We start from the raw sequence: 252,826 nt of genomic DNA, 5'->3' as shown, positions 1-252,826 counted from the left end.
TAAAAGTCATGTAACATTTCTTACCAAATCAGATGTAGTAAGCATCATGTCACACAAATCAAAGTGTATCAACTCCAGCTTTCTGCATGCTATCGAAGTGGAATCACAAAAAAGCTAGTTGGTATGTTTATGTTATGTTTACTAAGGATACATGCATCACCATACTCAAGTTCTACCCACATATTCTTGTGATCCACGAATAGCACTCAAATATCATGCAGAGGTAGCAACTTCTTCTTGGGGATTCTTTAATGACTCCATTGATCACAAGGAGCATCATATATATGGGTGAATTTCTAGTGGTGATTGGAATTCTCCAGATGGCAAAAGCTTCACAAGGTGAGACACTCAGCGTACATATTGATTCAATGTTGCAAGAACAACCCCCCCCCCCCCAAGATCAGAAACCGAAATTGCATCCTGTGTGGAATTGTGGGCGAACCATGGTTCCACCGAAAAACCACGATTCCTGGACTTTCAAAACCATGACAGTTCCGTTCATGGTTCTGCAGGCCTAAACCACAATTTTGTTGCGGTTATGGAACCCGCTCGCACGATTCTATAGGTGACCTATTTTTTTTGGAATTTTGGAACCACTATGTGAGAAACCATGCTTCCCAGACATCCCTAAGGTGCTCCCTTGATGCTCCCTAGACGCTTCCTAGATGCTCCCTAATAGTAATGTTAAATTCTTAAAGTAAAAGTGACATTTTTTTAACATTACCATGAAATGACTCAGGATGTTTGAGAGTATTTCTAACCTCATCGAACTTCATATGGAGAAAATAGAATTTCATATCCCATTCAAAATTCAAAAGACTTAACATCTTTCAAGGTTTCAAGATCAATGGAATTGTGGCATTTCATTAGATTAAATCAAGTATGAGCATATGTCATTAGCAATTAATCAATGACTACCAAGCCCTATATGTACCCCATTGCTAGTGATGTTGATTGTTGAACTCCTTTGTCATGGCCTTAGAAAAAAATGTACCCTTCACTCAAGTCAAAATCATTGATCAGGAATGTTAAGCTTTCTTACCATATTTTAAGGCTTGGATTAGGCAGTTTGATCAAAATTGGGCAATGTTGATTAATATACCTAGAGAATCGAGGAAGAGGCAAAGGTTAGACAATAGGAGAAGAATCTAGATTCTAGATGGTTGATGCTCGAATAATTAATCATTAATGTACTATGGATGCCATTTCTATCTTGATTTGTGTACAAGATGCATGCTTTGATATATTCAGCATTCAAGATGATTTTTTGAATATAAATGCAATGATAAGATTATATATATATATATATAGAGAGAGAGAGAGAGACGCTTCGCTTCTGAAGATTTTTGGAAAATGGCGCTTCGTTTCCAAAAAACGCCCCTGCTTCATCCCCAACTCATGCAACAATGTGTTGATGGGTAAAGCAACAGCCTTGAGAGAGGAATAAGAGCCTAGCTGGAAAGGGAAACTAAGGTAACAGTCCTACTACACCAACCATCAATCTATCGATCATATTAGATGGATCGTTTACAATTCTTAACTATTGGGTTTACGATAGATATCCACCGTCAAAGAATGTTATGAAGAGCGATGGCACCAAGATCACATTTTCTAGCATCCACAGTAAGAAGAATATACACATCCACCTATTGGACACCAAGTAGGGAAATCGAATTGGTGCAATGGATTAGTGTCACCCTTCCACCAAGTTTACTGTGCTCTATTCACACAAGAATGTTATGGATTTGGAATAAATGTATGGCATTTGTTTAGCTCAAGAAACATCTACGCATCAACTTAATGGCTTATGTTTACTCTAGATATGGAGCTTCTACTGGCAAAGCAGCGGAATACAACACATATCAAACAATGATAGGAAGGTTGTGAGAGGAAGAAGGGAAGCAACTCTAGAAAGCATGCGACAAACAAACTATTAAAAAAGGAAGCAACTAGCAAACAAGATCTTGGAGTTATCTAAAAAACCAAGGCTCTGATACCACTAATAGGCCTCATATAACTCTAGATGTTAATTATTTTATCAATGTGAATCATATAGAAACACATTGAGATATGACCTTTGGTTTCATCTTCCAAGAGGTCTAATTATTATTTGTATTTACCTATGATTCTTCATATTTCTCTTACACCATAATTTTTATCAATGTTGAAAATATCGGTATCGGCAAAATATCGGTGAGGGTCCTGAAAACATCTTTTTGGCAATATGAGCGAAAATATCGGCAAACATAAAACAAATGCATAATATATTCATTTTTTTCAAATTTTTTAACATATAAAGCAATAACAACATGAAATAAACACATTGGCACATAAATATGAAGAAAACATTGATATATATGATGTAGTGGATGTAAAATAAAAATGATATATCAAAGGCAATACCAAATCTTGTTGATCCCTGATAATTGTCCAATCAAGGACTCAAATGTGGAGAACCAATACAAAATAACATCACATATATAAAAGTATCTCATCATCATGAGTTATATGAAGCAAACCAAATAAAACTAACAGCTAGTTATCTGAGATAAGTGCCCTCCCCTCTTTTACGGGAAAACATGATGGGTTGTTTGCCAAATCTGCCCCTAGCAGTAGAAGGCCCTGACCCTACACCTAATGTCAAATAATGATTGTTGGGTATGGAGTTGTGCTCTCCTATATCTATAGCAAGATGGTGTTGACGCTGATGCTCCCACAGTCTCCTCCTCCTCCTCCTCGTGTTGCTCCTCCCTTGAGTCCTCCTCCTCTTGTTGCCCCTGTACTAATGGTTCCTCTAACCATGTAGGTGACTCCTCCAAGATGGAAACCTCAGACTCCACCCTCCACTAAGACAATACATCAATATTGTCTAAGGAAATGGCATCTGGATCCATTAGTTTTTCTATTTGCTTCACTCGAAGTCAGAGATTGTAATGCACATACACTAAATCATTGAGGCGTGAGAACTCCAACCTATAAGAGTATCAAAAAAACTAATGAGTCTTGACTCTTGACACTTGAGGGTCATAAATTAAAATTACAATAAATGTAATTGCTCAACTGAAGGTTGAAGCTCAAAGTTATACTTGTTGCGCTTTTTTGAGTGTATTTTCTCAAATACACTCCAATTGCGCTCACACCCTAAAGAGCTACAGGTTTGACTCAGGATTCTTATGGCCAATTTCTGCAAATTTGGTGCCCTTGCACCATAGCTTCGCCACCAAATATCTACAACAAAATAAAGAAATAAAAAGGTTAAAACCTTAAAACATAATTAAACTTTCAAATAAAACATAACTGAATTTAAAAAATCTAGAATTATAAATAAGTAAATTCTAATGAGTCATGTCACTTACATGGCATGAAGAGGGTCATTTCCCTAATAGCATCATCAAATCCAAATAGGCCAACACAATACCAATAAAACTATATCTCGTGATTGATTTTGCTACGAAGCTCAGGATCAGGTACCATCCTATGAATACAGGAATGGAGCCCTTACATCACCTCGCCATCAAAATCAAAGCCGCATTTTTATGAAAATGCAGGGTCGAGGAAGAGTGTTGTTGCATGAATGGGTCAATGAAGCATCCCTGTCCACCAACTATCAATCACATCCCACAACATCATTTGTCTATTAAGACCAGCAAAACCTTTGTCTTCATAATAAGCAAGAATGGCCTCCTTGGCCCTATCCATGGCCTCATACAAATAAGCCATTGCAGGTTTTTCCCCATCTACCAATCTCAGAACCTTTACTATAGGTCCACTAACTAGGAACAAATGTGGGGTTGAGGAAGAGTGTTGTTGCATGAATGGGTCGATGAAGCATCCTTTTCCACCGACTATCAATCACATCCCACAACATCATCTGTCTATTAAGCCCAGCAGAACCCTTGTCTTCATAATAAGCATGAATGACCTCCTTGGCCCTATCCATGGCCTCATACAAATAAGCCATTGCAGGTTTTTCCCCATCTACCAATCTCAGAACCTTTATTATAGGTTCACTAACTAGGAACACTTATTCTACTCCCTACCAAAATGTGTCAGTGTACACCATTTTTGCAATGGCTCTCCAATGTTGTCTCTTGTTGTATCTACAATCATGCCACTCATCAAAAACAAACATTTGTTTCAACTTAGACTGGCATCAAAGCAAAGGCTAAAGAGTAATAAAGTTGGTGTCAAAATGTGTGATTGTAGGACGTCGCAACTCCTTGTTTCTAGTGTATCTCCTCATGAGGCTAAGAACAAAAGCATGGTTATATATAAACATGGGGACGCTCCTAGCCATATCAATCACCTCCTTGATGAAGGACAGTTTCCCCATATCCTCAAGCAACAAATTGATACAATGTGTTGCACATGGAGTTCAAAACAATGTGTGGTGCCTCTCCATAAGCATCTTGCCGACAGACACATAATTAGTTGCATTATCTGTAATAACTTGCACCACATTCTACACACCAATCTCTCAGATGAACCCATCTAACAACTCACATATCAATATTGCATCTTTTATATGTATTGATGCATCCACTGATTTAATAAACATGGTACCTTTAAGACAATGTACCAAGAAATTTAGAAGGGTCCTACCCTTCTTATCCGTCCAACCATCATATATCACTGTGCATCCAAATACCTCCCATGTTTGTTTCAACTCCACCAATCTAAAGTTGATGTCCTACTTTTCTGCTTGAAGGATTGGCCCCCGCAACTCATATGTAGCACTTTTGTACCCTGGGCCTGTTACCACTCAAACCAGCAGGGGACCTAAAGGGGTTCCTAAGAGGGTTACTGCTAGGTTAAGGGCAACAGTGGAGGCTTAGCCCACTATCACCATAACTAAGTCTCCTTGCTCTTTATGGACTTTCACCGATGGGAGGAGCCCCGGTAGTGTAGGGATCACTTGTAAAGTATATGTCAATGGATAGGTGAGAAGTGACCCTGAAAACCCTTTCCCAGAATGGAGTGAAGAATGGAACTTGCTTGCTCTTTAAGTAAGGGACTTGGTCCACCAAGGGTAAGGGGTGAGGATTGGAGGGTTGAGGGAGAAAGGATACGCTTATAAATAAGATTCTCAATCCCTATAATCCTTGGGAAACTGGATTCCCAAATGGTCCTTGACAAATAATCTTTATTGAGAAGTGGGACCACACGGGGCCAAGTGGACCCAGCCCAGGTTCGGGGATGGAATGTAGCAACCAATGATGTTCCTATCCTGGACAAGGTGAGGGGAAAGGACCAAACAAGAATATTTACTTCAAAAGGTTGAATTGATCCTATTGAGGTCTAGCCTTGGGGATGCCTAGGCAAAATTCGATCCTAGAGCTAGGGCTTGGGATTCCCGGAGATTCCACCGTTAGAATTGCCTCAAATTTGGAGGAGAGGGAGGGGACCCACCAGCGCAGTAGCCTATAGGAGATCGAAGTTTTTCCTTGGGTCAATTCCCAGGAAATTGATGCCCTAGGTGACCTAATGGGGCTAGACTTGGGGAAAAAGGGGAAAATGGTAAAAAGAGGGTTAAAATGATCACCCCTTTAAGGGACCAGTGCCTAATTCACTTGGGGATATGGAGTCAAGGATGGTGATGAGTAAGAACTTGGTTTCTTGATCAAGGAGGCCCAAAAAGTCAACTTCATCCAATGTTGAGAGAAAGAAAAGAAAAGTGACCTTCAAGCATTTATACTTCAAAGCAAACAATGCAAGCTTATCGAGACAAATAATCTCTAGGACATTTCATTCATATAACATTGGCCCATACATTAAATTAGCTAAAACATGCTCAATTCCACATTTTGATTATGCAGCAACTAGCCCTAATTTTAGCAGTATGCAGCAACAAGAATAATAACATCAAAATTCACTTACAATGTTATAGAGTATATCCAACCAGCATTTCATTCACAAGACAAAGCTCTAAGACAAGATAAATAGCCCAAATCCATACGTCAAAATTCATCCAAAATTCATCCATCTCCAAAAAATATCCTCCAAGGAAAAAATGTGAAGTTCTCTATGATTAGAGAGATCCCAAATCAAGTGATGATCCAAATGAATGTATCTAACATCAATATATAGCCTCCTAAGGAATTCGAATTAGCTTATGGGCCTATATTAGCCCCTAAGGATAAAATAATGTCCAAATAAGACCCCTATTGGTGACAAGCCCACCAAACTAGCTCACAAGTGTAAAAATAAGCCTCACAAGGGGCCAAATAATAATATGTACATGTCGTAAGGCCCTCCAAAGGCTCAATAATATCTTGAAGTGCCATATTGAGGAATAAATTCCTCAGAATATGATGGACAAGGGGGTGGCCCCTTCTTCTCCAAGTAGTAGATCTGTGGTGCTCCCAATGGGTCTGAGGGCATATAAATGACCCCATGGGTCTCCATATGAATCGAGGATGCCTATAGATCCTTTGCAAGGGTCCAAGTGGTGGAATGAATGCTGCCATGACATCGTACAAGTCCTGGGACACCTATCAAGAGTGTGGGGCTCCTGTGGGGGCATGCTGGGCATAATGTACCAAGCATATCACCATCATCCCAAAAGTAGATCACTAGTAGTCTCTGAGCATCCATGAAAATCTGTGGAGTGTTTTCTGTTGCTGTGGAGGCCCATGGCTCTCTATGCATACCCTACATCTGCTAATGTAGACCTCTGGTGGTTAGGATCCCATATAGGGAAACCAAACCCAAATGGAAACCACTTGTAATCCTGCATAAGATCCAATGTGTCCCGTAGATTTCCAGCACAACCAGTGATTAAAATAATTGGGTAAAAGAGCTTACAAAACATGGTTAACAACGTGGGCACTTCATACTGGCATGCTCTTCTGTAGTGGAATTTGGCATGTGCTAGTGTCTCCAAGCTCCAAAGGGGGTTAGCCAAGTACCTTATTAGGTGGTTTCAGCCCTTAAAGGGGATAGTATGTCCAAGGTACATCTCTCTAATGGGGGTGGCAAGTGATAAATAAGTGGAATGGAATAGGGAATGAGAGGGGCAATCCTGGGCCACATAGTGGGGCATACGGGTAGCTAGATAAGGGGAAGCCCACACCTAGGTATGTAATGTATAGGAGGGAGGAATCATGGTACATGAGGTGCCCCGCTTTGATTTTTCCACCCTTCTTCATACACCTTTTGCCTTTTATGAATTTTCTTTAATTAATTGCTCGGGGCTGAAAGGACAAGAGCATGATGTGTAAGATATAGCAGTGATTACCCCCTTTTAGGTAGGGCAGTTCATTGCCTTCCAGGGTTGGGACAATCATGGGTTCCTGAATGATAGAGGAGGCCCATCTAGGGCCTATGGAACCAGGGTGATGGCCATGGATTGGGGTAGAGCTCATGTAATGGCTTTTGCCCACATGCTAATTATTTTTGTCTCGGCCATCTTTTGCATTTTATGGTACAATTTCCTGTTAAATGTGGCCAATTATGCTTTTCACTTTTCTTTTAATTGCTTCAACCTCCGGGGCATCATTCTAGGCCTGACCCAAGGTGGGGGCAAGGGGATAGGGAGGCTAGCCCTATGTGGACCCAGAATGGGAATGTGGACCTAGGTGGGAGAAAAGATGAATGGGGGTATAGTGAGTGGAAAGGGAGTAATATGTACGGGTAAAGGAGCAGGGCCACGCACCCAAATTCAGGGTTTCCCAAGTAGTACCACCCTAGAACCGAATGGTCAATAAAGGAGATCCCACGTGACTAAGATCCAAGGGTAACAACCAAAAGAGATCAAGGGGACAAGAGCACAAACTAAGCCTACTCTTTCTGCCAAATCTCCCCATCAATTCATACCCAAAAGTATCCATGATAAGTAAATCCAATACTCAATTACCAAATGGCAAGACATACCTTTAGATTCGGGAGGCCCACCTTCAAACATATGATCAATAAAGGTGGGTGAGGGACCACATGTCTGGCTCAGGCGGCAAAGAAATGGCACAATGAGCTAGTAGGAGGTATCAAGGGGTTGTTGGTTGTCGGTTGAGGCTCATCATGGATAAAAATTTCTCTTAGGGATATCACCCGCAAAGTGGTGGGTAACAGAGCCCACAATAGTAATAGCATCACACATTGGCTGCCAAAATGGATTAGTTTTGGTGATGCTGAGAGGTAAGTCGCTCCAGAAAAGACACCTCCCATAACTCTATCTACTTCTTGCTTCTCCTTTTTTTAACAACTGATTTTATGGAAGGTTGTGCTCCATGTCCGGTTCGTGGAACAAAAAAGGATGACCTCCCACTCCCAGTAACATTAGCACTAGCAGGTGACGCTGTGGAGCCCCTCCCACTACCCTCAGCCTCAAAATCGGAAGAAGATATCCCAAAAGATTTACCTGCACGTTCAGCCTTGTTTCTTTCTGCCTCTTCTTTCTTTCTGTCTTTTTATCAATTGCTTGAAGAGATTTTTGTATAAGCTCCGCACTAGATTCCGAACAAAGCCCAACTTCATGTCCAGGGAGTCTAGCCAGATGGTATTTCAATCACATAACCCCTCCTGTCATCTTGTCCCCACACAATTTGCATGTTAGATATGCCCGATTTGTCCCACCATCAGGTTCCCCATACTCCCAAAATGGGTCCAAGGGCTTTGGCATATTTGTAGTGGATTAATTCAAACCTAGGGCACCAAAAAAACAAAAAATTGGCATTAAACCCCCATACACAAAAAATAACAGCCACCTCATTTTAAAAATATAATTTTTTTACTACATTACTTGCAATGAAAAATGGCAATAAGAGGGTGCATAAGAAAGTTAAAAAAGAAAAATGAAGCTTGTTGTCCAAATATGGAGAAAACCCTTGCATTGGCTCATGGGCATGAAAATCATAGCAAATGGAAAAAAAACAAAGAAGCAAAATGTTGGTAGGCAAAGAGGCAAGAAAGCATAACCCTAAATCTATGAAAAAAATCTTTAACATAAGGGTTTTTAAGAACATACATGTTAATGGAAGAAATGAAGTTTGTCTCACTGTTCTTGAATCTTTGATCCACAAAAAAATTTTGGTTGGTGATGATAATGGTTGTTTGATCCTCAATCCCTCCTTGAAAACCACCACAAAGCTCTTCTCCTTCCTTCTCCAAGACTAGGAAAGCAAAATGAGCAAATAAAAGTCAAAAATTTATTTTTGTAAACGCGGCCCAGGTTGCATGGTGATATTTTAGGTTGTCGCGTGATATTTTTCCGAGATATCGGTGACATCTCGTTTTGTGGAAAATATCACGATATTTCCGAATATCAGCGATATTATCAACCCTGATTTTTATAATACATAATAATCCCTAAGATGAGGTATCTAACACAAAGCAAAAAAAGGTGGAGAAGAGTGTGTACAGTGAATGGAGCAACACAGAATTACGATATGGAATGATGAATGGCACCCAAATAGGAAGAAACAAAACTCACACTAATACCAATTGTTATGGAGGTGGAGGGTTCATAATTCATCTCAAACAAACAGTGCAAAGATTTAAGGCACACAAAGTGCACTCAATATGCGTGTGTGTTTGGGGGGGTGGAGTGGTGTGTGTGTGTGAGCATGTGTAACCATGTTGAGTAACAAATGACAATGGATCATAACAACAAATGAATAGTGTGGAAAAGGTGGGTCATGTAGAATGGACGAGTTGCGGAGTTTAATAATAATTAAATCTACGTCAAAGTGAAACTAGAACACAAGTCACATAGGAAGGAAAACCTAGAATAAGGGTTGCAAGGATGGCGCAAACAGGAACTAGGGCTTCTCATGGCGGAAATCTTTTTCTGGGGGTGGCCGACTAGGCCTCTCATGACGGAAATTCCTTTCAGGGGGCGGCCGACTGGCCTTGTACGCAGGAGGGTTCGCTGGGGGGTCCAAGGAAGACGGACCGCCCTTGCCTAGTATGGCTCTGCCCCCATGGGACCAGAGACTCGTGGTTGTTTCGGATGCAGGGGACAAAATGGGCTCCAGGGAGCTCGTTTCAACGGACGAATGCGGCAAAGCTCTGGTGGGAAGTGGAAGCTCGACTGCTCATGCATCGCCCTTATGATTTATGCAACGACGAGCCAGGACCTCGGGAGGTAGCCGCTATGCGAAGTATGAAACAGGCAATGGAGTCTTTGCGTGTCTCCAGAATGGTCATGGTTTGTGCAGACGGTTCGGCCATGAAGCGCGATGGGGATGCCAGTGTGCACAGGCGGAGGGATTACAGTTTTGAGGGAGTTGCGAGGGATCTAATACTTCGGGGTTTCATCACAACGCTGGGAACTTGGACTTCCTCAACTGAAGGGCGGGATTCAACTTATATTGCCACTGTTGGTTCTCTGAGATGGCCAAGGTCCCCGCGCACTGGCTCGAGCATCAGCCCTCCCGTGCTCCAGCTGGTTCAGGGTTTGGTTCTGGGTCCGACGGTGGAGGCCCGAACTCTGCACCCTCTACCCTCTGTGTCGTCTGAACTAGCTACTCTCGAGGGGGTTGGCGACCATGTTGAACAGATGGGATCCGGGAACCAGGTAAGCTCCACTTGTTTCCAAATTTTTTTAAAACCCCCTGCTGGGTCTTCAGGTTTACTTTGGGTTAAAAATACAGACAAAGTGATAGATCTGAAGCAAAGCATCATGGAAAAATACAGATACCCTGGTCATTCACAGAACTTGATGTTTGAAGGCAAAATATTACAGGACCACCAGCCCTTGACGGAGTATCATATCCTTGCTGATTCCACCATTACACTCAACCTGAGATTACGTGGTGGGGCTGCAACCAAGTGCAAAACAGGTTTGGGAGGCAGCACACAGATAGGCTCAGGATCAAAACAGAAGCACGCAAATGGGGGACTATCATTCAAGAACATTCTTTAGGGGAAAAAGATAGCCTCTGAACCATCCAAACAGGCAGGAAACGCTCCAAGCCCATATATAGTGGAGTAGCTGAACTACACCCCAGAATTAAACATAGACATGCCAGAAACTGATGAGCACTGCGCCTCTTATGAATCCCTGGCAATTATTTGTCGTTTTAACTGCTTCTGGCCTAAACCAGTAGAGCTCTTCCACTGGATTTTAACAAACTGGTCATTAGAATGCGATATACACCTCTGCTCAAAAGGTTTCTTTATTGTAAAGTTCCCAACTCCTAAAGCTAGAGACAAAATCTTTCAAGAAGGACCATGGTTCTGGGGTTCAACTGGCCTGTTCACCACTCCCTGGTTCCCTGAATTTGACGCAAACACCATGGTTGTCTCCAAAATGCCAGTCTGGGTTCGAATGCACAATCTCCCCCTTCATTTATGGGAGGACAGAGTTCTAGCTGGCATTGGCAACAATTTAGGGCAGTTCATAAAGACGGATTCCCAAAGAATAGAGGAAAGGGTGTTCACTTATGCACGTATATGTGTTGAGGTAGACCTCAGCAAAGGCCTTCCGGACAACATCCAACTAATCCACAACAAGCGGATTTGGACACAGATTTTGGATTATGAGAACACAGCTTTCAGATGTAGGAATTGTAGGCAAACAGGGCATTTACACAACTTGTGTCCAGAAGCTAAAAAGGATACTTGAAGGAAAAAGAATCTTGGGAAAAAAACCCAAAGGATGGCAATATCCCCCACCAGAACCTGAAGAAGAGGATGAAGCTGGGGATGAACCATCCCCACAGGGGAAAAGTCAAAATCCAATGGAACCTGAAACACAGGGGGGAACCCCACAAGACCCAATAGAAGCTCGGAATCACCGGGTGCAGGCCGACTTGATTCCTGACGATGTGGACATCAGTGGGAATAAGCGTATTCACTCATCCGATAATTCAGACTCAAACAAGGACAATGCCAAAGTGGATGCAGGGAATCATCTTGCTCTTGTCTCTTCGGTGCCATCCCAAGGGGAATGGCAAAGGGTTGAGGAAAAGAAGGGGCGAAAAGCTTAGCTTTTCCCCATCATGTATATTATCTTGAATTTTTCTGCTTGTTTCTGTTTATCATTTGGTCTCTGACTTGATGATGCGGCTTTTTAGCCAATTCAACATGTAATTTTGTTTTCATTAATAAAATTACGCCCTTTTCCTCGAAAAAAAAGAACACAAGACACATGAGAGATGTGAATATGATCATCTGACACAAAACACGACCCACAAAACATAACATGAGGTCTTATTTTATATATATATATATATATATATATATATATATATATATATATATATAACTTACAAATACAACAATAAAATATAGACATGAAGATCCAAAATTCTTAGAACATTTACAAACTACTACTACAACTAGTTAGTACATTAAACAAACAAGAAATTCGAGTATTCAAGAATTAATACACGTAATATAGTGGTTCAGAAGTTAGAACCATAAACTGCAGCTTTTTGATTCAAGCATTTGATGTCATTTGAAAAAAAAATGTATTACATAGACAGTAGATATTGATACTATCGGTGGGATTTCCAGTGGCAACTATAAAATAGGGCAGATACTAGATATAGCAAATATTTTATTTCTTGAGCTTGGTGTATTGTTGTAGTGAAGTTATTTGTAGCATTTGCAACTCCGCTCTCAATAGATGGAGCAATACCAACAACAGATGGCCTTGGAGGAGGGGCCAACACCATCATTGGCATTCTTCCATTTCATTTTGCTTTTACTAGAAACACTTGATGATTAAGCCATGTGTTTTGTGGTATGAATGAAGAAGAACATCATTGTTGGAGAAATGACATATCTAGAAAGTTGAAATGCCTTCAAATGTATCATAATCCCTTCAAATTTGGTCTTTCTACTTTGCCTACAAAACATTAAAGCATTTTCTTGTGGCTGAAAGTGGAAAAAAGAGGGGAAATTCTCTTTTCCAATTTTGTTTTGACCCCCTACATGTTGGACACCTCAAGACACGCTATAGCATGTGTCGAACACAAGTTTGACACCTGTCCTAATTCAAGGCACTTGTCTGTCCACCACTAATTTGACACATAACCTTATTCAAGACGTGTCAAACTCGTGTCCAACACATTCCCTAGCATGTCAAGGATCGAACACATGGGATATGGGCACAAGACCTAGGGGACACGTCATGTTTCTTAGTAATTAATACTAGAAATCGCCTAAACAAGGTTTATTACAACAGAATCTATCTTCAACTAGTACCTTCAAACAATCCCATTGTCGGATGGCAACTAGGTCATTGTCTACCAAACACTAAACATGACTCCACCTCGATGACAATGCCTAGCTCCCCACCTGTACTTGACCAGTGATAATTTTTTATTGATCCGTAAATTGTTGAATTGTGATGCTTCAAGATTATGAAGCCATGCACCCAATTTCTTAGGACTAATGATTCAATTACATCCAAAAGTACCAGTGTTTGTGCATAATCTCAAGGTGGATTGTGACATTGGCACAACAATGGGTACAGCTAGAAATTAGAATGTAATCACTATATACCTCGGTCTCTTTTGTTGTCATTCCTAATTGATCATCATGTCTCATCATTTTTCATTAAAACTCCTTGTTGATTTGCCACTAACTTCACAACTAATAGGCTCGAACTTAAACCATACTATGATATTTGATCTATGTGTATTCAACTACCTCTTTGTTAGACTCATACAAGAGATGTTTATTAGCTTTAGGGGCCATAGTCTCCCTTCAACTATTAATTATGAACTTAAGGGATACACCTGCAACAATGAGGCTTGGCTATCTGACTTTTACAAAATAATTTTACAACCAATTTAAGGATTGTAATGAGAAACAAATTTCTTTGTTAATGCAACCCATTATCCCTCAAAGACTTACAAATGAACACATCGTAATCCAATAGGAAGATGAAAATGATCCCACCACCCCTTATTTTTTTTATTTTATAACATAACAATTTCAATTCGGAAAGAAACATTTCAAGATTATAGAGACACACAAATCAAAGAACATATTCTATTTTCCCTTTAGACTAAAAGGTTCTTGAGATTTTATTTTTCCTCTTACTAGATACAACGACAGAAATGGAGTCATAGAAAACAGTGAAACACTCACACAAGAAAGTTTGCTTCAAGGATTGATACATAGGCACAACCGATCAATTGAGACTAGGCACAATCGATCATTTGGGACTAAGTTGGCTAGAGTATGTTGTGTATATTACACGAAACAAGGGTACAATGAATCTTTCTTAAATGAGTGCAGCGTTGTGAAACAACACTTCCAAAATCTCAGGAAATGTGGAAACATCAAATAAAAAAAGATAAAAATACAAAAATAAGGGTTTAAAAAAAAGCATTAATATTAAAATAAATCATCATTCAGAGGTCAAACAACAAAGACTTGAATTCCTTCATGGCCAATTCAGCGTGAGGCAGAATTAGAAACCACTTTCACAACTACAAATTATTAGAAATTAATTGTTGTAATTTCCAATATTACCAATGAATAACTACTACAACAGAATGGCAAGGTTGTAAGCATATGTGGAATCAAAGACAAAGTAACGATCTGAAAATAGACTATCAACGGTTGACACAGATTAAGATTTATTATGGATGGATACATGATGAAGAATGATGACCATTCAATGCCAACTCACAAATATCATACAAATGGGTGTCATCTTATGCTCCAAATAGCAAGCATCTCCAGTATGGGCAGAATTGGTGCAGTCCCTCTAGCCAATATACGGGGCTACTCACATGAGCAGAAGTATGTCAGCCAAGAACTAGGCCTACATAAGGAATGATTGAGGAATCAATAACATATTATAAATAGGACATCATCATACTCATTCACATACACAATTGCATATGAATCTTTAATACTGTTGCGTTTAGGATCAATGGAATATGTTCTCTTATTTCCTAGGAATTGTCTTGCAACCAATCATAATTATTATATTTTGGAGTTGTGCTCATATTTCGATAGATTAAAACATTACAATCCAACTCAACCAATCGTGCAAGTGACAAGTGCTTACATTACTATTTGAATACAAAAATGAAAATGAAAATTAAAGCATTACGAAAAATAAAATATCACTCCCATCTAACAAATAATTCAAAAAACACAAGAGAATTCCAATTATTTATATGGAATACTTGCCCTAGTGGGCAGAAGAAACAATACCAAATCTAGAATGTTAAAACTCAATATATATCTTCCACATCAAGTGTAGAGAGATTCATATAAATGAATACAAGAACTCAACTCTTTGGATCTTTAATAACAATAATGTTCATCCTCATTACAACATCCCATTCAAAATTATTGAAATACCTGAGTGTATGTGTGGCTTTGCAAATCAACAAATATTTCTCCACAGCTACCTCTACAATCCACTGAATAAAATGCAATTATTTGTGGCCTTTTGCGGCACATCTCATTAACCTGCTTCTGCAAGATAAAATAGCAAATAGCAACAACCTTAGTTTGGGTAGAAGGAAACAAGAACTTTACTAACATGAAATATTTATATAGTTCATCAATTAGAGAAAATGACACGTTAGTTGACTTCATCAATAATTCGCCTGCAATGGTGGATATTTTCATTTGTTAGGTCAAATCTTATAATCTCCATAATTAGCATTAAAACATGATATGAAACACGACATTGTGGCAATTAGTGAATTTCTAATCTCTAAGTCAATGACCCATGAACAACCTCAAGAATGAATAGCATAATAGATGACTACCTCATTAAGTTCTATGGAAATTCAGCTTTAACTTAGCCATATTAAAAATCAATATTAGTGGTTTATTTAGGTCAATTCATGTGTTTGTCCATTTGTTATGCAGCCACAAGCCTACCATACTACTTTGTCAAAACATCTTGTCTATTTTTTACATTGACCCTACTCTAGCATTGAGGCATTAGCAAATTATTATTGTAAATAGATGTCTTTCTCTTGTTAAATTTAATTCTCTCAGTGGCCATAAATGGCCAATCAAAATATAAATAAGTATGACTAAGCCTACGGCGTAGTTAAGAATTTCCATTCCAACATGCTTAGACAGCGAGTGAGATGCTCCCTTTGAAGATGATGATCCTTATCTATAAGTTAATCGGAAAAAACCTAAAGCTAGGCTTTCGAAACTTGCAAGTTATAGGATAGTTGCACTATGGTATATCATGGAGCGCAAATGATGCCATCCTTGAAGCATATATAGGTGTGAAAGTAGAGATGACATTTTGAGTTAGGGGTTTTTTCGGCTAGGTCTATGTAGCATTCATGTGGCTCGTTTCATAACACTGTTAACGTTTAATTAGTGTGGGGCTTTGGATAGCTTGCTTGTGGCTGGGAGGAGTTAGATTTAGAGGCCCTAATGCTAGAGCAAGAGACTCTAGTTATGGATTAGATACGGGAATGGCCATCCCTTTCTCATAATGAGAACAATATAAATAAGTGATTATGACATCAACAAGGATGGATTTCTAACAATTTATGTTTCATTTTGTGTGCATTGTTGTGTCTGTATCACTTCTCACATCTTGTTATGGTATTTGCAAGGGAAGTGGGTAGTATCTTGTGACATGTACCTCATATGCAAGCATGAGCAATGAACAAACTAATGGAGTTGGTCTAATAATCTTTTTCATTTTTATTTGTAGGCCGAGTTGGGACCCTTGACTGTTGTCTCGACCAAGTCCAAATCTAAGTTGACTGAATTTTGAAACACTGGATCTAATCAGAGGTTTGAATACCCAATGGGGAGATGTAAATATGGCTCAGTTTTGGTGATGATCAGAGAAGATAGGCCTTTTGCTTTTTCAAGATAGACATGGCGTTTTTGGGTGCCTCATATGGTAGGTAGCATGAGTAGCTTGTGTTGAGAAATCAATGCTAGTAGAGTTAGGGTTAGATTTCTCTTTCTTGATAATTACTTGTGAATTATGTGGGCTTCTTTTATATCTTTGTTATATTATCTTTCATCAAGCAATTACCAAATTATGTGTGTATGAAGATCACAAGTAGGCACTCTGCCAGGGAAAAACCCCTATCTAGGGGAAAACCCAGTCAAACTTCTTCCTTCAGTAGTTAAGACGAGATAATCCAAGACTCTTCAACCTAGACACAGACCTCCTCCAACCACCAAGTCATCCTTTCCTTCCAGCAACTTCGACCTTGCAGCAGCGACACTTCGACCCAGGAAATCCAAAATTTCGACCTTCCAGCAGCAGAATCTTTAACCCAACAATTTCAGAATTTCGACCTTCCCAGCAGCAAAACTTCGATCCAGCAAATAGCCCAGTAACTTCGCATAAGAGAGAGAAAGAGATAGCCCAAAAACTTCGACTTGTATTTCTTCCTTCTTCACCTTGAACTTCGCACTTTTCTGCACTTCCTTGATGTAGATCGAACTTGTTGAGTTGATGTCCAAATAGATCGAACTGCTCTTGTATATATAGCCTCTTCTGTGGGTCGAATTGTCCTCTTGTAGGCCGACTTCATCAGGTTAGGGCCGACTTGGTGTGGAGGTGACAAAATACATTTTTGACTCAATAATAAATCTTTTTACATGATACAAAAGCCCAAGAAGGGTCACATTAAATGGACAATGACTCTAATGACTCAGTATAAAACCTAGAAGTCCACAATGGGGACTTTGACCTATAAAAGATGACCCAAGCATGAAACTCATGCTTTAATAAGTCATTGTAATAATAATAAAAAATTATTTTTCATTCTTTGACTCAAATATAAATATGAAGACCAAACCTAGTTACATTCCTCAACACTCCCTCTTAACTAGGTTCTTCTTTTGAATTAATATAGTGTTCTTCTTCATCAAACAGCTACCAAACAATAATGAGACAAGAGACACAGGATGTATGCGATCAGCAAAGGCCATAACGTGTCCAACTTGAGAGGAAAACCCAAACAAATCCTTCTTCTTATAGAAACTTCAAGTGACGAATTCCAAGACCAAGACCCTTGACTTATCAACCTTTCCAAGACCAAGTCACAAGATTGATCTTCACTGCTTCTTCTTCTTCTTGCCCAAGTCAACAATAGTCAAACTGACTTTTAGCACTGCAAATTTCGGCTACTCTAGTATTTCGACCTTCTTCCACAGTCCTGCAATTCTCGGTTGCTTGAAACTTCTGCAAGATCACACGTGTGGGCTGAATTATGGATCTTGATGATGGTTTCCTTCTTCGCTTGACTTGAGGGGTTCTTCTTGTAACCTCGGCTAGCAAGATTGTTGGTGTAGTGACCTTCTACTTGGCTTCTACAAAGGTTGGTGTAACCCTACTGCAAAAACCCTAGTTTCTGTCACGAGCCTATACAACAACTACAAGCCATTACAACAAGTATCAAAGCCTATACAACAATGGTATCAGAGCCTATACAACAATAACGAACCTATACAACAAGTAATTGTTCCAAAAAATCGGAAGACGCCTATTTCGCTAAAAACTACTCTTCAAGAGGTAGAAAGACATACAGCATGAGGGACATCCAGGGAAAGTAAGAGACCGAAGAGGTATTCTGGATATGCTACATACATGTCAAGGCTTATTGAAGCGGAACCTTCCTCTTATGAAGATGCAGCTAAACATCAATACTGGAGGAATGCCATGCAAGACGAATACCAGTCCATAATGAAAAATGACGTCTAGGAGACTGGCCCTAGACCAAGTGACAAATCTACAATCACTTCAAAGTGGATTTACAAGATAAAGCATGATGTAGATGGGAGCATAGGCAAATACAAAGCAAGGTTTGTAGCAAGAGGTTTCTCGCAGAAGGAAGGAATTGATTATGAGGAAACCCTTGCTCCCACAACTAGGGACACAACAATAAGATCACTTGTTCTGTTAGCTGCTACTATGGGATGGAACATCCACCAAATGGATGTCAAGACAGCTTTCTTGAATGGGACCATTGATGAAGAGGTTTACATTGAGCAGCCTTAAGGATTTGAAATAAATCAAAGGGAGTGTTATGAATAAAATATATTAAATATAAATAATTGTAATAATGATTAGTTAATTAATAATTCGTTAAACAAAGAGGCATGTCTAAGGAGACATGACCGTTCATAAAGGGACACCTACATAGGGTATATAAACATGCCCTCAATTTCAATTGTAACATCATTCTTATTCATACATTTTAATATATATTCTTATATCTCAATGGAGATCTACATATTCCAAGTCTTTTGGAGTATTTAACTTGAAGAACAAACTTTGTTCGTTCCATTTGGTATCAGAGCCACGTTCTCTGATCCAGGCCTTTGGCCATTAAAATCTCTGTCAACCTTGTTGTCGTATAATTGAAGTTTCGCTCAAAATTTGGGAGTTTCTCCTCTTCTTTATTTTCGTTTCAAGCCTTTGGCCAAAACAAAACAAAAAAAATCAATCTATATTGAAAAAAAATATATATATATATATAAGGAAAAAAAATTATTTTGAAGTTATTAAAGAAAAAGGAAAGTTCAAGTTTTGAATTACGAAAAGGGTTATTCGAAGTTATCCAATAGTTGAAGGGTATTAATATTAAAGGAAGGGTGAAATTGAAGAAAGTTCATCTCAACAAGCAAGATGACATCTAATTCGGAAATGAAGGTCGAAAGATTCCTAGAAACTAAATATAACTACGTCTCAGTGCTATTTAGAATTAAAGGCTCTATTGCGGGAAAAGAAGTTACTATCACTATCTCGCCAGCCAAAGATAAAAATTATATAAAACCTAAAATCGCAAACCAATTAGTGATTCCTGAGTCAAATATAATCGAAAAATTAGACTGTTTTGGCAACAAAAAATATGACATAACCAATTTACAGTTAAACATTGAGGATTATACATTTATATCGCAGTTCTTAGTTCAAACCCTATGGAGCAATCAAGGTGACATTATTTAAGGTTCACCTTGGATGGGAACCCTAGGTTCCTTCATCCTGAAAACGAAAAAGAAGTTTTTGACATTTTCATAGAAAAAGAAAAAAACAACACTACAAGATGTTACATTAAAGCCAAATTCAATAACACCAAAAGACATACAAGATATTTCAAAAGTAATTTTTCAAGAAGGTAAAAAAGTACTACAAAATATGCAAAGAGAAGTTGACAAGATCATTGCTGACAAAAATGAAGAAGTTTCTCGACTTAAAGACCATAATGAAAAATTACTAACGCAAATTAAGAAGCTTAAGAAGGACAAGAAGTCATCGGAAAACAAGGTACAACAGCTTATCAAGAAAGAAGCATCGAGTGTAAAAGTCCGAGTTCAAGAAAAAGGAATAAATACTAATCCAGTGAATGTCACAACTCAAGAAGAAGACAAGCCAGTTGAAGAAAAGACACATTTAGATGTTGCAGTCCAGACGATAAACATCCCAAGTGAGGGTTTTGTAACCAACTCAAAAACGTCAAAGCTTTTTTGAAGAGTAAGGCAATGTTATGAATAAAATATATTAAATATAAATAATTGTAATAATTATTAGTTAATTAATAATTAGTTAATCAAAGAGACATGTCTAAGGAGACATGACCATTCATAAAGGGACACCTGCATAAGGTATATAAGCAAGCCCTCAATTTCAATTGTAACATCATTCTTATTCATACATTTTAATATGTATTCTTGTATCTCAATGGAGATCTACATATTCCAAGTCTTCTGGAGTATTTAACTTGAAGAATGAACTTTGTTCATTCCAGGGAGACTCATGTTTGCAGATTGAAGAAATCTCTATATGGCTTAAAGCAAGCACCTAGGGCTTGGTATGCTAGGATGGATGCATATCTATTGAGACTTGGTTTTACCAAGAGTACTGCAGATCCTAACCTATATATCAGGGTGGTCCAAGATGAACCAATTATCATACTCTTGTATGTGGATGATCTACTAGTTACAGGTGTAGAGCATCGGATTCAGGAATGCAAGAAGCAGTTAGCAGCAGAATTCGATATGAAGGATCTTGGGATTATGCATTATTATTTGGGACTAGAGGTATGGCAAAATCCAGGAGAGATATATCTTGGTCAAGGTAAGTATGTGATCAAGATGCTTCAAAAATATGGCATAATGGATTGCAAGCCTATGATGACTCATATGATTACCAATTTAAAGAAGTTGAGGAGTTCAAAATCTAGTCTGGTGGATCCTACTTGCTACAGACAATTGATTGGGTCCTTGATGTATCTAGTAAATACTAGACCAGACATTTGCTTTGTAGTAAATTTCCTAAGTCAGTTTCAAATGGAGCCAAAACATGATCATTGGATTGCAGCTAAGCATATACTAAGAATTTGTGTCGAACTATATATCACTGCCTCCGGTACACTGGTAATGAAATCCAACTCATGGGATATGCAAATTCAGATTGGGGTGGGTGTGAGACGGACAGAAAAAACACAACAGGTGGATGCTTCAGCATAGGACCTTCCATGGTCTCATGGATGAGCAGAAAGAAAAATATGGTTACTTTGAGTAGTGCTAAAGTTGAACATGTTGTTGCAAGAAAGGTCCGTCGAGAACCAGTTTAGCCCAGGAAGTTACTATCAGACTTGTTTCAAAGACCGCTTAGCCCTACATTGATACATTGTGATAATCAGAGTTGCATAAGATTGACAGAAGACCCAGTGTTTCATGCGAAGACAAAGCATATAAACAACAAGTACCACTACATCAGAAGCTTGGTACGAGATGGGGTCATGGAGCTGCACTATCTACCTACAGATGAACAGGTAGCAAATATACTGACTAAAGTGTTACCAAACAAGAAGCTTGAGTACCTGAGAGGTAAGCTTGGTTTGGTGGATATCTCTTCCCTAATTGAGAGGGAGTGATCTCAGATAGTTCTTGTCTTTATGGATCAAGCACTAGAAAAGGACTAACAATTGTAAGTCTTAGTGAAGACCATAAAGGAAAAATGCAGTCTAGAGGATTGGATGAGCATCTAGATTGGAACTTCTTATGGATTGAAGAATCCAGGGAAAGACGTTGTTGACCGATGCTCTTTGAGGATGAGGTGGGCATCCAAGATAAGAGTAGTCGAAGAGGACCAATATTCTCTAAGGATCCCGGTTTGGGAATCCAAGAAAAGAATAGTCCCAAAAGGACATACCTTGTAGACATCTGGATGGGGTATGTGCCTTGAAGAGGTATTGTGGCAGCTCACGTAAAGCCTCCCAACATAATGTTCATAATTGAAGATGAGCATGTCATGTTGGTTATGGTAAAAATGCTTGACAAAAGATGGCTTATCAATTCGACTCTTCCTATGAGAATGCTTCAAGATTGAGATTCCTTGTACCAGGAATACCTCCCTAGTTAAGGAGTGTTGAAAATTGTAACTAGGTTCGGTCTTCATTATAATGTAATTGTAATCATGACATTGTATATTCTTTATAAAGAAAGAAAATGAAAGAAAATAAATTATATTTTTATTTTTGGAGTATGGGTTTCATACTCAAGTTTGAGTCAAAAGCATGTTCTTCGTGCTTTTAGGTCTTCTAGGTCTTTCTAGGATAAAGAATAATATTGGTCATGTGTCATAGTCCCATTTGGACTCATTGTAATGAAGGAAAATATTTATTTTATCAAGAAAAAGCCATGGATAAGCCCAAGACCAAGTCGGCCCAAAAGCAAGATCAAGTCAGCCTAAAGGAAGGGAATTCGACTCTCAAGAACGATTATATAAAGAACTGCAATTCGACTCATTTGGACACACATCTCAAGCAATGTTGTTAAAAGCGCGAGCGGGATTAAATCGGCGCCGGGAATAAAGCGGAAAAAATCGGAAAAAGCGGGAAAAAAGCGTTTGGTACAAAAATATTCATTTTTTTTCATTTTTTTTCAATTTTTTTAATATCTAAACCATCTACAACATAAAATAAATACATTGACACATAAATATGATAAAAAAACTAATATATAAGATGTTTAATATCATTTCTAGCGCTAAAATCACACATAACATTGAATCGTGTCCTGAATAGTAAGTCCTGACTCCTGAGTCCCAACTCAGCCTCAAAATATCAACAAAAAATATGATAATGTATCTCATCATGTCATAATGTCATATACAATAAAATGAGGTCTAATCCTATTGATTTCCTCTGCCCCTCTTGCGAGAAAATGCCACAGCTTTCCCTTTCCCTCTAGATGTAGATGCTGGTGCCTGTGCTGGTGGAGATGGCAGTGGAGTCTGATGTGCTCTAGAAGCTGAAGAACTAGAAGTAGGAGCTATAGGAGGTAGACCACGTCCTCTACTGGTGGCAGGGGTAGCCCGAGCAGGTGGTGTCACCTGGAAACATTACAATCTCCCAATCCTGAAATCCTGAAAAACTGACAAGTCTGCTGGATTTTAAATGAAATCTAAAATTCTACTTTCTCCATGTGAAATCCAATGAGGCTGGAACCACTCTCAAACATCCTGAGTCATTTCATGGTAATGTTAAAAATTTAAGTAAAAGGATGAAAATGAAGATTAAGGAGAATGTCACTTTTACTTTAAGAATTTAACATTACCATGAATAGCATATCCATACTAGGGCCTAGAATTGATCATTAAGCTGCCCCACTCAAAAATTATTTGTTTCTTTCCAAAAAAATTGCATGAAAAAACCCAAATGACCAAATGAAAAACCAAAAAAAAATTTATAAAATCGTGCTGTCCTGGCAACCCAGCGCTTTTTTCGGAAAAAAGCGCGCTTTTTTCGAAAAAATCGGCAAAAAAAATTTTAGCCGCTTTTTTCCCATAAAACGCGCGATTAAATCGGCTTAGGGAAAAAAGCGCGATTTAATCGCGCTTTTAACAACACTGATCTCAAGCAAGATTGATCTGCAATAGCGAAGGAGAAGAAGAGTAGCTGGCTGGACGAAGAAGAACAGAAAAAGTCAAAATTTGGTCAAGGAAGCTTTTCTCTTGTCTCGCTAGGGTTTGTGAACTTGCTAGTCGCAAAAGGACGACATTTTGTAGCAGTTTCAGGGGGGCGAAAATTTGTTGTAGGGGTTAAAATGTTGATTTTTTAGTAGCTTGGGAGGTACTCCAAGCCCTAGGGTTCGGAGTTTGGAGGGTGGAGCACCACAAGGGTCACTTGTGGGCTTGGAACCCAAGGTTGGGGTTTTGCACCCATCGTGATTTGGGCCAAAACCATGGACACATTTCGACATGTGATGGATGAGGATGATAGCTCTCGTCGAGACAAATCCGACGCAATGAAAATCATCCGATTCCGAGTTGTAGAAATGGAGTTATGAGTTTTTGAAGTATATGGTTGGGTTTTGCACATGTATGGTCAAGTTGGCCTAATGTTTGGACGGCTTATGACACTTGCGCAAGCCCAATATTGACATCTTAGGAAACCCTTCTTATGGATATAAATAGAAGGTGAAGTGAAGTTGTTTCATACACATCCAAGTGCAAACAAAGTCAAGGATTCCTCTCTGAAATTGAGTCGCGGGTCAAGGAGCAAAACAACAAGGAAGGAGTTGTTTAGATAAATTCATGGCTAGTTTGTCCCTGCAGTGAAGGCCGAGGTCACTTGGGAGAAGGCTGAGTGTGTTAAGAGGAGTATTGGGCAGTGAATGTGCATGTTTAAGCTGCGTTTTGTTATAAGTATAGGGTCGCAGGATATTCTAAAGCAACAGCAAAGGTTCTACCTCATGTGAGTAGGCCGCAGTCAAAGGAAGGGACAACGAAGTTTTTGGGCCTGTTCTGGAGCATAACGCAAGAGGTTACAACAATGTTTAGTGTTGTTGAAGAAGCCCTAACCAGGATTGTCATTTCAGTATTAAAGTGTACAGATCTCGTGGTTAAGGAGGGGTATGATTGGTCCCTTCTTGCTGACAATGTTTGCTATGTGGATGATAGATTTATGAGCAGCCTATGGAAGCCATGAGTTGAAGTTGACTTGGGTGATCGAAGGCTTCAACAAGGAGCAGATTTCACAGTGAAGGATTGGGTGCCATTGGACTGGTGGAGGGTAGCGTGTTGGCTACCCAAAGTAGCCCTTGACAAGCAGTCTTGAAGTGACGTAGACAACTGAAGGTTGGGTGAAGATTGAAGCCTAATGTGCAACTCTTTGATGGACAAAAGAGGCTACTAGATTGGCAAATTGAAGCTCAGGTATTGGCTAGCCTATAGAGAAGATTGGATCCACCCATGTTCACTATAGTAGAAGCGACTTGCAACATTGATAAGTGGCAACCCTCCTAGAGACTCTATGTGTTGTCCTTTGATGGACTAAGGGGCAGCTAGAGAGCAGAACGGGAGCGAAGGACCGGCAGGACAAGATACGACATAGAGTCTGCAGCATGATTGTCATTGTATCTTGTATTCCATAGACTGTTGTATTATTCAGATTGGTTTAATATAATGAAGATTGGGTTGTACATTATTGTACAATATTTTGTTAAAAATTGTGTATACTTGTGCATATGTGATTTACTGTGTTGTCACACGAAGTGTTTAGGCACCGCGACAACGCTCAGAGTAAGGGTTGTCACTCTAATCCTTACTCACTCCGTTTAGACTCTCTCCTAGACAAGTCAAGGGGGGTAGTCCCTAAGATGAATGAATGAGGATAGCCTGTGGAACACAGGCTCTAGGAGACTTAAAGATGAACAACTTGATGAATGTGAAACAAATCTTGGTTAACTAAGATGAATAGATTAAACAATTAATACAAATAAGACACAACCACAAGATAGAAATGATTTTAGACCAGTGCCTTTATATTCAATTAACCATAGACTAAATAAAAACAAGTTATCCAGATCAATTTATAAATGTGGCGAAAGTGACGATCATGAACGATTAAATGTAAACGCCCAAAACTTTAACATGCAATATATTCTAGCAATTAAATATCGTGAAGAATTTAACTGCTAAGCAATGATCCCAGATCTAGAATTTATCTTTCTCATATAGTCAATCTTTAGATATGATTCTAAAACATTAAACACACTTGACAATAGAGAAATCACTACCACAAAATTTAAAATTTTACACTTAGCACAAAAGACACCAAGGAACTTTAGATTAGAATTTTAATTATCCCTTAGGTAAGTTTAATGTACTAGGCTTATAAAGCAAATTTAATGTGGCAAATTAATTTTTTAATGTGACCTAAAACCAAATCAAAAGGCTTTAATTAAATTTAATTTTTTATGGGCCGTAGGCCACATAAAAATTTCTTAAATGTGAAAGCTTAGATTCTCTTGATTTATTTCATTCGCAATCAAAGTCACCAAATTTTTTAATTTTTTAGATTTTTAAATGTTTTATAAAATAAGAAAAAATAAAAATAAATAAAAATAAAAAATCCAAATCAAATAAATCAAATCAAATCGAAGTAAATCAAAATCAAAAATCAAAAAGGGAAATAAAATGAAATGATTTAATGAGGAACCTAAAACCTAAAGTAAAGTTTAAAAAAAAAAAACTAAACCCTACCGCATACCCAGCAATAAAGCAATTAAAGAAAAAGGAAGTCGAATACTTTGTTTTTTTGTGTGTATGCAGGTCGACAGAAAGGAGAAAGAGCTTCGACACAGGTGGAAGACTGAGCGAAGGGAACTGAACGCAGCAGGAGGAGGAGATGGAGGAATTGACGTGTCTTTTTTTGCAGGTCAGCGAGAAGGAGATGAAAGCAACGACGGAAGGGAGGAACGCGGATGGGTGAGGAGGCTGCAGATGGAGGAAGGAGTCACGAGTTAGGGGATGAAGCCACAGGAAACAAGGGGACGCAGGCAGCAGTGAAGGATCGAGGGCGAGGAGAGAAGAAGCGATGGCAGGGAGGACGCACAAGGGGATTCGGAAGAGAGAGTCGCGGGTAAAAGAAGAGAGGGAGCCGCAGTTAAAGAGGAAAGGAGGCAGTACGCAAGTTGATGAGGAAGGGTAAGCTGCAGGTCGACAGCGGCAGCAAGGGAGCACGAGGAAGGAGATGCAACTCGAGCGGATGGTAGGAGGGACTCACACGGGCCAGGAAGAGGATCACGCGGATGGGAAGGGACTGACGCAGAGGGAGGTTAGAGCTGTAGCGAGGAAGTGGAGTTCGAGCAGCAGGGGTATGATGCAAGACGCGGGATGAGGGATTTTCTTAAAAAAAAAAATGAAATTTTCTGCAAATCAAAAACCCCAGGCAACAGTGAAATGGTAGCCCAGAAAACCGAAAATAACCCAGAAAAAACGAATTTCACACCAATATATTTGTATGCTTCAGATTTGGCCTTGAAACCCTTGTAAAATTTCCAGATTTAAAAGTTTAAAACCCTTGGACTGCAAAAAAATGAATAATATCCCTGCAAAATCATATTGAGGCCAGATCTTACCCTCCAAGGCCTAGATTTGGCTTTAAACAAGAATTCTCCTTCAGATCTGTCCCTGTAATGACAAAAACAAAACACCTAGGAACAATATATACAATGATGAAATTTAAAAAAAAAAGGGAAAAAACCTAGTTAAATTACAATAATTACAAACTGAAGGCTCTAAGTAGCCAGATCTATCATTATGTTGCACTAGATTTAAAAAAATAAAATAAAGGAGGTGCTAACTCGAAATCCTCATGCATCAATAAAGCAAAAAATCTTATGATAAGCCCAGGATTAATTTCGCTGGGCTCTTCAGAAAATACGAATCGGGAGTTGGCTGGTCCAACTGAAAACCTCCCCTAACGCCCAATGATTTAAAATCAAGATTTCCCTACAAAGCTCAATCCAGCCATCGAAAACAGTCATCAAAAACAGAGCACGAAAATAATAATAAAATTCCGACAAATAGAGATACATGCTATTACGTTCAAAATTTAAATTATTATTCAAACCCCGGCGACTAAGCAAGATACCTGTACTCAAATCACTCTTCAAAAGCTATCATCAATGGCTTTAGAAAAAATTATGCATGAAAACAACACATCTTACAATATTACCATAAAGAGTAACACGAGCAGAATTTAACGTCAAAGTCTTTCTTTATTATCCAGAAAATATAAAAAATAAAAAATAAATAAAATTACACCAGAGCTTCATGTTAAGCACATGACACAAAGATCGGATAGATCAACTGACAAATGACTTCCTATTTAAAGATAAATCCTTCAACGACTAGTTCGAGTGATCCTCGTCAAAGCAATCTCGACCGTTGATGATGATTAAAAATTTCTTTTAATCTCATCCGACAAAATAAATATTTGAGCAAATTCGAAATTTTTAATTCAATGCATTAGAATTTTTGAGTTAATTTCCCCAAAAAATTGACTTTGACTTAATCCCCAGTGATCAAAGGTTTAAAATTTAGCAAAATGATTAATTTACCTTAGTCCCAGGACTTTTTACAATTTAACTTTTTAGGACCGACGAATTTTCACTTTGGAGAATTTAAATTACCTAGGACCTAGACTTAATTAAATTTATGGCTTAGGATTTTAATTAGTTTTTGGCCAGAAAATTTAATTAATTAACCTATGAGGGGATAAATTATTTTTCCAACCCTCAACACACTTTACATCATGATTTTCATATTTTTTACATCATAAGAGGGAAAACCCATTTTTTGTAATAGACCCTCACAGACCACTCATTTCTACGACACAAATATAATCCAGCAAACCAAAAAATTTGTAATAAAATAACCTAACCAAATAGTTAAGATTATTCTCAAATTACTTTTACATAGACTCTATCTAGAACACTAGTACTCGCTTAAGATTCTAGCGACAAAATCCCTTCCAGCTTTGGGGTAAAACTGGAGGGAAAAACTATGTCGACCATCCGAAAATGAATCGGTGAGACGAAAAACCTCCTAGAATGGAGATCGTCACTAGAAAGGTAGGCTTACCTAGGTTGTTACATACATGACACGGTTCTGTTGAGATTATTTACATCATATACATGCAAAATGGGTTTACATTATAACATGATGATCAGGCTAACCATGATCGCTGGACCGCACGGACACATCGATCAGGCGCTATCCCTTTTGCAGAAAAAGGGGGTGTATTGCTATGGGTCGTTGACACGTAGTGGTCAACATACTGCTTTACATTTTTCGTTGTGCAAAGTAGTTCTTGTTGAAATTCTTGGTTTGATAGCGTCAAAGATTCTAAGATTCTATCCTAGACCTAAGATCGTGGAAATTCAACATGGTATCAGAGCATGGCGGAGATACTTTCGAAGAAAGTGAATCAGAGTTGTGCACAACGAAGTACAGCTTAAGAGAGAGTTGGTCACATTGTAGGTGAAGGGCTCACTACAATGTTGAAGTTACAGGTTGGTCTCCGGTATGAGGACAGGTTGGAGGGGTTGTCCAACTATAGTCCATGGAAGGAAAGGATCAAGTTGGTCTTGCAAGTCAACAGGATCTGGGAGTTCGCCGAGAAAGCCATCAAGAAGCCAACTGACCCAAAGGAGTTGGAAGTGTACAAGGATTTGGATATGAGGGCGAGATTGATCATCCTTGATGGTGTGAAGGATCCCCTAATACCTCATTTGTCCAGGAAGAACACTGCACATGAGATGTGGATGGCTCTTCAGAATTTGTTCCAGAATAAGAACAAGAACTGGGTACTGGTATTGGAGGATAAGTTGAAATCCACCAAGATGATACAGGGTGAAGGAGTGACTTCGTATCTGACGAGATTGTCTCAGGTCAAAGATGAGCTTGTTGCCGTTGATGTGACTATTTCAGATTATGATATGGTGAGGATTGCTTTGAAAGGGTTCACCGAGGAATGGAAGCCCTTCATCAAAGGGATTGTTGCCAGAGAAAAGTTGTCAGACTGGAATAGGTTGTGGGACGACTTCATTCAGGAGGAGTTGTGAGACGAGGATCTTCATCCGAAGAAGAGGACTTCAGATGATGAAATGGCACTTGCAATGCAAATGAAGGGTAAGCAAAAGAAGGACTTGAGTAAAGTCAAGTGTTTCAACTGTGGCGAGATGGGTCATTTTTCGTCGAGATGTCTGATGAAGAAGAAAGGGAAGCAGGTCGTCAGTGTTGCCACTTCTACTAAGATAGATGCTCTCACCAGGAGGCTGGAGGAGGAGGACTTTGCTATGATCTCTCATTTCTCACAGGGTACTATCGATGAGGATGGATGGTATGTGGACAGTGGTGCATCGAAACATATGACAGGATCACAGGAGGTTTTCGAGACTCTAGTTGAATGCGACTTGAAGTTGCACATGGCGTTGGGTGACAAGAGTCAAAAGGAGATCCAAGGATCGGGAGTTGTGCCATTTAGGATGGAGACAGGATGAGTGATGCGGATCCAGGATGTATTGTTTGTACCAGCACTCAGATATAGCGTGATATTTGTCTTGGTGATCCAAAAGAAGGGGTTTGAGGTCTTGTTCGAGGATGGAAAGGCAAGACTCAAACCTAGAGGCTCTAGCTCTGCAGGTATTATACTTGGAGTTAGAGAGCATGGTCTATACAGGCTGACGGGCAAACCTATGGATCATGGGAAGAAGGAGCAGGTGCAGGTTCCAAAGAAGTAGTTGTAGGTGCAGGCTTCAGAGGAGCAGGTACAAGTTCCCGAGAAGAAGGTCCAGGTTCCAGAGGCTCAGAGGGAGTCGAGTTCTAGCGGGAGCTTGCAGATTCAAAGGGAGACTTTGCAACCCAAGAAGAGCGCGTGGTTAGTAGGGAGTAAGGGTGCTTCCACATCTGGCAAGAAGGAATCATGGAGGGACTGGAAAGCGATACAGGAGAAGAAGAAGAAGCAAGATGCTTCCAGTGACAACGACACTTCCGAGAGAGGCGTAGTTCATGCTTTAGGGATTGCTGCAGTGGTGAGCGCCAAGAGTTGGGCGAGTGTTGTGAGTAGTGATGATGATGATGAGTTACTTCCTAGTCTTGGAAGTACCTCCCTCGCTAAGAGGGAGTGTTGATTTTTTAGTAGCTTGGGAGGTACTCCAAGCCCTAGGGTTCAGGGTTTGGAGGGTGGAGCACCACAAGGGTCACTTGTGGGCTTGGAACCCAAGGTTGGGGTTTTGCACCCATCATGATTTGGGCCAAAACCATGGACACATTTCGACATGTGATGGATGAGGATGATAGCTCTCGTCGAGATGAATCCGATGCAACGAAAATCATCCGATTCTGAGTTGTAGAAATGGAGTTATGAATTTTTGAAGTATATGGTTGGGTTTTGCACATGTATGGTCAAGTCGACCTAATGATTAGAAGGCTTATGACAGTTGTGCAAGCCCAATATTGACGTCCTAGGAAGCCCTTCTTATGGATATAAATAGAAGGTGATGTGAAGTTGTTTGAGACACATCCAAGTGCAAACAAAGTCAAGGATTCCTCTCTGAAATTGAGTCACAGGTCAAGCAGCAAAACAGCAAGGAAGGAAGGAGCCATTTGGGTAAATTCATCGCTGGTTTGTCCCTGCAGTGAAGGCCAGGGTCACTTGGGAGAAGGTCGAGTGTGTTAAGGGGAGTATCAGGCAATGAATGTGCATGTTTGAGCTACGTTTTGTTACAAGTATAGGGTTGCAAGTTGTTCTGAAGCAACAGAAAATGTTTTTCCCTTGTTTGAGGAGGCCGAGAGGTGGAACAACCTCGTGTGAGTAGGCCACAGTCAAAGGAAGGCACAATGATGTTTTTGGGCCAATTCTGGAGCTTAACGCAGGAGGTTACAACAATGTTTAGGGTTGTCGAAGAAGCCCTAACCAGGACTGTCATTTCAGTGTTAAAGTGCACAGATCCCGTGGTCAAGGAGGGGTATGATTGGTCCCTTCTTGTTGACAGTGCTTGCTATGTGGATGACAGATTTATGAGCAGCCTGTGGAAGCCATGAGTTGAAGTTGACTTGGGTGATAGAAGACTTCAACAAGGAGCAGATTTCACAGTGAAGTAATGGGTGCCATTGGACTAGTGGAGGGCAGCGTATTGGCTACCCGAAGTAGCCCTTGACAAGCAGTCTTGAAGTGACGTAGACAGTTGAAGGTTGGGTGAAGATTGAAGCCTAATGTGTAGCTCTTTAATGGACAAAAGAGGCTATTAGATTGGCAGATTGGAGCTCAAGTATTGGCCAACCTAGAGAGTAGATTGGATTAGCCCATGTTCACTGCAGTAGAAGCGACTTGCAGCATTGATAGGTGGAAGCCCTCCTGGAGACTCTATGTGTTGTCCTTTGATGGACTAAGGGGCAGCTAGAGAGCAGAACAGGAGCGAAGGATCAGCAAGACAAGATACGACATAGAGTCTGCATCATTATTGTCATTGTATCTTGTATTCCATAGTCTATTGTATTATTCAGATTGGTTTAATATAACGAAGATTGGGTTGTACATTATTGTACAATATTTTGTTAAAAATTGTGTATACTTATGCATATGTGATTTACTACTATATATTTTCCGTTGTGCAAAGTAGTTCTTGTTGAGATTCTTGGTTTGGTAGCGTCAGAGATTCTAAGATTCTATCCGAGACCCAAGATCGTGGAAATTCAACACAAAGTTGCAGTAGCAGTGAAGCAATATCAAAGTTCTAGAAGTTGTCTCAAGGAAGATCTTGTTGGGGGTTGGCTTGGGGCTTCGAGGGGTTTTGTTGGCTTTGATCTTTGGGTCTTGGAAGTCTCTTTTGTAAGCAAATTCTAAAGAAGAGAAGCATTTTCTAGGTTTTCCCCTTGGAGGGGTTTTGCCCTGGCTTGGAGCCTATACCTTGTGTACTATGACTCTTTGTGATCTTCATTGTTTTGGTGATTGTTTGATGAGCAGATCTAAAGAAGTAATAAATAACCAAATAACATCACACGTAATAATCATGATAAGGAAAATAAGTTCTAATCTACAAGTCTCCATATTTTCGAACACAAAGGAGTACAATTTTCCCCTATATTATTCTTAAAATATCTTCTATTGCATATTTACTATCAAACTAGGAAAAATTACTAAACAGCTTGTTGACTCAAAAGCTAGCAAGCCTTGTGAGAGGCCTTAAAAGGAAAGAGCCAGACTAAGACACAACAATGAGGTGGATGATATTGTCACCTTAGCACTCCACCTCCTACTCTTTAATGGAATTTCACCACACAGGTACAGATCACCTAAAGATATTCTAGTTGACAAGATCAAGGCGATCTTTAAGAGACTTGATCAAGGTACTTCTCACTTGGAATAAGGCACAATTCTTTGTAATAAGGAATAGCATAATTATGAAGCCTAGGAAATAGGGCTTAAAGCCTAGGGTTTCAAGATATAATTCAATATAGGTACATAGCATACAATCACAGGGAAAAGGTTTGCTTTGAGAGATATGATCAATCAATGGAATGACAAACCTTCAAATAGCCCTAAGTTGAAGCCTTGTATAGAATTGAAGTTTTGTAAGTCCCTAAATTACCTAGGGTTGATAACATCGGCCTAAATAAGGCACTTTTTACCATGCAATATGTTAGATTTTGAATTTTTATGCACAAGCAAGGTGGGAGAGTGCCAAATCAACTCCAATGTTCCAATACCTCAAGCCATAGTTGAATTTGTCCTTAGCCCTAGACCTAGCGATTACCTTGAAAAGACGAAAATAGAAAATGAGAGGGAAAAGATATAGATTTAGAGTTTTTGATCATCAAGAAGGTTTCCGGTGCCTTTTCCCTACTTGGGTGATGGAGTCTTAGGAACTTTAACCATGTAAATATCAAATCTTTGAAGGGAGTAAGAGTTAAAACCCTAGTCTTCCCCTCCTAAGCCTAGCTATCATTTTATGAGAGGGAAATTCACTAAAAAAAGGCTCTCTAGGAGGTTTTCTATGGAGTTCAAGGAAACAAGATTAAGCATGCAATAATTACCAAGAATTTCATGTAAACATATGCATTTAGACAAGGAAAATAGAAACCCTAGCAATATTCCATTACATGCATAACCATAAAAGATATTCAACAAAAATACTCACAATATATCTAAGAACATGCCTTCTTTCAATCCCAAAATGACATCTCCACAACAAAAACTAGTCTCCAATAGCCAAAATCCACATAAGATCACATCTCCACAAGTAGCGAAGTACAAAGAGAAAGTCAAGTTTGTTCTAGAGAGGTCGAGTTCCACAAATGTGATGATGAACAAATGATAGAGGTGATCCTCTACTTATATGAGGTCTATCACCTCTAATTAATGACTAAAAGCCCCTACACAAGTTTGATTTTTGAGTAGACATAAAGTAAAATTGGGTTACAAGCCAACCCACTAGCTCAACAACAAAATATGCCAATAGAAGCCCACACGTGTGAGTTGTAAAATGATGTCATGCCCCTCTAGAACTCCAAATGCTCCATCAATGCAATGGAAGGGCTACAAATGTCTCCAAGCATCATGATCATCCTCCATTTGAGAAAAAAAATTGTCAAATCAAGCCTCAAAGCATCTCCATGTGTCCAAATTCTAGTTGTCGGTGCCCTGCATCATCTCCATGGGTGCCAAGTAAACAATGCAGTACTCTCTCTCTCTAGCGATGAGGCTCCATCTGGTGCAACAAGCCCCCACCCCGCCACCCCAATCATACTGGGGGGGGACCATCCTCATCTGCACTCTAGATCAAGGCATGCCCATCAAATAGTGTCAAGGCTAGCCTAGGAACATGCTGGGTCCACTAGTACATCATCAAGAATCATACATCCCAAGCAAGAGAAGCTCTGCAAATTGGCATTTGGGGCTGCTTTGGGGTATCCATCAACTGCTCAAGTCATCAAAGTGCCCAATGCTTTGCTATAAAGGGGTAACGTTGCATCTTCCAAATTGTCATGCTCTCCGGGAGTGTCATATGGCCTAGGCATCATGTGGAGTAGGGTGCCATCAAGGCTTCTGCTACTCTAGAACACATGGTAAAACCATCTCAAACTCAAGTGAAGGAAATGATTCATTAGAGACTAATATCATAAATGCCTCTAAGTGGACCATACTTAAGTGTTAAGGGCATATCAATACTTCAAACTAAGATCACCTTCAAACATCTAACTAGACCAAAAGTGTTCCCTACCTTTGTAGGGGTGGCTAAGCAGTCAATCCTATTAGGTGCTTCCAACCACCAAGGGTAGGTTCCAAGGTCAACAATTCAATCCATAGGTGTTAGTGAAAGCAAGTGGCAATGGATGGGAAGGACTTCATGGCCAAATGCCATGGTCAAAGGACTAACTAATGAGAGTCCACATCTTAAGTGTTTAGATGTAATGGAGGGAGCAATCATGGAGGCATGAGTTACCCCTTTCACCCTGCTTTTTCCACCCCTTTAGTGCGCCTTTTACTTCTTTTAGATAATGCTTTTTATTTTGGTGCATAGTTCAACGATCAAAACTTGCTCTTTATAATGTAGCACATTTTTTATCCCTTAAGATAAGACAATTTCTCACTCATCAAGGTTGGGACATGCAAGGATTCCTTTTGTTAGATGGAGCATAAGTGCTCAGAAATTGGGTGATGGATAAGGAGGAGGGTAGAGGACATGCTAGGTTTTCCCACACGCTAACTTATGTCCCGGCCATCCTTTGCATTTTGACTTTCATTTTCTTTCATTGTGGCCATCTTACGTTTTTTCATTCTTTTAGCTGAAACCACCTCTAGGGTAATGTTTCCTGGCCTGACTCAAGAATGTGGATAATAAAGTGCTAAATCGCAAATGAACCAAAGATAGTTAAACCTGAAGAAAAGTGATGATATCAAAAGGAATAATGTGGCATGGAAAATGTTAAGTATGGAAAAGGGAAAAAAGGACATGCTACTTCAATCCAAGTTTTCCGAGTAGTGTCCCTCCTATATAACCCTAAGGCCTTAGGAGGTCCCACTGGACTAAGGTTAAAGATTAACCCCACTAGTAAGGTGAGAGAACAAGTTTACAGTCAAGATCGGTCAATCATCTAGATCACCCCTTTATCCATACTAAATGCCCAAAACATTAAGTAAAAGCACTCGATTGCAAAATGATCAAAGTACCTATTGAGTGGTAGCCCACCTTCATCCAAGAGGAATGTCGGATGGTGAGAGGTGTATGACTGGTGCAGATGGTAGAGGAAACTGGCATATCATCATCAATGAGAAAATGTGTAGGGCTGCTGGCTGGCTGGCTGTCCAAGATAGGAGAAAAAGTTTTCTCCTATAGGGTTATCCATTTTGGTGGGTAACATGGCAAAAATTATTTGAGCATCTCCATTAAGTTATGCATTTTCTGTCATTCATGTTGCATTTTGATAACTCACGCCACAATAAAGTTGGACTATGCATCTTAATCAGTATCTAAGTGAATCAGAGGAGTACAGTTTTCCCTTGTATTATTATTAAAAGATCTTTTGCATATTTATCAGATATCAAACTGAAGAAAATTAAGAAACAGCCAGAGTTAGGCATGTCTATACACCCTATTTATGTTTAACAGATATCGTATGTATAAAGGGAATGTTTCTGTGTTCAACACAAAAATAGCACCGATGAAGTTCAAATTGCTCACCTTCAGACAACACCTCAGCCATCTTTAGACTACACTTAATGAGACAAATTGTAAAATCTTAACAGATATACTGGTAGCCAGACATCATTCAGCATTTACGGTCTCCGATGAATGCAATTTCATCATCTGTCCCAGATCTTTAGAGTAGAATTGCTCTTAAAAACATGGAAGAAGCTGTATTAATTTGTTAACAAAAAAATGCCAACTCTGTCTGACACTTGAAAGCATTTAAACTGAATATCATCTGATTGAGATAGAACACCAATGTCATAGTTATTCTTTTCACAAGGAAATATCACTTCTTAAGGTTGTCTTTGCATCTGCCAATAGCACATGTCAAATACATTTATGTACTCAAAAGAAAGGATGCATAAGAAAAGCTCAACAAATTTTTAAATGCGAGATCTAATTTTAATTTTGATCTGGCAAAGCTGATTCAAATTATGAGCATATCGGCCTACATTAATCATATTATGAACATGCATGGAGAATCCTGAATGAAAATGCATCATGTTACTAGGCCAGGTGAATAGATTGAAGCTGCTGGCCCATTGAGCACTAGTATGTGACAGCAGGGGCAAAAGAAGGCAAAGACTTTAGTATTAAAGCCTCGAGAGAATTCTTCCGGAGCATTGGATGGCGTTCACTCAGAGGCTGTCCAGGCCTAAATTCAATTGTGGCAACAGGGGTGGAAGAAGGCAGAGTCTTTAGGATTGGAGGGCATTCTTGCTGAGTATTGGATCGCATTCACTCAGAGGCTGTCCCAGACCTATATCTGATTAAGATTCAATAATGGAGGATGACTCTCTGGTATAGTCTAAAAACCCAACAAATGGTAATTATACTGCCAGGTTTAAGGAAGGAAATGGTGAAAGTTGAAACAGATTGGTAGAGTAAAATCTGGAAAGTAAGTCACCTATGAAATCCAGAATCTTTATGTGGCTGTCTCTAGCAAGGACAACATTGACCTGGGATGTTCTTCAAAAAAGGTCAAGGCAAGGGCCTCGTATATGCAGCTTCTGTAAAAAAGATGGTGAAGACGTGGATCATTTGCTAGTACACTGACTTTACAAAAGAAGTATGGGTTCTATTCTGTTGCTGACTGGTGAGAAGCGTACCTGGAATGAGGTTTCTCTGTTGGAATGTATGAAAAAGGGGTTTGATGAACAAGCTCTCAAACAATATACACCCATTTCCGTAACGGTATCCTGGCTATCTGGTTAGCTAGGAATGCAAGCATTTTCGAAGCTAAGGAAACTACTACTCAATTTCAACTTCAAAAAAGGTTTCTATTTGAAAGAATTCAGCTTGCTCCAAAGTTGAAGAAGCCAAGGCATGTGGGTAAAAAGGAGATAAACAAGTCCCAGGCATGGGCTTTTTTGGATGGTGCATGTCACGGCAGTCCTGGACTACATGATGCTGGAGGTGTGACCTTCTTCTCTCTTTTTCACAAAGTTTCTTTCAAAGCGGGATGAGGAGAAATCTGGCAGAATGGAAGACTCTGGCAACTCTTTTAGGGCTGGCCGTGGAATGAGGTATCACTCATATTCAGGTGACAGTGATCTCAAACTTGGTCATAGATTGGGTAAATGGTTCCAGTGGTATGCAGAACCTCATTCTTATACCTTCTTTTTATTAACTATATTCCCTGGAAGCTGCCTTTTCAGTCATTTATTATTCCCATATTAGGGAGCTCAACATGGAAGCAGATAACTGTCCAAAACAGCACTGGTTTTGTCAGAGGGTATGTGGTAGATTAATGAAGAAGAAACTGGAGTTTCTCTCCCAGCTTCCTTGAGATCACAACATGCTGGTTGACCTCCATGTCCATTCCTCGGTACTGCTGTTTGTTTTTTTCTGGTTCAATCTATATAGTATAGATCTCAACTACTTTTTCGGTGGTAAATAATGGGTTTAAATTCCCTTTTTGTACAAGTTAAATAGAAAAATGTAATCAAGAGCATCATGTGTAGGGACTTTTTCAGGCTTATCTTTTTGGGGGTAAGACATTTCACTCAGGTTTTTCTTCCTGTGTTTCATCATCACGGTGCTTCCTTGTACATTATGAATGTAACATTTTTTTCTTACTGAAATGGAAATATACATTTTTTTTCCAAGGAAAAAAAAACTGGAAAACAGATCATACTTTCACAATAACTGAGGCGCGCCCAAGAACAACAGCATCAAAATTGTCCAGAAAGTTGGCAGATAGATCTTTCACACTGCCTGCAAGAACACATAACATGCATAATTTAATTTAATATGCATAGAAATATAGAAAAAGACAAAGATGTCAAGAGGAATATTGATATTTATGCATTTTCTAGAGTAGGAAGTAAAGAAACATACAACAAAATAGCAGTTAGAAATATAGAAAAGGATTTAAATACTATACAAGAGATTATTTCAACATGATTTAGAATAAACAGGGCCCAACATAAACCGTAGGACCAGAAATATAACTATTCGGTTTATTTTCCTATAAGTGATTTCATAGGGGAGCATTAGTTCTTTACAGAAGAAAAATGAAACTGTAAAATAAAAATTTATGGTTTTTAAAGTAAGGCTGATGGTGTTCTTGCCTATTTAATTTTGATTCCATTATTAAATAACAAGCTTATTGCAATAAAAATACTCATTTGAATAAAACGTATTAACTCTAATTCACACCACGGTTGAATCATGAAGTCAAATTGCTCCCCATTCTAACCTGATCTAAATTTATCATTCCCTTGTAAAAATTAAAATTTCAGTTTACAACCATGAAGATTTAGTAAGTCAAAAGACAATATCACCATACATGTTTTATTTCAAATTTGCTTTTAGATCAATGTACTTTTGACAAACTAACTCTGATATGCCCCATCTATAAAAGGGTAAACCGTAAAACCTACCTTTCATATACCTACTTTTACATGTCTAATAGCAGTTTATACATTTTTCATTTCAGATTTGCTTTCAGATTCATGTACTTTCAACAAACTAACATAAAAACAACCTTTCATCAACAAGCCAGTCACTCATCTACTTAGTTTTGATGTCTGATAACTGTGTCCAAATAAGAACTTCTACAAACAGAAACACCCCCTCCGAAATTTATTAATTCCATATCTCAAAACTGATTGCTTCAGAATAAGCATAGTGTTGAAAAATGTGTAACTAGGTTCAGTCTTCATAAATATGAAATGTACTTTTGATTCTTGTAAATTGTAAAATGAAAGAAAATTATTATTATTATTTTTGGAGCATGGGTTTCATGCTCAAGGTCTTTTATTTTATAGGTCAAGCACCCATTGAGTGCTTCTAGGGTTTGTCCTAGGTCAAGAAGTCAAAAGAGTCATTATCATAAGTTGAAGACCCCTTCAGGCACATTGTAACTTGTAAAGAAAATTATTTTTGTCCTTAAAAGTGTCAAAATACCCTCCAAGATCAAGTCGGCCTGGCAGCTGGCAAGTCGGCCTAATTTGAGGAGCCATGTCCACCTTTGAGAAGCCTATATAAAGGAGGAAACTCGACCTCCTTGGAGCACATTCATCTCTCACTCATTCAAGCAAAAAAGAAGAGGAAGAAGACAACGAAGAAGGAAGAGGACGAAGAAGAGTTGGTTTTGGGCTAATTCTCTCTCACACGTGTAAAGGAAGGCTAGGGTTTCTGCAACATATCTAGGGCTTTCCTCTACAAGTTCGATCTTGAAGAAGAGAAGGCAAGAAGGTCAAGTGAAGGTCACAAAAATCCATCCTCAAGCTCCAGAATTCAGAGAAAGCCAACCAAAGGTCTAAGGAAGTCATGGGAGGCTAAAAGAAACTCACACGTGGCAGCAACTACTGCAGGAGGGCCGAAAATTTCAGATCTGCAGTGGAGGCCAAAATTAAGCAGTTGGAGGTCGAAGTTGTGCTACTGTAAGAGATTTCACTGGGTTTGACTTGGACAAGGAAAGCTCATCATCTGGAAAGGTTGGACCTGGTCTTGGAGGGTACTAGTCTTGGTCTAAAGGTCTTGGAATTCGTCAATTAAAGAATCTATAAGGAAGAGAAGAGATTTGCTAGTTTTCTTCTCAAGTGGAGAGGTTTTAGCCCTGGCTTGCAGCCTATATTATGTGTTGTTGTTCTTGTTTTTAGTAACTGTTTGATGATACACAAACATAATAATAATAAGTGAAGCTAATAAGTAAGATAAATAAAAGACATCACAAGCAGTTATCAAAGAAAGAGAAATCACTCTAATCATTGCCCTTTAGATTTCTCAACATGGTATCAGAGCTAAGGTTGGCTAAGGGCATTATGAAGATCTCTACCACATTGAAGAAGTGATCAAGAAGTGATCAAAGGTAGCAAGCCATCTCAAGAAAGGTATCAATGAAGTATGGAATCTTCTATTTACTCCAAAGAAGGAAGTGACCAAGACAAGGATGAAGGACTCTTCTCAGCACTCACTGGCACATTTCAAGATTAGAACTTTTGGGTGATTGATAGTGGTGCATCAAGACACATGACTGGTCATCACAAGCAACTAAAGACATTGTCAAAAGGAAAATCTTCTTACTCCGTAGAACTTGGAGATAATAAGAGCTACCCCGTAAGAGGAATTGGATCAACCTCGATAGAATTGGAGAATGGAGGCAATATTCATCTCAACAACATCCTATTTGTTCCAGGTTTGCATAAGAATTTACTCTCCATTTCAAGTCTAGAAGACAAAGGTGATAGAGTGGCTTTCATTGATGGAAAAGTTGTAGTATGGAGTAAAAACTCAAGCATAGAAAATGTTAGAGTGATTGGCATTTGTGAAGGAAGACTTTACAGGTTGATATCTCCTCTTGCTCAAGCCCTGGTTCACATTGAAATCAACCCATGTGAGCTTTGGCATAGAAGATTTGGTCATCTCCATTTCAAAATCCTTCCAACTCTAAGTTCAATAGTAGATGGAATCCCCGAACTAAAGGAAGATCACGAAGGAGTATGCAAAGGATGTGCATTGGGTAAGAACACCAAGAGACCATTTGGAAGCAGTGCTTCACGGTCAAAAGAAATCTTGGATCTTATTCATTCCAATGTTTGTGGTCTTGTGACTCCTCAATCACTTGGAGGTCATCTATATTATGTCACATTTATAGATGATCATTCAAGGAAGACTTGGGTTTACCTAATGAAATCCAAGGATGAAGTATTTACAAAATTTCAAGAATTCAAAGCTAAAGTAGAGAATCTTACAGAAAGAAGAATCAAGATATTAAGATATGATAATGGAGGAGAATATACATCCAAGGAAATCATAGCTTTCTATAAGGAGTCTGGGAATAAGAGGGAGCTGATAGTCCCATATAATCCCGAACAAAACGGAGTTGCAGAACAAAAGAATCGATCCATTGAAAACAGTGTAAAAGCAATGTTACATGATCAAGACTTACCGAAATTTATGTGGGGTGAAGCTACAAAGACAGCTATATACATACAAAATTGAAGTCCCCACCGGTCACTAGATAACAGAACTACTGAAGAAGTATTCACTAGGAAGAGACCTACCGTAGATCATCTCTGAATTTTTGGTTGTTATGTCTATTCATATACCTAAGGACAAAAGAAAGAAGTTGGATCCATCAGGCATGAAGGGAACATTTGTTGGCTATAGTAACTCCTTTAAGGCCTATAGGATCTACATAAAGGAAGGACATTGAATAGAAGTCAGTCGAGATGTGATATTTGACGAAAGTATTGCATTCAAGAAATCAAAGGATCTCCCTATGGACTCTGATGATGAACTTCCAGTATTTGAAGAAGAAGTTATTAGGGAAGAAGAAGAATCAAATCATGAAGATGAAGGTCCTAGTGAACCTATACAACCTGTGGTTATCCCCGAAACTAGAAAGAGACCTAACTGGTTGAAGTCTACACTACTTGATGCAGAAGGTCATGGAGCAGCTCAAGGCACATTCAAGGAGAGCAAGAAGCCCAAACGATACTCTGGGTATGCAGCCTACATGACAAAACTAATAGAAGCAAAGCCATCCACTTTCGAAGAAGTTGTCAATCACCAAGAATGGAAGGATGCCATGAATGAAGAATATCAATCTATAATGAAGAATGGAGTTTGGGAGATTGTACCTAAGCTTGAAGACAAATATGTGGTAACTTCCAAATGGATCTACAAGATCAAACATGCAGTAGATGGAAGTATTGATAAATATAAGGCAAGATTTGTGGCTAGAGGCTTCTCTCAACAAGAAGGCATTGACTATGAAGAGACATTTGCTCCGACAGCAAGGTATACAACTATACGTTCGTTGGTCTCTTTGGCAGCATCGATGGGATGGAGCATCCACCAAATGGATGTCAAGACTGCATTTCTGAATGGCACAATTGATGAGGAAGTCTATATAGAACAACCCTTGGGATTTGAAGTTAAAGATAGAAAGGCATATGTGTGCAGATTGAAGAAGGCATTATATGGCCTCAAGCAAGCACCAAGGGCATGGTATGCTAGGATGGATGCATACCTTCAGAGATTAGGCTTCACAAAGAGTTTTGTTGATCCAAACCTTTATATTAAGGTGGTGAAGGGAGAGTCGGTAATCATTCTTCTGTATGTGGATGACCTTCTCTTGACAGGTGTGGAAGGTCGAATTGAAGAATGTAAGAAGCAACTAGCAGCAGAATTTGACATGAAGGATCTAGGGTTGATGCACTACTATTTGGGACTAGAAGTCTAGCAAGGACCTGATGAGATCTATTTAGGTCAAGGAAAGTATGTGATCAAGATGTTGAAGTTTGACATGATGGATTGCAAACCAATGACAACCCCAATGATCACAAATTTGAAAAGACTAAGGAGTTCTGAATCAAGCCCTGTGGATCCTTCCAAGTATAGACAATTGATTGGCTCCCTGATGTACTTGGTGAATACTTGACCAGACATATGCTTTGTAGTAAATGTTCTCAGTCAATTCCAAGTGGAGCCAAAGCATGATCATTGGATAGCAACAAAACATATTCTGAGATATCTACAAGGAACCATCCACTACTGCCTGAAATACGATAGGAGGAATGATGTCCACTTGATTGGATATACAGATTCCGACTAGGGAGGCAATGAGCAAGATGGAAGGAGCACTACAGGAGGATGTTTCAGTTTGGGATCCTCCATGATCTCATGGATGAGCAGAAAGCAAGATACAGTTGCTTTGAGTAGTGTTGAGGCAAAGTATATTGCAGCCTGTGAAGTAAGCAGAGAAGCGGTCTGGTTGAGGAAGCTGCTATCTGACCTATTTGAAGGACCTATGGACCCTACAGTGATACATTATGATAACACCAGTTGTATTCGATTGTCTAAAGACCTAGTGTTTCATGGAAAGACAAAGCATATCAACAACAAGTATCACTACATTCAGAAGCTAGTACAAGATGGTGTGTTGCAACTACAATATATCTCCACCGATGAGCAAGTAGTTGACATATTGACAAAATCTCTTCCTAATAAGAAGCTTGTGTATTTAAGAAACAAGCTTGGTTTGGTTGATATATCCTCCCTAACTAAGTAGGAGAGATCAACACATCATCCTTCTCTTCACTTGGGAAGACAAGATGGAGGATTGGGTAAGCATCTGGCATCCGATACTCTCTGAGGATGAGGTAGGGCATCCAAGATAAGAGTAGTCGTGGACCGATATTCTTTGAGGACTAGCTATCCAAGATAAGAATAGTCCAAAGAAGGTCATACTCTGTGAACACCCAGGTGGAGTATGTACCTTGAGAGACAATGATGATGGTGTCTATAAATCATTGGTCTCGTCAGCATTGTGCTCTGATCTTGTGGAGAGATAGAGTTGTTAGTCAAGGCCTTGCTATATGACAATGTTGGTTGTTATGATGCTAAATAGATGGGTTACCAATATGACTCTTCTTATGAGATCTCTTCAGATTGAGAATGTCCATGTACCATTTATGAATACCTCCCTAGTTAAGAGAAAGTGTTGAAAAATGTGTAACTAGGTTCGGTCTTCATAAATATGAAATGTACTTTTGATTCTTGTAAATTGTAAAATGAAAGAAAATTATTATTATTATTTTTGGAGCATGGGTTTCATGCTCAAGGTCTTTTATTTTATAGGTCAAGCATCCATTGAGTGCTTCTAGGGTTTGTCCTAGGAAAAGAAGTCAAAAGAGTCATTGTCATAAGTTGAAGACCCCTTCAGGCACATTGTGACTTGTAAAGAAAATTATTTGTTGTCCTTAAAAGTATCAAAATACCATCCAGGATCAAGTCGGCCTGGCAGCTGACAAGTCTACCTAATTTGAGGAGCCACGTCCACCTTTGAGGAGCCTATATAAAGGAGGAAACTCGACCTCCTTGGAGCACATTCATATCTCACTCATTCAAGTGAAAAAAGAAGAGGAAGAAAGCAGCGAAGAAGGAAGAGGACGAAGAAGACTTGGTTTTGGGCTAATTCTCTTTCACACGTGTGAAAGAAGGCTAGGGTTTCTACAGCAGATCTAGGGTTTTCCACTACAAGTTCGATCTTGAAGAAGAGAGGGCAAGAAGGTCAAGCGAAAGTTACAAGAAGCCATCCTCAAGCTCCAGAAATCAGAGAAAGCCAAGCAAAGGTCTAAAGAAGTCCTGGGAGGCTAAAAGAAGCTCACACGTGTGGCAGCACCCACTGCAAGAGGGCCAAAAATTTCAGATCTGTAGTGAAGGCCGAAATTCTGCAGCTGGAGGTCAAAGTTGTGCCACTGGAAGAGATTTGACTGGGTTTGATTTGGACAAGGAAAGCACATCATCTGGTGTTGAGAAATCTAGGGCAATTTAAGAATTCAATTTCTCTTAACTATGATAACTGCTTGTGATTTTCTTTTCTTATATATTTATATTACGCACATGTATAGCTTCGATCTCAGCACCTTTATGTTCATTACAAAGGAAGGATGGTCTATAGCTTATGCAATATATATGTGCTATTTGACGTATATCTCAGTAGCATGTGTCTCGGCCTTATAAGCTTATGAATGATCTCAGTACTTAGGTATGTATGGCATCACAATTCTAGCGATACGTATTTTGACATGATAAGCTCAGTTACTCTCTATGACTGATCATGTCTTGACAATCAAATTCTCAATCTGTACAAATCAAGGAAATCTTGGCATATGAATTTGTTCTAGCATATAAAGTTTGTAGTTTTTTATGGTATGACTCTCGCCATAGAAAGTCTCTCAGGAAGTCTCTCTGTTTTGATCTTCATTTCTCAAGGGACCTTGCTATTGCTCTCAGTATATATCTCTTATATACTACACTGCACACTGTTCATCCATTCATCAGCGATCACGTTGACATAGAGACATTGTTCCTCTGCGACCTAGTAGGATTCTTTGTACATATGTGTTTCGTTGTCTGTTGTATATATATAGATGCGTCTCTGGCTCTACACAGTTCGTATGGCTCACGATGTATAAGATTTTGTTCCTCTGCATTATGTATAACATTAACACAGGTCGACTGACATGTTCCTCTACAACAACGTCAGTTACCATGAAAATAAATTCTAATGAAGACTGTAATCTTACAGAGACCAGCAAAAATAAACTTGTCGAATTTAAGATCCACAAGGCATTGTTGAGCATTCTTTTTTTATCAAGTGACAAGACACCATGGTTGAGAATTCACTGTTTAGTTTCAAGTCTAGGGCACATAGTTGGTGTAGTAAGACAAGATATGTTGCTCGCTCAGAACTCACTGATCCTTGCTGCCATAATTCTCACTGGCACTAGCTAGTAAGGTGCCTATGAAGAAGTGAAAGGAACAAAGCTCTATGATACCAAAGATCATCTGACTTCAGTTCTAAGGAATGTCAGACTTTTGCAGTGACTTCACTCTCCATAATAAGTTCAGGAGTATCCACTAACCTTCATTCTCTGAAGCATTGAGTTGCCTCATTGGTATAATTTCCTTTGCCTATCATTGATATCATAATCAAGGAAGAGCAGATGCATGGGCAGATTGTTCTGGCAGTCAGTGCTACTGTTGACATCCAATGTCTATACCATTAACATTTCAAAATCAAAACTATCTTCCTCTGGGGGTTTCAGTCGAAGCAGGGTTTCCAATCATAACCCTGCAAAAGTTTTTTTTGAACAACAGTAAGAAGATCTTCATCAAGTCTTAGCTTTATTTAGCAACAGGGCTGCTCCATTGTTTCAGTAGTATGGATGACTTGATTCAAGTATGGTAATAAGGATAGTATCAGCATCTTAAGACAGATGACAACTTTGCATCATCAGCGTAAAGCATTGTTCAGGTTCTCTTTGGTCCATCCTGAATATAACAGATAATGTTTGGAACAATGTTGACAAGGGTCAAACACTTTGGCATAATTAGACTTGAAGCTGTCAGTTAAAAAGGGGGACAGAGCAGATAATTCCAAGGCAAACCCGAACAAGTCTCCTGGAAGTAATATCACAGACAACATCTTAAAGATGAGGAAAGGCTAGGTGATCAACTGGACTATGAGTTCAGGGGGAGCCGTAGAATCCAGGCAGAATTGATATTCATGACACATGGTCCACAGGAATATCTACAGGAAAAGTAACAGGATCATAGACAATCTTCAAGATATTTAGAGGATACTCGTTTTGGAAGCACCTCGATTGAAGTCCTTTGAGTTGAAGTTGAACCCGGCAATCATTTGTGTGGCATGTATCTCTACTTGCAGGGTTAGTTGTTGAGCTAACAACACTTTCAGATGTTTACCTTTGCTGGTATGCATTAAATAAAAGAAGTAGTGGAGTTGTGAACATAAGCTTTGTGGATAGAGTGTAGATACTGGTTATGTTACTAACAGTTGTTTGTACAAGAATATATGGATATTGCAAATGTCTATGACAGTAACCATAGATGTGAAAGAGAGTTTGAAAATTCTGTGCAAAGCATAGCTAGGCTGCTTACATTGCTGAGAACATTAGTTTTGCAGTCATTTCTAGATGGCACTTTCTAAGCCTACATAAATAGGATCTACTCTTCACTAGTGATGATTGATTGGATTCCTGAAGTAGCTAAAGTTTGACATTGCTTAAGCTTTCCTGACAGAATATAGCTTGACAATTGCTTGCTAAAAGGTATGACAGTATGCTAGGGTATGATGCACAGAGTTTAAATTTCACATTATCATTGAGCAAAGTGTGATTGATGATAAATTGAGTCGACAAAGAGTGACATATGAAGAACTGATTACAGAAAGACAGAAGAATGTGGCTCCTGGAACTCCATTAAGACTGAATGAGTAAAGCAGCCAGCATGGCCATTTAAGTAAACTCCACTATTACAAAGTAGGATCCAGAGAATCCTGGACTTTTCTTATACCACTTTATATGGTATCATGGCATGTTTTATATACTAAGAGGATGGATCTTATGTTGAGCAGGCTGCCAGATGGTCATTGTGCACTTTGGAAAGACAAGTGTAGGCTTATGACTTCCCTGAGTAAGAGGGAGTAAGTAAGGTTAAATATCTTATTCACCGGGATATGTAGGAAGCAGAAAGTTAACTAAGTATTGACCTCTGATTGAGTGGGCCTAATGGTTAAGAGCATGTGTTTCTTCCTAAGAGGTCACAGGTTCAAAACCAGAAGGGGTAGAGTATGTATGTCTTCGTAGACTTAGCAGTCAAATCTTTGTGCGGAGGTGGGTCCCTTGTCGCACAAACAAGGGGGTCTCATACACCAATTTGGTGTCTAGCTTGGCTATGACCTTAAAATTAGATAATAATAATATACATCTATAGGCTACTGAATGGAGCAATAAGGGTCCCATCGATCTAGTCTTAATACAACTCGGCACTATTCACTATATGAAGGGATCCTTGGTTAAGATTGAATATTGAGCTCTGGGAGCTCCTGGGGGCTTGGGGTACTTATTGAACTATGAGCGACCATAAGGTGAGTGGTTCACCTTCCCCTAGTGGTGCGTTGTGTACAGGGTGAGTGGTTCACCTTCCCTTGTGATACCCCATCGTGGTTGACATGTGTGTAGGGTGAGTGGTTCGACTTCCCCTACGGTTGCGGACATGTGTGTAGGGTGAGTGGTTCACCTTCCCCTACGGTTGATGTCATATGCATAGGATGAGTGGTTCACCTTCTCCTATGGCATATGAGCAGGATGAGTGGTTCACCTTCTCCTACGGATACCCCAATGAGAGATGCATTCAGGCATCTGTTTATGGACATGTCAGTGGGATGTGGTTCACCCTTTCCCCACATGTAGGATGCTCATTCCCTACGACTGATGGTTGACATGTCGGTGGGACGTGGTTCATCCTTTCCCCACAAGTAGGATCTTTCCTACGAATGATCGATTGGCATGCATGTAGGACGTGGTTCATCCTTTCGCTACTCTCGGTGGTTTGCATGTGTATAGGATGTGCTTCATCCTTTCCCTACATGTGGTTGTGATATGTGTTTGTAGGATGTGGTTCGTTCTTTCCCTACGGGTGATTTTGATGTGTGATTGTAGGATGTGGTTTGTCCTTTCCCTACGTGTGGTTGTGAGCAGGATGTGATACATTCTTTCCCTGCTATTGATTTAGTATCATCCTACCCATGTAGTTTGGGACACATGGGAAGTACCTCCCATCTGGCCAATGGGTTGGGAAAAGTGGTTAGGGACCATAGAAATACCGATGGACGCATCGGGTATTGTCGTACTCCCTATGACTAGGATGTATGATGTTTCTTCAACTTGATCACTTGGGATCTATTGACCCTACCGCCTACACCTACCTACAAGTTAATGAAAAAAGCCTTCAACCCCACAAGGTGTGGTTGGTGGCAGGGAACTCAGAGAAGGGGTTGTCACACTAATCCCAACTCTCTCCGTTTGAGCTATCTCCTAAGTTAGCTAAGGGGGGTGGTCCCTAATGAAAAGTTAAGTTAAAAGATGTGAGTTTTTAAGAGAGTGTTATAGTGAAAATGGATTATTTTTAAGGATTTATGAGCAAATATGATGTGATCAACTTGAAATAACAATGTCAATCATTAATATGACAAAAACCATAAAACCAATGCCTTATAAAGAATTTGCTCAGCAATTTAAAGATATATTTGCTCAAAGTAAAATGCAATGCTCTCAAAAGAGAAAACAAAGTAACCCTGAAATGTAAATAAGAATTGTTAGCACAAGATATGTAAGATACAAAATGATTTTGAGTTAATCAACTTTATAAATCAAAACATGTGAAACATATCTTGCCAAAACCCAAAAATTAGTAATTAACTTGGAAATGTAAAAGAAAGGAAGTGCTAAACCAAGAATCAATATGAAATTTAGAATTGAAGCATAAAAAGAAAGCACTTGTTTGAAATGATTACAATACTTGCTTTTGGAATAGACTTTGCATATGAAAACTCAAACCATCAAGAGACAAGTAGAGTAAATGTAATGGAAAGTGCTCTTGGTTAATTTTATTAATTATCTCTGCAACAAGATTACAATTTAACTCTTCAATCCTCAGACCTCACCCTCGCCTAAAGATATGGATCTCACAATAAACAGTCAATAGAGGAGTAGAGGATCCCTAAGATGTCTACTTCAACCAACTTATGTTGGAGGTAAAATTTTAATAAGCCTTGGAGCCTTCCTACACTAAAATGCCTAGATGAAATGCAAATTGTGTTAATTCCCCAAATTAAAATAATGATACATGCAAATGCTTCAAAGAGATTGATTTGAAATGCTTGAAAATAAAATAGTGTTCAACATAAGTTGCAATTATAACTTCAATTGGAGGAATAAAATTAGCTTACAAGTGTTGCATGTATTTCATCAATGAATTAAAATGATACAAGTAATTTGCTTGAAAGTAAAATTTGTTTCAAATAGACAATGGCAATAAATTGCTCCAATATTCAATATAACAATGAAGCATAAAATTGAAGCATGTATTCAAGTTCTCATGAAGCAATTTACCAAGGTAAATGGAAACGAATCAAAGTTTGTTAAAAATATAAAATGCTTGCATGTAAAGGATGAACTGCCCAAAGTAAAGTGTAAGCTTGTAGCTTAAAGCAACAATGAGATAGAGAACGCAAAGCTCAAATGAAATTGTAACAAACTTTAACTTAATGAAATGTGATAGTGAGGTTGTGTAAATTTTCAATTAAAGCATGCATGTAAGTGAATGAAGTGTGAAAATTTAAACCATGCAAATGTCAATCCACCCAAGAAAAGTCTCCCTCTAAATGGGGAGATAGGATACCATGGGAGAAATCCAAAGCTCCCACAAGCAAATTAGATCTTTTATTAATATTACAATGAGAAAAGGGCCCTTCAAAGTCCTCAACTAAACTTCAAGGAGAGTCTTCACAGTAATTGCTTGAAACTTGGACACAAGACCTCCTTTCTTGAGAAAGTAATGACAAGACTTCACAAAACTTATGCAAGGGAAATAAGGTGAAAGTTTGCTCCAAATGCCCACGGCGTAAAGAGGAAAATGGGCAGCCCTCTAGTGAACTCGACTTTGGCCAAAATAAGCCTCAAAAGGGCTTATGGCATCCTTGGAAATCGAACCCCCAACATTTGCCAAAGGTCTTGCAAACACTTGTTAGATGTTGCGGGAGGTTGCTCTTCAAAATCTGCCACAAAAGAGTTAGCAAACAATCCAAACAATGTCTACAAAATAAGTTAAGTATTACTAAAAAAATCAACAAGATAAAATGTATATGTACAATTATAATTTACAAAAGGCTAAACTAAAGAGTGAGAGTAAACTCTCGTCTTTGCTTAGCCATCTTCAAACTCTTAGATAGCAAATGAAAAAAATGAAGTACAATGTTTTTTAAAAGAAATTTAAATTTAGAAGTGCTCGGCTTGTGTACAAGCTATGTGCCAAAACCCCTGCAAAACCACTTTGTAAGATAAGACTATGAAGGCTCAAAGAACAAATGAGAGCTCCTTTAAGAATGTATCAAGAGTGGGTTGGTCTCTCCAAAGACTTCCCCACGCTTGATTCTGTGATCCCAACAAGATGTTTCATCTACGAAACCTCAATCAAGAATTAGTTCCATATAGATTTAGCAATAAACAATGATAAGAAACTCTAAAGATTTATTTAAAACCAACTAGAACATTCTATACTTAGAGCATACTTTTAAATCAAATGTCAATGCAAGATAGCTCTACATTAACAAATCTACAAGAGCATATGGAAACAAATTAGATCAAAGCATGAGTAAAAGGAATTATACCAATGATCAACAATTCATCACACTCCCAAAAGAGGAACACCTCATGAATGAAACCCCAAAGTCTTTATTGATATTTTTGAAAGTGTACAAAGCACCAGCGCTTCCGCAAGCACAATAGCTAGTAACAATATGATACAAATGAGAGCTCAAGACTCTATTATATAGAACTATGGGAGTCAATCCCAATGTAGGAGTGATTAAACAAGTGGCATGAGGTGACAATCCCAAAGAGAAATTCGAATTTGTTGAATGGAGCTCCAATGTCAAGTGTAAAAATCGAATTTTGGCAAGTGGACATCATTTTCTTCTTCCCTTATGTGTCAAATTCGAATTTTATGATGGAATGACAAGTGTATATGGGTGGTAACCCATGTGGGGACAATTTCCCACAAAAATCTCCACCAAATATTCTCCAAAATCCTCCCAAATGTGCATTAACTTCACAAATTCAAATTTCTAAGCAGCTTTCTCATTTAATGCCAGAAATTCGATTTTATTTGAGCACATGTCATTTCTTTGATTTTAAGAGTCCACATCACCATGGGACTTCACTTTAACTCCCCCATAATTTTCCACCTCATTTCCACAACATTTAGCATGTGTGGATATCTATTTTTCTCCAATTATTTAATTTATGGCTTAATTAATTGTCAGATTTCCCACTAAACTTAGGAAAAGTGGGTTTTGAGGGTTCAAAACAAATTTTTAACCCCCCAAAGTGTGTCATAGTAGAAAGTTGAAAGTGAGAGGTGCAAATTTCATTACTCATACCCCATACAACTTCTCTAGACATCACTTATTACATTACAAATACAATTTTATTAGCAATTTCCGCATTGCCAAAAATTTAAAAGTTTTAAAAAGGACTCCCTAGACCTAACCAAATTCCACGAAATTTTGTGTGATCTAGTATGTTAATATACATAAACTCTAGGCACTAAGATGTGTTAGGGGCTCAACCTTCAAACCGTCACCCTGGCTTTGGGGTAAAAAGTGAGTGAAAAAACCCATAAAATTATCCACCTCTGAAAAAAAAGAGATAATTAACGAGATAAAAAAAACACTCCAAGGTGTACTCATTTGTTGATTGAGTTCCAACATCCTAGGTCTGTTACAAACTCAAAACTCATCATTACTAGTATCACTTATTACAATTCCCCGCAGGGTGTGGAATCTGGGTACAAGAAAGATGATGAGAAAATAGAAGTAGAGTTTAAAAAACTCTGTTGGCTAATGATATCTGATGGCCCAAGTGTCCTCTGGATCATCCTTGGGCATGGAGTCTTTCATATAATCAAGTGCCACTCCAGTGGTCAACGGGGTCAAGTTCAAATGACTGACATTCGTCAGTAGAGAGAGGCAAGGTCTTGTGACTCACTCTCGATCGATTCTTCTTTATTATTCATATCAGTGTTCATCAGAGTAGAGCAGAGATGACAGAGATGGTTCATATCGACTAGATGGCATGATGATGGATGGATTGGCAGGTGGAATTCTCCCTAGTTGAGAGGGAGTGTTAAAATTGGCAACTAGGGCCAAATTCCACTTTGGACAGCTCCTATGGGGAAGATTATTGTAGCATTGAATTCCTCTCTTCGAGAGGACCAAAATCGATATAAAGATTGTCTCATTTGGACAAGCAGAAGTGGAGTTTTTGAATCTCTCAAGTAAATTTATAAGGTCGGACTCATCTTCATGACAACTCATCAAGCCCCATTGTTACATCCCCTAACCTCCACCGAATTGTATATATTGAGGTGCTTGCTCCATCATTAGAGACATCTCTTTTCCTTAGAAGTCTGAGATAGCCGAGTTTTCGTGGAAGGTCGAAGGAGGTTTTTGTTTGGGTTTACCTCTGCGTCAAGGAGAACAGTCGATGATCTGAGCATGGACCAATTCATTGAGTCTGAATTTGGTAGCAGCTTAGCAAGTCAAGATGGCACAATGTTTTTGGGCTTGTTTATCACCTCTTCTCATGAGGCCATATCCATGATTCATCTCAGGCAGATCTGCAGTTCTCAGTCAAGGAAGTTGATAGTCCTTTCATGGGTTCAGATCAGTCCTTATGGCCAGCGAAGATGATATTCATGCTTGTCAGTGATAGCCGCAGTGAAAGGGATAACTCTCGATTTAGTTAGATAAAATCACAGTGGACAGTAAGATGCCCTAACCAGAACGTCATGCTGAATTATTTTCATGTTTAAGATTTGGATCTTCATCAGTCAAAGTCATTTTGACTTTGGTTATTGTACTCTCTCCTGTTGGACATTCAATATTAATATTAAGAAGAATTGATATAGGGTTTTCCCCATCTTGGGGTTTTTCCCTGGCTTGTGCCACATCCTATGTACTCTTTTCTTAGCTTGTCTTCAGCATCTATCCTTTATGTTCTTTCTTCAGTCACTGTCAGTTTGATAATGTTTTATGAGATTGCTAACGAACATAAAATGGTCTAACAAATATATGGAATATTAAGTGACTGCTCTTAGCAAAGAACATGTTATCTAAATTAACAGTGGGACTGGGAGGTGACAGTGAGAATGGTAATAGTTCTTCTTCGGCATCAATTTCTACAGTCAACCCAATAGCTGCATCATCATTTTTTGTTCATAGAACCACACCTGGTGCACAAACATCTATCACGTCAGCTCTTAAAAAAATGAGAAGGAAGACGCTGAAAAGCTATTGGGCAAGTGCCTTCTTTGGAGTGATGTTCCCTTCAACGTTGCCAAGAACAATCCATTTTTCCAACCCACGATTGATGTTATTGCTATTGTTGGTCCGGGGTACAAAGCCCCTTCCTATGATGACTTTAGAGGGCATATTCTTCAGAATGAAAACGTCGAATGCAGTAAGAGATTGAAGGAGTTCAGGGGCTCATGGGCACAGACCAGATGCACTGCAACGTCAGATGGTTGGATTGATCAAAAGAGAAGAACCCTTATTAACTTTTTGGTTAATTGTCTTAAGGAAACAATGTTCATGAAATTTTTTCATGCGTCTACAGATATCAAAGATGCACGGTTATTATGTGATTTGTTGGACGTGTTCATTCAGGAGGTGGGTCCACAACATGTTGTTCAAGTCATAATGAACAATGCTGCAAATTATGTTGTTGCTGGCAAGATGCTTATTGAGAGGCATCCTATCTTATTTTGAACAACTTGTGTTGCACATTGCATTGATTTGATGCTAACTTGCAGGAAACGCTGGCAGGGGAGGAGTTTCCGTACGAAAACGGAAACGAAACGCGGACGATACGGCCCAGAAACGTTTCTGGGCCGTACTGGCACGTTTCTCGAGGTGGAAACGTGGCCAGTACAGCCGGAAACGCGTTTTTGGGCCGTACGACGCCGTTTCCACATGCAACTTGACTTTTTTTTTATTTTTATTTTTTATTAATTTGTCTTCTAATTTTTAATTAGGTTTTTCTAATGCCTTCTAGTTGCTTCTAGATGTCTGTCTAAAGTTATAAAAATGCACTTTTTCCCTAGTGTTGATATGCAGTTCATCAGGAAGTTTGAGGCATATGCAGTTCATGGTAATGTTAAATTCTTTAAGTAAAAGTGATATTCTCTTTTATTTTTCATTTTCATCCTTTTACTTAAATTTTTAACATTACCATGAAATGACTCAAGATGTTTGAGAGTGGTTTCGCCCTCATTGGATTTCATATGGAGAAAGTAGAATTTTAAATCTCACTCAAAATCCAGTAGACTTATCTGTTTTTCAGGATTTCAGGATTGGGGGGATTGCAATGTTTCCATTGGATTTTATCATGTACTAGGGTATGGAACTTGTATTTAATCAAGAGAACCAAGCCCTCTATGCAGGGGAGACTCCCAATAATCAAGAGCATATAGGGTACTAGGGTATGAAACTTGTATTTAATCAAGAGCACTAAGGTCGTTCGACTATGTAGGAGGAGACTCCCAATCAAGCACGAGACAAGAAATTAGAAATTTCTCGTGGCTAATTTTGGATATTTCTATTTTCATTATGTGATCATTCATGAGTAAATGTGATGTAAATTTAGAGACTTATAGTTTATGCATTGACAATTGACAATTTTATCATAATGTAATAAATTAGAATGTATCATATATGCTTTATGATTGCACATATTTCTTAAATATCCTAATATACATATATATATATATATATATATATATATATATATATATTCGCGTTTCCCCGTTTCCAAAATTTGGGGGGGTCACGTTTCGTACCCGTGCCCGTTTCGGAAACTAGTACCCGTTTCCCTGTTTTGTGCAACCTTGATTTGATGTTGGAGGACATAGGAAAAATTCCTTTTGTCAAGGATATTGTTGAATCATCAAAAAGCATTACAAAATTTATATATAATAATGCATATGTGCTTCATTTGGTGAAAACATTCACCAACAACAAGGAGGTGGTACACCCTGCTCTTACACGGTTTGGCACTAGATTCATATGTCTTCAATCCCTCTTGAATTCTATGTGGGATGTGAAGAAAATGTCTCTTCCAGAGGAGTGGCATGTGTTGTCGCTCGTATTGTACAGGGACCACAACAATGGCTCAGGGCGGGGGCTACCACTCTGATCCTCGCCCACTTCATTCTAGCTGTCTCCCAGCAATAGGCTATGGGGGGTAGTCCCTATGGAAATGAAATAATGGAAAGCAAATTGGGAACCAACTTGCCCAAGAGACACGGTTGAGTGGCCTAGCTACTTGGTGAAATTTTAGCAAGATTATAGATTCAATTAGATTTAGAATTGAGACTAGTGCCTTATGGAGTCAAAAGTTCTTTCTTATTATATGATTCACTAACCTATATGAGATGCAACTCCTAAGACCTAAGTGTGATGCACAAGTGTCTTCATAGTTTTAGCAATGCCAAAGTTAGCAATAGAGTGTAAAACTATGAAGACACTTGTGCAATTTATGTTCCAATGACCCTTAGAGAGCAATAAGTGAATGATATGACAGCAGTAAAAAACTTATGACAGCAGTGAGTAAATCAATGTAGACCTAAGAAACAACAAGCCTATGATAACCAAAGATGCTCAATGAGATGCCCAACACTTTGCTTAATGTAAATTATGAGTTTAGCCCACTTTAAGATGCAATATTCATAATTATATCAGATCTGATCTAAATTGTTACAGCAGTAAGTAAAACAGAAAATCAGTGAACTATTGATGCTACAACAAGTGTCAAATTAAGCCTTAAACTTGGAAGAAAATTGTCAATCTGAAAACAAACAAACAAAACAAAAACAAAAAACAAAAAAAAACAAAACAATTTTTGAGCCATTTTAGATGTGTTATTCAAAAAATATGAGATTTGATTATTCAATTATGCAGAGAAATTTCAGCAAGCTAAAAATTAGATCTAGGCTAGATATGCAATACCCAAGTGGCCAAAAATTTAAGAAAAATTTATTATGCAATTTTAGAGTATTTTGACCAATTAGATATGTTATTAGGGCACTTATATCACTGTTATGAAGATGAATTTACAACTGTAACAAAACAGAGATAAATTTAGGGTTTAAAGAGCAAACCCTAGGCCCAAGGCCTTGAAGATGAACTTGCCCAAGTTGCCAAAAATTTCTCCAATGATTTTGCACCTGAAAACACTAACTTTGAGCAACTTTTTCCTGCAAAACCCACCAAGTATTTAGTCCTGAAAATTTCAAAAATGGTTAAGGGTCAAACTAGGGCTAGAAGAGGGGTAAAGGCAAGGGAAAAGGCTCAAGAAAGGCAACGGCTAGGGAAAAAAGACCAAAGAGGGCTGAGAAGGGGTCAAAAAAGGCCAAGGAAAAGAGAGCGAAGGGAAAAGGAGGAAGAGGAAGCCCTAAAAGGCTTGACGCTGGAGGGAGAGGGTAGATTAGGGCTTGAAAGAGCCATGGTTAGCCCCTAGGGCAGTTGTCTAGGACTTAGGAGGGGAGCCGAGTGGCCTAGGGCCCACGACTAGGCCTTAGAAGGCTTAAAACCCCTAACATTGGGGCTAGGGAGGGAGGTCGAGGCCTCTAGGGCTTACGGCTTGCCCTAAAAGGCCTAAAAATGCTAACGTAGAGGGCCTTAAGGCTGACGCAGGGGGGATAGAGGCCAACGTTGGCCTTGGAAAGGCCGGATCCGGGACCGGGAGGACTGAAAAATGAAGCCCCAACTTCAGAAATATTTATCTCCTTCAAATCTACAATTTGGCTCAATTTCTTCAATGGCTAGCCCTCCAAAAAAATTTAGAGACTAGATCTTACCCTCAAAGGCATAGATCTAGCTGTATTCCAGTGTTTTCCGCTTGATCTCACCTACACAAATAGATTTACAAATACCCAAAATATATACAAAATCTCAAAACCCCAATTAGCAAAATTAATTTACAAAATTTACAAATATACAAGGGTTTTAAAATAAATTTTGAGAAATAAATTTTTTTGGATTTTTTTTTTTATAAATGGCTAATAATACTTTGGAAAATTAATGCACATTATAGCCTTAGCGAAGTTAAATCAACCATATAAATCTCCGGAGTCCAAACAAGGTCAATTCATGCCCACAATTTGTGAACTTGGAGACCAAGCACTGGGGAACCTGCAAACACTATATATTTTTTCTCAAGAAAATTTGATAAACTCAGAATTTATCAATAGAATGATTATATCCCCATCTAATGAAAAACAAATTTTAAAATTAATAAGCACAATATAGGAAAGTCTATACCCAGCACATACCACAAATCAATAAACATTGAAAACCATGAACTGCACCCCAAAGTCTTTATTATGATTCAAATAAATGTTCCCAGCGGGGCTGTAGTGTTACATCAATCTTTCTGCAACAATTTCTTAAGTAAACATCAGATGGCTTTTGAGACAAATGGCTCTCTAATTTATAGATAAATCCTACAAGTGGAAAAATAACAGTTAGTTGGCTTGATCCTCGTCAAAATAATCTTGGTCGTTGATAAATCCTTGATGATCTTTCAATCTTAGAAGTTGAAAATATTTATTTTGAGGAATTTTCGAATTTCTCATTATAATCATTTTTTATTAGCTCAAAATTAATTATTTTGAACTAATTTCCTCAAAAATTTGACTTTGACTTAGCCACCAAGGTCCAAGGGTCCAATTTTTCTTGAAATTTCCAATATTCCCTTAGTGGGGAACCTCCAAACATTAATTCTTTTGATACCCACGAATTTTTCCACTTGGAAAATCTAATTTCTCTAGACTTTTAATTTTGACTCTAACTAATTAAATTTTTGGTTTAAGATTTTAATTTATTTTTGCCAGAAAATTTAATTAATTAACACTTGAGGAGATTAATAATTTTTTCTACCCTCTCATATTTTAGCCATGGTGTCTAAGTATGAGGGACAATCCACTAAAATATTTTTTATATAAGATTTTTACAAATTCAACCCTCAAAGAGGGATACCCATTCGGCTTAGACCCTCTAATTACATACCTAATTCTGCGACAATATGATATAGTAGACCAAATGATTTGTAATAAAATAATTTAGCCAATTAGCTTAAATTATTCCCAAATCACTTTTACACAAGATTTGACTAGAACACTAGGACTCACCTAAGACTTTGACGACAAATTCCACCCTATCTTTAGGGTGAAGTTGGAGGGAAAAAACTTTGTCGACCATCTGTGTCTAGAAACACAGATGAGTCAGTGAGACGAAAAACCTCCTAAGATGAAATTATCACCAAAATAATAGGTTTACCTAGGTTGTTACATACATTCATGGTCTTACTAGAATCATTTACATTAAAAATTTGCAAAATGGGTTTACAATAACATAGTGCTGATGGCTGATGATCTTGATACTTTGAAGAAAAATATGGTACATCTGCTTCCTCGGAACTTTGACAAAATGAGTGCAACATCGTGCTTTGTTGCGCAAACCAGAGGGAGACGCCATATGCAGGCTAGTTTCACACCGAGAAAGCTTTTGAGCGGAAGTGCAGGAGGTGTGTAGCATTATTGAACCTTTGGTAAACGTTCTTCGATTAGTTAATGGAGACAAGCCCGCAATGGGCTACTTGTATGAGGCCTTGGATAGGGCTAAAAAATCCATTTGCATCTATTATGATGATAAGGGGGATGAGGGGTTTGAGAAACAACAACTCATATGGGCAGTGATTGATGAGTAATTGATCCAGACTTAAACAGGGACGCGACAAATTACAGATATAACCATAAATACCGAGATGCAGCAGAAATAACACTTCATTTCATTAATATCAAATACTGAAATATGCTTACAAACAGAATGGAAATAAGACTAACTCGAACGATGGTAGCTTATCTCTGAGAAGAGATGTGGCGGCTACATGCCTCTGAACTGTGTTATAATGAAGCTTGAAGGCCTATTTATTATTGAGAAACAATGGAAAACCCTAAACATCCTAAAATCTAACCCTAGGAAATGAAACACCAAACTATGGGCCCTGTTGGGGTAAGTTGGTATATCAACTTCCCAGGGTCGTAACTTTGGCATACGATCTTCGTTTAACGCACACGACACCTCGTTAGAAGATCTATTAGAGGATTACAACTGCTGATAGCAAATATCGAGTTCAAAACTCATAATCACCACCAGTGGTTTTCCCAAAAAAACGTCGTTTAAGGCCTCAAAACGGCTCCGAAAGTTTAGGACCCAAAAATCTGCCAAAAATAGTAAATTGTGCTACAATTAAGGAAACTGAAAAACTGGAAGAAACAATGGTGGGGGTCCAAGTGGAAAAGGTGGGTGGCCACCAATATCCACCTGGATCAAGCAATGGTCCCCATTGCATTGAGTTCCTCCATGAGATGAGGAAACTTCTGTTGAACTTGGTCCCTGGTGAGCCACTTGCCCTAGTGAAGGAGTTGGCCTGCTTTGACAACTTGATATAGTTGGATCCTTTGTTGTCAGGTGTTCTTGATCTATGTGTCCATGATCCGATCAGTTGTGGCTTGTTCCATGCAGTCTAGGTTTAACTCTGTTGGTGTGAGTTGTTCTGCAATGTCGGATGTGTCCAACAATGGTGGAAAGTAGGGCCGAAGGCAGTCCACATTGAACATTGGGTGCAGACCAAGGAATGGTGGAATACTGAGCTCGAAGGCATTGTCCCCTACTACCTTGGTGATGGTGTATGGCCCATATCAGAGTGGGCGAAGCTTGCGGTGGGGCCTAGCAAGGCGCTCCTTTTGCAAATGTAGCCAAACTTTGTCGCCCACCTGGAACTTGTGTGGCACCCGATGTTGATCATGTCGCTGCTTGTACTTAGCATTGGCTCTGTCCAAGATGTCATGGACTTGTTAGCAGATGTGCTAAATGTGCTCAATGAAGTTGTTTGCCTTGTCGGCTTCGAACTGGACATGAGCTGAATCTGCCTGAGTAGCTGCAAATGGTATGGCCACATCAATGGGACATAGTGGCTAGAATCCCAAGCCCACCTGAAAAGGGTTGTGGCCAGTCGAGTTGTGGAGAGCCCAGTTATAGTTGTGCTGGACATAGGGGAGGCTCTCATCCCATGTGCGTGGATGCTTTGAGTTGTACATGCGCAGAATGTGTACGATCATCTTGTTGACGACCTCTGTCTAGCCATCAGTTTGGGGATGGAAAGTTGTGGACTTAGTGAGCTTGGTGTCCAGCATCGACCAGAGACTGGACCAAAATGTACTGAGGAACCTGCTATCTCGATCTGAGATGATAGATTATGGGATCCCAAAGTGTACCCACACTCGTTCAAAGAAGAGTTTAGCAGTGGCTTCTGCTGTGATATTCTTCTTACAAGCCGCCATAATGGCCATCTTCGAGAATCTGTCGACGACCACAAAAACACAGTCGTTGCCATGCTTAGTAGAAGGAAGGCCTGACATGTAATCCATGGAGATGGATTCCCAAGGTCGACTAGGGGTAGGCAGCGGAGTATAGAGGCCTTGCTTCTTGATGGTCGGTTTGGAAATGGCGCAGGCAGTGCAGGATCTGATGTACTTCCCGACATCTTGTCGAAGATTCGGCCAGTAGAAATACTTCTGCAGTACTGCCACTGTTTTCTCGACCCCGAAATGTCCAACGACCCGACTGTAGTGCGCTTCCTAAATCATCTTGGCACGCTCGCTTGAAGGAACACAAAGGTGTCCCAGGTGGCATAACAGTGCATCCTGGAGGTGAAAATTTGGCACTTGCTGACCCTCCAAGAGCATCTGGTATGTGTGGCCGAATTTTGGGTCGCTTTTGTAGAGAAGTGGCCAATCAAAAGTCTCGTGCCCACAAGAGTTGAGCACGGTGGTTAACGCCATGATCAGGGGTCAGCTGAGGCAGTCTGCAACATTATTGGTGTTGCCCTTCTTGTACTTGATATTCAAATGGAATTGTTGCAAGTATGTGGACCACTTCTGATGGAGATCATTCTGCAACTTCCCTTGCGTCTGTATGAACTGCAGGGGTCGGTGGTCTGTGTGGATGACCGTTTCCTTCCCCAAAATGTAATGCTTCCATTGTCGGCAGGCCTGCACAATGGAATACATCTCTTTGTCATAAGTGGGATACTTCCGGACTGTGTTTGAAAGTGTCTCACTATGATATGCCATTGGATGCCCCTGTTGAGTAAGCACTGCCCCAATAGCATAGTCAGAGGCATCTGTCTCGATCTCAAATGGTTGTTGCAAGTCTGGTAATGTGAGCATTGGTGCAGAGCAGAGACGATGTTTCAACTCTGCGAACACCTTCTGTTGAGATTCAGACCAAAAGAATTTTGCTTTCGCTCTTCCCTTGGTGACTTGACTCAAGGGCCAAGTGATATGAGAGAACCCCAACACGAACCTGTGGTAAAAATTGGCAAGACCCAAAAAGTTGCGAAGCTCTGTCAGAGTGGTTGGGGTTGGCCAATCCCGAATGACTTGGATCTTGGCTAGATCCACATGCACCCCCCGTTCATCAATAATGTATCCCAGATACTGAACCTGAGTCATGCCAAAAGTGCATTTCTCCAAATTGGCACACAGCTTGTGTTGTCGCAATGTTTGGAGAACCTGTCAGATGTGGTGGAGGTGCTCTTCCCAACTTTGATTGAAGATCCAGATGTCATCCAAATATACCACTACAAATGAGTTGGTGAATGGCTACAAGATGTCATCCATCAGCCTCATGAAGGTTGCAGGAGCATTTGTCAACCCGAAAGGCATAACCAGCCACTCGAAAAGGCCTTCCTTGGCTTTGAAGGCAGTCTTCCACACATCGGAGGGTTCGATTGGTACATGGCGATATCCAAACTTCAAGTCGATCTTGCTGAAATATTTTGCCCCCTTGAGTTGGTCTAAAAGGTCATCAATCCGTGGGATCAGGTACCTATTACGGACAGTGATCTTGTTCAGCGCCCGATAGTCAATACAAAGTCTCCACGTCCCATCCTTCTTCTGTACCAACACAATCGGGCTCCCACAGGGCGATGAACTCGGTCCGATGTGACCTTTCTGCAACAACTCCTGAATCTGCCTCTTGATTTTGTCGTTCTCCAAAACAGAGCGTCGATAGATGGGTCCATTGGGCAATGGCGCGCCTAGGGTAAAATCGATGGAGTGTTTGACTTGACAGTACAGAGGCACCCCTGCGAGGAAGGTGAAGATGTCCTCATACTCCTCCACGACCTTGTCCATCTATTGTTGTCGTGCGGAGGGGCCCTGTCTGGAGGTCGTGGCCACCGTCTTCTTCTTTCCTTAAGGGCGTATCATCAGGAAAACAAATTTCCCGGTTTTGGAAATGAGCTTACTGCATTGTTTTGCAGTAACCAAAGAGATGGTGGTAGGCGGTGCTACCTCCGGTATCCTGTACAACTTATTTCCCAAGGTAACAATAACAGCGCGAGGCCTTGACTCATACACAGCATGTCGCTTCCACAAGTATGGTTGGCCTAATAATACATCACAAACATCAAGAGGAGCAACGTCACATAATACCTCATCCGTGAAGGGCTTGATGTTGTATGTAAGGCGACTCCGCTGGCTAACGCGAAGATCTCGTCCTTGGTGAAGCCACCCGATGGTGTATGGTTGTGGGTGTGTTGTGGTCGATAAGCCCAGTTGCTTCACGACCTCTGCTGAAATAAGGTTCTTTTGGCTCCCACTGTCGACAATGAACTGTAACGGGGAACCCTTTACCCACATCTGGGAGTGGAAGAGGCACTCCTCCTCCTCTGGATTTTCAGGTTCCTCCTTCTGGATCTTCGTGGTGGCAACAATGGCGCTGGGCTCTGCATCAATAATTTGTTTCCCTTTGTCATTCCCCTTATCAGGTTCTGACTCAGAGTCGGAACATGCAGCTAATTCAGAAGCCTTCAGCTCGGCCACCAGTGACTGCTTGGCCCAACACTCACTTGTGTTGTGAGTGGAGCTCTTATGGAACTCACACCACTTTCCCGTGTCCTTCTTCGGCTTTGTGGTATTGTTCTTTGCTTGTGGCTTTGGCGGGTTGTTCTGGGCCGCCCCGCCTTGGCTTTGTCCTTTGTTCTACGGTTTGGGGGCATATTGCCCTTGCTTCGGATTCGCAAATCCAAAGTCTCGTTTTTTCTGTTTAAGCTTCTGCTCGATCTTGACAGCGTATCGATACGTTGTGCCGAGCGAGGATATGTCCAGGAACTCCATCTCATCCTGGATGTACCTGTGTAGGCAGCCGCGGTACTTGAGTACCAAATGTTTCTCAGAATCCTTGATACCAAACTTCATGCGAAGGGTATGAAAAACATTGGTAAATTTCGGCACGTCTTGGTCCCTTCCCTGTTGCAGCGTGGTCCACTTTATGTATTTATCCTCATAGCTCCCGACAGGGTAGTACTGCTCCTTGATGGCATCCCAAAACGAATTCCAAGTGGGTGCAGCTGAAAACAGTGAGGGCGCACTTTCATCCTTCTGCTCACAGTAGGTTTCCCACCAGTCCTTGACGTGGGGGACGGCTTTGAGAAGAGAAAAAATAATCTTTTCCCGGCTGGAAAAATCATGAACAAAAAAATATCCTTCTAGCAAATTTAACCATTTATCTACGGCGTCTACATCTATTTGGCCCTCAAATATGGGAATGTCAAAGTTTACTTGTACCTTAAAAGGAGTGGCACCTCCAGAGTGGTTGTTGGATGTGGATGCATCGTCGGTGGGCAACCGTTGAAGGATCTGAGCAAAGTTATCCATCATCATGTTCCTTTGTTTCTCAAGGGCCTCCTCAAGCAATATTTTGATAGGATCTCCTGCTCCCTCGTCTTTCTTTTCTTCCCCCATGGGCAATCGTCGGGGTTTGTGAGGCTGATCTTGCAAAGGTTCAACCAAATCGAGCCCTAACTCCTTATACCCCGACCTCGTTGGGGACATGCAAAGAAAAGAAGAGAAAGAGAAGACCGCTTTGATACCACTGATCCGGATTTAAACAGGAATGCAACAAATTACAGGCATAACCATAAATACCGAGATGCAACAGAAATAACATTTCATTTCATTAATATCAAATACTGAAATATGCTTACAAACAGAATGGAAATAAAACTAGCTCGGGCGATGGTAGCTTATCTCTGAGAAGAGATGTGGCGGCTACATGCCTCTGAACTGTGTTATAATGAGGCTTGAAGGCCTATTTATTATTGAGAAACAATGGAAAACCCTAAACATACAAAAACCTAACCCTAGGAGATGAAACGCCAAACTATGGGCCCCGTTGGGATAAGTTGGTACATCAACTTCCCAGGGTCGTAACTTTGGCATACGATCTCTGTTTGACACACACGGTACCTTGTTAGAAAGATCTATCCAAGGATTACAACTGTTGACAACGAATACCGAGTTGAAAACTCGTATTCACCAGTCGTCGTCGTTTTGGGCCTCAAAACGGCTTCGGAAGTTCAAGACCCGAAAAACTGCCAAAAATAGTAAACTGTGCTACAATTAAGGAAACTGAAAAACTGAAAGAAACAATAATGGGGGTCCAAGTGTAATAGGCGGGTGGCCACCAATATCCACTTGGATCAATGATGGAACAATACACTCCATCATCCCATTCATGCTGCAAGGATCTACATGAACCTTGCATTTTCTTGCTCCTGTGGTTTCATATTTGATGTTGAGATCATGGATGGATTCTTCACTTGTGTTCAGAAGATGGTGTCATCTCCAGCAAAACATGTAGAAATCTCTACAGAAATGGACATATACAGGATGGCGAGTGGCACATTTAACTTTGAGATGGCTATCCATGATAGGAAAACCAAAATGCTAAGTAAGTTTTAGTTTGTTTCAATTTTCAAATTTCATTGTCTCTTCATACTTTGCTTCAACTTTCAAATTTCAATTTTTTTCTTATGTTTCTCTTATTTGTTGTAGATGCGTGGTGGAGAAGCTATGGTGGCAGAGTACCAAATCTCCAAAAACTTGTCATTCGAGTACTCAGCCAAACATGTAGCTCCTTCGGATGCGAGCGCAACTAGAGTGTATTTGAAAAAATACACACCAAGAAGCACAACAAGTTAAAAAAATTCCAATTAATTTTTTGAATTCATTAAATAATAAAAAAATATAATTTATTATTTTTATAATTATTAATTTATAATTTATGACCCTTGTATAGGTTGGAGTCTCAGCGCCTTAGCGACATGGTTTACGCCTACTACAATCTCCTATTGTGGGTGAGGCAACTTGAGAGGACACCTGACATGGAGGCCATCTCATTGCATGGGATTGACACCACTTTTGCATGGAGAGTTGAGATCGAGAGGCCTATCATGGAATAGGCCACTTGATTGGTTAGAGGAGGTAGTGGAGGGGACAGCAGCTGCAGAGGAGCAACAGGAGGAGGAGGTGACACCAACTACCACGATCACCAGTAGAGGTCGTGGTCTTCCTCCTATGGCTCCTAGTTCTTCGGCTTCTAGAGGACATCAGAGTCCAATGCTAGCCCCAGGGCCTTCTTCATCTAGAGGGAAAGTTGTTACATTTTCTCGCAAGAGGGGTAGACGAAATCATTAGTTAGTTGGTTCATTTCATTGTATATGACAGTTGACTCATGATATGAGATACATTATTATATTTTTTGTTGATATTTTGAGGCTGAGCCAGGACTCAAGATTCAAAACATGATTCACTATTATGTGCGATGTAGCACTAGACATATTATGATATTACACATCTTATATATTAGTTATATTTTCATATTTATGTGTCAATGCATTTATTTTATATTGTGGATGCTTTAGATACTAAGAGAATTGAAAATTTTGAATTTTTTTTGTATTTTTTTAATTTTGCCATTTTTTACCAATTTTTACGATTTTTTCTGATTTCGGACCCTCACCGATTTAATCCTGATCGCGATTATCACAACATTGGAACCTTATCTCTCATTGGCCAATTGGGGCTGGCAAGGTTGTTAGATTTTCTTAAACCATGGTAAGCTTTGCACTTAAAGAATTCTTAACCAACTAGATAGTTGAACCTTTAAAGCCACTTAAAACTGTTGTTCTAATAGTGCTAAAATCTGCTAACACATTCTGTAGAAAATATAACAAAAACTCACAGGTCTGTACTAAATTGCATCACTGTCATTAAACAGGAGCCAAAATTACAGCACACTTGATAAATCACTGTTAAAAGCAAAACAGAAACTCAGTGACTCTGAACTGAAATCTGCTACAAGCAAAATACAGCAAGCTAATTCCCTGCTTGCTGCTGAACTAATGAATAAACCTATGCCACTGCTGTTTTCTTTATAAACTAAGAGTAATCTGAACACATGCACAACAGCACCTCAACTTGAGAAGATCTAAGGAATGCAAGCATGTATCCTCCTAGAGATCTGCACTCTTATATGCATGCATGCACCTAACTGAACTTAAACTTCAGCTATAATTACAAAATTGCTTAATAAACAGAAATTAACACATGTAACTGCATGCGCCCTCTTTTACTGCATGCACCCTCTTTTACTTAACTCATAAAAGACATGCAGTCTCCTCGAACTGGAATATACAGATAATCTTATCCTGTTCTATCTATAGCAGGCACACACCTGCATGCATGCCCCCTTCAACGATGGAAGCCTAGATATAGTGATGCACCCTCTAGCCTTCTTTAATGCTGTGCCTTCATCTACAAACCACCATACAGCATAGAAATCAATGCTTTCTGAGTCTGCTGTGTGTGATGCTGCTGCAACAGAAAAGCACCCAGATCAGCCACATGTGTGCACAGTGCTGTAGAAGACTATCCGAGGTACACTCTGAAAATGGCACCAACAATCTCACTCTTGCTTAAGCGCTTGAGGGCGAGACACAATTTTTCCAGGAATTTAAGCCCAAAGGATTAGCTCAACCAGTTGTCACCAACACTGTTGGCATTTGACTAGTCTTATGCCAACAGGTGCCCAGTTTGAATCCCATCACCCCTAACTAGTCTATGTCAATGGGTTTACTAGGGATGCCATCTATAGATGTCGGGAAGCATCCCTTGTGTTTCCCACGAGGTTTTCCTCGTGTGGAAAAAGGAACCAGGCAGAGCTTAAAATGTTATTTTAGATAATAAGCTCTTTTTTCCAAGCAAAACAAAATATGAGCAGATCTCTAATATAAGTGCCCATTGATGATTCCTCCACAGACAAGAATGATTGGAATTGAACTAATCCAAGCTCACAAGCAAAGAAAGGTTTAATAAAAAAACAAATATACATATAGAAAAGGATTTACAACATGTCTCATTCAGAGGTAAAAATAAAATGCATAAATAAGTCTAATTCTTAGAAACTGTGATTCATTTGCAGTTCCATTTGTCTCAGGTGTGCATAACTAATATCTTTACTATATCCATTGCAAGAGAGTATCAACCTGTACTGGAACTGAATATCAAGGAAGTTGGCTCAACAGACAGAATCCTTGCCATAAATCAGTATACATATGCTGACCTTTTTCAACAGAGACATGGACCATAGGATTGAAATCTCTTAATGATTCCCGGCAGACTTCAGCAATCGATTTTCCCTTGTGATTGGATTCCTCAGCAAGAATCAAAAAATTTGCTGATGAAGCTTCTGCTGTAACTGGACTATCATCCATCAACGTCAAATTACCAATACCTGCCAAAACTATGTTCTTGCATAGCTGCAAAGTAACAACAAAGATCATTATTCTCCAAATCATAGACATTTAAAAAATCAATACTACCAATATGTAAGGAAGTGCAGCATACAGAAAACACTCCTAGACAGTGAGTAAAAAACAATTGGAACCATGATAAATGTTTCTATTGTGTTCCTTGAAGACTTCATGCATGCAATAAATATGACAAAACGAAACATAAGTGCTTAATTGACAAGGAATAACCATACAGTTGAGAAAAGATAAGGTATATCAAGTTTTAACCAATGTTACCAGACTCGGAATTGGCAATAAATTGGCGTGGCAAATGAGCGTAAACTTTTAATTGGATTGGGAAAAATCGGTGAATACAATAAATAAAGATATATAAATATTGAATTAAACAAAAAATAAAAATAAATAAACATTTTTATTGATATTCAATAAAGCCATGTCCAACCCCCAATCGGGGTGCGAGGCAGCTGGGGATCATCGAAATGATTGAAGGATTAAATGCTTGGGACAGTGGGCGGTCTCTTCCATGCCCTCACACGCTCTCCCATCTTAATGTTGTGGAGGATCATAGATCTCTGCGGATCCACGATGTGAAGTTGGGCAGACCACTATGCTTACAGGTGGTGGGAGCAGAGGTTTATTTAAGAACATCTGTCTGGCCATTGAATTGGTGTCACCGGTATCTTAGGGAGCCTAAGGTAACTGTTTGCTGGTTCGTGGCGCTTAGAACGCGGGGAGAACACTCAGTCGCAGTCCGTCTCTACTCGAGGTTGGCGCACATAGTCTGGTATGTTTTCATGCTTATCCTATACCCTGGGTTGGGGGCTGCAATTCGTGATTCGCCTCACGTTTGGAGGGGAAAAGGAACAATGGTTAATTTGGAAGTTTTTGTGACTAAAAGCTCTGGCTTTCTCGACTATGTTATGTCGATATCCATCTTTTTTGGCAATTTACTATCCCGTATGGGCATGATTACTGGTTTCCGGATCTTTTTTATAATGTTTCCTCTACATGTTGATTACGGGCTTTTCCATTTCAAGCCAGAATTGCATTGGAAAACCCTGTGGAGAGTAAGGGTTCAGATTTTTGGTCAGGGCTGAGTCTACGGACTTTGGTCTCAGGGGTGCACGGGGGCCGTTGTTCTCATTTAGATGGTGCCTCACACTCCGGGAGGGTTCTTGTTTGTCTCTGCGTATTGGCTCGGGCAGTGGATTTATGGTGTGGTGCAGTGTCGTCCGGCACTACCTCTGTTCTTATGCCCTTCCATTAAGTTTATGTTTGATTTTCGGGTGGTTTTCTGTATTGTTGTTACTCCAGGTCCACCTAAGTCACTTCTCCCTCTAGCCTCTGCACAGTGGGTTGGCTCTCAAGTGTGGGAAGGTGAGAGAAGGTTGATGAAGGGTGGTTCGGTTCTTGCTCATAATGGCGAAGACTCCTCCTCGTGGTGGTGCCTCTGGTCACGGAGGCTGTGGTCGCAAGAATCAGGGTGGTAAGGGAAAGGAAACAGGCTCGACGTCTGGAAAGACTCCGCGCGACAGGAAAAGGGATGTTGAGATCTTATAGAATACGGTCCAGGCCTATTGCGTAGGACCCCGACCCAGGTGAAGCAGTTGATTTCGACCTGGGAGGCAAAATTAAACTTGAAAGTTGAGCTCGAGCCGTCGACAAAGGATTGGAGTGATTTGATCCCTGACCCTGGTTATACCCGCGGCCACCTCACTTTGTATAAATAGTTTGTTCATCTCTTTTGGCTTATGAAATGTATTGTGGCTAAAGCAATGGCTTCTTCCCTCAACATAGCTGCAAATGTGGATTCGGATTCGGGTCTCAAAGACATTCAGAAAGAGCTCTAGCTAATTCAACTCCAGCTGCAGCACCAGAATGCTCGCCTTGGCCACATAGAGCGCCATATTCCATGTCTTCCCCAATCTGAATAGCCAAGTTCAAGTGCAAAAGATCCTGCATCGGTAGGATTGTCAGATGACTAGTTGTTGGAAGTCATGTTTGATAATTTTTGGCTTATGCCCCAATCTAAATTGCCAGGTTCAAGTGCAAAAGATCCTGCTTCGGTGGAATTGTCAGATGACTAGTTGCTGGAAGTCATGTTTGATCATTTTTGGCTTATATTTTGATGTATATGTCGGGTAGCATTTATGTTTACAATTTTATGCTTACTAGATGGTTTACAGACTATAAGTCTTATAAGGCTTGGTTAGACAGACTCAGACTATTTATGTTTTGGATGGCTTATAATGCGGTTTGGTGGCCAACAGACTTGGTTTCCCACTGGGCAGGTTGAGGCCATCGAACGATTTATATGATTGTAACCTGCCTGATTATTGAAATGAATGAATGGAAAGGTATTGCCAAGCTTACAAAAAAAAAAAGTAAAGCCATGTCCAAACAATGCATAATATCAATAGATGTCCAAAATATCATGAACGAATAAGTATCTCATATATGTTATGAGTCCAAACATGATCCAAAGTATTGAGTCCTGACTCCTAAACATTAACTACATATAACTAGAAGCATTTGCTTCTAAAAGTTTACAAAATATTGTATACTGTTAAATTTGGCAACTAGGGCCAAACTCCATGTGGGTCATCTTATTTATGGCAGTTGATATTTTTCTTGGATCCCTCTCATCGATAGGTGTAGGATTGATCTAAAGATCATCTGATTCCGATAAGTATTCATGGAGATATGAATTTATTTGTGTTATTGGACAAATCGTCAAGGTCGGCCAACAACCAAATAAACCCCACAAGTGCTCAACGTTTTAGTATAAAAGGAGATGACTTAGAGTCATTTCTCACACTCACTTCACTCATGATCTCTCTCCACTTGTTTTGGGTTTGGTGGCTAGAGAGATCTAGAGGGAGAAGCCCTAGACGCTGAACCTAAGATGCCATAGACGTTGAACCTAAGATGCCCTAGTCGCAGTCTTATGAGGAGATCATCTTGCAGGTAAGAGGAGATCTATACGCTGCCATAGAGGAGACTAATTCGCTGCCCTAATGAGATCTAGACGCAGTCATGGAGGATCATGGAAGAGTCTTATACGCAGCCCTAATCACAGTCATGCAAGAAGACCATCTAGCCGCAGTCTTGAAGAAGATCTGGCCGCAGATCCAAGAAGCCCTAGCCGCAGTCAGTTCTAATACGCAGTTAGAAGAGGCCATTATCCGCAGCTAGAAGAGCCCTAATCCGCAGCAGAAGGAAGGCCCTAATCCGCAGCTAGAGGAGGCCCTAATCCGCAGTCAAGAAGAGGACAAGACGTGAGGAATGATAGGACTGTTTTGGGTTAGTTTCTTCCTCTACACAGGTCCGAGTTGAGGGGAAAGGAAGCCGCAGCTCATAGAAGGATTCTAGGGTCACTTAAGGGCTGACTTAAGGAGCCGCAGAGTACTGAAGTCTTAACACAGCCGCAGGTCATTTTGGGCAGCTGTAAAAGGAGGCCGAGACTCTATTTTAGGGAGTTGTTCAGCTCAGCAAGAATAAAAGGAAAGGCCGCAGCAATTTCAAGGAAGATTGGGCATGTTTGAGTGGGCTGAAGATGATTGTCATCTTGCCCTAACCAGACCTTAAATTGCAGCAGAGATATATCAATCAAGGGGAAGATGCATGTTGCATCTATGTTGAGTTTGTGCTAGGTGGAAGATTGTCCATGCGTGGACAGAAGTTTATGCAGCCTGTGGGAGCAAGTGAAAACAAGCTACAGTCTTGGGTGTAGGATCTAGGTGACTAATGCAGTCATGGATGGAGCATAGATCCGCATTATAGAGGACAGTTTAGGATGTCCTTCTCGGAGGTTTGATGTCTCGGATGAGGTACAGTTAGGTACCTCTGCTAAATCATATCTACAAGTTACAGCTAGCTGCTTTGCTAGGCTGCAAGCCATAGCAAGCAGCTAAGGTTGTTCCATGACTGTGTTGCAGTATGCAGCATGTAGATGACAACATGTTGGGTGCAGCATAGTAATGAAGTGTTGCATAGCGATGATGAGATACAACATGATAAGATGCAGCATGATGAGATGCAGCATGATGTAGGATGCAGCATGATGAGATGCAGCTTGATGTTGGATGCAGCAAGGTGATGGAATTACCTTGGAAGAATGTTTGCCTTCATCTGAATTCAGAACTGCAGTCCATGTCCTCAGATCTGCAACCTCATCTTCATGGTGAAGATCTCTGCTCTTATTTTGTCAAGTCAAAGTGTTGACTTCTGATGTACATGTACTATCTCTCTCTGTTGAACTATTGAAGAATATAAGAAGAATTGATCAAGGGTTTCCCCACATTGGGGTTTGTCCCTGGCTGGCGCCACATCTTGTGTCCTCTTGTCTTGGCTTGTCTTCTGCGATTTATGTTTATGTTCTATCTGCAGTTTACTTTAATGCTGATGTGATTGCTAATCTGGAAAGATATGTGAAAATTGAAATAAATTGCTCTAAGCATAGAACATACCTAAAATTAACATATACTAATTAGTAAAAAAACAGTAACTAAGACTAATCCAGATTCGATCAAAACTAAGCAGTAACTAAGCCCAATTTCACACGGTTCGGGTTCAAGTTTGAATTTGACAAGGATAAATTTTGATTCAAATTTGAATTTTCCAATAAAATTTGAATAAGGTTTGCCATTGAATTCGTCTATTATATATTTTCATAATATAAATTTTTTAATAACATATTATATATATTTCTTTTATAAATTATAAGAAAAACATTTAATATATTTATATATAATATTTTATAATGCCTATATAATATATAAAATATATTATGTATATAATGTATCATATACAAGATACTTATCACATTATATATAATATACAAAATATTTTATAGAATTATTATATAAAATATTAATCTACATATTTAATAAATATATAATATATTAACATATGTATTCAATGAGTATTAAATACATAGTTTAATTTTAAAACTACATGCTATGAAAAAAATAGCATCTCATAAATTATCTCATGGTTAAATTAAAGTATCATGACTCACCCACTATTCATTAGCATATTAACCACTATAGTTGAACGATCATCGGCATACTCGCTCATGTAGTCGCTCAATAGTAATAATACTTGCCAAGTTTTATATGTTCGGAATTGCAGGCCAACGAAATTCTGGTATTTTCTTTCGTTTTTCATTCGGCGAATCAGGTCAACGAAACTATGTGGCATGTGGTATTTTCATTCAGGGTTTAATTTTTCAGACAGTGAATGCCTAACAAAATTGGTGGTATTTCGTTCAAGTTTTTCAGTAACCAAAAATTAAAAAGGGTTTATGTTACTCAACGAACAAATTTGTAAAAGGGCTTCCAATTTTCACAGACGAATTTCAATAACATGGTCAACGCGAGTTTGACTCACCCAAATTCAAATCGAGTCTTTTGCATGTCGAGCCAACTTGGACTCGCTAGTGCTCACCGAATCTGTTAACACTAGTTTTAACAAAGAAAATCCTCCAAAAGGGGAATGTAAATTTTCAAAAGGTGTACATGTGGCTGATATGATTCTCTTGAGGTTGGATTTTGTATCATCAAAAAATTGGACGCTATAGAGGGAAGCATGTCCTGACATGAGTTCAAAATAGTTCACATCCCATTTCATGTGGAATAATTAGGGCTTAAATAGAGGATGGGACTTGGAAAGTAACTGCATTTAATGCTTTGAATACCAATCAACGCATTGGGCAGGAAATGAAGGCCTTGTGTAAAAAAGTTTTGACTGAATGGCGTGAAATGTTTTGATGCAAACAGAGATAAAGAGTGCCTTGAGAAATATCTCACAAAAACTCATCCTTCATAGGAAGCACACTAGACACACTACATGGATCTGACTTGTTTTATTGTTAAATTTCTAATATGAACCAGATTTATTTTCTCATAGCAATTCAATTTATCCCCAATTTATTATATATTTACCCAAATAATAACTAAATCACCAAAAAATAAAATCAATGGTATCTTTAACTTCTAGAATTAAAAATATGCAGCAGAAATAAACCAGAGAGATCAATCACACATTGCAAAAATTAATTAACCCACAAACAATTTTCCGTCATTTCATTATCTGGAAAATTTGGGTTTTTCGACCCACAGAGATACAAGGAGAAATACAATCTGGAACCTACAACTCGACTCCCTCAAAATGAATTCGGCCCAGGTAAATTAACCTCAAGGAAATTTGCCTCCAAATGAAATCACTCTGAAGAAATCGCCCCCCCAGCAATCAAATATGCGCCCTACCACTAATACGGACTGGAAAAACCACAACACTCCAACTTGGCCTCCTCCAAACAAACTCGATCTCCTTTCGGCAACTCAACCCTACAATATCCTCTGACTCGGCCCTCCTAGATTTGCTCAAACCCACTCGCACTTCTCCTCCTCTGCACATTGGTCACTAAGCCACTCGCACTGCAGAGAAAATCCCTCTCTCGTGATGACTCACTCACACACTTCTTCTCTTCATTGTGTCACCACCTCCATAGCTAGCCGCCATTTATAATCTCCATTGAGTACAAATCTCTAACCCCAATCTCCCCTCTAGAAACATCTTGAATCTTACATCTAGAAACATCTTGAAGATTAACAGTTGAGATTATTTCTAAGTCACTTAAATAATTAAATTGTTTATCCTTATAAAATAATCCAATAGTCCACAATAATTAATTGACTTTAATTATTCTATTTTTCCTAAGTTAAATTTAGGAAAGAAGACATAAATCACTAGAAGAGGGCAAATAATGTCTTCCACATGCTAAGACACCAATCAATTGTAGAAGACCTTCTGAAGCTACTCACATCAACACTCCCTCCTAGCAAGGAAGGGATTCTCCACCACCCCCAACTTATCTCGATACTTTACAAACTTTCCCTTCAATAGAGACTTTGTGAGAACATCTACCACCTACTCCTCTGTAGAAATGTACTACAATTTTATAGCACCCCTCTACACCCTATCTCTGATGAAGTGATATATGATCTTGATATGCTTGGATTGATCATGAAACACAAGATTCTCAGAGAGCTTAATGCAACTTTGATTATCACAGTATATCCCTGTTGGCCCCATCTGCAAATCAAATAATCCCACAAGCATCTTGCGAAGCTATACTGCCTCACAACTCGCCATACTCGTTGTCATGTACTCTGACTCTATTGAACTGAGTGCCACTGATTGTTGCTTCCTGCTGAACCATGAGATCATGGTTGATCCCAAGCTGAAATAACATTTGATGTGGACTTTCTGTCCACCACACTTCCTGCCCAATCAGAATCTGTGAACCCCTGCAGCTCCACTCCTCCAGCGCTGACATATCTCAATCCAAAGTCTAATGCCCCACGCAAGTATCTCACCACAAGCTTCGTTGCCACCCAATGAGCCAGTCTCAGCTCAACCATGAACTGGTTGAGTGTCTTCACAACAAAACATATATTTGACTTGGTGTTGACTAGATACATCAAGGAACCTATCAACTACCTATACAGTGTGGGATCCACTAGTTCACCTTCAAAAGCGCTTAGCTTCTTCAAGTTAGTGATCATAGGTGTAGACATAGGCCTGCAATCTTCCATCCTGAATCTCCTCAAGATCTCCATTGCATACTTGCCCTGTCCAAGGAAAATCTCTCCTGGCTGCTACCACACCTCCAATCCCAAAAAGTAATGCATCAAGCCGATGTCCTTCATGTCGAATTCTGAAGCAAGATCCTCCTTGCACATCTCTATGAGCTTCTTTGATCCTATCAAGAAGAGATCGTCCACATACAATACCAAGAAGAGTAGTTCACCACAAGTATATAGTACAAGTTGTGATCTGCCTTACTCTCAGTGAAGCCCAAACCAAGAAGATAACCATCAATCTTGTCATACCATGTGCGTGGGGCCTGCTTCAGCCCATAAAGGGCCTTCTTCAACCTGCATACATGGGAATCTCTCCCATATACCTCAAAACCCCGAGGCTACTCAATATACACCTCCTCAATAACCCCGTTGAGGAAAGCAGTCTTCACATCCATTGATGCATCCTACACCCCATCTCTAAAGCAATGGACATAGCTTCTCTTATAGATGCATATCTGGAGACAAGTGTGAACGTCTCTTCGTAATCCACTCCCTCTTTCTGGGAGAACCCTCTCGCCACAAACCTCGCTTTCTACTTCTCGATACTACCATCTGTTTCATATTAGATCTTGTAGATCCATCGAAAAGTGACCACAGACTTCCCTTCCGATCTCGGCACCATATCCCAAACATAATTGCTCATGATGGAGCTATACTCCTCTATCATGGCATCTCTCCAAACCTGCTCACCTATAGTCTCCTCAAAAGCAAAAAGCTCAGACTCGCAGACATTGCTCGATAGTGCCAAATACTAGATTATCTGGTCGGTGATCTGCTCTACCTGAACATGCTCTTCAGCATCCCTTGATGTTTGTTCATCCCATCTAGGCCTCCTCTTGGTAAAAATTGAAGGAATATCTAGCTCATCCTCTAAATTGTCGGTTGTGTCCCTGTTGGTGTTGTTGGTCCCTGCTCAGCCTTAGGAGCCTCTTGCTCCTCCTCTACCATTGCTTCCTCTCACTCATGAGATCTCTTAAGAGTCCTTTCCTTATCAAATTTGACATCCTAACTCAAGATCGCCTTCTTTTTTTCTAGAATGTAGACTCGATAAGCATTTGAAACCTCACTATAGCTAATAAACAAACCCCTCTCGAATAAGGGCTCCTGCTTAGTCCTCTTCTCTATTGGCACATTGGACATAAACTAGACTACCAAATATGCGTAAATGACTCACATCCGGTTTCACTCCTATAAACAACTGTATTGCAGGCCTCAGCCCACAAAAACATAAGCAATACCTGATCATGGATCATTGCCCTTGTTGCCCCCATGATGATCCTATTTTTCCTCTTGGCAACCCCATTTTGCTAAGGGTTGTAAGCTAAGTTGCAGGAAACGCAGGTACAGGGTCCGTTTCCGTACGGAAACGAAACGGAAACGCGTTTCCGCGTACCGTACGGCCTGGAAACGCGTTTCCGGCCGTACGGCCACGTTTCCCGAAACGGAAACTTGGCCGTACGGCCGGAAACGCGTTTCCAGGCCGTACGTGCCACGTTTCCCCAAAAAAAACACTTGTTTTTTAATTTTTAATTTTTTTTTAATTTGTTTTTAATTTTTTTTAGGGTTTCCAGGTAGTAAATGTGATGTAAATTTAATCTTAATGTTTAAATGTTTATGTAAGTAAATGTATCATTCATGCTTTATGATTGCACATATATATAATAATAATTTTTAAATATTTTTAATATATATATATATATATATATATATATATTATTATATATATTCGCGTTTCCCCGTTTCCAAAATTTGGGGAGGTCGCGTTTCGTTTCGCTTCCCCGTTTCGTTTCGCTTCCGCGTTTCCCCGTTTCGTGCAACTTAGGTTGTAAGGTATTGTGAGCTCCTTCTTGATTCTTGCCTACCTACAAAAGTCTGGGAACCTGTTGGAGGTGTACTCGCCCCCATTATCTGATCTTAGCACCTTAATCTTCCTTCCTGTCTGGTTCTCCACAAGAGCCTTGAACTCCTGAAACCGATTGAAGACCTCATCCTTGGTCTTTAGGAAGTAGATCCAAGTCTTCCTGGAATAATCATCTATGAACGTCGCAAAATATAAGGACCCTGTGATTGACATCACAGACATAGGACCACAAATATTAAGAATGCACCAAGTCTAACACGCCCTTAGACCTGGTCTCACTATGAGGATACGCATTCTTGGCCTGCTTGCCAAGCGCACACCCTTTACACACTCCATCCTGCTCCACCTGGATCTTTGGAAAACCAGTAACCATCCTCTACACCATCAAAAGAGCTCTATAGTGTAGGTGTCCCATCCTCCTATGCCAAATCTCGCTCTGGCTGTCACTCTCATGGATGAGAGCCTTCACCGACTATCCTCTCAACAGATAGAGATCTCTCTCCCTCCTATCGATCACCCGCTTCTTGTTGAAATTGGTCCCCTTCGGCCCAACAACCACTTCAACTCTCATAAAGTTGACCTCCAGTACTCTGTCTTCCATGGTTGAAACTGAAAGGAAATTCTTCTACAAACCCAGTACATATAGCACTTCGTTCACCTCCATGATGCCACCTGAGTCCATCTACAACTCGATACTCCCAATGCCCTCGATTGCATACTTGGCCTTGTCACCAAGCTCCACATTTACATCTTTGGGCCCCCTAGTCATGTTGGTGAAGAAGTCTCGCGATCCCGTCATATGACGAGATGCTCTACTATCCACGAACTAGACACCTCTCATGACACTTCCAGAAAGGAAAGATACTAGGGTGAAGTTTCTATCAAACTTCTCTGCCATCTCATCCATCTACGCAGTAGATGCCATAGCAATCTTACCCTTTCCATTCTTATTGTTAGGACATCGACTGGAAAAATACCCAAACTTATGACAAGCAAAGCATTTAACTTTGCTCATGTCCTTTTCCTTCTTCCTCTATGAAGATGCTCCTCCACCCTAGTTCTACTTGGCCTTTGCTTTGCCCTTTTTCGCTTGTGGAGCAAGAGCAACTTCGTCCTTCTCCTCACCGCCCTTTCGATGTCCTCTAGTCAATGAATTTTCCCATATCTCCTTCTAGGAGAAATTGTCCCATAGTCGACTCCATTCAAGTGTTGAAAAAACTGGTATCCACTGTCGGTATTTTCATCTTGAAAATAAATGGAAATTTAAATTTTAAGTTTGCCTCCAAATCTATTAGGTTGGTTAGGCCCCCAAGTCGCACCCATTGAACCCCCACATGAAGGCTATATAAAGGAGATCACTTCTCCTCATTTGGACACATCAAATTGCTCTCGTGCATTTATGATCCAGCGAAATTACAGGAGGGCCGAAATCTTAGGAGGAGGCCGAAATTTCAGTGACTTGAATTTTGACATGGTACTTTCATCATGATTTTGGTTACTGGTTTGGTTATTATTCTGCTATTCTCATTTATGATGTATAGATGAATATAGAAACTCTCTCTCTCATAAAGAAGAACATTTCTGGGTTTCCCCCTTGTAGGTTTTGCCCTGGCTGTGCCTAATTTATGTGTCTCTTGTCTCATTGTTTCATGATTACTTTACTACTCTTTCATGTTTATTAGTTGATGTTTTCCTTTTGTATTACTGCCTAAACGATATGGAATTTAATGCTATGTGAAAACTAATGTTTAATTGATCATTGAAGCAATTATCATGTGAAGAAAAACCTAATTATATCAAGTATCCTAGAAAATCAACATGGAATCAGAGCTGGTTGAAGAGCAGTTTGAATGACAAAGTTCAAGTTTTTCAAAAAAGAGGTCGAGTATCAAGGAACAACGAAGAAATTTTTTGAAGTTGAAAGTGTGTGTTGGCCTATCTGAGGTAACCCTATTGTGACTTAGGCCGAGTTTCATGGTAAGTTCATATCTCTATTACTCAAGATCTTGAGACTTTAATTCGTTATGGTAATCTATGATCCTAAGGACCTTATTTCTATAAACAATGCATAAATCCAAATGAAGTTTATATGTGTATTGTCCATGGTATTATTCAAGTTTGTGGTACTACTCGAGACCGAGCCTCCTCATTTATTTCTGTGACATCTAATCTTTGTTGTATCATTTGTGATCATCATTATGATTCATGCAAACTTATATTTGGCTCCAATTACTGTTCATAATCTCTGTGGATATATGCAAGTCAAAAGTGCGAGTTCTGAATCTCAAAAACTAGGATCCAAGCCTTTTAATGATCCTTGTAGCCTAAGCCTAAGATCGAGCTTCTGTAAAATAGCAGTCAAAGTTTCTGGAGAGTTAATACAAATGGACCGAGCTCCTTGTACAAAATAAAGGGTCAGGTTTTTCAAAGGTAAACTTCTTATGCAATTTGGAGTTTTGATAAATTCAACCTCAACAAGGTGACATTAATTTCAAAGCTAATCTTTTGTGGAAATTCGCAAAGTGTTTATGTAAGCTTCCTCTGTGGTATCCGAGTATTGATTTTTGGCATCTGTCATATCTCTGTTGTGCGAGCTTCTATCTGGCACAATTATCTTATGATTTATGGTATTATATCTCTGATTGTGCAATACTAATCTAATTTTTTGAGGTATTCCTACGATAGATCGAGAAGCAGCTCTGAGGCAACCAAGTTCACTCTAAGGTCAACAAAGGATACATCTGTAAAGAATTCAAAATTGGTAAAGGACTTTCTTCTGTGGAGGATTAAAATTTCTGAAAAATTCAAATCTATAGTATACTCCTGAACCCAAGCCTGCCTCTCTATACATAAAAGAAGGACGACTTGCTTTGCAAAAGGATCGTCCTATTTGGAAGCAAGAAATCGTCAGAATCCATGTTCCTTTGAAGCATGTAGCCTTGATAATCAAAAGTCATGGCTCCCTTTCAAAACCTAAAGTCTGATCAATTTGAAATCTCTTGAGATACCTAGGATCTGGAAAATTGAAATGTTTGTCCTATGACTTATGGATAAATCACTAAGAATGATGAAGTTGGAAAATGATTGCAAGAATGAGTGGGTTGGTAAACCCTAGATTGATTAGTTGATGAATTGTTAACCCTATCAAATCATTGGGGTTGGAAAACAAAGCCTTGATTAATTATTTCTGCATATATAAAGGAACCCTAGAATGATCTGGCATCTTGATGATGAGGTTGTTTTGCAGGTTGGATTCAAGAGGGCTAAAGATCAAGAGGCAGTTGTCTTGAAAAGATAAGTATTTTATATTTCCTTTATTGTTTTAATCATTACTATCATTGGCTTGTTTATGATTTGCAAACCCTAGGTAGGGCTTGAAGATGAAAAATGGACCGAATCCTGGAACTGATTATGTTCGAAAGAAGAAACCTTATCTTCTTGATGCTAATATGGACTTATTAATGATATGGACTCATTGATGGTGATGTGGACTCTTTAATGATATAGACTTATTGATGATGTGGATGTGAACTCCTTATTGATGTTGATGTAAACTTCTTGAAGATGTGGATGATGGACTCCTTGATGTTGTGAACTCTTTGATGTCAATATGGACTTCTTGACGATGTGGATGATAATATGGTTCCTTGAGGATGGTGATATGGAATCCTTAATGACGAATGATGTGTACTCCTTGTTGATAATGATAAGTACTCCTTGCTGACAATGATGTATGACTCACTGATGACGTGGATGATGCCACTGGACTCCTTGATGGTAATATGAACTCCTTGATGCTTACTCGTTGATGATGTTGATAATGATAATAAGGACTCATTGATGATGAATTGGACTAGACTCCTTGATGATGATGATGACCTAGACTTGTTGATGATGTTGATGATGATAATGACGACTCGTTGGTGACATGGACTCATTGAATTGGACTAGACTTGGACTAGACTCGGACTAGACTCGATGAGGATAATGATCTGGACTCGTTGATGATGGTGATAATGATAACGAGGACTTGTTGATGGCATGGAACCATTGATGACATGGACTCGTTGATGATGAATTGGAATAGACTCCTTGATGATAATGATGATGTGGACTCGTTGATGATATTGATGATAATGATTTTGACTTGATGATGATATGGACTCCCTAATAATATAAATGATATGTACTACTTATTTGGACTCCTTGGTGATATGGACAAGATCAACTTCTTGATGATACATGAACTCAGTGATGATATGATGATGATGATATGGATTCCTTAATAATAATGATATGGACTCGATGATAATGTAGACTCCTTGATGATGATGAAAGATATGGAATCGATGATATTGTAGAGTCCTTGATGATGATGATGATTCGTTGATAATGTAGACTCCTTGATGATGATGATGATGATGATGATGACATGGACTTGATGATAATGTAGACACCTTGATGATGATAATGATGTGGAATCGTTGATGATGTAGACTCCTTGATGATGATGATGATGATATGGACTCGATGATAATTTAGACTCCTTGATGATGATAATGATATGGAATCGTTGATGATGATGATGATATGGACTCCTTGATCACTTGGACTTCGTGAACTTCTTATTCATGATGAGAACTCCTTAATGACGATGTGGATTCCTTGATGACATATACTCCTTGATGATGTGGACTCCTAAATAATATCAACTCTTTTATTATGGTATGGACTCCTTGATGATATGATGAGATTGAGTCGATCAGAAAAGGCTAACACACTCTCAAAAGATACGTATTATCTTGATTGTTTCTATTGATTATTTCATTATGAGTCTCTTGGCTTGCTTGGTTGTTCTTGTTCCTCCATAGCCTCCTAGTGAGGTTTACAAGTACATAATGGAGACTGCCAACATGTGGCAATTGTTGGAAATATTGGAAGAACAATGTGACAAAAAGACTCGTGATAGGCTTTGTACTCAGAGGGAGCAAACAAGATTAGCCTGATTGAAGCACGTCTCTATGAAGATGATTAAAAGTTTTGAAGACCGGTGCTGATCTAGATATGATAAAGATGAGCCCGTGATTTTTCTGCTACATAAAGGACTTATGTGTAAGAGGGAGTTGCTTTTGTAAAGGCATGAGCTTGGTGATATCTTTGGCACAATGGATTGCAAGTCCATCGACATCTCCCCGATGAATGATTTGAAGAAGCTGCAAGACTCTAATATTGACTTGGTTGATTCTCTGATTGGTTCATTGATCTATCTGATGATGTTTCTTTCCATTGAAGTTTATTATTACCTGTTGAACTCGATTATGGTCTGTTGGAAATTGGAATCTATGGTTGTTGATCCCTGCTTCTGTGAGAAGCCACTTATTCTCTGTTAGATTCGACTATGGATACTAATATTCACTTCTGTAAGAAGCCACTTATTATCTGTTGGATTCGACTATGGATATTGATATTTGCTTCTACTAGAAGCCACTTATTGTCTGTTGGACTCTACTATGGTTGTTGATGATTGCTTCTATGAAAAGCCACTGCTGAAGTCTATCATTAGTTGTTTGATGTTTGCTTCTGAGAGAGGCCCCGATTGAAATTGAATGAACAAGCTGAATATTGTTTGCTGAAATATTTGAGATCCACCATGGCTACATTTATGATGATGAACTGGTCACTAATGTTTATGTGCAGAGACTATAATAACTGAGAATTCCCTTGAATAGGGAGCACTAATTACATAGCATCATATTATGGACCATCTCCTATAGGCTATGTGCCGTGAGACCTTGTGGTCTGAGAGATGTATTGTTGATTCCTCATGTAGGTTGTGTGTTGTGAGACCTTGTGGTTTGGGAGATGTATTGTCAATTCCTCCTGTAGGTTGTGTCGTGAGACCTTGAGGTCCAGGAGATGTATTGTTGATTTCTCCTGTAGACCGTGTGTCGTGAGACCTTGTGGTCCAGGAGATGGATTGTCGATTCCTCTTATAGGTTGTGTGTCGTGAGATCTTGTTGTTTGGGAGATGTATTGTTGATTCCCTGTAGGTTGTGTGCCGTGACACCTTGTGGTCCAGGAGATATATTGTTGATTCCTCCTGTAGGCTATGTGCCATGAGACCTTGTGGTTTGGAAGACGTATTCTTGATTCCTACCTTAGGATGTGTGTTGTGAGACTTCTTGGTTGAGGAGATGATTTGAGATAGATGTTATGTATCTTTCCTTATGATGAGACTAATAATCTCTCCCTTAGGTTGTGGGCTATGAGACCTATAATTGGTCGAGGATATTAGTCCTGACAAAGAGAGAGATTTGTATTTGTGATCGCTTCCTTAGGCTATCGGTTGTGAGACCTATGATTGGTCGGGAAGATTGATCTTGAGAGAAAGAATGAAAAGTACCTTCCTAGCTAAGAGGGAGTGTTGAAAAATATGGTAGCCATGGTTGGTATTTTCATCTTGAAAATAAATGTTAATTTAATATTTTAAGCAGTGTGGAAAAAGTCGCGATAAAATCGGCAAAGTCTGATTTTTTGGGCTAACCGATTTTATCAGCCGACTTTTGGCAACTTCTTCGAAAACGAAAAAAAAATTAGTGATTTTATCGAAAAAGTCGTGATTTTATCTGGGTCGATCGAAAAATCGCGAAGCCCTCCTAGGTCGCAGAGGAGTAAGGGAAAAGGCCGAAAAATCACTCAATTTCACTCTTCTTTCTACCATTCATCCCTGTGGAGAGAGGAGGTGTTTGCCATTGCCCAAAAGGAGGAGATTTACTAGTTTTGTGGTGTGGATTTGGAGATTTGTCCATTGCTCAATGTGAGAGATTCAAGGTGCCGATTTGCTATTGCCAGGTATGTATTTTAATTTCTCACTCAGTCTTTGTTGTGCAAATGGCTTCTTGAATCTTTCTATTAGTTTGTTTTTAGATTATTTTTGCTTAGAAATTTGAATCAAAACATTGTTTAGAATCTAGATTGAATCAAAACTTCAAAATGTTTAGATTGTTTACATGTTTCAACTTTCAAGAATAAAAAATTCAAACCCTTGTTTAGTGAATCTGAGTGTGTTCAAGTGAGTGAGAAGAGGCATTTAAAATTTAAAATCAACAATTACATTTGTGTTTACTTCTTATGTGATGATCATTTTTTAAGTTTTTTCAAAAAAAAATTGTGCCCTAGGTTCAAATTCAAGTTCAAAGTTTCAAACAAAATGCCAAGGAATTTGGACCCTATGTGGGAATATGGTGAACCTAATCCTATACCCGAACCTGGGGTGGTCAATAGAATGTATTTGACTTGCAATTTGTGTGGCAAGCATATGTCAAGGGGTGTCAACAGATTAAAATTCCATCTAGGGCAAATTATGGGGCGAAATATAAGACTTTGTCCAAATTCAACTCCAAAAATCATTCGGCATGCCATTAAATCATTGATGCATAAAGAGGAGGGCAAAGACATCAAATTCAACTCCAAAAATCATTCGGCATGCCATTAAATCATTGATGCATAAAGAGGAGGGCAAAGACATCAGGGCAACGGTAAAAAGCCAACTTGTAGGGGCCTCAGGAGTGGGGGGAAGTGAGAGTGGTTCTTCAGCATCACATTCCACACCCACATGCCCCAACCCCTCAGCTTTCTCATCTTTTTTTGTTCCTAGAACCACACCTAGTGCACAACTTGGCATCAAATCGGCACTTAAAAAAAAGGAAAAGGCAAAAGTTGAGGAGGAGGAGGAGGTGACACCATCTAGGATGGGCAGCAGCAAAGGACAGTGGCCACCTCTTTTTTTTTCTTCTAGAGGACAACAGAGTCCATTTGTAGCCCCAAGGGCATTGCCATCTTCCTCTAGAGGAAAAGGCAAAGTCATTCCCTATTCCCATAAAAGGGGCAAAGGATCTCAGTGATTGATTACTTTATGACATGTAGATGACTCGTGATATACATTTATTATATTTTTTGTTGATATTTCGACTCTTGAGAGTTGAGACTGAGTCAGGACTCAAGATTCAAGACTTGATTCACTATTTTGATATGTGATGTAGCACTAGACTTCATATACATATTATATATTAACTTTCTTTCCATGTTTACGTGGAAATGCATTTATTTGATGTTGTGGGCACTTTGGATGCTAAAAAAATTTAAAATTAATGAATATTTTTGTATTTTTTTAATTTTCCTGACCTTTTGCCGATTTTTTCAAAAACCTCCCAACTTTAACGACTTTTTCAATTTCTGGACCCTTGCCGATTTAATTCCGAGGTCGACTTTTTCCACATTGATTTTGAGTTTGCCTCCAAATCTATTAGGTCGGTTGAGCCCCCAATTCGCACCCATTCGACCCCCACTTGAAGGCTATATAAAGGAGATCATTTCTCCTCATTTGAACACATGAAGGACGAAATTTTAGGAGGAGGCCGAAATTTCAGGAAGACACTGAAATTCTAAGGAGGGCCGAAATTTCCAGGACTTGAATTTTGACATGGCACTTCATCATGATTTTGGTTACTGGTTTGGTTACTATTTTTCTATTGTTATTTATTATGTATAGATGAATCTAGAAACTCTCTCTCACTCATAAGGAAGAACATTTTTGGGGTTTTGCCCTAGTTGTCTGCCTAATTATTGTGTCTTGTCTCAATGTTTCATGGTTACTTTACTTCTCTTTCATGTTTATTAGTTGATGTTTTCCTTCTATATAACTTCCTAAATGATATGGAATTTAATGCTATGTGAAAGCTAATGTTCAATTGATCATTGAAGTACTTATCAATTGAAGAAAAACCTAATTCTAGCAGGTATCCTAGAAAATCAACATCAAAGAGTTGTTGATGAGCAAAAATCTTGTCCACAAAAGTGGACCACTGCTTCATGCACCCCTTCAAAGCAACTTTGACGAGCTCTGAATCATGCACAATTTCCCCCACAGCTGCAAGCTCATCACGAGCCTGCTAGACCCTCATGAGATAGGAAGTCACGGTCTCAGATCTACCCATTTTAATATTGTTTAACTTTCCTGCAACACCATTTTTTTGTTCTCGTTTGTACTCTGATAAAGACCGGTCAGAGCTACCCACAATTGTCTACTAGTATCCTCCCCTGATATGTGAGGAATTATATGATCCCTCACACCATCCAGAATTATGCAACTCGCCTTCATGTCTTTGGTTCTATGTTTTACTGCTTATACTGGAACTAAAGGAACCTGCACATCTATGCTTACTAAATCTTAGAGATCATTCATCTTCAGAATCCAGGTAATTGACTCCTTCCAAGGGCTAAAATTTGACGCCCCATCCACCTGTCTTCATATCCCAAACTATTTAATGATGCCATCTTCGCAAATCAACCACGGCCATAAAACCTTGCTACAAAATTTTTATAAATAATTTTGTTGCAAGAAAAAACAAAAAAAATTGTTGCAAACCCTCGTGATCTCAAATCTCTCTTTCAAAGTCTTCTAAATGGCTTTGATACCGTGTTAAATTTCTAATGCCAATCAGATTTATTTTCTCATGGCAATTTAATTTATCCCCAGTTTATTATTTATTTACCCAAATAATAACTGAATCACCGAAAAATAAAATCATTGGTATCTTTAACTTTTAGAATTAAAAATATGCAGCGGAAATAAACGAGAGAGATCAATCACACATTGCAAAAATTAATTAACCCACAAACAATTTTCGGTCATTTCATTATCTAGAAAATCTGGGTTTTTCGACCCACGGAGATACAAGAATAAATACAATATGGAACCTGCAACTCGGCTACCTCAGAATGAATTGTGCCCAGGTGAATCAGCCTCAAGGAAATCTGCCTCCAAATGAAATTGCTCACAAGGTGGGCTTCCACTCAAAAGGTACTTTGGTCAATTTGTAATCGGGGTGCTTATGCTTGTTTGTTTTTGGGCATTTGATATGGATTATGGGATGATCTACAAGAAGGATGGGCTTTGACCGCGATCATGTTCTCTCACCTTAAATGGAGGCCCGAGGGTTAATATCTAACACTAGTCCAGTGGGACCTCCCTTAATGGCCCAATGGGTATAGGAAGGGCACTACTTGGGAAGCCCAAATTGAGATACCGTAGTTTCATCTATCTCTATGGCATACTTAACACTTTCCATCATATATTACAAGCCCTAATATCACCTCCATTCTTCAGGTTCAACTGACCATTGGTTCTTTGGGATTAGGCACACATATGTCCACATACTTGGCTAAGGCCTGGGAACTTGGCCCTAGGAGGTTGATGCAACTAAAAGAAACAGAAAGAGCATATCATGGCCACGACAAAATTAAAAGAAAGAAAATCAAAATGCAAAAGATGGCTAGGGACTTACAAATTAAAACATGGGCAAAATCCTAGCATGAGATCTACCACACTGATTATGGCCATGACCTGGTTCCTGAGCACATGTGGCTCTATTCTATCAAAAGAAGGAACCCTTGCATGTCCCAACCCCAATGATCAATGAACTGACTCATCATTAAGGGGTAATACAACTACCACATCATTCAAAGCAAGCTCTAACCCTTGAGCTATGAGTAGTAATACAAAGAAAAATCAAGAATAAGTAAAAGGCACACAAGAGGGGTGGAAAAACAAAGGTCGAGTTGGTAACTCATGCATCCACAAATGCTCCCTCCTCACATCTATACACTCGGGATGTGGGCACCCCATCATCCAGTCCCTTTAACCATGGCACTTGGCCATGAAGTCTTATCCCCTCCATCATTATTATTCACTAATACCTATCAATTGAAGGGTGGTCTAAGGAAATGCTACTTCCCCTTGGGGTTGGAAACACCTAATAGGGTTGTCCTTTAGCCACTCCTACCTAGGTAGAAAACACCGTTACAAGATCATGGTCTTGATTTTGGAAAGGGATCCATATTTGAAGTATTAAATAGCCCATCACATTCAAGCTCAGTTCACTTAGATGCAATAATGATCTCTGTCCCTAATGACTGGTTGTTTTCACTACAATCTACGTTGTGATTGTCAAGTGATTCAGTAACCCAGGTCTTGGGCACCTTCTCCACAGGTACCCAAGCCCTTAGAGAAGTATATTGGCACAAATAGGTGAAGCGTTGAGACTCTTGGGCCTCCTAGTAGCAGCATCAGATGACACATGTTCTAAGGCACCTCCTGCACCTAAGACGTTGGATCACTTTGTACCAGATTTGATGATTCTTCAGGATGACACACTTGGACCTAGCATGCCCCCAAGTCGACCTTAACACCAATTGATGGATGGCAGTTGATTCAAGGCCTAGATGAGGATGGTCTCACCTTCAAAGACTAGGGAGGGCTAGTTGCACCTGAGAAGCCCTCAATGTTGGAGTAGAGGAGGCCACTTTGAGCAATTAGAGACCCATGGAGACCCCTTTATGGTGCCCCATTCGGAACTTGGGACAACACAAGAGGCAATGAGGTTGATTTGAGGGCCAACCCTGAAATCTCGGACTACCTTAACAGCTTGACTTCTTCCTAGTGTTGTTTGTCCCAAGTATTCTACTTGGCTCATCAAAATTCGTCAGTCCTTATTACCAAAAACAATTGAGATGTGCCTCGGGAATTTAGACAGATGTGAAGGAGAGTAGGCTAACTAGGGCGGAATCCTTCACGTACGAAATTAATTAGAGAGAAGGGTTATTACAACCCTCAAAGCCTCAGCTCACAAAACAAAAATATCCAATTCAATTTTGATCATGCTAAAATGATTCTACCTCTCCTTTATTTATAGATTCCTCATGTGAGTCTCTCTCCCACTTTTTTTGCCCCCAACTACCCCAATTTTACCCAATGTTACCCCAAGACATTGGGTAATGGGTTTCCCCTTTTATTAATGATTATAGCCTATGGGGTTGGATAGGTTACTTTGTCCTCCTTTGGCTAATTAATTGGAAGAGGGCATTATATTCCCCCCTTCCAAAAATTGCTTGCTCTCAAGCAATTACAAATTCGAGTTCTGCAAAATTTGTTCTCCTTCCAAAAATTGCTTGCTCTCAAGCAATTACAAATTCGAGTTCTGCAAAATTTGTTCTCCTTCCCATGTTGTGTCCTCTTCAAGTAGGTCTTTCCATCTAATAAGATATTTTGAGATCAATTTGCCCCTCAACCTTCTTTCTAGAACTGCCATGATTGCTTCCAGAATTAATTCCAATTGTCCTTCTTCATCCAAAGGGCATTTCTCAATGGAAGTAGTGACCTACTGCCCAATGGCCTTCTTAAGACATGATACATGGAAGACGGTGTGAATTTTGTTGTCTCTTGGCAATTATAGCTCACAGACTACCTCACCAATTCGTCGGAGTACTTTGTAAGGTCCGTAAAACCTTGGCTTCAGTTTTTCTACATCGCTTTTCTTGAGTGTAGATTGTTTATATGGTTGCAATCTCAAGAAAACAAGGTCTCCTACCTCAAAACTACATTATGTTTAGTGTTGGTCCGCATATATCTTTTGGTAGTTCTGGGTGGCGTGTAGATTCTCCTTGAGTACCTTAAGAATGTCTTGGCTTTCCTGTATCCAATCTTTAGCTTTTGGGGCCCTGTTATCCTGAAGGCCAAATCAATAAAAGACAGAGCGTCATAGCCATATAGCGCTTTGAATGGGATCATCCCAATAGACAAATGATAAGTGGTGTTATAACAGTACTCCCCAAGGTGCAAAGACTTGATCCATGCCTTTTGTTGTCCCATCACGACGTACTCTATGTCAAAATCATAGGCTTGGATCTTACTTACCCATTTTTGTTGTCTTTCATTTAGGTCTTTTTGCTTCAAGAAATGATGTAAGTTGTTGTGATATGTTTTGACCAGAAACCTACTTCCTACCAAGTATTGTCTAAATTTCGCCAAAGTGTGCATAATGGCTAGAATCACTTAGTCATATATGGAGTAGAGTCTCTCTGAATCTTGGAGTTTCTGACTTTCGAATGCAACTAGGTGTCCCTTCTACATCGATATAGCTCTTATCCCTTCTCTTGAGGCATTGCACTATAATATAAATGGTTGGCTAAAGTCGGGAAGTGTTAATACCGGGCATGAGCTCATCACCTCCTTGAGATTGTTAAATGCCTTATCCGACTCTTTTGTCCATCGAAAGCTCCTTTCTTTCAAATCTGTCAATGGGGCACCTAACTGCGAAAATCCCTTGACAAATCGCCTATAATAGCTACAAATTCCAAAGAAGCCTCGCAACTCAGTCATGTTCCTTGGTGTAGGCCCATCCAATATTGCCTAAATCTTCTTTTGATGCACCTGCACTCCTTGTGCACTGATAATATGCCCCAAATACATAATGTTTATCATCCCTGATTTGCATTTTGATGCCTTAGCATATAGTGACTACTTCTCCATAATGCTCAAATCTCATCCAAATGTCCTAAGTGTTCCTTCCACGTTTTGTTGTTATATAAGGAGGTTGTTGAAGAATACCAATATGAATTTCCTCAATTGCTTGTTGATGATGTTTTTCATACAAGAGTGGAACATGGAGGGAGCATTGGTTAGCCCAAACGGCATGACCAAAAATTCAAAATGTCCATAGTGACATCTAAAAGATGTCTTATGCACATCTTGCTCTTGAACCCAAATCTGATGGTATACTAATCGTAGGTCAATCTTTGAAAAATATACAGCTCCATGTAAATCAATCCAATATTTCGTAGATCCTGGGGATAGGGTACCTATTCTGGACAGTTTTTTTGTTTAGAGGTCGGTAGTCAATACCTATTCTCCATGTGCCATCCTTTTTCACCAAAACCACCAATGGAGCAAATGGGCTTGAGTTGGGTCTAATGTGGCCCATAGCTAGCAGTTCCTAGATTACCTTTTCTATTTCGTCCTTGAATTTCTTAGGGCATCGATAAGGCGTGGTGATTACACTTGGCTCTTTCCTCCAATTCTATGGTATGTTCAAACCCTCTTTTAGGAGGTAGTCCTGGTGGAATCTCGCCAAATACCTAGCCATGCTTATTCAGCAATAATTGAATGTCTGCTTGGTACTTAAGTTTACTATCAAACATTTTTCAGCTTGTAACCATACATTCTACTGCGAAAGCTACATCCCCGTGCCTAAATATGGCCTCCATTCTTTTAGCTGAAACAAGTTGGGGGCCGCCATTAGACATACCTTTGTACACAACCTTGCTGCCATTTGATGCTTTGAATTCCATCTCCATTGCTTGGTAGTCCACTGTTCTTTTTACCAACGAATGTAATCACTGAACTCCTAGCACAACATTGGTATCTGCGAGCTCCATTACATAAAAATCATTAGTGAATGTATAGTTACCTAGTGTTATGCTCAAGCCTCAGACGTGGGAACATCTTTGTGCAAGCCAGGTTGTACCCATCAATTACCATCACGTCAAAGCCCTAGAATCCTTCGGTGGGAATACCCCTTCTTGCTACCAAAGTTGCAGATGAAATTGTGTAGCTCCTCCATCAACCAAACCCGTGATTTGTTGCCCCTTTATGATTTCATTGATCCTGAAAGTGTAATACTTGGGGGTTCCTGAAAGAGAGGAGTTAGTTACATGGCTTCTCCACTTCTTTAGGTTCATCGTTGAGCTGCTCTTTCTTGGGGTTGTTACATTCATTGCTTGGTGTGGTTGTTTGGTCCTCTTTGTCCTCGTTGTCAGACATTACCTCAATATAGTGGATATTCCCCTTACCCAAGCATTGATGACCAAGCTCCCATGGTTCCTTGTAGGTGAAACAAAGCTTCTTCCTTCTTAATTTGCTTCACGTTTCATCATCCAATTTGTGCTTTCTAGTCCAGTCCTTCTGATATAGCTTCTTATTTTTGTCCTTCAGAGGCACTAGTAGTTTAGATGGGACTTTTGTTGTTGGTGTCACATCATTCATATCTCAAGTCTTGGTGACGATGTCATGCAAGGGAGGAGGCTTGAAATCCTTGACCTAGCCATGCAGTGGCTCAGCTAAGCCTTCTATAAAGAGCATAATCAATCTCTCCTCAAAAATATATGTCACCATGACTGCTAACAGTTGGAATTCTGAGATGTAGGATTTTGATAAACCAAATTCCTTAAGTTGTGCTAACTCTCTAAAAGGTACATCAAGATCCTTCTGATCGAAACGTTCTATCAATCTTTGGGTGAATTCCACATAAGAGGCTATTGTGGAGTGCCCCACGGTGACTAGTCCATGGTACCACCATTCATGTGCCTCCCCATCCAAGTGTAATGTGGCAAATTTAATAGTGACTGCTTCCAACATGGAATTAAGTTGGAAGTAGGTATCCAACTTTTGTACCCAAGCCCTTGCTAAACATTTAGATGATCCATCAAAAGAGGGAATTATGTCGTCACTTGGACCTGTTCTTGTATTTGGTGTTGTTGTATTCTTGGAAAGACATGGTTGCTCGTGTATTTTCCTCTAGTGTTGCATACTATCGAAAGTAATCATCAAAGATTCCATTCTACTATGCTACTCTTTAGGTTTCAGCAATCTAACCGTCTAAAAATTGAGGAAATAAGGGTCACTGATTACTTCCATTGGTTGCTCTTGTGTTAGAATGTGAAAAAGTATTGAAAGAGCTAGGATTATTGTTGTCGCTGCCTTCAACACCAATCCTATTACCAACATTTAAGCCATTAGCTACATTGTTATCTATGTTGTTTATGCCCTTGACAATGAGCTGCACCATTTGTTGTTCTCCTTGGGCTATCTGTTGTTGCCCTTGCATTAGCAAATTGGCTATTGGTTGCTATCCTTGGATCATCACATTCAAGAGGTGCTAGGATCTTGTTTTCATTTTCCTCTCCTATATCCTCCATGGTTGTATTGTGGGTAATCCTTTTCCTTTTGACTATAACGTTACTTGTAACTTTTGGAAGTATACAAGGCTCATATACTCACAAGCTAGCAGGATGCATAGCTCTGATACCACTGCAATGTCCCAAGGCGATTTTTGCCCTTAGGGTTCTATTTTTTTGTCTAGGGTTTTAACAGGTCATGGAAAGAGTATATACCATAATAGTAGTGCACATTCATCTATTCATATAACAGTGAGTATCCTTAGTGATACAAATGATATTCAACAACAAACTACTATAGATTGGGATTAACTATCCTCCAAAAAATTCCCACTGTAATGTTAATGTTCAATAGTAGTGAAGCCAAATCAAAATTGTTGTTCCCACAAAACTTCAATCCACTTATAGATTAGCTGACTAAGAATCTGCTATAATATTGATAGTCTACTAAACTAAATGCCTAGTTGCCTTTATAGTCCTGCTTCTCAGGTCTGTATGTTGGTTATCATTGTTATAACTGGAATATCTTGACCTATTGAACCAAACTCATGTTGACAGAGATTTCTTTAGTTGTTGTACAAGAATCTTAACTAGTTGTCGTAGGAAGTTCCTTAGCCAACCACAGTGGTGCCCTGAATAAGCTGCAATGACACCCTTAGATTGTCATGAAAGACCTTTAAGAGACCCTAACCGATGGTCACAGGGATGACTTAGACTGTCGCAGGAAGGATCTAGATTAACCCGCATTGCCCTAATAGGTTGTCAGAAGAAGCCTTGAACAAGCTCACAAATGCCCTAATTTTTCCACAGAGAAACTTGCCTTAAAGCATAGACTGACCTGAGGTTGTCATAAGAGACTTTGATCGAACGCACAAAAGCCCTAATGTTGTCACAGAGAAACTCGCTTTATGCTTAGACTACCTTAACAACTTGACTTCTTCCCAATGTTGTCTTTCTTGGATATTCTACTCAGCAAAATTCTTCAGTCCTTATTACCAAAACCAATTGAGATGTGCCTTAGGAATTCAAATAGATGTGAAGGAGAGTAGGCTCACTAGAGTGGAACCTTTCACCACTGAAATCAGTTAGAGAGAAGGGGTCTTAAAACCCTCAGAGCCTTAGCTCATAAACAGAAATATCCAATTCAATCTTGATCATGCTAAAATGATTCTACCTCTCCTTTATTTATAGATTCCTCATGTGGGTCTCTCTTCCTTAATCTAATGTGAGGGGCTACAAGTGTAACCCCCAATTTGGTTTTTTTGCCCCCAACTACCCCAATTTTACCCAATGTTGCCCCAAAAATTGGGTAATGGGTTTCCCCCTTTATCAATGACTATATCCTACGAGGTTGGATAGGCTACTTCATCTTCCTTTGGCTAATTAATTGGAAGAGGGAATTACAAAAACCCTCGAACGTAACTACGAGTAGCCGCAATCGGAGGGAGATGTACAAAGGGAAATGATCTAGGGATTGGGTCATGGTCCACTAGATCTACCTATCCTAGCTTTTAAGGTCGAACGAACATAACTCATGATAAAATGATGACCCAATAAAGAGTTGGGGAAGATCTGGACCCTCTATCGCGTTGATGCCTAGCAACTATAACTCATTGTTGGTGTCTAGATGCTCTTATATACCTACTAGTAAGGAATCTGGTCTGGAAACATCTTGGAGGTCTTTGGGGATGGAGAATGGTCACTAATCTAGGGCTAGAAGCAATGTTGTCATCATCCTATCTCTTAGTACCCCTATCTGATGGGAGCATTGTAAAGGAGGAGGTATTTCACTAGACAAGATCAGAGCTAGGAGGAGGCTGGAGAGTGTGGGTATGAACTTTAAGGGCCTCTTACATGTAAAGGGCTAGACATCTATAATCTGAGTGCTAGAAGAAACTAGAAAGGGTCTCTATCCCCCTAAACAAGCAATGAAATCTCCCACGGATCTCATAATAAATGGGGCAACGAAAGATGAACTACTCCTCTAACTCAGTCTATCAAAGATGACATAGATAGCAAACCTAGTTTAAATGATCTAATTGGTGGTCCATCCCAATCTGCAGTCAATGAGAGCCAACTTTGAACTATCATAAGGGAATCCAAAGGTCATGCATCCAATGACGAAGCATGTAATGCAATCGAACAATGAGTCCATCTCTCACCATTATGAAGTGCTCAACATAGAAGGTCATCTTTGATCTAACCCACCTTTAGGTTTTATCCAAGTGACCTACATAAATTACCCATAGATATCCTTAAGAATTATTGTATTCTTCTCCTATTTGGTTGGTAAGAGGTGGCTACGAGAACACGAGGAATATCTAAATGGAGAAAGCTAGTCCAACATAATAACGAGGTAAGGAGATTTGAGACTCCAATGTACCAACATTGAGACCTAACTAAAGGACTACCTATAATAATGAACTCTGGTGAATGGTAGGCCAAGTATGCATATCTATCACGCCCCTACATTGTATCAGCAAAACTACAAAAATAGTGTAAAAGTGAGATGAGACTAAAAGTTGCATCAAGACAAAAGGGTCGAGCACTAAACTCTACGAGGATAATGGGTTGGGGAACTATCTGTTTGCATTGAGTGAAGAGGCAAAGAAGGATGGTCTATACTCTTTCTATTGCATACCAATCAAACTCTAGTAAACTAGGTCCCCAGACCACAAAATCATATAGAATTGTTGTCTAGACAAGAGTGTCCATGAGCGACATTTTGCACGATATGTTCTAAAAATGGTTTTGAAAACAGTCTCTCAAGAAGGGCCAAGGACCCATAACCGTTGTAGATTGGGATTGTAGTGCATATCACAAACAGAAGTGAATACCATTGAATAGAACCCCCAAATAAGTATATGTGTTGGTTATCTCAATCTCCGCACCTTTGAAAAAGAAGTGGTGATCAAAGAGAACCTTCTTCAATGTGTTGAAGATCATGACCTTGGTTTTACCCAAGTTGACTATCAACTAACGAAGATCACGAAAAAGGGCTCGAGCATCTAGCAGTTGCTGGAAACTCTCCGAGGATGAGGCTAGAAGGATCACATCATCTGCAAACAAAAGGACAGAAAATAGGACATGGTGTATAAAGCAACCATCGACATCCTAAATGTGTTCAATGAAGGACTATAGCTCATCAATGTAGATCCACAATAATGTGGGGGGCAGGGGGAAACCTCTTTTTAACCCCAATATTACTCTAGATGAAATCTGATTGGCCGCGTGCCATGTGCAAGTGACCAAGAACTGACTCGTATAGACACATCATGGCTGACAATAAAGTCTTTGAGATGCCAATGTCTCTTAGTCTCTAGAGTCTAGAATAAAGCCTCCATAGGGACAAAACCAAAAGCTTTTTAACAGTCTACAAAACAGAGGTAAACTTTCAAAACACAATGGTGTGCTTCCTCAATGATGGCCTGAATTGAAGAATGTAATCAATAGTTTACTGCTTAAATCGGAATCTGACCTCTCCTCTAGCTCTGAGATGTTGTCGCTCAAGCTCCCTAGAGAGCTTCAAATGGAGAATTGTAACATAGAGCTTCGAGAACATGTGGCCTACCATGATCATCCTGTAGTTATTGGGATCAAAGCTAGGGCCAAATTTGTGTATTAGATAAATGATGTGATGTGACCATGCCAATAGAAAACCTATATGGACCACATGGTTAAAGAGATCGACCAAGGAACCAGAGGATGAAGATCATGTTTTAAGAACCCTTCCTAGAAACCATCCTTGTATATTGCTTTGATGTTGTTCATCACCCACACAACTTCTCTATGTTCTTATCTGAGAATAAGAGGCATGAAGAATTCGGAGATGTCACCTGAATTTAGGGTTGCCTAAGGATATCATAGAGGGTAGAGCTATGCATGAGTAGGGATCCAAGGTTGAGGTTAGATAGGAAGGGGAGTGACAAGGGAAGACGATGCACCAAAAATGTTTAGGGGAGTGAATAAATGGGGCACACAAGTCTCGTCTCCTCTAAGAGACAAAGAGATGTTTCTTGCAACCAAGAAGATGACAATAGGAAGCATTGATGTTAGGGTAAGAGGGATGAGCATGGGTGAGTGTATTTGAAGTTGGTGGTGAAGAGCCTTTCAAACAACTATTCCAGATGAAGATTTTGGGTATGATTAGGGCCCATTCTAAAAACTGAAAATTGAGTACATTGATAAAATGGTACTCTCTAATGCTCAAGGGGGCAGTACACTAATGAAGACAAGATTGAACTCTCTTTCATCTTCAAGGGGGAGTATGCGGTAAAAATGGTTAATAGCCAACCAAAACCACCACATTAATCAAGTCAAAATGGTTAGCGACCAGCCAACAAAACCACCAAATACAGTGATGAACCATTGAAGAACAAAGGAATCCAACTTTGCACCTCACATATGACAGGGGCGAATATCAATGATGATGGTCATGATTAAAGTTTTGAAGTCTGAATATCAACGATGATAGTCAAGCTTCAGGTTTCGAAGTCCTCTCCATCAAAATTTAATTAGAATTTGAAAATTCCAACATGGCAATTAGTTTCCTCAACAATTCAATCAACCAATCTCATCAAATCAACATATATGGGAAGATCTAGCATGGAATCTAGAATCCTCTCATCAATCTTCAACCATTCAATGGGATGTTATTTGACACCTAATTGTATTTAAATTCGGAGGGAAAATTGGTTATCCTATATGTTCAGCGAATTAAAATAAGACACTTGTTTCTTCTCACCAAATTATTTGATCAAGTAATAAGGGAATGTTTAAACACAGTTGTTCACTTCCAAAAATTCTACAATCTTTCAAAGCTAATTTCAAATGAACCCTTCAACATCCATATTGGTGATTTTCCAGGCATATCTTCATTGAAACTGTTGGACACCTAATCCTCTAAGGGTTGGTGTGGAATGTGAGAAGTCAAAGGGAGTCCAAGAGACCTTGAAATATGGAATCCAACAGTCACTCCAATGTATTATAAAATGTATATCATGTGAATAATATATGCATTCAATGCTAATCCTTCATTTTTGGTCTTTGCCATGGTGATGTCTAACATGGTATCAGAGTGGTAGGCGATCTCCTGCCCAAGTGTGAGCCGCTTGTGTTTTGTGGCCTCTGTATCCCTGCATTTATGCCAATGTTCCACCAAGGTTCCGGGACGAGGGGGCGAGGGAGCAAGGGTACGCAGGAGCGGCCTATGCAAAAGCTCCCCACCAATTTTTAGGAAACGTGGGGGAGCATCAGGGTCTTAAAAACTTATAAATATAAAATATAATTTATTAATTGAGTCCACTATGACAATTGGGTTTGAATTGAAAAGCTGCAAAGCATGATCATTGATATGAATATCATTATCTAATATCATATAAATTTAAAATTCTAATTTATAATCATACATCATACATTATGATTAAAGTTTAAACTTTAAACCATATTGATGTTCCACTTCCTACTATGAACATTGAATATTGAACAGTGAATATTCAATATTGACATAAAATTATAAAAGTCAAGTCTAATACATCATACATCAAGAGTCCAAATTTTATAGAATTATAAAAGATTAAAGTCAAGTCTGATACATCAAGAGTCAAAATTTTATAGAGTCAGAATAACATAAGAACATCAACATATCAAAAGATAAACGAGCATAATGCAAAATATGCCTCAAGGTAATGCCCCAAGGTAATGCTCAAGCCTCAAGGTAATGCCCCGCTAGTCTCTGCATCCAGCTGCTGCATGAATAAATCAGGATCAACCATATCACCATCTGAATCTGAATCACTAGCATTCTCAAACATGCTAAGTGGCACACCAACCAACCCCATCTGTCTCTCCTCCATATCTACCTGTGCATCATCCTCTGGATCAACATCCCATCGTGTTGTTGGTCCCTTCAAATACTCAGGTGTCTTCCTATGCTCAAGACGTAGGGCACTGTGCACAGCAACTAACTTCTCCGCTCTTTTAGAGGTAAGCTTGTTCCTCTTGATAGAGTGGATGAAGCTATATGTGGACCAATTCCTCTCTGCTGCAGAGGAACTAGCAATCTGAGACAACAAACGCATGGCTAGATCTTTGAGCTCTGGAGCATCATCCCCATGCATCCTCCACCAACCAATCGGGTCATCTTGGGCTAGATCTATGCGATCTGCTCGAGCACCACGTGTGTTGAAGGGGCCACTAAGAGATGCAAACTAAACAAACTGTCTTCGAAATCTTGACCCCTCCTCCTCACTGTACATCTTTGCAATTGCATCTAGGAAGCCTTTCTTTACCTCTAGATCATCAATAGGAGTCACCCTCCTAGGTCTCTCAACATACCATTTTGGGTTTAATGCATATGTTGCCATGTGCAAAAGTGTGTTCATGCGATCCCACCTACGCTGAATCATGGGTCGAATCTGGGAAGTATAGAACTCTAATGAGGGCTCCCTCTGCTGAATGGCTACCTTCACACGACCCAACATGCTATCAAAGGTCTCATAGATTTCTCCAAGACTAGAAGCATCTGAATCAGTGTAACAAATGACCTCCACAATAGGGCCCAAGAATGACACCAAATAAGAACAATCTGCCCACCAATCATTGTCCAACACCTGAAGCCTAACCTTCTTCCCAGTGTCTGTCTTTGATTCTGACCACCTTCCCCACTCTAAACTCACAACCAAGGATTGTAGAGGTGCTTGTACCTCTATCATCCTCTCCATTAAGAGAAAATAGCTAGCATATCTAGTATCAGTGGGCTTGAGGAATTCCTTCCTCGTGTGAGACCTATACATAGCCAAGGAGGTGTGGTGGTTGCAGATAAACATCTGCACATCTCTTGCCGCTGACACCAAGTCTGATATCCACTGAATCTTGCCAATGTCCTTCAGTGCATTATTGAGTGCATGCACACAAGGAGTCCAAAAAATGTGTTGATACCTGTTTTGAATCAATAACCCAGCTGATCTACAAATTGCTGCTGCATCTGTCACAACCTGCACCACACTATCAGGCCCAACATCCTCTATAGCTTCTCGAATAAGCTCAAATTGGAAAGATGCATCCTTGCGCTTTCCAGAACAGTCAACAGCGTTAAGAAAGAATGGACCTTCTGAAGATGTCACTATGATGTTGATTAGTGGGCGTTTTCGGATGTCAGTCCATCCATCCATAACAATAGAGCAACCAAACCTCAACCATGTTTGTCTCATTCTCTCTTTCTGCACATTAATTTTGGACACTTGTCTATCTAAAATTGTTGTTCGTAGTTTATGTTCTCCGGGTGGTACATATGAAGGCCCTATTTTTGCAATTGCTTGGACCATTTCCTTGTAATAAGGAGAACGAACAACATGGAAGGGAATTCCATTGGCAAAAAGAAATTTGCCAATTGCATCATCTGTGTCATCTCGATCTAGAATGTTGTACATCCCAGACACTGTACCACCCATTGCACAAGAACGAGATGCACCAGTAGAAACTTTTGTCTTTTTTGATGAAGCACTGGATGGAGGAATATTTGTGGATGGATCAACATGTCTACTAGAAAACAATCCTTTTCCAGTGGCTGCCCTTTCTAGCCTCCAAAGTTGCTCTCTTTGAGCTGAATTCAGGTTCTTTGAGGGACACATATTGACTCCTTTACCTGTAATAGCCAAAATGTGTTGCTTCACCCTGGTATAGCTGCCAACAAAGTGATGCCCACAAATATTGCAGACCCAATCACGTGAGCCACCACCAACTTTTGGATTCTTTTTCGGCAATCTAGTTGCATAGATTAGAAGTGGTTTTAGAGGATTAAATGTCCCCTTTGCAAATTTTTCCAGCTCTCTTGGTGGGCCTCCAAAATCAACACCATGCCTATTCTGGTATCTTGCTCCCTTGTGACCGCTTTGAACTTCTTCTTCTGCATCATGTGGCTCACTACCACTGTAGCTACTGTCACTGTTCCCAGAAGAAGTTTGACTCTGACTCATAGTTGTAAGTTGTAAGTTGAATGACAAATCAAAATGTAAGTTGCAGCCTGTAGGTTGCAACCTGTAATGAAAATAAAATTAAAAAATTAGAAACATTACAACTACAGCACACACATTGAAGTTTTGATTCTTGAACACTGATTTTTTTTTAATTTACAAGAAAAAAATAGAAATTAAATTATTAATACAGTAAAAAATTAAAATTATAAACAATTTTAAAAAATTAAAATTTACAAAAACAAATTCAAATTTACAAAATTAAAAACAAATTAAAATTTACAAAAACAAATTGAAAAATTAAAAAACAGTGAAACTGAGGTTTCAACTTTCTAATTTATTTTTTTAGAAATCAAGTTATAAATACGTTAATGATTATACAGTAAATTTATAAAAAAAACGCAATTACACATTTCAGAATTACAAAAAAAAATTAAAAATGAAAAAAAATGGTACTTACCTGAAGGCTGAAGCAGTCTGTTGCTCGCTGCTCACTGGAACAATCAACAATGGCAAATGCTGGACTGGAAGTTTCAAGTTTGGACTGGCAACTGCTGCTCGACGGAGGAAAAACTTAAAAGCCTAAGGTCCAACAACCGTGTGGACTGCTGCAGCACTGCGTGACTGCTCTGCCTCTACGTGCTCTAGGATGGCGGGCTGCTGCAGCACTGAGTGACTGCTCTGCCTCTACGTGCTCTAGGATGGCGACGCTGCTCGGAGGACGGGAGGTGCTGGACTGCTGCTGGAGATGGCGACGCTGCTCGGAGGACGGGAGGAGCTGGACTGTTGCTGGAGTTCTGAGTTCCGAGCGGCGGTGTGAGGTCTCGACTCTCAGGTGTGAGGGTTCAGTGGTTCACACGTTATAAGTTATAACATAAAACTAAATCAAATGCCCTACGCATTATAACTTAAAACCCTACGTGTCTATTAAATTAATTAAATTTTAGCTATAAATTAATTAAAGTTTAACTTTAGTTTAGTTTTAAAACTGTTAATTTAAGCAATTTTTGTTTTTAAAGCGTGCTCTCGTCCCCCCACGACCCCTCACAACCCCCCTCGTCCCCCTTTTCGGAAACGTCCCCTTAGGACAGGGAAACGACCCCCTGGCACGTCCCCCTGCGTACCCTGATTTTTGGGAGCGTGGGGAAACGTCCCCTACTCGTTCCCAAGTCCCTGGAGCGCGGGGGAGCGAGGAAACTAGACCCCTAGGGCCGGGGGGGGCGAATCCCCGTGGAACACTGATTTATGCCTATCAAAAACGTCTCTGCCCATTGTTCCATCCTAGCTACCAATCGCACGTTACAGTTCATAACAGTTCTTATAGTGAAACGCTTGAAAACAACATTCATTTTTATCAATGACCTACATATCCTCAAGTATGTTATTCCTCAACCCTGTATGTAGCAATTCTCTCTGAAATGTCAGAATTGTGTTTGGTATAACCTCTAGCAAAGATTTTGATGGAGCCTCTCAAAATAACAAATCTGGAGCAGGATTAATCATCCATATAAACGAAAGACAGTCTCTAAAAGCTTTCGTGGGCTTAGGCAGTGGCTCAAATAATTTTGCAGAATTATTTGCTCTAAAGCTTCTCCTATGTTGGCTTATACACAGGAACATCTTCACAGTTCAGATTTTTGGGGATTCATTAAATGTTATCAAATGGGCAAATGATCAAAGCAGATGTCAAAATTATATCTTGTATCCTTTATTAGAAGAAATTCAGCATTTAAAATTATCTTTTAATGTTTTCTCTATTCATCACATTTACAGGGAGCGCAACGATTCAGCAGACAGGCTTTCTAAAGAAGGTCTACAACAAGCTTTGGGCAGTTGGAGAATAGTGGAGGAAAACAATGGAGAAATCCATCTCTCGGACCAGCCTCCTTATGTATAGATTGCATGCTTCTGAAGACTTAGCAGACTGGTTTATATAGTTTCTTTTTGTATACAGCTGAGAAGTTCTTTTTTGAAAATCTATTTAGTGTTTTATGCTAGACTTGGACATCCTTTTTCATCTTGGGTTGTTTTCCTCGATAGAGGAGACCCGGGGGAAAGATGCTTGCTGTTGTTTTTTATTACCATGGATGCTAAATATATGGAAAACTGTTGATACTTTTTGATGGTGCTGAGGAAGGGAGCTGTTTTCCTCTTTAGAGGAGGCTCTTGTTATGCTCAGTATGCTCCACCTCTCTTAGATGAAGGAAGGTAGAATAGTCTTCCTGCAGATCTTTATGATGATCCATCATACAGCCAAAGGAATGCTTCGGCATATGATATGTAACTTTTTATCATAATTATAAAAAGTTCGTTTTTTTCTTTGGAAAAAAAAATAACCTCTAGCAAAGATAAGTATGCCTTGACATAACGTTACTCTGCACCAGTCAGACTTGCATCTCTATCTATTTATGCACTACTCCTAAACCACCGTTGTACATCCACATTTTTTAACGTTGCCACACCACCAATTTTCGTTTTTGCTATGTATTTTTTTAATATAGCACTCCCACCGCTCTAGTTTCCTCCTAGCATAACGCTCCTCACCTCTCGTGGTATCCACACGTCCGGCGTATTGAAGAATCTAGGGCAATTAGGTGTAGAATGATTCTTCGAGACTAGATAACAATTTGTCTTTGTTAGCTTAATCTTCTTCTTCTCTTATTAATGCATGTGTGTGTGCTTCATCAAACTGCTATCAAAACATAAAACAAGGACACAAGATGTTGGCTCGCTGTCAAGGCCAAAACCTCTCTTCTCTTGAGAGGAAAACCCTTTGGTAAGTTTTCTCTTATTGAAGCTTCTTTCTTAATCAATGCCAAACCCTAGACCCTTAACAAGAATATCCTCCAAGCACAAGTCAAGCCCTTTCAATATTACTTCTTCTTGCAGCACTTCGTCCTCCTTCTTCCAGCACTTTGTCTTTCTTCCTTTGACACTTCTTTTGGCAACTGTAGAGACCTTCTATTGTACACTCTAGAATGTTCCTTGACCTTTTCTTCCTTTGCTTGTGATGGAGCCTTTCTAACTTAAGGAGATGACCTTGTTGCCTCCCAACCAAACCTTCTTCTCTTTCACAAATATTGCAGACTTAGAGCAGCAGTAATGCAGCCCTAGTTCTTCGCACATGTGAGGGAATCTCCTCACAAGAACTATGTTAAACTTCTCCTTCTCCCTTCACTTGTATAGCCTTCTTCCAAGCTCGGTTAAGAGGCCTTGTAGGCCTAGTTTCAACCCTAAACAATGAGATATGGTTGACTGTAGGTTACTGTTGTCATAACCGCAGAGACAACTCTCCTTTCCTCGCACGTGTGGCTGTAACTGGCCCTTTAACACTTCGGTTTGCTTCCTCCTTTCTTCGCTGCCTTGGAGACCCTTTTCTTGTCTTCTTATTACCCTTTACTCGGCTTCCTACCTTCGCTGATTTCAGAGGAGATGGCTTGACGTTATAGTGGAGTGGACAACCTCTATATATAGAGGATTGTCCCTCCTTTTAGGCCGACTAGAACACTGTTGGCCGACTTGACATATATAGCTCAGATTGCTTCTTTGGAGGTGTCTTTGCTTTGGAGGAGGCTTGACTTTGCTTGGAGGGTTATTCTTTGACTCTTATACAAACATATACATGGAGTAACATGCCCTTAAGGTCTTCAATCATTTTCTTTTGACTCCTTGACTCACCTATAGCACTTAACATGTGCTAGACCTATTTCAATGAGCAAGAAACTCATTGACATATATTATAAAATAATATTTCTTTTTCTTGAATAAGTACAAATATCAAAAGTACATTTATGAAGACCGAACCTAGTTACATTTCCTTCAACACTACCGCTTAACTAGGGAGGTATTCATACAACATTACAAGGTGTTTGGCTATTATCAATCTTGAAGAATTCACATAAGAGAAACTAGATTGGCAATCCATTTGTTATAGCATCATAGTAACCAACATTGTTTCCACAGCAAGGCCTTGACTGACAGCTCTATCTCTCAATAGATCAGAGCACAATGTTGGTGAGACCAATGACTTATAGACACCTTAGTCATTGTCTCTCAAGGTACATACCCACCCGGTGTTCACTAAGTATGACCTTCTAGGACTATTCTTATCTTGGGTTCCCAACCCTCAAAGAATATCGGTCCTCTTACCTACTCTTGTCTTGGATGCCCTACACATCCTCAAAGAGTATCAGATGCCAGATGATTACCCAATCCTCCCATTCTTTCTTCCCAAGTGAAGAAAAGAATGTTGTGTCTATCACTTCCTCTCAATTGAGGAAGACATGCCCAAGTATCCTCTAAGGTACTTGTCCAAGTTCCTTTGTAATTGGGAACTTGTTATAACTCCCTCTTAGCTAGGGACTTGTCCATTCATCAGCAACTTCTTCTTCGTGGGTCCTTCAGCTACTTGATCTTTTTCTTTCCTTCAATGTCATGAAGTCTTTGTTCGAACTTCCTCTTGGTAGGGCACCATCCATCGATCACTTTCCTTCCTGGCTTGACATGTCATTGCTTCCTTCATGGAAAGTGGTCTTCTTGTCATATATCAAGTTCTCTTGTCATCTGGCTACTCCTTTGTCATCTTGTCCATGCTTCGAAATACTCTTCTCATGGATGCTTCGTTGAGCTTGCTTGTTCCCATGCTTTGATCTAGTAGCCCTTCATGACTTCATCCTGATATTGCTTCAACATTGCTTTGCTTTCGCTGGATGGCTTCTTCATCACGACATCTTTGTAGAGTAGAATCAGTTATCTACACCTTTCATATCTCCAAGGCCTTCATAGGTGTCAAGGGTCCTTCCTTCCTTTGTCAGAGTTGTCCTGCCTTCTTTCGAGAGATATCTTCAATGGTTCTTTGTCAAATAGTGATTCTTTGTGATCATGGTGTTCTTCACATGCTTGATCTCTTTCTTCATTTGCTTCTTCTTGGATAGATTGGTCAACCACCTTATGCTCCTTGTGAGAGCACTTCTTCATTGCTTGCTTCCTGGACTAGTCAGCATTTCTTCTTGCTTCTTAGTCAACAATCTTATACTCCTTATGTGAGCATATCCTTTTGTTGACCTTCATTGCATTGTAGTACATGCCTTCGAGCATGTCCTTGGTGAAAGAGATTCTTTCATACTTGATCATGTTATAGAACTATTCCCATGACTCAATAATATACATATGATAACATGACTAAACTTTGATGCATACATACCTCATCTTGATTCTCCTTTGATCATCTTAGCTTCATTTGGTTGTCCTTGGTGTGGCCCTTCTTGCTTCATCTTAGCTTGCCTGCATATCATCCTTTTCTTGAATCCCATGAATGGGACTCCCAATGAGACATCTGCTTTTGTTTATGAATCTTCTTTTGAAGATTCCATCATAGGATCTTGAAGACCCTTACCCTACAAATGTTTCTTTCTTTTGATGATGGAGGTCTTCTAAGATTCTTAATCATGATCAATTTTCTTTCATTGTGGATGAGGTCCTATTCTAGGTATGCTTCTTCTACATGAATATCTTGAGCTATATCTACCATGCTCCTATATTCTTAGAAGATATTTCTAACCATGCATTTTTGTTCTCATTTATAAATGTTCTTTCTACATGAGTGTCCAGAACTCTATGTACTTCATGCTTCTAGATTCTAGAAGATGTTTCTAGCCATGCAATTTTATTCTATTCCTACATGCTTCTATCCTACTCAAAACCTTGAAAGAAGACCTTAAGTAAAGAAGTAGACTTAGTCATAGTAGAGATCTGGAGGATCTTCCTTCTTTTGCTTCTTGTCTTCTTCTTTCATTTCTTGAGTCACATGAGCTTCTTCCCTTTTTCTTTTGTTGTTGTTGTCCTTCTTTAGTTTAGAACAATTCCTCTTGTAGTGTCCATATTCTTGGCATCCATAGCATTGGATTTTGGACATATCTTTGTTATTTGTTCTTCGTGGACCAAATTTGCCAAATTTTCCCTTTCTCTTCGCCATGGTAGCAAATGCTTGCTCCTTTGATCCCACATCTTCTTTTGCTTTAAGTCTGGTTTCCTCTGTCTTGCATAGAGACCACATTTCACTGAGTGTGGTAGCTTCCTTCTTGGCATATATGCTTGATGTGAAGTTGCCCCAATCCTCAGGTAGAGCATTGAGTACTACAGTTGTCATTTCTCTGTCAGACATGACTTCCCCAAGCTCTTGAAGTTGATCCCTCATCTCAGAGATCTTCATGAAGTAGGGAGTTATTCCTTCCTTTGATATCTTCATCTTGTACAATTCATTTCTTAGAGATATCACTTCTCCAGCTGTGGTTACCGAGAATAGCTCTACTAGCTTATCATAAATTTCTTTTGATGTTTCAAATTTGGAGACATAAGGAATGAGAGAATCCTTGATAGATTCTATTAGAATCCTTTGAGCTCTTGTCTCATCTTTATTATACTTGGCTAATGCTTGAGTTTGTTCCTTAGCAGGGATAGCGATATTCCCTTTGATATGTTCTAGAAGTTCATTCTCCTTGAGAAGTAGATCAGTCCTCTTCTTCCATGCAAGAAAGTTATTGGTACCTACCAATTTGTTGCTTTCCTTGCAAAAAGACATTGATGTATATTCAGAAGGGGACATATACTTACTTGATAGATTTTTAAATGTAGTGGATTTGCTTTCTCCTTGAAGACTTGATGGCTTGCCTTCCTAGGATCTTGATGTTCTTCAAGTTGCCTTCTCCAAGTGGACTTGCTTGATGATGAGATTTGCTTGGTAACTTGTAGATGATGTAGGTCCCTCTTTGATTTTCTCTTCTTTGTAGGTGCCTTTGTGTAAGGCTCTTCTTCTTGCTATGTAGTCTTCCTTGATGAATGATAGATGGTAGGCCTTCTTGTCCTTGAAGTGATTGAGACTTCTTGGCTTGATGCTTCAACTTTGTAGATGTCCTTCCTTGATGAGTCACCTTATGAGTGTTCTTGAGATGCCCTTTCCTTGATGTGTCACCTTAGCTCTGATACCATGTTGAAGAATCTAGGGCAATTAGGTGTAGAATGATTCTTTGAGACTAGATAACAATTTGTGAAGTCTTTTTACAATTTATCTTTGTTAGCTTAATCTTCTTCTTCTCTTATTAATGCAACCCTAAACAATGAGATATGGTTGACTATAGGTTACTGTTGTCATAACCGCAGAGACAGCTCTCCTTTCCTCGCACATGTGGCTGTAACTGGCCCTTTAACACTTCGGTTTTCTTCCTCCTTTCTTCGCTGCCTTGGAGACCCTTTTCTTGTCTTCTTATTACCCTTTACTCGGCTTCCTACCTTCGCTGATTTCAGAGGAGATGGCTTGACGTTATAGTGGAGTGGACAACCTCTATATATAGAGGACTGTCCCTCCTTTTAGGCCGACTAGAAGACTGTTGGCCGACTTGACATATATAGCTCAAATTGCTTCTTTGGAGGTGTCTTTGCTTTGGAGGAGGCTTGACTTTGCTTGGAGGGTTATTCTTTGACTCTTATACAAACATATACATGGAGTAACATGCCCTTAAGGTCTTCAATCATTTTCTTTTGACTCCTTGACTCACCTATAGCACTTAACATGTGCTAGACCTATTTCAATGAGCAAGAAACTCATTGACATATATTATAAAAATAATATTTCTTTTTCTTGAATAAGTACAAATATCAAAAGTACATTTATGAAGACCGAACCTAGTTACATTTCCTTCAACACGGCAAGGGCAAACAATTATGGAGGTGTGGTGAAGGTTCATATTCCTTTGATGTATACCATGTGGTTTCTTTGATGTGCAGACGCTACAGTACCTATCATTGTCAGCTTTAACAAAGGAGGAAAAGCGATATCTACCTGTGCTTTCCACAGGGATTTTGGAGAGACTACTTTACTTATTTCAATGGCATTTGAAATGAATAATATGCAAGGAATGTTTTCGAGGCATCACTCTTTCTATCGCCTGCGACTACATTCTATTACTTGATAAGAAGGGGTTCTACAGAGGAGTTCTCAAGCATTCCATATGTGTCAGCCCTCTTAAACTGCCTTTTGTACTCTTGGTATGGCCTGCCCTTCATAACATTGATAATATTCTAGTCACTGTTTCCAATGGATCGGGAGTCATTCTAGAGATAATATATGTGTGCCTCTACTTGGCATATTCTCCTCCAAAGTACAGGTGGAGGGTTCAGGCCCGTGGAAGGTTCACGCCTTTTATATTATTCTTGTTCTTTGACGGGTTCTCTCAAACATGGGGTTATCAACCTCCAACTAATGGTTATGATCCATATGCTCAACCTGGTACAGAAGATGAAGGTGTTGAATAGTTAGAAAGTGGATGGAAAGGACTTTTTAGCATTACAACTTACAAGCCTTATTTCAACATAGATGCATTTGATGTCATAGACAGAAGTATGTGCACATTATATCCCCACCATGGAATTGTATTTCGCTCGGGATTGTCGTAGCCACGGACATGAAAAGCCCAATTGACGTTCAAGTGTTCGAATCTCGTGGCAAGGCCGAATAAAGAGGCAAAACAATTCATAAGGATAACTTTAAGCAGTAATTGAAGGGTTCTGCAGTTTCAAGGTGAGATAACGTGGACTCTTGGTCTAAAGATTCGAGCAAGAGACTTTGGAAGTCGTCCTTTTTTTCTCTTTGTAACCTGGAATAATTTAAGTTGTCTTGAGCGTTTTTAAATACCTTTACAATCTCATTTTGCTGAGATGAAATTTTGATTGCGTAGACAGTGCTCCCAACACCAAGTTTGGAGAGACAAGAAGCCATGCCATTCTCAAGCAATACGATCCAGCGTGCTGCCTAGTGGAAGGGATCTGAGAGATAATGTGTAAAGTGATCACACCATTTTAAGTGAGCCCACGTTCCCTACTGTCATTTCTGAGGCGAAACTACAGTAAGTTTTTGCCTCCTCGTTGTGCTCAATTCATGAAGGCTCTTTACAGTTAATCTTCTGGGTGCTTTTACAGAGTGTCATTTCATTATTAAGAGTCAGTTGATGCTACAACTATCATTGTTGGTTTTTGCTCTTCATATGCATTGGTTGAGGCTGAACCGTGACATGTCAATGCATAGGATTGATATATAAATAACTCAGATTGTGAGTGGTGCTTGTTGTATTTTCTATAAAAGCCAATAATATATCCCATAAAGTGCATTGAAGTTTTAATATATGGAGCATGGTGCATAATTATTTTGTGAATTGAGCCATGTGGTATGTTAGAGTATATATTGTTTTGATGGCCATATGATGTATGGAGGCACATTTGAAGAGCCTACATCCTTAAGTGATGATTTTTTCTTGAAGACATAGCCAATGAGTATTTATCTTCCTCATTATTTTGTGATTCATTGATTGTTGAAGCGTGGGGTTACCAAAATGGCTCAGATTGACCCTTTGTTAGAGTTATTAAGAACTCTAATCATGTCTACTACTGAAAGCACAGTTAAAGTTAGCAAAGACACTCTCACAAATATTCAGACCTGCCTGCACAATGCACAAGAAAATATAGAATTTTTGCAGCTCGAATCACAGCTTCAGCAAGATGAGTTACAACAGAAAAGACATCCTTCTGAACTTGTTTTTGTTCAAAACAATCCCCTATTTGACTTTGAAACAGGATCCTATCAACAGCCAAGAAGTCATCAAGTCAGTAAAGTTGAGGTTGATTCACATTTAGTCCCTAGTGCAAGAGCAAATTTGCATGCAAAAGCAGAAATTCAGCTTGCACTTCCCAAGCCAATCATCAAACCTTGGGAAGAGCTTGTCAACAACAGGCACAAAACAGGTCTTGGATATGACAAGGAGGTTTCTCTTCATATTCCAGACTATTCCAAGCCCATTCAATTTCAAAATGTTGGGTTTCTTCATGACAGTTCACCTTCAGTTGTTCTAGATTTTGCTCCTCTTCCATAGTAGCAACAACAGAATGTTAAATGCCAACATTGTGACCGAGTTGGCCATATGAAAGATCATTGTTTTGATCTTCATCCATGTGAGCACTGTTATAAAACCACTCATTCTTCACATAGATGCTTCAGAAACAAACCTCTTGCAAGAACAAAGATTCATCTTGGATGGATCACTTCTTGGCAATGGGCTTCAACAGCCAAGAAGATATTTCAGTCATATGTCAGAATCTCTTCTAGAATATTAAAAGGTCTTACAGTTGAGTTTTCTCCATCTTCTCACCTTGTATCTGACAGGGGGGAAAGGATGGTCATATACAAGCTTCAAAGCCACATCAAGCGAGCCTGAGCCACAACCTGCCATACCAAATTCAGAGTTGTAGCCAGAGACAGAGATGCCCATGAGCATGTCTTTGGTTGGTGGTCAGACTTAAACCATCTATGTGGGGTTTATACCTCCCTTTTCAGGTTGAGCTTCTCCCTCTTCAAAGAATTGGGGACACTTCCTCTAGCAGAAGACTTCAGCTTCTTGCCAATTTTGGAAGAGTTCCAGGAATTGCATTAAGAATTCCAGAGTTGGTGGTCATCCTTAAACCACCACAGGTTGTAGACCTCCCTTTTTCCAGTTTGAAGGTCTCCCTCTCCAAAGCATTAGGGACACTTCCTCTAGCAGAAGATTTCAACTTCTTGCCAAGTTTGGAAGAGTTTTGGGAACTGCACTAAGCATTCCAGTGTTGGTGGTTATCCTTAAACCACCCCCTTATACCAACATTTCAGAGAGCACATTCAGCCTAGTGTTGCCATGCATTTTTGCACATTTTGTATTACAGCTCTCTTCTTGGACTCATACATACCCCTTCGAATTACGGGGGGAATGTTGGACACCTAATCCTCTAAGGGTTGGTATGGAATGTAAGCAGTCAAAGGGAGTCCAAGAGACCTTGAAATATGGAATCCAACAGTCCCTCCAATGTATTATAAAATGTATATCATGTGAATAATATATGCATTCAACGCTTATCCTTCATATTTGGTCTTTGCCATGGTGATGTCTAACAGAAACTTAGTTCAAGAAATTATAAATTGAAGAATGAAGATGGTACCAATGTATGCCCTAGTTTACTTTGCCTCGCTAGTATTTAGACTTGTCATTGAGGGGGGGAATGCTATGCTATGAGTCCAATTACAAAGTTCAAACCACCTTCTTTTGAGTTGTCATCTTTATCTACTAATGAGGTCTTGTCGGTGTCCACTAACGAGTTGTCAATGAAATCTAGACCTACAGAAGGTCAAATACATGGGCTATATATTGACATCAAGAGATGAATACATGTGTTGAGAATGGTTTAAAGCCTTTTCCGCCAAGTTATGGTGTCTTAACATTAACAAAAAATGTCATTTTGTGCCATTTTTGGATTTGATCTTAGTATGTTGAATGGGACACATTGTTGAAAATGTAGCGAGCAAGGTCTTTTGGTTTGTGCCTTAGCCAGTGAAGACCTCGAATTGTCCTCATGAGTTAGACTTGAGTGATGATGAATTTATTTCCAGTTTATGAGAATAATCATCAAGAAGTCATGTGTAGTGTTGGAGGGTCAGTTACATGGAGCCTTATTCAATTTGACTACAAGATCGAGTGGCCGTTACGAGTTCAGTTTAGGACGAGTTGGGACTTCAATCTTGACTAAAGGAAGAGAGAGTTAGATCTCTAGTGTTGATTGGAAAGAGCACGAGTTAACAACTCCAGTGATGATTGGAGAGAGAACCAGTTCGACGCAGTTAACTCATTATCACAACTCGAGTTCTAAATTTGAACTAGCCTAATTTAGCATGGATCAAATCTATAAAGGAAGGACGAAGGCATAAGTAATTTACATTTTCTTGTGCATGAGGTTGTGAGACAAAGCAAGCTCACGAGATTGTGAGAGAGAGGGCCTTGATTGTGGAGCGCAGGAATTGTGTCCTAAAGAATAGGAGCACAAGTGCGCTAGAATTTAGGGGCATTGATTGTGCGCAGGTGTGTGGAGTTGGGGTCCTAAATAATAGGAGTTGAAGTGTGCATAGAAATAGGGGCCAAGTGCGCTACAAAATAGGAGATTTTGTGCACAAGGAGATAGGCTCAAGTGCGCTAATAAATAGGACCAGAAGTGCACTAGGAAATAGGACATTCGTGCAAGGTATAAGGGGCTCAAATGCGCAAGGAAGGAGGAGCAGAATTGAAGCAAGACAACAGGGTTTGCAAAGCATGTCAAAAAGGCAGCAGAGGATCAATTGTGTGCGGGAACCAAGATCAAGTAGTGATCAAGGCAGACCAAGATCAATTGTATCAGCTGAGATTTGTGTGAGAAGCAGAATGCTTTCTCAAGAGAGACAAATTGCTTTGTAATAGATTCAATTGCTCCAAGACAATCAATAAAACAGCCACATCAAGCAAGCAGGTTTTCCCTGTTGGGTTTCTTGAGAAAACAAGTGTGTCAATTTATGCATGTGTTTTTATCTCCGTGTTTTTTATTCCGTTGCTTATGAATTGTTAAAAGACTCTGTATTTTGGTGAAAGTAAACTAGGTTTCAGTTTTCAGTTATTCATCTTAGTTGCAGAATTTCATGGAAATTTAACACACATGAAGATGAAAGCTCTAGTAGTAAGACGCAAGAATGGGAACACTTCGAAAATCCTACACATTGCCAAATACTACTATTGTGGCTTAAACAATTGCAAAGTCATAAATGTCATTCAAGAATATCCAAAGAGATCATGGATTCCTAACAAAGATTCGGGCAAGCAAATTCGATTTGAACTCCCACTTTTACCCTAGCCAGAAACATTTGGTGTCTAACCCTACAAAGATAACACCCCCTTTGAAGCTAGCTAAACAAGAAATGCTTCTAATCGATTCTTTCCTTAACAAGTATTATGAGACCTACTTTGAAAAAGCCATATAATTTGAGGAAAATATCAAAAATCTAGAACATATCCAATAGGCGGCATCTCTTTGCAATTAAAATAGTCATGCATCTTTTAAGTCTTGAAATACATTCCCTAGGTGATAATTATGTAGCCTCAACTTCAGATATAATCTCACAAAATTGTGTTCCAATTCTTTTCATTTAGTGACCATAATAGAATTGTATCCTTCATTGACTTCACTTGTGTACTTTAACATGGTAGAATCCGATCCTTTGTTTAGTTGGATATACAAACTATTTTTAGTAGATCACAAGAAAAATCAACAAGCAAGACACCTTGATGATGCTTCAAACTATAGAACATAAACTTCAAACCATAGTGAATCTGAATAATAATAAAACAACTAAGTTTACAATCATTATCACGCGCTATATCCATCCAAAACAAGTTCTGATATACCTCTGCAACCACTCCAGTCATTCCAATAACCAAAACACGAGATTTGCTTAATCTGTAGAAACACAAAACACACTTGACTATCAGTTTTATTGGAATAGTAATTGAATGGGACATTTTAAATTGTTTGAAAATCACAGCCAATTATGAACCACAGGTCTCAGTAGTATCAAAAACAATCTTTATTAATAAAGGGAAAGGAAAGGTAGTAGTAATGTGTCTAAAACAACTAAATTTGTATCGATGCATTGACCATTATCTCATATGAAGTATGTATCCAGTCAAGAACCAAAGCATTTAGTACTAACACTCTAATATTTAGAAGTGATAAAAGTTTGTATAATGGTCACTTTAATGCGGGACATGTAACCCCTTTGGGATATTGGAAATTGTAATGAGACATGATAACGGTGGTGCAAAACGTATAACTGCAGCATTAGTAACAAAGTCATTCTTTATTTTCTCTCTCCACCATCATCTCTGTCAATATGTGAACCCTTAGTTCTTACATGGTATCAGAGAAAATACCAAACTTGGAGCCAGGAGATCAGAATCTAGGCATCTAGACTCAGTGTTTGAGAAAGGTTGGCACAAAGATTCAATGACACCCAGATTATAATGCTGCATATAAACTTATGAGGAGAGAATTCAAAGAAGGTAAATTTTATGGCATCTAAATATTGATTATGAAAGTTTAGTATATTTTAAATTTAGGAAGTCTGAAGGAAATTAAGAGGCCTCTTGAATAAAGAATTGAAGTATTCCACATAATATGTCACTATAATATAAAATAAAATAGAAGATGTAAACGACTATTGGATACAAGGAATGCTAAACAGAAATTCAAAGACACCATACAGGTCCCTTTGCACTTGAACCAGCCCACTGATGATGAAAGTTCAGCAACATGATGCCATCAAACGTATTAGATGCAATGTTACATTTATCATTATCGGCAATTTATCGCTGGGGGTCCAAAATTTTAATTATCGGCAATATCGGGGAAAATATTGGAAATTATCAGGAAACTTTAAAAAATACAAAATAATCATTTTTTTCAATTTTTTAACTTCTAAAACAACATCAACATCAAACAAACACATTGCTACATAAATATGAAAATAAAATCGATATATAAGATGTATAAGATGTCAAGTGATAGTAGATACATCAGATATCGATATTGAAATATGATATTTGTCCTGAGTCATAAGATCTAATAGAATGATATGAAATCATATCAAAACAAAAATAAATGTATCTCATGAGATGAATCATGGCAATGAAAACAATGACTTTCCCCTTGTTTGCTTGATGGAAAATGGTTCATCCTCAACAATGTTATCAGAACTAGACCAAAGATTGGTTGACCAAAAAATACATAAAAGACTCAAATTTTGAATAGAAAATATAATTCATGTGCATTCATATGAATCCAAATTATTATACACAAATGTGCATTCATATGAATCCAAATTATTATACACAAATGTGCAAACTTTCTCATGTAAATAACAAGGGTGCATATAACCAAAATATCACTGAGTGCAATCCATCTCTAAATTGAAATAGATCAATAGAGAGTGTCTAAATGGCCTCCGAAATCCAAAGAAAATCATGCTACAAAAAATAGCTACATAACATCAAAACCATTGCCAATATTGGGATCATATTCATCAAGATCACCCACTAAACATTAAATTAAGATAGAAAAAGCTTAACATCCTAATCAATAATTTTGCTTGAGTGAAGTGTACATTTTTACTAGGGTCATGAAGCAGGAGCTCAACAGTCAACGCCACCAACATCGAGGTACATAGAGGGCTTGGTGATCTTGATTAAATGTTAGTTCCATACCCTTGTACATCACAGAATCTAGTAGAAACATTGCAATCCCGCCAATCCTGAAATCCTAAAAACTGTTAAGTCTGCTGGATTTTGAGTGGGATCTAAAATTCTACTTTCTCCATATGAAATCCAATGAGGTCAAAACCACTCTCAAACATCCCGAGTCAATTAATGGTAATGTTGAAACTTTAAGTTCCTTTATCTTTCATTTTCACCCTTTTACTTTAAGAATTTAATATTACCATTAACTATTAGGGTATGTATCTCATGAGATGAATCTTGGGAAATGAAAACAATAGATTTCTCCTTGTTTGCTTGATGGAAATAGGAAGAATATCTTCACAATTCAATCCCCTAAATCACTTTTAAAAAATTAGGGTTTAAAAAAAATGGTAATAAGTTAAAATTGACAAATAGGACGATAATTTCGAAAATATTGCAATAATTAACCAAATTATCACGATAAATTCAAAACAGGGAATTATCGCGAGAAGTTGTGGCGATAATACTGGCGAGGGGCAATTTGGTGATAGTATCGCGATAATTCCGATATTATCACCATATGTGCAAATTTAGATGAAGTAAAGGAAATGCAGCAAAGAGAGAACATGTGATGAACAACATAAAGGTGATTTTTAAGGCAAATGGCAGACAACAGTTATTTTCAGGCATTGAAGCAGAAAAATGTCTGCAGCTAGAAAGCATCCAATTACACCCAACTCCTAGAAAATAACAGTGAAAATACCCTAGCACATCAAGACAATCTACAAAACAACCTACAGAAGTATCACCCACAATGACAGCATATATGGAGCGACTCAATAAAGTTTAAAAGCTCATATAATGCAGACACAGTAGTGAATCGACAGTATAAAGAAACAACAGAAGCTCGAACCGAGATTGTACGGATGTTCTGCAACATGAACACACCCAAACCTAGGGCACAACAAACTCCCAGAAATTAGGGCATAAGAAAGAGAAGAAACACAGTGGAGACTCCACTCCATGCACTCTACAAAAGCACAAAGACAATTCAAACAGAACAAGCATACACATCCAGACAAAATAAGACATTGTGGGCACCCATAGACAAGCATGTAAAATATGCAAGCAGAAAATTTGTCAGAAATGAACATTTCAGATCAAAAGTTACAAGAATGAGATGCCTACTGGAATTAGGAGGTATTTTTAACCCATTTTTTGCAAATATTTACTTCTTAAAGTTTCTGTTCATGAAATAGAGAATTTAAAAACTTTAGAATTATTTTTGGCACATCAAATCTAATCCAGAATAAACATTTAGATATATATTGGTCAGTTTACCCACCTAACACAGAACCAGAAAATATTGCTCAGAATCTTTATAAATACACCCCTGTTCTGACAGAGATTATCTAAGAACATGAGAACGATACTTCACACTTCGTGTACAAAAAAAACAGTTTGAAGATTGATAGAAATATGGGCAAGTATGTTGGAGTTTAACCCCATGATTTGTTAAAACCTATGTTTTAAAAAGCGGTCGAGCCGGCTCCAACTCGGCCGAGCCAGACCGAGCCAAGCTCGAGCCAAGGCTTGGTCGGCTCGGCTCGGTGGAGGAAACGGCCAGACTGGCCGGTTTGTTACGGAGCCAGCCAGGCCAGTCACCGACTCGGTAACAAATCAGTCGGCTCGGCCAGCCACGCACATGCACGGCCAACGAGTTATTTTGGGGGGGAATTGGACCCCACAATCAATTATAATTTGCTTTAGGGTGTTTTTGAGGTCCATTTACCTCTCCCAACCCTATAAAAGCTACCCAACCCCCTCTCATTTCCTCACAGCTATCTCATTGCATTTGTGTGAGAATTTGTGAGGAGTTTGTGAAGAGTTGTGGAGTTTGTTTTTGGAGCAGCAGTGAAGAGTCTTGGGCAAGCATTGGAGCAGCAGTGAGGAGCTTCTTGGGCAGCCATTGGAGCAGCATTGAGGAGTTGGTTTGTTGGAGCAGCATTGAGGAGGCGGTTTGTGCCTAGAGGTATTTTTTTTCACTTCTAAAATTTGTTTTTGCTTGGTTTTTTTCTTTATGCAATTCTTGAAATTGAAAAGAGGCTTTTTTGTAAAAGAAATGAACATTGAAGCAATGTTATTTTTTTGTTTTCATTTTCGAATTTTTTCCTTTCATTTCCAAGTCAAAAAATGGCTCCTAGGGTGAAAAGATGTTGCTTGGGCATATGCTGAAATGATTGATAATCAAATGCATTGCAAATTTTGTCATAGAAAAATTGAGGGTGGAGGGGGCATTCATACACTGAAACAACACTTGGCTAGTATTAGAGGCCATATTTCTCCATGTGAAGCACCATCAGAACAAATTGGGGAGATTAGAAAGGAGTTGCTAAATAACTTTGAGAAGTTTGAACAAGAAAAACTAGGCAAAAAGAAATAGAGGTTGAAATTGGGAGGAAGTGGAGTATACAACAAATGATGGCTACCAACCCCCATTTTGATTTTGAGGGCTCTTCATCTATCTCTTGTACTAATGCATCCAACCCCTTTCGCTATGTTCCTCCCTCTTTGGAGTCCATGCAAGAAAAGGGTAAAGGTAAAATGAAAAAGAGGGGTGCCGTAAGTTATTTCACATCCTCCTTACCATCAGCTGCACATCGTCCTCAAGCTAATAGATGTCATATGCAGCCCACTTTAGATGACCATTGGAAGAAAGAATTGAGAGAGACTGCCTGTGATTACATAGCTAGATGGTGGTATGATTTTGATATCCCCTTCAATGCTTCCTGTTCAACATATTATGAGCCTATGTTTGATGCCATATTTGTTGTTGGAAAGGGATTCAAAGGCCCTACTATGCATGAGTTAAGGGGGTCTCTTTTGCGAAAAGAAATTTCCTCCATTGATGAGTCTTTGAAAGATTTCAAAATCTTGTGGGAAAAAACAAGATGTACCATCATGTCAGATGGATGGACTGATCAAAGGAACCGTACCATCATAAATTTTCTTATCTTTTGCCCACAAGGAACCATGTTTCTAAAATCAATTGATGCATTTGATTAGGTGAAAGATGCACAATTGTTGTTTCAGTTGTTGGATGAGGTTGTTGAGGAGGTGGGAGTGGCTAATGTTGTTCAAACCATCACAGATAATGCCTCTAACTATGTTCTTGCTGGTAAACTATTAGAGGAAAAACACAAAACCATCTTTTGGACCCCATGTGTTGCACATTGCATAGACCTCTCGCTTGAGGATATTGGCAAATTAGATTAAGTCATGAACACTATAGAGCATGCCAAAAGCATAACAATATGTATCTACAACCATTCATGGATTTTGAGCCTGATGAGGAAACACACAGGGGGTAGGGATATTATTAGGCCTGCCATCACTAGATTTGCAACTCATTTTTTGACATTGCAATCTATGCTTTCCCAACATAGAAACTTGCAAAAGTTGTTTTCCAGTGATGAATGGAATGAAAGCCATTGGTCTCACAAACAGGATGGCAAAGATTTGAAAAAGAAAGTTAATGAAGAAATATTTTGGAAAAGGGCAGCAAAGATTGTGAAGGTTGTTGAGCCACTGGTTAAGGTGTTGCAGTTGGTGGATGGGGAAAGATTGGCTATGGACTTCATTTATGAGGCTATGGATTAAGCAAAGGAGCAAATAAAGGCAACATACAAGGATAGAGTGGCTAAGTATGGGCCCATTTGGGCAATCATTGATGAAAGATGGAACAATCAACTCCATCGCCCTATACATGCAGCTGGGTTTTTTCTGAACCCAAGGTATCATTATAAAGCTCTGGAGGAAGGAACTTTGACTGGGGAGGTTAGAGATGGATTGATTAGCTGCATTGACCGCATGGTCCCTATGGAGAGTGATCAGCTGGAGATACACCGACTCTTTCAGCAGAGCCACAGGCACCTTTGGCAAGAACCTAGCAAGGATTGCAAGGGAAGCAGATGAGCCAGGTAAACAAACAATTTCAATTTTCAAATTCTTATTTTGTTAAATTGTTTATAATTTCAAAGTTGGATATAATTTGTTGAGCTAACTCATTACAAAACTATGTTTTTTGCAGCACAATGGTGGGAGGCATTTGGTAGCCATTGTCCTCAATTGCAGAAGTTTGCAATTCGTATTTTGAGTCAAACTTGCAGTGGCGCAATTGGTCTGTCTTTGGAGGATTCACACGAAGAAGAGAAACTGTTTTGATCAAAATTGGTTAAATGATCTAGTCTATGTCCAATACAACCTCTGGCTCAGACATAACAAATTGTTGAACAAAAGACCTGATTCAGATCCCATTGTGTTGGAAGATATTGATCCAACATCAGATTGGGTAGTGGAGAGTCATCCAGCAAAGTTTGATTCTGATGAGGATATTGGTCTTGATTTGGATTTACAAACGGAGGCATTAGTTGAACAAAATGTTCAGTTGAATGCAAATCCACTTGTACCAGCCTCAGGCCCAGCCCCAAGTCCTCCAGTTGCAGGCGCTTCCTCTACTCAGCCACGACAGAAGCGCATATCTTGTCTATCTCAACGTGCAACTGTTGTGCGGCCTGCTAGTGCTACCACTTCTACAGTTGCAGTTGGAGATGATGATGAGGAGGAGCCATGGGTTTCCCTATCTGACTCTGATTCAAAGTCTGAGCCAGATGATGTTGGCTCCTCTAGCAGTAGCCAGTAGTATTGGTGACTAGTGATGTTTCACAGTTTACTTTTGTTGTAGAGGCCATTTCTAGCCTCCTTGGTTATGTGTTTTTGTTTTGATCTCTATATCATCATTCATGTATGTATTGGGCAGTGCACTGGGTGCCATTTTGATATAATGGATATATTCATGAGTCTACTTTGATCATATGTTGTCTTCTCTCTATATTCTAAAGCTTTGTGTTTGAAAACATGAATGAAAATCTTTAAAATTATGTTTTTTATAAAAAAATAAATATTTAATGTATTTTTTACAACGACCGAGTAATTGAAATCAAACCAGCCGAGTCGATACCGAGTCCGAGTCGAAGTCGGAGTCGGAGTCGGAGCCGACCCTCAATCGTTTCCGAACCGAAGTCAGAGTTTTAAAACATTGGTTAAAACCCATAAAGCCTACCAGTTTTAATTAGCAACTCAAGTAAGTCTCCATACAAAGGTATTATGCCCATACACTGCTCAGGGCTAGAAAGAAGTGGAGAGCCATACTAGTGTGAAAGATGTAAGGATCTTCTTTGGAGGATTGTGTGAAATCTTAGTGTGAAAACCCCTTGCTTAAGGAAATCAGAGCACTACCTCTAATTATAGCATGGGGAATTTCACTAGCAAGGTATAACTGTCTTTATGAGGACAAATATATTTCTCCTATACAGGGTCTCCTAGGGCCTAATTAAGTCAAAAGCTCCTAAGCCTCCCAGGCCGGTGGTCATGGAAGTGATGGATAAATCGGCAGCTTGGGCATGCTTTCATGGCACTGCTCAAGGAGAGCCTCTAATCAGTGGAGCAGGAGATGCTATCTATCATAATGACTCTCACAGGTTGGAATTCAAAGCTAGCTGAGGTTGTGGTACTAATAATCATGCGGAATTAATGACTTTGAGTTTGAAACTAACCCTCTTGTTGCTTATGAAAAAAGATGCCAAGATGATTCAAATTCTTTGGGATTCTATTGTCGTCATTAAATGGATGAAAGGGGAACCCATCATAAAAGGTTTCTTGTTCGGACCTATGTATGAGGAAATCATGCCTATGGTACTTGCTTTTGATCATGTTTCCTTTCATCATATCTGCAGGGAGCAAGACGAGAAGGCTAATGGACTTGCCAAGGCTGGATTATCTCTAGAAGCAAGTCATTAACACATCTATGAAATCAAGGATGGGCAAGCTGCTAAGCATATTCATGAATCTTTTCTTTGAAGAAATCATGTACTGTGTTTCTTGGTTCTGACAATGACTCGAAAAGCTAATGATAGGAGGCTTTAAAATTTTGTGTTTTCTTGTTGGATCACATTCCTCTGTAAATAAGCTTTTTGAATAGCACAGAATTCTATGTAGAATGACATATGGATATATGTTGAGGCACAAAACTCTATGTAGAATGTTATATGGATATAAGTTGCAGCTAATAGGTATATTGGCTGTACAGCAGCTATGGTTTTTGGTGAGCATGAGGGTTTATGCTTCACTTTTGAGAATGGGAGATCTCATGGGGTTCTTTTCTTTGTTATATTTCCTGTATCAGGAGGGATAATGGAGGTTATAATAGACATGCTACTCTGCAGGTGAGGATTAAAATTTTGTTTTTACTAATGAAAGTACAACTTTTTTCCAAAGGAAGAAAATGTCTCCATACAACGGGTATAAAAGTAGGAATGTTCAGTTTGATAGATAGTCAAGGTGAATCCCACTGAATCCAACCTTCAACATGAGGATGTGTTAAAGTGATGGAATCTTATAGAGTTGGGAGATTCTCTAGGTAGGTTGGTGGAATTCTGCCTTCAAAATGAGGAAGATGCCAATCTGATAGAGCACTAGTGAAGATACCTGCATCTGAAGATGTAGACAAGCCAAAGTTACGGCATGTAATCAAGTTATTATCCTAGAGAATAAGGAAGCATTGCAGATGGCTACTTGAGTGCCTGAATGAATGGTGGATGGTGCCATCGTCTTATATTATTTCTTTGTAAAATTCCTGAGCTGTAAAATTGTTTAACTTTTGTATTAAGGGGGAGAGGAGATAAAGTCTAAGAAATATTATTTTCATTTTACAGGGGCTATTGGAGTTTTACATTTTAACACTCCAAAATATTTAAAAGTGATAAAAGTTCGTAAAATGTTCACTTTATTTTAGTGACCTGTGACCAATGTAATGCTTAGATATTGCAACTAAGGGTTAGGTGGTTAAAGATATTGTAGTGAGACATGATGTGACAATCTATTGTTTCGATGTTTTGGACTTTACTGTGGCACTACCACTTTGTACCAACACTGGATATACTATCTCTGTCTCTTTGACCTACTTTTGTTATCTTTCGTTGGACATTAATATAATTATCTTATCTTATCTTATATAAGCTAATGTTTTGGGTACCCAACCAAGTCCCATCTTAGTTGAGTACCCAAAAACATCAGTTTAAGATAAATATCCTACACAGTACAATTCAAAAACATGGAAAAATAAACAAAGACTATGAAATCCTAAATGATAATGTAACAGAGTGTGAGAGATGTATAGCCGCAGCATAAATAACAATGTGCCTTAGTTCGCCTCCCTCGCCATTGGTCATCACACCTCGACATCTTCAGTCATCTGACTCGGGCCTTTGACATCTTTAGCTCCATTGCCATATTTTATTTTCATATCTCACTCAATCTTTCTTGGTAAGCTATTGATTATTTTGTATTGTGCCATGGTCTTTTATATGTGTCACGGTAGTACTACCACTTGTTTCTTTGTTTCTTTATGTTGTTTTCAACATTTTCTAGGAGTTGTGCTTGCACTCCCACATTGTATATATTCTGATTGCACTCTTCTTCAATTCTATTGAGTCTTGACCTACTTTTGTGGTCATTGGTTGGACATTAACAAAATTATCTTATCTTCTCATTCCATCATCATCTCAACGCATGTGTGAACCCTAAATTCTTACTCAAAGATCTTAGTAGTCTCATAATGGATAAGGCTTAATATCTATGTTACACAGGGACTCGCCCAACCCCACATCCCCCCCACAAACAAAAGTGTTGGCATTATGATTTTGGTATGGCCAGTGTTGCGGGGGAGCGCCCCCCCCCCCCCCGCTCCCGCTCCCGATCCGCGCTCCGGGCGGGAGCGACTCGGGAGCGGGTCGGGAGCGCGCTCCCGAAATCGCTCCCGAAAAGGGAGCGATTTCGGGAGCGCGCTCCCTAAAAAAAATTTCGCTCCCTGCGTTTTCGGGAGCGTTTTGCCTTTTTTGCATTTTTTTTTTTGTAGTAATGTTCGAAATGCAATTTTTTTTGAAAGAAACAAATAGTTTTTGAGTGGGGCAACTTAATGATCAAGTGTAGGCCCTAGTATTGATATGCTATTCATGGTAATGTTAAATTCTTAAAGTAAAAGTGACATTTTCTTTAATTTTCATTTTCATCCTTTTACTTAAATTTTTAACATTACCATGAAATGACTCAGGATGTTTGAGAGTGGTTTCGTCCTCATTGGATTTCATATGGAGAAAGTAGAATTTTAGATTTCATTCAAAATCCAGCAGACTTATCAGTTTTTCAGGATTTCAGGATTGGGGGATTGCAATGTTTCCATTGAATTTTGTCATGTATTAGGGTATGGAACTCATATTTAATCAAGAGTACCAATCCCTCTATGTACCTTGATGTTAGTGACATTGGTTGTCGAACTCCTCTATCATGACCCTTCTAAAAATGTACGCATCACTCAAACAAAATCTTGACTTGACATGCTATGCTTTTTCTATCTTATGTTAATGCTTAGAGGGTGATATTAATGACAAAGATCCCTATACAGATACAAAGGTAATGACAAAGATACCTCTTGATATTAATGCTTGGAGGGTGATATTAATGACAAAGATCCTGATTTTGCAACAAGACTAAAAAATTAGACATTTCTCGTGGTGGCAAGAGGCCCAAGCATAAGAAATAGATAATAGATTTACTTCTCTTTTCTAGTTTCTAGTAGCTTTTATAACTATTGACTCTTTCATATTTATTATGATATTTTTTTAAACAATATATGACAATTTAAGTTTGAAGTTGGCAATTATAACTCATTAGTAATGAATTATGAATATGATGCTTCATGAAAGTTGAAAGTTGTTTCATTTCATTTCATTTTATAACATTTCATTTCATGTTAGATATTATTTGTTGTAATGGTTACACTTAGCTTACAAGTACAACTTTGGTGATCAATGATGATAAATGTTATATATTGAATTTTGAAAGCTTGAAACTTTAAGATTGATGAATCATGAGACTCAATATGTTGTATGTTACTATGTTACTAACTTGCGGACGTGGTTGATGAAGATTATAACTTCTAGATGATTGTTGTTATATGGTTCAATCTATGCTTTTTTATGTTTTTTATATCTAATTCATCATTCTACATGTTTTTGTTGACATATATGTATCAAAAATTAAAAAATATAAAAAATATATATATTTTTAAAAAATCGCTCCGGGATTCGCTCCCAAACCGGGAGCTTCTGAAAATGGTCGCTCCCGCTCCCGCTTCCGCTCCCGCTCCCAAGTAACATTGGGTATGGCTCTATGATACAGGTGTTGTACTTGATGGCAACTCACTCAAGTGGCAATGGTCCGCTCAGGCTCTCAAAATGATGGAAATTAAGAGGCTCGCAGGTGAATGGTTCAAAAGGTGCGGACCCGCAGGTTCGCCGTCCAGGAGGTGCGGTCATACGCGCAGGTTACCCGTTTCGAAGGTGCGGACCCCCAGTTCACTCACTTCTAGGCAGAGAAGCGCGCTCACGTGGGGTTTCTTATGTTTTGCCCGTGGTATTTAGCCCGCCGTTCTTGATCCTATGGTTTTGGCCCGTGGTATAGGATCTAATTTAGCCCCGGTTTGGATCCCTTGTATTGGTTATTGATGGTTTTGTCCCATGGTGTGAATAAGGGCTTGACTATAAATAGGGAAGGAGATCACTTGGCTAATGTATCTTTGCAAATTGAATATCTTAAGATCTGAAATATTGGGTTATCGGTTTAAAAGCTTGATCTATATAAAAGTGAAGTTGAAAGTGAATCTATGAAGTGTGATCTCTCGGGCGCATGATCAGATCTGGGCATCTGACTGTCAGTGGCACATTGGAGGGTTGTTTTGGTTCAAATCAAAGGTCCGCAGGTATTTCACGGTTCAGGTGCGGAGGATCGCAGCTCGCTGAAAGGTGTTGTGCGGTGGTACGCGGTTCTCAGAAAGGTACAGTGCGGGGGATCGCAGCACGATCGAAGACGCAGTGCGTAGATGCAGTAGAGGTACGCGGCGCAACAGAAGGGCACAGTGCGGACGCACGCGGCGAGACAAAAGAAGAAGTGCGGAGCAAGATTAGAGGTACGCGGCGCGATAGAAGGAAACCCTGCGGAGGTACATAGAAGTACGCGGCGCGGTAGAAGCAGAGGCTGCGGAGGCACAGCAGAAGTACGCAGCAAGACAGAAGGTGTATTGCGGATATACGCAGTGAAGCAGAAGACGCTCTGCGTGGATACGCAGGAAAACAGAAGGCGGGGTGCGGAGTCACGCAGTCCAGATAAGGAAAAACTGCGGATCTGTCTTAAAACATTTGTTGGTTATCTTTTATCTCTTGCTGCAGAGTTCTGGGTTTATATTTCTGGTACTATCTTTCTGTTTACAGCATTTTGAAAAGCTGGGTGATTCTTGGTTGATTGTATAAAGAGTTTGGGTGATTTGCATGTACTTGATGATTATTTGATATTCTTGGATCCAGTTTGAAAATTTATGAAAAGTGGTCCTTGAAAGAAAAGAAGTAGGGGGTTGTAGCTCCCTTCCAGGAGAGACTGGAAAACGAGAGAGAGTTGTAGCTCTCTGCAGGTTGCAGCCTGCGTACTGGTAAAGGACTGCACCAGTACAAAATCATTGTAAAAAGAGTTTCTAATTGAAAGAAGATAGAGACATATTGCAACAGGTGGTTTTCACCCACATTGGGTTTCCACCTTATATCTGGTGTTCTTTGGTGTGACTATCTGTTTTTCTTGTTTATGCTCATTATTTTATGGTACTGACATACAAAGTAACGATAAATATTTGAAGAATAATTCAAAGTATAAATAAGGAAGAAATATTGAAAAGAATTTGATAATACTGATTCACCCCCCCTCTCAGTATTATTTCCAACAAAAAAAACCCATGTACACTGCATTCTTGCATTTTGGGGGCTTCGGGACCCTTAAGAAATGTCTCCAAACTGCTAGGAACTTCGCCAAGGACTCGGGAACTTGTTGGCCATCCCCAATATGTTCCTGGCAGATTTTAGGGCCATTCTAGACAGATTTAAAGGATGTCTTGGGCAGATTTCAAGGATTTTATAGGCAGATTTCAAGGATATTCTGGGCACATATCTTCACTTTTGACAATCCTGGACATTGAAAATTGGACATTATGATTATTTTTCCCATCCATTATTTTCTTATTGCACTGAGTCTAAATCTATTGTACAAGTTGCTGCTCAAAACATGGGTTTTGTATCATGGGTTTCAATTTGGATTTCTAAAGATTTAAATATTGTATTTTCAGCAACAAACAAAGCCTCCACATCAAGAAAACAGGAAATGCAACATTTCAATGGGCTAATCCTTGTAGTTATTCTATTGTTCTTTTCATTTTTCCGGTCATCTCAGCTTTTAAATATTATGCATGGGTTTCCAGGAGCCATTCAAGTCCAGTGCTTCCATCATGCCAACCTCAAGCATTGTGAAAACAAACAGATAATAGTGACTTGGATTGGCCACTAAATATTTGAATAAATTCTGATTCAATCACCTTTTTAACCTGAAATATGAATCTAAGCTATTTATAGAACCAAAGTGTTTTATTGTGGTTTTCAGCACATCTGTAAAAGTCCGAAAAGCTTATTGAGAAGGGAATGTCTTTTTATAATAATCATTATTAACAAGAAATCTGAAGAAGAAAAGATACTACAAAGACAGTTCTCTATCTCATATGTAACATCCTCTTCTAATTAAATTGCCCAAGGGAGGACAAAGTAGCCTATCGAACCCTGTAGGCTAGTCATTTGTAAAGGGGGAAACCCATTATTTGATGTTATTGAGGTAACATTAAATAATTTGGGGAAAATGGAGGAAAACTTGTAATAGAAGTCAAATTTTGGGCAAATGGAGGGAAACTTATGAGCCACTGAAAATTTAAAATTAGGAAGGAAAACCCCTAAAGGAAATCTATAAAAAGGAGGGAGGAGATTCATTTTGATCATTGTAGATTGTTGATCTTTCTGATTTGTGAGCTGAGGCTCTTGAGGATTTTAACTTTTAAGACCCCTTTCTTTTGGTTGGTTTCAATGGTGAAAGATTCCACCTTAGCCAATCCATCTATCTCTTTACTCTGTCTAGCAAATTTCTGAGCCAAACTTCATCTATTTTTTGGAAACAAGGGTTTCTAAGGCAATATCTGAAGCAGCAGTTTACCTTCAAGGAATATACTGTAGCAGTGTGGGCTTAGAAGGCAGAATTTTGTGGCAGCATGGACATCTGAGGCTTTGTTCTGGGCAGCGAGGGTCCATGAGGCTACTCTCTCTGGGAAATCTCCTATTCCGAGCAGCAAAACATCCCTGAGTCATTAACTAAGGCCGCAGCCTACCCTTAAGATACTTTCTGTGGCAGCGTGCAGCTTACAAGGCCGAATTCTCGGACAGTGCAGACTGCTGAGGCATTACTCTGAGGTAGTGAGGATTTGATGTCATTCCTACTGTGGTTGCGGGATACCCCTGAAGTACTCATTATGACAGCAGCCCATCCTTAATGTCATTGCTAAGGTAGCAAACTCAGTCCTAAGGCTTAATCTGTGGCAGTAAGGCTCTGTTGATGGCAGCGGAAGTGCCAATTGTGATGGCAGCACTTTCTGAGATGACAATTATGACAGCGAAATCCTGTTGAGTTCTAGTCTGTGGCAGCGAAAGATTACTAGCAACCTGGTATTGAGTTGAGGGTGACAGTAGGCTGAAATTCCCTCTGTGAGTCAGTGGATTAGTACAGCTGAGGCAGCGAGGTAGTGAGGGGATCCCTTCCCTGTAGCAGCGAAGTGGGAACCCCCGTTCTGAATTAGCAAGAGAGCATTTAGGGTTGTGGAGAACCTACAGGCCTGTATAGATTCCCTGTGGCAACAAAGGTCAAACCTTCGAGGTGCTGATAATAGAAATACACAGAGGCTGTGAGGAATAGGAGGATCTGGTTGAGGGGGACTAAAGCAACAAGATCCAAATCCAAGGAAGCTAAGCGATCTAGGGAACCAGGACCGTAGCTGACTGTAAGGTCAAACCAGTAGCATAGGGACAACAAGGACTGTTGATACAATTAGTACTAATTTGTCAAATTAAATTACAATGTGTTATTGGAAGGATCATGGACTTGTACCCTACTGTTGAATTGGCTTTATTTGTATGAGTTGTTGGTGGAATCAAATACTTGTTTACACTGTTTGAGCATTCAAGAATCAATACTATCTCTGTTTGCATAAATTGGAGGAAAATTGTGCTACTAGTTAGAATACAAAATTTGTCATGTGTTCTTTCAAATGCTAAGGGTAAATTTTCCCCAAGGAATATTACATCATATACCCTTCATAGACCTTATTGCAAATTGAAAAATAATTACACTTAAGTTTCCTACAGCTAAGCTGCAATTTGCTCGTGTTTAGTGGCCAATGATGGAATGTCACTCAACCCTTTATTAAATTGCTTGAGCTTTTTCAGAATTGGCAATTGTAACGGCTATGCATAATATTATATAGTATAGCTTGTTATGCTTACAAGTTTGAAGCAACCACAAATGTTTATGGTGAATTCTGAATTTTTTATATTCCTTATATACATATATATCAATTGGGTTTAGCTTGGGTGGTTGGGAGAAATATTGTTATCCTCCCCTCCCAGGTTCAATTCCTGCATGTGACATGTTGAATTCATACTGAATATTTCTTGTAGTGGCTTTGAGCCTTGTTGTCTGAGCAGTCCCTCGAGAACTAAAGCATTTTTGTTCCTCATATGGAATACAAAGATATATATATTATTGTTGTTCCCTGAAAATTGGGAGGTGAAAATTGGGAGGTCAATACGTACCAGGAGAGAAGCTAGTGAGATCAATCTGGGTAAGCACTCAGAACCTTTACATATGAATGGTGTTTAAAGATATACTTCCAGATCAATCAACAGCAAACAAACTGGGTGCATAAGTAGTGACACATCAAATTCACAAGTGAAATGAGAGAATAGCAATCATTTGGATCGTAGATGCTTGTAGTCATAGTAGGCAATAAATTATGATATAATCACAGTACGTGGAGGTACCTTGACCATGAAATTTAGTTGAATTATCTATTTAAGATTGGCAATAAAAGCATATTGTGAGATCATCGAAGGAAGCAATTGGATGTTCAAGCCATGTCATTAAGTGTCTCCAACCAATCCCAGATGACAGAAAAAGAGGAATGGGATATTGCAACTTTGTAGAAATCAAGACTAAAATTTGTAAGGTATGTGAGAGATGCTTCGTTTGCCTCAACCCATGTGAACAATGGATTGATGTAGTTAATATAGAATTTTGCCTATGATGCTCTTCTCTATATAAATAGTCGATGGCAAAGAGAGATGTTTCCCTTGCCTCCTAGAATTTTACCAAGCAGATACCCATGGAAACAAGGGCACTCCCATAAAACTATCAGAATAAGTGTGATTTTGGACATAATATGCATCATACCTATGCCACATGAGGGATGCATGCACAAAGACCTAGTCTTATTCAATAAACACAACACAGAGGATAAACGAGGCCTCATACATTAGAATTCCAATAAACAATAGAATAAGACTTGGGACTAATATAATGACCTGGCTACCAAAGAAACTCTAAAGCCAATTACTCTGCAAATACTAAAGAAGCCCGGTGAGGATGTTGTTGTGTTTGACCCACACCAATGTTATGTCTTAAGAAACAATGTTAACATGAAGAAGTATATAGTGAGGCTTGTTGTATTGAGTTGTTTTATATCCAAATCTACCACAATTAACTCGAATCGAAAACAAACAACATCATTATTTTTGGGTTGTTGTTTGACATGAATCAGGACAATCATAGCATCCTTTGCCAACTAGTTAGTCAGTTACATAGAAAACTAACAAGTCTGTAGCACTTTCCATTGTTGAGAGTTATCCAGTCTTATGAGAATCAAGCACTTAAATGAATCCTTCGTAATACTATTAAAATTTGACAGCTCAGGGATGAATTTCTCCTAGAAGAAATCATATCTTTCAATTTTGTTTGAACCACCTATAATAAAATTTCATTTCTAATAATTCTAATATGATTTTCCAAAAATAGTAAGTCACATCTCAATTTGGAAGTGACTTTCCAAAAATATAAAGTCATGTCTAAATGATCAAGGATGATCTTGACATATGGAATCCACTTTAAAATCAAATCAATCATGATTATACAAGTCAAGAATTAATATTTTTATCCTTACTAGTATTATTATTATTATGATACTATTATTTATAAAATAGTCTAAAGTCATTCACCTTTAATGGATTAATAAAAACGAATTCTCTCATGAAATAAGTAAATTAAATTGAGAATCTCTTACTTGGCAAATTGAACCTCTCTCTTGGAATAAAATAGTAACTCCACTGTTAGGGTCCCACCCTAACCCCCTTATTTATGTAATGGGATCGAGTCATAGTCAAGAGTCAATAAAGCCCATATTAATAATTGTAAGTGGTTAACCCGCAATTAATGACGGGACCACAGTTAGTTGCAAATGGGCCGTAGTATTAGATAGATGGTATTAATAAAACCCATGGTATTGCATGTATGAGTCATATATAAAGGATAGAGACTCTCTGCGAGGAGGCATCGTGTCTTATTTCTGTATCGAGCTCTGCTCTATTGGAGGTTGCCCCCTCGAAGAGGCCAGTGAACATTGCTTTCTGAATAATAAAATATTTGTTGTTGTCTCTCACTCTTCTATGTTCTGGGTATCTTTCTTCGCATATTCTGTATTTGGGTATCTTTTGCAGGTTAAGAGCATAACAAGTGGTATCAGAGCACTTTCCAGGGCCAGTGGGATCTCCATTTCTTAGCAAATTTTTTTTTGGCTAGAGACGTGTTCCGACGTCTTTAAACCACGGGATCTGTCGTTGAGCACATAAACCTGCGGATTTGGGGAGGCATGCACGCAGGAAATACAAGAGGTGGTCACGCTTGTTGGACTCCCTTGTAACCCCTGTGGGTACCCCTTCGAGTAGTAGCGCATTAGACAGAACCGCGTACGGACTGTCTTCCAAGTACCTTCTGGGTATATCGGAAGCCCCTTAGCTCCTCTGCAACCTCGCCATAGATAAACCTTCGGTCGTCTTGCTGCTACAGTACACCGAGAACAACACTCGGAGAGATTACTCGCCCGTACGATAGGGTAGTCGGGTTGTACGGCTAAGGGTACGGTTGATCCTCCTTAGTTAGAGCCCTGAAACATTGGGCCGAGTACTACTGTCAGACCCTTATGTATATTGCGATCTGTAGCACCTGACACTCCTCGAGACCATAGTTCCCTTTTCTATCTGGGGATCACGCATCATATCTGCCAGATCAGCGCGCAAAGAGGTGCAGCAGCAGCAGACATCAGTCCCACAGTTCCGAGTTAGCAGACCAGCCATTCCGATCTATTAGATCCATCAGATCCGCAGCAGCAGTCTATTCCGCCGCCCAGAGCTATCCGATCCGCCATTCAAATCTCTCAGATCCACCAGATCTGAGTAGTTGTGTGGGGTTCCTATACCGGGGTATAATTTTCGCAGGACTTTTGGCCGCATTGACATTTTGAGGATTTGGCGACTGCAGTATTCATAAGGAAGGAGTAAAACTCCGTTAGGAGTTTTCAGAAACCAAAAAAAAAAAAAAAAGAGTCTGAGATCTCCCGGGGCGCTTATTGGTGATCTAGCCCATCAGAATCAGGACGACGAGCTGAGCACGGTGGTACCATTCAATTCTTAGTGAAAAAAATTTTTAGGCGGTCCCAATTTTCAAAAACATCAGGTCGGTGCATGGTAGAAACTAGAGCTCAAGCTATGGCCAATGAAAGGATGGACAAACTTGAAGAATCCTTGCAATCCCTCCACATTCAGCTTGACCGACTAAATAGCCTGATCCCGAGCATAATCCCGAAGGGCAAGGAGGAAGCCCACGAGGAGGCGTATAATGGCAATGGACACAGTGAGGGTGAGTCTAGCCACTCTCCTCACGTCTGGCACACCCACCAACAATCCCGTCAGCGACCTCCCAAGTTGGATATGCATAAATTTGACGGTTCTCACCCGGCAGCATGGATAGCACAAATGGAGCAGTATTTCAATCTGAATAACATCTTAGATGATGCGACTCAGCTTATGGTGGGGAGCATGTACTTGGACAATGAAAGGTGGCAATGGTGGGAATGGCATCAACGTTGCAATGGACCTTTTCGGGCTTGGACCAAATTCAAAAAAGCTCTTACAGACCGCTTTGACCAGGAATCTTCTTTTTTGGGTCGTCTTACTAAGCTCCGACAGACTGGCACAGTGGATGAATATATTACAGCTTTTGAAGCCTTAGCCTTCCGCACTTGGGGTCTCTCAGATGTGTTCTACACGGAATGTTTTATCAGCGGTCTTAAAGAAGCCATCAAAGCCCAAGTCCTACTGCACCACCCTCCCACATGGACGTTGGCTTGCAAGGTAGCTCGTAACGTGGAACGTGGATTAGCAACCCAGTACAGTCGCCCAAATTTCTCCACTAAAGGTCGCCCCCCACAGGCTCACAACACGACTCAAACACTTAAGGTCCAAAAGGTGTCACCTGCAAAAATGGCCGAAAGAAGAAAGCAAGGATTATGTTACTACTGTGATGAAAAATACTCCCCAGGTCATAAATGCAAGGAGCCCAAATTTTTTCAAATTGATGCCACTGACTACAGCTCAACAGAGGAAGATCCACCACTTGAGGAACATGAGGCGCTAGAAGAGGACAACCAAAAGGACAATGTCTCTGACGAACCAGTTATTTCGCTGCATGCTTTGGCAGGGATTTCTTCACCTCAAACTCTCAAAATCAGAGGTTTTATTAAACATCGCCCAGTAGTAGTCTTGATTGATAGTGGAAGTACACATAATTTCATCCATCAAAAAGTCGCAGAAGCAATGCATTGTTTTGTACGAGCAGTTTCTAACTTCCAAGTCCAAATTGCGGATGGGGGCACAATGAAATGTGAAGGCCGCTGTGAAAATGTCAAACTTCAAATGGGGGATTATCAGTTGAAAACCCACATGTTTGCCATACACATGGGAGGTTGCGACATTGTCCTCGGCGCTGAATGGCTCCGCACTCTTGGGCCAATCACAATGGATTTCCAGGAGTTATATATGAGTTTTAAGCAGAACAACTACACACATACCCTCCGTGGACTCCAGGCGGGAGCTCCCTCTATCATCAGCTCGCATAGGATGGAAAAATTGCTAAAAAAGGGCCATCATGGAGTTATAGCTCAATTTAATGCCATCCAGGCAGTCGAAACCAAGTCTCTGCCAATTCATCCTGAGATGCAACAGATTTTAAATAACCATCTGCCGGTCTTTGACAAGCCTCATGAGCTTCCACCCTCGAGAGGGGAACATGATCATAGCATCACCTTGGTTCCAGGGGCCCAACCCCCAAATGTGCGCCCATACAGATATCCGTTCACCCAAAAGAATGAAATAGAAAAAATAATCAAGGAACTTTTGGAAGCAGGTGTCATTCGTCCCAGCATTAGTCCTTATTCATCACCGGTGGTCATGGTGCTCAAGAAAGATGGGGAGTGGCGGATGTGTCCAGACTTCAGGGCCCTCAATAAGTTGACAGTCAAAGATAAATTTCCCATCCCGATGGTTGACGATTTGCTGGATGAACTCAATGGGGCTCAATTCTTCACTAAGCTGGATCTTCGCTCAGGCTACCACCAAATTTGCATGAAGGAAGTCGACATTCCAAAGACTGCTTTCAGAACTCATGAAGGCCATTATGAGTTCCTGGTCATGCCATTCGGTCTTTGTAATGCCCCCTCTACTTTTCAGAGCCTTATGAACCACATTCTCAAACCATATCTCAGGAAATTTGTCCTTGTCTTCTTCGATGACATCCTCATCTATAGTTGCACTTGGGCCGCACATCTTCAGCATGTAGATCTACTCTTGCAACTGCTCCGCAAGCATAAATTATTTGTCAAGATGTCCAAGTGTTCATTTGGCATGGAAGAAGTTGAGTATTTGGGCCACATTGTGGGGCGTGAAGGTGTCAAGGTGGACCCCAAAAAGATCCAGGCAATGCAAGATTGGCCTCAACCTAAGACCTTGAAGAGCTTGAGAGGATTTTTGGGTCTCACAGGCTATTATCGTAAATTTGTCCGCAACTATGGTCGCATAGCGAAGCCCCTCACTCAACTCCTGAAGAAAAATTCATTCTTCTGGAATGAGGAAGCACAACAGGCATTTACAGCTCTCAAAAATGCCATGTGTTCCACTCCAGTCTTAGCACTACCTGACTTCACCAAATCTTTTGTCATTGAATGTGATGCTTCGGGTACAGGTATTGGGGCGGTCTTAATGCAGGAAGGGCGACCTTTGGCCTTCACAAGCCAACAACTAAGTGGGAAGAATCTGGGCCAATCTACCTACGAGAAGGAAATGATGGCCATCTTACATGCAGTAGAGACCTGGTGACCTTACTTATTGGGGCGACGTTTCCAAATCCGCACAGATCATCACAGTCTTAAATATTTTTTGGAGCAACGCCTATCCTCCCCACAACAAAATAAATGGCTCGCCAAAATGCTGGGATATGATTATGAGATCATTTACAAGAAAGGGAAAGACAATAGTGTAGCAGATGCATTATCTCGCCAATTTGAGGAGGAAAGTACTCTGCTAGCAATTTCCCTCCCCATTCCAGAATGGATTGAAGAGGCTCGCAGGGAATGGTTTTCACATCCCGGGCTCTCCCAACTCATTTCTCAATTGCAGGTAGATCCAAATTCCACCAAGGGCTACTCGTGGCAGGATGATATTCTTCGCTACAGGGACAGAGTCGTAATATCACCAACATCCACCCTCAAAAGTCGCATTTTGGCAGAATTGCACTCATCCCCCATTGCAGGACATTCAGGCTTTCAGAAGACGTATGCTCGCACCAGAAGATCATTTTTTTGGACAGGCATGAAAAAGGACATCCTTACTTTCGTAGCAGAATGCGATGTCTGTCAACGCCACAAAGGGGAGACCGTCAACACACCAGGCACATTACAACCGTTGCCCATCCCGGCATCAATTTGGACAGAGGTTTCTATGGATTTCATTACAGGTCTTCCAAAGTCAGGAAACAAGTCAGTCATCATGGTGGTTGTGGACAGACTTTCGAAGTATGCTCATTTCTACGCCCTACCCCACCCGTTTACACCAACTTTGGTCGCTCAATCTTTCATGGATCAGATCTTCAAATTGCATGGCATGCCCACTTCTATTGTGTCCAATCGCGACCCGATCTTCACCAGTAATTTTTGGCAGGAACTCTTCAGGATACAAGGCACTCAACTAAAACTCAGTACTTCCTATCATCCACAAACGGATGGTCAAACTGAAGCCGTCAACAAATGTCTGGAAACCTACCTTAGGTGTTTCACTTCAGAAAAGCAACATCTTTGGGTACAGTGGTTACCTCTGGCTGAATGGTGGTATAACACCAACTATCATGCCACCACCAAAATGACTCCATATGAAGCAGTATATGGTCAACTCCCTCCTTCCCCTACTTCTTATCTCAAGGGGTGCTCAAAAGTACAAGCAGTGGATCAACTCCTACAACACCGCGCAACCATGCTCGCCCATCTTAGAGAGAATCTTCATCAAGATCAAAACCACATGAAGCAACAGGTAGACCAGCATTGCTCAGAGCGCCAATTTCAAGAAGGGGATCAGGTCTTTTTGAGGCTGCAACCATATAAGCAAACATCACTCAAAGACAAGGGTTGTCAGAAACTATCTCCAAAATTCTACGGACCATATCAAGTACTTCAGCGCATTGGAGAAGTGGCTTACAAGTTGGCTTTGCCACCTACTGCAAAAATCCATCCAGTTTTCCATGTCTCATGCCTCAAGAAAGTGATTGGGAACAATTGCAGAATTCAAACCAGTCTACTTGAATTGGACGAAGAAGGGTCAATCTGGCTCCAACCTGAACAGGTCCTAGACACACGAGACAGGCACTTGCGGGGCCGCATGATTAGGGAAGTCCTCGTCAAGTGGAAAGACACCTCTCCGGAAGATGCAACTTGGGAACCAGCCACTATTCTTCAGCAGTTTCTGCAGCTTCAGCCTTGAGGACAAGGCTAGTCTTAAGGGGGAGGGCATGTTAGGGTCCCACCCTAACCCCCTTATTTATGTAATGGGATCGAGTCATAGTCAAGAGTCAATAAAGCCCATATTAATAATTGTAAGTGGTTAACCCACAATTAATGGCGGGACCACAGTTAGTTGCAAATGGGCCATAGTATTAGATAGATGGTATTAATAAAACCCATGGTATTGATCCTTGATATTGCATGTATGAGTCATATATAAAGGATAGAGACTCCCTGCGAGGAGCATCGTGTCTTATTTTTGTATCGAGCTCTGCTCTATTGGAGGTTGCCCCCTCGAAGAGGCCAGTGAACATTGCTTTCTGAATAATAAAATATTTGTTGTTGTCTCTCACTGTTCTATGTTCTGGGTATCTTTCTTCGCATATTCTGTATTTGGGTATCTTTTTGCAGGTTAAGAGCATAACATCCACACTTAAAAGAATGTAACTCTCCCTCACTAATTCAATGTATGACTCAGTGATGCGGGGGAGCGCCCCCCCCCCCCCTTCGAACCCGCTCCCGAAGCGCGCTCCGGGCGGGAGCGGGTCGGGAGCGCGCTCCCCAAATCGCTCCCAGACGGGAGCGATTTTCGGGAGCGCGCTCCCGTAAAAAAATTTGCGCTCCCTGGTCTGTGAGGGAGCGCTTCAGGGAGCGATCGCTCCCGCGCTCCCGGAGCGCTTTTTAATGCCCGGGAGCGATCGGGGAGCGATCGCTCCCTGATCGCTCCCGGGCATTAAAAAACGCTCCGGGAGCGAATTTTAAAATTCCGGGAGCGGTTCGGCGGAAAAAAATTCCGCGGACCCGAAAAAAACAAAAAAATTAACTAATTTTTTTGGGTTTATAAGCCCAATGGGCCAAAACAAAATCATTTCAATGAGATTGAGCTTGAGTTTGAGAGCAAAGGAGCAAGGAGCAAGAGCTGAGGAGCAAGGAGCCAGAGCTGAGGAGCGAGGAGCAAGTGCCAAGGAGCGAGGAGCAAGCTTGCAGAGGTAAGTAACTTAATCATTTAGTTAGTTTAGTTGGTTAGGTAGTTAGTTTGTTTAGTTTAATTTACCTGTTTGAGTTTAAAGATCATTAATTTAAATTAAATTAATAAATTAAATGAATTAATCCCAATAAACTAAATTAATTTGCAGATTCAAGACTCAAACCCTACAAACATCAAACACGATGGACCTGGGGATTTTTATTGGCATTTTCCTCTTCCTGGTCCCTTTTCTGGTTATTATGGTGGTGGAGAGTAGGAAACGGAGGGGGCCTGAAACTGAAGAGGTGGATGAAGAAGCCGGAGGAAGTCAAATAGGTGAAAACCCCAGTGAGGAGGATGTGGAGGGTGAACATGAGGGTCAAAAAACTAAACAAGACCAAACTCCATTGTGGAAATATGTTCACAGGCCTGAAACAGGGAGAGGGGGTGGAACCACTAAATTTCATTGCCCCCATTGCAACAATGATTTCACAGGCTCATACACCCGTTTGAGAAGACACCTTTGCGGGAAAAGGGCATGGGATGGAGAGAAACAAATAGGAATCAGAACTTGCGACGCGGTGTCAACAGCAGATAGAGCCAAATACATAAAGGAAGAGGAGGACGCCCAATACAAAGCAAAAAGATCAAGGGGTTTCTTTGAAAGCTCACAAAGAACTCCTTCAGCATCCTCCCAAGGCAGTGGATATGGACATGGAGGCTCAGGGTCATCATCTTTACGCCGTAGAACCATATCAGATTTCCTTGATGAGGGGTGTAGGAATGATGTGGATTCAAAAATTTACAGGTTCCTCTATGCAAATGGGATACCATTCAATGTTCTACGCTCACCTTATTGGCACGAAATGGTTTCTGCCATAAATGATGCCCCTAAAGGATACAAGAGCCCTGGGTATGACAAGGCAAGAACAGTTGGCCTTGATCATGAAAAAGCAAAAATATCACATTCTTTGAATAAAATGACAAGTTCTTGGACTGACAATGGGGTGTCCATTGTATCTGATGGATGGACAAATGTAAAAGGCAAGCCATTGATAAGTGTTCTTGCTGTGTCCCGAAGTGGTCCCATTTTTCTAGCTGCACATGATTACTCAGACAAGTTCAAGACCGCTATCAACATTGCAGAAGCATTGCTTGAAACAATTGAGCGTATTGGCCCATACAATGTCATCCAAGTCATCACTGATAATGCTCCTAATTGTAAGGCAGCGGGAGCAATTATTGAGGATAGATACCCGAACATATTTTGGTCTGGATGTTTGGTTCACACATTGAACCTTCTGTTGCATGATATTGTCAAAAACAAAAATGAACAATACCAATGGATTGGTGATTTGTACAAGAGAGGAAAAAAAATGATAAAATTTATTACAAATCATAGCAATACCCATGGCCTTTTCCGCAGTCACTCGAGATTGGAGTTGCTGAAGATTGCGAGGACTAGATTTGGTAGCTATTACCTCACCTTCAGGCGCCTTTTGAAGGTAAGAGAGGGTTTAGCTAGCATGGTATCAAGTCCAAATTGGCAGGTGTTAAAGGAAAGGGCTACAAATGTAGCTGACATTGCAGGTTTTGAAACGGTGGAGGAGGCCGCTCTTGATGGGCAGTTTTGGACAGCTGTGAGACAGGTATTGGATTTCACCAAGCCAATTTATAACATGATTCGGTTTGCAGATACAGACAAACCAGTGATTGGCGAGGTGTATGAGCAAATGGATACCATGTTGGGAAAAATAAAAGACATTGTTAATAAAAGAGATCCCGACTTGTACAATCTGATTCACGATTGTGTGTGTGAACGGTGGAAAAGGCTTAACCTTCCACTACATTGCTTGGCGTATATCCTTACGCCAAAATACTACTCAGATTCTTGGTTGGGCAAACCTGCAGCAGGGGGTGGTGTTAGGACCAAACCCCATTTAGATCGAGAGGTAACTAAAGGATATCTGGATGCATTAGAAAAGTTGGTGCCTGACAGGGAGGAATGTGCAGCTGTGCGCCTTGAAATAGGCAGATACTTCACTGGCAGTGGTTTGTATGGTAACTTCCATGCAATGGACGACAAAGATAAATTTGATTCTCTCACATGGTGGGAAACATATGGCGGCGACGGACTTTTGCGAAAATTGGCATTGAAAGTTCTTGCACAGGTTGTAAATTCTTCTTCTGCAGAGAGGTGTTGGAGCACCTACAGTTATATACATAATGTGAAAAGAAACAGGCTCAACGAAAACCGAGCAGAAAGCTTGGTTTATGTGCACTACAATTTGAGGTTGTTGAGCCATTACTGTGATCGGGCTAATGAAGATCCCACATATAAAATTTGGGACAATCACCCTGAGGACGACAATTTGGAGGATGGCATTGTACATATGGAAGAACTAGAAGATGAGCTTGTACGGGATGAAGCTGAAGCAGCTGCAGCAGCCATGCCACCTCCACCTCCACCATCCAATAGCAGTTCTCGGGGCCCGAGTCTTGTTCCATTGCTGTCGCCACCTCCATCGACACCCTCGCGTGGAGGCTCTAGTTCTGGTCGTCGGTCTGGGCGGGAGACTCCTAGAAGACCGCCAAGACCTACTTATACTCCTGGAGACTCTCGTGGCAAGGGCCACTTGTAGATTTACAGTTTACTTGTCTTTTTTAGTTTCTATTAGACTTGTCACTTTAGTTTTCATAACTGTTCAGTGTTGAGTTTTGAGTCCTTGACTCTTGACTCTTGACTCTTTCATATCATTATGACATTATGATATTTTTTGTAAACATTATATCACTGTGACAATGAAAATTTGAAGTTTGAAGTTGGGCCTTGGCAATTATAACTCATTGGTAATGATTGTGAATTATGAATATGATGCTTTGTGAAAGACTAAAGTTGTTTCATTTCATCTCATTATTCATGTTTCATTTTATAAATTTTTAACATTTCATATCATGTTAACAGTTAGAAGTTAGGACTTAGAAATATCTTCGATATTACTTCTTGTAATGGTTAAACTTGGCTTACAAGTACAACTTGTTACTTTGGTGATCAATGATGATAAATGTTATTGAATTGAATGTTATTTTAATTTATTATTTTACTAAGGTTGATGACGATTATAATTTCTAGATGATTGATGTGATATGGTTCAATGATCAATTTATGTTTTTTTATGTTTTTTATGTCTATTTCATCATTCTACATGTTTTTGTTGACATATATGTATCAAAAATTAAAAAATATAAAAAATATATATATTTTTAAAAAATCGCTCCGGGATTCGCTCCCAAACCGGGAGCTTCTGAAAATGGTCGCTCCCGCTCCCGCTCCCAAGTAACACTGGTATGACTAAAGTGTACCTCCTCATTAAATGCACTTGTAACTCCCTCATTCAATTCGATTTGTAACTCTCACCAAATACTCTCTCTCCCCCTAATTTGAATTGTAACTCTTCAAGACAAGTGTACCTCTCTCTCTATTCTTGGGATGAGTTACACTTCTCCTCAAGTAACTCCTCCCTCATGGAATTCAATTCTCCTATTATTGGTTCAAGGAATGAATTCATTTTGTAACTCTCATTTCTCATCTATTTAAGCAAGAGCAACATGTTCATTGTGAAGAAGGAGAGCTAGAGTTGAGTGTGTGCAAGAGAAGTGTGAGAGCAAGTGAAGAGTAAGAGTAAGGGAAGAGCTGGAGCAAGTGTGTAGGACAAGATCTAATCAAGAGAAGGAGGAGATTTTCCAGCAAAGAGCAAGAGCACTTCAACTGCAAGTTGATCAAACATTGGTGACTTTATTCATTCTCATTCTCTCTCTCTCTCTCTATACTCTGCTAAACAATTGAAGAAATCTAATAAAGGAAGAATCATTTGGGGTTTCCCCTTGTGGGTTTTGCCCTGGTCATTTGACCTCTCTCAATGTCTCATATTTGTGTTTGGCTGTCTTCATATGATCCTTAAATTTATGTTTTATCTACAATAGTTGTTCTGAAAAGTTGTGAAGAAGAAATCTGCATTCTAAGTAATTGTAACAGCATAATACATTCAATTTTCTGCGAAGTACATTCAGTTTTCTGCGAAGTACATTCAACTTTCTGCAAAGTGCATTACTTTTCTGCAAAGTACATTCAACTTTCTGCAAAGTACATTCAGTTCCATTCAGTTTTTTACAAAGTACATTCAATTTTCTGCAGGTACATTCAGTTTTCTACATAGAACTTTCAAGTTTCTGCAAACAAAAAAAAAAAAATCAAATCTGCATAGAACTTTCAGATTAGAACAAGTTTGTAGCACTTTCCATTGTTGGGAGTTATCCAGTCTTATGAGAATCAAACACCTAAATGAATCCTTCGTAATACACTAATATATATCGTTCAAAATGAGTAAATGTTAACTGGATATCCTTATGACTGTAAATCAGAGTCTGCATAAAAACATAGTCAAAATCGACAAGATGAATTCAACCTGAGGCAAACATGATCTGTCCTGGCACTAATACAAATAGTCATCAGTATGTTTATGATTAAAATGCAAAAGACTATTTGTATGGACAATTCTTAAATGTTCAACTATTCTGATGTTTCCCACATTTGTTTTTGTCAAGGAGAAAAGTCCAAGAAGGCATAGATAGTCATTTGTAAATTTCTATAGAATGGGATTTCAGCAAACTCACACCTACCATATATCTTCGTCTAATTGTAGGAGACTATTAGAGAATGGTTACCTTTGGCAAACAAAGCTTTCGCATGTAAAACAGAAGATTCCAACATTATAGTTTATACCCAATGCTTTTGAGATTTGAAATACATTTTGAGAGGACTGAAGTACCTTCTTTGTGCATCAACACCCCAGACACGGATTTGACGATCATAGACAGCAGTTTCCTGGTCAGTCAATACCTCTCCATCCATGTTGAAGGCAACAACCTGCAACAAACAAATCCCTGAAGCATCAGCCTAAGAAATGAAAGCCAAAAAATTGACAGGAAAATGCCTTTCAGAATATTATTAAATTACAGCTTAATGCAAAAACATTAGGAAATTCTAGAGTCTAGACTCTAAATAAAATATTTTAAGGAAGACAACTAGCATAGCTAGTGCAAATAAAATTTTAAATTAATCAGCAACTACAGCATATATCACACCATAGCCCAACTGTTTTTGTCATTCACCTTGCCAATCTCTTCAATCAGGTTCTTTCCTTTGGCTTCCCCCCATCTTGGACCGCTAATATCTTCAATCCTATCTAATAGTCTAGGACTAAAAGAACCCTTGTAATTAATTGGACTCTACTACAATTATCCATACAGTAGCCAAGTTTTTTCCTACAGTTCTCAATGATTACGTCACCAAATGGGACAGAGCTCAGAAACTCCAAGAAAGAGGGTAAGCTGATTTCGGAAGGAACAGTTGGACTTGTGATCACATCTTCACCCTTACAGCCATGATGAAGCAGGTGAAAGCCGAGAAGCATAAAGTTTACTGAAGTTTTGTGAACTTAAATCAACTTTAAAATTTAAAGCCTTCGGTGCTATTCCTAGACACATCTTATTCCAAAGCCTCAAAACGTGGGCTATCATGATTGGTGATCTCCTTCATTATGACAATACATGAGATGATTGTAGGATCTCCAAATGAGGCAAAGCTAAGAAACTCCAAGCAAGAGGGCAAGAGGGCAAGATGATTTTGGAAGGAACAATTGGGCTTGTGATCATATCTTCACCCTTACAGCCATGGTGGAGTAGGCTAAAGCCAATGAGCATAAAGTTTATTAATGTTTTATGAACTTACATAAACTTAAAATCTTAAAGCCTTCAACATTACTCCTAGACACATCTTATTCAAAAGCCTCAAGACTTTAGGTCTACCATGATTAGTGATCACCTTTGTTATGACAATATATGAAATGATTGTAGGCCAAATTTAGGCTAGTGCTGGTTTCACTGATGATGTCTATGGCACCATTGGTGTATAGCACGGCTGTCCTCTCCCTCCTGCACTCTTTGGTATTTACATCAATGAGCCTGAAGATCTTTTCCATAAGTCCCTTGGTGACACAAATAATTGCAGCCTCTTTGGGATCACCATTGCTATTCTTCTTTTCGTAAATAATATTATTTAATTGTATCATACAATTTCACGTCTCTTGAGGTAATTTGATGTTCTCGTCTATTTCTTTGACAATCATGGGTTACAAGTCAGCCATGGGAAAAACAAAAGTTATGACATTCCACGTGTCCAAAGGAGGAGTCACTTTCAGATGACCTCCTTCATAACAGTGTCAATGAATGGAACTTGTGACATCATACACTAACCTTGGAGTACTGTTCTCTAGCCATATCTTCACCATGGCACCAGCAACTGAAGCACAATGGGTAAAAGGTATGCTACTTTAACAACATCACAGAGGCAAAGCTTTGTGAGATACAGTATCAGAATACCCGAACAAAGATACACCTCTTCCATACTATGGTAACATCTTCCCTACTTTATGGCTGTCAAATTTGGGATTCCAATTTTGAGAAAGCCCGGATGGTGCTGCTCCAAGAGACTATTAGTGACAATCTTATCTAAAACCACTTGAGCTAGAGAGATTATTCCACATTCTATCATCTATCATCCTAACAAGTCCTTTGTTCCCTATTAGTATGTTGTTTCATGTGGTTGTAATGCTTCATAATGTTCAATGCACGGAAAATACACAATCACGACCTAATAGATATCCCTTTTTGGCTTTCCAATCCTAAATGCAATTCACAACATAGGGGCGTGATTTCAACCAGTACACAAAAGCTTCTAAAGGGATTCTTAATGAGATTTATAAGGCCTACCTAAAAGTAACCTGATCAATCCTAAGGAGACCTCACTCCAAAACTTCAAATTTATGATAATCATTTTCTCGATATGCAGAATGACATCATTGCCATCCCAAGATGCATCAAATTAGAATTATCATTGAGTTTGAGATTTCCAATGGCCAAGCTTCAAGTTTGCTCTCTTTAGCTCCATATTAAGTTAAATCACCCCCTTCCACGATAATGTCAAAGGTGTAGACTCTTCAACTCAAAGCATGGGACTGATGATCATTTTGTTTTTAGCTGCCCCATCTACTACGAGGTTTGCGGCAGACTTCATTGTTTTTTGGTACATCAAATTGGCTTGTCGAGGAACTGTTACCCCTCTTTCAGCAGGGGTACATATGAGCAGATTCGTTTTTAGCAGCACCATTGTAAGCCCAAGGAATGCAAGTCTAAAGCCCTGTAAAAGCCCTGTGGGGTGATTTTTATGTGAAAGTGTGTCCTAGATCCCTGGTGTGGACAGTCATGGCCAGTCTCCTTAGCTTCATTTCCATGGTGCTTGATTTTATGGCACTACTGACATCCCCCTGGTGGGCAGTAACTCCCTACCTTGACGGGCATCTTTATGTGTTGGGGTGGTATGCAGGCATCCTAGAGGTCGAACTATTTGGCCTTATGATTTATGGGACCACTCAATGTCTAGTGCTGTAAAGGTGATTGCTTATTGTACTTTTCCCTTCATTCTCCCTTTTATCGCTATGCACCTACATTTTCCCCACTTGGTTTCCTTGTTGAGTTTGTAACAGTTCTTCATTATGGCATTCTCACATTCTCCAACAATTTGCAGTTTCCAAGGCAGTTTGCAAATCTCGGTGTACAAGTTCCTGGAGGATCATTGGTCAAAGTGCTCAAATGAAGCAACAAATTTTACTCTTCCCATGCCATCTGGAAATTTTCTAGGAGGAAGATATGTTCAATCAAAGGGGTCATCCTAGTTTCATGGCACATGTGAGTTTCCAAAGGCATTTTGGAGGTCATTCCTTTGTTAGATGGGACAAGTGAGCAGTCAATTGGCATCTAAGAACTTTTCCCAACAAAACCCAAGTTCTGGATTTTTCATGCAAGCAAGGGCATTGGAGATCTACACTTTGGGTCTACTTTTCTAGGGGGTAGACCACACATGTGAAGGCTAGGTGAGCCTTCCAAGCATCAAGCAAAGTCAAGTTTATCCAAAGTGAAAGGCAATATACCAAGAAAAAGAAAGAAAGCATCTATTTTCAAGCAAAAGGGACCAAGTCGAGAAGGAAACATTGAACCTTCTAAGGCAAAACATTGAAGGTTTGAAGGCAAGTCAAGGAAATGTTGGCCATGGACAAAATATAGCTGTTGAAGTTTTAGTGGGCCTCTTCTCCACGGAAAGAACCTTTCTTCAAGTCAAGTCATCCTCCTATGTTTGACGTCACTTTATTTATTAGGGGTTTTATAACCCATTTTTGAACTTGAAAAGTCATGACTCATTTCCATGCTTCGCCTTGATTTGTAGTATGGGCATGGGCCTTCATTTAAGGCATGTTTTGAAAGATAATGAACAATATTTGAGGCTTTATTGGAATCGTTTTAAAGGTGTCGTCCCCCTTTTGTGGGAATTTCTAATCTAAAACTTATTTCTTCACTGTAAAAAGCGAACTTAGTTTTTGACTTCGTCTCTAAGTATTTTGTGGATGACAACCCATTTTGGAGAGCAAAAGAAGAACAAATGTTGAGAGTCTCATCTATAAATTTATAGCTCTCCCTCCTTAGAAAACCATGTTGTGAAAATGTGAGATTATAATGTTGTAATTAAAATTTCTTTGATGCAAACAACTTGTCTTCAATTTGTGGATTGGCTCTTCTATTCTTTCTCTTCTTAGCTCTTGCAAAGATTATTGCACTTTATAAGATATTTAGCTGGTTTTTGTTTAAGTTAAGCAAAAAGTTAGTGGATCAATCTATTGAGGGGATACTTAGTCACTTGGAGAAAAAGGTCTAGGACACTAGGCCTCAGCTTTTTCCTGTTGAGCTAGAGATTTTGAAATCTGATTTTTGGACAAACACTTATCAGGGTTCCTCCTTAAAGGATTAAATCTCTCTAGTCTCATAGTTGATCCATTGGTTGAAGGTGTTGCACCAAAAGAATTGCTCCTAGTTGGATTTTGGCACCAATAAGAGTCTTTGATAAGAGTGGAGGAAACTAGTGGAAACACTTCAAATTCACTTATTGTCCAAATAAATTCAAGGGCTTATTTAGGGAGGGTTGTGATCACAACCCGGCACAAAGAGGTAATTAGAGTGGTACAAGGCAAGTCATCTCTTCACCCCATCTAAAATTTTAAAATCCAAAAGTATTTTCTCAATTTACTTGTCTAATTATATTTGAAAACAAAAAATCAGAAAATAAAAAATTTCATTTTAAATTGAGTTTTCACTTAAGATAAAGATGAAAAATAACTTAAGTTTTTCATCTTTAAGCTCGTTTGGCACTTGTGATTTGCTACAAAGACTTACCTAATTGGCCCAAGAAAGGTATAGTCGCTTGTTTTGTGAGAATAAAACTAAATTTCATCAAAACAAGTTGTTGTCCAAGGATTTGCAGCTCTGCAACAGCAAGTTACAGCTCCATGTTACAAGATAAGACAAGCCCCCTTCAAGGGGATTTGGCATCCAAACGTATATCTCTTCAACACTCCTCAATTTTCTTATTTCCAGGACCTATATGAATATCGTTTGAAATAGAAAATCCATCCCAAGCTTGTTGGGATCAAAAATATACAAAGACTAAAAATTTGGGTTTTCACCCTAGTGGGAATTTGACTCCAAAACTTAGTAGTATTTTCCAGATTTGCATGTCCCATGGAATATTCAGTGTTTTGAGGTGCTAGTAGGGTCATTGGAAAGCCATTTCAGTGTACTAACATCTCCAGCCGATATTCATATTTTATTTGCACATTTTTAGGGTTGTGGGTGGCCTTGAAGTGGGCCCTACCTTGCTAGTTTCTACATTTTTTTGCAGAATTACAGATTTGCAGGTTATGAACAACAAGCGAAAGAGTTATTTCCAGCCACCTACCAAGGGCATAATCAAGGGCAATCATATCCAAGTTGGTAAGGGCTGTCTTACACTCAATCTTGTGCTTTTTCAAGGGTTTACTCTTAAGTTTATTGAATGTCCTGATTGCTGATCTGCAATTTTCTTTGGTAAAATATCATTTACAAATTTGCAATCATCTGAACTAACTCCTAGACCCCACCACCAAATAGAGATTTATAGGCACTAGTCTATTAATCTTGTGGTGGAGTGTTTGTTTGTGTAGAGAAGCCTCCCATGGCCTTTTAGGAGTTGGCCTAAAAAGTGGAGACTCTTGTCGAGGTGACAATGGGCACTTGTCATGTGTGGTGCCACTTTAGCATCTTGCTAGAACCATGGCAAGATTGATAATCTGAGTGGTAATGGGACCTTCATGTGGCACAATGATCAAAGATGTCTTTTCTTATTTATTCAAGAAGCACTTCATCTAAGACAAAAAGCTTCTCACAGATAGCTCTCACCATATACATTGCTAACATTTGATTATATCCCACTTCCAACATCAAGGTGTGAATTGTGAAAGCCCTATTGAACATGTCACTTCTAAAAGGGTTGTTTGACAACAACAATTGTCAAGGCCTCATCCAACAGCGAATCATACCCTCATCACTCTCTCTTACCTTCTTTGGCCTTAAAAGGTTGGGGAGATTGTCCATAGCTTCCAAGCGAGTTGAACTTTCTGGCTTCCAATGCCTCTATGGCATTGTTCTCCCATTTCCCCATACCCTATACAGTGTGAAGTGTCATTAGTCTTGGACCAATCTTGATTCTTTCTCTTGTTTCTTCTCTCTTTCCCTTTCTTTCAATTTCTCCAATTATTTAATGGGGAGGTTTGGTAGGCATTCCCCTTACTCTATCTTATTATTGTACCTTTTAACCAATCCTAGTGACTTTTTTGGCCATTTGTAAATAATTTTAGACGTGAGACTTGGTGTACTTCCTAGATCTTACAAATAAATGTTGATCAGTTATAGAAATATTAAACTTCCGATTTATTTTAGGCTATAAGCCAAATAATGCATTATCAATTTTCGTTTTACCTTAACTGATTTGATAAAATATGACACGAAGTTCACAGTACCATGATTCTGAGTGCTAAACTAATGCTATTGTAGTGTTTGAAATGGTTAGGGTTATTACTTAAATCAAACCTATTAACTTAGTTTTTTAGTTGACTTTAATAAATGCATAGCTAAGCTCATTTAGTTTGTCCTTATGTTTAACCTAGAGTTCGTTAGGTAGATTGACCATAAACTTGACTAACTTATGAAATTTATAGGGAAATATGCAAAAGCTTAACAGCAAAAGTGTGGACCACAAAATGTCCTATTACATGTCATAGATATGTGATGTCATTCTATTATCATATTGAACAGAAACAAATTCCTCACTCTAGAAACAGGGATGGACGGGGTTCACTATGGGCAGGAAACTAGGTATATGCATCTACATAAAACAATAGGACAGGGAAATGCAAAGAGAAGGTAACACCATAGGAAACAAGGAAGGAAATGGGAAAGGCAATTTCTGAGGGAAGTAGAAAGGAAGTTCTGTTATTAAAAAGCACATCAGCCTCCACTGGTGTGTATTTCTTTTATGATTCTACCTTGAATGTGGGGTACGTTATAGACAAAAACACATTAGTTCAGTGTGTTCTCAGCTGAAAACTGCCAGAAACTTCAAGCTTCTTCTCAATACACACTAGGTGCTTTCCAAATCATTACGGAAATGCTCTAGAAACGGTGTCCAAATCCAGGATGGTTTCCAAAGCCAGAAGTCCATCCTAAGGCTGCCAGAAACTGCTTCCTAGATTCATTGATTCATTTTGTAATTTATATTATCCATACTATCAATCTTCCTGATTTCATGTGCCAGGATTTCTTTGGGCATGTTTTATAATCACATCATAGCTTTGCATTTGCAGCTATGATCTATGTCATATAAGGCTATAAATACCCACTCAGTCAATTTGTAGTTACCAAGGATGTGGAAGGAGACTTCTCTTTCCAAAAGAGGTTCATAAGACAGGGACTTGTTATGACATTTTGCATTCATTCATTTATATTTACTTCACCTACAATTAATCTATTATGTTCAAGGCCCTTCGCTTAACTCCATGCATTCCATTCTTTCATATTAAGCACAATTCCAGTCCTTGCGTAACTTTGATTCATCCCATTATTTCATTATTCAATGCAAAGCCATGAGTGGTAACACGCACATCGTGGCATTCAGGCCATTTCCATGGAGCTGCCATTGTCAGGTTCACTTGGGAATTTTGACAAAGATTTTGAGGACTTGTTGGCAGGTATTGCAGAATATAGACCACTCTTAATTTCTACGACCACCTAATTGCTTGAAGATTCTATTCGAAACAGATATTCATGTTGGCCTTCCGAAAAATTGGCCTCCATTTGACCGTAATAGGATCATTGCTCTAATGTCGCAAATGAGGAAAAAGATGATCTACAGTTAACAATCATAGTATTCCTTGGATAGAATATATTTCAAAGTTTTTTGTTGATTGGCCAGAATTAAAGCATTTTCCAGCCAGAAAGTTAGAACACTTAAAATCAATGCAAGATAGGAATAGAAGTTAAAGTCAGGATCGAGATTTAATTCTAGAGGTGGCCTGTAACAATGCAAGTTTCAGAGGACTAGAAAAATGCAGTGAGATGATACAAAGTAATCAATAATAGGCCAACTCAGCCAAAAGTTGTTCAAACAGTCATAAAGGTATGTATGAAGTGGCAGAAACATGTTCCTCCTAGAACATTTCCGCAAAAATACAGATTTTATGCATTCACCCATTCTTTTCCTCTCTTGGTTATATTGCCTATAAAATAACTTTGTTTTCCACGCACTCGAACACTCTACTGGAAATTGACTGGATGCTACAACTCAATTTGCATTAAACCAAAACTAGGGCAATTTCATATGCATTTTTTATGTTTGACAGCCTTCTGGGATAATGTGGAGTCTAGACCCATGGAACTCGACTTAATTGACTATCAATACTCTCGGCCTTCTGCACTGTACACATTTACAGCTAAATATAGTTTTGGTACAACTTGATATGCTCATTTCTAATCAGGTTGAGCTTTGTTTTGCAATGAACAAGGTTTGGGATGGCAATTTCATCGGTTGCCCCCAAAGTATGGCATGCTATTTTTAACTTGACATACAGATTGGCCCTCCTAACTTTCATATCGGCAGCCTCACTCTCAACACAGGGGCAACCTCTCTCTCAGCACAGGACGAATACGAAGGCTAACAAAGTCGAGCATGAGATTTGAACTCTGAGTAACCTACAAAAGCAAATGCACTCGGAGAGCGAGCATTTGAAGCTAGGGCATCTGGATCTAGATCAGCAATAGCAACTGAAACCAATTCGGGAGATGAGTATATGCAACTAATTTCACCGAAACCCAAAGCCGAACATGGACATAAGGCAAATGGGATTCAAGAACTCCACGCTAACTGGACTTACAATTCCTGTCCGCATTGAATCTTTAGTGCATATAGAAGGGTGAAAATGGTAAAGCTGGAGTCAAGGCTTGGCTACGTTGGTGGCTCCCCAGCAGGGTGGTTTGGTTTTCCCCCATCCGCATTTAAGTTTCGTGAAGAAAACTGTGGGTCAATTTAGAATCTTTAACAGCTAAAGAGAGGAGGCATGGTCGGCCAAGAATAAATGCAGTGGAGGATTGTCCGCTTCTTATAGGCTCGAGGAACAGCTAAACACTTGACCAGCTAGTATTTATGCCATATAGTTCTATGATGCAAGCATAGTCTGAAAGTGGGACTGGCAAACTCCAGCAAACAAGGGTAGGAGATTGTAGCACTCTCCGCGTGGGTTTTAAGAGTTCTGCATCGACCTGTCAAAATTTATCCCATCCTACTGACCCAATATATCTGGGAATGGTTGGCATGGTCATGGTGTTACAGGAAAAGGAAACAATGAGAACCAAATAAAATAGAGAGGGAGAAGGTTGAAGGTTCTGATCCTTGCCTTATGGGTTTGCTGCTACTCCTGCTACTTGCTTTATTCTGACGCCTACCCACCTCCCTCCTTATTTCTTTGAGCTTTCATATGCCAATTCTCTACCTTGGAAGAGATACGTCTTTCGCAAGGAACACGAGCTGTCAAACTCTTCCCTCCATTTGTTTTCGTGGTTTACTTCATTATAACTACATACCTCATAAGTAGGCACGCGTCAAACTCTTCCCTCCATTTGTTTTCGTGGTCTCCTTCATTATAACTAACATACCTCATAAGTGGGCACGCCACATTGATTGAAGGAAAGTTTTCATAGTGTGAGAGTGAATTAGAACTGTGATGTAAATTCCCTCCGTTTGTTTTCGTGGTTTCCTCCATTATGACTACATACCTCCTGACGCCGCTTCAAATTTTTCATATTATGATGGTTAATTAAAACTGTAAGGTAAAATTGAAAAGATTAAATTTTTTTTCAGAGAGAAATCCTCATATGGCCGAAGGTAAAATTGAAAAGATTAAATTTGTTCATTTAGAGTTTTTATTTTCAACAAAAATGATGTTTTAGGTTTTTGTTTGTTTTTTAATTAATGATTAAAATGATAGTGTAAATTTAACAATGACTAAAGGAAGATTATTAATATCCCGTAAATTTTAATTAATAGTTTAAAATTAATATCTTGTAAATTTTATAATTTTAAGTAAATTAAAGGAGATAAATATATCATAAGATCATTTAAGTCGGATGTGATTGAATTTTAAAATATTTAGAAATGTTTTATTTTATTCTCAATTATTTGAGGAGGTTTGGAAATATTTTATATCTTTTAAGTATGGGAAATATGGTTACATAATATTAAAAACAAAAAATTATTTATTTGAAAAATATTACAAAATACAATTTAATTTTAAAGTACATTTAAATTCGAATTCAAGCTTCTGTGATCTATTTCATAATGTATAAAATATTTTTTAGAAGAAATCACATTGAAGATTTTACATTTAAATTTGTAAAATAAAAAGATTGTTAATTTTATTATATGTGACTATATTAATAATAATAATAATTTATTTGAAAATAAAAAATATGAATAAACTTAACAATAATAAAAAAATATAAGTTGATTTAAAGTAAATTGAGTTTTTGAATTAGAATAAAAAATAGAAAAGATTATTAAAATAATAATAAATATTTACTTTCCCTGAAAGGGGTGACTCTTGAGACAAATAGGGAGAGGGGTGGGTTGTCAACGTCCCACCTGGTTGAAGAACCTGGGGATGTGGCAACTTATCCCCAAGGTGTTTAATGTGCTTTGGTGGTCTGCAAGACCATATCGTTTATGAGATTTAATATGACAGAACATTGTCTTGAAGAGTGGAGGTGGTGGACGATGTGTGCAGTTTATGAGCCTACAACTTGTGTGGAAGAGGACGATAACAAGGCTTCCCCCATGGCAATTTTCATGCTCAACATTTTTGCTTATGGATTGTTACATGTCAGCCTACACAGTCTAGTGTGGGAAGGGAGGATGGTAGGTGAAGCTTTTCTACTCTACTAACGAGGGAATTGTGTTGGTTTGAGGCTTAAATGCATAGAAACAGAGGTAGTCCAATTGGATGTTTAGTTTAGAGCAGTGGCACTTTCCTTCAAATGCTTGAAAAAACACCAATCTGGGGGTAACTTCCTTTTGTTTCTCAACAATGGTTTTGGAATAGTATGTTTTTTCTATTTGCAGGTCTCTCTGCACTTACAATGCGCAAGGAAGACAAGAAGTGTTGTTGTTGTTTCGTGGTGTGAGGAGGTTCTAGTTTTTGGTCTCTTGGGTTGGTATTGAAGGTGAAAGCTCAAGCGCCTATGGTCATCTATACTCGTATGTCTATAATTCTCAATTGTTTTCTATCTACCTGAATTTGGGTTTATCGGTATTTACCTGGAGTGTGATTTTGTCTTACTTTGTGAAGCCTTATTGTAAGCCCCCCTTATGGTGTTGTTGGAAGAGTTGGACTGAATGGTGTTTAGAATTTTTTAGCTCTTGCTTTATTGTGTTGGATTATCTGAAGTCTTATCCTTATGGTGTTGTTAGAAGAGTTGGATTGAATGGTGTTTAGATTTTTCTAGCTATTTCTCTATTGTGTTGGCTTATCTAAAATCCTATTTGGATTACCCACCGCCTAAAAGCAATTGTCTTTGTAATTTTAGTGGTAGAGGGAGGGACATTGTTCTAGAAGTTATATGGGCGCGGGACGTGGGGAAATTCAAGAATCCCCCCATCTATTATGGTTCTCACGATGGGTTTTCAGTTCCTGGAGATTTGTTTTTCATGTTAGCACTCCGTAAATTTCTCCAAGTTGAGGAGAGAAATCCCAGAGGTAACCACAAACCACTTTTAGGCTAAGGTCTAGCCCCCCTAGCCTTGGAGAGGGCTCTCTCGCTATGTTCTTCTATCAAGCAATTGAATGACTTAAAGGGATTTTGGGTTTTAGGTTGGTTATGATAATCAGAGTGAAAAAAGTTTTTAAAATTGTGGCTACAAGGTGAAAGAGAGATTCCATTGGGCATGGAGTCAAAATAATATTTCAGTAACCAATCACAATCAATAAAGTAGTTTGAACTAGGGCGAGGTAGGCAGACTTCTGGATCTACAAAATTTGTTGTAGTATGGTTGAGATGAAATGAGAGTGAGGATCCATTAAATATAAAGCATGTATAAATGAATCTTATATCTAACTTTAGAAGAAAACACTGAAATTGTTTGACAAGCATGAGCAGGTTACCAATGTAAAATTTGCAGCATAATTTTCTTTCAAACAATTAAGAAGCAAAGGCACATGTGAAAACTAGAAGGGAAGACAAATCACAAAGAGAGGCACATCACCATTATGTCTGACACAAGAATCCTAGAACAAAACAGTCCATGTGTTGATGTACTGATCACTGCTTTAAAACTTTCTCCATTGTTTACAAAGTTTTCTCTTTTCACTCCTGAATTCCTTTTTTACATGTCTTTACATCATTAAATACAATAAGGAATTCGAAATTACCACTCTATGTGGTCGAATTCACTTCACAAAAGTAGAATAGTCTAGATGCAATGCATCTGCAGAAAAGTAGGAACTACCATATCAAAGTTATCACAATTTAGAAACATCATTGATTTAAAACTTAAAATAGTTTAGAAACATCATGTCTGGAAACTCAACTAAGCTAAATTATCCAACCAGCAAAATCACTTCTAGAAGGTCCCAAAATACAAATTTACAAAAATAACCATGACTGATAAACTTGCGCAACAAAGGGGACTGATATGTTTGTGCAGCAGAGGGGACCGAATTTCTAGAAAAATAGGGTTCAAAGACGAGCTCATATATCTTGAATCCTGACAGATTTTACAAAAACAAAGGAGGTTTTTGTAGATGGTTGTGTCCTTGAGAGAAACCTCTCTCAGTTTCCAAATATTCTTCTCCAGCTCTTCACAATTTGTGCAGAAATTGAAAGAGGTTTTCGTTCTTTGGCCTGTGCTTGGAAAAAACCTCTTTCAGTTTTCCAAAATTCAGCTCCATTTGGTCGGAAACAGCTTTTGAAAATGATGACATAAACAGTCATTTTAGCAGCAAATTCGCAGTGACTATTTGAACTCGACCTGCAACCTCTCCTTTGGCTTTCTCAATGATGTCTTTCACTTTCAACTTGCTCTAGAGCTCAAACCAGACTTTGGATGAGATAAAATGAGAGAAGTTTCAAACAATTTTGAATTTTTAAGCCGCCCAAAGCCCTCTCATGTCATGATGATGAAATTTGAAATCATGGAGGTATGAGAGATATAAACCACTAACAAACCCATGACATGACCCCTTCCACTCTAATAATGACCCCTCATGGACTATTGAACCTTTACAAATTCGACCTTTACAAATATTTTGACCTTTTTACACAAGGGACTCTTTAGACTATGACACATAGTGACTCATAGGCTAAAATTGACAAACAAACCTCCAAAATGAAATAGTAAGATAAGCAAACACTTTGATTCCTAGACTATAGGACCCTAACAAATTGCAGCCTCAATCCCTTCTTGTTACTTGGTTGTGTATGTTTCTGGTCCACTGGTATAGTAGTGTAATTTCGTTTTTCTAAGGGAATTCATGGTAAGTCTAGTTTACGATGGTGTCTTGCAGATTGAAGGAAGAGGTATGAGGTGATCATTGCACCACTCTCTCCTGTGCAGGCATGGATGGAAGCTTCTTTGAGTCATCCTCTGTCCAGAACAAGTCATCAATCTGAAATATATGTGGTGTGGCATGCTTCTAGTGGATTAGATCTTGCTTGTTGTCTTCATTATTTGTTTCAGACTCCAGAGCGACTATCTCTTGCCTTAATGCCACATCAGAGGGCGCAGGTAAAGAAGGGGGCAACATATTATCAAGAGAAAGCCCAAAGGGGGCATACCTATATGCATCATTGTTTAGAGTACTTCACTGGGCAATTCCAGGACCTGACACCAGGCCCTATTCAGGAAGAAATCACTAGAGTTGAGGGAGAAGAATCCACTCACAGAGCCCCCTCTCAGACATTGAGGTCTTGTTAGAATGGGTTGATTGGATCCCTAATACAAGGCACACCAGGGTCGTATTAACCAGTACATGCAAACGATATACCTTTATTGGCAGATGAAATTCATGTTGGGGTGAACATTGGTGGAACGACAAGAGCATAGGAAGGATGTCCTTCATTCATTGGAGTGCCTTCACCGTCATTTGAAATCGTGGATTGTAGACTAAACATAATAAAGTGACACCTTAGTATTCCCCCTTGTGCTTGGAACTGCTCATGAAAGCCCAAAGGAGCATGTACAGGTTGCAGTCTCAGATTCATATCCCTCAACATAGCTATCTCATGTCTATGTTTTGTGTATCTTATGTTAATAGTATTTCCATGAAATGTGTCTCGGGACATATTTCTAGTTATATTTAGAATTTTGTAGTGCCTTATTATTTTCAATTATCATTGTCCTCTCTACAGAGAGTAATTTTTTAACCATGGTCAGGTCTCCCTAATGAGAGACTGGCAAGACAAATCTCTCTTGATGTAATCACAATTTCACCTCACAAAAAAAATAGTAATAAAGATTTGCTTTTGATTAGGAGTTAAAAAATGTTTATTTAATTAGTTTGTCATAAGAAAAGTAATGAATATTTATTTATATTCATGAGTTATTAAGTAGAAATATTAATGGAAAAGTAATGAATACTTATTTATATTCATGAGTTATTAAGTAGAAATATTATTGTTTTTTATTAATTTGCAATGTACAAAAAAAAATATTACTCTATTCATAATTGGTTGTATTCCTAGGTACTTTAGGACCCATTATGAGAGACATTGTAAAATAATATAATTTAGGTGATAATGAACATTTTTACATGATAGATTTTTTTTATTATATATATGTACATGACAACATCTAAAAAACAAATCATTATAATTCCATCTTAAGCCTAGATTTCAAATCTATCAAGTACCAAGAAGAATAAAATGTCTTAAGGTGTGAATATTTTTTTATCATTTAATTCCATATCATGTATTAACTAGCCTAGATCCATCTCAAATCTATCACGCTTAGAGAGGGATCAAATCCCTAGAGATGCAAACCTTTTCTCAAGTTCTACACTCCAAAAAAAGAAAAATACAGGTAAATACCAATCAAATTTAACCACTAACTACTCTGGAAAGGTTTCTCGCTTTGGATAGGCCTCTGGATATGGTTCCGGTGGAGACTCTCAAAGGCAAGTGGCTTCGATTTTGGCAGCGGCGAGGTTTCCCATTATGTTTCGAGCAATTGCAACAATGGTAGAAGTTGTGTGTCTAGATAGGGTTCTGCAGTTGTTATATTTCAAAAGTATTTGTCGAATTTTTACTTATTCCACCATTATCTTATTGCAATTTTAAGAACAAGACATAATTATGGATATCACTTAATTTTTAAAATCTTCAAATTAATGAATGGCTAAGTTTGAAAAATTAATTATAAATTTGAAAAAACCATACATGATATATGTGTTTTCTTATAATTAAATATGTGTTTTTTAGTGTTAAATGGACGAGTGTCAAGTCTATGTTGAGCACAAATGGAATCACACATCACCCTCGTATTGGGCTGTAAAATGCACCTCTCAAGGCCATTATCATATTAAATGATTGAAAAATTACACTTTCAAGAAGGAAAACACATAAGAAGTATGATTTATATTTGTGTAGGGAGATAACAACTTCTTGCCTTGTCCCCAAACTAAATCAATTGTAATAATTATATTTATGTCAATAAGCATGTCTATTTTGGAATAGGGCTTCGAGAATTTTAATTTAATACCAATAATTATTAAGTGGGTGATAGGGATTTAACCTCCATAGAATCTTCTAGAATATTCTTATTAGTATACACAAATCAAACTCAAATATTTATTTCCAAAGTAGTTATGTCTTTGTTGTCATTTTAATTAAATTTATTAATTAAAAAATGTCATATGAAATGAGTTATGGTTTTTTGGGCATGTGGTATTATTAAGCATAAGGAAGTCTATTTACAAATTAATAATTTTCATAATAAAATGAGGATGAATCTCCATGGTTAAATAGCTTGTTATATATATATTTCGTTAATAATAATAACAATTATTTTTATGATGTCTTTAACTCTAAAATAAATCAAATATAATAATTATATTTAAAATGTATTTAACTTACTCCCTGATGGGGGTGGCAGAAGTAGAATTGGCATCTCGGGAGGTGGCCTACAGCTCCCCCCCACACGAAATTAATGTTGATTAAACTTGGTGAACACGCTTCGCTTGGCGCTCGTCTAAGGAAGGCTCTACAGAACCTTTGGAGTTTAATTGTCATGAATCTGGTCATGAGGCATCTTTATGGGAATTGGGAGATGAAGGATAGGTCTGTGGAGAAATGATTTTTTACAGGCACATTGCGGTGGCTACCGGCCTGAGCCATTCCTTGCGCTCTTATTGAAGATATTGACGGTCTATTAATTAATGTTGATTAAACTTGGTGAACACGCTTCACTTGGCGCTCGTCCAAGGAAGGCTCTACAGAACCTTTGGAGTTTAATTGTCATGAATTTGGTCATGAGGCATCTTTGTGGGAATTGGGAGATGAAGGATAGGTCTGTGGAGAAATTATTTTTTATAGGCACGTTGGGTGGCTACCAGCCTGAGCCATTCTTGCTCTCTGGCTAAAGATATCGACGGTTTTCTATGCTTGTAAGAAATTAGGTGATGTTGCGGCTCTGTGGGTGGAGCAAGGGGTAATCATTTAGGCCCCGGGAGCATGAAGCTTAAAGCGTCAAACAATAATCTTGTGCAAATAGTGAGGTTCGGGACTTTGGTGCTCTGTGTGAGTGTTGGCGAGTGTTGGGTCTTCGAGGTGATAGTTGCAGGAGTTGGCGATAACCTCTCTCCGAAGTTTGGTTGTCGACCATGGCCCAAGATGTTCTTACTTTCAGCAGTAAAGGTACATGCTTTCTATCAAATTTCCATTGCACTTTGGTTTGTGAATTGGGGGGTTTCTAGTGTGGCATTTGAAGAGTTTTGGGGCTTGGTCATACTAGCCAGTGGGGACAGCGACACCTTCATGTTGTTGCCTATATTTTCTTTATATCGATATTGGTCAAAGGAGGTTTAGTTTGGTGGGGGTGGGAAGATTTTGGCACCTTACTGTTAAGGGAAAAACCTAGTCGTGCTCGGTTGTTGGGGAGGAGAGTGTATCATGGTGTGTAGAGTCAAGCCACCAAGCTAATTGAGTGGGGAGCGGACGGTCCAACTAGCAGGGGGATTTGGGTGCACAGGGGGTTTCGACAGGCCTTCCTTCTTGTCAACTAGGACTTTGGGTTGCATTGGTCGTGTGGGCAAGGTGGTGGTCACTACGTGGAACAGTTGGACGAGGAGGAAGTGATAGATCAACAGCAGGTTGCTTCGTTGGGTCAGATTGACCTCCCACCGCCATTTGATGTTTTAGAAGCGCAACTCCGATAAGTGTCAACAACGGTGGAGCAACTGGCCCGTAACAAACATGATGATCACAATGAGCTCATTGCTTTGATGAACGACTTGCGGCACAATCAGTGACACGTGATGGATATGTTAGTCTCCCTTCAACGTGGGTAGAAGCAACTGGACAACTTCGAAGGGCGGTTGGCACATATGGAGGCTCATGTACATGAAGCTTTCCAGCAGCCATTTGGCCATGAGCCAGATGATGCGGCTCCTTGTAATTTTGTTGGTTAACGTTGTTGGTGGGTTATATTATGGTCCTTGGACGGTTCTGGTTTTTTGGGCAATCCAGGTTGGGTATCTGAGTTTTGAACAACTATTGTCAGTGTCTTTTTGTCATTACCACCTAACCAATAAGTCTAGTAGGAATGAGACCAGGGGCATTTTGAAAATATGCTTCTCACGATGTAATCTTTTCATGAATTAATAGATTTTGTCGATATACACACACACACACAATAGACTAACTATAATAATTATATTTATATTCTTTTGTGCATGCAAAAAGCCCACGATTCATTAAACATTCCACCCCAAACATCTTATAATCTCAGTTAGCCTTTCCTTAAAAATATATTTACATTGAGCCAATTTTTTAGATAAAACTATGTGAATGTTTCAAGTGAACACTCCACCCATCATCAGAAACCAGAGAATTGAATGATCACGAATGAGTGCTGAGGGAAAAGTGAATCAACAAATTGAAATAAAATCATATAATAAAAATAATTGTTAAGAGAAACAGTCAAGTCAACAAATTGAAATAACAAAGGAAATGAAAATTAAAAATGAAATATAAAGAATTAAAAAAATAATAATAAAAAAACAGAGAGAATACTAAGGTTGAGTGGAAAAATAAGGGAACCTAAGCGATAGACTAGAAATAATTAAGGAAAGAGACGAATTTCATTAAACAATCTAACTTTATCAGGGAATAAGAACGTCTAAATATGAAGGGATATGAATATTGATATTAAGATGAAGAGGAAAGAAAATAAATTAAGGTTATTATAAAAATGAATAGATATACTAAATTAGAAAAATATATAAATAAATTTAATTTAAAAGTAACGAATACATGGATAGAAGATAGGAGGGAGGGGAGGAATAATAACAAACAAGGAAATAAAATAAAATTAAGGACTAAAAGATAAAAAGAGAATAAAATATATAAGATGGAGCAAAGGAGACTGGGGAGCAAACTATTTAGTAAGATGGTGGATAACTCGCTGCTAAGAATGACTTAATTTCAAGTCATCTTCTCAATTAAAGTTGTGAGGGTGCTTGTCTATTTCAAGGGCCTCCTTAATGATTCTGGAATTGTAAAACGGAACAAGTTGAATACTCTATATAAATAATATGTGAAATAGAGAATCTATATAATAATTTTTAAATGTTATATAAATATGATTAAATTTCAAGTAAATTTATTTTAAAAGTACATAACGTGTTATTATAGTGTGAGGAATAACAGTGGTAATTCCAGATGATGTGGTTTTCCTTGAATAACAATGATGACTCGGTCTGCATTCGTGAATAGCAACCAATAATGATTATTCTCGCTATTGGTTAGAGAACTGAGTTATGATAGGTTTTCCCACTGATTAAAAAAGGTGTAGTCTAACAACAGAATAGCCTTTTCACAGGAATATACAATTTCAAGCAAGCTTGTGTTTTTGTTGTTGTTTAAAATACATTTTAAAATGCATAAATGGATTCAACATCCTCAAAAACCCTTGGAGCACTTGAATTCTACAAATTAAACAACTTAAAACTCAAGTTTTAAAAAAAAATTGCCGCATTTTGGTTAAAATTAACCAAAATAAATGTCTAGAAAAGATCATTTCGTATATTAGTTAGTTTATGTGATTAAAAAATGGCGTAGTCTAACTTATAAACGAAATAACTTTTTTCACTGGAATCTGGTGATACAATTTCAAGCAAGATTGTGATTTTTTTGTTGTTTAAAATACATTTTCTAATACATAAATGGATTCATCACCTTGGAAAACCTCTAGGACACTGGAATTGATAGATTAAACAACTTCAACTCGAGTTTTTAAAAATCTCTAAAATACCCTCAGAAAGGCCATTTCATCTATAAATTAGACTATGCCTTAAAAAATAATGTGAGGCATAGTAAATTTGATAAATGTTATTAAATGTTCTTTATAAAATTTGAACTGTATCACTAACTAATATAATTATTATGAAATTCATGTTGGTTTATGAGTTAAGTACTACATATTTAAATCTATAATTGAAATATAATAAATATGAGAAATTAATGAAATATTGTTTTTTTAAGATCTAGGTAGTAATGTTGGATGGAGAATGATTTGTTCAACTAGGGTTGGCCCGATAAAGTCTCAACATGTTTTTATCCCATACAGAAGCTCTCACTCTCAAACTCTCTCCCTGAAATTTAAACCAATAACATAATAAAACTTAACCTTACATAAACTAACTAATTTACGCATCATAAATAAACTAATAAAACATTCTTATACAAATAAGATTAAGATCTGTGTAACAATCTTAATGACCAAAAAAATGTTATATCAATAACATTTCTGCAACAATAATAATCACCATTATTTTTTACATTGATCTAAAAGGCTTCTTCTTTAGATGTGGCAAATTTGCCGAAACGACAAAAAATGGTCGGAATTTGACAAAAAATTCAAAAAATCTTGCAGTAGGAGTGTTTGAATTGTGTTTTTTTGGTGGAAATGAATTTCACACTATCAAACACTCCTTGGGGCACCCAAAATCTTGAAGTTCGACAATTGTAACCTAGCAAAATTGGTACCATAATTTTCAGGGCAAATTTGAAAATTGATTAGACTATAGAGATCTAAAATACAAACATTCTTATCCCATGGCACATGCTCACGGGAGTTTCAGTATTTCCCCCTGGTTATAATGACTATATAGTGGAAAGTCAATGTGTTGAGGGCACAATGTCCCTTTCTCACCTTGCTGTACAATAACCTTTCAAAATCTTGTGCCTCAAGCTCCCGATAAGGTTTGAAAATAGTTGTTGAACCCCGTAACATGAAGATCGTACATTGTAATAAAAAGCCAAAGTCAAGTAGAGCCTCTTTCAGGGCGTTTTCAGTGCAAAAGAGATTGAAATTTGCAAAGGTCCTCGTGCAGACTCAAATGCACCTGTGGCCCTAGAAAATTGCCTTGGAAATGAGAGCCGTTGAGAGCTTGTTTAACACACATCAACGTCATTCTGCATCAAGCAGTTTATATGCTCCATTCTCCATAGATCAATCTATGAAGTCTATCAAGGCGATAACGAGAAAAAGCTTTTGAGTCGTGTAACACTGACAGTACCTAATCTTGGGTGACTTTCTACGGAGAGAAAAGAGGTCGGGTTGAGGTTAGGAAATGTGCATTGGGATCGAAGAAACTAAACTGAAGGCCATAAATATTTTTTTATGGGTGTTGGAACTGTCTTTGCTTTCAGCAAATTTTGGAGCATTTTTAGGTGGAAAGTCTCGAATATGGGAAATAAAAGGATATCTGCTGCATAGATCCGAAGGCAGGGAATTATTTAGTAAAATATGCAGGGGATTCAAAGTTTTCAGAGCAAAACGAGAAAATCTAAAGAAAATACAGTCTATTCACTAAAGCAAGTTCATCATGCACCTTGTTGACGATGGGGAATTATTTAGTAAGATAAGCAGACGATTCAGAGTTTTCTGAACCAAAAATTGAGGAAGATTGCTGCAAAGAAAGTATGTTTATCACGTACTGTTTTGACAAAAAATATTTCTGGATAAAAAAAGTTGTTTCCTGGATTCCTTCACTGCAAATCAAGCGATGGCCATTCCAATCTTCCTTTCATCATCAAAGCTATGGCTACTCTTTGGAGCTTGCTTCTGACTGATGCAGATGAAGGGAACCCTGTGTACGTGAAGGGAGTAGCTTTATTAGTTTCAGAATGCCCTTGGCAGCTTCGTCATATTCAAACTGATCACAAGTCCCCGCCCTGAATATGAAACGCGGCACCGACTTTGGAGCTTTCCAAGGGCATAGTGAATTTTTTTAATTTAAAAAAAAAAAAAATTCCTCTCCGTGTGGTAACATCGTTAGGTGTTAATTTTTCAAAGTGTTCTATGCTGATATACTTAAAACAATTTCATTTAATATTATTCACTCTAGTAAATTATAGATATAATGACACTAACATAAAGATAATGGGCTCTGAGGTGAACTAGGGTTTCTGCACACAGACGGAGGGTTTCTGCAACCCCTGCCACGGCAGGCTTGACTGGCTCACATCAGTACTGAAGGAATCAGAGCAGTCTGGAGGTCTTCGTAACCCAGACATAAGCGAGAAGGAAAATGCAGCCCCCTATGGGGGAGGGCGATGCGCCTCCCCCACAAAAAGACAGCCAATCGCAGCAGATCGCAGACATTGACAAAGAGAAACGACAAAATGACAGCAATACGGACAGTAGTTTGCAACAGAACAATGACCCAGAGCAAAAAGAAGCGAATAAAGCAAGTTCTTCCACATGCAGGCCGGTGGCTACTCACAGGCCAAAAGTGGAATTTCCCAGTCACCGAATCAATGCCAGAATACAATTTATGAGAGATCATGCGCTGATTGGCAAATTTATTGGAATCTGGCCAACTGAGAAAGCATTAAGAAGCTGGATAGCTACCAAATGGAAGCCAAAGGGACACATCAACCTACATTTAGGCCCAAAGGGGTTTTTCACTGCCGTCTTTAACTGCCTGGAAGATCGCAACAGGATTCTGGAGGGGGGTCCTTATTTCTTCAATTCTGCAGGACTATATCTCAAAGGATGGGTTGAACGATTCAATCCAGACAAGGAAGACCTCAGTTATGCTCCCGTATGGATAAGGCTGTACTCGCTTCCTTGGGAATACTGGGAAGAAAACTCCCTACAGGAGATCGGAAATGCTCTGGGCGAATTCATCAAGGTAGCAGAGGAAACAAAGTTATGTAGATACACATCTTATGCCCGGATCTGCGTATATATGGATCTCAAACAAGCCCTGCCGGACACGGTAAGTCTCTTCCATGAAGATGTTGAATGGATTCAGTTAATAGACTATGAACATGTTCCATTTAGATGCAGGAAATGCCATAATCTCGGACACCTATTCAGAGATTGTCCTCTGAACAAGAAACCCCCTCCTCAAATGAGCTCAGATAACCAGGCGCCTGATGGTTTCACCAAAGTGGTAAATCGCAGAAGAGGGAACAAAAAAGCGACAGCCAATCCTAAGGCAGATCAGGTCAACACAGCAATACCCTCAACGAGTAACAGTTTTGAGGCTCTGGTCAGTAATGATACGCAAGATCCTGATAATGGGCCGCAAAAGGATAAGGAATCCAACAAAGTGCAGACGGAAGGAACTTCACAGCAACCAGGGGATATCTTACTCAACAAATCAACCCCTCACTCCCAAACCAAAACTCAGGCCTGGCATATTCAAGGAATGGAAGTGGATAATCCTGAACCAAGCGCCAAGACGCTGAAGGAAAGAGAGGAAGCATCGCAAGATCCCCAGATCATGGAGGAAGATCCTGAGAATATTGACATTGGCGAACTGGATATTCTAGGACTCGAGCTAGCCTGCAAGACTGGTAACTTTGACAAAATACCGGATCGGCAAGTGGATAAACTGGTAGAGGTCTTAAATCGTGCACACAAGAAACACTCTCTAGGTGTCCAGATTGGTAGTCAATGGGATGGTAAATTCATAACAAAAGACAGTAAGAAGCGAGGACGAAAAACAACCCTCGAAAGAACCATCAAGATCGGCGAAGTGCTAGTTGAGTCAGGTAGGTACGCCAAGCTGACCAAATATTTCAATATCAACCCCAATCCTTCTCAATGAAGTTGATATCGTGGAACATAAGGGGGCTCAACAGCCCTAGGAAAGGCAGACTATTAAAAAATATGCTTATGCAGGAAAAACCAAACATACTTTTTTTGCAAGAAACTAAATGTAACATGACAGTTTTGGAAAAAATAGCAGCGAAAGCCTGGCCAGGAGGGCTAGTAACAGTTGTTGATGCTCAAGGCGCATCGGGAGGATTAGCAATCCTTTGGGATGCTAGAGTAATTCAACTCGACAACATACATGCAAATAAGAACTTCATTCAGGCAATATTTCACTTAATTGGCACCAACATTCATGGGCATATAACCAATGTATATTTCCCTCAGGAAACCAATCACAAAGCTGAAATCATGGGCATCCTATCGGTTCTTAACTCAAACAGGCTATACCCGCTCTGGATATCTGGAGGAGATTTTAACATGATAGCAAGAATGGAGGAAAAGCAGGGAGGCAGAAGCAGCAGGAACAGAGATGGGAACCTGCTAAAAGACTTCATTCATAACAACTGGCTGGTAGATCTTCCTTCCAACAATGGCATGTTCACCTGGAACAACAAAAGAGAAGGATTGCAACAAATAGCTTCGCGTCTAGACAGATTTCTAATATCTGATAATGCAATTCACCTGGGAGGGGAATTCACTGCATCCATCCTGCCTGTTTCAGGTTCAGATCACTGGCCTATAGCTCTCCAATGGAACCGGCCAGGCAACAACATTAAGCGCCCTTTTCGGTTTGAGGCCTTTTGGTTAACTCATCTGGACTTCCAGGAATTTGTTCGATCAACTTGGCTCAAATTCAACCCCACTAGTGGTACAAAAATGTCTATATTCCAGCAGAAACTAAAACACCTCAAAGGCGAAATCAAACACTGGAACCACACCACTTTTGGCAACATCTTCAAAGCTCAAGCCGCTCTTAATCATGAAATGAAAATTGTTCAGCAAAGGATCATCATCGAAGGACGCTCCGAGGAACTTGCTAAGCAGGAACAAGCTATTGAAACCCAACTTCTAGATAGAGCACAACAGGAGGAAACCCTTTGGAGGCAGAAATCGCGGATCAGATGGCTCAAGGATGGAGAAAAGAATACAAAATTCTTTCATAAAACCACAGTGCAGCGCAGAATGAATAATTTCATTTCCCACATCAAAAATGAGCAGGGAGATAGAATTGAGACGCATGAAGGCATTGAAGATGAGTTTCTTAGATATTTTAAGAAAGCTCACCAAGAACCCAGTATAGACAGAATGCCTGCTATAGATAAAATTCTGCGGAACATCCCCAAATTAATCACAGAGGAGCATAATCTTCTCCTTCTCAAGCCCACAAATTTGCAGGAAGTTGAAAACGTTGTTCATCAATTGAAAACAGGGAAAGCGCCGGGTCCGGATGGATTCACTTCCGATTTTTTTCATAACTTTTGGGATCTTATCAAAATGGAGGTTTGGCAAGTGGTTGAGGAATCACGCACTTTACGATGGATGTACCCAGGGCTGAATGCCACCTTCATCGCTTTAGTGCCCAAGGCAGAGGAATCCAGCACGCCAGACAAGTACAGACCGATCGCTCTCTGCAACATCATCTACAAAATCGTCTCAAAAGTGATTGCTACCAGACTCAAGCCGCTGCTCCCTCTCATTATATCGCCTGAGCAATCTGGTTATGTAGAAGGCCGGCAGATTACGGATGGTATTATTTTAACTCATGAAATAATCCATTCTTTGAAGCAAACCAAAAAACCAGGTATGCTGCTAAAAATTGATTTGTCCAAAGCTTTTGATAGTATAAGCTGGGTTTACATTCAGAAAATTCTTAATGCCTTTGGCTTTGCCCCGTCCTGGGTCAGATGGATTCTCAATCTTCTGTCTTCCTCATTCTTTTCTGTGCTTATCAATGGCATCCCTTCGGCTACGTTTCGCCCCTCTAGAGGTATCAGGCAGGGGGATCCCCTTTCACCCTTTCTCTTTGTCATCATGGCAGAAGGACTTGGTAGAAGTCTGAATTCCGCTCTGGTTTCCCACCGTCTCAAAGGCCTTTCTTTCAGCAATTCTCCTTCCTTTTCCCACCAGCAATTTGTGGACGATAACATGCTATTTGGTCATCCCTCGGTCCAAGAAGCTCGCCTTCTCAAAGCCATTCTCTCAAACTTCTCGGATGCTTCAGGTGCCCTTATTAATCGTGTCAAATCTCAAATCTTCTTCTTTAACACCCCTGCTCCTACTCAAAAAGCCATTGCCCGTATTCTTGGTTTTACCATTGCTTACCTTCCCTCCAAATACCTTGGAGCTCCTTTAATAGCCTCAGCCCTCAAACACTCCTCTTGGAGAGACCTGTTAGAAAAGCTCGAAGCTAGGCTCTTCCTCTGGACTCATAGAGCACTTAATATGGCCAGCAGACTGGTCCTCATAAAGGCGGTTCTCCATTCCATGCCCTTGTATCTTTTCTCTATTCTTGCTGCGCCTAAATGGGTTCTCAAGGAGATAAAGAATCTCCAACGCAACTTCTTATGGGGCAGTTCAGGCCCTAACCGAAAATGGGCTCTGGTTAAGTGGGACAATGTTTGCCTTCCTAAGAAGGCAGGGGGTATTGGGCTAAGAGATCCAGAGCACAGTAATAAGGCAATGGGAGCTAAAATATGGTGGAGATGGCTTGCATATCCTAACACCCCATGGGCCTCCCTTTGGACAGCAAAATATGCAAGTAATAGCCCTATTGAAGAAAGAATTCGAATGTCAGAAGTCAGCACTGGGTCGGTAGTTTGGAATTCGGCCATTCAACATAGGGATCTTATACAACAGCATAGTTTCTGGGAGGTTAAAAGCGGAAACAGGGCAAGATTCTGGGATGACTCCTGGCAGCAGCTCCCAAAGTTAAAGGACACCCTCCCTAACCTTCCTGTGCCAGTGCAAGGTATAAATCAGTCAGCAAAGGTCAATCAGTTCTGGATCCCCTCTTCCACACAGAGATATAGAAAATGGCAGGAGGCTAACCAAATCATAATGAATGGCTCTGAGCAAAATCAGCTCTCTCTCTCCTTAGAATTACAAAAAAGGCAAATTCTCATCTCAGAAGGAGCGGATATACTAAGATGGGGATATGAAGAGAGAGGTACTTTCACTACAAGGGAAGCATATAAAATTATGATTAAAGATAGGATAATCAAGGACACATTATGGGAGAAACTCTGGCATTCCTCAAACTGGCCGAAGGTGTCTACTTTTTTATGGCTTCTATGTCACAATAAAATTCTTACCTGGGATAACCTTAGAAAAAGGAGCTTCTCTGGCCCATCTATTTGTCTCAATTGCAAGCAAGAAGAAGAATCAGCCATACATCTAATGCAAACCTGTCATTTAGGACGGAAGCTGTGGGAAAAGGTTACCTTCCGCTGCCAAAAAGAAGGTAGAGTGCAAGGGGATATCAGAGCAACTATTCGCAATTGGAGTCACAAGCCCTATCAAAGCAAGCTCCTCAACACTCTTTGGCAGCTGATTCCTGGTCTACTGATGTGGAATATCTGGAAGGAGCGCAACAGAAGAATTTTTAAGGATCAATCCATGTCAATCGAGCAGATATGGACCAAAGTTCATCAGAACATCAAGGAGTCTTTATCTATTAAAGTCTGGTCCCCAGAAGATTTTCCTTCAGCTCAGCAGGAACAATCAGTCTGGGACAATTGGCAAATACATCTAAATCAACAGCCTACCCCTAAAAACAATCCTACCAAGAAGCAACAAAAGACTGCACAATGGACTCCGCCGCCCAGCAACATGTATCAGCTCAACTTCGATGGAGCTTCAAAAGGCAATCCCGGAAAAGCAGGTTATGGGGGAGTCTTCAGGGATCATCTTGGCACTCCTCAACTCATCTTTCTCGGCTCAATAGGCTGGGATACTAACAACTCAGCAGAATTGGAAGGACTATGGCAAGGTTTAACCCTGGCTCAGGACAACAGTTTCTTTCCACTCATCATAGAAGGGGACTCGCAAATTATCATAAATATGGTCACAAAACTAATGCAGGGATCCCCTATACATAAGGTCAGCAACAGCTGGAGGATGGCTCACAGACTTGAGCTAATAGACAGATGGCTATCACAACATCAAGCAATCTCTTTCAAGCATACCAAGCGGGAGGGAAATAAGCTTGCAGATTTTCTTGCTAATATCGGAGTGGAAATGGGGGTAGATCTCTATGCAGGCTCATTATCCAGCATAGCCATCGAAGCCCAACTCTCTGAATTCCAGAATATAGTCAAGGATGATATGCTTCAGGAGCATGAAACTCACCCGGATGCGGGTGACAACACGACACATTTATGAGGTCTTGGATAATTAAGGCACCTGGCCTCGCACCTGACTGGAGGACTCAGAAAGTAGATCTCATGGTATGCGAATTTATTTGGAGGATAAGTGGAATGATGGTCGCTCAGTTAGCCATTAATGAGCGCATGGAACGAGAGCTCAAGCTCAATGCTTTATACATGGAACGGTTTATGGTTCATCCCATTGCTTCTGGTTCTTTTTTCCTCCACCAGCTTGTATTTCCGCATCCCTGCCTCGCTCAGATAGCTTGGAAGCACGCCTGGGTTGTAGGCTCGGCCGGGTTCCTCTGTTCCCACTCTCTCTCCCATCAGCTCTGCCATTCCCCTTTTCTCCGCCGCTGTGTCAATCTGAAGATGCCTCGTCGCAGAGGGGTCTCCCGCCGAGGAGGTTCCATCGCTAATAGAGGCAGAGCCTCTAGTTCCTTGCCCCAGAATGTCATTCCCATTGCTTCGGCCTCTCCTTCCTCACCACCCTCTGGATATGCTCATCCTCTTCCGCATAATTCATTCCAAACTTCCCGGTTCACCTTCCAGAGCAGGCTCAACAGACCAGTTTTGACTGCCAGTATCACGGTTATTCTTGCTGAGGAAGAGGATAATCCTAAAAGCTCTGCCCATACCTCCTCCTCTCATTCCCAGGAAGACAGCATCCTTCAGGGGGAAATGGCGGGAGTGATGTCAAATGCAGACAATATGCAGGAAGATTGCCCGGTGCCTGAAGTTTCTACGCATCAAGCTAACTCTGATCAGCACGAAATCCTTGGCTGCGAACCGGTTCATCATGAAAGCAGCATCCTCAACTTGGTCACTCCTCCAGAAGGGATTGAAGACAGTGGTTTTGTTACCTGGGTGGCTTCGTCTAGCCGGGTGGACAAGGACGTGACCGATTTTCCGCATCAGGACGATTAAGGCTGATTTCTCACCGACGGATGGTACCTCTGTCTTCGCTCTGCTCGCCTTTCTGCAATCTGTCTATGTTTCCTGGGTCTATGTTCATGGGTCTTAGTTTTTTTGGGTCTCTGCATACGAATATGGTCTCAAATCCTGTTTGTTTTTGGTGTGAGCCAACATGCTCTCAATATACAGCAATTAGGCTGAGTTTGGCTAGTTATGTTTTGTCTCTTTTGTCCAAGACGAGAATGTCAGTTTGTTTACCAGCAACATCTTTGTATGCTTTTGTCAGAAGGTGTTAGACTCAGAACAAAATGGATTTTCAGAGGGTTATTGTCTAACATTTCAAGTTTTTGAAGTCTGTATCCTGAAAAGGCAAACAACAGTATATGTTTGATTCAGAATTTATGGCTGAGGGCATTCCTCACCGACGGATGGTACCTTTGTCTTCGCTCTGTTCGCCTTTCTGCAATGTGTCTATGTTTCCTGGGTCTATGTTCATGGGTCTTAGTTTTTTTGGGTCTCTGCATACGAATATGGTCTCAAATCCTGTTTGTTTTTGGTGTGAGCCAACATGCTCTCAATATACAGCAATTAGGCTGAGTTTGGCTAGTTATGTTTTGTCTCTTTTGTCCAAGACGAGAATGTCAGTTTGTTTACCAGCAACGTCTTTGTATGCTTTTGTCAGAAGGTGTTAGACTCAGAACAAAATGGATTTTCAGAGGGTTATTGTCTAACATTTCAAGTTTTTGAAGTCTGTATCCTGAAAAGGCAATCAGCAGTATATGTATGATTCAGAATATATGGCTGAGGGCTGGCCTCTGCCCCCTCTGAGGTTTCGACCTCATTGTACATAATTTTCTCTTTTTTAATAGAATTAGTCTTTACTCAGAAAAAAAAAAAAAAAATAGATATAATAGTAAACAATAATACACAATAGGAGATAACCAAGCACATTGAGACACAATGATTTTAGTCAAAGTCATGGAAAAACCTTACAGTGGGAAAACTCAAAATCAATTTTATTTTTTTTCTTTTTTTTTTCTATTAGTCAATCAATGTTTAACTTGAGATACATAGTTTAAATAGTACATCCATAAACAAGTCAAAGTCAAACTTTGACTTCCTAGTCAACCAAGTCAAAACCAATCCAATGAGAGAGATAGTCAAATTTGGTCAAAGATAACAGTCTGCAACAAAGGGCTGAAATTTGGCCTAAGGAAGCTCAGTCAAATGCCTTAGTCAACCTGCGGTCAATGTCCAGGAAAACCTTCGATCAACGCCCAAAAAATAGTGGCAAGGATTGGGTCAACACAATCAAAGATTCGGTCTCCAAGTACAGTCAAAGATTTGGTCAAAATAGAGTCAAAATCTCCTGCAAGTTTTGGTCAATTTCCATGGTGAAACCCTAGTCAAACAATGTGGTCAACCTCAGAAAATGTGTCCCGAAATTTGGTCAACATAGAGAGAATATTCTAGGAATATTTAGCCTTCTTCCATAGTCAAAGTGCTCAGTCAAATTAGCATAAAGTAGCCTAAGTCAAAGAAAGTCAATGTTGGTCAATGCAAGTAGAAACAAATCAAAAAGTCAATTTCATTCAAACAAATAAGGCATCCTTCTCCTTCGCACATGTGAGCTTGATCTGCGAATTTCAGAGATGGTTTGATGTGTGATGTGTGACTCCAAATGAGGTCAATGATGGTCAATTTATATGAGTCTTGGGAGGGTCAATTTCCACTTGAGGCCAACTTGGTAAGGGGCAAAATATGACTTTTCTCCATCATTTCATTAATGAAATTTCGACCATAGTTGCCCAATTTTCAACAGGTGGGCCTAATGAAAGTCTAACTGAAGGAGAATTGAACCCACTCCTCATGACAGAGGGCTAAAAACTTGACGGGGGCTTGAACCAACTGGTTTAAAGCCCATCAAAGTGCAATGTTAGTTATGAGTAATCCCAATGATCGTATTATTGTCACCTAGAGGGGAAAAAAAACAAGGGTTTCATTGTCAGGGCTTTTGAAGGTACACAAAATGCAATGTTGTAGTCTAAAGAGGCATCATTTTTGCCTGGAAAACATGGAAATTCTGACACGATTTTGATAAAAACGTGCGGAAATTTTTGGAAATCTTGGTTACAACTCTCAAGCATCAGGATTTTGGGTGCCACAATGGTTTTTGATGGTGTTGAATCCATTTCCACCATCAAAAACATTATTCAAAAACTCCTATTGTCAGATTTATATTAACAAAAAAAAAAAAAAACGATGACAGACAAGATTCCATCCAGACGAAATTGACGACTCAGTGGATAACACCTAAGACAATTACCAAAATTGTATGGAGGATGATATATGGACTAGAAACCACTTTCAAGTTCAAGTCGAAATCAAAGACCCCAATATGACCATGCTAAATAAAAAATAAAGAGGAGGATATAAACAATCAGGAGAGAACACGCGGCATGACACTTTGGAAGGGCAAGCAAACTAAAAATGATGGCTCCAACCCTAATGTTTTAGGACAATAAAGTTTTTGGCAAAATCCTTCCCCAAATAAATGTTTTGGGCATGGTATTTCTTTAGGCGTAGTTATCATGTAAAAACAAAAAGGTTTAACATGTTGAGGTATATTTAATGATGTAAACCCAAAAAAATATTTATTATAAGGGTTTGAGGGTAAACTCAACGTGTAATTCAATTGTGTGTAGGTGTTTCAAATTTTATGTTATTTTCAGCTTTAATGTTATTGCATTTCAAATTCATAAGTTGGTATTATACCTTCATTCTTGAGATTTGGACAATTTGTAAGTAAGGATGTCATTTTGGATATAGGTATTACTATAAATTAGTATCATAAATTTGTGCTCGAAGTTGTACAAATAATTAAGTAAAGAAATCGATTGATATCAAGAATCACTAGAGAGATAAGAAAGATGGTGATATTGAAAATCAACATAACAAATATGTAACTTAATGAAATTAGATGAAAGGCTCAAGAGATTTGTCAAGGATACAAGGGCCACAGGGGGAAACATACATTTGGATACTTGCATGTTTGAATTGAAGCTACTATGAGGCCAAACCCCTCTATAAAATGATGATTGTTTGCATGACACTATTTACAACCCAAGGAAAGATGAAGACACGATGGGAAGACAAAATGAGAAATCCACCATCTCTTTTAACCTTGAAATCTCCTACAAATGAAGATCTTGTGTTGTGACTTTGGCGATGTTACTAATGTGCATACCTAGTTGACTGAGATCAAGCTATCTTTTTTATGTGGGGCATGCATAACCAAAAAGATGAGTATTATCCTTCAACACTCACAAAGGCATAACATGTGCTTGGGGGGGAATGGACCACTAAACACCCTAGAGGAGATTATAGCAACTTTACAAATCCAATGCCCTCGAGAGTCACTCAAGATGAATCCCACAACATTAAAAACTGCACCTTTCCAAAAGGAGACATTCATTGAATGATACACAAAAAAAGGTTATAGGGACTAAAATATAATTCGGTACTTTTATAGTGTGTTTGCATCCATATCTGGTTATGCTATTATAACTACGGGAATAATTGACATAATGGGATGATGCATTATTAAACATGAAATCTATCATAACCTTCAAATCACCTGCAAATGAAGATCTTCCAATATGACTCTAGAGGTGATACTAATGTGCACACCTAGTTGAGCAAGATCAAGCAAACCTTTTGGGGTGGGGCATGCATAACCAAAATGATAAGTTGATTATTTCCCTTCAACACTTGGAAAGGTGCAACGCTCATGGATGGAGAGATCGACCAATAAAAACTCTAGAAGATATTTCAACAACTTTGCACATGCAATAATCTCGGAAATCAATTGAAATTGGTATGAACCCTACAACATTCAATGAGTGCACTTGTTCTATAAGAAGATGTTCATTAAGGATGCATAGGACACCTATGGTGTATTTTCATCCAAAAGTGGCTTTGCTTTTGTAACTACAAGAATATCTAAAAGTAACAACAATAAGTAAAATAAAAATGAAGCATAAAAAATAAAGACAAAGAGCAAAAGAACAAAGTTGTGGGAGAGTCAATGAGGCCATTATTGTTAGAAAATCAGAAAGGCATAAATATTTTCTTATGTTGATAATTACTTGTGACATATTTGAGTTCTTATTAACTTTCTTATGTTCTTATTTTATCATTGTTTCATCAAGCAATTTTCAAAAGAAAAACACGAAGATCAAAGATATCGGATGTAGGCACTCTGCCAGGGCTAAAACCTCTCTATAGGGGAAAACCTAGTCAAACTCTTCCCCTAGCAAATTCAAGTTGAGGTAGACTAAGAACCTAGACCCAAATACCTTCCTCCTCCACCAAGTTAGCCTTCCAATACGACTCAACAAACCTCAGTAGTCTCTTGTTGTCCAACAACTTCATTCCAACAACAACCCAAAATTTCGACCTAGCTATATTACTGCAACTTCGTCCCTTCCAGCAGCTCAACAACGTGTGTGATAGAGAGAGAGAGAATTTCGACTTCTTGTGCTTGATAGAGACTTCCTTCTTCTTCGCTAGACCTTTCCACCTTTTTCCTTGAATTCCACACTTTTTACTGCCCCATCAACTGCAGATCGAACTTGGTGAGTGAGTGCTTGAAATGAGGCCAAGTTGCTACCTTTATATAGGATATTATGCCCTCAGTTAGGCCGACTTGTCTAGTTTGAGGCCGACTTGGTGGAGGAGGCTTAATTGAACTATTTTACATTAAAATAAATATCTTTCTTGACAAATGAAGCCTAAGAAGGGTCTTTTACATTATGACATGGACAAGGACACTTGACATAAACCCTAGAAGCCTGTAATGGAGACTTTGACCTAAAAACAATTGACCCAAACATGAAACCCATGCTTTAATAAGTTAATTTCTTTAATAATAAAATTTGTTTTTATTTCTTTTGACAAATACATTACATCAAGACTCAAATACAATTATGAAGGCTGACACTAGTTACATTCTTCAACACTCCCTCTTAACTAGGGAGATATTCATAATTGCATCTATGCAAAGGTACATGGAAGATCTCAAAATGATTTACTCTATGAAGAGTCATAGCACACGCAGTGCTACAAATTAGATACTTGACCAGGGTACTCTAATCGGGTGGGACTAAGATGGACTCAAGCTTTAGCCACTATAGGTATCAACAAGTTTTTGAGCTTTACCACCAACCCAGGGATCTAGGTGTGTATCTAAGGTCAGAGCTCCATGACCAATGCCATCCTCCCCACTTCGGGATTTAGACATCAACACATAGGTCGACCATATGTCCTCCCAAGCATCTTGCCATAAAATGCTTCATCTCTCCTAATCAACTAAATCATATATATCCACCAATCCAAGCATGCTTCAAACGTTTAATCTTTTATGGAGAGATCCTGCACAATCACAACCCCAATCAGTAATAAAATTTCAAATGTATATATACAAGTAAACACAAACCTTCGGGGTCCTCAATAATTCTAATGTTGCTTATATGATCTTCAATCTTATCGGAAGTTTTTCCTTTTCCATTTCTTCAGCGACACCAAATTTAGCCTCAGTACTTCTCAAGTCTTTGTGAACATCTATCTGTAGTACTTTTATTCTTGGTTTCATTCTATCTTCATGGTATTCATTATGATTGTCATAATATACCCTCCCTCTCAGCTTAGGGAGCTCAACAACTTCATAATATCGGAGAAACTTCATCCTTTTCAAGGCTTCATTCATGGCACCAAGATTATTTTGATCATCATCATCCTTATAGCTTCCTACATCATGCTCATTATCATCTTCAATTACGAACATCTCCAACATCTTGAAGATTATGTACCTGCAAAACTTCAATGGCAAGTACAACCAAATACAAATATATAGAAGCAAGAAGTTAACTATATCAAAATAATGTTACTACAATGGAACCATCAAATCATTCATGCTTTAGACATCAAATATCTAAACCTAGATAGGTTCATAATCAACAAGGGTTTTATCTTTTAACTTCTTGTTAAGGTTTGTCATAAACCCTAGATTTCATCTTTGAGACACAAAGCCTTAGATTCAATCAAAATAACAATCCAATCATAGTATTATACATCTAAGGTTTCAATAATATGTTTTTAGAATTACATGTGAGACTCTACTAGGGTATGTTGCAAACCCTAGATTTTAAAACATCGAAAAACAATATCATCATATCCTAGAATATCAATCTAGGGTTTCGTTACAAACCCTAAATTTCCCAAACTAAAATTTGAGTATCAACAATTAAGCTATCATACTCGCATATACATATCTAGGATGCACTAGCATTCAATATTCATACCTACTAGGTAAACCCAAGACACAAAATTAATACATCAAAGTTAGATATACAACAATTTTGATCAGATTAAGGTTTCAATCATGTAGAAGAATATACACCTAGGGTTTCATTCCTAGGATCTTACTATAACTATTACAAAGGTTTTGTTCATAAACACTAATTCACCAAACCCTAAAGATCTAGGGTTTCAAATATATAACTTAGACATTAACAACAAACCCTAAAGAACTAGGGTTATATTATGACATTATCAAAACCCTAAACTTTAAAATAATAGGATTTTTAGACATTGAGGGGTTTTCCCAGTGCATATATTAGATATCATTTTTGGGATTCAACTATGTTAAGTAAGTCATTCATCTATGACCATTTCCATGAGAGGTAGTCGTAACTGACTAATTTCTCATAATTTTTGAATAGTCCACTTAGCACTCATTGCATCAGGTGATGCTCACAGGGGTGAAGAAGTGGGATTGAAACTAGTGAAATGAATCACTTCTGAGGCTTGCACCTGGTAACCAAGACTTCCTGGGAGGTCACCCATCCCAAATCACCTCTGGTTCAAGCGCGCTTAACTGTGGAGTTTTCCCCACAATCAAGCCCACTTAGCTTGCTACCCCATTTGCAAAACCTTAGCAAGTATTGTGCCTCATGAACCATTCAAGTAGAGTTCCCTTCAATCTTTTGAATTTAAGTATTAAGGGGTTTTCGCAGTGCGTATATTAGATATCATTTTTGGGATTCAACTGCATTAAGTAAGTCATTCATCTATGACCATTTCCATGAGAGGTAGTCGTAACTGACTAATTTCTCATGATTTTTGAATAGTCCACTTAGCACTCATTGCATCAGGTAATGCTCACAGGGGTGAAGAAGTGGGATTGAAACTAGTGAAATGAATCACATAGCATCAATCATCACTTTCAGGGCTTTCTAGGGTTTCAACATTATTAACATTGGCATACCCTTAGCATCAAGAGGCTAGGGTTTTATAGTGAACCCTAAGGTTAGGGTTTCACAAGAATGATCAAAATGATAGTATAACGAGGGTAGATTCAATCTAATGATTAATCACCCTAACAAGAATCTTTAAGATTCAAAACCCTAGACATAACGATGTCAATAATGTAAAGAAAAATTTAAAATAGAATGAACATACTTTTTTTATGAAGGGAACCTTGTATCAAAACTTATAGTTTAAGACATAGCTTGAGTTGTTCTTTAACAAACCTTGTAGCACCTCAAATCTTGATAGGATTACTTTGCAACATAACTTCTTCCATGCTTCAAGTATATTCTTTGAAGTCTCCTCCATAACCTCTGAGCATTCAACAATATTTCCTAACCAAGAAAAATATAAAGAAAAGGTTATTAGCATAGAATACAAACAAATCTTGATGTGAGGAGGAAACCAAACATGAAAAGAAGAAACAATGAACAAAATACTTATCTTTTGGTAAAATGGTGAAGGCTCCCTTTTAATCCAATCTTGAGGGATACCTACAACTTATCAAAATAATTCAAAAATGTTCTAACAAGATATGTTAGACCTACAAACTTTAGAAATCAAAACATAAAAGAAAACATTGCAAAACTTAAGATAGAAGGATATGCGAGGGATAATATTCCCTAAGAGTCTTTGGCAAATAGATCTTTGATTTCAGATTCTTTAGTTTGATTTCTCTTAGGTGGAGCTTCATCAACAACATTCACATGTTCTCTTCCTCTCTTCTTATTCCTTAGATATCCAAGAAAATGAAATTTGTAATGACCCCATCTTATGACAATTGTAGCATTAAATCTTGGATAAGGTCAACTTTCTTCCTTGGTCCTTTGAACTTGTTGAATGTTCCTTTCTTCTTGTGATGAGAAAAATACACATTAGAGGTGTTGTCTTCTTCATCATCCTTCTTGTTGTTTACTAATGATATGCAAGCTTCTTCTTGACTACATGCATTCCACATTTGTTCAAAGGTAGGTGTGTCTTTCCAATTGTTAATTCCTGATGCAAATGAGCTCCATGATTTCGGTAGACCTAGAAGTGCAACAATCACGAGTTCCTTTTTTGGTACAGATTCATCTATAACTTGGAGTTCATCTCTTATTCTAGATATCCATACAAAATATGATTACTTAATATCGTCTTTTGTCATCCTTACTATCCTTAGTTCATTCTTGAGGCTAGTTATTTGACCAATGTTCTTGATGGTGAATAACTTGGAAAGAGCTTTATACATTTCTTGAGCAAAGTCTATGTTGGATATGTATGGAATTAGATTGTCCTTCACTCCATATACAATCAAATTCATCGCCAAGATTTTGGTTTCTCTGAACTTCTCCTTTCTTGTATCATATGTAGGCTTCTTGACATTTCCTTAAACAAGGTCCCAAAACTTTGTGCTTAGTAAGGATAAGATCTATTCTCTTTTTCCATGCCCTGTAGTTGGAGGCTCCTTCTAGCTTGTTTTCTCCCTTCATTGTAGTTGACATATTTACTATAGATAGTAGACTTCTCTCCTTATATAATCCTTTTCCTTATTGACCTTCTTTTGATCCCTTTTTCTTCAATAGATCTTCAAGCTGCCTTTTTCTTCCTTCTTCACCTTAGATTTGATATCGTGTTAGAAAATAAAAAAGGTAGAAATATTTTCTTATGTTGATAATTACTTGTAATATCTTTGAATTCTTACTAACTTTCTTGTGTTCTTCTTTTATCTGTGTTTCATCAAGCAATTATCAAAAGTAAAACATGAAGATCAATGACACCAGATGCAGGTACTCTGCTAGGGCTAAAACCCCTCTATAAGGGAAAAACCAATCAAACTCTTCCACTAGAAAATTAAAGTTGAGATAGACCAATACCCTAGACCCAAAGACTTACCTCCTCCACTAAGTCAACCTTCCAATACGATTCAACAAACTTCAGTAGTATTTTCTTGTCCAACAGCTTCAAGCCAGCAACAACCCATAATTTCGGCCCCCAAAAGATCCATAATTTTGACCCCCAAAAGATCCATAATTTCGACCCAACTATATTACTACAACTTCATCCCTTCTAGCATCTTCACGCGAGAGAGAGAGAGAGAGAGAGAGAGAGAGAGAGAGAGAGAGAGAGAGAGAGAGAGAGAGAGAGAATTTCGACTTCTTGTGCTTGATAGAGACCTCCTTCTTCTTCGCTAGCCCTTTCCACCTTCTTCCTTGAATTTCACACTTTTTACTGCCCCAACAACTGCAAATCGAACTTAGTGAGTGAGTGCTCCAAATGAGGTCGAGTTGCAGCCTTTATATAGGATATTTTCCCCCTCAATTAGGCCGACTTGTCTAGTTTGAGGTTGACAGAATTACGACTTCTTGTGCTTGATAGAGACCTCCTTCTTCTTCGCTAGCCCTTTCTACCTTCTTCCTTGAATTTCGCACTTTTTACCACCCCAACAACTGCAAATCGAACTTCTTGAGTGAGTGCTCCAAATGAGGTCGAGTTGCAGCCTTTATATAGGATATTTTTCCCCTCAGTTAGGCCGACTTGTCCAATTTGAGGCTGACTTGGTGGAGGAGGCCTACTTGACCTATTTTACATTAAAATGAATTTCTTTCTTGACAAATGAAGCCTAAGAAGGGTATTTTGCATTATGACATGGACAATGACACTCGACATAAACCCTAGAAGCCTTCAATGGAGGATTTGACCTAAAAACAATTGACCCAAGCATGAAATTCATGCTTTAATAAGTCAATTTTTTTTCTTTTTCTTTTGACAAATAAATTACATCAAGACTCAAATACAATTATGCATACCGACACTAGTTACATTCTTCAACAATTATCATATACTAAAGTGAGGGTGTTTCTCACCCCCTCGAAGGTTAAAATCCCCCAAAGGCATGGTTCATCCTTTAGCAATCTTGCTCATGCAAGTAGGTTTTCTTACTTGCACAAGCAAATTTTCATGCATATCTGACCTATGTGATTCACAGGTCTTAGTGGAGGAAATTCCCCAAGTTACACCCATGAGGAGTGTTTTCAAGGGTTGCAAGTCCATCAAATTTCATTTTAATAATTTCATATAAGGAAACTACATGTTTGCCACCAATTTAATTAAGAGCATTATAAAAATAAAGTTAGTGGAGGCACCTACACACCCAAGGGTGGATTTCCCTTGCAAATTTGGATTAATGGAGATAAAGTTCCGTAGGAATTTCTTGATTGTAAATGATGAGAGTTACATCTGATAAGGGAGACATAAATTTATATAGAATGAGAGAGAGAGACTAAATTAAAGCCCGAGCTATTACTAAAAGTGATTGTGATCTTTTTATTCCAAAAATTTCCTTGTACACATATTGAAATATGGAATCATTGTCAGCTAAAACTATCAAATTCGTTCCAAAATAGTGATATTATAAGCAAATAAATCATGTATATAGAGCCTAATACGTAAAATGATAAGAATTATGCGCAAATGGGAATATTTTTTGTTCATCACCATTAAGGGTTTTGCTACCTTCCGTTAAGGTTCTACTGTCATCAAACATGAATCTAGATTTAAGAGGGAGTTATGGTGAGGTTGTAGCCTTCCGTGCCTTTATTGTATCCCTTGGGAAATCCATGAAATAGTTGCCCTGTAACTTTGTCGAAAAATTGGATAACATCTTAGAGGTTCCCCTTCGAACTTCAAGTGTTCTAGCTCTTGCTTTAACTAGAAATGGCCTAACTGGTTAGTCTATTAGGAACTAGCCCTTTCCCCATATCTATGGCCATCTGAGTTCAAAAAAACTAGAAAGGTTCTTTTTTTTGGCTTAACGTATGAGGGATTTGAACTTTGAATTTCATGGTTTTTAGATAAGACTTCACAACACGACAATCACCAATTGACTTGCCCCCCACAAGCTAGAAAAATTAGCAAGTTTTAATAAAATGAAACTCACTCATTAATTTGCAGAAAATAATTTTATGCTTTCTTGTTTGAAGTGAGGGAGGACATATATATCATACTCAAAAATAGCCCATAGTTCTTTGGCGCTAGAGGAATGCATTTGAATAAATGAACCCTAAATTTCAACCCTAAACTTGATGTTCCACTAGCTATTTCAATATGGGTCTGCTCGCACTTTTTCCCCTTCACTATTATAATGGGGATTCTTTCCAATTCACTAGAAAAATATGAAGCCAAGGATTGAATGTTTTATTATGATAGGATATGCATAGAGGTTGACTTAGGGAAAGGTTTTCTGGAAGCAATCCTGCTAACCCTCGATAACCTTAAGCATATTCAACCTTTGGGTTACCAACATTTGCCTTTCAAATGTAAATTTTGTCATGAATATGGCCACAAGAAAAATTTTCCTTTGTCTCAACCTACACTAAAAAGAAAGATCAACAAAAAGACGAGATCCAAGCAACATGTCTCTTCAATTGTGTTAACATCATCCCATCATCCGCAAGTCAATCAACCCATACCAATTTAAAACATGCTACACCTAAGAATCAAGTAGCTAAGGTAGTGCCCAAATCAACCCTTTCAACTCATATTCAATGAAGTTTAGTCCCATCACTAGGTCGACCTCAGGCACGCAATTTGCATTCATCAACTAATAGTTATCAAACACTTTTTTAGGAATAACCAACTTTATGTGTAGAATTAATCTCACCTTTAGTCAAAACACAAACATCTTTGTTTCTGTTAGAAACATAATTCTCTTAGGTTATGTAAATTTGACTTATTGACTAGAGAGGAAAGTGAAGAGCCTCAATTGAATGCCAATAGTCATGAGAAGTCCAAGAGACCTCTTAGAATATGAAACCAAGGGATAGAAAATAATTGTATTTATATGTACATCTTGTGCATAATAGACATCTTACAACTTATTAAATTTGATTGTTGATTTTGTGAATTTGACATGGTATCAAAGCTAGTTTAACTCAAGACTATTTCTCTACCATATTCTCTCCAATTCTAAGAGATCTAAACCCTCTCTAATCCATACTCATGTTGGGTTCTTTGCATACAACCCCAAAATGGCATAGAGTTTTTGGATGGGAACTCTTCTCATTACCTAACTAGTCCCACGACCTTTGACTTGGTGACTCCACTCGCCCATTGACCCACCTCAAACCATGATATATGCCCTACTGAACTCAGCGATTGTATCAATGATTTTCCTCTACTTTATACTAGCACAAGAGTTTGATACTTCATTCCATTGTACACTGTACATTTTCCATTTTCTGTATATCAATAAATGTGTTTCTTAGAAGCCCATGATTTCTACTTAATCAATATTTCATGGATGCTTACAAGGACCTCAATAATTTCAACTGCTTAGAGGTTTTGCTTTGTACCAAATTGCAAGCATGCATGTTCTGTTTTGTCTTGGATTTTCTTAGGTTCCAGATATTCATTATCTAAGCTTAGACTCTGGTCACTATTGTTGAGTACAATATTTGAAGGGTTAATATCTTATATTGAGCAAAGGTATTGTAGGAAGCAACAAAAACATGGTTGAAGGTTGAAACACGCGCGGATAGAGATTTTGAAACCAAAAGGGTCATGGATTAGGGCTCGTGAACTCATCTAATATGTAGCCTCAAAGGAAGTGAAAGTGTCTGGCATCACGGAGGTCACAAGTCTTGGAAGAACATGGACTGTTTTCTATTCATGAAATTCCAACACTCCAATGTCAACTCCATAATAGAAGAAATTGATACTCTTCTAGTATGGGAATTTAGGAAAGCATAACCATTTTTTCTAACTGTGCAAAGGAAGGTTGTCGTGGTAAAAGTGAATTGCCTCATTGAATTTGTGAAAGGATCAATTGGCGAGCTCAATGTAATATGCAAGTTAGTTGTGTTGGAGCACAAAATTGGCTAGAGCCTGTCATGCTTCCGGTATTATTTAAGGTTGTATATCAACTTAGAATTAGATGCCTATAAAGTAAACCTCGATTTGATAAATTTTGGTGATAAATGATGTGAATTTCCCAAATGGGTACATCCATCTAGCAAGTGTGATTTTCTAGCAATGCCAATGGAAGTAGTGAGGCCATAGCAAGTGTGATTTTCTAACAATGCCAATGGAAGTAGTGAGTCCAGTGTGTGACAACTCTTTTTTATGGTCATCAATTATCCTAGAAAGGTTATAAAAATGTTCTAGCTACTGCGATTGAACTTGATTATCTTTTTCCATTGGCTGAGATAATTAAGGAGTATTCTAAGGATCCAAGCTAGTTGTTGATGCCCCAGTTGCTACTACTAGAAAAATTGTTCTTGTTGTAGTTGTTCCAAAGGAAGAGGAAAAGTTGTGCTTGCTACCACTGCTCCAACATTTATTCACTATTTTGTTTGTAACACACTACTCATTATGCAGTTGCAATTATCTAGAATTGGATCCATTTGTATTTTGCATGTTTAAGGGTGCATTTTTTGTTGAAGCCAACAAACTTCATTTACTTGATTTGTTGAGAAAATGACATGAATTAATAAGGTATTAGAGTTTACAAAATACTTTGATACACTCTACTATTTATGATATGGTCAAAATCAACAAAGCCATTCTCACCAATATTGAAATCTATTTACAACATCCACAAGACAAAATCAAGTTTCTCTAGCTCAAATCATAGCTTCAATGAGATGAACTACAACAAAGAAATCAAAATTCTAAATTGGTTTTTGTTCAAAAAAATTCGTTGATTGAGATTGATTCCAATCAGAAGTCAACACATGACAAGAATAATAATGCCATTTCAGAAACAGATTCACATGAAAATGTAGAGGTTTTGCTTGCACTTCCCAAACCCATCATCATATCTTTGGAATAAGTCATCAATAACAAGTATATAATTGGTCTTGGATATGAAAAGTATGTGACCTTTCATCTCCTAGACTACTCCAAACTAAACCAATTTTATCTTGTTGGATTTCTTTTGGACACCTCATCGTCTCTTGCTCCTTTTCGACATTCGCTTCAAATTTTCAAACGGCATTGTGATCGAGATGGCCAAATGAAAGATTAGTGTTTTGGTCTCCACCCTATTCAACATTATGAAAAACATGTCCATCATTCAGATAGATGTTCCAGGCACAAGACTCCTGCAAGTGCAAAGATTAACCTTTGGTGGATTGCTTATTGACAATGGTCTTCAACAACCAAAAAGATATATTGATCATACTGTAGAGTTTATTCTCAAGTATTGACACATCTTGTAGTGGATATATCTTCAAATTATCACCTTGTATCTAACAGGGAGGATTGATAGTCAACTACTAGTTACAAACTTATACCGAGTGAACTTGAGCCATAGCTAGAACCATAGCCTACATCCTGAGCCTAGAGCTAGAGACAACTAGAGTCAGAGTTAGAGTTGTAGCTAGAGATAGACTCATGTTCCATGAGCACAATTTGGTTGGTGTCCAACCTTAAACCACCATCGGTAGAAGAATTTAACTTCTACTACCCATTTCATCGGTTTGTGGTCATCTTTAAACCATTGTCAGAGAGCACTTCCATTTTGAAAAAGACTCCAACTTTTAGCCAAATTCGACATTGTTCCAGGAACTACTGTGAGCCAAGTTCCAAAGTTGGTAGTTGGCCTTAAACTACCACTGGTATAAGACTCTCGCTTATGCTACCTCATTTGGTTTATGGTCTTCCTTAAACTGCCACATTCAGAGACCACATCCAACCATTAGTTGCTATCCACCTTTGTATTTTAGCTCTCTTGTTGGAATCACATAAACCCTTCATATTATGGGGGAAAGTTGGAAACATAATTCTCTTGGGTTATGTTAATTTGGCTTATTCACTTGAAAAGAAGGTGAAAAGTCTCAAGTGAATTCCAATAGCCACGAGAAGTCCAAGAGACCTCTTGGAATATGAAACCAAGGGTCAAAGAGAATTTGTATTTATATGTAAACCTTGTGAACAATAAGCATCTCATGCCTTATTAGTTTTTCTTTCCAATTTCGTGAGTTTGACAATTTCCACCTAGATCATCTTTCCCTGTTGAATTTCACATGAATCCTTCCTTATTAATCACTGAAGACCTCCTTTCAAATTTTCAGAAGGAAATTGATCATATCCTAGAGAAATCCCAAATTTCTTCGAGTATTTTAACCAAGTACATCAACAATTGGAAGAAGAGGATAAATAGGAGGAAGATGAAGAAGGAAGACAAGAAAAAAGGGCAGGCATAAAGCTACCAAAACAAAAAGGGGAAGAAGCCTTAAATAAGGGGAAAATATTGACTATCTAAACAACCATAGACAAATCATTAGGAGCTAGAACTCAGGGTGTAAAGAATCCATGAGTTAATGCTCAATTGCAAGGAAAAATCCACAAACCTTATTCTACCAAATATTGGATATTATCTCTAAAAAATAAAGAGGTATGGGTAGCAGGTTTAAATAAGAAGCCATGATATATTTAGTAAAATAAAATAAAATCCAACTATCTATATTATTTGGGGGACTAAGCTTGAGGTAATTGGAATGTTAATATTTGGCCAAACGTAAAGGAAAAAGAATTGTAGAAATTTTGAATAATAAACACTTATTCACAGAGATTATCCCGATTATACACAATTGCGGAATACATGCATAATACATAACCTCCTCTACGTTGATCATCAATTTAGCAGCATTAAAACAACGAAACATCAATCGCATGCGCACATTAACACAGTATGTAACCCGGGGAAAGCATACAGCTGAAAACCCCATACTATCTGTATATTATAATGATTGAGAACATGTAACAATACATAGTACAATACTCCTCACAAGTACTCAGTACTATCTCCACCTGTTACACACAAAACTAGCTCAGATCCGAACAAGTCACATGTTCAAATCTCTTCCGCTGCTTTGCCTGCCTCCACTGCACAATACCAAGTGAAAATCACGTGAGCACAGGCTATTTCACTGGGCATATACTGCGCAATCCTCATGGGCATACTCAATCCATTGATTGTGCAAATCTCATGCACAACTGATAGTCACAACTCACCCTTTCACTTACCTCTAACACCTGTCTCTGTTGATCTGTCCATGCACTGAGTTAACTGATGTATTCTTTAGTTTCTTTATGAGTTAATAATTAGTGAATTAATCAACAATTAATTCACACAACTCATCACTAGTGTATTCTTCAGTTAGATTGAATACAACTAGTTCAACTGAACACAACTCCATCAACTCCACATCCAATTCCACAGAACTCACATGCATGAGTTCTAACTGAAGTCCTCCATGCAATAGCTCAACTAACACATAAGAAAAGCGTATTTCATTTTTTCAGCTACATGTGCCACATCCGTAGCTCAAACTGAAGTGCTCCAAGAGAATAAGATAATGTTTAGAGTCCAAATATTACTAAGGGCTAATAATATTTGACTGTTTCTATTTTTTAGCCTGCCAGTCTAAAAATAGACTCTGATCACACCGTTGTGAACTAAAAATAGAAGTCCATCTATTTTTCCCAACATGACCAATCATCCATAAATAGCATCCTGCAACTCATAGACCATGATCCATATGTCTAAAAATAGACATAGTCTAAAAATAGACTTTGCGCCAAAAATAGCCTGCAGGCCCACTTAGTGAAGGCGACTTCTTTCCACTAAGCTCCATCATCTTGTTGCATTTTCAACAAGAATGAAGGGTTAATCGTAAGTTCTAGAGGAACTTTGGGAGGTATTTGCACCCATTGGGACAATTTTCATGTCAATTGGAATACTCTCATCAAACACAACATTAAATCTTCAAAAGCATTGTCTATTGAGAATCAAGCAATTCATTTCAATATTTTTAATGTCGATATTCTTGCAACTTATAAATAAAAAGAAGATTGTTGATGTGCTCTATAAGCTTTGAAAGATTTTGAATTTCTTAGAATAACATTATAGCCAAGAATTTCAATGTGATCTTGAATAACAAGGGGAAAAGTGGTGGAAGCATACATAGAAAAATTTTCAAATAAAAAATGGAAGGCCTTGTTATGAATTGAGATTTAGGTGATATCAAGCTAGTGAAAAAAAGATACAAATGGACCAACTGAAGAATTGGACTATAACATATTACTAATAGGTTGGAGAAATTTGTTATTCAAAGCGGTCTCATGTTAAATGACAATATTATACCTTCCAAATCATCTCACTATGTGTCTCTAATCATAAAACAATCACACTTCAAGTCCTCTCATCTCCCAAAATTGGGATGCTACCATTCAAATTCAATCTTCTTTGGCTTTGGATCCCTAAATTTTATGATATTATTTCATAAGTGTGGCATAAATTGGTCATGGGTTGTCCCTCCTTAATCTAGGAATAGAAGATCAAAGTTGTGAAACTTTCCCTCAAGGAATGGAAAAAACTACCATAAATTCCCCATGATAGAAAAAATCTCAAATTCGATTTCGACTTGAAGCCATCTAGGTGAGAATGGAATTGGAGGATATCAAAAATCAACATGGAGAAAAAGAAGGATCCTTATGCCACAAACTTCATGAATCATTTAAATCTAAAGAAGAGTTGTTGCATCTTAAATCATAGAGTTTATGTTTGAAATCAAGGGATAAGAATACCTCCTTTTCCATAGACAAGCCAAAGGCAAGGTGCAGAAAAATAATGTCAAATAAATCTCTTTAGAGGATGGTTAAAGTCTATGTGATTTCCCAATAATAAAAGAGGCAACCATAAATCACTTTATGGAAATTTATTTAAAACAGGAGGAGGAAAATCCCAATTCCATCGTTGTAATGCTAGAGAACATCACCACTTTGATTTTTAATGATGAAGACATTGATTTGACCAAAGTCATAGAGGAAGAAGAAATTATCGTTGCTACTTAGAGCCTAGTATTTGACAAAGCCCAAGGTTTGAGTATTTCATCACTCATTTCTTTCGAGCTTGCCACGGTATAATAATAATTGGCTTTAAATACATGTTATAGTATGTTTAAAAGAAGCCGAAAAATGGTGATAGCACAAGCTCCCCTTTTCTTTCATTAATCCTAAAGAAAACAAATCCATCTTCATTTTCTAGGTTTTGTTCGCTATCCCTATGTAACTCTTCCCACAATATCCTAACAAAAATAATGGAAAATAGGGTAAAGAATATTCACCCCAAGATGTTGGAAATACTTAGATGGGCATTAAATCAATGTTTCATTAGTTTTAACTATTTTTATCTTTTAAAACATTTGATGCACATAAATCATGATAGGCATATCTTTGCATAAGAAACACTTATATAATTTTTCCTTGTAAATATTTTGTAAATTTCCTTGTACAAAGTAAGCACCAACTTACAACTTTCGTAGGCACCAACTTACAAGAGATTTCATTCCCCTAGCTAAGCATCAACTCAACAAATGTAGGTACCAACCTACAAGAGACACCAATCCCCCCATCTGAGCACCAACTCAACAAACTGTAGACACCAAACTAGGTATTCAAGTTGTTCCTTAAATCTGTCATCATAACATTTGGTCCTCAACAAATTCTTCAGTGAATTTTCATTTAACTATGCAACCCTTATGTTTGCGCTTTGTTTGATCACATCCACTCGACCTATACACCTTAACTTTATGCTCTTCAACTAGGCTTCATGACTTGGCTCTTTAGACTTGATATCCTACATGTTAATTCTCTGTATTTGATAATAAAAAAATGTCTACCCATATGACACTTCAACTTCCTCAACTCTTGATGTTCATTGTTCAACTATCATTGCTTAGGCTTATTATATGTTCAAGAGAAGCTCTGCCCACTTGGAAGCTTGTACTTAGCACTGTATATTTCTTTCTGCTATATAGGGATTTTCAACACACTAAGAACCAAATAGACCTTTACAACCTTGAAGCTCTTCTTTCTGCAACTTATCAACCTTTACGCTAAACACTTATCTTATGAAACTTGCAAGCCTAGCACAAATATTGTAGCTCTGTTCTTATTGCACCTATATCCACAATAGGGCTCGGTCCTATTATCACATTAACATCACAACTACTTCAACTAACAACTCCTTTAACACTGCCATAGCCAACAAAACTTGACCTCCAAAGATCCTTGCAATAGTTCTCCAATAGAGTGCGACCACCTCAAAAATCATACTAAAACTTGGTCTATAACAGGACCGCAACTTCGACCACAAACCAGAATTGAAATTAGCCTTCAAAACATCATAAACCAACCTTCAAAACAAACTTGAATTCGACCTTAAATGCACCAAAACTTGGCTCTCACACCAGACCTGAATTAAGCCTTCGAAACTCTGGGAATCGACCTTCAAACTAGGCCCGAACTCAGTCTTTAAACACAAGAATTTGACTCCCATAACATAATTGAAACTTAGCCTTAATAGGACTAAAGTTTGGCCTTCAATAGGGCTAAAACTCGCCTTCAATAGGGCTGAAACTCAACCTCTAGAACAACTCTACAACTCGCCTTCTAACTAGGACCAAAAACCATCCCAAAGAGCCAAAAGCCCTTTGAAAAAAGTGCCAAAACCCCTTCCCATAAAAAACCTCTCCATCTCGTTCACTTCACTTGGTTTATGAGGTATGAGCCTCAAAATTGTTCCTTCACTTGCTTAGACAAACCCGATTTGTCTTGAGAAAGTGGCTAGAAGTAATCCTTCTCAAACCTATTTATAGTGAATTTGGGGTCTAGACTTGGCCGACTCACCCACTAGCTGGGCCGACCTGTCCTCTGGTTGGGATGACTTCTGCAACTATCAAAATGTATACTGAATATTCAAAAAAATAATTTATCCTCAACCGCAAGGAGTTAGAGGGAGGGCCATATATCATTGGAAAGGTCTCAAAATAAGCTTTCTAACCATATATATTTTACTCCCATTTAAGATAGATAATTAGAATAAAATGCATCCAAATATAGGGTATCTAAATGGGAATAAAAAATCCAAAAACAATATTTTCAGAAGGCATGCCATATATTGTTGGAAAAGTCTCAAAATATGTTATTTGACTATGTAACTTTCTCTTTCATTTGGACAACATTTGACATCAATAACAACCATTTTCAACATAAGATAATATTTGGCAATCCAGATGGATTCATGTAAAAATGTCAAATTATTGACAACGTAACTATGGTTCAAGAAGAAATACACATATGCAAGGAGGATATGGAAAAAGGAACCATCATTAAAGTAGATATGGAGAATGATATTGATGTTTTGAGAAAATTTGTTGAAAACTGCTTCTAAGCGCAATCAAAATTTCCACACTTCTTATATCTCTCCTAAGTTAACATGATGAAAACACATGGATAGTGGAGGTATAAAAGGGGATCACAAAAGTTTTATGATTATGATATGGTTCACAACATGATATAATATAAGGTGGATAGAATATAGGCTTCTATTATATAAAGTTTCATGCATAGCGATTGAAGCGTGGTCGGGACGGGCACCACGGATGAATAAAAGTCAAGGTAAGTAGGTCGACTAATCGCAAGTTAAACTACACATGATATGGAACCACCCTTTTGTTGAAACCTCAATAGACCTAATAAAAGTTTGTAGCATCTACATTATCTTGGTACTACCTTTTTAGTTTTGTTTCTATTTTGTCCTTTTTCGTGAATAACTTGTAATTTTTAGGCTTTTCATTGCTAATGTGTTACCGTGATCCCTCTCTAGCCTTGTTCCCCATTGTGCTAGCTTCTGCCTCCAAATTCTCCAAGGCATAATCAACACAATTAATTGATTGTTTTACCCTAATATTTGATGTTCTACTGACCATCAACATGTGAATCCAACAACCTTTCCTTTTTCTTTTGTACATTTTTATGAATAAATTGCAACTTTAAAGTTTTTCATTGCTAATGTGCTATTGTGATACCTCTCCATCCTTTTTTCCCATCGTGCTAGATTCTGTCTCAGAACTCTCTAAGGCTTAATCAACACAATAAATTGATTGTTTTACCCTAGGGTTTGATGTTGTCCCAACCATCAACATGTCAACCCAACAACCTTTCTCCACTCTTGAACCTTTTCTTAGTCACACTCTAACCATTGACTCCCTGACTCTCTAACTCTCCATTAGTCATCCATGTGTATGCTTAACAAAGTTCCCATTATCATGGTTTTTCTTAAGTGCATTCGATCCTACAACAAACCTTTTTTCTTAACTGTCTTCTCTATCCATATGTAGGATTAGTGAAACTTCTATTGTCGGGCAGTCCATAGCCACTCTAAATTATTATCACATGCCACTTATTTTCTCGACTCTTTTCTAGTTGTCCATGTGTATTACTAACAATGATTTTATTATCGAGATTTCCCATAACATAGCACATACTCTTTCACCTTGACATCCTGATCCTTGAATTTCCATTATGTTGATGTGTGTCTTTGACATGTGTCATGTTGTTGTTGACTTCGACATTTCCTCTTGTCATTTCATCTTTCATTGGTGAACCAAAATAACACAATTGCTCTATTGAAGGCAAGAAGTAATGGACCTCCCATTGGTTCTTAATATTAATCTTATTTATTCTTTAAATTTCCCCTCTACATGCCTTTTTTGCTTGCTTTTATGTTATTTCCATACTTTCTCACATTAAACTCCCCCGCCATCTCCCTCCCCTCATCATTCATTCAATTCATTATCTTAATCTCGCTCCCCCTCCCCTAATCATTCATTCAATTTATTCATTTCATTCTCTTAATCATTCTTGTAAGTTATTCCCCCTCCCTCATTCCTTGTCCTTTAATTATTTAATCAACCCTAATCCCTTTAACCCTCCCCTCGAGTTTCCATATTGATTTAATTACCTGATTATTTATGTATTTAATTAATAATTTTCTATTTTCTAAATTTTATTTAATTTTTCTTCAATTGTAATTCATTACTTCTATTGTTATTTCGCAATAAAATATTTTTAATTCATTTCAATTGGTTATTCAAAATAATTACTCATCATTTATTTTTAAACTTATTTTAACTCAATTATTTATTTTCCAACGGTCCCTTTAACCTAGGAATTTATAACATTCCCCTTGACCTTTGACCTATGAACTTTAATGTTCCTTTCCTTTCCCTACACCTATATAAACATATTTGCACTCTTTTATAATCATTTTGCTTTGTTTCATCCTTGAGGATGGGTGGAGTGTCCACCCAAAACATAGGACACTATCCTCATATCACACACATAATAATGACATCCAAAAATAACACCACTATATTTATGTTTTTTGTAGTATTTCTCCCCACCTCCACCCTCATGTTTATGTTTTCTCTAATATTTTCCCCCACCTCCACCCTTGTGTTTATGTTTTCTCTAATATTTTCCCCCACCTCCACCCTTGTGTTTATGTTTTATCTAATATTCCCCTCCCGCACCCTCATATGATATGAGGTTGGAATATGTTTTCTCTAATATCCCCCCCCACCAGCACCCTCATATAATATGATGGCAGAATATGTTTTCTCTAATATTCACCTGCCCCCCACCTCCACCCTCGTGCTTATGTTTTCTCTAATATGACCCCCACCTGCACCCTCATACCATATGAGGGTGGAATATGTTTTCACTAATAATGCCCTACCCTCCCTGCCTCTCCCCCCCCACAAAAAAAAACCCTCATATAATATGAGGATGGAATATGTTTTCCCTAATAGGGTTAAGGCGAGGGGAAATAGTAGAGAAAACATATTCCACCCACTTATGATACGAGGGTGGGGTTGAAGGGAAATATTAGTGAAAACATATTTGGTTATTGTCAAGCTTCAGAATTGACATCTTTTTACATCCTCTTTTCCCTATTCTTAATTCCTTTTCACTTGTCTATGACCCCATATTAGTCCATTCTAATGCTTATATGTGGGATTTATACATAAAGTGTTTTCCATTGCATTTCCTTAGTATTTTACATGAATTTATGATTAAACATTGGAAAAAATATCATATTTGTATTTATCTTTGAGTTAATGTGCAAGGATGAAGTGTTAGAAAGGTTGTTATGCAAGTTGTAATGTCACCATAGGGTGTATCTTAATCACTATTGTTGTACTTTGGTTGCTTCAACTTTGATGTTGCAACTCAACGATGAAATGCAATTATAGAGCATTATTGTTTCAACTCAACAATGAAATGCAATTTCTGCAACTTTGGAGCACTATTGCCACAACTATAGAACCATGTTGTTGCAACTCTGGGACATTGTCGCAACTCTAGAACCCTGTTTCTACAACTCAGGAATCACACTAATAATGTATTTGAATGTCTTTTGGCTCTGCAACCTTTGCTTTTAGGTTTTTTGTCTCAAATGTCAATGCCTTTCCTTCCAATGGTTCCCCCATGGGTGGTGGAGGAGGCCCCTCCTATAGAAACACAACCGCTTCCAAAGCCAATTAGGCTAACTCACACAAATTCATCAATTCGTCATCTCACAAATGATAGTCGAAGGTGAACCCATCTAATACGACGAGTAATGAAGCTACAACTTCTACCTATGCTACTTTAGTAATGAACAATCCAAAAGATAATGGTTCATGCCTTCCTCAGACAGTCAAAGCTCCCCTCTTAGAAATCCCATTAGAAAAAATATGGGAAAAAACTGAAGATATGAGAGAGCATGTAGTAATATGAAAATTTGTAGGTCGCTTGCCCTAAAAAATAACCTTTCTCAGTTGGATCCGAAAGAACTAGACACTCAAAGGGGATCTTGACCTCAAGTTGGGGTCTAAGGGTTTCTTCACAACCATATTCAACAATATAGAGGATAGAGATCACATATTTTAGGGAGGACCATATTTCATGAATTCGGTCAGCTTATTCATGAACCCATGTTCAAAGATTCCACCCCAACAAAGAAGATGCTTCTGCAGCCTAGTTTAGATCCGTCTTTATTGTATCACTCAAGAATTTTGGGACCCTCAAATAATATAAAGCACTAGTAATGCCATAGGACATTTTTGTTATGATATCAGATACTACAAATAAAGGTCGATAAACTTCCTATGCCCATCTTTGTGCTTATCTATACATATCGAGACCCCTCCCAACAATCATTCAGTTGCGTAGTGAAGATGAAATATGGGAACAACCAATAGATTATGAGAAAATACCCTTTATATGCCAAAAATGCCACGAATACAACCATCTATTTCAAGAATGCCCAACAAACCAAGTCCAACAAAATGCACAAGTAAATATGTCCTTGGATCAAGATGGGTTTACCAAGGTCACCAATAAAAGGAAGGCAACCAAAAAAGTAATAGAAAATACAACCCTTTAAAATGTACCAGGCCATAACTTGTACACATGCCTCCAATAGCTGGAAGAAAATGAGACATATAACGAGGAGAAAAGCCCAAAACAAAATAGATTGGGAAAACTAGTGGGCAACCACCTGAACGAACAAAAGATGCACATGCATAGTCGACTAACAAGGATTATCAAAAGGATATAGAAATGGATGATAACACCCAATATTTTTATGATGTAGAAGATTTTGAGCAATGGACCCACAAAACATTGATCTACAATATCTTATAGAGGAATGGTTAAATGAAGACCCAATAACGATTCTTGAGGGGCAAGTTCAAATCATCACTAGAGCATACATCTGAAATCAAGATCTAATTCTACGTCAAGCTCATGAACCAAGTAATACCCCAAGTCTTCTTTTTCCTCTCATGGAATCAAAAGGAATTCTCCCACATATCAATTAATTATTTAGTGAAAGAACCAAATAAAAAAGGGTGGAAAAGCAATAGTCAATTACTATAGGGCCTAAAAGATTACTTGGTGAATGTCGATAGAGTGTCACTAATGGATGCCATCTTTCAACCCTCCTCTCAACATCATCAATGAAAGTCATCTCTTGGAATGCTAGGGGTCTTAATGGGAAATCCAAGCAAAGACTCCTAAAAAACAAAATTCTCCAAGAACACCCTGACATCATGATGATTCAGGAAACAAAATTCTCTTCTAAGTATTTGAGCAAGCTTTTAATGAATGTCTAAAGAAACTGTGATTATCTAGCCCAAGATGTTGAAGGAGCATTAAGAGGCATTTCTATTGCATGGAACCCTTCCTCAGTCACTCTTCAAGATTCCTTTTCTTTGCCCATAATCCTAACTATTAACTTTCATCCCATTGGTTCAACTAGTTCAAGTTTCATAACCAATGTTTATGGCCCTAATATTCCTGCTCACAAAAAATTATTCCTTCAAAACCTCCAAAGAGCCTCAAATCTTATAGGGGAAAACTTCTGGATTATAGGTGGGGATTTTAACATGATAAAAAATCTCAATGAAAAGAAAGGTGGGATTCATAGACTCGATGAAGAAATCCCCCTCTTTGTGGAATTTATCAACACACAAAATGACTTATACACCTGGAAAAATAAGTGAGGAGGCACATATCAAATAACTTCAAGACTCCATAGATTCATCATAGCAGAGTTTCTTTATATTTCAGGCATCGATTTTAAGGCTTCTATTCTCCCTTGCCATGGTTCGAATCATTGGCCCATAGAATTCCATATGGACCGGATTGGTAGTCCTAGGAAAACACCCTTTATATTTGAGGATTTTTTGTTATGTCATCCTAATTTTCTCAGCAATGTAGAAAATTGGTGGAAAAGATAATATCATTTTCCTCATACCCTTATGTATCACTTCCAACAACGGTTAAAATATCTCAAAATTAAAATAAAGAACTGGAATATTGAAGATTTTGGTAACATCCACAAAGAAAAACTAAAGTTATAACAGAAGATGGTCACCATCCAGCAAACAATAATATCAAATGGTAGATCTGAGGAATTTGAACATCGAGAAGCAGTCACTCACCTGCAATTGGAGGAAACACTGAAGCAAGAGGAAATCCTCCGGAGACAAAAATACTGAGTAAAATGGCTTAAGGAGGGAGAAAAAAACACTAAATTTTTCCACAAATACATGAGCAACCATAGGAAAAGTAATAGAATATCAACCATCAAAACACCCAATCACCAAAAGGTGAAAAGCCATGATGCAATATCCTAGGAAATCATGAATCATTTCCAAGCCACACTCATGGAAATGATTCTTAATAGAAGGGTTGCTCTTAGGAAAATAACAAAGCACATTCTAGAAGAATATCAATGTTTCTCCTCTATCTTAACAGCCCTTGATGCTACCTTATGTCTCTTACTCCTAAAAAATCCCATGTTGATTCTCCACTAGATTTTAGGCCTATTTCCCTATGTAATGTTGTCTATAAAATCATCTCCAAAGTCATTGCAAACTGACTAAATCCCATTCTTCCCTCACTTATATATCTTGAGCAAATTAGTTATGTGGAAGGTAAACAAATTATGGACAACATAATACTAGCCATGAACACATTCACTCGCTTAATTCCAATAAGTCTCCAGGTATGCTCATCAAACTTGATATGTCAAAAGCATTTGAAAAATTGAGTTGGAAATTTATTTTTCACATGCTCACTACTTTTGGGTTTGCAGAAAGATGGATTCACTAGGTTCTTGCCCTCATTTCCAAAACTTTATTATCCATCCTAGTTAATGAGTCCCCCTCTCCCACTTTTGTCCCCTCAAGGGGTATCAGATAAGGACACCCCATTTCCCCTTACATATTTCTCCTCATGGGTAAAGGGCTAGGTATATCTATCAACTTAACCCTACAAATTGGCCAACTAAAAGTTCTTCCATTTGGTTTCCATGATTTCTCTTCTTCACACCAACAATTTGTGGACAATACTCTTCTCTTGGGCATCCCCACTGCTAAAGAAGCCACTACCCTTAAAAACATCCTTCACGACCTCTCTAATGCTTCAAGAACCTCCATTAACATGGAAAAATCTGATATCTTCTTTTTTAATACCCCAATAGCTGTCAAAATTTGCATATCTTTTTTGCTTGGTTTTCAAAGGATCTATATTTTGTCCAAATACCTTGGATCCATTTTAATTGGAAATCCTCCCAAAAAAATGTATGGGGAAATATTCTTTTTAAATTTGAAGCCAAACTTTTTTGTTGGACTTTCAAATTGTTTAATCTAGTAGGTCACTTGATCTTGCTCAAATATGTCCTTGAATCCCTCCCCAACTATCTTCTTTCAGCAGTGGTATCTCCCAAATCCATCCTAAATAAGATAAAAATATTCATCACATCTTCCTTCGGGGCGCGCAAAAACAGATTGAAAGTGGGCTCTAGTTGTGTGGGATAAGATTTGTCATATGAAAAAAGAATGAGGCCTTGGTCTCCGCGATCTAGATATACTCAACAAAGCCTTAAGTGCTAAAACCTGGTGGAGATGGATCAAAGACTTTGATGCTTTATGAAGAAAAATAAGTATTCCCCCAATAACTAGGAACCCTAACTCATCATAATGATAGAAAACATTAGGGCTTCTCATATCTAGAATCCTTCTTGGAGAACAAACATCTTGTTCGTGAGCATAGTTTTTGGAAAATAAAAACTAAGAACAATGCATTGTTTTGGGATGACTCATGGCATCAGTGACCAAAATTAACCTAGAATGAACAAATTCACCAAACCAGGGACTTCCTCATCTCTAGGGTCCAAGTAATAGTTGCACACTACTAGGGCTCATCTCCTTGCAATTCTTAATCGTACAATTGGAAGTCATGCAAGGAATGGATTGAGCTTCCCTCTCAAAATTAAAGCACAATTATCAAGCAAGAATTAACAAATAGAATAATTGTGGTTCAATATGGAAATGATATTCATCGTTGGGGTTATCATCCTTTAGGGAATTTTAAACCTCTCTGAAGCTTGCAATGTTCTCACAATAAATAACAATGAGGATGATAAAGGAAAATGTCCTAAAATATGGAATCTCAAACGTTGGCCCAAAATCACTCTTTTGTATGGCTTCTATTATGGAATAAAACTTTGAAATGGGACAAGATTGAAAGCCTTGGTTTTCAGGGCCCCTCAATATTTCTTCTTTGTTTCTCCAATTCATAAAATGTCAATCATATTCTCATCAACTACAACTTCTCTACTTGTACCTGGGACCACCCTAAAATGCTCTTTCAACAAACTGACAGAATATAATTCTGGCGTGAATCCCTTTTCACTAATCCCATTGTCAACAGATCATGGTCACTCATCGCAATATTCATCCAATGGGAGATCTTGAAGGAGCATAAGAAAATAAAAATTAACAATATCGAAGCCTCCACAGACTTTATTTGGAAAAGTATCCTAAATAAAATAAGGGAAACAATTTATTCTCTTACTTGGTCCTCTAAAGCTTGGGAATGCAATCAACCTGAAAAAGTTATTCTAACCAAAATGGATCTCTCCCCCTATTCCTTATGGGAGACTCCCTCTATCCCCAATTTCTTTTCTTCTAGCCCTTCCTTTTGGTCACCCCTTCCAGAGGACTTCATCAAACTTATCTTTGACAAGGCCTCGAAAGGAAATCTAGGCCAAGCCAATTATGGTGGATTCATTTGCAATGTTAATGGCCATATTCTACATGTTTATGCAGGCTCCATAGGCCTAAACACTAATAATGTTGCTGAAATCTGTCCATTAAAGCAAAGTCTCTTGATTTCTATCCACAAAGAATTTCACAAGCTCATTATTGAAGGAGATTCCAAGACCATTATCAATATCTTCCGAAAAATCCAATGTGGATTAGATCCTTCCAAAATATCTAAGAGTTGGAGGTTGGAAGCTCAAATAGGTAATACTACAAAACTCTTGGAAAAAATCACAACTTCCCTCCTCTCTTATGTCTGTAGAGAAGGAAACAAATTGGTTGACAAGCTAGCCAATTTTGGTCTCAGCATAACAACTCATCCCCTTGACTTGGATTGGAGTGAGGACATTCCAGAATCCATTCAAACTCATTGTTAAGATATGACTATGAAGAACCTTATCCTCCAAGGAGGGTGGCCAGGAGCAGGCGACCCGTCCCCTGCCCTCCTTGATATGATGCTAGGTCACACGAAAGGGGGTTGTGCATTCCACTATACTTGGTGCATTGCATGCACTCTTATCACTTCATCAATCATGGCATTAAGCTAGCTTAAGGTTAATTATCATTTTAATATTGTAAGCTGGTAAAGGAGGACTCAACAAGAGGATTTATTAGATTGTCATAGCTGGAGGAAAGAATTGAGAGTATAGACTGCAAGTTGACCATTCTAGTAAGGAGATCAACCAACATCTCCTTCTCCTCGGATGAGGGTAGTGACCAGTTAGTGTGGATGCTTGAATATTTTACCTAATTGTTGTTATGACTCACTGGTTTTTTATTGTTTTTGTTTTTCTTCGTTTGTTTTTTTGTTTTGTTTTGTTTTTTGTTTTGTCTTTTTGTTTTTTGTTTTTACTAGAAACACTAGTAGTCTTTTTTGTCTTCTCATGTCAACACATGTCAAGGTATGGCGCAACTAGCTTGCTTTTATAAGTTTCTATGTAGAAGATGCTCTAGTTAGATGAGTCTTGACAACCTCAAGACTCAGAACTTATGTTACTAGTTTAGTTTCCCTTTAGGCAAACCAATAATTTTTTTTGTTTATTTGTTTATGTAATCCTAATTTGATGTAATGCAAAGTGCCTATCTTAAAAAAAAATTAAAAAATAGGAACCACACTGTAACTTTAGTGTTGCAACTCTTGGAATCATGAATCGATGTTGAAAACATGAGCCATTGGAACTTGTTGTTGCAACTCACTATTGTAACTCTTATGCTGCAACTTTGAAAATTGTGAGTCGAGATTGGAACCATGAGCTAGCAAAACCTTGAGTTGTTGTTGTTACACAAGTTGTTGTTCCATAATTTCAATTTGAATCAAATTAGACATGATTAATTGAGTTGTTAATAATCATTTTGGAATTATATATGAGTCGTTTATTAAACCACATGAGAATTTTGTGGATCTCATTTATTGGTTGTTATTTTATTTTTAAACAAAAGTTATGTATAAAAATGAGTTCGTCTTTCATTCCACGAGGGGGACTTTTACGACTTAATTTATTAATTTAATTAGTTTATTTTTTTGCATGTTTATGAAATATTTATTTCACTTAATTAGCCCAGTTAATTAAATTAATTGATGTTGCCATTTTTTTAAAAATATTTTTATTTTTATGAGGAAAAATTTGTAATTTCATTTATAGATTAAACAAAATTACATTTTGTATATACACAACAAAGTGTGTATTCATAAAATATTTTCCTAGATCCTTATAGTGACAAAGAGAAAAAACCATTCCACCCATCATGATAATACATCTTTACAACATTCGACCCCAGGGGTCCTCACAAAAAAATAAGAAAAACCATAGTAATACAACTCATATATAGTCTAACAAAATAATAGAGTATTCATCCTTATAGGTTTTTGCAGCATTGTCAAAACTGACATCAACATGTCAAATATAAAGATGAAAACAAAGGAGTAATATAACTATTGAATCTTCCCACAGGGTGTAGAATATACGGTGATGAGGTGCACTGTTAAGGTGCTCTGTCATGTGAAAGTCATTGGTTCGAAACTCCTTGGGAAAACATCCAACCATGTAAAGGGTTGTTGTTGCCCAAGCAAGGTGCGATCCTCAGGTGATTTGAACGGCTTATATACCCCTGGGTCGCGGTTTCTCAAGCTAAATGTTAAGCGTGCAATCATCTCAAGACACAAAAAAATATAGTTACTAAATCTAAGAACCAAAATCATTTGTGAATGGATGAAATAATCATCATTTAGAACCTCCTCGATGTACCAAAGTCCCCAATCTAGTTGAAGGCCTTCCTTAGAAAGTTTTTTTGCTTCCCTATTATTTTCCCTGTAAATATGAGTACAAGAAAAAGATACATAAGAAATCCTGATCCTATGCAAATCCTCTAATATGTGGGAAAGGTGTAAACAACGACATTGTTATATTTCATTGGCCCAATTAATGACTAATAAGGAATCACTAAACAAGTGGAGCTGATCACAACCGTTCTCACGATCAAAAGCAAGTAAAGAGTTATAAGTTGACAACTCAGACAAATTTTTTGTTCCCATCCCAAGCCCTAAGCTGAATTTTTAATAATGTTAATAAGATAAATAAAGAATTAAACCACCACTACATGTGAGATTTCCCCCATGCTCAGCCCCATCAAGGAATTCCCATGGATGATATTTCTCAGGCTCCTCTAAGATCACAAGTCTATTCCTAGTAGAGACAAATGGCTGAGGAAAATGAGAAAGGATCACCATAGTTTCAACTACCATCTGATCCAGGGAGGAGTGCTTATTATGAAACATTTATTTATTCCTTGCTAACTAAATACCCCAATAGTTAAGTAGAGGAAAAGCCTTATAGGATTTATTATTCCTATTTTGGACCCAAGACTGCCACTTCTCCTCAAAATAGGGACCTTGTGAAACACATCCCTAACCAAACACAACACTACACAAATTCCAGATATGACAACAAAAAGGGCAATAAAAAAAAGATGATCTATCAATTTAACATTTGAATTATAGAGGGAGGACCCTCTAGGTTCGATCTTATGATGTCTCTGCAACAAATTCCAAGTAGGGACTTTTTTTAGCAAGTGGACACCGCATGAAAAGGCGAGATTTTTTTCGGGAAATTTACCTTCCAAACTCCTCTCCACCACCACTCCCCTACCTCCTCAACTATAACCATATTCAAATGAAGATACCCCATCCTGGGAGTATAAATACCCATTGGAGAGCAAGCCCAAACTAGCTCATCATCATTATTGGAAAGCTTGATATGAGCCACAACTACATAATCAAGATAACCCCTCCAATTCTCATGGAATTCCTAATCAATTTTCAAGTCTTTGATGGATAACCAACCTTGGCACCATATAAAGGTCCAATATGGACTATTGATATGGGAAATTCTTGAGATACCACTGTCTCAAAGAAAATCTATAAGTTCCTACGATAGATGATGGCCCTGTTCGCTACCAGGCTAGGGATCCTAACCCAATCGAACCTTAAACCCATTTATGAACTTCCAGGCCAACCTCGAAGCAATAAGGTCAAATGAATTAAGAACAACATGATATATTACCAATATATTAACATGAGGCTTGTCCCTCAACCTTACCCAATCCTCAAGAGAGTAAGGGTGAATGTATTTTTGATAAACCGCTTGAGTCAATAGGATGTGAATGGGCATGATTCTCCAACCACATTTAACTACCAGAGCTTTTGAGAACCAAAAAATATTTTTGACACCCCAACCACCAAGCGATTTAGGCATCAAAATATGATTCCATTTAACCCATGGAAGGAAGAAGTGTTCCTGAGAGCCAACCCATAAAAAATTAAAACAAATACTTCTAGCTCTTTCTAAAACTCCCCTAGGGATCCAAGTCACTGACATCGAAAACACAGGAATAACTTCTAGAACTGATTTGACCAGAACAAGTCTCCCTTCCATTGACAACCACCTTAGACTCCAATCTTTTAATATTTTCTCTATCTTTGTGATTAACCATGATCAATATTCTTTCTTGTAACAATTTAGCTTTAGGTGGAACACCAACTATTTTATGTCTACATCCATTTCTAGAAAAAGGAATGGAAAAGTATTCCTCAGATTCATCACTTCATTATTTGCCACATTTTGGGCCGTAATAGAGGATTTTCTATCATTAACCACCTTGCATGTAGCTCTTCCAAAAATATCAATAATTTAGCCACATCACTACAAGCACCATTGCACATTAGAAGAATATCAACAAAAAAACAAATGTATAATTGCTAGAGCATTAGCAATAAAAATGCCCTGAAATTCCTCTACATTTAGCATTTGCAAATAGATGATTGAGACCCTCTGCTACTAATAAGAATAATAATGAAGATAGGTTACATCCTTGTCTCAACGCTTCTGGGCATGGAAAAAAGGAGAGGCAAACCTATTGATTAGAACAAAAAAAGAGACTGATTGAATGTAACTCATCACCCAATTCACAAAATCAATCTCGAAGCCTAGGTGAGTTAAGAGAAGTGTAATGTACATCCAACTCACGTGATCATAGGCCTTGGAAAGGTCAAGTTTGATGACAACTCTTTTTAATATGAGAGGTTTTATGCTATGGATCCCCTCTTGTGCCACCCAATGGCGTCATGCCAATATGTATCCCATCAAGGAAGCCAAATTGTTCTTTTGAAATAAAGTTTGACAAAATAGGCTTTAATCTTTTGGCAATAACTTTGGAAATAACCTTGTAGATATAGTTGCAAAATGAAATAGGATGAAAGTCATTGAATGGAGAAAGTTTATCCACTTTGGGGATAAGGGTAATGAAAGTTGTCTTAAAGGCCATCATAACCCTACCTTCACTTTTAGATTCATTAAAAACAACCAAGAAGTCTGAGCCAATAATCTCATAAAACCCTTCAAAGAACTCAATCCCCCACCCATCAAAGCTAGGACTTTTATCTTTCTGAAAGTTGGCAAGGACAACCTTCAATTCCTCTTCTAAGACCTCCTCCACCAATGCTCTATTATCTTCATCCTCTACAAACTTGGGGAGCAATTGGGAAACCTTGATTACTTTGGGAATACTAGCCTTTTTAGGTTCTTTGAATAACTTCTGAAAATGTGCTCGACCAAGAGAAGCAAGGCCCTCGAAATTTGTGACCTCCTTGTCCTCCTTGTCTTGAAGGTTCCATATTGTATTGCACATCTTCCTTCCCTTAACATATGCTTGGAATAATTTTGTGTTCTCATCCCCTCCTTCAAGCCATATGGCTCTACTTTTCAACCTCCACGTAGCTTCTTGAGCCTCTAGGATGGCCTTCTTGCAGGACTCCAATTGAACCAATGTATATCTAGATTCAACATTTAGAAAAACACAATCCCTATAACTGGAAACAACAAGAATGTGCCTTTTGATATCATTAGTATCTTACTCTTATCTTCTTCATTTCTTCCTAGCCTAATCCATAGCCAAACTCTTGACCTATTTGAGGTTTTCTTCAAATGATTGGGTAACCAAAATTCCATTGTTTGAAACATAAGAGGACCAATCCTCCTTAAACATGTTTATAAACTCTTCATCTTTAATCCATGATGAATTTAGTTTAAACATGCTTCCAGGCTTGCGACCATGATTTTTAATCTCTACCAAAATAGGGAAGTGGTCAGACTCACCCCTGGACCCAATTCATTGACGGATATTATTAAATTGCTCCACCATCGCTTCTACCACTAAAAATATATCAATCCTTTTAGCAATTCAATCCCTCCCAACATGGTGGTTTATCCAAGAAGGTTTTAGTTTTGCAAGCTCTATATCCAACAACATTTTACCCATAAGCTTGTTGGAAAAGAAATCAAAGAGGCTATCCACTCTGGCACTTAGCCCCCAAGACTCAACAACACCCATGATCATATTTTAAGTTTCCAACACCTTTAGATTAAAATAATGATTCCAGAATTCTCCTCTACCTTCACAAGGTCTATAAATATTAATACAAATGGGAGACACCCCCAACTTTAAACATAAAATTTCAAGCCGCAACCCAGAATTAATACTCTAGAAATTTAGGACAAAAACATTGCGAGTATACCAATGAACATCGAGACGCTTAGAATGACCATGGACATCCAAAGAAATAAAAATACACCCTCCTAGAATCAATTCCAAAGACTTAGAGATCATCCCCCTAGCCCCAGGGTTCCTTGGAGGAAAATAAGATTCAGACCCTCAAACTTAACCAATCTCTTCAACACAAGTTTTTTGGAGGAACTTTCCAAAAATATATAGTTGAATGATAAAAATTTCATTAAGACACCATGTTGTGGGTGTTTAATGCTCTAAGCACACCAATAATGCATAATTTCTCGTCAAGAACCATCTCTTACGTGGCTTTCTCTTTGGCCTTAGACAAGATCGATTTCCTCCCACAAACCTTCTGAGAGGAGAGCACTATTTGGCCTAAGCCACCAAGCACCCCTGCAAGAGAGGGGAAAATCTATCTAGAATGAAGGTTATAGAGGATCTTTCCTACATTAAGATCCTGTTGTGCCATACAACAACCCCCCCATTTCATATCATTTATATTCCAAACATTAATGTATGAAATGGGTCCCTTTTAATTTTGAATTGGTATCAATGCTCTTGTCATCCAATAAATCCAATAAATAAATAAATGCGCTTTAGAAAACCTTCGGGGCAAACCCTTAAAAAGAAATTATGAATAATTGGTCATTGCGATAAAGCGATCGCAAGATCGCATATCGCAATGACATATGGATTGTAATTAAGCACCCAAACGTTTTCCGCCGATGCGAATTCGGCGCATTCGGCGATCGGTGAAGTGCTTCAGCAGTGGTAATGTTCCCAAAGGCTTATCCCGATGCGATGCGAAATCAGGAATCGGACATCGGCGGTAATCGCACCCAAATCTTATTGCGCCCAAAGCTTTTTGCCGATGCGATATCGCATTCGGCGATCGCTGATATTCAAAGCACGCCATTAAAACACGCTTATCACACCTCGATTGCGACCCGATAAAGCGCGGTTTTCAACAAAGAGCCGTTAAGTGATGGGATGGCGCAATTCAATTGTAATAAAAGCTTTATATTTCACGCAGGCCTCCATCTATGCTCAACCGCCAAAACGTCCATCTGCATGCTTAAAAGGTTCACTCACCCAAATAACGATATTAGGAGCATTTAAGGAATGGCGGATTAAAAACGGCCAATTAATAGGAATTATGTCCTAAAATCTTTTTACAGATTGGATCCGCGCCCATTTTAAAAGCTAAATCCCTCAGTTACGCTTCTATTCGTATGTGCTGTTTCACTTAAGAGTTGTTATTGCCATCTCTGTATATTACGCCCAATTTCTTCTTTGTGCAGAATTCATTCGCAGAAACCAGGCCTGAGATGATGGGAAAGAAGTCCAAGAAAGCTGCAGGTGCTTCCTCAACACCAACAGCAGCACAAGCAGCCGCGAATAAGAAGAAGGGATTAATTTCTGATACCACTTGCACAGGGCTCACCAAAGCTACTTGGTCAGGCACTTATAACTTAATTGAAGCTGAGAAACCAGAAAAGACGGTGGAAGAAGCTACTGTGGACTTGACCAAGAGGTTTGATTTAACTCTCAAGGATCTAGCTGACTCTTTCCTGCATAGGATAGCGGCCAGAGAAAAAATTCTTCCTTATACTGACATTGTGCGATGGGCAATTGAAGAAATTCTCATCACAGACAGAATTTTTAAAACCAGAGATGGGAGGATCTTCGGGTCATTCAGGCCAGAAGACCTAAGGCAAATGTATCATTTTCCCGAGCCAGAGAAAGTATATAACAAGGCCTTTTTGGAGAAGTTTACAAGCGAGAACGAGGTCGAATCTGAACCTATCAAGGATTGGAGGCAAAATCCCAACAAACACAAGCACGAATCCTCCGGTAAGTACTCGGTAGATTCTTTAGCTTCTCCTTATTGTTATGCGGGGATTATGATGTGTAGACTGTGGGGTTTGCATGATTCTGCCAATTTTACCATTGAAATGATTCCTCTAATGGAGGCAGCAGTAAATGGTTGGATTATGGATTGGGCTACTATTCTTTCAGATAAATTAGCAGTGGCTGTTCGAGATTTTAGATTTAAGACTGTTGTTACAGAGAGGAAAATGCCCCCGTTCTACTATAGTGCATATATCATGGACGTTCTTTGTTTCAATTCTGAATTTCCTGTTCTAGGGTGGAGGTGGACTGCACAGGACCCTTCACCCATCCATATATATTATCAAAAATTGTGGAAGTCTTCTTATAAAGACCATCTGTACCAAATCTGTAATGGTTTGATGGTGCCCATTTACTATTCCATTTTTGATAAACCCATTCCAAGGATTTCCTATGAAGCTTCCTTCGACTTACCAGCTGTAGCAAGTTGGTTTGGAGAGGAGAATTTTACCTATATTAGGGTTTTCGGGAGCCAGGCCAAGCCGCATGTTCTTCCGTTATATGTTCCAGACAAACTGTTAGCCCGAGAGATCTCCTACCAAATTATGGCCGAGAGTGTAACCCAAACTCTGAAGAAAGAGAAGAAGAGGGGCTGGCCCCCTTTTCCCTTGAGGATTGGTGTTTATACGCTGCATGATCTGAAGCATGCAGAAAAGGAGGCAACAAAGATGCAAGCTTTATCCCTAGCCACTATCCCAAGCAGACTCTATGATCCAAACCAAAGGGCCTACACTGCCCTAGAACAGGCCAAATTAACAAAAGTTGACCATCAAGAGGATGAGTTTGATGACCTGTTCGTAGGTACCGATACAATAAGCCAAACCAAACAGCTTGCCAGGATGAAATACAAAGATGAGAATTTAACTGAGTTTAATAAACTTAGAGAGCAGAGGTTGCAAACTCTGCCTCTAGATTTATTGGCAACAACCCCAACATCTTCTTCAAGCGAGCCTGATCGGCAACAAACGAGCCAACATCCTGTTATAACTAAGGAACAAAAGAAACAACGGGAGGAAAGGCAAAAGGAGCTGCAGGCAGAAGAGCAAGGAAAAGAGCAAGCTGAGAGGCAGAAGAAGGATCAAGAACAGAGAAAGCAGAAAGAGATAGAGGAACGGATGAAGAAAGAAGAGGAGGAGAAACAAAAGAAAGAACTGGCAGATAGGCAGAAAAGGGAGCAAAAAGAAAAACAAAGAAAAGAATTAGAAGAGAAGCAGAGGTTAGAGCAGGAGAAAGAGCAGCAGAAGCAAACCACTGATGTCAATGTGGACACTACTACAGACCCCAGTTTATTACAAGAATGGCAACAATTTCATTCCATCATCTGTGGATTGGAATGTTCAAAAGATGGGGATAATTCTAGGACAAACGATACGCAGGATGTTACCTCTCCTCCGGTTCTAAGTGGAACCAGCGACCCACCAAGTTCAAAGGAAGTTGAAGTTATCCCAAAAGACCCCTCCGACCAGGTTATTCTACAGATAGAAGACATTCCGCCATTGGATGTTTTCTACAGCCCAAAACATAGGGCAGTTGTAAGTCGGTCAAGGAAGAGACGAAGGATTGATCAACCTTCTATCTTCCCCGAACCAACGGTCACGGGTAAGGTAGTATGGAAGGAGGAATTGGATCCCTCCGATGACTTAACAAAGCTATCACAGTATGCAGGCGCTTACTCAGCGGCAACAATTGACAAAGCATCGGAAGTGAGCCTCCTATTAAAAAATAAGGACCAAGAAATCTCTGCACTGCAGGCAGAATTATTTGAGGCAAGGCAAAGGACAATACAAGCAGAAGAACAATTGCTGGCAAAACAGCAAGAAAATGATCAGCTGACTCAGGAATTGCAAGCAGAAAGGCAAAGGATCGATCAGGATGCAATCCAGAAAAAAGAAGAGCTGTCAAAGGCATTGGAGGATTTGCGAATGGCGAATGAACAAATGATAAAGACCAAGGATGAGCAAATCGCCCAAATGTCATCACAGTTGGAAAAAATGAAGGGAACATCGCATGTGAAAGAATTTAAGTCGGAGGCACTATTAATAAACAATGCATTGATAGCCCAGCTTAGACTCTTATGCCAACAGATCGATCGAGCTGAGCCCCTTTGTGAGCTAACTACAGCAGTGAATCAGCGGGTAGAAAAGGCCAGAGCTGAACTGGATCAAGCAGATGAGGACATTGCTGCATATATTGAATGGCAAGATACCGATTTGGGAAAAGCAGCAAAATTGCCCAGGATTATGGAAACAGAGAGAAATATACTTTTCACTGAATGGCATACTCAAATGATGAAAGCAGAAAGGGCGGCTTCACGGTGTAAATCAACCGCCAGCAATCTAGTGGATCTAGTCAATAACACTCTTTACCTGGCCAATATGATTTCTAAATGTACACCGGGAAAGATGACTATGGCAAATGCATTACAGCAGACATGCTACCCTGTGTTAGAAGAAAAAGGAAAATTAATCGTGGGAGTAAAAAGCCTATCCTTAGAGGCATGTTGGCTCTTTTTAATTAAGCCGCATACACAGAAATCTGCCCTAAAGTGCCTTACAGACGCAATCGGGTATATAATTCCCGAACTCCAAGACGCCACATATGGCGCACAGCTCACTTCACGCCTCAACAAACCTCCGGAAGTTGAGCCGATGCTTGCAATTAATCAGCTCAGATTCAAAGGAAAGGAACCGACTTGATGAGTCACCCGCCCGCTTGCCAGATCGCCAGCCGAAATTGGATCAGAAGTTATTGATACCAGCTTTAGTAGCTTTTCAGTTTCTTAGATATTTAGATTAGATTAGTATTTATAGACCCTTTCATTGTTTTGGAAAGGGTCGTAAAATTTTGTAATAGACTTAAAAGCTGAAGTTTGCACTACTGTGCTTCAGTCTTTATTCTTTTGTGAAACTCGACCAATAGTTCTTATTTAACGAGAAGGCTGTTTTATGCAATTGCGCACTATTGTCTATTGTTTGGAATGCTTTCTGGTTTGAAGGAAGGACTGCGACATAGCGATTAATATACTGGATTGTTAAACAGCTTACATGGTACTTTTATCTGCATCTGCCTTCTTTCCTCTTATATAAATTGCTGTGTTATTATTCTTGCTATCGTTGAATATATGTATGCGCTATAACTGCAAATTGTTATTTCATTCCACTATTGGATGTTTTATGATATGCTTTCTCTCTCAAACATGCATGTGACAATGATATAAATGATAAAGTGTAGCAATTTCGCTGTTATCGCTTTGCTTAACTATTTAGGCACAGCAGTTCTTAATGATTTAATATCTATGCTTTAGAGATAGAGTCATCTATATGCCTGTCTAAAAGCACAGACCATCAAACACTACACTTTAGGAATCGATAACTCCCCGGGATAGATTATAGTTGTTATATTCCTGCTGATAGTTTTAGTCCATCGCTTATCGCCAGAGTAGTCTATAAGTCACTCATCCATCCCATTTATCTATATTTCTGGGAAACTGGTCCCGTCATCCCCAGTCGGAGCCACTATTCCAAACGGAAAAGGAATTGTACTAAGGTCCGAACCGGGTGGTTTCCCCAATGTTGTTGCAACGATTTTCGAGGCATCAACATTTTTGGCGCTAGAAGGAGGGCATTGACTGTGAATGGCAAGCAGACCCAAATCGGCAAGTCATTCTAAGAGTAATTCTCCCTCCAAATCTCCTCGTTCTTCTCAATTGCATGCTGGTTCCCCAGCCCATAATCAAGAAGAAGAGGAATCAACTACCACTGCTCAATCCCATCATATCCCAGAACAATTAAGTCTTGAATCACCTGAAGTCTAGTCTCTAATCCATAAACTTCAGAGCTTCTCGATTTCACCACAGAAATCTGAGGTATCAGAAAGCAGTGCGACTTCGCAGTTCAATCTCACTCACCCTCTCACTAGACTTCAGAGTGAAAAACTCGGTATTGAACCCACCGAATTCCCTTTACCCAAAAGGAAAAAGCCAAAGAAAAATACTGAAGGATCTGATAGTGGAGAACTTTCATCCACATCCTCCATCTCACCTCCTCATCTGCAAAGTCAACCATTCACTCCTCCATTACATATTGTTGTTCACCAGGGATCACAAGCCTCAACATCCCAGCCTGCTCACTCCTCAACTTTATTTCCTGCTCATTCATCTGGAATTCCAACAGTAGTATCAACTCCTGTTGTTATCATAATGGCAGATCCATGGACCAGGCCTGGTGCAGTCAATATGCCTGCACCATTGCATGCTTTACCCGACGCTCCTGAAAAATGGCTGCCCAAGTTTAATCCAGATAATGGGACCCAAGCTGAGGAACATATCAATAATTTCATGTTGGCAGTCAACTTGAAAGGAGTAACAGAGCAAGATGTTGTGGTTAGACTCTTCCCTTATACATTGCAAGGATCAGCAGGATCCTGGTATTTCTCTTTACCCGCTAGTTCCATTACCAGTTGGAACACATGCCAAGAGCAGTTTCTTACCAAATATGGAGATGATAGGTCTTTGGCTACTCTAATAAATGACCTCTCCAATCTGAGAATAGAGCATAGGGAACCTATAAAGGAATTTAATGCTAGATTCAATAAACTCCTTAACAAAATCCCTACAGATTCCAAACCAAGCGAACAGATTCGCAGCGAATGGTATATTACTGCCCTACCTGCCAACATAGCTATTTTTGTAGACAGGGCTGGGAAACCTACCTTAGCTGAAAACATGAAGGAAGCACTTGCTGTTGAAAAACGCATAAATGCTCTAGAGAAGAAAGCTACTCTAAAAGACCGAAAAGCTAAAAAAGTCTCGTTTAAAGAAGATTCCAAGAAGAAAACCCCAAAGGACCCCTATGACATGGAAGGTTTACAAAAGGTCCTTAAAACACTGTCTAACGAAATGGTTGATATCAAGAAGCAGGTAGCCGAAACCTCAAACAAAAGACCATTCAGAACTTATAAGAAAACTGAATCAAAGCCGCCCAATGTTATATCTAACGCAGATGCAGATCAAGAAGAAGAAGAAGAGGAAACAACTTCACAAACCGATGATGAAGAAGATGTAGCTGAATGCCACGGAATGTGGGATTTCATACTCCCTAATTCCGATACTGATAATGAAGAAGAAGCTTTCCCAGTAACCACTAGAAGTAGAAATGCTTCTGAACCTGTCCAAGCAACTTCAAAGAAGAGGAGTGCAGGTGCCACCACAACAAAGGAAAAAGTTCCTCCAAAGAAATCGCCTGTAGTCGTTCCCCAAAACCAGCCTTCAACTTCCAATTCTCCTTCAACATCTAAAACACTAGTGGTAGCCGATTCAATGGAGTATAATATTGTTGATGATATGAAGAAGACTAAAGCAAACATCACTTTGTTTGAACTTAGTAAGTTAAAGCATCAGCAGAAATTACTTCTAAAAGAATTAAATGTTGTCCCTGTGACACCTCTTCCCAGCTCAAAAGCTGCCAATGATTCAGGCCAACCTCCTCCAGGTATGGTTGAAGCTACTGACTCGGTTCTGATTGGAGATAGGTCCAATTCTCATACCCCACCCTTCCTACTGACCTATGAGATTTACAACCGAAATCTACACAACTGTTTAATTGATTCAGGGGCATCATCTAACATTATGCCAGCTTCAGTTTGCTCTAAACTGAACATCGAACCCCAGAAGTCTGCTATTCACATCGTACAGTTGGACCGAACTAAAGTGCAGGTTGTGGGAGAAATTAATTCTGTAACTATCAGGTTGTCTGCCGATCCCAGGATTGTACAGAGGATAGATATCTTAATTGCCGACATACCTGAATTTTACGGTTTAATTTTGAGCAGAGATTGGTCCGAAAAACTGCATGGGTATATTTCCACAGATTGGTCACATATGTGGCTTCCCTACAAGGGAAAGCCAAATCAAATAAGAATTGATCGTGAGAAACATATGACCCACACAGTTACTGAATTCGAACAAGAGAATCAACCTGTAGCATTTAACAACAATATTTTGGGGAATTATTCGTCAGAATCATTCTTCGGCAACTTTGTTGCCCAACCTTCCCCTTTTTCAGTTAATCATTGTACATCTCAAATTGAGAATTTTTCACAAACGGATATGTCTAGATGTTTTAATGATGATGAAAAAGCTGTAAATACGTCTGTTAATACTCCTTTATTTTGGTCTTTATATTTTGATGGCTCTAAGTCCAGCGAGGGCTCAGGAGCAGGTTGCATTTTGGTTAGTCCACAAGGGGAAAAGACAATGCTGTCCTGTAGGCTAGAGTTCGAATGCACTAATAATACAGCCGAATACGAAGCTTTGGTCCAAGGATTATATAAGGCGATCGGCCTTAAAGTCCAATATCTTAAAGTGTTCGGCGATTCTGAAATCATTGTTAAGCAGGTAAGGAATGCAATTCATTGCCTTTCAAACCACCTTAAGCATTATCAGTCGCTAGTGCAAGATCTTACCTCACATTTTTCAGCATTTAACATTTCCTCAATTCCCAGGTCACAGAATTCGGCAGCCGACCTACTAGCCAACGTAGCTTCCAAACTTCTGCCTTCTGAAGACTACAGCCTTGATAGATTTTCTGTAGAATTGATTTTTAGGCCTTCTATTCCTGACAATGTCACTAATTGGAGAGTATTTAATCATGACGAAGATATTTTGCAATTCTTAACCTCTGAAAAGTCCTATGATAGTCAAATCATTGAAGAAGACGAGCATGACTCTCAAATGAAAGAAACACCTCGAGAGAATGCGATTCCTAAGCCAGTGGTAAAACTCGAAGACCTATATGATATCAAAGACAGGTTTAAACCTGTAATTAATGCAAAGCTTCAAAGTTCTACCCTTAGGTTCGAATTGATAAATCTAGGTACTGAGCAAGCTCCTCAAAATATCAATTTAGGATTAGGACTTTCTTCGGTAGAAAAGGAAGCATTTATTAAACTGTTGAGAAAAAACAAACAGGTCTTTGCTTGGAAGTATGATGACTTAAAGACTTATGATACATCCATTATCCAGCATACTATTCCTATGCTTCCCGATCAGAAGCCGATTCAGCAGAAGTTAAGGAAAATTCATCCAAACTTGGAGAACCAGATAAAGTCGGAACTAAACAAGCTTTTGAAAGCCAAGATTATTTTTCCGGTCCGACACTCAAACTGGGTCTCTAATATGGTGCCAGTCAGAAAGAAAAATGGCGACATTCGAATTTGTATTGATTTCAGGAATCTGAACAAAGCGAGCTTAAAAGACAACTTCCCATTACCTACTATGGAGCAAATCCTCCAATCAGTAGCAGGTTCTGAATTGATGTCCTTTCTTGATGGATTCTCAGGATATAATCAAGTTCTGGTTCATCCCGATGACCAACTTAAAACCACATTCAGAACAAAATGGGGAACATATGCATATCAAAAAATGCCTTTTGGGCTCATAAATGCAGGAGCGACATTCCAGAGAGCTATGGATATAGCCTTTAGAGGGTTGATTAATCGGACAGTAGTCGTCTATCTTGACGATATTACTGTATATTCTAAAAAGAGATATGATCATTTGCATGACTTGAATCAAATCTTTCAGCGATGCAAAAGGTATGGTATCTCTCTGAACCCAAAAAAGTCTTTCTTTGCTCTTGACCAAGGAAAACTCTTAGGCTTTATTGTATCTAAGGATGGCATTTATATTGATCCTGATCGAATCAAGGAGATTTCTGAAATCCCTTTCCCGCACAACAAAAAATCGATGCAGTCATTTTTAGGCCAGATTAATTTTGTTAAACGATTTGTTCCGGATTTTTCTCAAATTGTATTACCACTACAGACAATGATTAAGAAGAATTCAATTTTCAGGTGGGGATTAGAGGAAAAGCAAGCTTTTGATGTTATCAAGCAATCAATAATCAACGCCCCAGCCTTGAATACACCAAATTTTTCTAATCATTTTACATTATATACCATTGCGTCCGATGTGTCTTATGCTGCAGTTCTTACGCAGCCAAATGCGCACAATTTAGAGGCACCCATATCATTCTTCAGCTCAAATCTGCAGGGTGCCGAATTGAATTACTCCGACGTTGAAAAACAAGCCTTTGCTGTATTCAAAGCGGTCAAGCATTATAGACCCTTCCTTCTGAAAACCCATACAAAAGTAATAGTTCCTTTCCCGGCAGTTAGGCAACTATTAATTCAAAAAGAGTTGGGTGAGAAAAGGGCAAATTGGGTCACAGCGCTTCAAGAGTATGACTTAGAAATAAAGCCAGCGAAGATTGTTAGAGGTCAAGGTTTTTGCAGGATATTGGCAGGAGCATCAAACATTCCTGAATCAAGCGATATGGATCAGACTGAATCAATCAATCAGATAAGTGTCACTGATTCTGAATCTCAATATGCAGATTTAATATTTTATTTGAAGAACGGTTATGCTCCTCCAAATTTATCTTACAAAAATAAAAGGGCCATTAGGTTAAAATCAAAGAATTTCACAATTATTGATGATGTGCTTTTTAAGAAAAATTATGATTCTGTTCTATTAAGATGCCTTGAGAAACCTGAAGCCCAAAAGGTTTTGCAGGAATTACATGATGGACCAGCAGGAGGACATTTTGGAGCTGACACAACAGCTCATAAAATTATTCATGCTGGTTACTATTGGCCTACTTTGTTTAAAGATGCTCACGAATACGTAAGGAAATGTCTGAATTGTCAAACTGCTAGCGGAAGACAACGTAAACCGGCTTTCCCTTTGCAACCAGTCAACATTGAACAGCCTTTTGAGCAATGGGGATTGGACATCATTGGGGAGATTAATCCACCTTCTTCCAAACAGCACAAGTACATTCTTACTGCTACCGATTACTTTACAAAGTGGGTTGAGGCAATCCCTTTAAAGACAGCAAATTCCGAAGCCATCATTGAATTCATAGATCAATTCATCATTACCAGGTTTGGTGTCCCAAACGCTCTTGTTTTTGACAATGCTTCTTATTTCTCAGGCAATGCCATGTTTGATTTCGCTATTAAAAGAGGGTTTAAATTAAAATATTCTGCTAATTACTATCCTCAGGGTAATGGTCTAGCAGAGTCAACTAATAAGAATTTGATCAAAATTATTAAGCGAACAATCGAAGAGAATCATAGGAACTGGCACAAATCCTTAGTATTTGCATTATGGGCTGATAGGATAACACAGAAAGCTTCCATAGGAACCTCTCCGTTCAATCTTGTATATGGAAAAGAAGCAATACTACCAACCAATCTTGTTCTTCCTTCTTTAGCCCTAGTGCAGTTTATTGAGGAGACTCCTTCTTCTTCTATCCAGCTTAGATATGATCAAATTCTCAAATTAGAAGAAGAAAGAGAAAAAGCTAAGGTTATTCATGCCAAGCACCAGCAAGTCATCAAAGCAGCATTTGATCTAGTCTCATCCGGTTCAAAACAATTCCAAGTTGGCGATTTAGTTCTGAAATGGGACAAAGCCCATGAAGACAAAGGTAAACACTCCAAGTTCCAGAAACTGTGGCTTGGACCATTTCAGATCTGTGAAAAGATAGGCCATTCAACCTTTATACTGCAAGATTTATCAGGGTTGAGAGATTCTCTCCCTGTTAATGGTCTGATCTTGAAGAAATTCTTTAATTGAGGAGGTAACCCCTTCTCCTTTTAGATTCATAGATTTTTATAGTTTGTAGGATCTGTAGAAAATAAGGTTGTAAGATAACTTCCATTGACCTTTTGCTATATTTGAAAAGTTATCTCACTGGAGTACTATCAATATTTGCTTTTGAATAATAGAACTCTTAACCAAGAGGGATAATTTCTGGGAAATTACATATCTCTGTATTCTGAAATCGCAGTCTATCTTTTGTAAACTCCTCCCAAAACATAAAAGTTCTATGAGTCATGTTGGGTTTTCAAAATTGGTCTCCAAAGGTTATCTATATTAAGATAGAAGCTAATCCATCTTCAGCATCTTTAACTCTTAACCTGTCATCCATTTACTCTTGAGGAGAAAATTGTTCATCCCGTTCACTAAAGTTTATGGTTACTCAGAGTGTAATTCTAAAATATAAAAGATTAAAGATAAGAGGTCTTATTACAAGCCTGCTTACCATGGTCATAGGAAAATAATTTAACTGACATTACCAAAACTGCATACCAAACAGGGTAATGACTTGAAATTACAAGACAAGGGGTCTCATCACGAGCCAGCTTGATCAGTTAGATTACTACCAGTGAATGGCATTGTCAACAGCTGGCCACCAAACCAGGACAATGGCTTTTATCTTAAACAAAAAAGGAAATGAAGTACAAAATATGAAAATAGGTTTTGAATTCATTCTGTTTAGTCACACTCTTAAGTGAATGGAACAATGGACAATAGCATGGTTAAAAAGGTAACCCTGCCGAGACTATAAACGTTTGCTGGCAGCAGAGGCTCTACCTATGACAGAAGGGTTTATTTTAAAAGCTGAGTTGAGAAAAGTTTTCTATTTTATCATTATAAACCATCAAAGACCTATTTTAAAACTTAGAATGCATTTATTTTCTTTACAAAAAAGAGGAAGTCAACAAAAGAATTCTACTTTATTCAGAATGAATAGATATCTAGTTATATTAGAAATTTTCCCTTCCTGATTGAGATTCTATGTTAAAAAGTTTAAGTGTTTTCATTAGTTCCAGAGATAACTGGTTCTTCCAGCGAATCGCCAATTGTTGTGCCATACAACAACCCCCCCATTTCATATCATTTATATTCCAAACATTAATGTATGAAATGGGTCCCTTTTAATTTTGAATTGGTATCAATGCTCTTGTCATCCAAAAAATCCAATAAATAAATAAATGCGCTTTAGAAAACCTTCGGGGCAAACCCTTAAAAAGAAATTATGAATAATTGGTCATTGCGATAAAGCGATCGCAAGATCGCATATCGCAATGACATATGGATTGTAATTAAGCACCCAAACGTTTTCCGCCGATGCGAATTCGGCGCATTCGGCGATCGGTGAAGTGCTTCAGCAGTGGTAATGTTCCCAAAGGCTTGTCCCGATGCGATGCGAAATCAGGAATCGGACATCGGCGGTAATCGCACCCAAATCTTATTGCGCTCAAAGCTTTTCGCCGATGCGATATCGCATTCGGCGATCGCTGATATTCAAAGCACGCCATTAAAACACGCTTATCACACCCCGATTGCGACCCGATAAAGCGCGGTTTTCAACAAAGAGCCGTTAAGTGATGGGATGGCGCAATTCAATTGTAATAAAAGCTTTATCTTTCACGCAGGCCTCCATCTATGCTCAACCGCCAAAACGTCCATCTGCATGCTTAAAAGGTTCACTCACCCAAATAACGATATTAGGAGCATTTAAGGAATGGCGGATTAAAAACGGCCAATTAATAGGAATTATGTCCTAAAATCTTTTTACAGATTGGATCCGCGCCCATGTTAAAAGCTAAATCCCTCAGTTACGCTTCTATTCGTATGTGCTGTTTCACTTAAGAGTTTTTATTGCCATCTCTGTATATTACGCCCAATTTCTTCTTTGTGCAGAATTCATTCGCAGAAACCAGGCCTGAGATGATGGGAAAGAAGTCCAAGAAAGCTGCAGGTGCTTCCTCAACACCAACAGCAGCACAAGCAGCCGCGAATAAGAAGAAGGGATTAATTTCTGATACCACTTGCACGGGGCTCACCAAAGCTACTTGGTCAGGCACTTATAACTTAATTGAAGCTGAGAAACCAGAAAAGACGGTGGAAGAAGCTACTGTGGACTTGACCAAGAGGTCTGATTTAACTCTCAAGGATCTAGCCGACTCTTTCCTGCATAGGATAGCGGCCAGAGAACAAATTCTTCCTTATACTGACATTGTGCGATGGGCAATTGAAGAAATTCTCATCACAGACAGAATTTTTAAAACCAGAGATGGGAGGATCTTCGGGTCATTCAGGCCAGAAGACCTAAGGCAAATGTATCATTTGCCCGAGCCAGAGAAAGTATATAACAAGGCCTTTTTGGAGAAGTTTGCAAGCGAGAACGAGATCGAATCTGAACCTATCAAGGATTGGAGGCAAAATCCCAACAAACACAAGCACGAATCCTCCGGTAAGTACTCGGTAGATTCTTTAGCTTCTCCTTATTGTTATGCGGGGATTATGATGTGTAGACTGTGGGGTTTGCATGATTCTGCCAATTTTACCATTGAAATGGTTCCTCTAATGGAGGCAGCAGTAAATGGTTGGATTATGGATTGGGCTACTATTCTTTCAGATAAATTAGCAGTGGCTGTTCGAGATTTTAGATTTAAGACTGTTGTTACAGAGAGGAAAATGCCCCCGTTCTACTATAGTGCATATATCATGGACGTTCTTTGTTTCAATTCTGAATTTCCTGTTCTAGGGTGGAGGTGGACTGCACAGGACCCTTCACCCATCCATATATATTATCAAAAATTGTGGAAGTCTTCTTATAAAGACCATCTGTACCAAATCTGTAATGGTTTGATGGTGCCCATTTACTATTCCATTTTTGATAAACCCATTCCAAGGATTTCCTATGAAGCTTCCTTCGACTTACCAGCTATAGCAAGTTGGTTTGGAGAGGAGAATTTTACCTATATTAGGGTTTTCGGGAGCCAGGCCAAGCCGCATGTTCTTCCGTTATATGTTCCAGACAAACTGTTAGCCCGAGAGATCTCCTACCAAATTATGGCCGAGAGTGTAACCCAAACTCTGAAGAAAGAGAAGAAGAGGGGCTGGCCCCCTTTTCCCTTGAGGATTGGTGTTTATACGCTGCATGATCTGAAGCATGCAGAAAAGGAGGCAACAAAGATGCAAGCTTTATCCCTAGCCACTATCCCAAGCAGACTCTATGATCCAAACCAAAGGGCCTACACTGCCCTAGAACAGGCCAAATTAACAAAAGTTGACCATCAAGAGGATGAGTTTGATGACCTGTTCGTAGGTACCGATACAATAAGCCAAACCAAACAGCTTGCCAGGATGAAATACAAAGATGAGAATTTAACTGAGTTCAATAAACTTAGAGAGCAGAGGTTGCAAACTCTGCCTCTAGATTTATTGGCAACAACCCCAGCATCTTCCTCAAGCGAGCCTGATCGGCAACAAACGAGCCAACCTCCTGTTATAACTAAGGAACAAAAGAAACAACGGGAGGAAAGGCAAAAGGAGCTGCAGGCAGAAAAGCAAGGAAAAGAGCAAGCTGAGAGGCAGAAGAAGGATCAAGAACAGAGAAAGCAGAAAGAGATAGAGGAACGGATGAAGAAAGAAGAAGAGGAGAAACAAAAGAAAGAACTGGCAGATAGGCAGAAAAGGGAGCAAGAAGAAAAACAAAGAAAAGAATTAGAAGAGAAGCAGAGGTTAGAGCAGGAGAAAGAGCAGCAGAAGCAAACCACTGATGTCAATGTGGACACTACTACAGACCCCAGTTTATTACAAGAATGGCAACAATTTCATTCCATCATCTGTGGATTGGAATGTTCAAAAGATGGGGATAATTCTAAGACAAACGATACGCAGGATGTTACCTCTCCTCCGGTTCTAAGTGGAACCAGCGGCCCACCAAGTTCAAAGGAAGTTGAAGTTATCCCAAAAGACCCCTCCGACCAGGTTATTCTACAGATAGAAGACATTCCGCCATTGGATGTTTTCTACAGCCCAAAACATAGGGCAGTTGTAAGTCGGTCAAGGAAGAGACGAAGGATTGATCAACCTTCTATCTTCCCCGAACCAACGGTCACGGGTAAGGTAGTATGGAAGGAGGAATTGGATCCCTCCGATGACTTAACAAAGCTATCACAGTATGCAGGCGCTTACTCAGCGGCAACAATTGACAAAGCATCGGAAGTGAGCCTCCTATTAAAAAATAAGGACCAAGAAATCTCTGCGCTGCAGGCAGAATTAGTTGAGGCAAGGCAAAGGACAATACAGGCAGAAGAACAATTGCTGGCAAAACAGCAAGAAAATGATCAGCTGACTCAGGAATTGCAAGCAGAAAGGCAAAGGATCGATCAGGATGCAATCCAGAAAAAAGAAGAGCTGTCAAAGGCATTGGAGGATTTGCGAATGGCGAATGAACAAATGATAAAGACCAAGGATGAGCAAATCGCCCAAATGTCATCACAGTTGGAAAAAATGAAGGGAACATCGCATGTGAAAGAATTTAAGTCGGAGGCACTATTAATAAACAATGCATTGATAGCCCAGCTTAGACTCTTATGCCAACAGATCGATCGAGCTGAGCCCCTTTGTGAGCTAACTACAGCAGTGAATCAGTGGGTAGAAAAGGCCAGAGCTGAACTGGATCAAGCAGATGAGGACATTGCTGCATATGTTGAATGGCAAGATACCGATTTGGGAAAAGCAGCAAAATTGCCCAGGATTATGGAAACAGAGAGAAATATACTTTTCACTGAATGGCATACTCAAATGATGAAAGCAGAAAGGGCGGCTTCACGGTGTAAATCAACCGCCAGCAATCTAGTGGATCTAGTCAATAACACTCTTTACCTGGCCAATATGATTTCTAAATGTACACCGGGAAAGATGACTATGGCAAATGCATTACAACAGACATGCTACCCTGTGTTAGAAGAAAAAGGAAAATTAATCGCGGGAGTAAAAAGCCTATCCTTAGAGGCATGTTGGCTCTTTTTAATTAAGCCGCATACACAGAGATCTGCCCTAAAGTGCCTTACAGACGCAATCGGGTATATAATTCCCGAACTCCAAGATGCCACATATGCCGCACAGCTCACTTCACGCCTCAACAAACCTCCGGAAGTTGAGCCGATGCTTGCAATTAATCAGCTCAGATTCAAAGGAAAGGAACCGACTTGATGAGTCACCCGCCCGCTTGCCAGATCGCCAGCCGAAATTGGATCAGAAGTTATTGATACCAGCTTTAGTAGCTTTTCAGTTTCTTAGATATTTAGATTAGATTAGTATTTATAGACCCTTTCATTGTTTTTGAAAGGGTCGTAAAATTTTGTAATAGACTTAAAAGCTGAAGTTTGCACTACTATGCTTCAGTCTTTATTCTTTTGTGAAACTCGACCAATAGTTCTTATTTAACGAGAAGGCTGTTTTATGCAATTGCGCACTATTGTCTATTGTTTGGAATGCTTTCTGGTTTGAAGGAAGGACTGCGACATAGCGATTAATATACTGGATTGTTAAACAGCTTACATGGTACTTTTATCTGCATCTGCCTTCTTTCCTCTTATATAAATTGCTGTGTTATTATTCTTGCTATCGTTGAATATATGTATGCGCTATAACTGCAAATCGTTATTTCATTCCACTATTGGATGTTTTATGATATGCTTTCTCTCTCAAACATGCATGTGACAATGATATAAATGATAAAGTGTAGCAATTTCGCTGTTATCGCTTTGCTTAACTATTTAGGCACAGCAGTTCCTAATGATTTAATATCTATGCTTTAGAGATAGAGTCATCTATATGCCTGTCTAAAAGCACAGACCATCAAACGCTACACTTTAGAAATCGATAACTCCCCGGGATAGATTATAGTTGTTATATTCCTGCTGATAGTTTTAGTCCATCGCTTATCGCCAGAGTAGTCTATAAGTCACTCATCCATCCCATTTATCTATATTTCTGGGAAACTGGTCCCATCATCCCCAGTCGGAGCCACTATTCCAAACGGAAAAGGAGCTGTACTAAGGTCCGGACCGGGTGGTTTCCCCAATGTTGTTGCAGCGATTTTCGAGGCATCAACAGATCCCTAGAGGAAGCAAAAACACTAGAGGATATAAAGGCTCTTGGGGAGGAAAATGCCATCGACAAAGAGGGAACAAGACAAATGACCTAAACAAAGGAAACCCTAGAGACATATTGTGATAGAGCATGCCCTAGTCCCCCAGACATATTATCCCAATCATACCCCAGACTCGATAATGAAATAATAAGGGAAGAAACAATAGGAAGGAGAGAGGGAGAACCTAGAGGATGTTCAACCAGATAAGACATTCCACCAAAATCCTGGGGAGGAAACCCATCACCATCGGTCCAAAAGGTGGGACCTCAATATTTATATACTCCACCCCACCCATGAATCTAGCCCCCAAATTTGACACCTGATCCATATTCGTATTATTATTTACACCCCCCTACGATAAGCCTTTTTTAAAAGGGGAGAATGCGATGCTGAACTATATGCCCATATTTATGGCAGCGTCTGCACCTACACAAAAACCCTTCATAGTCAAGGATCTGAAGTCATTCATAACCTCTGCCAATGTTAATGGTTTCATGAAGGTCATTTGGAACATCGAAGCTAACCAATATCTGGGCCATGGACATATCCCTAGTTTCTTTAAATGAATAGTTCAATTTTAGGAAGACCCCAAGGTTATTTCCAAGTTCCCTGAAGCTCTTTTCATTCCACATATTTGACAATAGTCTAGGAAATCGAACCTATATAGGCACCACATCGACCCTTTCCTAGCTTGTGTTGAAGAGCATCATCCAAAATTTGAATGAAACAAGAGTAGAACCGATTGACCAAACAACCTTAGCAATTTCTTCAACCTCCTCATGAGAGTTAAAGTTTAATTGTATCCACCCTTTAGCAAGCATGAAGATCTTACGAGGAATATTTACCTTTCGGGAAATTTTGACTTGAAGCCATTATTGTAGGGTCCCAATGCTGAACTTACTCCCTCTATCCCGACCCACCAGAGTCTTCTCTACCAACGCTTCAGCTTGTTCCATCTCAACGTCGACTCACAAACTGAGATTATAGGCAGTGGGGTGGTTTTCACATCTCAAAACCCTACTCTTATTTGTTTTGGGACCGAAGCCAGACGACACTTTTGCCCACAAGTGTGAGTATTCTCCTCCCTCACCTTCCCTATCTTGCTTCCAAAAAACTATAGTCCCAACAGGAAGAATTCCACCATCCCCATCCACCATGAAGTTTCTCATGAGACTACTCATTGCTAGTTGGAAACCCACCAAAACCAATTTAGCCCCTAATACTAGCCCCATAGCTGAAAATGGAAAGTCTCCTTCCATGACTAAGTAGGGTAATGTCTCCCCGCTCAGAGAGAAAACTAGATGAGGGTCAAACCTTGGTGTTTGATACCCACTAGTCAACGACCCCTAAGTAGATAAATTTGAACCCCCAGAAAGAGGGGGGGCCAATAAGTTAACCTGACTCCACCGTGCTGGTTATGAAACAAAAAAATTAACCTGGAGAAGGGGGAAAAGTTATGAACCAGAGGTAAAACTAGAATAAAAAGGCCCAATACAACCAGAATCCAGACTAGAAACCAACAACTCCCTCAGGGTAATTCCATCAGAAGTTACCATGCCCTCGCCTGAAAACCCAGATAACTACCCTATGACTGCATGTGATTGTTTGAACTCTGCATCAAAGAGGAATATGCCCATGTGAACAACAATTTCAAAAAATTCAGTAGGCTCTGATTCCATCATTCTGTTGATAAAACCTTGATTTCCTGGACAAACTGCTTGCCCACCAGAACCATGCTACCATTTTTCTTCCTTTACTAGTCTTTCGATGAAGGTCTCCATTTTGAATCCTTCCACACCCTCATTTTCCACCAACCCTCAAAATTCCACTATTTTTTATTATTATCCATGTTGTCAATGTAACAAGTGTGAGTAAATTTTGACACTTTGTTATATGGAGGTAGGGCCCACTCCAATAGAATAGAGTGTTGTATAATTTAGTTAGTTCTCTTTGTTGATTTTTCCTATCATCTCAAATCAGGTCTATATCTAATCATGATCATAAACACATTGAAATACACAACTTCAAGCACTTTGCACAATAAAAATGTAACAATAGCGAATCAACAAAGTACACAAAATTTTGTAGGCCCAAAACTTGTTTTTATTAGTCCTTCAATAAAACAAACATAAGGCTCCCATAGAAGGGATCATGGCCCTTACAAAGCCTTGAATACAAGACACTAGGACTTGAGGTTTGTCCTTTGATACTCAATTTTCCCAAAGAACAATGAAAAAAATAACAAACTTACTTGTTGCTGTATCTCCTTGATGAACAATCCTTTCATCCCTCTTTTCTCACTGACACCTAGTAGTCCTTTGCCTCCTTTGATCACAGAGAATTTTGCTCCTTTAAAGTATTTGAATACTAGCTACTCACAATGCAATTTTTCCTTCAAGAAACACTGTATAATCAGCTCCAAATTAACTCATCTTCTCACAGTGGATTAATCCTTCAGGTTACTGTATAATTAGCCCTCAAATAGCTATCCAGACCCTCTTTTGTTGAACAAATTTCAACTCATTTAATCAACAATAATCTACACCATTAGCAAATTCCTCATAGGTCATCCACAAAAATAATGCAACTCGGGCCTAATTGTCCAACCCTCTGAGGTTTTTTTGTCTCTTATTAGACCCACAGCTAGTCATTGATAGCTCAACTTCTCATCTTTACCTCAGATAACCTCCTCCAAGAATCGAATAGCTTCCTTTAAGGTCACAATCCTCTTTCTATTAGCATTCTAAGGCCTTATGGCCACTCTAGGGCTTCGAACCTCCTCCTTAGAAGCATAACATATATAAGCTTCTCAATCTACTTCTAAGGGCTTTGACCCTCTCTCTAGAGCATAAACAAACTCCGTTTCACAAGTCCAACTCCTTTTATTGACACGGAATATAAGGCCTCTTTTTACTTGAAAAAAGCACTTGTCAACAAAGAAAATATAGCAAATATCGTTCTCCCTTGAGGATTTGCGGTTCCCTTCTTTTCTAATCAACAAAAGAATGACCACTATGTTGTGGCGAGACCCCTCCTAGGTCTCCTTTAATTATACCTCTTTAATTATTAACTCAAGAGCCCTTAACTCCATTAAATTGCCTCCACAACAATAATTAGAATAAAGATGTTGGAAAATACTGAGAGGGGGGGTGAATCAATATTTTTTTAGCAATTAGCACTTTTAAATCTTTTCAGAGCATTAGTTAATCTTCAATTATTATTAACGTTTATGCAGTAATAACAGTAAATAAAAGAACACAGGAGGCACAAAGATTTTAGGTGGAAAACCCCCTCTGGGTCAAAAACCATCGAACGCTTTTCTAATAATTCTTTAATCTTCAACTCTAATTGAAAAGAAAGCTCCAACTTCCTAGAATCTAGAAAAGCATTCTTCTCCAGCTCCCACTGGATGGACGCTCCAACGCCCGAGATTCTTCAGTAGTCAACTGAACGGATGCCCCAACACCCAATGAGCTACAACTCACCCTAGCACCACCCTACCACCCTAAAGTTTTCACAGGCTTGAACCTATTGGTGACTTCATGCACCAGCCTAGCACCACCCTACCACCCTATAGAAGAATAAAAGAAGAATGGAATCCCGTACCAGGGAAAATGGTTCACTTTACAATGATATAGAATGATGTAGAAGAAGAAGACACACTAGACCATAACCCCAACTATGACACAACCACCTAATGATGATCCTAGACCTCCCAACACTACCTCTTCAACTCTTGGCAGATAGACACTTGTACAACTTTTACAATGATGCTTTTACAATGACTCTGTACAATGATACTTTTACAATGATTGTATGCAGTGCTTCCCCCTTGAAGACTTCATGTGGTGAACTTCTTGCTACTGTTATGCACCTTGATTAATACTCTTGTCATGCTACCCTTTCTTACTCTCCAGAACATTAGATTATGCATTGAGTCTTCTCTTGATGAATATATAATACCTGCAAAAAGTCTTCAAAGAAATACCCATGACATGATAATAGAAAAATTTACCTCATCCTGCAGAACATATGTCGGTGCTAAACAAAAACAACAAATTAGAATACGAAGAAACTAATGCAATTAAGAGATGGACATGCACATACATAAGATACTTACCTGTAGCTTACCTCTGCTGCATCATTTTGCTGCACCTTGCTCTTTGCTGCCCTAGAAAGTCTGGTCCTTTGCACCCCTTGATAACACTTGATCTAGTTTTTCTTGCCTTCTAGGAGCACAATATTTAATCTAATGTATCTCTGTGATTTCAGATCCCCAACATGTGATCCTCAGTCCTGTAGAAGCCCTTTGAGTCTTCTTTCCAATGCCACAGGTCTGACTCGATTTGGACTCTTCAAGGCAAAGTTATGCTCAATCTCTCACAATGACCTAATTATGGACTAGTTCAGTAGAGCGAACTTGTACGACGTACCACGTGTCACTGTTTCCTCCTTTGGCTCTGAAATTGATACACAGAAAACTACAGTCCGTGCACTATCCGCCACTTTTTACAGAATTCCAATCCTCTTCTCTGAGAGAGAGTTATGACGATTTTCCCAAGGTCACTTCTTTGAGATGAAATTTGGTAGCCTACAAAAAACCCTAACTTCCACAGATCATATCTCCAAAAATATAGTGAACCAAGATCTGAAATTCGGTCACGACGTTCATCAGGATTTCAAATCAAATGGGTTTTAATTTCAGAATCTAAGACTTCGTAGAAATGAAGTTATAGCGAAAATTCCACGATCACTACATTTGGAGGATATATGAGATTTCTTTTTATAGAGTTGAGAGGGGCTTCTATAGAGAATGTTGGAGGGATTTTAGGAGCTTAAAAAATTATTAATTAATGACTATTCAATGACCAAAACCAATTATGAGTTCCATGCCACAACCCCATAGGGTTTTAGCCCACTAACTGGGGTTACTAACTTCAAACATGAATATCTCTCAAACCGTGAAGAATTACTTGGCGTGCCATATATCAACAGAAACATCTCGACGAGTAGAATCTATATAGAAGATCCTTGACTCAAAATAGAGTAAGTTGTCAAGTCAAAATTCCCTTGCAAGATCAGGGTAGCCCCTGGTGCTGCTTGGGTTGACATCAATGAGAACCTCAGATCATCTTTAGATCAACAAAAGAAACTTTATCTTTGGGTCCTTAGTACACAACTTTGGGTCCAAAGCCCACCAGCTTGGGTACATTACCCACAAAGATCCATTTTCGTGGGTCAAATCCTCACGAACCTAGTACCCCAAAGTTTGTAGGAGTACCTCCCAAGCTACACTTTTCAACACTCCCTCTTAGTGAGGGAGGTACTACCATACCTCAACTCTTAGCATAACCATTTATCATATGCTTCATCATCCATCACGCAAGCACAACCTACATTGTGAACAAAATTCTTCTTGGAGTTATCCTCACCACTAGAAGCCTCGTGCTTCTTCTTATCCTTGCAGGACTTCATGCCATTCCAAGTTTCCTCCTTATCAGGTGTGGAAGTCTCCTTTGTTCCCTTTGATGATGCACTATTCTTGGGTTGCAGATTTTCCTTATAAACTTGCAAAATCCCTCTTGAACTTGACTCCCTCTGAGTCTTAGAAACCTTATTATTCCCTTGATCTATAGGCTTTCCCTTTAGCATGTATAAACCCTTTTCCTTGACTCCAAAGATTACTCATGTGGAGCTAGAGCCACTGGGCCTGAGTATTGCCTTCCCATCTCGGAATAATAATTCAAACCCTTTAGCCTCAATCGTTGAGACAAAAAAATGTTTCACTTGACCTCTGGTACCCATAATACATCTTGAACTCATAGCAACCTTCCTAACTCCATCTTGAATAGTATAACCCCTGTCCCTCTCACAACTTTCAGACTCTTATTTCCATTCTTCACGTGCAAAATAGAGTCCCACTCAGTCAAGGTATCAAATACTTCCCACAATCCTGTCATATGCTTCAATGCCTTATTATTAACAAACCAAGCACCCTCACTAATGTGGTGCTCTAATAAATGAGAGACTAGAGAAATCTCCTCTTCGAATCTTATCGTGAAGTCATCTTGCTCGACTGCAGACAAAGCAACCATTTCCATCTCTTTCCTCTTGTCATTATCTCCTTTCTTTCTACGTGAACACTTACTCGCATAATGACCATGCTTGACACATGTGAAACACTTCAATTTGCTCAATTCCTTCTTCTTCTTGCCATTATTGAAATTCCCTTTTCCTTTTATCTTACTAGTAAGAGCCATATTTTCTTCATCATAATTTTTATTTTGAAGATCCTCGTCGTGAAGTTCTTCTTGGATCAAATCATGCCATAACCTATTCCAATCCAACAACTTGTCTCAAGCAAATATTCCTTTGATAAATGGCTTCCATTCCTTGGTGAATCCCTTCAAGGCAATCCTCACTATATCATAATCTAAAACATTATCTTGAATGGTAGCTACCTCATCACAAAATTGAGAAATCCTCATTAGATACAAAGCCACACCCTTGCCTTCCAACATGTTGGTGTTCTTGAGCTTATCTCTCAATACCAACAACATGTTCTCGTTCTTATTGTGGAACAAGTCCTTTAGAGCCTTCCATATCTCATGTGCAATGTTCTTCTCAGTTAGATGAGGTATTAAGTGATCCTTTATGTAAGAACCGTTTCTATACTATATATATATATATATATTTTAAATAATTCACAATAAAATACAACCAGAAGAGAAAAACATTGGGAATTCAAATTTATTCAACACTGTCTAACACATTCCTGAAATTCATTTCACTGAACATATCATAAAATTTACATACATTTAACTAAGACCATAAAGAAATCATACAAAATAATATTGCAACACATATGTACCGTTCACCAGAAGACGAGACTCCACTTGATTTGTTGTTACTTGTATTCCCTTGTTGCCGGTCACCTCCGAGAGTGAATGACGATGTACTTGATCCGAATGCGATGACCCACCGGTTAACCTCCCAGCCTACTCCTTGGGTACTCTTCTTCCCCGCGGACCCCCGAGCTGCAATGGGGTTGTACAATGGAGGAATGCACTAGCTGGTAGAGGAGAGCACTCCTTGGCTCAAGAGTCCCCTCTCTAAAATCCTCTACCTCACCAAACTCACTATAGTTTCGTAATCACTGCTCTGACATCGTCTCATCCATCCAACCATAGGGTTCCCAAAAGTCCCTTCTCCCATGGCTTGCCCCTTCTTTTATAGGAGTCCTCATAGGTGACACTTGGCATGTCATGCATAATTAATTATTTTTTATAATTCAATATTTTGATTATTCACCCACCCATGTGTCACTCTCTCATCAAAGCTCTCCAAAATTATTTACTTGAATTTTAATTTAAAACTAATATTTTCCTCACCTCAACAAGATTCTTATTTCTCGAATTATTGACCGGAGAATCCACAGTATGAACATTTTTATACCAACGTTTCAAATCCCAAATGGGATCCATCATCAGGGTTAAGAATGATGATAAAATAAGAGCAATCGAGACAGAATAAATACTTATGAGGGAAAATTTTATTCCCTCAGAAGTATTTATTCTGTCTTGATTGCTCTTCTTTTATCATCATTCTTAACCCTGATGATGGATCCCATTTGGGATTTGAAACGTTGGTATAAAAATGTTCATACTGTGGATTCTCCGGTCAATAATTCGAAAGATACAAACCACAGATCTCTTAAATCCAAGATTCTTATTTCTCCTCCTAGTTGCCTCTTGATCCCCCTTGTTACTCCTTAATTTGTGTTCATTACTAAAGTCAATTAATGAGTTCAAGATTTGATCCCCTATCTATTCCCTAATTTAACTCAAGTTATCTCTTAGATGGATATTCTTGCCACATGGAGGTTCTCTACATTCCTCTAAAATTTAATTTATTAATCTTATTTTAATTCACCTTCCTCTTCTCTTAATTAGGTTTAACTAGTTTAGAATTAATCTTTATCCTTACATTTATGTCCCTCTTTCCCCTTTTTACCTAATTAAACTACATAATCTACCTAATATTTTCCAACATGGGGAGGGTAGAGTTTTTAAGATAAAATATTTTATTTCTTCCAGATAAAATATTTTATTTCTTCCCATGATCCTCTTAACCCAAGTTTTATTCTTGATTTAATTACCTCGGTTTCTAACATCATTTACCCTTGATGTAAATTTACCTAGTTTTCATTTCTTGATTATATTTATTAATTAATTTATTTTTAATGGTTCCAAGGGTGCCAAGTTTGGTCGTGCCCTTCAAGAACTTCCCTTGAAGTTCCAAGGGTGCCACGCTTAACAATTTATTTTTGATGCCAAGGGTGCCAAGTTTGGTCGTGCCCTTCAAGAACTTCCCTTGAAGTTCCAAAGGTGCCATGCTTAACAATTTATTTGTGATGCCAAGGGTGCCAAGTTGGTCGTGCCCTTCAAGAAATTCCCTTGAAGTTCCAAGGGTGCCACGCCAGTTGCCCTTCAAGCATTCAGTGACTACGAGGGGAAAGTATAGGTGCAACAACAAAGACCACTATAATCTCTTATGTTGCCTGCTATAGTGAGACTAATGGTGTCAGGGATCAAGGAATCCACCTTGATGCGCGCCCCCCGGTAAAATCCTCATGAGCGAACCAACTTTAGGACCTGCCCTCATGACATCGTGATCTTCAAGGCGAAGGTGTTTCAACCTTTCTAGCCCAAGTCACGGTAGGAGTGCTAGTGGGTGAGATCAGGGACACTGTCCCACCCCTCCCATGTAGTTCCATCCACTTGTACAACCCCATTACCCATATGTGAGTCATTCGGTCAAGCAACTAATATGTGCCTGCAACCATTAACATATCATCAGAATATAGATAAATATATATAGCAGGTTCCAAAATTGACTTAGAATTTCAAAGATAAAATAATATAATTTTTTATCAAACCAGGTGTCATCAACTTGTCATATGCGAGTGCCTCTGATTTTAAAGCTGCTTTCCAGAATAAAGGTCTTCTAAATCAGGGCACTGCATTTTCTCGACTAGCAATGCCAGGGATTCTGAAGAAACATGTGCTATCTGCTGAAAAGGATTTGGGTGATTCCAATAGCCAGGGTATGCTACCCATGCCTAACTTGAAAGCTCGTAATGAACTTTGACAATAGAATGAGCCTCTTCCAATGATTGGGGACTCAGATGTTCTGCTATATCCTGACGAGGATCTCAACGTGGTAGAGGAATGTATTCAAACAACGGAACATTTTCAAAAGTTATGTGTAGGAAGAATTATTGAGACTTCAGGCAAACTCTCTACAACTGAATCTGAAATAGATCCCAAGGTTATTAATGGAGAGTTTGATGAAGAAAAAAAAATTATTCTCTTGTTCGGAACACAGGAACAGAAGCTGGTGAATCTGAGGGTTTTCCCTTGTACAACCCCATTGCAGCTCGAGGGTCCGCGGGGAAGAAGAGTACCCAAGGAGTAGGCTGGGAGGTTAACCGGTGGGTCATCGCATTCAGATCAAGTACGTCGTCATTCACTCTCGGAGGTGACCGGCAACAAGGGGATACAAGTAACAACAAATCAAGTTGAGTCTCGTCTTCTGGTGAACGGTACATATGTGTTGCAATATTATTTTGTATGATTGCTTTATGGTCTTTGTTAAATGTATGTAAATTTTATGATATGTTCAGTGAAATGAATTTCAGGAATGTGTTAGACAGTGCTGTTTAAATTTGAATTACCAACGTTTTTCTCTTCTGGTTGTATTTTATTGTGAATTATTTAAAAAAAAGAAAAGTATATAGTATAGAAACAGTTCTTACACTTTACACTATCTAGGATTATTAGTTTAGCCTTCTCATCCAACTCTTCAAAACTTTCCAACTCATTAGGAGCTTGTGGCTTGACAAACTCTTTGTTAGAAAACTCCCAAATCTTGTTGACTATCAAGACATAGGTTGATACTTTCCTTCCAAGGACTATAGTTGGGAAACCCATCTGACCTATCCTCAAAGCTCAAGCCAACAATCATCTTCGACATGATGCTAGTCCTTCAACAACAAGTAAACCAATCAACCAACTCCCTTTCAGGCTACTTCCTTGTAAACACTCTGATTCAATTGTCCCTTCAAAGTAGCTCTGATACCATGTTGATTTTTCTAGTATCTAAAATCAGGTATATGTTTAATCAAGATCATAAATACACTAAAATACACAACTTCAAGCACATTTTTCACAACATAAATGTAACAACAACGAATCGACAAATTACACAAAATTTTGTAATCCCAAAACTTGTTTTTGTTAGTCCTTCAATAAAACAAACATAGGCTCCCGTATTGGGGATCATGGCCGTTACAAATCCCTGATACAAGAGAGTAGGATTTGAGGTTTGTCCTTTGATCCTCAATCTACCCAAATAAAAATAACAAAAATAACAAACTTACTTGTTGATGTAGATCCTTCAAAAATAGTAATTTAAACCCTCTTTTGTCACTGACACCTAGCAACCCTCTGCCTCCTTTTCTCATATAGAATTTTTCTACTTTAAAGTATTTGAATACCAACTGCTCAAATTACACTTTTTCCTTCAAGAAACACTGTATAATCAGCTCCAAATTAACTCAAATTCTCATAGTGGCTTAATCCTTCAGGTCACTGTACAATTAACCCTCAAACAACTGTCCAAACCCTCCTTTGTTGAATAGAATTCAACTCATGTACTCAACAATCATCTACATGATTAACAAAATCTTCACAGGTCATCCACATAACTATGGCAACGTGGGCCTGACTATCCAACCCTTTGAGGTTTTTCGACCTCCTATTAGGTTTGTGACCTAATCACAGATAACTTGGCTTCCCTTCTATACATCAGATAACCTTCTGCAAGACTCGTCCTGCTTCCTTTAAGGTCACAGTCCTCTTTCGCTCAGTATTCTGAGGCCTTATGGCCATTCTAGGGCTTTGATCCTCCTCCATGGACAAAGTAGAACATAAATAAGGTTATCGGCCTGCTTCTTAGGGCTTCGACACTCTAAAGCATAAAAAAACTCTCTTTTACACATCTAGCTCCTTCTATCGACACAAAATAGATTCAACCTCTTTCTCCTTGATAGAAACACTTGTCAACACAAAAATATACCAAAGCTTGTTCTCAGTTGAGGATCTATGGTTTCCTTATTTTTGAATAAACACAAGAATTATTGATATGTTGTGGTGAGACCTCTCCTAGGTCTCCTTTATTTATACCTCTATAATTATTAACTAAGGAGCCCTTAATTCCATTAAAGTGCCTCCACAACAATAATTAGAATAAACAAACATTATCTTTGGGTCTTTAGCTCACAACTTTAGGTCCAATGCCCACCCACTTGGGTACTTTTCCCATAAAGATCCATTTTCATGCGTAAATCTTGACAAACCTAGTACCCCAAGATTTGTGAGAGTGCCTCCCAAGCTACACCTTTCAACACTTTTTTCTGGTTATGTAATTTAACTCAGTTATTTATCCACGATGAATTTATTTTATGTACTTCTATAATTAGTTTCTGGTTGTGTGATTTTACTTATTTATGTAATTAATTGTTTGAGCATGGTTGTATTTATTTATTTATCAATTTATTTAATTGATTTTTCATATTTATTTCTAATTTGATATGCTTACATTTCAGATTGGTTTACATCCATTTATGTTGTTGAATAAATGTTCTCAATGCAACAATTACATTTGTTGGTATCAATGAAAAAAATATCATCTTTGAAAGGATTAGTCCTTTCATTCACATATTCTCGTGTGATTTATTTCCTGCTTGTGTGGTTTGTTCTACTTTTGTTGTGGGTTACAACGATAAGCTTCCGTAGCCCACTATGTAGAAGTGTATTTTTCAATTTTGCAAGTGTGTTACTTTTATTTCCAGCATGTGTGTTTCTTTTTCCATGTATGGTTGAACGTTGTGTGAGGGACCCATTCCTTTTTGCAAGTGCATTTACTTTCCTGCAAGCATGTTTACTTTATTTGCAAGTGTGTTTAATTTCTTGCAAGGACGTTTACTTTCCTACAATTGTGTTTACTTTCTTGCAAGCATGTTTAATTTCCTGCAAGTGCATTTACTTTCCTGCAAGTAGCTTTAGTCACTTTACTTATGAATTTGTATAACTTTCCCCAGCTTGTGAACTACCTATACTCCATTTGAAAAAGTAATCATTAATACTACAACAAAAAACAAACCAATGAAAGTAAAATGTGTGATTTGCATATATAATGCATGGTAACTCTCAGGTTCCATATGAGCCCCAGGTTGACAATTAAATGCACAATCTTTTGGTTGTATTTCCAAGCAATTAGAAAGGTAATTAAAAGGCCCATTAGTTACACTATTTAAATTTATAATAGGATGGTAGAAGTGGACAAGGTTCTTTTTAACCCAGTAAGAAACATTGAGGTTAGTTTCTCATGGATCCTAGTCTTGGCCTCTAATAACCAAGCTAAAGTTTAAGCCCTATTCCAAGGGGTCAAAATAGCCTTTTCCCTCACTATCCAAATGCTCATCATAATGGGAGACTCTAAAAGCATAATTAGCACCTTCACATGAGAAAAGATCCTTTGGACACCAGGTTAAGTTCAATCTTCCACTGCATTTGATCAACCCTTGACTCTATTCCTCAAGTGAATTTCTTCAATGTTCTTCATATTAATAATGTCCTAGTATGTTGCTAGGCAAACAAAGCACTTTAGGAATAATTTAGGGAAATATTGATTAACAAGCAACATATAACTCACCCTATTTCATCATGGGTCCCCCTTTAAATAATGGTCACTCACATAAGATCCATGTGTTATGACTTTTCTCTCCTAACATCATGTAGGTGACATGCCCTTTATAACCCCTTGCTATTTTTTGATGTCCCACCCTCCATTTTGTATCACTCCCATGCTTCTATTTGGATTATTGTGGGAAAAATCGAGTTGTGGGTGATTTTCCTTTCTGAAGGTGCCATAATTATAGAATGTGGGTTCAATCCCTAATGTGGAAGGAATTTATGGGCTGACTGAAGTGTGGGTGCTACTAGATGGATTGTGGCTACAGGCTAATTTGCATATATTGTCCCTGTTCCTCTTTCATTCTCTCTGTTCCTCTTCCATTTCAAGCTACTTTCCCTAGTTGGGTTAGGTTCGTTCCACCAACCTTCTTCCCATGGCACATTGAGAAGTTGTTAATATCAGGATGGCCCTCCACTAACAAGCAAGCACAATTAAAGAGCTTCAAACCTCTCCACCTTCTCCAAATCTAATCCACAAGTCTAGAATCCTAGGTGGAAACATTCATGTATATTTTAATAAAATATAAGTAGTTAATTCACTAGCTTCAAGACAAGTGTGGGGGTGCTTTAGTCATAGATAAATGATCTTCATGCAACATATCTACTCAAAATTTAGATGCTCTTCCCTTCAACTTGTTTTGGAAAGACCTCTTTAACCCCAATAGAATCAACCATCCCAAATCTTAATGTACAAATTCTAGGGAAAACTTAATAAATTAAAGTTGTTGTTTGTCTCCTCCTCTCTCCAAGTCCACTTTGATGCAATGCTTCTTTCTCTTAATGGTTGAATTTTTTTTCAAGACTACTCTCTAAATTTTCCTCTTTGAAAATTTGTACTTTCCTACTATAGTTTTGTCTAGTAATGTCAAAACTTGCCCATTGTTTTGGTTCATAATTTCCCAGGTGACACTCATGCATTTTGTACTTTTTCCACATTCTCTTAGTGTAGATTTTTCAAATAAAAAAAAAATCTTCCAATCCTTATAAGAGAAACAAAAGGAGAAAAGACAAAAAGAAGAAGAGAGTTGAACAAAAGAAAAAGTTATAAATCTTTTTCAAAATGTTGTCTTTTAATATTGTGAATTAAAACTTTCCAATAAAGTCACTTTATCAATATTAAGTGTTTTCATAAAAAAATCCATTATTATGAAATCATTTAATCAATATTTATCAGTATTACATAATTTCTTAATAGATTCATTATTTATCACTATTAAGTGATTTTATAATAAATTCATTATTATGGAAGTCACATATCAAACCTTACAATCAACCAATATAATAATAGTGCATTAATATTGTAATAGTTGTAACGTCGAGTCAGAGAGTCGAAGAGTAATGCCGAGAGTCGAAGATATACCACAAGGGTCGAGACTAACGCCAGAGGTTCAGATATAGTTCGCGAAGTTACAACGACGGATACCAGCAAGGGCTTGATCGCTTTGACAAGGGAGGATACCAGCAATCATAGTGTTCAAGGCTAGAAAACATCAGAGGGAAAGTGTTGCCAGAGTCAAACCAAAGGTATACCACAAGGGTCGAGAGAGTGACATAGATATAGGGCTGAGAGTCGAACACCACAAGGGTTGAGAGGGTGATACAGATATAGGGCCGAGAGTCAAACACCACAAGGGTCGAGAGAGTGATACAGATATAGGGCCAAGAGTCGAAGATATACCACAAGGGTTGAGAGAGTGATACAGATATAGGGCTGAGAGTTGAAGATATACCACAAGGGTCGAGAGTAATGCTGGTTTATACAGTTCGCGAGTTAGTTTCCCATTATTGCAGAGGGAAAGTGCTGCCAAAGTCGAATTGCCAGGATGGTAAAAATCCCCTGCCAGAGTCGAATCACCAGAATGACAGAGGCCTAGAAAGGTAAAAATCGCGAAAAAAATAAGTTACCTGTAAGAAATCTTGCCTGAGTTGAATCTGTTCTGTCCATTTTTAGATTGCGACGCTTTGGTATCAGACTCCCAAATTGCTGCATTACACTGCAGTTTTTTTCTTTAAACATTGCATTTTGAAATCCCAAAATGGAAATAGTAAATGTTAAAAATGGAAAGGAAATCTTAGATTTTGTGGAAACAAATTATTTGGGCCAAGACAAAATTGCTTCAGCTGACAAAAAATGAAAGTGAATTTGGGTAAATGTAAAATAATATTGGGGCATTTTAAAGCGCAGACTTTCTCGCTTTAAATGGGAACAAAGAAGAAGAAAACAATCATAGAGAAAGAAAACAAATAAGAGCTGCAAAAAAAAAGGAATCAACCATTTACAGTCCCACATCTACACCTCTTACTTGGTCATAAGATCTCTATGTCCAAGAACTGATGAAGGCTAGGGCAAGGCTGGAAATTTTGGAAACCAAAGAACAAGAAAATTTCAGAGATCACACTTGGAAATCGATGTTAAATGGAAGGTAATAGAATTTTAAAAGAGAAGGTAACAATGTTACAAGATGCTTTAGAGGAAGGAAAACGAGAATGTGAAAACATGAAGGCAACATGACAAACCGGGAATGAATCAATGGCAACAAACAAGGATGTGATAATCTCTAAAACCACTTAGGTAGATACACAAATAGTTCAACATGAAGTCCTTTATGAAAAGAAGGAAAACGAGAACAAGAGGACATACATTCCAAAAGAAATCAAAACTGGAGCTAAGGACACTAATGGTTATAGGATAGACAAAATAGAATATGTAAGTTCTCGTATAGCACAAGAAAGAGAACACAAAGAAAGAAAAGATAGGGAAAAAAACTTTATTATCAGGGGAATAAGAGACTATGGAAAGAATGAAAGTACTTTTAGTTTGACAAGGGACTTTTTGAAAGAGAAATTACAGTGGAGAGGGAAAATTTTCCAAGGAAGGAGGGTGGGAAAGATATTTGAAGAGAGGCCTCGACCCATAAAAGTCATCATGGTAAGTGTGCAAGACAAACACTATCTCTTAAGTAAAAAGAAACTCTTGAAAGGCTCACACTTCTTCCTAGATGAAGGTTTAACTAAAAAACAACAAGAAGAGAGAAGAGAAGAAGTGGAGAAAGTTAGAGTAGAAAGAAACGAAGGGAAATAACATGGTTGTACAATGGTAAAGCGGTTATTGCAGTGTTTGGGCCTCATGGAAAAATAGGGCAACAAGATGGCAGTAAAGAAAAAATAGGTAATTCTATAATAGGGAGGAAAACAACAAGATCAACATGGATGAAAAGGGATGAAGACTCAAATTTGAGTCTTGTGTGCCAAACCGCGTAGCAATCAAATCCTACCCAGGTCTACCTAAGTCTAGTTTGTTGGAACTATAGAGGTTACCCTTGGAGGAGGGGACCTGGGATAGGGCCTATTGCAGAAGGTAGAGACATAATTTGTCTCACAGAAACTCATGAACATGATGGTTGCAAAACTCCTATGTTTGACGATTATTTGAAGTTAGCAGTTTGGAATGAGGCAACAAAAAATGGCAAAGGGTACAAAGGAATACTGGTTTTAGTGAAAGAAAAAGAAGGTCATCACATTCAATTAGTGAAAGAAGATACAAATAAACAATATTTATGGTTCAAAATAACAAAGAATGAGAACCACATAAGAATTGCAACATGTTATTTTGCGCCTCAAGTATAAAAAACTTACAAAAATAAGGGGTTGGACAACAAAGATCTGTATGCAACTTTAAAGCAAGATATTGCCGCATATTCTCAGCAGGGAGAAGTTCTTTTAGTGGGAGATTTCAATGCTAGAACAACAAATCAACAAGCTAGTATTCTTTGTTGCAAAGAGGATCACAATCCTATCTGGCTCATTGAAGAGGAGAATCATCAATGGTTGAGATGTTCAGATGATGACAAAGTTAGTAATCATTTTGGAGAGGAGTTTCTTACATTGTGTGGTGCTTTCAACTTAATTATATGAAATGGTCTAGATAGATGGAAAAAGTCTGGGAACTTCACTTGCAACACATACAATGGGGCAAGTGTCGTTGACTATGTTATTTATTCACAAATCTTAATAGAAAGGATATATGAAGTTAAGATTGGAGAGCATATTTGGGACTTAAAATCATATCATAACCCAATTTATATAAAGCTATCTTGGTTAGAAGAAAGACAACATAGGAGGAAAACCCAATGTTCTCGACAATCAACATCAAGGGGAAAAATTCTTTTAACACAAGAAAATTGCACTATATTCAAAACAATGTTGGAGAGATCAATTCAAAAGGAGAAAACTGGTCCCTAAAGCCTCAACAGTCATGAGTTAACAAATATAATTTAGGGTGCACTTGAGAAATGCAAAAGAGAAAAAAATAGGAAATCAGAATCAAATTGTTTTCCTGTGAATGCTTGGTTCGATGAGGAATGAAAATGGCAAGGAGAACCTTGAAAAAGGTAGGCGAGGAGAAGATGAATGTAAAGTTATATAAGCATATTTTAAAAAGGAAAAAAGATGATTTCATGCAAACAAGGCGAGAAGAGTTAATATATCTAGGCAAGAATAACCCAAAGCTTTTTTGGCAGGAACTTCAACCAAGGAAGAAGCAAATTGAAAATAATATTACAATCAATCAGTGGTTTGACTATGCAAGACAACTCTATGAAAAAGAATTAGAGGTTGAGCCTCCTCCCAGGATCAACACAACTACAAAGATTTTCACATTACAGGAGGTGGAGGCAGGAATTAAAAATTTGAAAATAGGGAAGGCAAAGGACTTGGTTGAACTTCAAGCAAAATATCTAAAGTGGGGAATGAACATTCTGACACCACACATCATGGAAATATTCAACAACGTCATTCGGTAATGATTCCCAAGAGATTGGACAACTAGTCTAGCAATACCCATTTTTAAAAGTGGAGACATTAATAATCCTTCCAACTATAGAACCATCATGATCAATCCTTTGTTTGCAAAGCTTTTCAACGGCATGGTAGAAAATAGAATCAGTAAGTGGGCAGAAGTAAAAGAAAAGAGGGCAAAAGGGAAAGCGAGTTTTAGGCCGAAGCATTCTATAGTAGACCATGGTATCACACTGAGACACATTATTGAAAAGGTTTGGGGGGACAAAGAAGAAGTATTTTGCTGCTTTGTTGACTTCAAAAAGGCATTTGACACAATCCCTAGAGATAAGTTGTGGCGTAGAATGGAAGAACTTGAAATTCCTTTGCAATATAGAGCTATTGTCCATAGGCTTTATGAAGAGGTGAAAGTCAAAATTAGAACTTCAATAGACATTTAAGAAAGTTTTAGAAGTGACACCAGAGTCAAGCAAGGTTGCCCTTTATCCCCTACCCTTTTTGGTTTATATATTGACAAATTGGAAGAGTGGCTAAATATGCAAGGTGGGGATGGTGTTCGGTTGGGGGAGTTTGTGATAAAGCTTCTTTTATATGCTAATGATCTTGTATTGATTGCTAAATTGGCCCATGGATTGCAGATGCACCTATATGCCCTTGAGCATTTTTGTAAAGCAGTGGGGATGCAAGTCAATACCAGTAAGACCAAAATAATGATTTTCTCTAATAAAAGGAAGCAAAGCCAACATACGTTCTTCTTTGAAGGAAACATTCTTGAAGAAGTAAATGAATACAAGTACCTCGGGATCGATTTCAACAACAAGCTTAATTGGGAGGACTGCAGAAAGAAGAGAATTTTAGGAGGGTGGAAAGCATTATATGCACTTCAAAACAGATGTAGAGAGGCAGAGTTATGGGATTGGAAAATGATTAAAGTGATTTTTGGACTCCTAGTTTGTCCAGTGATATTATATGGGTGTGAACTGTGGGCTAGCAACATCCTTGTTTCAAAATGGAAACAAATTGAGAAAATCCAAAAACGTTTGATCATGAGCAAGTTCAAAATAAAAAGTTCGGTTCCTTATGAGATAATGTTGAGTGAAACAAGAGCAACTCCCATCGAAGCAATTGCTATGGTGCGTCTTATAAGGTATCTAAAAAGAATTGAGCAAATGGGAGTAGGTAGATGGCCGAAATTTATCTTCAATGAAGGCATGAGTGAAAGAAAGAAATCATGGATGAGAAAAAACAACAAATGGATGCAAAAATGGAATATTTACCTCAATGCATGTCCCACAAATAGCAAGGAGTTAAAATTTTTTGTTATGGAGAAGTTTCGTAAGCGTATATGGGGAAAAGATTTGGGTAGAAAGAAGAAGTACTATGTTCAGGAATTCAACCCCACTTGTGATCTCCAACAAAAAGAGTACATTGGAGTCAACATTCCGTGGAGAGCAAAGATTCTTATTGCTCAATTAAGAACTAACTCACATCAACTTCGGTGTGAAACAGGATGGTGGAAGAGACCTAAAGAAGCTTGGGAAGAATGAGTGTGTACTTTTTGCACTTCTGGGGCAGTGGAATCGGAAAAGCATTTCATTTTGGAATGTGATGCTTTCAGAGACATCAGGGACAATTATGGCAGTATGTTAGCATCAATTCCTTGGCATTGTCTTTTCAGTGAAGGGACTGTTAGAAAGTTGGGTCAGCTCATCATCAATTTGAGTAAGAAAAAGATTGAATTGCAAAAGACAAAAAACAAAGAGACTGGTAGTCCCATAGACTATTTTTAGTCTCGTGAACATTAAAATATCATTCATTCATTCAAAGACATTATTTAGAGATTTGAAAGAAAACATTATCTTACTTCTTAAGAGAGTTGGAGTTACCATTAATTTAGCCTTATTATCCACAAGGAGAAGTACTATTGTTTGTAAAAGCTTTGTAATGGTTTGACTTAACCATCAATGAAGAGGAACAAATTTGCAAATGTAAAATGCTATACAAGATGCATACTTTCTCATTGAAAGGGTTGAAAATTTTAAGTAAACGAAGATGATAACACATTTATCAATAACAACAAGGGAATTAAAGATTAAAGAGTTAAATTAAAGGATTCATCAAACGCATGTAATATCTTTTTTAGTTTATGGCCCTTTCGCGATATTTTTCATTTTGGCTTCCTCTCAAACCTTTGGAGTTTGTTACCTTTTTGTAAATGCCTTAAACATATTCATAGTTTTTGAAAATGTAGATTTCCACATTTCAATATAATAATAAAATCTTGAATTTTAGTGTCTCTATCATTTTTTATTATATTTTTAAGTCTTGGAATTCAACGAAATGAAGACATTTGATATTTTTTTTGCCCCTTATCCATTTGTATTTGAATATTTAAGATATATTGTAGATTGTTATTATTATTACAGGTTATTATATTTGGGGTTTTGATTATTTTACCATGCAATTAATGAAATGGAGCTTTTATTCTATATTGGGGCACACTTTTTAATTTCATAAGAGTTTATTTTAACTATTGGATTAATCACATTTTCATTTTTTAATTTATGGATGAATAAGAATTCTACCTTCTCTGGGAATCTTGCAAAAATTTTGAATCTTTCTTAATTTAAAAGATGATAGGGATTTGGAATAAAGGTGTTTAATGGGAATAGATTCGAAGTTATTCACGTTTCTTTCTTGTAGAGTTGTTCTTTGTTACTTCTTGACCCATATTTTTAAATCAAAACTTTAATAACTATTTTCAATTTCCTAGTATGATAGCTTCAAAAAAATCTAGAATTCACTTATGGCTAGTAGGATCAACATTATTGAAGTGACAATAGCAGTGCATCTTAAACAAATCTAGTTATACAATTTCCCTAAGATCCAACTTAGGGCCCAAGTCATGGAGGTTTTCACGTACAGTGGTTAGATTGGTATTATTTTCTTCGAGGAGCATATCAGTGGATAACAAGATGTATTTCAATTTGCTAGAAAGTCCATTAGTAATTCTTTCATGACATTTTCTATCTGAATTGTATATAATGGGCAAATAGTTTTGACTTGTATGTTGTGTTTGTTGATGTATTAATGGACCAATAATATATATCTTTTATGCCAAGGACGTTGATTTCATGAATAACATTTACTTATTTGACATAATCAAGTACTACTTGTTATATTAGATAGGTTGTAGGTTTACTATTCTTATGTTATTATCAAGATATTTATATTGGGAAAAAAGGTTTCTATCAATTTAGTGTTATATATTGTCACTATAGTTGATTGTGGTTAGAATTGAGTAGTAATTCTACAATCGAGGTTGAGAATTGGTAGAATGGGAAGAGTTGATTCCATGTTGATAATTGAGTCTAACCCTCACCATTGTATTCCTACATAAGATAAATCATTTGGCTATTTTTTGTCATACCATGATCACAAATCTCTTGAAGGTGGACATAGTTTGGCTTCTTCATAGAAAACCAACCCAAAATAGGAATAATTGAAAGAATTCACCCATAATGGAGTGACTAATTTAGTTAGAGGTAAATTGACTATAATGAACATGACATTTGGAGAGGGTTGGGAATCTCTTTAATAGACTGTTAAGCAGAACATACTCTAATTTTCCTTAGGGTGAATGCAAGGTAAATATAATTGTAAGAGGATAGAGAAAGAGGAGTACGTGGTAGTTATGGCTAAAGTTTGATTCAATGAGCAAGTTTAACTATGGGGAAGTATTCAGTTCTAGCCTTCCTTCTAACCTATGCACACACAAATAAATATTACCTTTCTCATTCCATGATAAAAATTTCAACTAAATAATGTAAATAACATAATTAGAAACCCTTACTAACTTTCAGGTTAATTAGTCCCCACAATTATGAATTACAATCAATTTATAACAAGCCATATTAACGTAATGGGTGGGGGAGGAGGAGATGAGAGATTTACATGATTTATTTAAAAATGATTACAATAGAATGTGATACTTGAATCCACTTTGACACTTCCATCTCCCAAGCTTGGATTCCTATAGCCTCAACTTCTTGGACAATGTTGTAATAATGATCAAGACCTTACTTTTGTAAAAGGAGTAAGGATGGTTCAAGAGAACTACATAAGATATGGTCAAAATTAAAGAATTAGGAGGATTCTCTCAAATAGGGCACTAGGATAATAAACTCAATAAGAGAATCAAAAGAATTCATTTAGCATAAGGGTGATGTGTCTCATTAACCAACCATGGACCACTTATTTATATGAGTGAAAATGGTTCCAAGCATTTGGGGATGAGATCAATGCTACACAAGTGTATGGCCTCCTTAATATTTACTTGTGACTCATACATTATGCGTACATTTAATTTTGAGGTAATTTTGAGGGTGCAAAGGGGATCATAATTGAAAACTCGAGCACTGTGCACAACTTACATGTTTGGAGGCCATATGTATAAGTTAAATGGCTAAAATAATTGCCTTAAAAGGATTCAATTTACTATGTTAAATGCAGGAAACAAACAAGCTCATAGGATTTCATTAGGAGGTCCAAATATAGCTATAATAGACGCCCCTTCATGTGTGGACGTTAGAAAGGAAAATGGTGGGAGAAATAGATTATAAATTAAAGAGGAGCTTGTTAGGTAAACCAAGGAGGAGTTTACAAGAAAAAGGATTAGATTAAGACCTGAAAATTGAATTAAGTATTAGACAACTTTCTTCCCCAAGGTAGACGCACACATGCTTAGGAGAAAAATAAACATAGTCACCAAGTGAGGCACACTATGGATCCATGAACTATATAAAATGTAGAATATTGGCCATTTAATATTACGTAGTGGACCCACGTCAAATCTAGATCATAGCCATTAACAGATACAAAGTCAATCTATGTCTTAGTGTACATCAGGAGAATAATTGGAATCATGAAAATATCAAATAGGTCCTCCAAGTATATATACAATATGGGGAGTGGCAATGAAAAATAAACTTAGTCAGTAGTATTAAAAATAAGATGTCACTAAAGTCTAAGGCATTCAAACCAAATATGACATAGTCTATGATTTGACACCATGTGAATAAATGCGCTGAAAGCAAGCATGGGAGAAATCATCTAGTCACTCTTGAATTATGTATATTTTTGCTAAACATAAGGTTAACTCACCAACAATGATAATAGGTCCCGAGGTGCATAGTACATTCTAGCATGGGTGAATAAATGAGCTAATGTCAAACATTTGTAGAATCAACTAACTAGGAGTCAATGATGAATACCCATTTTCAATTGCAAGGGAACCTACCATTAACGAATGCAAACCATAGGGTACTATAAAGTTCTCCAAATATTGTCCCTTGAGCAATGACACCTAGTTGATAGGAAGAGATCCACTGAAAGGATGGCATCGAGGCTTCTTTCACCAACCAACATGAGACAAGAACATGAATATGATTTGATTTGAGGTCTTCGACAATAACTTGAGAGAACATATTGTTGAGTATGACTTTCAAATACACCAAATGAATAGGGAACATAAGAATACCATCTAATCAACAATAATTGATGAAATATTTATCAAAGCTGAGGCAATCCACAAATGAGGAAAATGGAAACAAAGGCACAACATGAATCCCAATGCACAAATAAAGGTATTGTTGTTCAACATAGGGGACATCTTACAATCAATGATGATAGATGAATACCATATGTTGAATTCAAGGAAACCTACAAATTATGAAAGTAAGTTCCAAGGTGCTATTGAGTCTTAAGTTTATATCCTGGAGTAATGTGTTGTACTAAGAGAAGACCTACCAATGTGAAAGTAATAACATATACTTCCAAACTGGCTTGCGAAAAAGTAGCAAATATGATGGTAAAATAAGAGCAACTTGACATAAGGAATGACTGACATGGGTGGTTAAGATGGTTAAGGAATGACCAACACAAGGCTAACAACTTATAACTACTCTTGAACATTAGCATGACACAATGATTTCTTATGTTATAATGACAAATGACATAAACCATCAATGTGGGAGGCATTGAGAACACTCCAAAATGCTTATAAGATTAACTAATTGGAGGAGTTCAAGAGTGAAATTATCATCCTGGTATATATTCTAAGGAAATACTAAACAAAATTATAGAGATAAGAGACTCAAACACATACTTTGTTCAATGGTGACATTGGTTGACTACATTCACATTGATATACGAACATAAAGTTCTTGATTCTCCCCCCCCCCCCCCCCCCCCACATCTTTTTTATAAAGATTTGATTTTGTTTGATTTTCATTTTATAAAACCTAATGGAGAATAAATAATGCCATAGTAAAATGGAGAATGTAACAAACCTCGTCAAAATTCCATGTAATAAAGTTAATAAAGGCAAAATAATAACCAAGGTCATGGGACACATATTCCAAGCTAAATGGTGGGAAAAACATCCTAGTGTGGGTGTTCATTTGGTTTATTATGGATAAGGAAATTGGAAAAGGCAATGGAAAAGGCTTTGGAAAGGCAAAGTGACATTAATTGGCATTTTATTTATGAAAATAATGGAAATTAGGAGAAAAGGAAGGTGAAAGGTCACAATTTGCATGTGAGGAGGAAAATGAAGGAAAATAATGGAAAATGAAGAAAATAGAGGCCTCATTAATAAAAAGGCTTCTGAGGATTAGTACCTTTTGTCAATTCAGTTTTGGATCTCTCTCTATTCTCTGTATCTCTCATACTCTTGGACACTTAGAGTATTTTTGGAGCATTCTAGCATTGGGGGAAAGAAGGCAAAGGAAGGACAAGAAAACAAAGGGAAGCAAAGATCAAGCAAGGAAGAGTTGGATCAAGTGGCTACAATGGGATTACTTGCAGGTATCGAGTTGCATGTATGATTTCCTTGCTAGTTTTGGCATGCATGGTACATGCATGTGTGTTTTTGGTTCTCTTGTTGTCATTGACATGGGTTTTTCTAGGTGTGACAGTGGTTTTCATCCTTGTCTTTCCATTTCCGAATAGCCATGGTGTGATGGGGTTATCTTGTTTTGGAAGCTGGATTGCTGGATGGATTCGAAGTTGAGTGGGGTGGTCTCAAGATTAATCACAAGGCCTAAGAATCCCTTGGTGGGATATACGATAAAGCCTGGTTGTGAGTACCCTTGATTAGGCCTAGGATTCCCTTGACCAGTAATGGCAAGATTCACAATAAATCCAAAAGGGTGGAGACCTCATAGGCCTAGAAATACCTTGACCGATAATGCTGGGGTACATGGTAAAGCCAAGAGGTTGAGACAAACAAATTCCTCACAGTTTTTGGAGGCATCCATGCTTGTTTAGGTCCTAGTGATCCAGTGGGATTGCGGTAAAGCTTGGTTTTATTGATGAGGGTTTCAAGCCAAGGAATCCATTGGTGGATGTACGGTAAAGCCCGAGGAAGCCTTGATTGGTTTTGTTGTGAGTCCCACATTCATGCTTGGAATATAGCACAGGGGTGATTGGTTGAAAGAAAGATTTGGTTCAACCCAATCTATGGCCGGGTGGTTCGTGGAAGTCCCTGACTTGGTTGGCTTATGCATATATTAATAAGAACTCATTTTCCTTTCGTAATTCATGTGTAAGTGTACTTGTTAATATGTGGTTTTTATGGCTGTTCCACTCTTGTTATTCTGTTGGTTATAAGCATGCTTCATGACATACTTTGGTTATGGCGCTCATCATGATTTGATTAGTACAAGAAATGTGAATTAATATATGACCTAATAGATGATAATGTAGCTATTGTGATAAGGCATCAATTCTTCTTGATGATTCTCAGATAAGTATGAGACCCCTATGCTTAGATCTGTGGTTATGACCTGTAGATTACATGTTTGTGATATGTTTGACAAAATGTATGTCATGGCTAGTAGGGGTCAGGTCAAGTCCTTGTACCAATGTTTGCATTAGTAGCTTTAATTCATTTTTATTTATCATTTCTGGAAGTTTCATGAAGTTTTGGGCAGAGGCCTGAGACCTAGCCCTGAAAAAGTGGCACAAAATCCAGGGTCGTTGGCTCAGAACTGCCTGAAAAAGGCCATAGTCGCATGCATGCCTTGCTGTGGGAGCGACTAGAGGGTCTTAGTCACATGCATGGATTGTCATGGGAGCGAATGGGGTCTAGCTCAGTAAAATGACAAGTTGTCTTAGGGGTTGGGCACCTGGAAGGGTTGGTTGTCTCCTGAAGGTTTTGTAGCTCCTGAGAAAGGTCAGATTGGTTTTGTTTTGTTAGTTCCACTTCCTTAACTGTACATGGGGAGTTGAATCACATCATAGTAACTCTTTGTCACATGTTTACCCCAATGGATCGGTTAGCTTGGGTAAATGTCGGAGGAGGGGGTTACAGAGTGCTATCAGAGCGGGTTTCGTTCTCTCTGGGTGGTGTCTGGTTTCCATTAATTTTTGGGTCACATCTGATACCATAGAGTGGTATCAGAGCATGGTTCACCCCTTGGATTGGATGGGAAGAATGTGTTGGTCAAGCATACATGTCGATTTTATATGTGTTCTTTATACTTGTGGTCTATGTACTTGTTATGTAATCATGGTTGTTGTTATGTCGCCATGTGAAAGTTGATGGTGTTGTTGTTGGATGTATTTTTCGTGAGTGCGTGTTGGTTATGCACTTGTTATGCATGTCAGTGTCTATACGTCATTATGCATACATTGACATGGTTATAATTGTCATGCATGAGGTCATGGTATGTGGTTGGTATGGTCATGCATGATAACTGGATAATGGTTGAAATGATGTTTATGTACTGATATGATTATGTTTATACATGTATTGTGCTAATCTGGTTGATCTTGCAGACGAGATATCCTCCCCTGAACTATACTGAGGTATGTTGATTATGTTATGTTTTGGTTTAAGCTGACATGGTATACTTGCAGGAAGAAGATCAAAGATGACTAGCAATATGGTAGACTATAGTTCACGAGACTCTCCCTATGGATCAGATGAGAAACATGGTGGTGGGAACTCTTCTGACTTAGTAGACACATTGAGAAGTTTGAAGGTAGAAATAAGAAGTTGTAAAGCAAATAATGACATAATCATTCAGGCACAAGAGAAACAAGCAGAGGTTAATGCAGTTATCCTTCAGATTTTATGATACTTGTAGAGATAGGGACCGCTTAGGATCATCCTTGGGTAGGAGAATAGGACTAATGGGACATATGGAAGTAGGTCTTATGGTGGTCATAGGTTGGATAGGGATGACACGCCCAGAGATGACAGGTTCTTATACGCCAGATAGGAGAGGTGATGGACACATGTTCTATTCTAGTTCTGGTTCTAACAGGTACCATGGTCATCATCATTATCATCCTTATAGGAGGAGTGATAGGGGATATTTTATAGATTAGTTCAAGAAATCCAAGCAACCTACCTTTAATGGGGATTTGAAGAATCCAGAGGATGCAAAGACATGAATGCTCAGGATGAAGAAGTTCTTTGAGTTGCATGATTACACGGAGAACATGAAGGTCAGAATAGCTATCTTCAGCCTCAAAGGGAAAGCATACATTTGGTGGGAAGATGTGAAGTAGGTTAGAGACATCAGGACAGAGGAGTTGAGTTGGCATGAATTCAAGAGACTTTTCAGGAAGAAATATTTGTCAGAGAGGTACTACGACAACAAAGCCAAGGAATTCTATGAGCTAAATATGGGGTCAATGACGGATGAGGAGTATATGACCAAGTTCCTGGAGTTGTTGAGGTATGTACCATATCTTAAGGATGAAAAGGCCAAAGTTTAGATATTTGTCAATGGATTTCCATTAGCATTTAGAGATCAGATTGAGTATGATGAGCCTCGGTCACTTGAAGAAGTCATTGGGAAATTGAAGAACTGTTATGAGCAATCAAAGCGTAAGACAAAATATCAACAAGGTTGGAAAGGGAAAGACAAATCTAAAGGTAAATGGCAGCCGAAGTGAACAAGACCTCAGAATGCAGGAGAGAAAGAAAATGTTGCACCTTACAAGAAGTTTAATGGATCACAACCTAGAGGGCAACAAAATAAAGGTGATGGTAAGGGACAATTGCACTGTTGGATATGTAGCAAGGAGCATCTCAAGAGGGATTTTCCACATAATTAGGGTGGCGGGCCTTAGATTTATAGTGCACAAGATGCGCAAAAAGTTAGGGATGTTGGGCAGAGCATTCCACAGATTTATGCAACGCTAGATAA

The 252,826-nt window shown here is 38.8% G+C and overlaps 2 protein-coding genes across 2 annotated transcripts; one reads left to right on the top strand and one right to left on the bottom strand.

Annotated features, from left to right (window-relative positions):
• Positions 1-15,258: 15,258 nt before the first annotated feature.
• Positions 15,259-153,473, bottom strand: LOC149252262 (SUMO-activating enzyme subunit 1B-1-like). The gene is made up of 6 exons (XM_089454111.1): positions 153,194-153,473; positions 144,092-144,189; positions 115,288-115,339; positions 68,543-68,738; positions 38,543-38,622; positions 15,259-15,387 (listed from the first exon to the last, which is right to left on the bottom strand). Exons 2-6 carry the CDS (start codon positions 144,172-144,174, stop codon positions 15,259-15,261), a joined length of 540 nt encoding a protein of 179 aa, XP_089310237.1. The 5' UTR covers positions 144,175-144,189; positions 153,194-153,473.
• A 12,137-nt stretch (positions 153,474-165,610) lies between these two features.
• Positions 165,611-171,456, top strand: LOC149252261 (uncharacterized). Its single transcript, XM_089454110.1, has 4 exons — positions 165,611-166,221; positions 166,363-167,072; positions 167,252-167,397; positions 167,581-171,456. The coding sequence occupies exons 1-4, from the start codon at positions 165,611-165,613 to the stop codon at positions 171,454-171,456; spliced, it is 5,343 nt and encodes a 1,780-aa protein (XP_089310236.1).
• Positions 171,457-252,826: the final 81,370 nt, after the last annotated feature.

This window comes from Pinus tabuliformis, chromosome 7 (assembly GCF_031772625.1).
Source record: "Pinus tabuliformis cultivar Carrire ecotype Pingquan chromosome 7, CPIR1, whole genome shotgun sequence".
NCBI classification, from domain to species: domain Eukaryota; kingdom Viridiplantae; phylum Streptophyta; class Pinopsida; order Pinales; family Pinaceae; genus Pinus; species Pinus tabuliformis.
The sequence above is the reverse complement of the archived record's forward strand: the minus strand, read 5'-3'. Positions and strand labels throughout refer to the sequence as shown.

Bases quoted from the DNA above. Each gene is read 5' to 3' on its own strand.
- LOC149252262 (XM_089454111.1), bottom strand. From the start codon at position 144,174: ATGGATGGAGAGGTATTGACTGACCAGGAAACTGCTGTCTATGATCGT. The intron at 68,739-115,287 runs GTATATCAGAAC...GTTACTTTGCAG, and splicing joins TGACTGGAGTGGTTGCAGAG to CTATGCAAGAACATAGTTTT. The intron at 38,623-68,542 runs GTCAGCATATGT...GTGTTCTTGCAG, and splicing joins CCATGTCTCTGTTGAAAAAG to GCAGTGTGAAAGATCTATCT.
- LOC149252261 (XM_089454110.1), top strand. From the start codon at position 165,611: ATGGGGGAGGGCGATGCGCCTCCCCCACAAAAAGACAGCCAATCGCAG. The intron at 166,222-166,362 runs GTTATGTAGATA...ATTTAGATGCAG, and splicing joins AAGGTAGCAGAGGAAACAAA to GAAATGCCATAATCTCGGAC. The intron at 167,073-167,251 runs GTAGGTACGCCA...GTAACATGACAG, and splicing joins CGAAGTGCTAGTTGAGTCAG to TTTTGGAAAAAATAGCAGCG.